Genomic DNA, 288,358 nt, shown 5'->3' with positions numbered 1-288,358 from the left:
CTACTTCTCCCTCTCCCTCTGCCCCCCTCCCAGCTCATGCTTGGTCTCTCTCGCTCTGTCTCAAATACCTAAAACATTAAAAAAATAAATTAATTAAATGCTGAACAAATCAGTGGTCCTGTTACACCTATAATTGCTTTAAAATCATTATAAAAAATCTCTGAATTTGGAGTTGTCTCAGTTTGGATTAACACCAATTCTCAAAAAAATTATTTTATTATTTACAGTATTAATGGGAAAATCTTACTAAGCATAAATGCAATAGCAATGATTTTACCTCAGAAATTGTAACTGATGGGACCTGGGTGGCTTAGTCAGTTAAGCGTCTGCCTTCAGCTTAGGTCATGATCCCAGGATCCTGGGATGGAGCCCCTCACAGGCTCCCTGCTCATTGGGGAGTCTACTTCTCCTTCTCCTTCTCATTCTCACTATCTCTGTCTCTGTCTCTTTCTCAAATAAATAAACAAATCTTTTTTAGAAATTGTAACTGATACTTAATAGACTTTATGCTCCCTAGAGATACAGGTAGATATAGATCATATAATCATGTTTTTAAATGAGAAATAAATTTTAAAATACCTGTTAAGGAAGCAACAACTTCTGCACTGAAATGGGGCATAAAATGTAGTTTTTAAATAAACAAGGAACAATTGTAAATCCTCTTTTGACAAGCTAGCAGTGCAGAAATGTATATTATAGTTAATACTGTCCATAATTCCCTAAACCATACTCAAGATACTAATGATGACATATATATCTTTTACTCCAAAAAAAGGCAGGTGGAAAGTCCAATGTAAGGAATATAGAGTAATATTTTTAAAAAATATTGCAACTTAAAGTTATTACCAATATAATTATGGCTTTATGTAAAATTAATCAAAAGCAATATTTTTCAGGAACACCTGAGTGGTTTGGTGGTTTAGCATCTGCCTTTGGCTCAGTTCCTGATCCCGAAGTCCTGGGATTGAATCCTACATCAGGATCCCTGTGGGGAGCCTGCTTCTCCCTCTGCCTATGTCTCTGCCTCTTTCTGTGTGTCTCTCATGAATAAATAAATAAAATCTTTTTTAAAAATTTTTTTAAAAAAGAAGGAATCAACCCTACTGACATCTTGATCCTATTAGCCTCCAGACAGTGAGACAACGAATTTCTGTTACTTAAGCTACTTAGCCTGTAGTATTTTGTTAGAAAAGCTTTAGCAAACTAAAACACCTGTCTGTGAATAAACTTCAGGGCATAGACCAAGAAAATGACAGAGTTGCTGTTTTCCCCTTATGAGTTCTTTATTAGTTAAAATTCAAGATAAAAATAATAATCAGATCTGACCAAAAAAAGAAAAGGGGGGGCCCTCCCCCCAAAATCAGATTTACTAAAACAAAAACAAAACAAATTTAAAATATGGATGTTGAACGTTTGGATTCTGAATGTTTCAAATTCTGAATATTTGAACCTTCAAAAATTCTGAGTCTCCCTTTCCAGAAGAAGCCACCATCCTCCTCTGCCTAATGAGGCTGGCCCTACCTTGCCTAAAGACCTTGTCATAGCCTCTTTTGAGAAACTCTTCTGGGAGCTGCTTCATGCCCCTCTCCTCCATCACACCCCTACACTTCCATGAAGTCAGAGCCCACTATTCCCCTTGGGAGCCAATTAGAAAGACAGTTCCAGGAAAAAGTTAGTTTCTCGTCAGAAGGAACGCCTGGTTTGTGGAGGTTCTGAACCCTCGGAAAGTGGGTGTGGACTTGGATTCTGAAGAGGATTGCCTCAGGAGGGAAGAGCATAATTAGCAGAGCTGACATCATCTCTATAATGACCATCCTTCCCTGAGATTCCTGCAGCTAGGAGGGAGCCTCACTGCCTGCCCCTGACCCAACTAAAACCTGAACCCAGGGGCAGACTTGACCCAATGAAGTTGCCATGTCATTCTATGAAATTCCATCATAGAATGTAGAGGAAGGAACCAAGGACTCGGGGAGATAGGAATAGGCAAACGATTTATGACTGATTCACCCACCCCTGCCAGTGGCGCTCTGCATACCTAGAGGACAAGACCTTCACCAGAGCTGTGAGATATAGAAGAGTTGAGAGCAAATGCCCACCTCTGTGGAAAGCATGGTGGTGACCATCCTCTCTGTGACACATGCAGGGAAATTGAGAGAAGGATCTGGATTTGGATTCCAGTTCCACAAGGCGCCAGCTTAGCAGACACTAAACCGCTCCACCTCTCAGTTCGCTCATCTTTAAATGGGGATAGTGGGGTGCACCTGGATGGCTCAGTGGTTGAGCATCTGCCTTTGGCTCAGGGCGTGATCCTGGGGTCCTGGGATTAAGTCCTACATCAGGCTCCCCACAGAGGGAGCCTCCTCCTCCCTCTGCCTATATCTCTGCCTCTCTCTGTGTGTCTCTCATGAATAAATAAATAAATAAATAAATAAATAAATTTAAATAAACAAACAAACAAACAAACAAATAAATAAATACAGTGAAACCCTGACAGGGTGCATTGAAATCTACTCTCATTTGTTTCAATCAGATATGGTAAGGCATGCCTAGAAATTATTGTGACGAAGAAAGAAATTTATACACATAGAGCCCTAGAAAGAACAGGCATGTCACATAGGGACAGACAGGTGACCAAAGAGGGATGAGAAGGAAGAGCAGTGCTTCAGGCCCTTACTGGGGTTTTCACTGGGTACATATGCTGAGGACGTTTGGGACTGGATAGTTTGAATAATTTCAGCAGGCTCTAGCTTTTAGGAGTGGTACCCAGGTGTCTCATCTCCAATCCTGGGGTGATTTAGGGCAGGGGAATATTGGCTTGGTTTTTGAGAATTTGATGAAAGAGATGGTCAGAGTGTGGGATTGGTTGGCTTGTATATCAAAGGCGAGCTTACAGGGGGCTTCTTTGCTATCTCTAGCCATTAGCTAGCCCTGGGAGGGGCAGGCTCTCCAGGTTGCAGTCCCTACACGCCAGAGCACCAAGAATATAGAAAACGAGAACACATTGTCAAAACACAGGGCTACTGTCAGATTGAAATGATTCAATGTTTGTAATGGTAAAGAAGAATACATTTTCTTTTTTTTAAGGGGGGAGCACAGAGGGAGAGGGAGAAGCAGACTCTCTGCTGAACAAGGAACCCAATGTGAAGCTTAATCCCAGGACCCTGACTGAGATCATGACCTGAGCCAAAGGTAGACACTTAACCGACTGAGCCACCCAGGCACCCCAAGAACACATTTTAAGATGGTCAGAGACCAACGCCTGAGCACTAAGGGAGAAAGTCCTGGGTTTCTATCTGGTCTCTGATCCTTAAACCACACAGGTTCACTCTTCTCTCTTCTCCTGTCAGACCACATCCTTCTCAACTATTTCTGGGCACTCTGAGGGGGACCTGGGGAACATGGAATGCCTCTCACTCAGAAAGTCTACCCTGGTCCTCTGCTGCATCTGCTCCATCCCTGCCACAGCCAATTGGCAGGGGGAGATCTCCACAAGGCTCATGTGGGAAGTACACACAGGTGTCCTTTCTGTCCTCTAAGAGACTGAATAGACAGCCAATGACCTAACTAGTGATAAAATGAGAACTCTAACCCACGACCTACAGCAACCTGCCCAGGAAACCAACCCCTTATCTACAGTAATCAGCCCAGGAGAGTCAGCCTGCCAGAAAGCAAAGCCGCGACGTAGGAAGTCAGCCAGCAATCTCTAGCAACAATCCGGGAAGCCTAACAATCAGCCCCAAAAGGCCAGGACTTGATCAATAACTGACAGCTTCCCTAATTCTTGTCCCTGCTTCCAACTCAGCACCAATCAGAGGAAATTGAATATGCATCTCCTTCCAATCACAGAGGAAGCCCCACTCGTAGCTCACCTGCCTCCAGCTCTCCCCACTCCAAGAACTTCCAATGAGGCCATACCAGAAGCACTCCTGTCTCCCGCCATCAACCTTTCTCATGCCTCCACCTGCCTTTGAGTCTCTGCCAAAATGCAAGCCATGGTGGCTAACTCTTTTGCCATAGCAAGCCCTGAATATGAATAAATCACCTTCCATTTTCTCATGTGGCTGGTTTTTATTTCCCTATCTCTGATCCCCAAACATATGCAGGACTTCTATCTCCACACAATCTCCACTGGCAGGCATGGCAGAGAGCACCCAGAGCGTGCTCCAAGCTCACCCAACTTTGACTCTTCTTCCAGCTTCCAGATATTTGCAGTGTTCCCCTGGGGCAAGGGGTAAAAATAGTGCAGCAAGCATTCCTCCGTGTGTGCTATGCTCTGAGTGCTTAAAAGACAGACTCTTCAGAAGCTCAAGACACTTTCAACCACTGTCTCTGACTTAAAGATGTATTGTGAAACTCCTAAGCCAAAAATTGAGTCTTATCTTTTCTTTTTTTAAGATTTTAAAAATCTATTCATGAGAGACACAGAGAGAGAGGCAGAGACACAGGCAGAGGGAGACACAGGCTCCCTGCAGAGAGCCCAATGTGAGACTCCACCCCAGGACCCCAGGATCACAATCTGAACCAAAGGCAGATGCTCAACCACTGAGCCATCCAGGTGTCCCCACTCATATCTCTTCTATGTTGCTACTGTAACACCCTAACGAAGACAATAGAATTAACCGAAAAACTAAGTAATTTATCAGTCAAGTGCAATGTTTGAACCCTAATGTGAACCAACAAACTTTGAAAAACGTGAGGCAATTGAGAACATGCTAACTGGATAATTGATGATACCAAAGAATTCATGCTAATTTAATAATGTACAGTAAGAGTGTTATGTGAGGGTTTTTATTTTAAAGATTTTATTTATTTATTCATGGGAGACACAGAGAGAGAGAGATACAGGCAGAGGGAGAAGCAGGCTCCATGCAGGGAGCCTGACGTGGGACTTGATCCCGGAACTCCAGGATCAGACCCTGGGCTGAAGGCACCACTAAACCGCTGAGCCACCAGGGCTGCCCATATGTGAGGGTTTAAAAAAAAAAGAATTATTTTCTTTCAGAGACTGGTGAAGTAGTCGCAGGTGAAATAAGACACCTAGAATTTGCTTCAAAACACTCCAATGGGGCCCCTGGGTGGCTCAATCAGTTAAGCAACTGTCTTTGGCTCAGGTCATGATCCCAGGGTCCTGAGATGGAGTTGGGCTCTCTGCTCAACGGGGAGTCTATTTCTCTCTCCCTCTGCTCCTCCCCCTGCTCATGCTTGCTCTCCTCTCTCTCTCTCTCTCTCTCTCAAATAAATAAAATCTAAAAAAAAAAAAAAAGAAAAAGTCAAATGGCAAGGAAAATGGAGAGTACATAGAGGCTAGATGAAATGATACTTGTTGATAATCAGGCTGAATGATGCCCAAATGGGGGATCATTATACTGTTTTACCTATTTGGGGATCCATTTGAACATTTTGATAATAAAAAAAACCCTCAAGTTATATTAATCATGTCTTTTTATTTTCTGTTTTCTATGCTTTGACCTCTTGGGGCTTGCCTACTTAAGGCGATTGCCCCTCCCAGGATTAGCCAATTCCTATATCCAATTACTCAGATATAGTAAATGACTTGCCTGGGAGAGTGTCTTTCTTTTTTTTTTTTTTTTTTTTTTTAATTTTTATTTATTTATGATAGTCACAGAGAGAGAGAGAGAGAGAGAGAGAGAGAGGCAGAGGGAGAAGCAGGCTCCATGCACCGGGAGCCCGACGTGGGATTCGATGCCGGGTCTCCAGGATCGCGCCCTGGGCCAAAGGCAGGCGCCAAACCGCTGGGCCACCCAGGGATCCCGGAGAGTGTCTTTCAAGTGCAAACCAGCCAATACAGAGCTCACACATCCCACTACCTTTTATATCAGGCTCATTCACTCAGGACCGATAATCCCCAGTGCTAATCAACCCAGGGCCAGGTGCTAGACAAGTCAGGACAACCCTACATCCAAAGCCAAGTGAAATTATTCCTGCTTGCCAACCCTAAGCCTCCTTACCCTGCCTTCCTGTTCCTCCTCCATAGAAACCACAGTAAAGGCTCTTGCCCACACCTTCCTCTCACTCACTTTGTCTCCTGACGGACCCTCACATTTCCCCTTGTGGCTCTGAACCGCATGCCCTCTTCTCTTGGATTCTACAAATACAACAAATCATCTTTTCAATGACAGGCATCTCTTCATCTGTTGGATTCACCATACTTGAATAATAATAAAACCTACCGTTTAAAACAGAAGCCTATTTTGAAACTCAAAAGCTAAGGTTTACTTTTATTTTTCTTCATATTGCCACTGTAACCACTCTTCCCTAAGGGACTGAGTTTGGAAGGCCCTATAGCCTGAATTGGGTGAAGCAAGTTGAGTAGGAAAAAAAAAAAAAAAAAAAAAAACCATTAGCAATGATCTCATGCTATATGATAATATTAATTCTCTGAAGTACTGAGTAACCACCCAGCAGATATTGTTGATTAACCAATTTTATTGATAAACCAAGTTAACTTAAGTAAACTTTTCTTCATTAATAGATAAATATGCTTTTATTTCCCTCTTTTCCCTCCTACCACTGATCAAGGGCCCCTAAGTATTTTTAACAAACTGAAATCCATTTTGACCAACTTACTGCTATAGAATTTGTGTGATTCTTCTTCCACTCTCTATAAATAGCTTCACTGATTTCTCAGAAAAGAAAATATTTATACTATGCTTTTGTGAATATGTGCTTACTGGATTTGTATCATGTCATTTCTTCCAAAGAAGAAATATTCAAATAAGGAATATTTAAGTTCAAAATAGCCAAACAGATAAATTCATGCAAGATTATGGGTTTTGGTAATTTTTTTTCAGCTCCAAAGCTGGCTGAAGGAAACCATCTAGACATGATCATTTAGAAATAAGAACTTGTATGCTGGAATAAAGGCCTATGTTTACAGATTTAAATATGTATATTTATGTATAATTATGTAGAGTTATAGAGACAAAATATAAAAGTTGTACTGCTGTGACTAAGAGATCTTGCCAGTTGCCTAGAAGTGAAAAAAGGAAGAGATTTAAGCATCTTCATTACATAAAATTTAAGAGGTATATTCATTTTCTAGGGCTGTTATAACAAGTACCACTAACATGGTTACTTAAAACCACAGAAATTAATTCTCTCACATCCAGAAACTAGAGTTCAAAATCAAGGTATTTGCAAGCTTGGTTGCTCCTCAAGTCCTTAAGGAAGGACCTGTTCTATGTTTGTTTGTTTTTTTTTAAAGACTTGATTTATTTATTCATGAGAGACACACAGAGAAAGGCAGAGACACAGGCAGAGGGAGAAGCAGGCTCCCCACAGGGAGCGCAATGTGGGAGCCCCATGTGGGACTTGATGTGGGACTCGATGTGGGACTCAATGTGGGACTCGATGTGGGACTCAATCCCAGGTCTCCAGGATCACGCCCTGGGCTGAAGGCGGCGCTAAACCACTGAGCCACCCAGGCTGCCCCTGTTCTATGCTTCTGTGTAACTTCTGGTGGTCGCCAACAATTCTTAGTGTCCTTGACTTGTAGACAAATCACTTCAATCTCAGAGTGTCTTCACGTGGTCTTCCCTCACTATATATGTGTCTTTAGTAACATTATGTTCTGTCTCTCTGTCATCTTCTGTCCGATGATGCAGGTCATCGGATTAGGGCCCACCTTATCATCTTTTTTTTTTCTAAGATTTTTAAATTTTATGTATTTATTTGAGAGAGAGACAGAGAGGCAGAAAGAGAGAGGAGAAAGCATGAGCAGGAGGGGCAGAGGGAGAGGGAGAAGCAGACCCCCTGCCCAGCAGGGAGCTCAATACAGGGCTTGATCCCAGGACCTTGAGAACATGACCGGAGCCCAAGGCAGACACTTAACCAACTGAGCCACCCAGGTGCCCCACATCTTATCATCTTAACCAATTCAATCTGCAATGACTATTTCCAAATAAAACCGCATTCTGAGGTTCTGGGGGAACATGAATTTAGGGGAGACACTCACTATTTAACCTAGTACTTAGGGGTAAAGATAAGTGAAAATACCTAGAATCATATTTTATAACATAGGGATCTGGGCCAGGTCTATGCCTACAACACAATATAAGATATGGTATTTATCCTAAAACATTTTCCCATAATCCAAGTTCCTTATCTGTATGATCTAAAATGAAATCAAATTTGGGCTCAAATCCATAGCATCTACTTATTCACAATTCACCTACTAAGAACCTGCTCCTTCACCCTGGTTAGTCTATTTTTCAGAAAAAAGTAATTAATCATCATTTATGTGATAGACACTATACATAAGTGCTAAAAATAGAGTGATGAACAGAACATGGCCCCTGCCCTCAGAGAACTTGCATTCTAATGGAAAAATGGGTGCTAAAGTGTTATACATATGGTGGATGTAACAAAACTGACAAGTTTTTATTACTTGCATATGGGAGATCCCCAAGATCACTTTCAGATTCAGTAGTTCACTAGGAAGACTCATAGGACTCAGCACATAGTTATATTCACCACTGATTTATTATATCAAAAGAATACTAAGCTCAATCAACAAAGGAAAAAGGCACATAGGGCAGAGTCAGGTAGAAACCAGGCACAAGCTTCCGAGGGTCTCCTCCCATTGGAATCGCACAGGCTATACTTAATTCCCCCAGCAACGAGCTGCCACAACAGATGTGAAGTGTTGTCTACTGGGGAAGCTCAGTAGAGACTCAGTGCCCAGGGTCTTTTTAGGGACTGATCATGTAAACTGCCTCTGTTTGACATGTGCCAAAATTCCAGACTCTCAGAAAGAAAGTATTCAACATAAACCATATTACTTCTACAATCAGCTTAGGCATAGTGAGCTACTCTTGTCACTTAACAGTGGGACCCTTCCTGAGGTCAAAGTTCCCAGACACCACCCAAGTGCTAACCTAATAAGCAGGATTTTCTAAGAACTACAGTTTAAGCTTGCTATATTGACTGTTTTCTGCATACCTTGAGACACAGAAGGTTGTATCCAGCATCAGCCAAGCTCCCCAAAAGATCAGGATGCCACAGTCAATGGGATCTAAGAAGTCATTCTCCTGGTGTCATACCTCTCCAGTCATTATGCAATCACCTTTATCCCTGACAAATTCCCTATTCTTATCTGGAAATAATAGCAGTAAAAAGGACAAAATGAGGTAGAAATAGAGAGGAAATGATTTCTTGTTTTAAGTCCAGCCCAGTCAAGAACAGCTAATGAATCAAGGAGAAAACGTAATTGGGAGTAGGGGTAGGTTATGTTTGGCAAGCCTGCTGTGCTGGGTCTCTCCTGGGCCTTGCAATGGAGATGACCTGGTGCACATGTCTCAGGTAATTGTGAAGTAGGTGAGATGTAGCTGTAGTTGTTGATGAGCAATCATTTTCATAATATATAATCTTTGAAACAATATGGCAGAATGGCCCCATAGCATTATGAGAAATGGTGCTTGGGACCATTTTAAATCCAAATGATGTGGTTTGCAATCTTTTTAAATTATTTTGCCCAAGTTTCTGGTTGACTTGGTTGGAGTTATAGGGGACTATAAATCCATGGCCCTAGTTAGGCAGGATTGCATGACCAGCAGACTAGTGCATCTCTGATGAGAACACTGGGCACTAGGAAAGCCATGCTCATGAAATATTGTCCATCAAATGTCTTCTGACCTCTTTGCTAAAAATATTTATTTTGTACTTAGCACGCTAACATTAACATTTATAAAATGTATCACTGGGTGTTTGTTTTCTCCAGGACTCAACCCAGAAGTGGTAACCCCTGAAAAGTCAGGATCTAGTTAGTCTCCCAGTTACAACCAGCTAAATATGGAAGTGACTCAATAAGCAGAGGTCATGAAATGAAATTGTTCAGCACTGGGAGGCAGCAATGAGATTTCCAAACTTGGCTTCTGTCAATGATCAGAATGAAAAGAAATAGATTGTAGTGTTGTTCACTAAGGAACCAAGTGTGTGTGTGCGTTTTCTTTTCCTGGCAATAAAACAAACAAACAAACAAACAAACAAAAAACCTCTCTTATACTTTGTGGCAGAACTATTAGTTTCCTCCTAGCATTCATTCTTCCTTTCTTTCTGATAGTACTAAAGCCCCCAGTTTTAGTGAGTTAGTAAGTGAATTAGTGAGTTTAAGGCCACTCAAAATAAAGACTGTATTTCCCAGATTCTTTGTCAGCTAGGTTTGGCCATTTAACAAGGTTCTGGTCAGTGCAGTATAAGTGGAAGTAATGTATTCAACTTCTAGATCATGGCCCTACAGGGAAGAGGCATAGCCTCCCCTTCTTTTCTGCCAGCTTAGAATTCCAGAATATTGGTGGTTTATCTTGGCAGATAACAGCAACACTCTAGGGGGAGTCAACCAGTTTGCCAACACCACAGAGTTACCATATCAACCCTACTATTCAAGCTTGCTTGTGGGTCTGTTCTGAACCTATATCCTAATAAGCCAATATAGCTAGTGTATTAGTCTGCTCAGGATGCTATAACAAAATGTCATAGGTGGAGTAGCTTGAACAATAGAAATTTATTTTTTCCCAGCTCTGGAGCTGAAAGTTCAAGATCAAGGTGGCAGCTGTTTCAGTTCCTGGTTAGACTCTTCTTCCTGGTTTGTAGAGGACTGTCTTCTCTCCATGTCCCTACATGGCAGGGAGAGAGCTTTGGTGTCTCTTCTTCTTATGTGGGCACTAATCCCATCAGGGGACTCTACCCAGACATTCCCAAAACAGGTTTTTCTAGAGAATAAATTCCCTCTAGTGGAGCATGGCAGGAAAACTTACAGGGAGAGCAATGAGCAGCACACAGTCTTATGCTGTAGTTATCCTCTAAAACTTCACGAATATCTGCTAGTCAAAAAGCCTTGCATTGGCATTGTGTCAGAGAAAGAAAAGAAGGGGTAGTAGTTTCAGAAATCAACACATAGGGGTACCTGGGTGGCTCAGCGGTTGGGCGCCTGCCTTTGGCTCGGGTCGTGATCCTGGGATCCGACACTCTTGCCTGTGTCTCTGCCTCTCTCTCAGTCTGTGTCTCTCATGAATAAATAGATAAATCTTAAAAAAAAAAAAAAAAAAAGCCTCCCCACCAGGAGAGGTTTCTTCTCCCTCTGCTTACATCTCTGTCTCTCTCTCTCTCTGTGTCTCTGATAAAAAAAGAAAGAGCAGAAAAAGACCCAGGTAGGGGTGAAAAGCTGGAGGTTGTGTTCAATCACCAATGGCCAATGATTTAATCAATCATGCCTAAGTAATGAAACCTCCATAGAACCCCTACGTGACAGGATTGAGAGAGCTTCCATGCTGGTGAACACAATCATGGTCCTGGGAGAATGGTGCGCCTAGAGAGGACATGGCAGCTCTAAGACCCTTCCCATACCTTGCCCATCTATTCCATTTGGCTTTTCCTGGGTTGTGTATCCTTTTATAATCACCCGGTAATAATAAGTACATTCCTGAGTTTTGTCAGTCATTCTAGCAAATTATTGAATCCCCAATGGATAGCCGTTGGTCCGAATTACAGGTGAGAACCTGGGACTTATGACTGGCATTTGAAGTGGGGACAGTCTTGTGGGACTGTGACACTAACTCTAGGAAGTTAGTGTTAGAATTGAATTGAATGGTAAGACATTCAATGGTAAGACTCACCAATGGTAAGACACTGCAGTTGGTGTCTGGAGTTGGAGAAGTAGTTGCTGGTGTGGGAAAAAAAATCCCCACACATTTGGTGTCAGAAGTATTGTGAGTACAAATGCTTCAGAGAGGATAAAGGTACAGAAAAGGATAGCACTGGACAGATAGAGCCCTTGAAGTCACTTGGTTTTTGCTGGTTTATTAAAAATCAGATGATACAGGTCACCTGGGTGGCTTAGTGGGTTAAGCAGTTAAGAGTCTGTTTTTCGGCTCAGTCATGATCTCAGGGGGGCCTGGGATGGGGCCCTGTGTCCTGACTCCCTGCTCAGCGGGGAGCCTGCTGCTCCCTCTCCCTTACCCTCTGCCCCTCCCCACTCCTGCTCTCTCTCTAATAACAAAATAAAATAAAAAATCAGATGATTTTTGTCCAATAGGAACATTAGCCACAAATGCAAACCGCTTATGTTAATTTTAAACTTTCCAATAAGCATATTTTAAGAAGTAAAAAGAAATGCATGAAATTCATTTTCATAATGTTTTATTAACCTAATATGTCTAAAATTATTTCAATACATAACTAATGTTAAAGAATGCTTGAGATATTTTATCTCTTTTTTTGTACTAAGTGTTCAAAATCCATTTTGTATTTTATTCTTACAGCTCATCTTCAGTTCAGAATAGTCTCTGCCTCTCTCTCTCATGAAAAAATAAAATCTTTAAAAGAAAAGAAAGAACCACTGTTAAATATTTTAATATGTGGGCTTCTAAAGTAATACATGTGATTCTCTTAATACGTATTTATATATAGTGTACAATATACATGTTTCTCCTGCCACTCAAAAGTACAGCTCTCCTATGAAAACTTTCATAAACCAGAATCACATACAACAGTGAAGCAAATACCACTAATTTACACAGAAAAGGTTTTGAGGTTTCCCAAACCCAAAAAAAAGACCTCTCCTAGGCTTTCCTGAGAGCTTAGGATGCATCTTGCTGAAAGATGCACATAATTAATCAGGATAAAGCCCAGATGCTTACAGACCCAGTTGAAAGCTCTGACAGCTTGATGCTGAGATACTGGGTGTGTTCAGGGTAAGGAGGTTGGTGGGGTCACTCTGACTGCCTGGAAGGGGGTACTACCACTTGAACAATCCCTTGCAAAACAGACATTGAACAGATTGTTGGTTTTTTTGCCTTTTTCTATAAAAGTAAAAACTTTCCTCAGATTTCTTTCATTTAGTGAACAGAGGTACTAATGTAGATCTTCCATAAAAGCAAAATAGTGTAACGTGAGCTTTTGAAAAATGGGAGTTACTTGTAACAATAATAATAAATGCTATTATTATATGAATAGTATAATAATTATACATAATACAATAGATTACATAATATACATTAGATTAGTAATACATATATAGCAGATTGAGATTGTATGATACAAATAGTATTATTTGCTTTCTTTTTCACTTTTGAAGGTGTGGTATGCCCAAACCGAGTTCATCTTTCTCTTTACATTCAAAAAAAAAAAAATCAATACAGTTTTCATCATGCGGCAGACAGCATTATCAATTTTTCAGTCCTCACGGTTAAATAAATTTTGTCTATTCCCAATCCCGGGTTATCTACGTTTCTTCTGTCACCACTGGTTGGTGAGGTTTCTCCCCCCTCCAAATGTGTTTTACTCTTTTTTCTACCTACTCAATGTTTTCAACCTAATTCATTTCTCGCCTACATTACCGTTGCCTCTTTAGTCTCCCTGAGCCCAATCTCTTCCATTTCAGTCCATCTTGAGTATTGATGCCAGACCAATCTTCCCAAAATACTATTTTCCAGCTATTGGGGGAAGGCAGGTAAAATGGAGGGTTGAACGGCCAGTTTTGACTCTCTCTAACAGAAACACACTCCAGGGAAATTTTTCCTTCCAATGGAAATACAATTACTCCTCCATCACCTCCTCCTCCCTACCCAATCCATCATGGTGAAGCAAAGTCTGTTGATTGATCTGTCAATCAATAAAACCTCAAAAAGATATTAGCCTAGTCTCTCTAAGAAAGGTAGGCAATTTTAGCTGAGCTCTCCCCGGTCAGTACCAGGACTTCAGGCTACAGAAAGTAGAGCACAAGACTTATAGCCTCAAGATATAGGTCAGAGAGTAAGACAAACGGGTCTCACACAAAAATCAGAAAACAATTTTTGAGGAGAGATCACCCGCATCTGAGTAAATTAAAGGTCTGGACAGAGCCACTTACATTAAGTATTAAAAACATGAAAACATGCTGCACACGTTATGAAAATATTTTTTAAAGGAAGAGAAAGAAATAAACAAGATTAGAAATCAAGACATAGGACCCAGTGTCAAAGAAAATATAACTCAAAGGAAAGAGGATAATTTTCTGTAATGGTTTCTCTATAAAGCAACTCAATAAAAATATGAGTTTTATCAAATAAGAACTCTAAGATGAAATAAATGCAATAATATGAAAAAAGAGACTTTTCCATTTCAACTAAATGAATTAAGGGCAGAAAGAATACCATAACTAATAAACTCAGTGTCTTATATATACCCTTACATATAAGCAGAAGAGGCTCTGGTCGCTGATTTTAGAGGACAGATGATATCACAAATATCCAGGAAAATAAATTTACTAAAGAACACGTGGTCCTGTCCAGTGCCCTGCTCTGGCACAGAGAAACCCATAACCCCAAACTCTGCCCACATAAATAACTACTTTCAGCCTCCAAGGAAATGTTTCTTCAAATGCCCTGAACAAAGCCAAATGCCAGAAAGGCTTTTGTGCCTTCGCCAGCATCAGAAATGGACACTGCTCAAAAGTATAAGGAGGATTTGAGCTGAAATCTTTACGAAAAATAAAAGACCGGGCACCTAGGTGGCTCAGTGGTTAAGCAGCTGACGCCTTTGGCTCAGGTCATGATCCCAGAGTCCTGGGTCCAGTCCCGCATCAGGCTCCCCATAGAGAGCCAACTTCTCCCTCTGCCTATGTCTCCATGTGTGTCTCTCATGAATAAATAAATACAATCTTTAAAAAATAAAAAGGAAAAACAAAAGACCAATTAATTAACTTGTCAAATACTTAGTCTCAGCTACCAGGACTCTATGAAACTATTGCCTAAAGCAGTGTTGTTTGCCAGTAGGCCAAGCATCCTTTGATCTTTCTCTTTGCATCCAATTCTTTGGTCCATAAACACTAAAAAATTAGAGCATCAGTAACAATTATTGCACATGGTATCAAGGAACATTTTGCAGTATTATACAACCCATATCATACCTTATTCTTAAATGTGTACTGATGTACGTTCAAGACACAACATATGAAAATGATTTTAATACTTATCATTGATAATTATGTGGATATTAAACACCAAAATGGTTCAATATAAAAATATTTACTTTGTGTTAAAATTTTAAGATATTAAGTAAAAATGTCAACTTTATTATTTTTGTTAATTGTAATTTTGTTGTCTTTCAATAAAGAAACTTCAATATTTTGTTGTTGTTTTTTTTTTGCAAGGAGTGAAACTTCAACAATCTTTTATTCCCAAACTCTCACTGGGGGGTTAACTCATTCCCTGGCTAACAGATCAACGGCATCTCTAAGAGGATCTAGGATGGAAGTGCAGACCTAACAAAGATTGTCTCCCCAACAAAGGATTACAAAATACATATATACATCTGCATAAGTATTTTTAAAACAGCAAAATTCACCAGTGATGCGGGGGGGAAAAAAACCAACAAAAAACAAACAAACAAAAAAAAACCCAGCATCTGGCAGTCTGTGCAGCCTTAAAACCCCCATCTTAGGACACATCTAGGAGAAAAGCATTTCTTTGCTTAAAAAAATAAAGTTTAAAAATTCCCCCTTCTCTTTCTTCCAGTTCAACTCCCACAGTTGTTCCTAAAGACATGCAGAGAACTATACAAACAAGCCCCGGCTCACTCCCTTCTGCCTGTCTGTGAAGGTTCTGTGAAGGCTCCCTTGGTCTGTGAAGGCTCCCACGGAGGATTAGTCCTCAGGAATTGTCATCCCTAAAGTTCTGAGCACTGGCAAACGCCTCCTGCTTCCTCTAAGGAAGGGCTTGAGGGCCCAGGGAAGAATTGAGGGAACAGTGTTCTTGGCCAAGAACTGGGATCCCAGGTGGGGCAAAGCAGGAGGGGAGGCCTTCCTAGATAAACACACCCAACCACCTTACAATCTAAAGTCTAACCAGCCAGGTAAAAGCAAGTCACAGCTGACTGTACCAAAGAGGTGCTTCCATCCTGTCCCCTTTTACCATAAAGGTGACAGAACAAGTCTCAAGTATTTGACCTCTGCTCTCTCACAGTTACTGTGTCATCAGGTTTTAGGCTGAAGCCATTTTGCAAAGACAGCCATATGGTCCCAGGGCAGAGGCTTTGCGGCTTCTGTCTGAATAAAGCTGCCACTCCTGGCAAATATTTCGATAGCAGCTTCTAGAAACTGCCCCGGAGACAGCGCCTCACCTCCCAGTTCAGGGTCACAGATCCTTCCAGTTGATGGGCTCCTTGCCAGACTTCTGCAGCAGCTCATTGGTTTTAGAGAAATGTCTACACTCCAAAGAACCCTCTGTAGACCAACAACGGGGAGGGGTGCACAGTCTGCAGCACATGGTGACGTTTCCTATCGATGGCACTGCCTTTCTTCTGAGCATAAAAGTCCCAGAGCAAGAAGACAAGGCCACTGGAGTTCTGATTTAGCCAGGACACTACCGCATCAGAAAATTGTTCCCATCCTCTCTCCTTATGAGAATTAGCCTGATGTGCCTGGACGGTGAGGACAGTGTTGAGTAAGAGAACACCTTGTTTGGCCCACCCAGATAAATCTCTGTGACCAGGATGAACGAAACCATCAATGTCTGTAGACAGCTCTTTATAAATGTTTTCCAAACTGAGTGGAGATGGAACAGGTCTTTGAACACTAAAGCAGAGCCCATGGGCTTGGTTGGGTCCATGGTATGGATCCTGTCCCAAGATGACAACCTTCACATGTCTTATGTCACACATTTGGGTCCAGGTAAAGATTTATGTCACACATTTGGGTCCCGGTAAAGACTTCACATGTCTTATGACACACATTTGGGTCCAGGTAAAGATTTATGTCACACATTTGGGTCCCGGTAAAGACTTCACATGTCTTATGTCACGCATTTGGGTCCAGGTAAAGACTTATGTCACACATTTGGGTCCCGGTAAAGACTTCACATGTCTTATGTCACACTTTTGGGTCCAGGTAAAGACTTATGTCACACATTTGGGTCCCGGTAAAGACTTCACATGTCTTATGTCACACATTTGGGTCCAGGTAAAGACTTATGTCACACATTTGGGTCCAGGTAAAGACTTCACATGTCTTATGTCACACATTTGGGTCCCAGTAAAGACTTCACATGCCTTATGTCACACATTTGGGTCCAGGTAAAGACTTACGACACACATTTGGGTCCAGGTAAAGACTTCACATGTCTTATGTCACACATTTGGGTCCAGGTAAAGACTTCACATGTCTTATGTTACACATTTGGGTCCAGGTAGAGACTTATGTCACACATTTGGGTCCCGGTAAAGACTTCACGTCTTATGTCACACATTTGGGTCCAGGTAAAGACTTATGTCACACATTTGGGTCCCAGCAAAGACTTCACATGTCTTATGTGACACATTTGGGTCCAGGTGAAGACTTATGTCACACATTTGGGTCCAGGTAAAGACGTGTGCAGGTGGATACACCGTGTAATGTTTTCTTTCTCCCGCAACAAAGCCCATTAGCTTTATGAAAGACGGCTTCCCCAACTCTGCGCTGAGCGGCTTCTTCCAACTCTCACCCAAACCCACAGGCACCCCGCGGGCCGCGGGCCTAGGCAGGGCGGCCTTGTTCCTCTGGATGCCGACCAACTGCTCGGGGCTCAGCGGCCAGGAGGGCGGCGTCCCGGGTCCTCCTGCCCGGCCGGGCCTTCTTGGCGGGACTGGCCGCTGCATCCCCGCTCTCCTCGGCTGCAGCTCTCACCCCGACGCGGGTCCCCAGGTCGGCGGGCTCAGGGCTGCGGGGAGAAGGAGTAAAGCGTCTTCTGCCCATCATCCCGGAGCCCCGCGGTGTGTGCCAGCGGCGGAGGTCTGAAATTAGAAACTTCAATATTTTGGAGAAAATTATAAAAACTATTGAAAGAATTTATTTTGAAACTTTTTCCCATTTAATTTGGGTTTTCCGTGTACATTATTCAGATTTTCTCCAATTTCAGTACCCTTGATTTTCTTTAATCCTTTAGATCTCTCCTGTCTTAAGAAAACACATTATTTGAAAATCTTCATTATAACAACATACCTAGTGATTTTGCTGAAAGGAAGGAAAGAAATTAATTTTATAGAGTTGATCTACAAGAGAAAAACAAACAAGTTTATTAACAAGTAGAAGCTGCACATGGGAGTGGTCAGAGATGAGTAATGCCTAGGAGTGGGGAGAACTTGGGCTCACACAGCTTTTTAGCAAAGCACAATTATTTTGTGGAGAAGTGGCAAGGAAAAGGAGTTTGAGCTTCCAGGGACAGCAAATCTTAAGAAGGCAAATCTGTGGGAGAGTATTGGTAGCTAAAGTCTACTTGTGGGGGGATCCCTGGGTGGCTCAGTGGTTTAGCACCTGCCTTTGGCCCAGGGCGTGATCCTCGAGTCCCAGGATCCAATCCCACATCGGGCTCCTTGCATGGAGCCTGCTTCTGTCTCTGCCTCTCTCTCTCTCTCTCTCTTCTCTCTCTCTCTCTCTCTCTCTCTCTCTCGGTGTCTCTCGTGAATAAATAAAATCTTTTAAAAAAATAAAACAAAGTCTACTCGTAAAAAAGGTTTGTTATGAGGACGGGCTGATACTAATCAAGAATTCCCTCTGGTGATGAACTTCTGTCCTTCCTTGTAGACAAAAGAGAGGGGACACCTTTACAGATATATGTCTTGCTTTTAAGCAAATGGAGGGAAAGCACATAACTTTTCTTGTATGGACTTCCTCTTAATTGCTTTCAATCCAAAACAATCCTAATGCCAAAGTGGCATTTTCTACTGCCCTCCACAAAAAAGAGGTTGGAACATATTTTAATAGTCTATTGGCTTGATCGATAACTTAAATATTTGGATATATGGGTAATGGGTCTTCATTTTTTTGCTTGCTCTGATCCCTACAAATATCAGGGGCAGACTGCTTATCAGAGTAAGGAACAGATTTGGTGTAGCAAAAGTTAAATTATTCCCAAAGAAGAAGGCTTGAGGTGATCAAAGTAAATGCAGGTGAACAAATAACCATCACAGTCATTCCAACAAGTAGAATAGATATGGAAAATGAAGAGATCCAGTATATGGATAGTTGTCCCTGAAGTGGAAACTCAGCCAAGGATTATATCTGAACCTTTGCTTGAATCCTCTAAGTTGCCATCATACTGTTCAGTGGCAATTGTGCTGTCACATTTCTTTCTTTCTTTGTTTCTTTTTTTAGCTTTTATTTTATTTTTAATTTTTTTAAAGTAATCTCTTCACCCAACAGGGAGCTCGAACCCAAGATCAAGAGCCACACACTCTACAGCTCTAACGACTAAGCCAGCCAGGTCCCCCTGTTGATGTAATTTTTTAATGTTTTTGATGAGTTTGTTCTGTGGGGTCTGGAGCCAATGGTCAAGAAGGAATTCTTGAGATGTCTTTGGTGCAAAATGGTGGTTTTATAAAGCATGGGGACAGGACATGAGCAGAAAGAGCTACTGCTGCCCCAGAAATGTGAGAAGCAACTGATTTTTTTTTTTAAGATTTTATTTATTTATTCATGAGAGACACAGAGACATAGGTCGAGGGAGAAGCAGATGCGGGACTCGATCCAAGGATCCAGGGATCACAACCTGAGCCAAAGGTAGATGCTCAACCATGAGCCACCCAGGTGCCTGGGTACAACTGATTATATACTTTGGGGTTGGGGGAAGTAAAGAGAAGGGGAGTTTCAAAAGGATTTTCATATGCTAAAGAAGACTAAGGAAACCCGAGGCCTTGCTATTGTCAAACCAAGATTGTTTTTCCCTCTAGCAAGGCATTAGCATTAAGACATTTGGGAGTTTCCAGGAGTAAATTTATACTCTGCCTGCCTCAAGTATTTGTCAATGGGCTGCAGGTTATAAGGACATTTACTTTTATCTATATTTCCTTCACGTATCACTATCACTACATTTTTTACTCTTCTTACACCTTAGTGTCTTATTTCTCCTCCCTTTTAACTTACTGTTTCTTACCTGATAAGATTGTGGGAGGGGCTAATGTATTCAATATCATAGGTAAAATAAGAAGAGTAAATGGGCACAGAATGAGTGTCCAAAGGCCTTTGCTTGGCATGAAGAGCTCCGGTTTGATTCTGTAACTGATGATGACTCAGAGCCATCCTTCACTTTCGGTTTCAGGGCTATGTTCTTAAACTCTGAAATTGCCAGAAATCCAGCTTCCCTAAAAAGAAAGAGAAAGGAAATAGCAAGGAGAAATCCCTCTCTGACAAGTTCCCATCTCAGCACATATCAGAGGGTATATTCATCGGGATTTTTTTTCTAAAGAATTATTTATTTATTCATGAGAGACACACAGAAAGAGAGGCAGAGACATACGCAGAGGGAGAAGCAGGTTCCCTGCAGGAAACCCAATGCTGGGCTTGACCCCAGGACCCTGGGATCACCACCTGAGCCAAAGGCAGATGCTCACCACTGAACCACCAGATGCCCTTTCATTGAGATTTTTACCTTCCAGGGATGCACTAAGAAGGAGCATCCCCTCTTACCTTACCCCTCCCGCCTACTTATATCCCAACAGAAATGAGTTTCTTGTAAATTGTGTTGTTAGTCATCATTTCTTTTTTCTTTTACTTTTTAATTCATCCAACAATCTGTCTTTTAATTGGTGTTCTTAGACCAGAGGTTGATAAACAATGTCCCCTGGGCCAGGTCCAGCCCATCATCTGTTTTTGGAGAAGAACATGCAACAGAGACTGTATGTGGCCCATAAAGTTTAAAATATTTACTATCTGGCCTTTTTAAAAACTTTGTTGATACCTGGTTTATATCATTTACATTTAATGTGACTATTACATGTTTAGATTTAGATCTACCATTTCATTATTTGCTTTAAGGTGGTTCCCTCTGTTTTTTTTTTTTTTTTTTTAATTTTCTATTTCTCTTTTTTCTCTTTTTCGGTTATTTTAACATTTTCTATTATTACATTTTATTTATTGTATATTTTAACTCTGTCTTTGAATAGTATGTTTGTGGGTTGCTTAACTTTTCTAAGTCCATTTAGAATCTGTATTTAGCACTTGAAGCGCAATGTAAAAAACTTACCACTGGGACTCCTGGGTGACTCAGTGGTTGAGCAGCTGCCTTTGTTTTTTTGTTTTGTTTTGTTTTTTAAAAATTTTATTTATTCATGAGAGACACAGAGAGAGAGAGAGAGGCAGAGACAAAGGCAGAGGGAGAAGCAGGCATGTTCATGCAGGTAGCCCAATGCGGGACTCCAGCCCAGGACTCCAGGATCACGCCCTGGGCTGAAGGCAGGCGCTAAACCCCTGAGCCACCCAGGGATTCCCAAGTGGCTGCCTTTGGCTCAGGTCGTGATCCAGGGGTCCTGGGATTGAGTCCTGTATTGGGCTCCCCGTCATGGAGCCTGCTTTTCCCTCTGCCTATGTCTCTGCCTCTCTCTGGTGTCTCTCATGAATAAACAAAATCTTAAAAAACAAACAAACAAAAAAAAACTACTACCATATAAACCTCTTTATTCCTGGCCCTTTATTTTCTACTTATAAATTATATCCACAGACACTGAAAACTCCACCAGACATTGTTATACTTTTTACTTTCAACCATTAAGTGTATTTTTTTAGAAGTATTTATTTATTTACGAGAGACACAGAGAAAGAGAGAGAGAGGCAGAGACACAGGCAGAGGGAGAAACAGACTCCATGCAGGGAGCCTGAGGTGGGACTTGATACTGGGTCTCCAGGATCACGCCCTGGGCTGAACGCAGCACTAAACCGCTGGGCCACCAAGGCTGCCCCATGAAGTGTATTTTAAAGAAGAAAGAGTAGTGTATTACATTTACCTAGATATTTACTATTTCTTTTTTTTTCTTTTTTTTTAAGATTTATTTATTTGAGAGAGATAGAGAGAGAGCATGAGTGGAGAGAAGGAAAAGCAGACTCTCCACTGGGCAGGGAACCTGATGAGGGATTCAATCCCAGGACCCATGATCAGACCTGAGCCAAAGGCAGATGCTCAAGCACTGAGCCACCCAGGTGCCCTCCCCGCTTTATTTGAAGTTAAGCCTAATCTCTCTCCCCCACCACAAAATTCCACAGCAGTGTTCCCAATACCTACCAAGATAGTCCTCTACCCTTGAATAAAGTCTTCCTTACTGTGCATTAACAAGTGTCATAGAATAACTTTTTTCTTTAACAAAGGAAAAATAACATATGTCCACACAAAGACTTATATAAGAATGTTCATAATAGCTTCATTCATAACAGTCAAAAACGGGGAGCCTGCTTCTCCCTCTGCCTGTGTGTCTGCCTCTCTCTCTGCGTCTCTCACGAATAAATAAAATCTTTAAAAGAAAAAAAAATAGCCCCAAACTGGAAACAAATCACATGCCATCATCTCATGAACATAAAAGGCTGTTGATACATATTGCTAAGTTGCTTTCTCTACCAGTTCTACAAATGTGTAACTCCGTACTTTTTACGAAAGTGTCTACTTGCACTTTAATATTTGTAATTCTTCACATTTTGATAGCCATTTAAACCTCTCTTCCAGGGATTCCTGGGTGGCGCAGCGGTTTGGCGCCTGCCTTTGGCCCAGGGCGCGATCCTGGAGACCCGGGATCGAATCCCACGTCGGGCTCCCGGTGCATGGAGCCTGCTTCTCCCTCTGCCTGTGTCTCTGCCTCTCTCTCTCTCTGTGGCTATCATAAATAAATAAAAATTAGAAAAAAGAAAATATTCTAAACCTGTCTTCCGTAGCCATATGTACTCTCTTTAATCAGCACTTTGCAGCTCTTATGGCTCATAACATGGTTTTGTTCCATCATATATGAGGTCAAATAAAAGTGTGTAAAACTCTTGGAGGACAAGAATGATCTCATTTTTCTTGTATCTTCAAGCCTGGAGCCTTGTGCAGAGCCCGTCTCTTCGGTCAAGGAACATCTCCTGAGTTCACACATTGGACCGGTAACTGGGACAGGTGCACTGAGCATTCGGAAAGTTCACTGACCTGAACACCACCTGTTTCTAATGTCTCGCACCAGGAGGTCTCAGTGAACAACCTTGCCCCACGTTTTAAATTCCCCAGATTGAGACTTTCTCCTTTCTTGGTGAGCTAATCCGGAAACAAAAGCTCTGAAGTTCAGCTTTTAAAACGCATTGAACCGCGTAAGCACCGCTCCGCGGGCTTTGTTAATTCCTTAGCATGCACCCCGGGGCCACACTCTGGGGGCACTTCAGACGGGGAAGTATAGTCTAGGGAAGGCCGGTGGTGCGGGGCACGCCTCCAGGTACTCCGAAGGGCGTCGGAGTCATGCTCGGGTTTGTAAGGGCACCGGTGTGATGAACGTGTAAATCGGGGCAGCCGGGAGGGCAGCGCAAGCCCCGGGAGCCGCCGCGGCCTCCAGGCTGCCGAGCAGGGCGTGGGGCGGAGCCTGGCCCCGCCCTCCCGCAGGCCCCGCCCTCCCGCAGGCCCCGCCCCGTCGCGCGTCGGGGCCCCGCCCTCCCGCAGGCCCCCCGCCCCCCCCGCAGGCCCCGCCCCGTCGTGCGTCGGGGCCCCGCCCTCCCGGAAGTAAAGGGCGGGCCGGCGCCGCCGCCCACGCTCCCTCCGGCCGTCCGACGCCGTGGGCGGACGCGCGAGCGGCATGAGCGCGCGGCCGGGCCGGTGAGCGCCGTGCCGATGGACCGTCCGCCGGGCCGCCGGCGGCTCCTGCCCTTCCTGTCCTCGGCCGGCTGCCCGTCAGCGCCGCGCGGGGGTCCGGGGCGCGGGGCTGCGGCGGCCCTGGGCGGCGCGTCACGCGCGTCCTCGCTGCTGCTCCTCCTGCTCGTGCCGCCCCCGCGCCTGGCCGCCGTCGCCCCGCGCAGGCCCCCCGCCGACCCCGAGCGCCCGCGCCTGGCGCCCCGCGCGCCCCCGGCGGGCCTCGCCCCGGGCGTCGCCTGGGCTGCCGGCGCCCTCCGCCTGTGTCGCCGCCGGGCGGCCGCCCTCGCTCCCCCGCGGAGAGGTGAGGTGAGGTGAGGTGAGGTGAGGGCCGGGCGGGGCCCCGGGGAGGGGCGGCGTTGGCGCGGGCCTCCGGGCAGGGCGGGGCGGCCGAGGTCGCCGGGCCCCGCCGGGCTAGGACGAAGGTCTGTGTGACCCCGAGGGCGGCGCGCCGCGGGGCGGGGGGGGCCGGGGGGGCGTGCGAGCTGAGGGGCGCGGCGCCGGGCCCTGCGGGTTCACCCCCGACTCGCGTGGACCTGTGGACTCCCTCAACACCAGTTGCCGGTTCTGGGCTCGGCCGGCGCTTTTCTGGGTGCTCGGGGCGCGCCCGTCCACGAAGCCCCGCAGCTCCCCCCCGGCAGACGAGATGATGCCCGTAGGGAGCTGCAGCTGGCGTGGGCACGACATTGACACGTACGTGGTGGAAGTGATACATGCTGCCCGGGAAGAAGTGGAGGTGCGCTTCCAGCTAGGAATTCATTTATTTTATTATTATTTTTTTTTCCAGCTAGGAATTTATTTTATTTATTTATTTATTCATTCATTCATTCATTCATTCATTCATGAGAGACAGAGAGAGAGAGAGAGACACAGGCAGAGGGAGAAGCAGGCTCCATGCAGGGAGCCCGACGTGGGACTCGATCCTGGGTCTCCAGAATCACACCCTGGGCGGGAGGTGATGCTAAAAGGCTGAGCCACACAGGCTACCCAAAAGCGGGCGTCCAGCTATGAATTTTAAATGCACTTATCAGAATAGGATTTTTTGGTTTTGTTTTTTAAGATTTTTTTTTTTTTTTTATTCATGAGAGACAACGGAGAGAGGCAGAGACACAGGCATAGGGAGAAGCAGGCTCCATGCAGGGAGCCCGACGTGGGACCCGATCCCAGAACCCCCCATCATGCCCTGAGCCGAAGGCAGACGCTCAACTGAGCCACCCAGGCGCCCTTCAGAATAGGTTTCATTGAGAAGGTGGCATTTGATTAAATACTTGGAGGAGGTGAGGGCAGTTACTATCCTGCAGGAAGATGAGGGAAGCCTAGGCTCAATTTCCTAGATAGCAAATTGTTGAGGAAAATATCATTTGGAGTCATCTTTATTAGCAAAGGGCAAAAATACCGCTTATGGTGTGGATCAGTAGCCTTCAGTAACCACACTGAAGGCTTTTTTTTTTTTTAATGCCTTTCTTAATAGAAATGCCCGGTAATTGTTGGTTTTTTGTAAAATCTAAGAATACCTTTGGGGAAGACACTTGATTGGGAGAGCAAAAAAGGGAAGGAAAGAAGCTTTACATATAAAGGGTGGGGAATGAGCGATGAGCTTTGTCAGCAATTATGACTTAGAGATGACTTTGGTCTTTATTTCAGTACTTTTGTACTTTGTTGCTCTTTTTTTTTTTTTTTTTTTTTTGGACGAGCTGGTAACTTGTGATTTATTTTCTGCTCATCATTCAAGACTGTGAGGCAAAAGGGAAGAAGAGTATTCTTTCTCATCGGTTTTCTGACATCATATACGGAAGGCAGTACTATTGGCTTAGGGGCAAAGGATCTCGTTTCTTCGGAATGAGGATGGATGCTTAAATACGGGGAAGCACCCACAACATAGTTAAGGAGCAAGCGTCAGCAAATGAGTTTTGTTCCTTTGCTTTCAGCCTGGTGATATGTTTGGTGCCAGGGTTCTCAGTAGGGCTCCTGAAACTTAAGGATTTATGAATAGCAAGTTTACACTTGGTTTCCTCCTCCATTCCTGGCTAACTTTGGGCTGCTTTTGTGTGTGTTTTTAATATCCTTTTGATATCCTGAAGGTCCCCCCAGAGGAGGATTTATCCATTACACTTTAACATAGCTCAGTTTACTTCCTGGTTATTAGTAGGAATTCATAGTTCTTGGGTCTTACTTTGTTGTCACAATAAAGGAGGAAAAGTGAGTCAGAGGTATTCTGAATGCCAGAGTATTGCTCCTCCTCAGGCTTTGCCCTTTGACAGAAGGCAAGATGGCATTCAGTTTCCATCAGCAGGAGTTGGCCTGCCAAGTGAGAAGTGGCCAGCCCTTTTCTCCACTTTTTAGATGATAGTACATATTGTGTTGAAGTAAGCTTGCAGTTGAAATGAATTCCAGTTGTTTTGGGCGAGAAAAAAATCTGTGGCATCTAAATTGGAATTAGTTCTTGCTTAGAAAGTAGTCATGAAAAAAAAAAAAAAAGAAAGTAGTCATGATACTTTATTTTGGGTGTGTGTGTGTAACTGAAAGAGATGTTTCAAACCACACAAATGATGATTTGTTGTTAGAAGTGAGAAATTTGGTACTAGAAAAATCCCATCACTCTTCACTGGCCAGTTCTAATGTTTTCAAGCTCCCTGACCTATGGGACAATAGATCACAGTTTAAAAATGGGTGGGTTACCCTCTAGAGAGCCCCTTGAGACATTCAGTCAGTCATTCACCACTTTCTCAAGCTAGATCTGTTCTGTGTCAAGCAGATATTTGGAGTCTCTTCTCTTGGAGCCAGTTTTGTCTCATACTAGGGATAAAGAATGAAAAAAGGACCAGATTTAACTGAGCTAATTTATGTAAAAAGGGAAGATTATAGGTGAATAGGTAAAAGGAGTTGATTTCAAATTTTCTTTCTAGGGAGTCTCATGATCCAGATCCTAGAATTCTCTTACAAAGTTATTTCTAAAAAAAAAAAACAAACAAACAAACAAAAAACAAAGTTATTTCTGGCCTGCAGTATGCCAGGTTAGATGCTAACAACATGAAAATGACTAAGACTGGCTGCTCTTGGGATGTTTGGACTCACAGATGATACCGATGTGGAACTAATAGGATAAGTGCTGTGATTGAGCTATCTGAACTGAGCTATCTGAACATAGATAAAGAGCAATCAAGGCTGCCCTCTAACCTGGGTGGAACTGGCCGATCAAACCACACAGTGTAGCATAATGCCCTGCCCAGAACATAATAATTTGCTTAGCTGATTGTAAAATAGAGAGGTAAAAAGGATGCTTAAAATTTGTCATTTGAAAAAGGGAGGGCAAGCCAGACTTCAGGATGGAGCACCAAGGTATGCAAGTGCAGGACACAGAATAGCTTAGGTGACTGGAAAGAAACCTGAAACAGTAGGTGTTGGCTAATTTAGGACAGGCTTTGTATTTGTGTGCCTTGCCAAGGACCCAGCACTGTAGGCTAATGGTTCTCTGAATGTAAGGGCCTTTTTTTTTTTTTTTAATCATTAAACTCAAACATATAACAGTTGTTGCATTTTATATATTGTCAGTCTGCAAACAGTGCTTGGTACAAAATGATTATTGGATCTCGTATTTATCTGGACACTGACTGTGATCCTCTTTCCAAGGTGGGATCCACTGCTATAGGCTTACAGACAAGCATCAGATCTCTAGGGTCCAGTCCATGTCACGTATCCTTTAGAGGTGAAGGATTAACAATAGGAGCTGGTTAGGTGAACTATCGTTCTGGTCACTTAGGGGATTTACTGGGAAAACCTTAGAATTTCGAGTTAGTAGTGACTTGCTTCTTCTACAAACCTGGGATCATAGAAAAGTAAGGACAAATATGTAGCAATATTTTCATACAGCTGTGTTTATTACGTTGAAATGAAAGTTTTTTTTTTCATATTGTCCATCTCTTTTGCTGTCAAAATGTCTTTCATAATGTTTGTAATAGTAAGGAGTTATTGTGTTTAAATGTTCTTTCTTGACAGAATTACTAATTGGACTTGCAATTGTTACTTTTTTTTTAAACTATATGTATGGTTCATGAAATACAAAAGCCAGAGAACTATTAACATCCTACCTTCTTCAAATGAGCACCTTGAAACAAGTTTACAAAATGAGTTTGATCTGTGGCTAAATGCACAGAAATTCATAGGAAAGGTAACATATAAATTATTAGAACACATCTCTCTAAAGAGGCTTTTTTTCATAGACATCACAAAGAAAGAAAACTATAGACGTCTTATGAGTAAAGACACATAAATCCTCAACAAAATGCTCACCAAATCAAATCCAGCAATATGTAAACAAGGAGTACACATCATGACCAAAGGAGATTTCTATCCTGAAAACAACAGGTTCATTTAACATTGGAAAATCAATTTAACAGAGAAGAGAGACCATGTGATCATCTCAAAAGCCATGGAAAAGGAATTTGACAAAATTCAGCACCCCATCATGATAAAAAGCACTTGACAAATTAGGAATAGAAGGGAACTACCTCAGTGATAAAGGACATCTGTAAAAAACCCACAGCTAGTATCATACTTAAATGGTGAAAGATGAATGCTTTCCCTCCAAAGGTCAGAAGCAGGGATATCTGCCATCACCATTCGTGCAGTGTTGTACTAGAAGTTCTTTTTTTTTTTTTTTTTTTTTTTTGTACTAGAAGTTTTAACCAGGGCAAGACAATGGAAAGGCCTCCAGATTGAAAAGGAGGAAGTAAAACTATCACTGTTCACAGGTGATGACCTTGTGCATGGAAAAGTCTAAGAAATTGAGAATACCATTAGAGCTAATTAACAAGTTCAACGAGAATTTAGGATACAAGATCAACATTAAAAATATAACAAAAGGGCAGCCTGGGTGGCTCAGCAGTTTAGCACTGCCTTCAGCCCAGGGCGTGATCCTGGAGACCCAGGATCAAGTCCCACGTCGGGCTCCCTGTATGGAGCCTGCTTCTCCCTCTGCCTTTGTCTCTGCCTCTCTCTCTCTCTTTCTCTCTCTGTGTCTCTCACGAAAAAATAAATAAAATCTTTAAGAAAAAATAACAAAAAAAATACAAAAATCAATTGCATTACTCTACACTAGAATGAACAGTCTAAAAAACAACTCCCTTTATAGTAGTAACAAAAAGAATAAAGTACTTAGGGATAAACTGAACAAAAAACTCATGATTGACCCTTAGGAATGCCAACTCCCACAAAGTTGAAATACGTGTATAACGTTTGACTTCCCCCAAATTTAACCATTAATAGGTTACTATTGGCCAGAAACTTTACCATAAGAGAGAGACAACACATATTTTATATATTATGTGTTATAATATGTATTCTTAATATAAATTAGAGAAAATGTTATTAAGAAAATCATAAAGAGGGGCACCTGGGTAGCTTGGTCAGTTGGGTGTCTGCTTTGGCTTAGATCATGATCCTGGATAGAGCCTTGTCAGGCTTCCTGCTCAGCAGGGGGTCTACTTCCTTTCCCTCTGTTCCTCCCCTGCTCATGCTCAAATGCTCTTTCTCTCTCAAATAAAATTTAAAAACAAAAGAAAATCAAAAAAAAAAAAAAGAAAGAAAATCATAAAGAAGAGGAAATACTATACTGTAAAAAATCCGTGTAATGAGTGGACTCTTGTGGCTCAAACCTGGATTCAAGGGTCAGCTGTACTGTGAAACCTACATTGAAGAAATTGAAGACCTAAATAAATGGAAAAACATCCTGTGTTCATAGCTTGGAAGACTTTGTACTCCCCCAAATTGATCTACAGATTTTTTTTTGGATCTACAGATTTAAAACAAAAGTTTTAAATGTCAAAGTTTCAGGTGGCTTCTCTGTAGAAGTTGATAAACTGATCCTAAAATGCATACGGAAATGGAAGGGACTTGGAATGGCCAACGTAATCTTGAAAAAAGAACAAAATTAGAAAACTCCTTTCTGGATATAAAAACTACAGAGCTACAAGTAATCAAGACAATGTGTCCCTGGTATAAGGATAGATATAATTCAGTGGAATAGGATGGAGAATCCAGAGATGATTTACAGTCAACTGATTTTTGAGAAGTTCCAAGATAATGCTGAAACAACTAGATTTCCTCACACAAAAGAAGTTGAACTCTCATCTCACACGACATAAAAGTTAACTCAAATGGATCGAAATCTAAATATGAGGGGAAACTGTAAAACTCTTAGAAAAAAACTGGTATGAATCTGTGTCCTGGAATTAGCCAGTAGTTTCTTAGATGTGACACCAAAAGCACAAGTAATATACATGAATGAATGAATGAATGAATGAATGAATGAATAGGACTTCATTAAAATTAAAACTATTGTGGTTCGAAAGGCACCATCAAGAAGGTGAAAGCCAGTCCACAGAATGGGAGAGAATATTTGCAAATTGTACATATGATAAGGAACTTATATCTAAAATGTATAAAGAATTCTGAACAACTAACTCAATAATAAAAAGATAACCCAATTTTTAAAAAGATTTGTTTATTTATTAGAGAGAACATGTGTGAAAAGAGCAGAGGGAAGGGGAGAGAGAATCTCAAGCAGAATCTGCACTGAGCTTGGAGCCCGAAGTGGGGGTCGATCTCATGACTGAGATCATGAAACCAAGAGTCAGAAGCTTAACTGACAGTGCCACCCAAGTGCCCCAAAAGGTAACACAATTTTTTTAGATGGGCAAAGAGTCTAAATAGATGTTTCTCCAAAGAAGATATGCAGATGACCAATTAGCAATGAAAAGATGCTCAACATCATTGGCATCAAGGAAATACAAATCAAAACTACAATGAGCTATTCTTATGCTTATTGCAACATTATTTACAATAGCCAAAATATGGGAGCAGCCCAAATGTCCATCGATAAATGAATGGATAAAGAAGAGGTGGTGTGTGTATATACACACATACACATAAAATAGACTTATTTAGCAATAAAAAGGAACAAAATCTTGCCATTTGCAGTGACATGGTAGAGCTAGAGTGTATAATGCTAAGTGAAATAAGAGAAAGACAAACACCATATAATTTCACTTGTGTGAGATTTAAGAAACAAATGAACAAATGAAAAAAGAGACAAGCCAATAAATACTCTTAATTATAGAGAACAAATATGTAAAAACCATAGTCAAAGAGACACATAAAAAATAATAAAATTTAAAAATTGTATTGGGATATCTCTTTACATCTACTAAGATGGTTATGATAAAAAAAACAATAACAAGTGTTGAGGGGCAGCCCCGGTGGCGCAGCGGTTTAGCGCCACCTGCAGCCCAGGGCGTGATCCTGGAGACCCTGGAGACCCTGGATCGAGTCCCACGTCAGGCTCTCTGCATGGAGCCTGCTTCTCCCTTTGTCTGTGTCTCTGCCTCTCTCTCTCTCTCTGTGTCTCTATGAATAAATAAATAAATAATTTTTTTAAAAAGTGTTGAGAATGTAGAGAAATTGGAACCCTCAGGTACTGCTGTTGGGAATAAAAAGTGGTGTAGCCACTTTGAGAAACAGTCTGGCATAACCTCATAAGGTTAAAGACGGTCACTCTATGATGCAACAATTCGGTTCCTGTCTGTATACCCAAGAGACTCAAAAACTTGTTCACACACAGAATCTCATACACAAATGTTCACAGCAGCATTGTTCATAACAGCCAAGAAGTGGAAACAACTCAGGTGTCCTGTCCTTAGCTGATGAGTGGGTAAGGAAAAACTGGTATATTCTTAAAACAGAATGTGATTCAGCAGTAGAAGATACAAAGTGCACATGATCATAAGGTGAATGAACCATGAAAACCTCACCTAAGTGAAAGAAACCAGTCACATGATACCACATCCCTTATGATTCTATTCATATGCAATGCCCAGCATAGGCAAATATGTAGACGCAGAAAGATAATTGCCTGAGGTTAGGGGAGTAGGGAGATTAGGGCTTGATAGCTGAAGGGTTTCTTTTTGGGATAATGAAAATGTTCTAGAGTTGACTGTGCAGAATGTTGCAGAATTCCAGTAAAAATCAAATTGAACACTTGACATGGGTGAATTGAATGGGATATAAATTTTCATCTCAATAAAGCTGTTGTTTAAAAGGGGGCACCTGGCTGCCTGAGTTGGAAGTGTGTGTGACTCTTGATCTTGGGTCACGAATTTGAGTCCTACGTTGGGCATAAAGATTACTAAAAATAAACTAAAACCCACAAACCAATCAGGTAGGCTTTTAAGGTATGTGATATTCTTTCATAGCTTTTGTTTACCGTCAGATCCTGTTTTAAGCCTAATTGTTCTTTACATTGTAGAGCTAAGCCTTTCTGCTGGGAGCCTGCAGCTGGAGCACAGAAGAGATTTGGAGCACAAGAAGAGAGATTTCACCTCCTGCGGGAACAAGAAGCTCTACTTTGACACTCATGCCTTAGTTTGTTTATTGGAAGAAAATGGTAATTCTCCCGTTGGTCACTCAGTGCCACGGAAAAACACTATAAATTACGAGTTCTTGTTTTTTTGTTTTGTTTTGTTTTTAAGATTTTACTTATTTATTCATGAGAGAAAGAGAGAGAGGCAGAGACATGGGCAAAGGGAGAAGCAGGCTCCCCACAAGGAGCTCGATGCAGGACTCGATCCTGGACCTCGGGATCATACCCCATGCCAAAGGCAGACGCTCAACCGCTGAGCCACTCAGGCGTCCCATGAGTTATTATGATCTTATCTAGCTTCTATTTCTCTTTGATATTCAAGTTTACAGATAATCTTTTGATCAATCTCCCATTTTTTCAAGTTCTTAACTTTTTGTTTAAGGACATTTTTGCTTCCGCCAGTACAGTACAGTGGAGACTTTTTGCACACATTTCCTCTTTGTCCATGAGAAGTATATTTTTAAAACATCACTCGGGAAGTATAGCATTACAGATGAAAATTTAGACACAAGCTAGCAAAACTCAGGAATGGTTCCTGTAACAACCACCTGAAGCACGAAAGTGGTAGTTTTTGATACTGCGATGTTGTGTGCTTTTAAAATTGTTATGAAATTAAGGGCGCCTAGGTGGCTCAGTGATTGAGCATCTGTCTGCCTTTGGCTCAGGACGTGATCCCGGGGTCCTGGGATCGAGGGGTCCCAGGGACCCTGGATCCTGCTTCTCCCTCTGGCTATGTCCCTGCCTCTCTCTATGTGTCTGTCAAAAATAAATAATACCTTTTTAAAAAATTGTTATGAAATTAAAATGTTGCTGAGCAGCAATTGCTACAATTTTATCTTGTGGGGTTTTTTTTTAGTAGTCCAACTAATATTTTCCATTATTGCTGATAATTAAAGATTCTCCAACACATAAGATGTTTATTGAAAATGCATTAAGGACATAGGTAACGTTCCCATTTAATCTTATCTAGACAGACACACGAATTCTGATTCTCTATACTGTGACTCTTTACTACACTGTATAGATATTTCTCCAGTTGTACGTGCTCTTCTCTACAGAGCTACCATCTGTAGCTGTGCTTCTCTTGCCCAGGACAGATAAGTGGATAGAGTGAGTTCTGTACTTGGTTGGGGAGTTAGAAGCTCTGGGTTCGAGCTCTGCCTGGGCCCAGCTGCAAAGCCAGACAGTTTTCTCATCCTTCCCGGGTTCTTTTTTCTTTTTTTAAAAGATTTTTACTTACTCATTCGTGAGAGACACAAAGAAGGAGAGAGTCAGAGACAGGCTGAGGGAGAAGCAGGCTCCCCTGTGGGGAACCTGATGTGGGACTCAATACCAGGAGTCTGGGATCACACCCTGAGCCAAAGGCAGATACTCCACCACTGAGCCACCCAGGTATCCCTCATTTTTCTCTTTTTAAAATTTTACTTATTGATTTGAGAGAGCACCTATGTGCAAGAGCAGGGAAGAGGGGCAGAGGGAGAGAGAGAAGCAGACTCCCCACTGAGCAGGGAGCCCAAGGCGGGGCTGGATCCCAGGACCTAGAGATCATAACCTGAGCTGAAGGCAGACGCTAAACCTACTCAGCAACTCAGGCACCTCCATCCTTCCCAGTTTCTAAGTCCTCATCAGGGTGGGCACAATAAGAATTCCAAAGATTCTTTCGAGTATTAAAGAAAATACAGTGTACTTGAATGCACTTTGGAAAAACATATAATTTTCATTGCTTAGGCCTTTTTTCACCAAAACTACTTTGAACTCAGAATTTAAAAAAAAATAGAAGTGAGAAGAGAGGCATCAGAAATTATGTGGATAAGCAGAAGTCATCCTGCTTTTTCCTTTTTTGTATGGACCTTGTGTTCTTGCATTCAAAGTAACCCATTGTAAAAAGCCATATTCAAGAGAATTAGGGCATTTCACCATACGCTAGGTGTTTGACAACAGTAAAGGAGCATCATAAATCTTATTAAATGGCAAAGTAGCTGCAATGGACTCGAGATGGCCACACATCCTCGTCCTGTTAACAGGTGAGGTTTATTTTCACACCCCCACCAAAAAAATATGTTTTTTTACTTTTGATAAATAAACATTGTTTATGTTTAAAGTGTGATGTTTCGATAGATGTACTTCCTGCTTTTTTTATTTCAAACCTTGACCTACAAGTCTGCATATCTCAAGACCTGTATTCTGAAGACCCCACTGAGTGTAGGGCTTGAGGCTTCTTAGATGAATGATATCTAAGATGTCATAGGTTGAGGCCCAGATGGAAGCGTCTCACATCTTTTATCTTTGTCTTCTCCCACTTTCTGTCCTTGTCTTCTCTAGGGCTGCGTCTCCTGCTTCACAAAACTTCCTGCATGTCTGTAATCTCTCTAACCCATGTCTTGTTCTCTCATTTCTCCAAACATTCTTTTGTATTGGTAACCCGGTAGATTTTCAGGCCTAACTTCTGCTTTTTCTTATCCATTTCTCCTCCCACAGGTGGTTATAAATTATAAGGTTATGGAGTTTAGTATCAGCATAAGTTCTCCTCCATTCTTTTTCTTTTCTTCATAATTGCCAAACTAAAACTGTGTTTAATTGTGAACACTTCATAAGGTTTTAAAAATCACAAGACACATTTTCATTTTCAAAAAATTAGGAAGGTAAAAAAAAAAAAAAAAAATTAGGAAGGTAGAAAAGAAACAATTAATATCCTGAATCGCAGCGCACCAGAGTGAAACAACATTATTTACATTTTGGTGGGTAACCTTTTGGATAATTTTTCTAGATAGTCATGACCCACATGTTGAAAATTAGAGCATTTTGAATCAAGTGAAGGGAGTAGGTCTTTGGAGGTCTTTTGTCTCTTTTAAATCTTTGTCTTTGTTTCTTAATTATAGTCAGGGGCCACCTGGGTGGCTCAGTCAGTTAAGACTCTTGATTTCGGCTTAGGTCATGCTCTCAGGGTCATGAGATCAAGCCCCACGTCAAGGCTCTGCTCATCTGGGAGTCTGCTTGGGCTTCTTTCTCTGCCCTTCCCCCCAACTGGTACATGTATGTGTGTACTCTCTCTTTCTCTCTAAAATAAGTTTTAAAAAAATTACAGTCTATTTCTCATCCAAATTATATCAGTTATAACTTTATTCAAACAGATGTGCCTTTAATTATAAGAATCAGGTTCTGTAGTTTTGTTTTTTTTTTTTTAAGATTTTATTTATTTATTCATGAGAGACACACAGAGGGAGAGGCAGAGACATAGGCAGAGGGAGAAACAGGCGCCCTGTAGGGAGCCTGATGTGGGACTCAATCCTGGGATTCAGGGATCATGCCTTGAGCCAAAGGGAGAAGCTCAACCACTGAGCCACCCAGATGCCTCTCTTCTGTAGTTCTTATGGATGGAAGCATTTAATAGAAAAAAATTACTTTCGGGGATCCCTGGGTGGCACAGCGGTTTGGCACCTGCCTTTGGCCCAGGGCACGATCCTGGAGACCCGGGATCGAATCCCATGTCAGGCTCCCGGTGCATGGAGCCTGCTTCTCCATCTGCCTCTGTCTCTGCCTCTCTCTCTCTCTCTCTCTCTCTCTCTCTCTCTCTCTGTGACTATCATAAATAAGTAAAAATTAAAAAAAAAAAAAAAAAAGAAAAAAATTACTTTCTAGGGACTTGGTTTTAAGCATCTTATTAGTATTTACAATGTAAAATATAAATTGCTATCTAAAAGTATTTTTTATTTGTAATTTTATTTATTTTTTAATTTAAGTTCACCTAATTAACATTACTAGTTTTGCAAGTAGTGTTATCTAAAGTTACTAAAAACAATGGCATTGGGGCACCTGGGTGGCTCAGTGGTTGAGTGTCTGCCTTTGGCTCAGGTTGGGATCCTGGGGTCCTGCATCGGGCTCCTCGTGGGGAGCCTGCTTCTCCCTCTGCCCATGTCTCTGCCTTTCTTTGTGTCTCTCATGAATAAATAAATAGAATTTGTAAAACCACAAAATGATATCACTGCTGAGTTGGATTTTTCAATTCAGCATCATTTACTGAATATCAAAGAATATATTTTTCATCCAGACTGGCTCCCTCTCCATAAGCAATCGAAGAAGAAACTTGTGGAAGAAAAGTAAAAGAATGGATTTTACCTTTTAACATCAGATAAATGAACAGTGAAATTACTAATTATGTTTATGTGGTCAATGAATTGATGGATTTATGCTGGATATGAAATAATTGAGCTTTCCTGCTTAAGCAAATTATTCTTACTAATGTGTGCATCTTAAAATTAAGGAAGTCACGTTTTTATAGAAAATTTAGGCCATGGGGAATGAAATAATGATTACCTAGAACTTTTAAGTTACAAAAGCAGTAAATTGCATCTGTAATTTTGATTTTCCCTTTCTTTCCTTGACCACGCCACATTGCAGGCTTCCTCTATATCATGAGACATTCTAAGGAAACATGATTTTTCACAGCTAGATAGGACAGTAGAGGACACTAGCCCAGCTCTTTGTCTTACATGAAGAAACAGACTCAAGTGTGTCATGCTTGTCCAGAGTGACAGACACATCATAGCTTGGGACTCCAGTCTTTCTAAATTCAAACATTTTCCCCCCTTCTGTGAAGGGTTCCCCCCTCCTCCTACCAATAAATGGAGTCTCCAGAGTGTGAATGTCTTTGTGTGTTTGCTTAGGGTTCACTACTCAGCAAGCAGAAATCACTGTCTCTGCATTGGTCAAGATCACGGATGCCAACATGGATATCGTCTACAAGGATATGGTCACCAAAATGCAGCAGGTTAGCTTTGTTAGAGCACAGTAGCAAATTTAAAGTGTAAGGCTGGGATGTTATTTGTAATATATATTAGATAATATTCTACTGAAAAGCATATCATATTTTTAACCATAGTTGAGAGGCAAATAATTCCAGTGCTATAAAAAATATTTTTTAAGGGGCAGCAAGGTGGCTCAGTCAGATCTTAGCTTGGATCTGGATCTGAGGGTCATGAGTTCAAGCCCCACATTGGGCTCTACACTGGGGAGCCTACTTTAAAAAAAAAAAAAAAAGAAAAGAAAAAGTATTTGAAGCTATTTTGTCAACTATTGTAGACTCATGCTGGAAGACTCAGTAGGCTTGAAAATGGACTATTCAGTTTACCATACTTAACAAATGGAGATGTGGCTGGAATTACAGCAGTGTTTTCTTGAGCTGCTGGTCCTCAGGCTGTGCCACCCTTTTAACTGGCTCACTTGATGATGATACTGGACTTGAATCTTTATTCTTTTCCTTTCCTCATTCTGAAATAGAAAATGACCTTGCTGAACCTCTTTCCTCATATCCCACTTTTCCTGGTTTCTCACTAAGATGATTCTAGGTAGGAGGCAGACATCCTAGGCCAACTAGGTTATATGTTTTTTGTTTTTCTTTTCCTAGGAGGTCACTGTTCAGCAAATAATGTCTCAGATTGCTAATGTGAGAAAAGATATGATTATTTTGGAGAAGAGCGAATTTTCAGCCCTCAGAGCAGAAAATGAGGTAAAACTAGAGAGCCACTCATACTAATAAAAAATGGTCACTCTTGAGACATTGAGACATGATATGCATGGACAAAAGTGCACGTGTTAGATGCGTTTTTACAAAGTGAATTCGTTAAAAGAACACTTGAAGGAGGCAAACGTGTACTAAAAACAATTGTGTTACTGGGGCACGCAGGTGGCTCAGTTGGTTGAGATCTGACTCTTGATCTCAGCTCAGGTCTTGATCTCAGGGTCTTGAGTTCAAGCCTCACATTGGGCCGCAGCCTGGGGAGCCTACTTTAAAAAACAATTGTATTGCTGATTTTATGTAACTTCTAAGATGAATTAAAACTGATTTCAAGGTAGGCACATGCGTTGTAATAACGTCCTGGCAGGAGAGATAATCATGTCTGCCACTAAGGCTTTTCAGCTCATTTTTCATTCTGAATACAACCAGGTTCATGTGGAGTGAGAGTTAGAACTGTGCACAAAAACATCTAATGTGTGTTTATTATCAAGTTGTATGTCTTTTTTTCTAACCTTCTAGCCATATCCTTGACTTTTTTTTTAATGTGTTTTTAGAAGATAAACGTGGAACTACATCGATTAAAACAACAAATAATGGTGAGATCCTCAGTCCTGTTTGTGTGCTTATTGGCAGTTATATAGGCATAGTAATAAATAATGTAAGAAGTACTTTAGGTGTTCTTAAAAACTTAATACCATGTTAAATATTTGTATAATATGTCTTAAAAGTACACACTGGAAGATTTAGCAACGACCATGTTCAGTGAATAAATGAGTGATGTCTGTAACCAAATTCATTAAGAAAATTATGTAGGATGAATGAAGTCATCTCTAAATTTAAAAATGGTTAGAAGTTGCCACCTGGAGCCTTTAGGTTCTGTTAGAAAAGACTGGCTTTAGAGAATTACATGTGATTTCAAAATGCTTACTATGCCAGCTGTTTGGATTTCTTTTCTTTCTTTCTTTTTTTCTTTTTTTTTTTTTTAAGTGGAAAGGACATGGATGTTAAGGAAGAAAAGGTTCTGACAAGTATCAGAAAGAAGGCTTTATTTAAACCAGAATTCCATATTTTCCTTCTTTGAGTCCATCTCTGCTTTCCAGAGTTGTCCCGGGAACAGCTTGAGTCATAAATTCCCTAAGGGGATGACACTGAGACTCTGGAGGTTCAAAGTAACAGTAACCCACAGCCCCCTCTGGACCAACTGAAGCTTTATAGAAGAGGGTCATGTGTATATATATGACTGGGAAGTCCCAGGATTCACCTCCCAAGAGGGTTTCCATTTCTCACTTTGGATTTCTCTCTCTGTTTGCCCTCCTGCTAGGATGAAGTGATCAAAGTCCGAACGGATACCAAGTTAGACTTCAATCTAGAAAAGAGCAGAGTGAAGGAATTGGTATGTTCCTTTATTAAACACAGAGTATGAATTCATGTCTTTGCAGGATGGAATGCTTGGTCCGGTCTGAACATACAGATAGTTCACCAGGTCTGTTAAACATTTACCTGTGTATCATTGTCAGACACAGTTTTCTCTTTAATTTTACTTTGGCATAGCTTAAATTTGATGCTTTCAAAAATGAAATGAAAAGATTGGGAGGCGCCTGGCTGGCTCAGTCAGTAGAATGTGTGACTCTTGATCTTGGGGTCATGAGTTCAAGCCCACATTGTATGTAGAGATTACTTAAAAATAAAACCTTAAAAAAAATTTGTTTTAATTAAGATCTTGGTTAAGTCAAGTTTGAATCTCGTTTTGTTTCAGAGAGAGACTAAATTATGTGTAACTTAGACATTATCAAAGAAATCAAACTCAGTCTAATTTAATTTAACCTTAGACCTCCCCAGGTCCTGATTTTTCTTTTTTTGGGGGGGGGGCGGGGGGAGTCCTGATTTTTCAAAAGTTAAATTGATCATCTTTTTTTTGATCATCTGTCTTTTTTTTTTTTAATTTTTATTTATTTATGATAGTCACACAGAGAGAGAGAGAGAGGCAGAGACACAGGCAGAGGGAGAAGCAGGCTCCATGCAACGGGAGCCTGACGTGGGATTCGATCCCGGGTCTCCAGGATCACGCCCTGGGCCAAAGGCAGGCGCCAAACCGCTGCGCCACCCAAGGATCCCTGATCATCTGTCTTGAATAATATTAAATTAGATGCTACACTGAAATTCAAGATTAAAAAAAATATTTCTATACTCTTTTGTTTTAGAGAAATCTTAATGACTTGATTGCATTGTTTTGAAATGCAAATTATAAAAAAAAGAAATGCAAATTATAAATGAATCTTTAGGTTGCATTCAATTGAAATTTCTGTTTTATTTATTTATTTATTTATTTATTTATTTATTTATTTATTAAGATTTTATTTATTTATTCATGAGAGACAGAGAGGGAGAGAAAGGCAGAGACATAGGCAGAGGAAGAAGCAGGCTCCATGCAGGGAGCCCGATGTGAGACTCAATCCCAAGACTCTGGAATCATGCCCTGGACCGAAGGCAGACTTTTTTTTTTTTTTTTTTTTTTTTTATTTATTTATTCATGAAAGACACAGAGAGAGAGAGAAGCAGAGACACAGGTAGAGAAAGAAGCAGGCTCCATGCAAGGAGCCCTATGCGAGACTCGATCCCGGGACTCCAGGATCATGCCCTGGGCTAAAGGCAGGCACTAAACCACTGAACCACCCAGGGATTCCCGAAGGCAGACATTTAACCGCTGAGCCTCCCAGGTGTCCATCAATTGAAATTTTTAATTGGGGAAAGTACTTCGGTACATTTGTTACCAAAAAGATATCAGAAATGTAGGTTGTAAGTAAGTAGGCTGAAAGGTACTTGTACCTGTACAGTTAACTTATGGGGTCGTATACAGGACCCAAGAAGGCTGTGCAAATACCATTCTGCCCATTTGCTTTTTCAAAAATAATGCATGTAAGTACTATTTTTTCCCCTCAAAGTTTTTACACCTTTTTTTCCATTTTTATTTCATTCAGTTATAATTGACACAGTGTTCTATTATTTTCAGTTGTATAATAATGATTTGATCTTTGTATATATTGCAAAATGGTCACCACTGTAAGTCTAGTTACCGTCTCACCACACAGTTACAAAACTTTTTTCTTCTGATGAGAACTTTTAAGATCTATTCTCTTCACAACTTTCAAATATTACAATACAGTATTATTAACTGTAGTCACCATGCTGTACATTACATCCCAGGACTTAACTTATTTTACAACTCTATGTTTGTACCTTTTGACCCATTTCACCCACCCCATAGCTCCAACCTTTGGCAACCACCATTCTGTTCTCTGTATCTGTGAGCTTGGGTTTGGGGTTGGGGGGCTTCTTTTTGTTTGGGGGGAAGTTTTTTTAGATTTTAGATTCCACACATAAGAAAGATCATACAGTATTTTGTCTTTCTCTTATTTCGCTTAAGGTAATCACCCAGGGTCCATCCATGTTGTCACAAATGACAGGATTCCCTTCTTTTTTTATGGCTGGATAATGTTCCATTATACATATCCACCACATTTTCTTCATCCCTTCATCCATCAGTGGACACTTAACGTCTTCCGTGTCTCGGCAATTGTAAATAATGCTGCAGTGAATATGTACGTTCTAACAAAGATAACATTGAGTCGCCTCTAGTGACTTAACTCATCTATCTTCTTGTTCAGGCTTTATTTGAATGTGATAGCAATAGTTAGATACCTTCTCTCTTATTAGAATAGTGAAAAATAGGGCATGTAAAGCATCTTTTACTAACACAGAACTGGATACACCTATAGAAACCGAATGTGCACAATTGTTTGTTGTCTTCTGATATTTCACAGTTTGCTTTTAACCGGAATATGCGACGATGATAAAGGAAGTCAGTACTGAAATTCAAACAAGTTCTTAACTCTTCTGGAACTGCCTCTGGATTTCAGGAGTTAAGCTGAGCTTTGTAGTACAAAATAATTATTATGCCCATGTCCCTTTGTTGTCTCAAAAACCACTTTTCAACCATAAAGATGAATTCACCTAATATCACTAAAATACTTAAAAGTCAGTAGCATACAATTAGTCTCTAAAAAAGAAGAAACTCTTTGAATTACTCTTTGTCCTTATGGGTTGTGTACTTAGCAAAAAATCTGAAGGCACTTGATTTGGGAAGATGCCCATAGCTAAGGAAGATGTAGGACTGATGAACATGGGTGAAAGCCAGTGAATTGATGGGATTTATTAACTGAGTTGAGAAGTGGTTCTTGGTAATCCTGAACTTAAGATCACTGTGAAGTACAGGACAATAGTGTGTACTCTCAGGGTGCGTTGGTGAGGAGGACTGGGACCTTCCCACTCTGTATAGTGTTTCAGTTACATAACTGGTGATACTTACAGCCAGTTTCAGAGCAGTATGGCCTATAAACTGCTTTGTGGTGCAGGGAGATAGAGTCACCTGATGTTATTTTAAAAATGGTAGCGTCTAGATACAAACTTTTCTCTTGTGGCCGGGTCAATAAAGACTTGGGGAGATGTGGAAAAAATCTAGTCTGCCCTGCCCTCTGGTGGCAATTCAATGCATAACTCTTTCTTCATCTGAAACCCTGACATTTGAAGATGGAGATGAGCATTCTTTCTTTGGTCCTAGACTAGTCTTTGGTTTGGGGTCATAGGTTTTTTCTCCTTTTTTAAAAAAAAATGTCTGAGCCATATTGTTTTTATACTGTAAGTCCCCTGGTAGTTCCCGGGGAACATTTTATAACTAGAAAGATTCTAATACTTAAGCATTCATTTTCTCCCCGATAACAGGGTTAATTTAGTAAAGAATTAAATGCTAATTTTTCATTTAAATTATAGATTTTCATTTGTTAAATTAAATCCCATACCCATTGCTGAGGAGAGGCGTGTCTGATTTTTTGTCTCCATGTCAACAAAATTGCACTAAATCTTTGCATAAATGTTAATAGCCAAAGGCAAGATACCACTTTGATTCTGGGTAGTGCTAGTCAGTTCTTTTAGTGATACTGGATTGTGACAACACCCAAGTGGGTTGTTGTTATTTAATTAAAACCAACATGTGATGGTTTTGTGCATTTCTTGTACCGATGTACTTATGGTGTATCCTTAGGCAATGTCTATGTCACATAATAATATTCCTTGAAACTATTTTTTCCTCAACTTTATAACATTTCTATCTTTGTCTAAGTTTCAGGCAGTGACCAATTTTGTGATTGTGATGGGTTAGCTCTCAAACTAAATTGTTCCCCACTTTCTTCAATCCTCTCAAAGCCAAAAAGCACATGACTCAGCAGCCATGCAAATTGGTCTCCGGGGAATGCTGTTATACAAGTAGGAGGGGCCCAATGACATCAGAGCAAACAGATGACAAGAGCAGAAGAGAGAGGTGAAGGGTGACAAAGGGAATCCAGATACTGGAGCAGTGAGTGGCTACAAGGAAGAAACTTCAGAAGACACATCTAATGTGTCAAGTAGGCTCCTTGATTCCAGAGGTGATTTCTGGTATCCTATATTCTTGAAGGTACTGAGACCAGAATATTTAAGGCACAAGAGAAGGAGGAGAGGAAGAAGAAGATAAATCATAATCTGACCTATGTTACGTGTTTGTTTATTTCAGTACTCATTGAATGAAAGGAAGCTGCTGGAAATGAGGACAGAAATGGTGGCATTGGTAAGAAATAAGACTGACTTTTCTTAGTCATAGTGTTCATCTTGGCTTCATCCTATGCGTGGTTACTGCCCTTTGTAATGATGTGTTATGGGAGGGTACGTGCAAGTTTTATGTCCTAGGGTTTGTTTTGTTTTAGTTGTGGTAAAGTATACATAAAATTACCATCTTAACCATTTTTTAAAAGATTTTATTTTTTTATTTGAGCAAAAGAGAGAGACAATGAGTGGTGGGGAAGGGCAGAGGGAGAGAGAGAGAAGCTGATTGCATCAGCCCCTGATGCAGGGCTCGAACCCAGGACCCCAGGATTATGACCTGAGCTGAAGGCAGATAGTTAACTGCCTGAGCCACCCAGGTGCCTCCTCCATCCATCTTAACTATTTTTAAGTATACAACTCATTGGCATTAGGTACATCCACATCATTATACAACCATCATTGCCATCTACCCACAGAACTCTTCGCATCTTGTAGAACTGAAACTCTCCCTGTCAACAACACATGACTTGCATCCCCTTTTCCCCCAGCCCGTGGCCACCACCAGGACTATGTCTGTCTCTATGAATTTGGCTACTCTAGGGACCTCATATAAGTGGAATCATAATATTTGTCCTGGCTTCTTTCACGTAGCATAAGGTCTTTAAGGTTTATCCATGCTGTAACCTGGGTCAGAATTTCCGTCCTTTTTAAGGCCAAATAATATTCCACGTATGAATAGATCATGTTTGGATTATCTGTCAGTGAACAACTCGGGTTGCATCCATCTTTTTGCCATTGTGAATAATGCTACTATGAACATGATTGTACAGATATCTGTTGGAGTCCCTCTTTTCAGTTCTTTGGGGTATGTACCCAGAAGTGTTGTACCAGAGAATTTTTTTTTGCACTTACTTGATTATCTTTTTTTTTTTTTTTAATTTTAATTTATTTATGATAGTCACAGAGAGAGAGAGAGAGAGAGGCAGAGACATAGGCAGAGGGAGAAGCAGGCTCCATACACCGGGAGCCCGACGTGGGATTCGATCCCGGGTCTCCAGGATCGCGCCCTGGGCCAAAGGCAGGCGCCAAACTGCTGCGCCACCCAGGGATCCCCTTACTTGATTATCTTAATGAAAGTTCAAATCCCAGTGATGGAAGACTAACAAAGAATGGAGATTTTAAAATTATTTTTCAAACTTATGGCATACATTACTTTTTTCCATCTTATGGACCTCTGAAACTTGGAAGATACTTGGAGGAAAACCTTTGACACAATTTTCTACTCATCTGGGCCTTTATTTCCTTACTCATTACCTGAATTATTAGCCATAAGAAACTAGAAGTGATCCTTGAACAATAGGGAGGTTAGGGACCTTCCCATGCAGTCAAATCTGCGTGTAACTTTGAACTCGCCAGAAACTTAACTATTAATAGCCTACTGTTGACTAGAAGCCTTCAGATAATATAAAACGTCAATTAACACATAATTAACATGTATATTATATGTGTATTATATAATGTATTCCTTTTTAAAAAAAGATTTATTTTTGAGAGAGTGTGTGTGTGCGCGCGCACGTACATGCACACACCAGGGTGGAGAGAGGGGCCAGAGGGGGAGAGAATCCCAAGAAGACTTGGGTTCATGATCCCATGACCCTGAGATCATGACCTGAGTAGAAACCAGGAGTTGAATGCTTAACCAACTGAGCCAGCCAGGCACTCCTATATTACATAATGTATTCTTACAATAATAAGGTATGCTAGAGGAAAAAAATGTTATTAAAATCATAAGGAAGAGAAAATACATTTACAGTACTGTACTACGTCAAAACAAATCATGTAAAAGTGGACCCATGCACTTCAAACCTGTGTTATTCAAGGGTCAATCTTTCTTAACTTGTCCTAGGATTTTAGTTAATTATTTCCAATGCTTTTATGCATTATTGAAATAGTACAACCCCTTTATAACATCAGGCAAACTCACCATCCTTTAGGGGCATTGGTTATGTATCTAGTTTAATTGTATTTTATTTGATAGAGAATACAAAGAGGCTTTTGGTATAACCAAGTCTCCTAATAAAACACTTGGTATTTGATCTATGAAAAAAAATTGTAAGATTATCTAAGATTGCGTTCACTTTTTTTTTTTTTTTTAAGATTTTATTTATTTATTCATGAGAGACACAGAAGCAGAGACATAGGCAGAGGGAGAAGCAGGTTCCTCACAGGGAGCCCAATGTAGGACTCGATCCTGGATCCCGGGATCACAACCTGAGCCAAAGGCAGGCACCCAACTGCTGGGCCACCCAGGCGTCCCTACATTCACTTTTTAAAGCATTATTTGTATACTTCTCATTAAGAAGAATTTAGAAAGATAAGACATCTTTATTGTCATTGAGAACAATGCTGACTTGTAACTTTAATCTTAATTTGTAGAGCAATCTAAAGTTTACAAAAGCATTTTACAGATTATTACGTTCAGTTGTCCAGATAGCCTATGTGAAGGCAGGGCCAACAGTTTGTTTTTGGGGTGTTTGGTTTTCTTTTTTTCTTTTTTCTTTGCTTTTTTCTAATTAAACAGGCCCAGACATTGACGGGATGAGCACTGGGTATTATTCTATATGTTGGCAAATTGAACACAAATAAAAAATAAATTTATAAAAAAAAAAACAGGCCCAGAGATGCTAAAGGCCCTAACCAATGCATCCTAGCATGAAGATAGTAGAACTAAAGCTAAAGCCCACATGTCCTTAATCACCCCACCTTTCCCTCAGACTGCCGCCTGCTGTTGAGGGTCTCTAGGACAGAGGGAGCCAAGGGGATAGCAGGTATATCTCAAGTGGTTTAATGCTGTGAATCTCTCTTTTAAAAGCATGCCCAGCAAGATCGGGCGGTCACCCAAACAGACAGGAAGATAGACACTGAGGTTGCTGGCCTCAAAACCATGCTGGAGTCACACAAGCTTGATAACATTAAATATTTAGCAGGTAAGCTCTTGTATCTAGGTAGTTCAAACAAGCTGAGAATAAATAAAATTTGGAAAATTAGTCAAAGATGAATACTGTGTTTCATCGATTCTAATACATTTTTTCCCCCACATTTTAACATCTCTGATATTAGAAGGCAGGTTTTGATATCCAGTAGATAGAGTATCATACAATAATCAGTATTTTTTTTCCTTAGTAGTAAAATGTGTCTTGCAACTGAGAATCTTAAATTTTGTAAGGTACTATCATTGAACTGTAGTTACTTGGAATTTTTTTTTAGTGAAATTCAAGGCAATATTTTATGGATGCTTTCTGCTTCACTTGGGGACACTCTTTGTAAGGAGTTATTTTGGTTTTGCAATTTTTTGAGCCAGAAGAGTGAATGAAGATTTCCTGTATAAAAATAACTTAGCAATTATTATAACTCATATTTAACATTTTGGATTAATCAATATTTTAAGTCATAATAGCATTTAGAAGTGGAGTTTTGTTCAGGAAGTTTTAAAGGGTGTGTCCCTCTATAGTACATTTATATATGCTTTGTGATCACAGTATTTATGACTTTCCCTGAAAAGTTTTATTGAATATTGGATACGTTTTTACTTTGAAGATAATTGTAAAGGATGGAGTGTTTTAATAGGCAGGTGTCAAAAAAAAAAAAAAATAGGCAGGTGTCTTGTGGAATGTGGCACCTCAGCAAGCAACCTGAGCTGCTTACATTTGTTTTTTCTGCTCCGTGGATAGGTGGATAAGCATCTATATATTTTCTTAATAAAAAGTTGATCCTTTGGTAACTGTTAACACAACTAATCCTTTGCTCATTTTTTTCTTACAGGGTCTGTATTCACGTGCCTAACAGTAGCTCTGGGATTTTACCGCCTGTGGATATAATAAAGTGTCTTTTTAAAGAGATCCCAATTGTTTTGCCTTAAGAATACCAGATTGCTGTGCCTTTTCTCCCCACCCCCCACCATTTCCACATTTTAACCCTCGTTTTGATTTATTGTATATTATCTATTTTATGCAGATTATGGACATATAACCAATGAACGAATTCATAATGGTTCCTTTCGTCTTTTTTGTTTAGTTGCCTTTGTAACAATGAGTGGTGGACAAAGCACGAAGACCCCACTCAGCTGGACCAGTGAACTTGCCAACAGTAAATATTATGACTCTCTACAATTTTAAATCTTCTGTCACATAGAGGATTGAGGGGGGCGTCTCCACCTAAAAGGCACATCTGGTTTCACTAAGTACTAAAGAATCACCCAAACTAAACCAAGAGCACCGAACCCTCTGTACCTAGTAACCCCGTCCTTCCCTGCAGCCAGTCAGGTGTAGTAATGATTCACCTGTACTATCCCCTAAAGGAATTTTTTTCTTTGAATTTCCATTGTCTTAGTAAGTTATTGTCTTGGTTATTTTTCATATGTCTCTCAGCTAGAAAGTTTTATTGCCTAATGAAGTTTTATAATTATGATAGGGAATCTTTCTCTCCCATCCTCTCCCCATGGCCTAAGAACTATATCAATACTCCACTTCTGGCATTGCCTACCCAGAAAACTTGATAATTTTCAGCATGGATGTCCCAGTTTGTGAGACAAGTTCTCTTTCCTGCTGGTCTTCATCTGCTTTGTATACAAGAGAGGCACTCAGTTTTCCTTCTGTAGCAATATCTAGATATTCAGATAGCATCTGCACTTCTTAGAAAGTCTTTAATGAATATGCCTTTGCCAATTACAAGCTCAGATTGTAGGCTTTAAAATTAGAGAGCTGTCATGCCACGTATTATCCTAATCAAATTTGATTCCTTTGGTTGGTAAAGACACTCTCATGCCTACCTTCTATTTTTTAAAACAAATCTCTAGATACAGCCGGGGTTCTTTTAGGGAAGCACATTCTCATGTTATTTGAATGGCCTGGGAGAGAATAGCACTTTAAAAACAAGGACATCGAGAGCACGTTTGTCTTTCTCTACATACACACGTGCGCAAAATCTGGTACAATGGGGAACCACAGACATGCCTGTTGATGGAACTGTGGAATAAATCACCCATTGTCACTGTTCTGACTGCATTGCAAGAAAGTTACCTTTGTCCTTTGGATGTCAAACTTTAGAAAATGTAAGTCATTGCCTTTTTTAAAACATATGTTTAGCACGAAGCTGCTGAACTCCAGATGAGCCTGAAAATCAAGTATTTTGGCATTCGTAGTATCAGTTTCAAAGTGAATAATGATTTGATTGTTTTCAACTTGGTCCAAGATTATATCAACTGCTTCATAAAATACTGTAGCAATATGTGCTTCCCCTTTCAGAGAAGTCCCAGAAAATACTGCACATTTAGCAGTTGCCTTAAGTATTAACAGATTTTAGCGAGTAACATCCCATTAAGACCACATTTACATTTGCAACTACTTGATAGAGTTATAACTATGGTAAGAGTTTGGAGAAAGAGCCTGGAGCACAGACATTCTTCCAAAATTAACAGAATCCCCAAGAGGAAAAAGTGCTGTATGCAATTATGTCTCAAAGTAAACACTGATTTGTATAGCTTAAAAACAAGCAAAGTGACCTTATTTCCCGGTAAAATATTTTTTGAATGACATTTGGTGGGGTGATACTCTTTCATCTGCCAAAAGTATTCCAAATGACAGTCCTACTGGTTTATGGTGTGCTGCACCAGTCACTGAATTTGGGCCTTGAATTTTACTGTGTACAGAACAGCCTCGGGAAAAAATGAACTCAATTTTGGTGGCTCAGATTGCATGCATATATGGAAGTCAGGGGGTTTGGGACTGTGTTCCCATTGTTTGGCCAAATGCATACTATTTGAAAAGCATGAGCCAGAAATAGAAGCATACCTTTCCCACTGCTAGCTGGCCTAGACTTCTGGGGGGAGCACAAGCATGCTGGGACTGGACACAGTGGGACAACTTCCTGAACTAGCCTGGCTCGGGATTGCCATCGCTTTGGGATTTAGGCCTTAGCCTAATTTCAGGAGATGCCTAGTACGACTTGCAGATAACCCGTGTGTACCACCTGGGAAATCAACCAGAGCCAGATACTGCGAACATACCCCTGTAGGCACAGGTGCCTTAGCTACAAACGCCCAAAGCAGAACATCAGATGGATAGGATCTGTATTTCATTTCCATTCTGAGGGGTTCCTCTACATTCCTACTTTCTTCTCTCTCCTTTTCTTGTTTAAAAAGCCCAAACTCTAATTCTACTCCTTTCCTGTTCCTTTAATAAGCAAAACCTGTCTGCCTATACATTTCTTTACAGGAAACAGGATTTTGATTTTTCTGGGCTGTTCTTACTCCTTCAGCTGGTTTTTTAGCTTAATATCTAACAAAACTAAATCTGAGTTGTATTCATTTTTTCCCTTAAGTATGCCAAGTACCTCAGTTGAGAAGTCAAGTTCAAGAAGAAAGGCTTGACTCAAACCAGACATCTTGCTGGAATTTGTCTCGGAACACTCTAAAAATAAAAATCCTGAGCCACAGAGAACATGTCCCTGCCTGGGTTGTCCCCAGCTCAGCTCGTGCTTTTACCTCTGTAGCTGCATTTAGTGACATGAGCTCCCCTCTCGTGTTCCAGCCTTCTCCGTCGCTGCCTCTGCCTGTTAATTAACCATGTCAGCATGGGCGAGCGTTTCTCTTCCCCCACCCTGCAAAGCTATGTTGATACTGTTGGCATCATTTCCAAACAAGTATCACATAAATGGTAACTACAGTAGAATTCATGCCTAGGAAACATTGGCTTTAACCATACGTTTATCAAATTTGTGGCTTTTCTGACACTAAAGCAACAGCATGTTAAGCACGATTTATTCTTGATGTATTCTTTATGCTTGAGAATGTTTAGCCTTTCACTGAAATTTTATTTGGAAAATATCTTTACAGATTTACACTTATGTTCTTCCGATTATAACCCAAATGATTTATTAACCCTTTTATCACATAAGCAAATATTCAGTTCCATTTTGTTGTATAATACAGTAGGCATAATATTTTTATTATCTAAAATATTTAATTATTTCTGTGTGACTACTACACTTTTCATTCAAATTATTCAATGAGTAGGCAAATCTAGAACAACTTGTGCCTGCACTGTGTTTTAATGTTACTCCCTCCATTGTGTATGATAACACTGGTGTATTATAAGAAAACCTTAAAAATTGGGTTTGTATAGACAACTTTGAAAGTGCTTACTTATAAAATAAACTTTTTATTCAAAAGAATTAGCATGCTCAAGTGTAATACTTGTTTGAGGGGAAATGAGGGATTTTTAAAAGATTTTTTTATTCATCTCTGTACATGGGAATTCAATGTGACTCAAGATGGTTGGAATTGGGAGCTTGTATAGAGGGGAAATGAGTTTTTTTTTTTTTTTTTTTTTTTTTTTTGGGAAATGAGTTTTAAGCACAAAGTTTTAGAAGTAGCTGAGCTGACTCAGGTTGCGAGTGGTAGAAATCCAAGGAGAAATTTGCCTTTCTGGCCCACACCCTCAGAGTTCAGGAAGGCAAAACTCAAATGCCATCAGAACCCCTTCCTGCACCTCTTAGCTCCCTTTGGGTGGACAGAGTTATCAGACCAGCTCCCGTGATGGAGAACTGGGAACTCCCAGCACATGCCCGACAGCTTGGTGGTTGGAGGGTTCCTTCACCAAGACTGGCCTCGAAGAAAGGATCTGAGGAGCAGCCCACGTGGCAGCCCGCAGGAGGGTGCAGGGGGGGTTGCCGCGTCTCTCTGGTGCAGGGCAAGGGTCCCACGGCTGGAGGAGGGAGGCTCCGGGAGTCGCTCTGGGCAGGTGACCTTTGATGTAACCATCTGCTCATGAAGAAAGCAAGCCCCTGGGGAAGGCTGATGAATGAAATAGCCCAGAAACTCATGTTTAGTACCTTCCATTTTCTCCAACCAGAAATCCACCAGTTAGCCAAATGCACTAGACTTGAGGGCGAGCCATAAAGTTCCTAAAAGGCCCCAAATGATTTGCAGACTCGGCCTCTGTTTACCGAGTGGGTGTGTGTGTGTGTGTGTGTGCCAGTGCACACCCTCCCAACCTGGTCCTGCTTCCATAGCTGCTGGCTGCAAACTGCAGACCTCATCTTCGCCTTGGGCCTTTGGTGTCTTTCCAAATAAGAACGAAGCTTCGAAGGATGACGTTTTCTAGAAGCAGCTTTCTCTCTGGAAACTAAAGCCTCTGGCTTTGCACAGCCGAGCTTTGCCCCCGCATCGTACCACCGGTCTTGTCTCTATGGTAATCCCGCAGCTTCCGCACAAGGGTCACGGACAGCAGGACTCTGGGGACAGCAGGATGCTGGGGAGGGGTCGCACCCGCCACCACCCACGCAGGGCTAAGCACCTGCATCCTTCACATAAAAGGACGGCACTGAGCTTCAGGTTACCTTTTTACATGTTGCGAACATGCACGTGACTATTTCTAGGCCAGGACTCTAAGGAATAAGGAGTTAAGTATGTGGGCATTTTGCAAGGTCCTGATCTTTTTTTTTTTTCCTCTGTTTAAATTAATTTCCACTCCTACCTCCCACTAATCAGTTCTTGACTCTGAAGCTTCAGGTCGACTCACGATTGCTGCTCGCCTGTCACTCCCGGGGCTACAGTCGGGCACAGGTGTTTCCATTCCTCCGCTGTCACCTCCGACTCCATCCACAGCCATGGTTCTCCCTCGAAAGAAGAAACTGCCGCGGAGTGGCATCTAGTCCCTTACTGTGTGAAAGTCGGTGTCTTGGCCTAACACAGAAGCATTTTTTACTATTTCTCTTCTAGAAGTTTGGAGTGTGCACAAGCCTCACATCACGCTGAGAGGCGCTCTCACAGGCGGTGCCTCTGTGCAATCTGCGGAAAAGGGTGATGAAACTTTATGGACAAAAAATGGAAGGAAGCCTGGAGGATCAAGATACTCAGCAAACCTATGTGAGCACTTACAAATTTTTTTTTTTGTTTTTTACATCGTAGCAGTAGGATGCTTTAACTGTAACATAAACAGAGGCTTATGCCAAATGACTTTTATTAACTCGATTGACCCTAGAAATACAGGTGGTCCTCAGGGTTGGTTTGGCAGCTCAGCGTTGCCTTCAAGGACCCAGCTCTTTTCATCTTTCCATTCTTACCTTCCTCTGCATGTTAGCTTTCAGCTTCAGGCTTGGGGCTATGTAATCACAAGGAGGCTGCCACAGCTCCAGGTATCACATCCTTACACAGCAGCGCGCAAAGCGAAAGGAGAGAGAGGTGCACAAGTGCTCTTCTCCTAGGTCTGTCTCCTTTTAGTCAAGGAGAAAGGTCTAATCCACTCCCACAGAGAACCCTTGGTGTCTCGTAGGCCAGGATGAAGTCACATGTCAGCTTTAACAAGACAGGTGGCAAAAGAGAATGTTTAGCTTTTGCAGCCCTTGCCTTCTTGTGGGGCGGGGGGAGGAAGAAGGAAGCTGGAAGTGGTTGTTGGATCGTCAGTCAACAGCATTGGCAACTGTGTTTGTGAAAAGATCACAGGCTGTATACTAGAGAGAAGGCTCTCATGGCTTCAAGTCACCATCCTTTAGTGGCTAGAAGCACTTCAGGATGTCCTTTCCCTTTATTTCCAGAAACCTGTAGATAATTTTATTTTATTTTAAGCCACAGAATATTTTTACTGGTCCTCCAACCAAATCTTTAATTCCTTTTTTTAAATTTATTTTATTTTAAAAAATATTTTATTTATTTTATTCACGGGAGATACACAGAGAGAGGCAGAGACATAGGCTATCATGACCTGAGCCAAAGGCAGACGCTCAACCACTGAGCCACCCAGGCATCCCAATTCCTTTTTTTAAAAAAGATTTTATTTATCTATTCATGAGAGACACAAAGAGAGAGGCAGGGACACAGGCAGAGGGAGAAGCAGGCCCCATGCAGGGAGCCCAATGTGGGATTCGATCCCGGGTCTCCAGGATCACGCCCTAGACTGAAAGCGGTGCTAAACCGCTGAGCCCCTGGGAGGCTGCCCATCCTTTTTTTTTTTAATTTAAAAACTAATTCCCAGGATTTGTTCCAAATAACTTGTATATTTGAGGGAAAATAAATCTATTAATGAACAAGTTCACGTACACGCTTATTTCTCAAAACTCCACCCCAATCTGCAAGGTGATACATCTTCAGCTTTGCTGTATTATTTTAGCCAAAGCACAGCATAACCCAGATACCACTCCCCTCCCCTCCAACAGGTGCTGCACCTCTGTGTCCTGAGGTTTATTCTTGCCTCGGTTGCCTTGGGCTGCGTGGCATAAGCAAGTGGCCCCCGCTCTATCCTATCTGTTCTCTCCCTCTGTTCCTAGCTCCCTGATTCCTTCTTTTCTCGCTCTCTCCCATGAGAGTAACCAGAGCATCCATACTTGATCTAAAATTCCATAGTTGAAGGAACAGTGTAAAAAAGTCAGCCTATGGGGATCCCTGGGTGGCTCAGCAGTTTGGCGGCTGCCTTCGGCCCAAGGCCTGATCCTGGAGACCGGGGATCTGGTCCCGCATCAGGCTCCTTGCATGGAGCCTGCTTCTCCCTCTGCCTGTGTCTCTGCCTCTCTCTCTCTCTCTCTCTCTCTCTCTCTCTGTCTCTCATGAATGAATAGATAAAATCTTAAAAAAAAAAAAAAAGTCAGCCTACATCTGGTAGAAGAAATCAGAGTTGGGGAGGAAGGGCAGTGGCACAGTTGGTGACCACCAGGCTTGGGAAGTGGGTGGTTGACTCTACTGCACGTTCTGTTCATTGCGGGATGCTGCAGCTTCCTGGCATATCTAATTCCTTCATGTGACCCAGGACAGGTGTCCCTGCAGAAAGCCTGCTTGTGACGTGTGAATGCAATTAAATCAGAAGGTCAGTGCTCAGAGAGAACAAAAAAGCTGTTGAACTGCACGTGGTCAGCCAGTCCCAAGTCTTCTCCATTAATATTTATGTGAATGCCTTTGCCTGGTCATGAACACGGCGAGTGCTAGTAGAAAAAACAGTAGCAAGTCCTCAGGGTTAAGCAAACTCCAAGGCAGAAAGTTTAAGGTTGGGAAGAGTCTATTAGCTTGTTCAGGCCAATTAATAAAACCATAATTATTTTGTTTCAGCAGCGCAGTCTCTTGGTCTGGTTGCTAACCATCAGTTTTTATGGGCAGATAATTTCACAACCACTAATGCGATGAGTCAGGAGCTCTGGGTTCAGCTCCCAGCCCTGCCACTTGCTGTGCTCTTGGGAAAACCACTGACCCTTGCCAAGCCATGGTTCCCACATTTCTAGAATAACAGCAACAATAATAATGAGAATGGGATTAATTATGGAGCATTTGTTTAGTATATTTCGGACACAGTTCTAAAGTTTTTCCGTGTTCGTTTACTCTTCATCACATCCCTATGAAGTAAGCACTGAAATGATCTCTGATCTCTTTACGGAGGAGGAAATGAAGGAAGAAAGAGTCGAAGTAACACGCCCCCAAGCACCCAGCTGATACGCAGTGACTCCAGATTCAAACCCAGGCATTCTGACTCTGAGGAATACAGACCCTACCAACTGATAGCACTTGGTAAGGATCAAATAAAGCCAAAACACGAAAATGTTTTATAAACTATAAGATACTATGTGCAATAACAGGAATCACTTACTAGTAATTACTACTAACGATGCTTATACCACTCCCCAAATAAGTACATTTCCCTTACTCTACTCCCCTGCTCTCTCTCCAGAGTACCAAGACAGATGAATGTATTCAGATGCAGTATCCCAGCGAAAAACACTAATCTGAGCACCTGGGTGGCTCAGTCTGTTAGGCACCTGCCTTCAGCTCAGGTCATGATCCTGGGGTCCTGGGATTGAGCCCGGCCTCTTTGGGCTCCCTGCTTAATGGGGAATCTGCTCCTCCCTCTCCTTCTGCTCCTCCCACCCACCTCACACCCCTCTGCTCATGCCTCTTTCTCTCTCTCTCTCACTAAATAAATAAAATCTTTAAAAATAAATAAATAAATAATACTAATCCTTTGAAAAGCTGGAGTATATATAGATTGTAGCAGTTATTGGAGGAATATAGACAACCCCAAAAAAATAAGCATAAGCTCTCAAATATTGTACTATACCAGCCCTTCATAGAAATCCCAGGGTGACTGAATGTTCGTAATTTTGTTTGGGGGGGTCTTTCTATAAAAGAATTGATGTTGACCTGAAGGCCACTGTCTAAGCCTTAGATTCATCCAAAGTACAAGCCTTAAATAATTCCTTATTAGTTAGTAACCTTGTTTTTTTGGTGATATGATCATCAATTAGGACATCTCATTCCTTTTTTTAAAGATTTTTTTTTATTAAGATTTTATTTATTTGAGAGAGAGTGAGTGAGAGAAGGGAGGAGGAGAGGGAGAGGGAGAAACAGAGAAACAGACTGCCTGCTGAGCAGGGAGCCCGACTCGACTCGGGGGCTCCGGAATCATGACCTGAGCCGAAGGCAGATGCTTAACCAGCTGAGACATTCCAGGGCCCCTGGGATATTTTATTCCTGATCAACCGAGTCAACCATGTATCTGTAGCACTACGTGAGGAAAAAAAAAAAAAAAAAAGAATTCAGCCACTTTTCAAAAGTTTCCCAGGAAGCTGGACTACCTACCCAAATCCTGATGGGGCCCCTGGAAGCATTCACATCTTATCCAAATTCTGTTTTATTTGCATAAAACCGTTCTTGCCTGCTTTAGGCTTTCCATGGAAACCATGTCTCTCCTGCTTTTCCCAAGCAAAGCAGGACCTTAGGTCTCAGAGAGGTGGTAGGAAGAAGGGGCACACTTGCTTTTCACCCCCGCTTCTTGTGTGTTAAAAAAGTTACATATGTGTAAAATGTGTACACACAACTTCACCAGAATAAGCAAATCCATAGAGACAGAAAGGAGGTTGGTATATGCCAAGGGCTGCGGAGGTAGAGAGTGAGTGCAAAGGGTAGAAAATTCCTTTTTGGGGTGATGACAATGTTCTAACAATGGATTATGGTGATGGCTGCCCAACTCAGCAAATATACTGAGGACACACTTCAAATCAGTAAAGTGTATGTTGAACTCATTAAAACTGTTTTTTGGGGTTTTTTTTTGTTTGTTTTCTTGTTTTTTAAAAACATGTCTATCCTACACCTTCAGTTTCTGGGTAAAGAACCAAAAGCATAGAATTGTGCAATTGTCTGCGTGGGTCCCACAGCTGGTCACTGGGCACCCCCTCCCGGGCCAAGAGTGAGCCAACTCCTCCTCCAGTGCCCTCCCTGAGCCACCAGACTCCTGGCCAGTCTCCCGACACGATGCTCCAGCTACTGATAAATCCTGAATTACTTAGTTATTAAGGTTCACTAATAATGAAATGAAATAATCTAGTACATCCCTCTATTTAAAATGTTTTCTGAGGAGGGGCACCTGGGTGGCTCAGTCGGTTAAGTATCTGCCTTTGACTCAGGTCCTGATCTCAGGGTCCTGGGATTGAGCCCTGCTACCTGCTCAGCAAGGAGTCTGCTGCTCCCTCTCCCTCTGCTCCTCCCCCTGCTTGCGCTCATGCTCTCTCTCTCTCTCAAATAAATAAATAAAAATTTTTAAAAAATACATAAAATATTTTATGAGAAGCAGAGCACAGGAAGAAAAACTGAGCTCATGGGTTTATAAATTTGTCTCCCCAGCTGCACTGCAGGCCCCTCCAGGGCAGGGTGAGGACTTGCTGGGCTCTCAGCATCGAGCCTGGGCCCATGGCAGCCTCGGCGGGCAGAGGCTACCCATCCTGACCACAGGCCTCTCCTCTAGGCCATGAGCAAGGGGCCTGAAGGAGGCGCTATGACAGGCAGGAAGGCCCAGAGGTTAGCCATCCAGGGGGCCTGGACCACCAGGCTACACAGAAAGGTCGTCCAACAGGATGGCCACCATGCTCTCCCCATGCCCCCAACTCTGGACTAATCCTAGGGGGGCAAGCCAGATGTGCTTGGCTTCCCCACCTGTGAACCGTCTTCTTAGATTTGCAGCATCCTCTGAGATGATGAGGGTGCAGGTGCTGGGAGGGCTCCCCCCCGAAAGCCTGGAGCTCTCCGGGGGTCTGGCGTGTGCTGATCTGGCCACCACAGAATCCCTCTCCAGCTTTAGCTTCCTTGTCTATAAAATGAGGAGGGTAAACGGGATTTTATCTTCCTCTGCGGCCCACAGCTCTGATTCTCCAGCATTTTATTCATGGAGCTCAGGGCAAACAAGCCCCCCAGGGCCTGATCCCCATGGAGTGAGGAAAGCTAGGGAAGAGACCTCCCATTGAAGGATGCCCATTACAACCATTAAAAGTAACACGGGCAGGGGCCCCTAGGGGGGCTCCATCGGTTAAGCATCTGACTCTTGGTTTCAGCTCAAGTCATGATCTCAGGGTCCTGGGATCAAGCGCCGTCTCAGGCTCACGCTCAGCACGACATCTGCTTGAGATTCTCTCCATCTGCCCCTCCCACTCATGCCCTCTCTCTCTCCCTCTCAAATAAATCTTTTTTTTTTTTTTAAAGATTTTATTTATTTATTCATATCGATGCAGAGAGTGAGAGAGGCAGAGACACAGGCAGAGGGAGAAGCAGGCTCCATGCAGGGAGCCCGATGCGGGACTCGATCCAGGGTCTCTAGGATCACGCCCTGGGCTGCAGGCAGCGCTAAACCGCTGCGCCACCGGGGCTGCCCTCAAATAAATAAATCTTAAAAAAAAAAAAGTAACATGGGTTAGCAAGAAGCAGAACCTGTTTTATTTTTTAAATCTTGCTCATTCTCATCAGCTACCAACATGGCCTTGAATCCCCATCATTCTTTGTGAGAACGTACCTCCTCCAGGAAGCCTTCTGGATCAACCCCATTCTTCTCTGCCTTCTCCTCCCTATCAGCGTCATGTGTCATGGACAGGAGCTCAGCCTCCAGAGCCAGCCTGCTTCAGTTCGAATCCCTTGACCTTGGGGAAATAACTTACATTCTCAGGGCCTCGGTTTCCTTATCGGTGACATGGGAATAATAATAGGACTTATGTCATAGGCTCATTACAGGGATTGCATTAGTTTACACACGTCAGCATCTAGTACCCAGAAACAATTTTGTGTTAGTGCATCTTACCATCTGTATCTTCTCCTTGTTGACCTGGTGATTTATGCTCATTTCTAAGCATCGCTGGAAGGGGCTGTCCCCTAACTGATGTCCTCGCCCGGGTGTTAAATTAATGCCATGCACACAGCAGAGGCTTCAATAAATGCTTGCCATTCCCCAGAGCACTCTGTTTCAAATTAGGAGAACATTGATTGGAACTTTTATCAAGGCTGATCTGCCTGTAGTTCAAACTCTGGATGATTGTTGGAGAAAAGATTTGTCACCTTCTTGTTTGTCTTGTTTTCTCAAGCCTTGTTTCATGGTTTCCCTGCAAGTGTCCTCTCACTGCAGCCACCCTGGTACCTTGGGCTTGTCCTGGACAGGGCTTCAGATTACAGGTTAAAATTAGCCACCTCACTCTCGCGGGGGGGGGGGGGGGGACCAAAAGAGGCAGGGATGTGGTGGGAGTGGATGAAGCCGACCTCCAGTTGAGACCCCAGTTTTAGTGGGGGAGTTGAGGCAAGAGTCCTCCTCAAATGTTGGCATCCCCTGAGTGAGGACACAGAGCCTGGGGATCCCCAAGGTTAGAAAAATCCCAAATCCATGCCATGGCCTGTGTCTCCCATGCATGGTCTGCTCCTGCTACATTTTAGCTGTGTTGACAGCTGGAATCTTCCGGATTGTTCCTTTTGTGATTATAAACTGTCTTTGGAGTAGCATGATGTGGGTGGATGCAGTTTATAGAACTCCTTGGACCCATCAGCCTCCCCGAAGGAATACTTGCCTTACCCTCTCCCAGCATCTTCCTTGCAAAACAACAGAATATGACGATCTGTTTGGGGGGAAAGGAGAGGAGAAAGGATGTCATTCAATTTGAATATGAAGAGATATGAAGAAATAGCAGAGCATAGGCCAGACCTGAGTAGAATTCACCAAGAATGATCTTTTCCACAATATCCCTTCTTCTGTTAGGTGCCCACTGTCTCCATGTGTTCTCAGTGCCCTAATGCACCAAAAATATGCGCAGAAGCCTCTCCTCTCAGGGAGAAGACAAATCTCACCCTTCCAGGGCTTCATGATGAGGGTGGGCTGGGTTCAAACCCTAGCTTTTCTGCTTCCTAGGGGTCTAAGCTACTGCAAATCGGCTAACCTCTCCCACGTAAAAGATCATGACCCTCACTGTGCCAGGCAGTGCACTTTCAGCTACAAGTAACCGAAAAGCCAACTCGTGTGGGTTTAAGCAATAAAGGAACTGATGGACCCCTGCCCTGATTGAAAGTTCCAAGGTGCCACAGGCTGAGTGAACCCTGCTGCCAGGGACCAGGTTCTGTCTGCATCCCTGCCTTCCATCCTCGATGTCAGCCATACCTTAAGGCCAGCTCCTTTCACAGACTGGCTGTCGCCAGGACAGAGGGCACCACCCCGTGGACCACAGACTAATGACTGACCCCAAGGGAATGCCAGGTGGTGATTGACTCAGGTCTCAGTCCTTTTTTTTTTTTTTCAAGATTTTATTTATTCATTCATAAGAGACACAGAGAGAGAGGCAAAGACACAGGGAGAGGGAGAAGTAGGCTCCCTGCGGGGAGCCCGATGCAGGACTCGATCCCAGGACCCCCAGGATCACAACCTGCGCCAAAGGCAGCCGCTCAACCACTGAGCCACCCAGATGCCCTGAGAATTTGCCTTTCTCACAAGTTCTGAGATGACATTGAAGCCGCTGGATCCCACTTTGAAAACTGCTAGCGTAGTCTAATGAGGGGTACCCTGAGACCCCCAGGGACCGGATCAGGGAACGGTTCCTGAGACTACACTGCAAGGAAGGGGTGAAATGGGTGTTGGAGAGGTCACTGTGATTTTCAGAGTCTTGGAGAGTAAATGTTTCGGTCATCTCTCGCTGGATAACAAAACATTCCAAAACTTAGTGGTATAACACACCAATTTATTAGGAGTTCTAATGGTTCTATGGATTGAGTGGACTCATCTGGGCAATTTTCACTTTAGGGTCTCAGGTACAGTTGTAATCAGCTGCCAGTTGGGGGCCAAGTCATCTGAAGACCACGTTGAGTTGACATCAAACTGGCTTCTTCCTTCACGTGTCTGGTACCCGAGGTGGGATGGCAGGAAGAGCCAAGGGCTCACCAGCATCTTTTCTCTGCTCAGCGGCTCCACATGACTTGCTTGGGTTTTCTCACAACGTAGCAGGTCCAGGAACATTGGATTTCTCATATGGCAATTGTCCCCCAGAATGACCATTCCAAGAGACCAAGGCAGGAGCTGTAAGGCTTCTCCTGATCTAGGCTTGGAGGCCACACAGTCTCCCTTCCGCCCCATTCTACTGGTTACATGTGAGTCACAGAGCCAGGCCAGATTCCAGGGAGGGGCACCACACACGGGCATATATATGTAGAGGCCAGGTCACAGAGGGGTCATCCTGGGGACCGGCTACCACAGGGATTAAAGGAGATCATTCATGTAAAGTCCTGAGTATGAATGTGAGCCTCTACCATAAGTCAGTTCAGGAAATGAGCATTATGATGATCACTGTTCTGTTCAGGGCATTTTGCTTATTACGCTTTCTCTGCTGTTGAGGACCTCAAGGCTTTCTCAACTCAGAAAGGATTTTTCAGGCAGTAGCCAGCAGGTGAGGCAGTATTTCTGCGGAATGTGATCTTTCCAGTGTTCCCAAAACCAGACACCCAGGTCACTATTTCCTTAATGAGGAGGAAGGCCTGTGCTCCCGAGTTCTATCCACTGCACAAGGGCAATGCTCCTTTCCTATTGGCTTCCATATGGTTCCTATTTTAGAGTGTTGGCTTTTGATGAGAGATTTTACTCAGGTTCCTGTAGATTGGCTGACATTACTCAAAATTATGACAGCTCTTTTATTCTGTATCAGTACTGAGGTAAAAGCTCCAGTGTCTCCACTCACATGTCAGGTATGGAAAGTCTCTAGAATGGCAGCTTATCAAGTTACCCCGTATCGCTCTCGTCCAGCCACCTCTGTCCTGAAGCCAAATACACCTTCCCAATTTGAGCGATACCGTGCATGACCTAGTTTCAGAGAGGCCTAGACAGAAGGATTTTTCTCGTTTCTGCCAAACATGCACACATATGTTTTAGCGTTGTGCTTGCTGGTGTTTTTCCCTTTCCTCCTGAGTGGGAGCGAGTTGGGTTTTTAATCAACTGCATGATGGAGAGAAACTTAAGGGGTGTTCAGCTTCTGCGTCTTGGCAGCGGGGGAGGAGCTGACGCAATCCGATCTAGAAATCTACTGGTTCGGAGGGAAAAGCATGGACAGCCTGAGAAACTGGAGTGTCTGTCTGTCGGCCAATGTACCCGAGCAGCCCTGCCAAGCTCTGATGTGTTTAGACTTGAGCTTGAAGGGGAAGGTTGCACAAAGGCAAGTTCCTGGGATTTGTTCTGCTGTCTGAGTAGGCTGGGTGTTCTCACCGGGCTATTTCTGTACAAAAAGCTGTCTGGAACCATCTGAGAATCCACTCCCCACCGCGGTTTACTGGAATATACCTACTAGTCACTCTGTTGCATCACTTCCCCTCCATTTTATGCTGTAGAAGACGACTGGTGTGTGTGTCTATGTGTATGTCCGTGTGAGCGTGTGTTGTTGTGCATGTTCCAAAGTTATGTTACCATGGAGAGTTATTTGGAAAAGAGATCTTACAAACCACGTTAGCCGAACATATAAAAATGCATTTCAAAAATCAAAGCTCCTCTTCTATGCGTAGACGCTGTTGGGAAGAACCTACAAAGAGATGGTAACAGTAGTTGCCTCCCAGGGTCAGTGTGCTGAGGGAGGCTTACTCTTCACGGTGTGGTCTTTAATTTTTTTTTAAGATTTTTTATTTGTTTATTCATAGAGATGCAGAGAGAGAGAGAGGCAGAGACACAGGCAGAGGGAGAAGCAGGCTCCATGCAAAGAGCCTGACGTGGGACTCGATCCAGGGTCTCCAGGATCACGCCCTGGGCTGCAGGCGGCGCTAAACCGCTGCGCCACCGGGGCTGCCCTAATTTTTTTTTTTTTTTAACATGAGCATGTGAAATTTTTAAAAAATCAAAACTGGAGAGGCACCTGGTGGCTCAGTCAGTTAAGTGTCTGACTTGATTTGGGCTCAGATCATCGTCTCAGGGTCGTGAGATCGAGCCTGTGTGAGACTCCACGCTTGGGTGTGGAGTCTGCTTAACATTCTCCCTCTCCCTCTGCCCCACCCCACCCTCTTAAAAAAAAAATGAAAACAGAAGTTTAAATGCTAAAGCTTGTCTTGGAAAACATTCGCCCTTGACTTTTGCACTCAGCTCCCCAGGAGGAAACTGGGAATCTTTGAACCATCTTGGGTTGAATATGAAACAGGAATCTGACTGCCTTCTTGGACGCACACCATGTTCTCAAGGACACTCTTCACCTCCAGCCATTGCAATGGATACAGTACGTTGAGAGGATACCATGTCTGTCAGATTCTGTGGTGATCAATAATGACTTTAAACACATGCTGCCTGGAAGTAACACAGAGAAAGCACAAGAGGCAGACAGGGAAGCTCTGTACCTGGCCACATAGAAGAGTATCAAAAGCTTTCATGATGTGTCTACACATGTTTTGATTCCTTAAGAGATGATGGCTCAGACTTCAGAAATTGCGATAACCTTATTGCATATTTTTACCTGCTTTTTGCTCAGCTGATGACCTGCTTCCAAACCAAGAGTACGAATTATGAGTGAACACCCCAACATTTCCTCTTCCATCTTCACTGTACCAGGGGTCCATTAAAATAATGAGTGTCCACACAGCCCCTCCTCATTGACTTTGCATATGCAATGCAAGCTAGCTGGATTGTACCAGACAGAGTCTATTCATTGGAAATCATTAGCCAGCTCGAGAGGGAAGAAAATAGAATAAAAAAGAAAAACACTGCCCACCGCAAAAATAACTTGAGAGTTGTGCAATCTGCCAACATTGGTCACTTGCGTTGAACTTGCTTTCAGCACTCTGTTAAATATACCACACCCTACCGCCGAGGAGAGTACTCCCTTCCTTTTGAGTAGCAAAATAATGGGAACTAGAAAAGCTTCTGTGAATTTGGCAAGGTTTAGTATAAATGTTTCCATTAAATCTGGCAAAAGCAAGGATAGTGTTCAGTAAGCCTTAGTGCTACCTGTTCAGTAAAGGCTGCCTTTCAGAGGTAAAGCCAAGCTTTCCTGTGCATGAGATAAATGCCTGGACCTGGTGGACTTGGCTGACAGTGTAACTGAGTGGCACAGGGTACTGTTGTATTGTTCCAACATGTTTGGAATTATCATGACCCTTCACAGAATGCTAATGTTTTCCCAAAAAAAATACTACATATACATATATATATATTTTTTTGCACACAGAGCCACCTGGACTCAAAGTTGCCTCCTGAGGACATAGTGCTACCCTACTGAATGCAATGGGCCAGATGTTGCAGATGGTCTCAGTGCAGTCGGGAGAAGTTTGCTGACTGCCAGAGATGTGCCAGACATTTTCTTTCATGTCTTCGTGTGTTGCTGACAGCCGCTCTGCAAGGCTGATGTCATAAAGGGTGCTTTCCAAGGGGGGTAAGTGAAAGCACAGAGAAATGAGGGACTAGGGCAAGGGTGCCCCACTGTGAGGAACAGAGCGGGGATGTGCACCCCGGCCCTTCTGGCCTCAATGTGAACTTCCTTCCCTGCAGAGGTAACACCACCTTTCAGTGCCCTCTCTGATGCTGCAGATTTAGTTTGGACAAGGCTTTCAGGGAGGCTGCCCAGACCCCAGGTGGAATGTGGATGAGAATAGGGATTTGGATTGCGGGGTGGAGGTTCCTGTATTCCACAACACAGGGGCATCTGGAGAGTGAGATGTAGGCTTCCCGGTAATCGAACAGCAGATAGATAGGAACTGGACTCTAGTCATACCTCTAGAAAGACTCAAGAGGAGATAATAAAGCGGACCCTAAGTCATGGAGGAGACAGTGGGAGCCATGGGAAGACATTGACTCAGAGTCAAAGGGATCAAAGGAATCAAGATGGAAACCCACAAGGCAGAACTTTGTCACAGAGGATATAACAACGGCCAATGATTAGCATCAGGTCAGAGCAGGTCCAGCACCAGCCTGGACAGGAGCCAGGGGAAGAACAGTGAACAAAATAGATGAAGTCCCTATCCTTACGGACCTAGAGTCCAATGGGAGAAATCCACAAAGAAATATGTGTCACATGATGATAAAGACTGTAGAAAACCCTGCAGCCCAGTGAGGCTCCTCCACGAGAGCAGTTGCAGAGGAGTGCTGGGGTGACCACTCATTCAACTGTGTCTAAGGGATAATAGGAGGGGTGGAATTGGTGCTGGCGGTGCCGGCTCTTTTAATCAGGAAGGGCCACTCCCTACAGGATGTTTGGAAGAGATGTGAAGGAAGCAAGGCAGTGAGCTGTGGAATATATAGGAGAAGAGCTCTGCGGGGAGAAGGAAGAGCAATTGCAAAAACCCTGAGGCAAAGGGTACCTGGCAGGTGGTTCAAGAAGGAGCAAAGAGATCAGTTTCCCAGGTCGGGTTCCCCCAGGAAGCAGCGTCTTGGTGCCCCGGGGTGTTTATTAGGGAGTACTCTTGGTATCAACTTGTGGGAGGGAAGGGGGGGAGAGGAGGAAGACCATGTGGAAGGTGAGCGGTCTCCCGTGGGGAGTATTGAAGATGGATGACCCTCCAGGACTGTCCCATGCAGGGGAGGGGGCTGAGCCCTTGCACCCCATGTCATTCAGCAGTGGCTGCCATGGGAAAAGGCCCGGGGTGGGCTGTTGGGGGAGGCAACTCTCCTGCCCGGAGGCCATCCCTAGCGCCCAAGGGCTGTCCACCAGCCCAGTGACCTACTGCATGCCAGAGATGGGAGCAAAGTGAGAAAGCAGTGACAAAAGCTTAGAGAAACACCCAGGGGCCAGGTCCTTACAGACCTCGGTGACCTTCATGAAGACCGGGCTTTCAGTCCACATGAGGTGGGGCACCATTGAAGATCTTGAGAAAAGAATGACAAACTCTAATGTATGCTTTAACCTGGTCACTCTAGCAGCTCAGTGGAATAGACTGGAGATGAACAAGAGGGGAAGTGGAAGGCTTGTGTGAATCTGGAGTTCAGAGGAGAGGTCCCAACTGAAACATGAATTTGGAAGCTTTAGAAGCCACGTGACTGCAGATACCACTTAGGGAGTGAAGACAGGAGGAGAGAAGAAGTCTGAGGACTAAGCCCCAGAATAGTCCAATGGCTGGGCATTGGGGAGATGAGGACACAGTGAAGAGAGACGAGTGAGACTGCAGGAGAAGCATGGGGGAGTGGGGTCCAGAGGCCAAGGAAGGAAGGGGTTCCACAGAGAAGCACAGTCAGCTGGTGAATGGTCAAGTAAGAGGAGGAAGAGCAGTGCCCATTGGACCTGGCAAGTGACCTGGACAAGAGTGGTTTCGGAGGGGTGGTTAGGTGAAAGCCTGATGAGATTGTGTTCAAGGATAACGGGGGAAGGGGCACCTGGGCGGTTCAGTGGCTGAGCGTCTGCCTTTGGCTCAGATATTGATCCTGGGATTCTGGGATCCTGGGATCCCGGGATCCTGGGATCAAGTCCCACATTGGGCTCCCCACAGGGAGCCTACTTCTCCTTCTGCCTATGTCTCTGCCTCTTTCTGTGTGTCTCTCACGAATAAATAAATAAAATCTAAAAAAAAAAAAAAAAAAAAAGGATACTGGGAGAGGAAGTGGAGACGATGGGTACAGACAACTTTCTGAAGAGTTCTGTTGGAAAGAGGAGAGAGAAATGGGTCAGTGGCTGGAGTGTGTTTGGGATCAAGAGAAGGGAGGTGAGCTTTAGGTCTCCCAGGGACAGCTCCAGCTCCAGAGTCTGTGCTGGGCGGAGTCCCTGGGTGAGCGCACAGGGGACCAGCTGAAGGCTGGAGATTGCAGGGTTTCGGGAAGAGGAGGCCATGCAAGTCCTGGTGTGCTGAGCGGTGGGAAGGAGAACAGAGCATCAGATGTGCCTCCTTTCATACAACGACTATCCTCCTACGGATGCTGAGAAGTTGAATATGGATTGAATTTTTTTTTTTTTGAAAACTTGATCTTCTTTTAACTGCACTGGGGAAATTATTTAGAGGAAACCATCAGTGGTTTTTTTAATGTGAAAAATCCTCTCAGAATATAACCATGTTATGAGAATTTCCATGTATCAGTTTTTCCAAGAACTGGGTGCACCTATAATTGCACTTTGCATTCTTGGCTACACCTAGAATGAAACTAAATATCATTATATAATATTTTCTTCAAAAGATCTTAAACAAAAAAAAAAAAACTGAGGCCATCACAATATGACTATGAGATTATGGAATCACATGTAGTTTTTAAAAGCTAAAACATGGCGCAAGAAAGTTATTTTCCAGATGTCACCGAATGAGGCTGGCCAAGCCTGGCAAGGAAGCAAGAAAACAGGAATTTGGGACCAGGAGGCCAGTTGTCCGCAGGACCCAAGGGAGATAGATACCATCAGGAGCCACAAGGCTTTAGGGAGGGCTTTAAAAATTAAAGGGCCAGCCTCTAATGTGAACAGGACCCTGGATAGCAGCACGGGGCAGGGGGACAGGACACATTCCCACCAGAGAATGGCTGCAGAGCAAGTCGGGTAACAGCCCCAGCTCACGCTAAGGACAAGGTGCCCACCCTGTGCTTGGAGCTCCAAGGCTGTAGGGTGTCACCGTGGAAGTGACATCTCCAGGAAGAGCAGGCCACCTAGGGACCTTTGACATCTGGTCCCTCTGCTTGAACTCCTTGGCCCTCCCCTCCATCCCTAGCTGACTGTTACTCATCCTTGAGGTCCCATCTGAGACCTGATGAAATTTTCCTGACTCCCCTCCCCGCAACTTCCTTTTATTTCTTTGTAGAGCAGATGTGGTCTCCTGGCTTCTCCTTTCTTGCTTGATTTTTGTGCATCTGCCACCCACCATGGTTCTTCTCTCATTCATCCGAGCTCTGATTTCCTGGTTCCCCTTGGGGTCAGAGCAAGCCCCTGACAAGCAGTCTTCACACTCTGCATCTCCAGCTGCTCCTCTCTGGCTCCAGCTGCCCACGGGAGGTCAGTTTTATGGGACAGAGCATTTCAGCAGCACCCTACCAGTGCTGGCAAAGATACCCTCCTGCTTGTTAGTCATGTTCTAAGGAAACTCCAGTCTCCTGACCAAAGATTTTCCTGCAGATAAATATTCCAGATAATCACTGGAATCACTGTGTGTAGAGGTCACCCCTGAGACTTCCCACTGCTGCCTGGAGAACTTCCTGGATAGGATTTTAGGCACTGTGTTTTGACGAGGTTCTGATAAAGCACCAGCAGACAACGAACATGTGAGAGGACTCCATGAGGTCCCACATCACGGATGATTTCAAATATTCAACTGGAAAGGGGAAGAGAGAGAGAACATGAGGACACCAGAGGTTAGGGTGACACCTTCCAAAGCTCTTTGCACCATCAATGCTCTTTGCTTTCCCTCATTCTAATCAGGACAAGACACAGGTCACAGACCTTCATTAGAGTTCCCTATGCAGCAGCTAAGCCAGGGCACCCACCTTCCCGAGGTCCACTCCACTTCTATTATGTTTTCCTTCTCCCAAAGACAAACGTGGCTTAAACGCCTCAGACCCTACTCACCAGATACCCTCCATGGCTTTGGGTTATGGATTCTTGCGGCTGCTTTCTGGAATGCCAGGGAGCCATAGATTGCCTTTACCCACCAAGACCACAAGCCATTGCTTGTTACCACTTTAGGTGTAGTGCTCAAAAAAGCCAACTGCCTCCAAGCCATCCTTTGTTTACTCTTTGAGAGCAATGCCACCCACAGGTGTAAAACCTGGTGAGGATGCCCTTGCTTTACTGGGGAATTAAGAAGTCCCACCCTTGGGATGCCTGTGTGGTTCAGTCGTTTGAGCAATTTGACTCCTGGTTTTGGCTCAGGTCATGGTCTTGGGGTCATGATCTTGGGGTTGTGTGATCAAGCTTCATGTTGTGTTCTGTGCTCAGTGGAGAGTCTGCTTGAGATTCTCTCTCTCCCTCTGCATCACCCCCCATGCACACGTGCACACAGACTCTCTTTCTCAATAAATAAATAAATAAATCTTTAAAAAAAAGAAGTCCCACCTTTGCCTCTGTGGAGGAAAATTAGACAAATTTAAACTTCTAATATTCATATATGTTTGACAAAGGACTTGTATACAGATATATTTAAAAAACTCTTATAAATAATAAGACAAGCATCCAATTTTTTTAATGGACAAAAGATTTAAACAAACACTTCACAAAATGAGATATACAATTGACCAACGAGCATGTGAATAATGGTCCACATTTTTATTTATCAGACAAATGCAAACCAAAGCCACTGCACACCACTACACATCCACTGGAATGGCTAAAATTGTAAAAACTGACACCACCACCAAGTGTCCGCAAGGACGTAGAGCAACAGAACTCTCATGCAATGCAGTGAAAAACAAAATGGTACAACCACACTGGAAAACAGTTTGGCAATTTCTCCCAAACTTACACTAACCATATGACCCAGCAATTCTACTCTTGGTTTTTACCCAACAGAATTGAAAATATGTGTCCACGCAAAGACTGGTACGTGAGTGTTTTAGAAGCTTTCTTCATAATAGCAAAATAAAAGAAAATTGAAAATACCCAAAATCTCTGTCAGCAAGTGAACAGATAAACAAACTTTGGTAGATTCATATACTAGAACACTTCTTGGCAATAAAAAGGAACAAACTACTGCTACATGGGTGAATTTCAGAAACATTACACTCAGTGAAAGAAGCCAAATGCCCAAGAGTATATACTGTTTGATCCCATTCTTATGAAATCCTAGAAAAGCAGAAAAAAACCTGTAATGACAGAAACATTCTAAACCTCATACATACACACACACACAGACACAAAAGACAAAGTAAAACCACAATGAGGTGTGGTTCTTTAATCTGCAGGACTGCAAAAGTACATGCTTTGAGCAAAGCACAAGAGGCAGTTTGGGGACCAACAGCAAAGAGCCAGGAGGGAACATTTTGTGGTGACAGAAATATTCTATATTTTGATTAGGGGGTGACTACCCAAGAGTATACATTTGTCAACATCCAACACAATGTACATTTAACATGGGGATTTTACTGTCTACAAACTGTACCTCAACTTGGGAAATAGGGACTTATTGTACAATGGGTGCAACGTTTCAGTTGGGGATAATGAAAAAGTTCAGGTTATGTGTAAATTTTAAATTTTTCGTGTAAACTTTTATGCAACAATGAGAGCGTACATAATGGTATAGAATGGTACACTTGAAAATGGTTGCAATGGTCATTTTTGCATTGTGTATATTTTAGCACAATAAAAAAATTCTAAAAAAATAAAAAAAATTCTACCTCTGGGGCACCTGGGTGGCTCAATGGGTTAAGCATCTGACTCTTGGTTTCAGCCAGATCATGATTTCAGGGTCATGAGATTGAGCCCCGCATTGGGCTCCACACTCAGTGAGGAGTCTGCTTGTCTCTCTTCCTCTGCTCTTCCCTACCCACCCCCCCCACCCGCATCATTCTCCCTCCCCGCCAATGAATAAATACATAAACAAAAAATTCTATCTCACTGATGCTAATTTTCCAAAAATGGAAGAAGGTATTCCAAATAGAAGGTTGGGAAACAATAAACTACAATGTCTGGAAATGAATCTATAAAATTTGGAAAAATTTACGGAGGATCTACTGATGCTAGCTGGATGTTAGACGCTGCTGGGGCTCTCAAAGGAGGAAGGCATGGCAGCCATCAGACAGAAAAGGAGCGGAGATTAGAAGCCGGAGTTGTGGCTCTTGCACCGTTCACCATGTGTCCTGGTTGTGTCTCTTTTCCTCTTTGAGGATCGCATTGAAACGTGTCAGGGCAGGACTGGCTCACACCCAAGGACGGTCCCACCAGGGGGCTGACACTCTTGTTATGTGCATCAGGGATTTGCTTCCCTAAAGAGTGAGAGATTGGAGAAGGACCATCTACAGTTTACGTCAGACAGACCTAAGGTGTGCTTTAAAGAAGTGAACAGTATTTGTGTCCATAATAATTATAATTATATAATATTATATAATAATTATTGTTTGTCTTAAAGAAGTCATGCCACTTTTTCTTTGTTCCAACTCACTTTTGCTAAGCACTTGTGTTTTGTGTCCAGGCCTCTCCCTCCCTCCTTATTTCTTTCTCTCTCCCTCCCTCTATCCCCACCCCACCCCCACCCCAACCCTGGGCCCTTCCGTCACTGTTTTTTTTTTTTCTTTCTTGTGATTCAAAAACCTGCCCATCAACACTCCCCCAAACCTGTTCTACAAAGGTCATAGTAACCCACTTCCTCATTGCTGATTCCAGAACACTCTTAAATCATCCTTCCTGAACTCTTGGCTGAATGTTGACACCACGAAGCCCTCCAGCTAAGAGAACTGGGGACTCTTCCCTTCTGAGCTACCGTGTGTCTGAGTCCCCTCCTTCCCCCAGCCTCCTACCTCCCAGCCTCCTCTTTTTTCTCCTTATCCCTTCCAGGACCTGCAAACGTTTTCTGCAAAAACCCAGACAGGCAATACTTTAGGTCTAGGAGGCCATAAGGTCCCTCTCACACATTCTTTTGTTCTTTGTTTGTTGATGTTTAAACCCCTTCTGACATAAAAGCCATGCTTTCGGTCTATGTGGTCCCCTCCCACACTCTGTGGGTCTCTCCTGGGCCATTTGGCCCACTGCCCCCACTCTGACACCCACCTGTAACTCCGCGGCCTAATGCAATGGCCACTAAGTGCCATCGTCCCAGGAGAGGAGGGTTGAGGATGCCGCATTTTCTGCCTTCCAAGAAAACTGGTAGGTGCACAAGATGGGCGAGGTGCCTGTACAGCTGACTTACAAAATAACAACTGTCCATGTTTTTTATGCATATTAACATTCTCAACCTCAAACAGGATGAAAGAAAGGCAAAGCAAAACCACAACGAGATGTGGTTTTTTGATCCTGTACAATAACAAAAATGAAAAAGTAATAGCATAAGGCATTGATGACATATTGGAGAAATAAGCATCATCCTCTTTTGGTGGATAGTGTAGGAACATATCCATCAAAATAGAAAACGCACGTATCTTCTGACCCAGGAGGTCCGTTTATAGATGGTTTTATGAAAAGCAGACTGCAGGGTGCAGGTGTGGCATGTCACTACTTGTATAAGTGAGGCAGGGGGAGGTTACATGCCTATAGGATAGATTGTTAAGAGTGGCCAGGGTGGGGCACACAGCAGAAGCTGGGGGCCAGGCTTGGGGGGGAAGGAACTTGTTCACTGTGTAGCTTTTTGTATTATTAGACTATTTTTATCTTACATATTTAGTGTTTTTACCCAAAAAAAGCCATAAATGGATGGATGGATGAATGGATGGATGGATGGATGGACAGACAGATAGGAATATCTTATAAACAGAGAGGAATAGTTGAAGAAGAAGGGATCTTCTATCTGCATCTATCTATCCCAATGCCATCACTTGCTGATGAGGAAATTGAGCCCAGAGCTGGTCTGTGTCTCTCCTGAGAGTTTACTGTTGCTGACTGAGCTAGAACGTGAGCCGGGGCTGCCAATTCCCAGTCCAGTACTGGTCCCTCTAGCTACAACACCCTGCATCACATCTCTTAGATGACCCTTTGATGCAGGAAGTTCAGCTTTGTGATTTGAACTTGAGAAAGGAATCACAATATTTATAAAAACAATCATTTGCAGGGGTGCCTGGGTGGGTCTGTTGGTTCTCTTGATTTTGGCTCAGGTCATGATCTCAGGGTCATGAGATTGAGCCCCGCTTTGGTCTCAACGTTCAACAGGGAGTCTGCTTGAGATGCTCTCTCCTCCTCTCCCTGTACCCCTCTCCCCACTCATGCTCTCCTCTCTCCCTCTCTCTCCCTCCCTCTCTCCTTCTTCCCCTCCCCCTGCTCAGGCTCTTTCTCTCAAATAAATGATCTTTTTTTTAAATCACTTGTGATGTATTTTAATGAAAAAAGAGTCTATTCTTGTATTTTATTTTATTTATTTATCTTTTCAAAGATTTTATTTATTTAGTCATGAGAGACACAGAGAGAAAGGCAGAGACATAGGCAGAGGGAGAAGCAGGCTCCATGCAGGGAGCCTGATGTGGGACTCGATCCTGGGACTTCAGGATCACGCCCTGAACCGAAGCAGATGCTCAACCACTGAGCTACCCAGGCGTCCCTATTCTTGTATTTTAAAATTACCAAAGTATTGGATACTTTGGTGTCTACAGAATTGGTAGAAAATTTAAATGATGTGAATGTGTATTGTCATTAGTACTGTTTCCACAACAAACATTCCACCCCTCCTCTATCATGTGACAGCTGCCAGTGATTTGCAGGCAATGGACCCCACTCCCAGCTCCAGGGGCACCCTGATAGATCTCTTCTATTTTATTTATTTTTAATGAGAGACACAGAGAAAGAGAGAGAGAGGGAGAGACACAGGCAGAGGGAGAAGCAGGCTCCATGCAGGGAGCCCGACATGGGACTCGATCCCGGGTCTCCAGGATCAAGCCCTGGGCCGAAGGCAGACACTCAACCACTGAGCCACCCAGGGACCCCCCTGATGGATCTAAGTAAAACTCCTTGCCATAGTGGTTTATTTAGAGTATATAGGCCCAAGCCAATATGCACTTGCTGTTCCTCTGGCCCTAGGAGTTCAGGGTCAGTCCAATTGGTATTGAACCTGAATACGTTTGCTGAGACATAGGGAACACGAGCATATCCCTGCTTCCAGATACCATGGAGGTGCTTATGTGAAGCTTGGAACTGCTGCAACCTTTTTGCCACCATGAGGGAAACTGGCTTCCAAATGAAGGCAGAGCACATACATGGAAAGAAAACAACTCCTTTTCTTTTTAAGATTTTTTTTTTTAGTTTATTCATGAGAGGCAGAGACACAGGCAGAGGGAGAAGCAGGCTCCCTGCAGGGAGCCCCATGTGGGACTTGATCCCAGGACCCCAGGATCACAACCTGAGCCAAAGGCAGATGCTCAACCACTGAGCCGCCCAGGTGCCCCACCTCAGGCTCTTCTTGGTTCTCTTCCCTGCATGGCCCTGTGCTCTCTAGTCTCTGCAGGGACTTTGCATGTGTCTCTCTGGCCTTCCTCCCAGGACTACTTTGCCCACTCTTCTGGGCTGAATTGTGTCCGTCAGAATTCAAATGCTGAGGTCCTAACTTCAGGTACCTCCAAACGGGGCCTTATTTGGAAATAGAGCCCTGCAGATGTAATGAGCTAAATTAGGGCAAGGCCATACTGCCGTGAAGTGGGTCCCTAAGCCAAGAGGACTGATGTCCTTATGGAAAGGGGGAAATTTGGATACAGAGCGGCAAGGGGAGGGCCATGGGAAGACTGGAGTCAGGCTGCCACAGGACAAGAAGCCCCAGAGATTGCCTGTAAACCCCATAAACTGGGGGAGAGGCAATGGAAAGAGAGAAATCCTAGCTTACAAATTGTCGTCAGATGGAATTACTTTTTATAAATAATTTGGGTGCAGTTGACATATGGTACTTTTTATAGACATTCAGTTACATATGTATTTGATATTGTCATTTTCTTTCCATATTTTGGACATGACACTTTTTTTTCCAGGACTCAAACACTTTCATAGTTCCTGGGAAAGCTGGCAGGCCTTAAGCTCCTGCCTGTGGGGCCGGGCAAACACCCCTTAGCATCCGGAGCTTATTTCTGCCGCAGAACCTAGCACCTGCTACGTAACTGTCATCCCTTGTGTTTTTCTTACAAGGCTATACATTCCTGGATGATCAATCTGTACCTTATTTCTTTTTGTGTCTGCATTTATTTTTTAAGATTTTATTTATTTATCCATGAGAGAGAAGCAGAGACATAGGCAGAGGGAGAAGCAGGCTCCCCACAGGGAGCTCGATCCCAGAACCCTGGGATCACGAACCTGAGCCAAAGGCAGACACAACCACTGAGCCACCCAGGTGCCCCTTGTGTCTGCTTTTTGCATCTAAGGTGTAGCTGGTGTTCACTAGACTCCTTTAATGAACAAATAAGCAATGATTTTTACAAATTCCATGTTTAAAGCTTACTAAGTGGGGCAACCATTAGTGTTTCTACTTTAAAGGTTAGATGCAAGAAATAGCTAAACATGAAACAAAGAAAAACCCAGGACACATTTTTTTTTACTTGAGGATATTTACATAGTGAGGACATTATAAAGATGAAACCACATTTTACATCATGAGGACAAAACCATTGTCGTTTCTTTTTTATTCTACAGGATAGGAGTGAAGGCTAGCTGTTGGTAAGGAATTTTTTTTTTAAGATTTTATTTATTCACGAGAGACACACAGAGAGGAGCAGAGACAGAGGCAGAGGGAGAAGTAGACTCCCTCCAGAGTCCAATGCAGGCCTGGATCCCAGGATCCTGGGATCAGGCCCTGAGCTGAAGGCAGATGCTCAACTGCTGGGCCACCCAGGCATCCCTGGTGGTAAGGAATCTAAATGGACTTCCATCTCTCTCTTGGCCATTCTTGGTTCCAGGAGGTGAGCTTTGTATTGGGTTCTACTCAAGGGTTTAGAGCAGATGCTGGAGAGAAAAGGCCAGGCAGGAGAAATCAATGGATGGACACCAGAGTGGTGGGAATGAGTGCCCTCTGGAAAGACGTAGGCTTGGGAGGGTGGGGGGGAAGCAGCAGGTGGAGTGGAAGGAGGAGACAATTGCCTCTGGAATGACAATGATGCTGCTGGTAAGATCATAAGCAGGCAAGCAAGCAAGTGGCTCACTGGGGGGTCACCAGGGGGCTCGCCAGTGCCCCAAACAGTGGTGAGTGTTTGCCTGTCTCCTGCTACCCTCCTGACAGCTCAGTGATGAAGTTATCATTCTGCCCACTATGCTGATAAGGAAACCGAGCTCGAAAGGGGTTAAACTGAGGTAGCAGGAAGGTCTTACAGCTGGTGATGATGGCAGAGCTGGAACTGAGAGATCATGTGGTCCCAGCACCCGATTCTTCCCAACGACTCCCCCTGATCCAGCAAGTTTTACTCCTGTGTCTGTCACTATGCTGTGTGCCCCTGGAAGGCAGAAATTTTACTTCCATCTTGTATGATAGGTAGGCTTTCTGAAAAAATTTTTTAAAGATTTTATTTATTTACTTGAGAGAGAGAAAGCTAAAGAGAGAGAGAGCACAAGCGGGGGGAGATGGTGAAGCAGGCTCCCTGCTGGGCTCGATCCCAGGACCCCGGGATCATGACCTGAACTGAAGGCAGAGGCTTAACTGACTAAACCACCCGGGTTCCCCTGTTTTCTGAAGTTTTTTTAGTGGAAGAATTATTAGCTGCGTACCAATCAGTGATTTTGATTGAGGAAAGCACATCTTACTCTCCAAGTTCATGTCTCTTGTCATTCATGGCAATATTTATTTGAGGGCAACAATCCCTGGAGTCAAGACCTATTCTGTTAAAATCATCGAACACATCAACAGCGTGTGTCCCGAGTGGGGCACAATTTCACTTGATCCGTGTCTAATAGCTCGCGATATGCTCTCGTGAGCCCTCCCCGCAGAGCAGCGGCCTACAGCCATGCAGGCTGTGATGGGTGCCCCTAACCCTGTGAGGCCCTCCATCTGCACAACCACATGCGGTGACCCCGCCTATAACCCTTAATATGCCCATTTTACAGGTAAAGAAACTGAGGCATGGAGATGTTCGTTCGTTGAAACTTTCTTAGTGCTGGGTTTTATGAAACTCACACTAACTGCATAATACTATATTCAAAACCCAATTAAGATAAAAATTGCATGAATCAGCCCAGCTGCAAGGATGGGTATGGAAAGGGCGTAGAATTTACATGACTTGGAAAACGCGTGAGTTATAGAAGCATTTCTGAGAAACGAATTCTAGCACATTAAGTCACATCAAACCAACTAAAGTACTACCAGAATGTCTATCCAGAAGCAGTCTTGACCCCTAACGAAAGTCGATGTCTCATTTGCAATCAGGAACCATTAATGTACTAAAATCCTTAAAATTAAAAAAAGAACATGGCCTGGCTTTATTGAGTTGGTTAAGTATGCCCCCTTATAAGTCTAGTGACCAGCTTGACAATTTATTTACTAAACAATTTCTTCAATTTCTCAAAGACTTCACCAAATTCCAAATGAATATATTGCAATTCAGAATTGAGCTCAACTTGGTAAGGTTTTACTCTGTTGCTAAAGACTGAGTTTGGAAGTTCGTAGGCAGGAGTCTTGGGAGAAAAACATTTCTAAATTTTTTTTCTTTTTTTTAAATTTATTTATTCATGATAGTCACACGGAGAGAGAGAGGCAGAGACACAGGCAGAGGGAGAAGCAGGCTCCAAGCACCGGGAGCCCGATGTGGGATTCGATCCCGAGTCTCCAGGATCATGCCCTGGGCCAAGGCAGGCGCCAAACCGCTGCGCCACCCAGGGATCCCGAGAAAAACATTTCTAAATTGACAAAACTACTCTTAAGCTAATGATAAGATAGGATGAAACCTGGTTTATGGCCAATTTAATACAGATTTTTCTTTTTTGGTCTAGTTTGTAGAATAAACTGCTCAGTTAAAAAAAAAAAAAAACCAAAAGTCCACAGAATTCCAACTGAAGTTTGAAATGTTTACGCATATGTAAACATTTATTATTCTTATGAAACAGTCACTAAGCGTTGCCTGGTGGTTTGGGCTGCAGTCCTCTGGGCTCCGAGGTGTGCAAGAATCCTTTCTGGATTGCAGTATCTTGCAGATCTGATCAGTAGCTCTGGGGTGGGGCCAGAGACCCTGTATTTAAAAAGCTCCCAGATGAAGATGATACAGAAGAGTCTAGAACTCAGATGTTGGGAGCCAGATAGTTGGAGCTGGGTCAAAACTCTAGCTCTGCCACTTATAATATCTGTGTCCTTGGGCAAGCCACCTCACCTCTCTGCGGCTTAGTTTCCTCATCTGCAAAGTGGGGTAATGACGTTCACACATGCATCATAGCAGTGTTGCAAAGATAAAATGAGCTAATCAGTGTGAAGCAGAAAAAACAACTGGCGTTATGCTATATATATATAATTACAACTTTTTTTTTTTACTGGGCATCTTTTTATGTTAGTAGAATAAAATCTACCTCATTCTAACAGCGATATGGTGTTCTCCGATTGGATGTATTTTTTTTTTAAGTTTTATTTATTTAGTGATCTCTACATCCAACGTGGGACTTGAACTCATGATCCTGGGATCATGCTCCAATAACTGAGCCAGCCAGGTGCCCCTGGATGTATCTTGATTTGCATCATTCCAATGGGTTTTTTCCCTATTTTTAAAATTGCGGTGAAATAGACATAATTGACCATTTTAACCATTTTTAAATGTACATTTCAGGGGCATTAGGTGCAGTCCATGGTCGTGCAACCATCACCATCATCCATCTCAAGAACATTTCCATCACCCTATCCTGTAATCGTATACCCACTAAGCAAGAACTCCCAAGATCTCTGGACCCTGACAATCTCTATTCTCCTTTCTGTCTCTATGCAATCACCTATCCTAGTTCCTCACATAAGTAGAATCATACAACAGTTGCCCTTTTGTGTCTCCCGTGGATTTTTTTCTTCCTGTGGCTTTCGAAGGACAACATCCTGCAGTATATACACTGAATCTTGAAATCTCTGAGTTGCTGCTGGTTGTTCCCTTCCATGGCCCCGGCAGACATTAGGTCAGAGCTGCTGACCTAGGATGTGCAATCTCTGTAGGCTTCTGAATCTATAACTAACAAAACCCATCATCACTTGTCTTCTCTGAGCACCTACCCCGGGCTAGAAATAGGCTGAAGACCACAGGGTGTTCCATGAGGTGGGAAGAATGACCCCCATTTTGCAGAGGCAGAAACTGTAGATCAGAGAGGTTCACTGCTCTGCCTGCTGTTGTTACTCAGGGATTTAGGGACCGAAGTAGATCATAGTTAGGTCTGATTCCATAGTTCCAGCCCCCTTTCCACTCCCAACTAGCCTGGCAAATGAAAAAGCAATTATTGGCAGTGTTTTTCAACAACAATCTGATGCAATACAGGTGGAACTTAAATTAAGCAAACCTGATAACTGAAGATTCAGATGCAGAGCCAAGATCATTGGGGTATTTGCTAACCAAAAGAATTCATCACAAAGCCTCTCTTGAACATAAGCTGTTCAGTTTTCCAGATGGGGAGCATTTCCAACCACTTGTGTCTTTGAGAGTTGATTTTGACCTGATGGGGTTGCCTGGCCTTCTTTCCATTGGGTCTCTTCCTAGACACGAGAGAGAAAGTTGATTTCGAATGGCACTCAGGTAAACAAAGGCCAAGGAGAACCTCAAGGAGCAGAACCTTACAGGGCTCACCCTGTCCTAAAAGCCTGCAGCCTTTCCCAGCAGCGTTTCAGGAGGAACAAGAATGCTCAGAGGCAACCACTGTGATCCCTGACACACATAACACAGCCAACATGCTATCCGCTGGCCAACTAAATGGGCGAGTGGTATATATGCGTACATGTGCATCCAATTACTTTACAGAACCAGGCTCCAATGTTCTACTTTAAAAAAACAAAAAAACAAAAACCAACATAATTTTAAGTTTGATGGGAAAATCCTCTAAAAATGGCTGTAACTATCACATCTAAAAATAGCATTTCTTTCTCCTCTGAGGTGTCTTTTGTCTCTTGTTTTTGCCAAGAAGAAAGAGCACTGTTTACGTTTTGCCTCGCCCCCCTTCACGTGCTTCCAGTTGGGGATCCTCTTCACCAGGCTCACATGTTGTTTTGGCAGCCCGCGTGCATTCCTCCCGGCTTCCACCCCTTAAAGGAGCCCTGAGCAGCAGCAGAACCGGGGCTGGCATCCCAGCAGTGGCAGCACGAGTGTACTGCATGTTGCGACGGCCTGATGTTCGGCTTGGAGTCTGTTTTGGCCAGCCGGGGCTTAGATCGGCCTGATTAGGGGAGGCTTGAGCATATCACTGGAATAGGAGGCACAACCCAAAGCCAGCCACTGTTATCATTCATTGTGAACACCAGCAAGAAAAAAAAAAAAAGAGAACAGTAATCTGCACAAGGACCCTTGGAAGGTGCACTGATCAGAAGGTCAAGATTTGGGGCACCTGGGTGGCTCAGTGGGTTAGGCGTCTGCCTTTGGCTCAGGTCAGGATCCCAGGGTCCTGTGATTGAGCCCCACTCGAGCCCCAACATTGGGCTCCCTGCTCAGGAGGGAGTCTGCTTCTCCCTTTCCCTTTGTTCCTCCCCCCACTCATTCTCTCTCCCTCTCTCTCTCTCTAAAATAAATAAAATCTTTAAAAAAAAAAAAAGGTCAAGATACTCCAGATCTGATGTTTCTTAGTGACTTGGATCAAACTAGTTAACATTCTTGGGTGATGACTAATATCCACTCTCTATGCAGTTACTAGGGATTTTTTTTAAGACTTTATTTATTTGAGAGAGAGAGGGAGCATGAGAAGAGGGAGAGAAAGAGAGAGAATCTCAAGCAGACTCCATACTGAGGATGGAGCCCCTACAACCTAGAAATCAGGACCTGAGCCGAAACCACGAGTCGGATGCTAAACCAACTGAGCCACCCAGGTGCCCCCAGTAGGGATTTTATTATAAGACAAACTTCTGATTTGTTATTACCAATAAGTCTGAAATTCAAATAATCTGTAGCTCCTTGCACTGAGTAGTTCTGAAGGGTGTTCAAGAAGCAACCCCCTTAACATGGCTGTGACACAATTAGACTGAGTGAGGGCACATGTCACTCTAGGGAGTTGTTCTGTTTTCTCATTGCAGCTGAGGATGCTGCCTTTCTTTTTTCTTTTTCTTAAAAGATTTTATTTATTCATGAGAGACACAGAGAAAGAGGCAGAGACATAGGCAGAGGGAGAAGCAGGCTCCCTGCGGGGAGCCTGATGCAGGACTCAATCCCAGGACCCGGGATCACAACCTGAGCCAAAGGCAGACGCTCAACCACTGAGCCAACCAGGTGCCCAGATGCTACCTGTCTTAACTCAGACTCTGTATCAGAAGAATATCTTAATCTTTGCTCCCTCCTTTCAACTGATTCATAAATATAATTGTGCATCCACATTCAGTGAGACTCCTCTAAATTATGAGGCTCATATTATGTATAGAGTCCAGAAAACGGGTATAAATGAAGCCATGTCTCCAGTTTTACATGCACATAGTTGGCCACCAATTTGGTGGTAGGGGAACTACAGTGCAGGTGGCTTCTGGGACCCATATATTCCAGAGAGATGGTGGTTACTATATATGCTAAATTATAATTCAGCACGTATTTATTGAACATTTCAGCGCTGAGCTTGCCTTCAACTCAGAGACCTAACTAAACAAGAGAATAAGAGATGAAATACCTAGCGGCCACTCTTCTGGCTAGGTTCCCATCTGTCTCTTTCTAGCCCAATCTCATGCGCCTACGCAGAGCGGCTGCTTTCAATCCTCATCAAGCATGTGATAGACACAATGAAGTATTATCTTTAAGGAGCTCACTATCTAGTTCAGGAGGAAAGATGTGGGGGATCCCGGGGTGGCTCAGCAGTTTAGGTGATCCCTGGGTGGCTCAGCGGTTTAGGGGATCCATAGGTGGCTCAGCGGTTTAGCGCCTGCCTTTGGCCCAGGGCGCGATCCTGGAGTCCCAGGATCGAGTTCCACATCGGGCTCCCTGCATGGAGCCTGCTTCTCCCTCCTCCTGTGTCTCTGCCTCTCTCTCTCCTCTCTACGTCTATCATAAATAAATAATAAATAAATAAATAAATAAATAAATAAATAAATCTTTTAAAAAAGGAGGAGAGATGTGTATACATAAAAGAACTAGCGATCAGTACAAGGGCATATAGAATCAAGTGCTAAAATGTGGTGACAAAGACGTGAGTAGGGATTGGAATTTTAAAAGGAGATCAAATGGCTGGGCTCCAATGAGTGAGGGTCTCCTGTGGAAGAAGGAACCTCAGGACCTGGCCCTTGAGTAAAGGATTGCACTAATGCAAAGGACAGAGAAGTGGGCATTTCAGCCTGGAGAACAGATGTGCTCCAACAGAGCACAGGGGCAGAATGAAAGAGTTGTGCATGCTCACTTCTTTTTGTCCTTCCTTTATATATATATTTTTTTCTGCTGCTTAGAAAGCTCCTCCCACTCCAGCTAATAGACTACAAATTTATAGAATAGCCACTTGCACATTACACCATATGTTCAGGGAATGTATTGTACCTCCTCTCCCAACTTTGGAGGGAGAGGAAGACGAATTCTGGTTAACAAGGAAAAAATGGCATCATTAAAGAGAAATGTGCTGTTTTCCTTCTTTTCCCTTCCCTTTCTTTCCAAACAATTCAGACCGGAGGCATGAGATGGGGCTGGACATCCTGGTGCAGGGAGAGAGGGTCAGCTGGGTTGGGGCAGATCTCCAGCAAGGTGAAGAGGGCCACCATGCAAGGGGAGGTATGACCAAAACAGGAGTCAGAGCCCTAAGGGTGAGGGGGCATCCCTATGCAGAGTGGCTCCATGTGTGTGTCAGGGTCTGAGGATGGTGACCGAGGCATCTTCACTGGAGGGCAGCCAGACAAGGGAGAGGAGAGCCTGAGCAGAGGGGAAAGATCTATAGTGGAGAAGGAGAGGCAGTAGAGACAAAGAATTGATATAATACATGAATAAATATATAAAAGTTTCTCACCACTGGGGAAGGGAGTCACAAACATGGGAGAGAAAAAAACCACAAATGAACAGTGTGGTATTATATTGGAAGTGGATGTAGTAGTAATGACGCATGGTTTGAGAGATTGGATAGGTAGATGGAAGGGATAGATAGATGGACAGATAGACAAAAATATAAACCTAGATGTACATATGCATGTGTGTATCATGGCAGACAGACTACAGGATGCCCCCTTGACTCTATCACTTGGTAAGGTGATTATAGTATGAAGCCCCTAGGATGGTCCCCAATCATACATACTTCCTGGCACTCACGAGTTTGGCTAAGTCCCTCCACTCGATTGTGGCAAACCCCATGACCTGCTTCTAACCAATACAGTACAGCAAAGATATCATGGGATGTCATTACTGTGATTATGCTACACAAGATTGTCATGTCCGCCTTGCTTGGAGACTCTCTCCCTTGCTGGCTTTGATGAAGCAAGCTGCAGTGTTGTCAGTGGTTCTGTGGAGGAGCCCACAGGGCAAAGAACTGAGGGTGGCCTCCAGCCAACAGCCACAGAGAAACCAAGGCTCTCTGCCACCACAGGAGCTTGGAAGTGGGTCCCTTCCCCAGCTAAGCCTGGAGAGAAGATCACAACCCCAGACCTACTTTGTGAGATCCTCGAGCAAAGGAGACAGCTAAGCCATGCCAGGATTCTGGACCTCGGAAACTATGAGATAATAAGTGTATATTGGCCTAAGTCGCTAAGTTTGTGGTATCTGTTATGCAGCAGTGGATAACTAGTACATGCAGTATAGCTACCTTAGCTGTCACTGAGAAGGCCTAAGAGCAACAAAACTCCTCCAAATCTGGGCTTCAAATGTCATTTCCAACTGAAAGCAACTATGGCTTCTCAGAGAAATGATTAACTCCAAGGTGGCAGCATGGAAAGTACAAGGTGAATCTGAAACATCCTCTTGCATAAGAGAGTAAGAAAATGCTCAAAGAAGAATGGGGGGGGGGGCGTGTCAAAAGGACATGGGACACCCACTAGCCAAATCAGGAGTACGTTGAGCATCAAAATAAATGATAAAAGTGGTGGTTTATGAACCTATTGAATAAAATGGGAGGCCATGCATTGATAGATACATAAATAATGAGTTTACGAATTAAAAGTTTGATAAGGAATGAGTTATTTAGCTCATTTCAAAATACTTCCTCATAAAATACTAATCAACAATAAAGAGGAAATGAGTAACTTTATAGCGGAGAAGCCTGGCAGATGCCACCTTTATTAAACAGTCAAAGTCAACGTCATCATTAGTGGGAGACACTGAAATCATGCGGTGCCTAAAATGCACCGAGAACACAGAGACATTTGTATGATATTCGTGCCCAAGCTGCAGAACCTGAATCTTCCCAGGAGGATACTCCAGACAGACCCAAATTGAGAGACACTATATATATATATATATATATAAACTGTCAATAAAAAACAGGTGTCAGATCAAGCACATTGAAGAGACTGAGTCCATGGCTATGGACACACGACAATTAACTGCAACATGTGGTTCTGATCTGGACCCTTTGGCTGTAAACAACAGTATTGGGACAATTGTCCAAACTTGAACAGAGTGTGACGAGTAGGTGGTAGTAATGCATTAGTGATTCTTTCCTTATCACGATGGTCCTCCTTTGGTTATGTAGAATATCTTTGTGGGAATTTTACACTAAAGTATTAGGACGTAATAGGGCATTATGTCGGCAGCTTATCATCAAGTGGCTCCATTAAAAAAAAGTTATTTGTGCTGCATCTCCAACTTTCCTATAACCCTGAGACTATTTCAAAATAAAAAAAGAAGAAATTCTAGTCTAGGAATTCTCAAGCTACTGGGAATGGTCCCCAGATGAGTAGCAAGAGCCCCACAATTAGCATAACATGTCAAGGTCCCTCTCTATTACAGCCTGTGCCCTGAACCTCATTCCTTTTTATTGCTGAGTGACGTTCCATGGTATGAATATACCACATTTAATTTATCTGTTCATCCATTGATGGACAGTTACTTGGTTTCTACCTTTCGGCTATCTCCTATGAATATCCACACACAAGCTTTTATGTGGCCATGTGTTTTCATTCCTCTTGTGTATGTACGTAGGAGTAGAATTGCCAGGTCACAGGGTACCTCTATGTGTAACCTTCTGAGAAACTGCCATACTGGTTTTCACAGTGGCTGGCTGCCCTGTTTTACGTTCTCACTAGCTGTGTATGAGGGTTCCAATTTCTCCACATTTCTTGCCAACACTTGTGATGAGTATGTAATCTTTGCAGCATGATCAAATGATGGGAAACTTTATTCTGAGAATCAAAATCAATGAGGTGCTTATAAAGACCCAGAATCAAAGATTAGCAAACTAGCTTGGGGTAAGGGGAAGGGTTTAAGGATTGCCTACCGGAGGTGGGACACTCTAAAGGAAGTAGACTCTTCTCAGGTGTTTCTCCTGGTTGGGTTAAGTAAATGGGGCACCTATGACTCACCTTTACCTGGCAAGCCGGTAAGTAGATCAAGATCTCTAGATCCGGTTCTACAAGCAGGGCAGCGTGACTGAAATGTTGGGTGCTTCCAATTGTCAATGGTGGGCAGAGGCAAATCATAACAGTTTTTGGCTCCCCAGTGAACCAGGTGGATGTGAGACAGCACAGCACATCCAAGACATCTGTAATCAGCCTGAATTTACAGCTCTGACCTCAGTGCTGCTGTTAGGCCTAACTGGTGACCCATTAACCAGGTCTCACCCCTTCCCCAGAAGGGGTTTGTTTATCCCGTGTAGGGTTTCAAACGTTATGATTTTAATCCCCGTATGCACTCTTCCCCTTACGGTTCGCACTGTTCTCTGTTGTTATATACCTCACCTGGGTCACTCTATTACAGGATCTATCAGGTTCCTGGAGGTATCTGAATGTGCACATCCTGCTTAGGATGATGCCTTAGTCATATGGTTAAAACCCTGGCCAGTCATTGAATAAAATATCATTGTCGTCATCAGAAAGCAAATAGTCACGTATCTACACTGCATCATCAACAAGAAGCAATTATTAAGCGGATAATTGTGCAACATGCGACACAGAGAACAATAAATAGATGTGAACTGTGCCTACGAGGATCTTACAGACTAAAATAAACCACACTGACACAGACAGACATTCATGTGGCCAACAGAGAATGGAAAAAGACCTACAGACCGTGAAAATAAACACGATATGAGGTCAGCGCTGAGCTTATAACTGTACTGGGCTCCCAGATGCTCCCTAAAAACAGATTTCTTTACAAAGGCACTCTTCCCAGATTATTCCTATTAGAACCTGAAAGTATTTGCTGATGATATCTCCCCAATATGATTTGCAAGACTCGTGAATTTCCAATTCTCCAGTAATGCAAACATGTTTTTTTTTTCTTTCAGAGAATTCTCTTATGGTAAATGTATGATCATCATTGAAGTGATCAGCTGTGTGATTAGAAATGCAATCTGAAGCAGAGCCCACACATGCTATTAGTATTAGTACCCTGATCAGTTTCCATTACCCGCCAGTTCAGCCATGCCAGGCTGCTGGGAGGGTTAGTTGCCAGGGGTCCACCCTGTGCCCTTCTCCAGAGGATTGCCCTTGCCTGCAGGGAGTCCTTTGCCCAGAGATGCTGGGATGTTATGCTCTCACCCCGGGAGGGAGTTGGTCTGCAGCTAATGAGTGATTAATACATGTTGTAAAAGTCCTGGACTCTTGCCCAAGGTGGGGCAATGCTGCAGTGCTATACATACTTCAGAGCTCCCTGTGGGGTCAGGCGGAAGCCAGACTTCACTGGACACTCATCTTTGCCTAGCTTCTTCCCCTGCACTACTCTGCTTCCCTTACTCCCTTACACGTGGCACTTGGCAGTACTGTCTCAAAAATCACTTGCAAAAAAAAAAAAAATCACTTGCATCAGAAACCCCAACTCAATAAACAAAGAAAAAAGACAAACATAAAAACAGACTCTTAGATATAAAGAACAAACTGGTGGTTACCAGAGGGAAGGTGGGTGGGAGGATGAGTGGATGAAGGGAATTAAGTGTGCACTTATGATGAGCACTGGGTAATGTATAGAGAAGTGTTGAATCAAGGGTGCCTGGGTGGCTCAGTCAGTTAAGCATCTGCCATCAGCTCAGGTCATGATCCCAGGGTCCTGGGATTAAGCCCTTCATCGGGTTCCTTGCTCCATGAGGAGCCGGCTTCTCCCTTTGCCTGCTGTTCCCACACTCTCAGTCTGTCAAATAAATAAATAAAATTGTCAAAGAAGTGTTGTATCATTATATGGTACACCTAAACTAATATCACAATGTACATTAATTATATTGGAATTAAACAATTTTTTAAATTAAAAAAAGAAAGAAACTCCATCTCACGGTTTGCTTCTAGGAAACCTGATATAAGACAACTGTCCTATCCTACAAAGTTATCCTTATGGGGTCAGACTTTTATATAGTCGTTAAAGCATGATACACATCACATTAGGCATATAATGGTTAAAAGGTAACAGCTCTGAGCTGTGGTGGCCAAGGTGACCCTCCAATAGTGTCCTTTTTTTTTTAATTTTAAAGATTTTATTATTTATTTGAGAGAGAGAGACAGTGAGTGCAAGAGAGAGCACGAATGGTGGGGAGAGCCAGAGGGAGAGTGAGAAGCAGACCCTGCCAAGCCAGGAGCCTGACTCAGGGCTCCATCCCAGGACCCCAAGATCATGACCTGAGCTGAAGACAGATGCTTAACAACTGAGTCACCCAGGTGCCCTTCTAATAGTGTCCTTAGGGCTGTTTTGTGGCATTTATGCTTCTGCCCAGTAAAAGAGACGATTTCAATTCATACCCCAGTCATAAAATTACTTTCCCATCAAACCAGAGTGCTTATAACTCCTTCCTTTACTGAAATGCAATCAGAACCAGAGAGAGAGAGAGATGATGCTAAGCTATAAAATTATGAAAAGTAGTGAGCCTAGATTTGCCTTATTGAGGTATATAATTAACATGACACACGAGCTCTGAATCTTACAGCAGAGTACATTCAAGTAAAAAGCACTGCAATTTTGATGAAGGAAATGTGTTAATGGATCACTCTGGCTTCCACAACACATAGTATACTTAATCTTCTTAACAACTTTGTGCAACTTTTTTTTCTCCAGAACCTAATAAGTTTGAAGTATATGTGTGCATTCGTTTCCTAGGCTGCGTGACGAATGCTGGCAAATTTGATGACTTAAAACAACAGTTTATTCTCTCACAGTCCTGAAGGCCAGAAGTCAGAGATAGAGGTATTGGCAGGCTGCACGCCTTCCATTTCTGGAAGAGAAATGGCTCTCTTCTGGCTTCCGGTGGATCTTGGCATTCCTGGACTTGTGGTTGCATCTCCCCCTGCTCCAACTTCACATCGCCTTTTCTGCCTCTCTTAGGAGGACATTTGCCATGGGATTTAGGGCCCACCATGACAATCCAGGATCATCTCATTACAAGATCTTTAGTCATATCTGCAAGGACCCTCTTTCCAAATAAGGTCACATTCATGTTCACAGGTGGATATGTTTTGGGGTGCTATTTTGGGGTCAACTACAGGTGTGCGTGTGTGTATAAACCACCACGCTGAGATAAAGAGGGATGCGCACCACTGAAGAATCTAACCAGGGCAGTACTTACACACTATGCTCAACATTGAATACCCACAATCTTGACTCTTTAGAAGCAGCCCGGGGGGGGGAGGATAAGGTAACTGGGTGATAGGCATTAAGGAGGGAACATGATGAGATGAGCACTGGGTGTTACACTATGTGTTGGCAAATTGAATTTAAATAAAATACTTTTTAAAAAGTGAGAAAAAAAAAAAAAAAGCAGCCCAGAATCTTGACGTAATTCAGGTTTGCAATTTTGCCAAGCACAAATTGCATCACACATGGGATGAGGTTAGTGCACTATTCGGAAATAAGCACTTGATCACTGAATAGCCATCCAACATCTACATGTTAGTGCAGCTTTGTTGTTCCCTAACCATGTAAATTATTATCATACTTACCTAATTTTATAGGGTAGCATACTCTGCGATGGTGGGATTTGGAGTTTAAGGATTTAGAAAGGTCTTTGGTCTCTTAAGAATGCTGATGATTGGGGATCCCTGGGTGGCTTAGCAGGTTTGGCACCTGCCTTCAGCCCAGGGCGTGATCCTGGAACCCTGGGATCGAATCCCAGAATCGAGTCCTGCGTTGGGCTCCCTGCATGGAGCCTGCTTCTCCCTCTGCCTCTCTCTCTCTTTCTCTGTGTGTCTCATGAATAAATGAATAAAATCTTAAAAAAAAAAAAAAGAATGCTGATGATCAATTATCCATGGGGAAATTTTCGGACACAAAGCACATATGAGTGACCGAGATCGTAGGAGACAGGTCAGTAATTCCTAGCAAATGCCACTCCTTTAAATAATTGATATCCATTTATAAGTTAAATATTTTTAAGATAGACTGATCACAGCTGAAGCAGAAAACTACTAAATAAGTCTTTGAAATAGTTTATGTTGCTTTCCAAATACAGATGTTCTGACATCTTTGAAACATTACGATTTAGAAAGCCTCGCATAGTGCTTGGCATATTTTTTCCTTGCATAGCATTAAAAGCACTTAAGGTAAACAAACAAAAATGTTTAAAAAATTAATTACTGAGCATAAAATGATATATAGCAATGATGAAGGAAACAGTGAATTGCAAAATAAATTGCTTCACTAAATTACTTTCTTCCTATACTTACTTAGATTGCAAATTACACCTTGCACCTTCTTGGAGGACCATCATGATAAAAAAAAAATGTATGTATGTGCATTAATTATGTTCATGCAGTAACTCAGGTAACCAAAAAAACTCAGATTGAAAAATTAACTCATCTTACTTAGAACAATGGAGTGAGCTGGAGAATTGCTTTTCCTGGGATATTAGAAACATAACCATGTCACTAGTATAGCACTTTCCAAACTTGATCTGAAAAGCAATGTTGGGTAAAAGCAATGTTCTTGGGGGAAGGGGAAGCCTGGCTCAGTGGTTGAGCTTCTTGCCTTCAGCTCAGGTCATGATCCCAGAGTCCTGGCATCGAGTCCTGCATCGGGCTCCCCACAGGGAGCCTGCTTCTCCCTCTGTCTATGTCTCTGCCTCTCTCTGTGTGTCTCTCATGAATAAATAAATAAAATCTTTTTTAAAAAAGCAATGTTCTTTCCCACAAAACTATAAACTCCTTTAAGGCAAGGACCTTAAGATTCTTTTCTAGAAATGTCCACATGCTGCCCAGCACTGTGTATTGCATATAATAGATACCCAATAAATGATGGCTGATATGCAGCCCATCTCTTAGGGAAGTAGGGGGCTAACCCATAGTGTGTAGGTGAGCAATAGCCCTCGGTGATGTCTAGCACTTTGGGGAATTAATCATCCTTATCCTTTAATGACCCATCTATTTTTTTTCTCTTCTATTTTTTCTACTTTTGTCTTTTATTGCCATAGATTGTCTGTGTTCCCCTCCCCGAAATTCGTATGTTGAAGTCTAATCCCCAATGTGATGGTATTTGGATGTGGGGCAGTGTGGGGATAGTTAGGGCACGAAGGTGGATCCCAAATAGGATAAGTGCCCTTAGAAAACAGAACACAGAGCTCTCCCTCGCCTCATTCTGCTGTTTAAGGACACAGTGAGAAGATAGCCATATGGGAACCAGGAAAAGGGCCCTCACTGGACACTGAATCTGCAGGTGCTTTGATCTCGGACTTCCCAGTCTCCAGAACTATGACAAATAGACATCAGTTGTTTATGAGTTGTCCAGTCTATGGTATTCTATGATATCAGCCCAATGGAGTGAAACAGCATGCCTTTGGCTGCCTGCATGGCATAGAATCCACCCAACTAAAGGGCGTTTCCTAGGCTAATAGGAGGCACTGCCTGGAACTCAGGGAAATTCTGGGGCAGGCTTCCCATTTTATGAATCCATCAAGAACCTGATCACACTTATCCAATAGCACGAAGGGAGACAGTGCAGAGGAAGTGAGTTTCTGAGCTTCCTAGGAAGCTCAGCTCCTGCCTGTTATTAAATTTTGCATGTACTTTTCATGGCACTGTGAGGAAACTAAGAGGGAACCTAAAAATCGATATGGAAGAAAAAAATATGTGTTTTGACAGATGAAAGAGGAGTTACAGTAGACTAGAAAAAGCAGAAGGAAAAAGTAAGAGAAAAAAACAGATTAATGGTAGATTAACTTGTTAGCCTGGCTCTTAAAGTCAGAATTACAGTTTTTGTTCAAATTCTTCTAGATCCGATTAATAAAACATACAGTTTCCTCTAAATTTAATAACTTCTGGGCTTTCCCATTTATTTTATTAATGTACACTGAATTGTAACTGTTTTATTCACACATGAATAGGAAATAATACATTTGTGTCCTTCCGTGTGAGTCTACAGATCCTTTTCATCCTGAACCCAGAGTCCCAGGGATCCTGTCTCTGGGTTTGTGGTCATAGGCAGCACCACCTCCCTGGCCTGGCTGAGATAGGATGCAAATCGTCCTCATTAGATTTTGTCTACCTAGGCTTGGACTCTGAAATCTCTGTTCATCCCCTCGTATCACTCCCTCCCCTTGAATGTAGGCTGGACCTAGTGAACCCAGAGTGACTGACTCACTTAGTGACTTGCTTTGAACAAACAGATCAAGGCAAAAGTGATGGGATGGCACTCCTGTGATGAGGTTACAAAGGAGTGACTTCCACCCTGCTGCTACTGCTGTCTTGGCTGGCACCCTTTGATGACACAAAACTGTTTTTGTAGCAGAGGCCCCCATGCCAAGGAACTGAGGGGGCACTTCTGGCCAATAGCCAGCAAGAAACTGAGGCTCTTAGTCAGTCCTATGGCCCCAAGGAATCAAATCCCACCAATAACCAGGTGAGTAAGCTTAGAAGTAGATCCTTTCAGGTTTCGGGATGAGGGCAGCGCAGCTGACACCTTGACTGCTCACAAGAGACCCTAATGCAGAGGGTTCTGTTAAGTTGGGCCAGATTCCTGACCCAACTTAAAATGTAAAATGTTACTGTTTTAAGCCACTAAGTTTGGGGATGACTCTCCAAGCAGCAATAGATAACTAATACAGACCCTAAAGCCATACTCTGGATCTTGGATACTTTGCCATCACATTTTCCAGTACCCAGAAGGATGCCGTCATGAATATTTACTGAAACTGTCTGGCCAGCGTCTGATCCTCTTTCCTAGTACTGGGAAATCTTCAACTATGGGCATTGGTGGCCCTTTGTCCACTAGGGCAATGCGTTCTAAACTTTTTCATGTCGTGCCGTGTATAGAAAATGAATATGATGTGTAAAGTACTCTATGAATGCATGAGGTTGCTCCCTTCCAGAAACGACCAGCTCTGCAGGCTCTAGGCACTCCAGGCCTACCGTGAGCTGATGGCATCAATCTCAGCACCTCTGTAGACCATCCATAGGGGAGGCTGGGAATCTCTGCTCGGGCAGCCCCTGGTGTGGTTACACAACAGTTTGTCAACTTTCAAACTTGAATGAGCGTGAAAAGATTGCGGGTCACAGAGAGGGGAGTCTAGGTGGTGGAGGTGGCATCTGATGGTGGCTGCTGTGACCAGTGGTGGGGCCCTGGCCAGTATATTTATGCTGCTTGACCCCCTCTGGCCTTTGTTTTCAGGCCTGGTTGTCAATTCTGAGAACCATGCAGTATCTTTCCAGTAAGTTCCTTCTGCTTAAGAGAGCTATTGTTTGCTACCAAGAACCTCAGCAGGTAGATATATATCAATATTATAGCGATACAGGACAAAGACTGGAAATAGGTTCAAAAAGACTGTGGACAAGTCCAAGGCTAATGGATTTTTAACACCTGTATTTCTATGTATGAGTCTAATATTTTCATAAAATATTTTTAATATTATTTTCACAGTATTTCAAAGAGGTTTACTTTTAATGACATATTATAATTGCCCATTATAGAAACATTTTGTGATTTTTTTTCATTCCCATCTTTTTGGTAACAATTTTGGCAATGCATAATTATTGTATAGGCACTTCCCACGTAGCACATCATCAGATCTCTTCCATGTCTTCAAAACCATATTTTTAAGGAAATGTATACTATTTATTTCAGACTGGGCCTGTGCAAGGGGCCCAGAGGGAGGAGGTCTGAAATTGGGCCCAATATCCATTGACCACATCAGAAGGAAGGAGTGCCTTTTTCTAATTGGTTGGCCTCCTTCTTTTGGCAATTTCACTGCCCAGAGGGATGCATTTAAGATAAAATTCAAACCAATGTGCTAAATGTGCTCCTGCAGTCCTAATCCTTTTGAGCGGTATATATGACAATTTCTTCAACTAGGCTTTTCATGTTGGGCATTTCATTTACTAGCATATTTCATCTAGTTCTCATTGAACATTTTTAGGCCTAAGATTCTTCCACATTTTATTTTTTTTAAAGATTTTATTTATTTATTCATGAGAGACACAGGCAGAGGGAGAAGTGGGCTCCATGCAGGGAGCCCGATGCGGGACTTTGGTCCTGGGTCTCTAGGGTCAGGCCCTGGGCCGAAGGCAGGTGCTCAACCCCTGAGTCACCCAGGCATGCCTCTTCCACATTTTAGATTTGTTACTTGTTCTTGACTTTTTTGGCAGAAATGAAAAGGCATGAATATCTTTATGTCTCTTTATAAATTTCACCAAATACGTGGCTTTCTAAAATGACATTGCCATTGTTTCCTTCCACCTTTCTTATGAAAAAGTGGCTATTTCACAGCGTCCTCCCCCCAAAAGTGAGGTCATTACTTTCTTGAGGTCATTTGTTCGGAGAGCAACCAGTTACCCCTTTAAAAAGCTTCTAACAAAATATCAGACACTTTTATTCTCTCGACGGCTCCTAGAATACGTAAGGTTCTAAACGCTCTCTACGGGCGCTGACAGGGAAAAGTACATCTTCCTAAATAAAAACTTGATGACTATTTCAAGAAAGTTTGATGAGGCTTGGAGCCCATTTATCCAACCTTGATTAGCCAACATTTAAAAGGAGTTTGGCTTACACTTAAGTCATTGTTACTGTAATGTAAATGAAAGTTTTAGAACAGTTTAAATACAATGACATCATGTAATTTAAAATGCAGTGGCTTGGAAAAAGTCATCAAACAATAGGTTAGGATTATTGGATATTTTTATTAAAGAACAACAGGGCATCAAGTTGTCTGGGCAATTGAGGGAGAAATTAGACTGAACGACTTTATTGGTTCTGGCCAGACATTAGGGGCCTTCAATTAGATAATCATTTACCTACCCTCTTCAAGACAAAATAAATAATTCTCTATTCAGCAAACCGTTCGTTCCTTGCTTATTTGGCCACACAATTCACCATCACAGGGACTTTGGGAGCAAACAAAACGCCAGAATTCATAGCACGGAGTTTACACGCGTCGAGATCGACTTTTGCCCGCTTAAGGGAAGGATGGTCCAGACAAAGCCAAGTGGCGAAGACAAACTAGGAATGCGAGGATGGGTAAGGGAGCGGCGCTTGGCAAGTCGTGCCCAATCCGTCGGCCAGGCAAAGGCACTCCAGTGGGAACTGCAAAGTAGGAAGTCCTATTTCGACTCTGCTGACCTCAGTGAATATTTCCTCGTTTTAAAAAAAAAAAAAAATGTGCACGATTCGTTGCTACCTCACGAGGCCCGCAATGAAACATCAACGAGTCCATAAACTGTCGTGACGCCTCTGGAGGCCCCCGCCAAAGGCGCGCCCCGGTCCTGGGTTCCCGGAGGTCGCGTCCCGCTCCTGCAAGGCCACGCCAGCCCGTGGCGGCGTCCCCGCGGCACCTCCGCTTCGCTCCTCGTGGGAGCCATCAATAAAGTGACCGGTGTCGGTGTAGGAGGTGGGAGGCTTTGCCTCCGGAAACGGGGTCCAGGCCCCACGCGAGGAGTGTCCTGGGGACGGAGTTCCGCGCGCAACCACAGCGCAGGCGGTTCCCAGAGGGACGCGGCGGGCGGGGACCTGCGCCCGGGCTCGCGCGGCCGAGCGGGGCCGCTGCTCTCGGGGCGGACGTGGCCCCCGGAGCCCCGAGCCGCTCCGCTCGCCCCGGGCGCCCGCGGGCCGGGCTCGCCGCTGCCCCAGCCGGGCTCGATTACTTTCGCCTGGGCGACCAGCAGCCCCGCCGCTGCAGCGGGAGCCCTCCGGCGGCGGCGGCGGCGGCGGCGGCGGGGGGGGGGGGAGGGGGGAGGGGGGTGGGGGAGGGGGGTGGGGGAGGGGGGGCGACGACAACAAAAAGAAGTAAAGTAGGAGGAGATTCTCCGGGGGGGGGCACGGGCGGACCGACCCCGCCCCGGACGAGCGCTCCGCCGCTCGGGCCGCGCGCCTCGCACCCCCGGCCGCGGGCTCCCCCCCGCGGCTCCGCCCCGCCCCCCCCGCGGGCTTGGCTCCCGCCCCTCGCGCTCCCCCCCGCCCCGCCCGGACCCCCCCGGCCCCGCCCCCCGCGCTCCCCGGCCCCGCCCCGCGCTCCCCGGCCCCGCCCCCCGCGCTCCCCCCCGCCCCGCGCGCCTCCGTCCCCGCCCCCTCGCCCAGCGCCGCCCGCGCGCAGCGTCTCGCGCCGGCCCGGCCCGCCCGCCGGGAAGCAGCCGCGAGAGCAGCGGCCGCCGCGGCCGCCACCGCGCCTCCCGCGCCTCCCGCGCCTCCCGCGCCCGCGCCCCGCCGCGCCCCCGCCCCCCGCCCGCAGCCCGCAGCCCGGCCGACGCTCCCTCGGGCCCCCGCCCCCGCCCCCCGGGCTCGGGCCCGGGCCCCCAACCGCCGCGCTCTCCGTCGGCGCGCGGCCCGCCGCCTGCTTCCGGGGCGGGCGGACTGGGCGCCTGGTGCCGGCGGCCGCAGCGACAGCGCCCCCGGGAAGCAGAGGAGGAAGGAGCCCAGAGGTGGAGGTGGCCGCAGGCTGAGTCGCGGCCGGGATGTCCGGGCAGCCGCCGCCGCCGCCGCCGCCACAACAACAGCAGCAGCAGCAGCAGCAGCAGCTGCCGCCGCCGCCGCCGCCGCCGGCCGCCGCGGCCCCCGTCCCCGGAGTCGTCCTGCCGGCGCCCCCGGCCGTCAGCGCCGGCTCCTCTCCGGCCGGCTCGCCCGGCGGCGGCGCGGGGGGCGGCGGCTTGGGGGCCGCGGCGGCCGCCCTGCTCCTGCACCCGCCGCCGCCGCCGCCGCCGCCGCCCCCCGCCGCCGCCGCCCCGCCGCCGCCGCCGCCGCCGCCGCCGCCCCCGCCGCCCGCCGCGGCCGCCGCCGCCCCCGCCCCCGCCGGCGCGCCCCCCGCGCCCCCGGGCCTCGCCGCGGGCCCCGGCCCGGCCTCGGCGCTGGCGGCGGGCAGCAGCGCGGCGGCCCCCTTCCCGCACGGGGACTCGGCCCTGAACGAGCAGGAGAAGGAGCTGCAGCGGCGGCTGCGGCGCCTCTACCCGGCGGTGGACGAGCAGGAGACGCCGCTGCCGCGCTCCTGGAGCCCGAAGGACAAGTTCAGCTACATCGGCCTGTCTCAGAACAACCTGCGGGTGCACTACAAAGGTGCGGGGGCGCGGGGGCGCGGGGGCGCGGGGGCGCCGGGCCTCGGGCTGCAACGAGCTGCTAATCCCGGGCCGGGAGGGGGACACCTCCGGGGAACCCAGCATGACAGGACACAACTCGCTTTCCGATGTCCCCGGAAGATAGACCTTAGGGCTCGGGTGCAGGGATCCGGGGACCTGGAGTTGGGTTACATTGTTCTCCAGGTGCTGCTGGGTCAGGCGGTCTCCCCTTACGTGCGGGGAAGAGGCGCGATCCCGAGGTAGGATTCCTAATCAAGGGAGAGCGGGGGGAGGGCCGTCGGGGGAGGATCGCGTCCAAAATTAGGCCAGAGCTTGTGCGGGGGGACAAAGCGGGCTGCGGCCCCAAGTTTGCGGTCGGGGCCTCTCGCTCGCAGCAGCCGGGAGAGGAGGGCAGGAGCCGAGCCTCACGAGTAGGTGTTTGCCCGGGGGGAAGCCTGCGGCCACTGATGGGAAGTGCCCCCTCTTCACGTGCTGCTGTGCGATGAAGTCTCGCGGAAAACGGGTGTTTTGAAACGGTCTTAGAGGGCATTTTGAAGAAAACCGGCTTAGGTTTTACACCTGCAGTTAAAAGAAATAATAACGCTGATGGTGATGATAAAACAGCCTTGGGCTTGTGCTTGGCCCCCTCCTCCCTCACCTACCTCCTCTGCTTATCTTAAAACAAAGCTCGGAGCAGATGAGTTTTCATGTTAAATTAAATCATGCATTTGCTCTGAGGGTTTTTTTTTTTTTTTGGAAATGTAGCCCGGATTCATAGCATGCAGTCAAGTTTACTCGTCTGGGAGAAAACAAGATCAATCTAATGCATCCGTCCGTCTGGAAACAAATGCAGTTTTTAGGCCCCAAACCTGAGGCAGGAGCTTTTACATTCAAAGCAGACTCCCTTTTGATTGGCTACAAAGGAAGGGTCTTAATCAGATCCTAGTTGACAGGGATACAGGGGGCATAAACAGTTCTTGTGGTTAGATTCGGGAAGCCCACGGGACTAAAATGTGAGAAGAACCTCGATAAATAAGTTACTGTTAAAGCAGAAGGGAGAATGGCGACAGAAATCTACCAAATGATTTGGTTGGAAAGAATCACGCACAAAAATAGGCCTTGTTGAATAGTCCTCCTTTTTATCCATAGGTCCAGCGAAGCACTTTCAGTTTTAGATATTATGTTCCTTAATCTCAGTGGCCGAAAATGACCTTTGTTTTCTCCTTAGGTTAGGACATTTTGTGAATACCCCATGAAGGCTATTATTTCATTTTTTTTGTGTGTGTGTGTGTGTTCTAATTTGCGTGAACAGTGCTGTGCCGTGAAGTGTTTACTTCTCGTGTGGCTACCGGAAAGCTTTTTGTTAGACTTGACGAAACTTTATCTTAAATTTGTGGTCGATGGTTAATAATTAGCTTATAAAATCAGAGGCAAAGGATGACGGAAAATTATTGAACAAAGAACCCTAGTTTTGCCGAGCCCTGCGATCATCTGTGATTTCAGGCATGTTACAGGACAGGGCCTCAGTTTCTTCCTCTGAGAGGTGAGGAGGATGACCCTGGATGGTAAGGAAATTTCCAGCTGTGAATTTCCGTGAGATGTAGCATCTGTGATCAGAGTTTCTGTAGCACTGTAGCATGCCTTGATTGGTTTTATTAACTCCTTTTACATAAAATTATGATTTGGGTCAGAGGGAAAGTGCATGCTTATGAGCAATTGGTTAGAGTTAGGAATATTTATGACCCTGCCGTCTCCATGATTTTTCCTTTTGGCCTCTTTATTACTTTTTGTTGTGTAATACTAAGATACACTCTCTGGAAACTTCACTCCTTTATAAGCGTAAAGCATTACTTCTGAAAGAACAGATTTTGTTATCATCTGTTTTGTTTTCTCTCCCTCTTCTTTGTCTCTCCCTTCCCCCTTGTCACAAATACACTCTTTTCCCCCCTTCAACTGCCTCTTCCTCTTGTTATTTTAATGTGTGTGGGTTTTTTTTTTTTTTTTTCTTTTTTCCTGTTGTTTTTCTGTGTGCCTTCTGAGTGGACCACACCAAAGTACTGGGCAGCTCTGTCCCACTAAGAGGGGAAGGGAGCAAAGGGGAAGTGTCATAAGTAGTAGAGAATAAAACTTTTAAGTCACAAAATAAGAGTGAATTTTATTTCACATATCATTGTGCCACTTTTGAGTTTTTACCTAAGCGTTTTCAGGCACTTTTAACATTGAAACTATTGTTCATAAAATATTTTTGCATATCGCAGAATTCGCAAAGATTGATGATAATCTTTTCAGAATGGTAAGGATTTTTCTTACCTTTGAAATAGAAACATCCTGGTTTCTTTTGCTCTGAACATGCTCGGTTTTTAAGATGTTATTCTTCTAAGTTGGAATTACCGTTTTTGGAAGCCATATGGTTCCTTAAATGATTCGGAGGGATTAATGTTAAACAATGCCAGACATGCAGACAAAGTTGATTGGATTGCAGAGGAGGAGCAGGGTGCGTATATACTGTATGTTAAAATTTTTAAAAAGACTTTTTGCTTAGCAGTCACACACCAACTGTTGAAACACTCAGGCATAGCCCCTTTTATTTTTAAGATTGTCAGCTTTGAATAAGTGTAAATGTGACAAGTTTAGACTTAGTTATAATGAGGACTTTATTCCAACTTAAAGCATTTTAATGCGTATGACAATGGAATCAATTAGTCCTAAATGTTTCAGTTACAGATTGCATTTTTATATTTGTGCAGTTATCACATTTGGATACTTTACAAAGCTTTTTAATACACAAGCATGTTAGTGGATTTGGACAAGATGGTGGAGTTCTCATTTTTAGATGTGAGGAAGTGGGAGCACCTGGAGGCTAGATTTTCCCAGTCACACGTAAGCCAGGGTTGGAAACTAATTTTCACCAACTCTAAATTTAGTGCTCTTTCCAACAATACAGTATTGCCTATTTCAATTGGTATGAGTTTTAATCATCTCTAATAGGTAAAAATCCAGTGATCACGTTTAGAACTTTTTGAAAAATAGTTGACGTTAAAAGTACTTCCTATGGGAAAAAGAAAATGTTGCTTAGAACACTCCAATGCCACGGAAAAGTCCAGGTGCCTTCATGATACAGATTTAGAGCAGCTTGTAAGAAACACGAGATAAGTAAAAGTTGGAAATGTTAAGTGGCTATGAACTAGTGAATTTGTTTTAATTGAAGCATTACTAGTAGCATCTAGCCAAATAGCTGACTTTCTCATGTGCTTCTAGCTTCCATCCCTCTCAGTATCACCACCAGCCATTAGGCCTTTGACCCTTGTTAAATTACTTACTGAATTTTTTGCACTTCCTAAGGTTGAACAAATAACAATATTTGCTTGCCTACCAATGCAAATGTCTCTTAGGAATTATGGGGATGATATAAAAGTGTTCCTTAAAGTAAAGGAATGTAAAAACCAAACTGAGCTTTCCCCCGGAATCTCTTTGCCAGTATTCTGGGAAATTTAGCTTCAAAGATGGTCGTTGATAACTGCAAGAATTAAGTGAATGTAATAATCACACTTGTAGGAGAGAGTAGTAGTAATAATTCATTGAGCCGTTGCTATAGGACAGATACTCTGCTACACAATTGGTGTATATGCCTTGCTCTCCATTTATTTATTCAACAAGCTTTTAGTAAATGTATACTTTGTGCCAGGTTCTGGGCACTGCAGGGTGATAAGATACTATCTCTGAGTTCAGAGAGCTCAAAGCAGGTAAAACACGTAAGTGTAGTATGGAAAGTGTCATAAAGAGTACGGTGGAAGACAGAGGAGCATCTACCCCTGGCTGATCCTGGAAGAGATGAAGGTGGGGAGTCAGGGACTGCTTTTGGGAGCGATGAGGCCAGTGGTCAGTCTTGAGAGATGAGGATGTAGGGAAGGAGGAGGGGTGCTAGGCCTTATGCGTGAAAATGCCTAACTGAAAGCTTAGAGGTGAGAACCATTGTATAGGTTTGGATCTTCAAGCAATTTCGGTTTGTTGGAATTTGAGAGTGTGTGACAAGTAGCAGCTGGGAAAAGATCATGAGAGGCCTTTGGACTGTTTTTACCAAGCTTAGATCTTCTTACTCTGTAGGACATGAGGAATCATCAAAGGATTTTAAATAGGAAGTGGCTGGCTCATATTTTCACTTTTGTCATATTATACAACTAATTGGAAGATGGATTCAAAGAGTACAAGACTGAAAATAGCAAACTCATTTAGAAGTCTGTGTAAGAAATAAGGACCTGAACTCGGTTGGTGGTAGGGTGGAGCAAAGCAGACGTCTTTGTGATACATTTTTAAAGTGCCACTGATGGGAATCAATGGGACGATGGAGAGAGAAATCAAGGAAGACACTAGGGTTTATTTATAGCTCTGTGAGGTTCTTGCAGTGAACTGTGAATCAAATAATAATTTCAAGGAAGTATTACAGTATATTTGGAGGTGAGTGGGAATGGGAATCTCGGCCATATGATCAGACTTTGTGGAAACCAGAAGAACCCAGAGAAGCCTTCCAGGAAGAGCAGGAACAGATCTTTAGGAGTTAAAGTGGCTCCAAGTATTGCAGCAGCTGGAGTTCATGACTTTTCACTTTATTCTAGTGCTGAAGTGACTCAGCTGTAGTTTCTGGTTGTTTTCTTCTCTTTTCCCTCCTGACCGGTTTATCCTTTGCTTCCTATTCCAGATTCCTGAGGGACTTAACAGATTGGATAAACTAATTGCCATCATTCTTAATTGGGCAGAGCTTTTCATTATATGCTATGATGTTGAATTGGTGGCCTTCATGTCAGATGTTAACCTGTGTTGAATCTGCTGTAGGTGTACAAGAGTACTTGTGAGATACAAAATACCTTCCTGGCAAAAGGAGAGTCCGGGCCCCTCTGTTTACAGTAGGGTCAGTGTGTGAGGCCGCAGAAGGGTGGGCACATACCATAATTGACCTGAGCGTGGGAGAGGGGTCTAGGTCATGACTGATTTGGGAGTCACCTCCAGATGGTGGCCGAAACTCAAGGAGAGGGTAAGAGAGAGTAGGTAAAGTGGGAAGAGCAGTGGGCCAGAGTGGAACCCTGAGCAACACCGACATTGAAAGATCACGTAGAGTCCAAGGAGGAATAGTTAAGAGGTATCTGGACATGGGAAGAGTGTGGTGTCCCAGAAGCTGAGCAGAGAGGAGTGTCAGAAATGAGGAAGAGACTTTTAGTATCAAATGCAACAAATAGGTTTAGTGAGCTGGGCAGAGAAAGTTTTCCACTGGATTTGGAAATTAGATCATTGTGACCTTAGGAGAGCAGTTTGAATTTAGTGATAGGGGCGAAGATCAGAGTAAATAGTAGGGACCAATAGAAGGGATAGTGAAAATGTTAAGGATTACTCTTGAGAAATACAGACGAAGAAAGAGGTTAAGCAGTACTTGGAGCAGGATGGAGGTGAAGGCGGGATTGGTGTGTGTATGTGTGTGTGTGTGTTTTAAATGGTTGATAGTGGAGGAGTTATGTTGTGTCTGGTGATTGGCTTCTAGTGTCAGCAAAGACAATGAGAATCCACAGAAACAAAATTATCCATAAAAACCCCTTTGGAAAGTACTGTGTTAGAGATGATTGTACCATTTCTAAGTAAGTCTTGTTTTAGCTTGGCAGTGTGGGTGAAACTGAAGTGACGTTAAGTTAGATGAGAGGGTAATGTTAGTCTGATGTACAGAGTCCCGGTAAGAATGTACAAAATTTAATATAGCTTTTGACAAAATAATAGTAATTGTACTTGCTTTTATTAAAGTTCAAAAGAAAAAAAAGTTCATTATGTTTACCACCAACCCCAGCGCATTATCGACACTGATCTATAGCACGTATGATTTTGTGGGAAGTGTGCATTTTGGTACATTGCCCTTATAGATCGAGAGATTGAGGGGAAGGGTGAAGAAAAGCTTGGGAGGCTGACAGGGCTGGCTTGGAGGGAGGAGAGCGGTGCAGGAGCACAGGACAGTCCTGGAGAGAGGAGGACACGTGACCCCTCTGGTAATACGGGGAAAGGTGAGGATGAGAGTGGACTCTGGGCGCTATGTGTGTAACAGGAGAGCGAGAGTGGAATGTGGCCACATACAGTAGCGGAGTCCCATTATACCGTAAAGTAGGCGAGGTGGTTTGCTCACTTACTTGAGGATATGAGTGAGAGCTTCGAGTGAGTGATGAACACGTGGGCCAGTGAGCCAGCCGTGGAGGGGAGTGGGGAGCTAGCTAACTAAGGGCATCCCGGTGTGCTGTTGATAGCAGTGGGAGAGTGCAAGCTGCCACCTGTCCCTAGCGGTGGCTAGGTGGCAATCCCTAGCGGTGGCTATTTGCGTTTGCGAGACTGCTGGACCTTATTTGGTAGAGGCCAGCTGCCCAGGGCAGGAGGAGGGAAGGTGGATTACAGTACTGAGCTAAGGCTGTGCTGTTGCTGGTGGCCTGTGGTGGAAGGACAGGCATGTGAGAGAAATCAAGGATATTGGAGAGCTCTTAAGTGATTACCACGCAGCCTGTCCTGGAAGAGGGAAAATGGGGAATGGGGGGTGTGGGGTGGAAAGGGTTCAAGGAATGGGAGTTCCCTTGATGTGGAAGAGGAAGCGTGGAAGCAAAATGTTTAGAAAGGGGAGAGGGAGAGGACAGGGAATTGTATCCTAGAGGAAGACACAGGCATTTCAGCTCTAATGCCAAAAATGTGTTCCCAGGAAAAACCTTATGTTTTCCACAGAATTGGACACTAAAAGTAACGCGGCTTATGGGAAAAAGGGGGCTGGGGCAGACCACTTGAAACCTGTGGAACTTTGTGACCAGAGCACCACAAAAGTAATAGTCCTATTAAATACAAGCCCCGTTAAATTTCCACCAGCATTGGTGCCCAGCATCACAGGCTGCTGATCCTTCACAGCCTTAAGCCCTGGGGTTTGGGCTTCCTTCTTAGAGATGGAAGTGCTTGACAGCTGTTTGATCAAAAATAAAAGTCTGATTCAGGGTTTAGCCCTTTTCACCCCTCCCCCCCCCCCAACCCCCTTTTCAAACAGAGGAAAAGTGTACAAACTTCAGTTATTAGAATGGCTAAAGTCCAAAGAAAACCTGACAGTGCCAGTTGCTGGTGAGGATGCAGGGCAACAGGAACTGGCGTACTGCTGGTGGGAATGCAGATTGATGAAGCCGCTTTGGAACATGGTTTGGCAGTTTCTGACAAAGCTAAACATAGTTTTACCAGCAGTTGTGCTCCTACCCAGCCGATTTAAAAACTTAGGTACCCACAGAAACCTGCATGTGACTGTTCGTAGTGACTTCTCTCATAATTGCCCCAAACAAGAAGCAGCCGAGATGTCTTTCGATCGGTGAATGGATAAACTGTGGTATATCCATACAGTAGAGTATTATTCGGTGATAAAAAGAAATGAGCTGTCCATCCATGCAGAGACACAGAGGGATCTTCAGTGCATATTGCTAAGTGAAGGAAGCCAGTCTGAGAAGATTACATACTGTGATTTCAATTACCTGGTGATTTGGAAAAGGCAAAGCTGTAGAGATGATAAAAAGATGAGTGGTTCAGGGGCTGGAGGGGAGGGATGAAGGGTGGCATACAAAGCACAGGGGATTCTTAGGGCAGTGAAAGTATTCCGTATGGTACTATACTAGTGGATATATCATTCCATGGATTTATCAAACCCACAGAACTTTGCAGCCATGGAGAGTGAATTTAAATGTATGCAAATTAAAAAAAATCATTTAGGATGGAGGAGCAAATCCCAGGATAAAATACATAATGTAACAAAACAACCCAACTGTATTACAGATATATAAAACAGCCTCTGAGAATGGGGTGGGGGGGGGAAGGTGCTGACACAGGTAATTTGGAAATCAGTAATCTGTAAAACTAAAGATCAAAGAAACTTAACTCTTACTAATAAAGTTGTATCCCATGGGAATATGGGCTACCAGTTCAGATGCTGTTATACATAAATATTGGAATTGAATAATTAAATGAATGGCAGATGGTGGGAGCTAAGTTTCTTATCATTGGGCTGGAATTTTACGGATAAGCAGAGAGAGGTAGTTAGAATGATCAGTGTGGTAATAAAGTTGGAGACTTCAGTGTGAACTCGTGTTTGGTTTATTAATACAAACACAGATGATTACATACAGAAATATAGACACACACAGGGACTTAGTATGCATACATATGTTTCCTTGCTCTTATCAATGAGAAAGCCTAAAAGCAATGGCACCTCAGTAACAAGGAACATACCCAGTAGCTAGATGTTGGGTTCTAATGCTGTTTGCCAGTTTAAGGAGCCTCAGGGCTCCTTGGAGAAATGGCTGGTTCTAGGACTGGGATAGGAAACATACAAGATGAGCCTCTAGTGTCTTCTGGGGCCAGAAAATAACAAACAGAAAGAAAAACCATAATGCAGGCGTGTCAGAGGAGCCAAATGAAAAAGTTCCCAGTGGCTAATGGGGTGGGTCAGTTTGAGCAGCAAAATAAAAGTAGTGTAGTGAGTTATAACAGAAAGTATGAAGTAAATATGCAAGAGATGCATGGGTCCATACCAGTAACAAAGAGGAAATACCTTGGTACTTTGTGATCAGTATTGGGCTTGAATTTTCCCCAGATGGCTTAATACAGTGACCATGGCAGGTGTGATGGTCCCCGAAGCCCCTAAACACTGCACACTACAGGAATGCACTTGTGGAGGCGCCTCAGGGTTTTTGAGGGCTTTTTGTGTATTCCTAGATTTTTCTCTTTAATTCATTAATGTATGGGGAAAGCTGTGTTATGAACTAAATGACTTCTTTATTATGCTGACATCATTCCTGTATCTATCAAGTGCCTGTGAGCTAATTTGTATTCAAGCAATGTGTTTTGTAGCAGAACAGATTTCGCTAGAATTTACTGTGTCTGAGGTGGAACGGTTTCAGTTGATGTCGGAATCCAGAGTGTAGCCCCCGGAAGGGAATGATTAAGGTTAGAGTGGGAGGTCAGTGGGAGAAAAGAGGTCCAGGAATTCAAACGTGAGAAGAACAAGAGAATCACGAGTATTTGGTAAGTGTGTTAATGTCGTATGGGACAGAGCCGTGTTGCCACGAGGGCATAGAAAAAGGAGGTTAGACCAAGTCAGAGAGGTTAGAGAAAGAGTAATTGAGGAAGGAAAACTTGAGCTAAGAGCTGAGGGATGAGCAAGATATAACCAGGTGAGGAAGAAACGTAGCACTTTCCAGTTCGGGGGCAGTAGTTTGGGCAAAGATCCGGGTCAGGCCAGTGTGGCTGGTACAGGAAGGCCGTGGAAAGTGCTGGGCATGGGTGGGGGTGGGGGTGGGGGGGTAGTGCCAGACCAACAAGGTTTTCAGGAAGTTTATCTTTTTCCTTGGCTGAGTAGGAGGTTGTTAAGGAATTTTAGTTGTATGGAAGAATAGTGGTACAGGGAAGACTGGATTGTATTTCCAGAAAGGCAATTGATGGCACATTGGAGAGTAGAGGGGGATCTTTCATTTAAAAGAAATCAACAGGTTGTGAAATGAAGGAGCTAACCTTGTTAGCCTTAGAGTTTTGAAGCAATATGTATTTTCTTTTTGAGCCGTATAGAAAACACTTAACCTGAAGACTTTGTGGTTTTAACAGTTTATACTTCGGTAGTGTGAGGTTGTTTTCTGGATGTCACAGAATTTAAGGTGATAAGCTTCCTGCTGATGAGCATTATTAGAAATAGGCCCTTTACTCTGACATTATTAGTCTCACCTAAGAGATGGTATGAATGCTTTTAATCTGGCATCTCAACTTTTTCCTGGGTCTTTACATTTAAGTTTAATTTTAAAATGAAACAAATCCTTTTAACCTTCATGGAATAATAATAATAAATATAATAAATGTAATAGAACCTTGAAGATTGATAATTGTGTAGTTGATAGTTATTTTTGCATAGGGGAAAATGTAGGGCATTTTAATTCATACAGACTTAATGTGTGATTCTACTAATAGGGGCAAGTTACTAACATCTGTAAGAGTTTTCTCTCTTTAAAATTGAGGTTAAAACCTATTTCACAGATGTTGAATGAGAAAAATCAATACAAAAGCACTTAATTCTTTGAGAAAGTTGTTTACCTTCAAATATTTTCTTTCTTTTTTCCCATAGAAGTAGCAAGAATAGGAGATAGGAATACAAGTGGAGTGATCCCACAATGCTCATTGTAAGTGGACCCTTCCTGTGGGTTCAGAGCTTGCACTGCTTCTGACTTCTTGAATTTAAGTCCCAGCACAAACCCTGGTTTGGAATTCTCACACAGCAGCATGACCTTGGGCGAGTTTCTTCCTCTTCCCTTAATTTCCTCAACTGTGAAATGATAATAAACAGTACCTACTTCAGAAGTTGTTTTGAGGGCAGCACCGTTAGCTCAGTGGTTTAGCGCCGCCTTCAGCCCAGGGTGTGATCCTGGAGACCTGGGATCGAGTCCCAGTCAGGCTCCCAGTAGGGAGCCTGCTTCTCCCTCTGCCTGTGTCTCTGCCTCTCTCTCTCTCTCTCTCTCTCTCTCTCTCTCTTTCTCTCTGTGTCTCTCATGAATAAATAAAAAAGAAATTGTTTTGAATGCTAAACAAGTGAACATAGTACTCTTTAAGCAGTGCCTTTCACATAGCATTAAATGTATATTAATTATTGTCATTTTTTATTATCATCATTATTACTAGGACTACCTTGAGACTACTTTATCCCTAAAAGTTTTGGTCACTTCCCTTCTAGAAAAAACAAAAACAAAAGCTAGTTGATTTAGGACTCCAGGGGTTAATCAGGGTTTTCTTTAGATTGTTTTAACTAAGTTTTTAAAATGCATTTAGTTTACCTAGCCATTTCCCAGGCAACTCAATTATTTGAACACGTTTTTACTGAAAATTGAGTTTTACTGAAACCGTAATTTATTAAATGTCTGTTTTTAAAAAGTGATTGATGTCATTCTGCAGGTTTATGCTGTTTTTTTCCTTCTGCTTAGCTCATTGTAGATCTATTACCTATGTATGGTAAAGCAGTTCTAGGGGCATCTGTATATTGCTGCTTCTGGTTTTATCTGCCCGTTCAATTTTATCACCTCCCAGTGGTCACCAGGCTCTGAGAACTTTTGCCTGTAACTGTATATACTTAAGACATTTGTGGACGCAGGTTTTCATGGTAATAGAAGGGAGTGGCTAAGTTCATTCAGTTTCTTTTGGGCCCTGTGAACATGTACCAATTTGGATTGCAAACGTAAACTGTTTAATAATGCAATTTGATAAAGTGTATGGTAAGAGAAGGTATTTCATTGGTATGTGATGGTTATTGTATAGCTGAGATAAAATTTTTGATTTAAAAGAAGGTATTTCATTTTAAAACAATTAGGATAAATTTGAGAAGGGGAATTTTTCTACCTATGAAGGTATTGTTATAGTATGACTAAAGGATTAATGACCTAAGTCATTAATTTACCCAATACATTGGGTAAAGTGTATTTAACAAGAACACTGAATAATAATTTAGAGTATTTTTCTCATATAGTCCTTTTGGGGATTGTGGAGACTTGTCTTACTCTGAGTACTTTCTGGTAGGCTACTTGAACTTCTGTTTTTCTTCTGTGGTTTTATGGGCATATGTTCTGTCACTTACTTGATTTTTGTTCACATGCTAGCTTTTAGGCTAATTTGTGTCTTGGGTGAGGAGGGACAGGGGAGGTGATTGTGAGTGAGGGAAATCCTCCAGGATTAGAACTGAGGAATTGCTATTTTAAAAACTTTAAAAGCCATTGTTTAACAGATTCTCTAAAGATTTCAGCAGTGGTTTGATGACATATCCCTTTCGTAAAAAAAGAGAAAAAACAAATACAGCTAGAGATTAGAGATATTTCTTAGTAGGTTATAATTGACCAAAGATTATAGATCAGCTTTTGTATAGAATTGATGAGAGTATGTCCAAGAACAAACTTGAAAATTCTTTTTTTTTTTTTTTTTTAAAGATTTTTAAAAAAAATCGATTTGAGAGAAAGCACTCGGGAGGAGGAGGGTGGGTGGGACAGAGTGAAAGGGAGAAGCAGACTCCCTGCTGAGCAGGGAGTCCAGGATCATGACCTAAGCCCAAAGGCAGTTGTTTACCTGACTGAGCCACCGAGGCGCCCCCAAACTTGAAAATTCTTAAAGTAAGAAAGCTGCTTTGTCCATTCAATCTAATTATATAGAATTTCACTTAAAAATACACCTTATGTGGCACCTGGGTGGCTCAGGTTGTGATCCCGGAGTCCTGGAATCAATTCCCACATCAGGCTCCCTGCAGGAAACTGCTTCTCCTTTGCCTGTTTCTTCTTCTCTCAAGAATAAATAAATAAAATCTTTAAATATCTATGTATGTCTTATGATATAGATGCTTCTAGTTTAAACAGGCCATTTGACAAAAGAGTGTTACTTTGCAATAATATAAATTAGATGCATATTTGGATCTAATAAAGTTAAGATCGTATTTTCATCATGTTCTTTTTTTTTTTTTTAAAGATTTTATTTATTTATTCATGGGAGAGACACACAGAGAGAGAGAGAGAGAGAGAGGCAGAGACACAGGCAGAGGGAGAAGCAGCCTCCACGCAGAGAGCCTGATGTAGGACTCGATCCAGGGTCTCCAGGATCATGCCCTGGGTTGCAGGCGGCGCTAAACTGCTATGCCACCGGGGCTGCCCTCATCATGTTCTTTAAATGCATCATTTTTTCTCTTAAATATATAGTCTACCCTAAAATATTTAGTTTGGTAGGTTCAGTGTGTTCAAACTCTGAAAGTATGTTAAATCTAGGAATGGTGTGAAGAGTCCCATGACTAATAACCTGGGCGACTTTGCGTATTGGATTGTGATGACAAATGTTTTATTAAGTCTTTATATGTACTGGTGAGAGCATGAATGTTTATGGATCATTCTGAAAACCATATTTGTTCCTGAATTGTTTAAGATTTTCATTGAATATCTCATCCGATTTTTCCCCCCTTCCTATTTCATGTACAGGTCATGGCAAAACCCCAAAAGATGCAGCGTCAGTTCGCGCCACGCATCCGATACCAGCAGCCTGTGGGATTTATTATTTTGAAGTAAAAATTGTCAGTAAAGGAAGAGATGGGTAAGTGTAACTTTTGGTGGGACAATTTGCTGCTCTTGGATAATTTTTTTGTCTTGATTTATAATATTTATGATGTAATTGGAAAATGAGAATCTTGGATATTTTTGGTAACTGGTAAAGTAGGATCTGAATATTCTGCTGTTGGACATAGTTCTGCGTAAATACTAGTTGAAGCTAATACTTGAGTTGGTGAAATAAGCAAGTTTTTCTGGTTGGTTTGTCATTAAATTGGAGAAATGGAAGTAAACAACAGAGACAGTGACTCATTTCCCATGCCTTGTCTTACACTGCCTTTTTCTGAATTCTGCTGAGAATTTACATCTTCTCAGAGCCAGTTAACCAGGCCAAAAGGTGATTCATAGGTGTTTCATAGGGGTTGAGACTTAGAATTTTGGGTTTAGATCAGGGAAATATGTTTGTATGCTCTCAATTGGAGGTAGTTCCCAGGGATTAGGATGTGTTATGAAAGCCTCCAAATGAGAGCTCTGTGTAGATCCAGGAACCAACTTTTATAGCATTGCCTTTCATCTTGGGATTAGTGTGTAGTATGTGTGTGTACATCAGAATCACTTCTGGAGTTATTACAAATGTAGTAGTTGGGGCCTTACCCTAAAAGTTCCAAAATCATTGTTTTCAGAAGCAGAGCTTGGGCAGGATACATGTTCTGAGTAGGCTTTACAGGGCATTTTGGTGCATATCTCTGATGAAGAGCTAATTACCTAGAATCACTGGGTCTGTCCTATGGTATTTCCTGATAACTTCATTGTGGTATCAGAGGTCCTTCAAAACATCCATAGAGTCATTAGTCCAACTCCCAAGATAAACTTACTGGGTGAGTTGGCCCAGTTGAGTTAGTTATTAAGTTGACCTGCATTGAAGTGAATCATTTAACCTCTGTTAGTGGTGCTTCTATGTTTAACCAAAAAAAAAAACAAAAAAACAAAAAAAAAAAACCAAAACAAAAATCAAACAAACAACCATATTTAATAATTATTCTGAATTTTTCCTTGGCAACAGTGTGGAAAGTAGAAAGTACGTATAGCCTTAGAAATTCACTGATAACTTTTTATTGAACTGCCTCAGTTTTCCCAAGGCAACCAAACCTTTTTTTTTTTTTTTCCAACCAAGCCTTTTTATTAGAAATTATACCATCAACCTCATTCGTGCTGGTGTTGCTCATGATGATTGTGGGATTCTCTGCTTTTCTACTCTACGTGTTCTGTCCTTGCGTGATCTTGACCTTATATGTTCATGGCTGCAAACACCCTGATGAATGTCAACTCTAAAGCTACATCTCTAGTTATTCCCTTGAGCTCTAGACCTATAAAACTAACCCGATGTTTCCATTTGAGTGCCCCACGGGGTATTTCAGTGTAGCTTGTTTAAGGTCTTTTTCTCAGCATCAGTTTGGTTAATGGTTTCACTGTTGCTAGAACCTTGAGAACTTCCTGTCTTGAACTTCCCCTCTCCATCTCCATGGCCTCTGCCTTGGGTTTGCTGATTTACCCCTAAATTATCTAGGTGGTAGGTTCAGAGGTCTCCCAGTTGCTCCCTGTTTCACTCTTAAACTTCAGTCTGCAACAGTTGTCAGTGTTCTTAACATAACTGAAATGCGTCTGTTCCCTTCTTGAGATCATTTGGTACCCCTCTTGCTTTGAGGCTACAGTCTAAAACCTACAGTCCTACTCCATTGTGACTTCTCAGTCTCATTTTATTGTTGTTTTTATTTAAAGATTTTATTTATTTATTCATGAGAGACACAGGGGGGGCGGAGAGAGAGAGAGAGGCAGAGACACAGGCAGAGGGAGAAGCAGCCCCCAAGCAGGGAGCCTGATGCAAAACTGGATTCCAGGACTCTAGGATCACCTGAGCCACCCACGGATCCCCCCAGTCTCATGTTTTTGTTGCCAGCATCCCTCATTCGTTTTTTTTTTTTTTCTTTCAGTTTTAAAATTAGGTGATTTTTACATACTGTAGATTTATAATTTTTGGTGTGCAGGTCTGCAAGTTTTGACAGATATGTATAGTCTTGTAACCACCACCACAGTTGATATACAGTTGGCATCTGAATGATACAAGTTTGATCTGCACGGGTCTATGTGGACATGTTTTATAACTACAGGACAGCACTAGAAATACATTTTCTCCTCCTTATGATTTTCTTAATAACATCTCCTTTTCTCTAGCTTTATTGTAAGAACACAGCATATAATACATATAACGTACAAAATATGTATTAACTTTATGGTACTGGTGGGGCTTCCAGTCAACATTAGGCTATTAATAGTTAAGTTTTGGAGACAGCGAAAGTCATATGGGATCTTCAGCTTGTGTGGTGGCAGGGGTGGGAGGTGGGTGATCTGTGTCCCCGCACCACCCGTTGTTCAAAGATCAGTGATAAAACAGTTCCATCACCACCCCCCCCCACCCCCCACCCCCCGCCAAATTCCTTTATGCCCCTTGGTGGATGATTCTTTCCCGTCTCTTGGTGGCAACCATTGATTGGTCTTCTCTCTCTAGTTTTGCTGTTTCTAGAATGGCATATAAATGGAATCAGAGTGTGCAGTCTTCTAATTTTGGCATCTTTCACTTAGTGTAATACATTTGAGATTCATTCCTGTTGTCGGATATATTGGTAGATCAGTTCTTTTCATTGCTGATTGTATAGTTGAGCCAACCACAGTGTGCTTATCCACACTGCTCAATTGAAGGACATCTGGGTTGTTTCCAGTTTTTGGCAATTAGGAATATAGCCACTATAAACATTTATGTACAGGTTTTTGTGTAAACTTGAGTTTTCATTTCAGTTGGGTAAATATCTAGGAGTGGGATTGCTGGATCGTGTGTTAAGTGCATTTTTAACTTTTAAGAAACTGCCAAATTGTTTTGCAGAGCGACTGTACTAGTTTGCATTCCCACGAGCAGTGTATGAAAGTTCCTGTTGCTTTGCCTCCTTTTAGAAGTGCTTGGTATTATCAGGTTTTTTGGTTTAAAATTTTTAGCTCTCATAATAGGTATCTTAGTGGTTTCTTGTTATGGTTTTAATTTGCATTTCTCTAATGATAAATGGTGTTAAAGAGTCTTTAATTCTTATCTATCCTCCCCTTTTTAACAAACTCAACAATTCCTTTATTTTGATTCTTTGAAAAAGATTTATTTCTTTGAGAGAGAGAGTCCACAAGTGCAAGAGGTGGTGACAGCATGGGTGAGGGCTAGGGCGAAGCAGACTCCCCACTGAGCAGGGGAGCCCGACAGAGGGGCTCAATTCTAGGACCTTGAGATCATGACCTGAGCTGAAGGCAGACGCTTCACCAACAGAGCCACCCAGGCGCCCCTTTGTTTTGATTTTAAATTAATCATATGTCAACAGATGTGGAAGTGGTTAAGAAATGACTTACAGATATGCTTAAAAATACTGAATTGACAGCTAGATTGGATGGAGTGTTTCATAGGGCAGTTTTTGTTTTGTCATTTACTCCAGTTAAATTCAAGATCCTTACACATCCTCTCCTTCCTGTGCAGTGGAAGCTCTAACTTGGGCATCCAGTTAATCTCCATTTCCACCTGGATGCATGCTTAGGCTTGAAGAAATAAGCCCCAGAAAATAGAAAGTAGGATGCTAAACAGAGTTGAATCAACATAAAATGACCCCAAAGAGAGAGGTGGGACAGACTTTTTAGGTTAGAACGTACTCCCAAGGATCTGCTTTTAATCAGAATTGGCTCTCTGTAAAAAAAAAAAAAAAAATGCATTGGGTAGATAGCAGTGTAGTCCCATAAGTACTGTTTGTACTTTTCCGACTGTACATGCTGGCTTGTATTTCTAGTTCTTTCTGCAGGCTCTTGCCTTCTCTCTTATATTCACATTCTCTTGTCTCTATCGTTTGCCCAGCTTAACTAATTACTCTTCAGCTCCAGTTTAAAGGTCCTTTTTTGATGGCCTTTCTCCTCCCCCAAATAGGATTATGCCTTTAATATACTTCCTTTACATTTTGGCCAGACTGTAATTGTATTATCTATATGTTTAAATTGTCTGCCTACTGGTGGAATAAACTCCAGGATCGAGGGTAAGGGACTATTTAATGTTCTGTAGTTCTGGTACGTAATTGATAGCTAGCATCCATATGAACGAATGGTTGAATAAGACTTAGGTCCTGTGTATTCTTGGAGAAAACTGTTGTATATCTGGGCAGATCTTATCTTGTACATTTTTTGAACAGAGTTCTGGGTCTAACCCCCTGCTTTTGGAAGGGAGGCACAATTCATTTATGAAAGAAGAGCAAGTCATATTGCTAATTTTGAGGAAGTAATGTCTTTCTGGACATGTATTTAATTGTGTTAAGAAAACTAAAAATTCCTTACTAAAATCCCAACATCTCTGTAAAGAATGGACCAGAAAGAGCAGCTGTTAGTCACTTTTCATTTGCAGTGATACGTGCTCATCTGAGATTTTATTATGCTCAATTTGAAATTTAAGTTTCTTTTAAACAGTGTGTTTATCCAGGATTAGAGCATGTAAATAAATGTTTAGGTCCAAGATCATGTTTTATGATAAGTTGGTCAGTGCAGCAAGTTTCCTTATGACATAGTGGGAGTTGAGTATGAATTACCTTTTAATTTATCTGTGATATGCATTATTTCTGGGTCTGCCTTGGGATATTAGGAATGTGATTATGATGATTGTTACTTATACCTTATGCCTAAGAAATAAGGCTGGAAGGAAGTTCCTTTTAGTGAGTGAAAGAAATATTTTTTGAGTTTTGGCTTGGATTTTCACTTATTTATTTTTAATGGTTTTATTTATATATTAATTTATTTATGTGAGAGAGAGAGAGAGAGAGACAGAGACAGAGATAGTGACAGCAGGAGCTGAGAGGAGAGGGAGAAGCAGGCTCCTCGCTGAGCAAGGAGTCAGGATGCAGGGCTCCATCCCAGGACCCTGGCATCATGACCTGAGCCGAAGGCAGATGCTTAGCCAGCTGAGCCACCCAGGTGCCCCTTAGATTTTCGTTTAAACTAAACGTAATTTTGTATATGTTCAAGAAAATAAGCTTATTTATTGGGACACAATAGCCTAAGTTTTATAATTAATTAAAAAAATAATTTTCTAATGCATTTCATAACAAAAAGTTAAATCACCTATATCACCTTGTCTGTATAACTTTTTTTTAGGAGACATATTTAAAGGCTGTTTATTTTTGTGTTCTTGTTAATGATTGTTGACCACTGAGATGGATTTCTAAAAGCAGCCTGTGTCTCATGAATCTACTTTCAGTGCAGGATTTTTGTTCAAGTTTTAAATTATACATACTAACACAGTGAAGGTACAGTTAATTTTAAATGTGAGAGGTGATAAATTTTTTATTTGAATATTTTTAGAATTATAATTTATTATGAGTATGGTACTTTTAGCTTTTTGAGCAAAATATTGGTGCCACTGTGCCAGTGATTCAGGAGAAACTAGCAAGTAATCCAGTCTCTGTGTTCTGTCCCTGAATTCTTCTGATAATAAAGTGCAGTCCTTAGAGTGTTCCTTCTATGCTTGCTGACTTTCTGGATTATTTCTGGGGGAATGGAAGAGAAATAAAGGCCTGTCTTCACATTCAGTTTTAAAAGGCTTTAAAAGGTCTTCCCTTCTGGTTTCGATGGGTGATAAGCAGCAAATGGAAACTCAGTGAACAAGAGAATGGAAAAAGTGAACAAAGGTATCAAGTAAGCAATGTATTTATTGACTTAGCAAATATATACTGAACACATATGATGTGTCAGGCATTGTTGGCAGCTGAATATAAATATGAAATTATCTTTTTATTTTCAAATTATCTTGTTCATCTCCGTCTTATCCATAGCTCCTAGTAGAGGACCTGACACTTAGTAAAACCCAATGGCATGGACTGAACTATGTGTGGGTCCTTGCCCACAAGGAATGTCAGAGTCATTGGCGGGTACAGTGGGACAGGGCAAGGAGCAGACTTAAACAAGTACTCTAAATTAAGACATACTAACCAGGGGCACCTGGGTGGCTCAATGGTTGAGCGTCTGCCTTCGGCTCCAGTCTGATCCTGGGGTACTGGGATGGAGTTCCGCATCAGGCTCCCCTGCTTCTCCCTCTGTGTATGTCTCTGCCTCTCTCTGTGTCTGTTATGAATAGATAAATAAAATGTTTTTTAAAAAATAAGACATACTAATCCATTTAGGAGCAAGAGAGTAGGGCAGCCCCAGTGGTGCAGTGGTTTAGCGCCGCCTGCAGCCCAGAGTGTGATCCTGGAGACCTGGGATCGAGTCCCACATTAGGCTCCCTGCATGGAGCCTGCTTCTTCTCCCTCTGGCTGTGTATCTGCTTCTCTCTCTCTCTCTCTCTCATGAATAAATAAATAAAATCTTTTTAAAAGGCGATTAATTCTTATTTAAAAAAAAAAAAAGGAGCAAGAGAGTAGATGGGACATCTGCAGGGATGGTGGTTAATTCTAGCTCAAGGAAGCATATTTATAAAGAAAGGTAGTAGTGGTAGGCCTAACAAAATGATTAAGAATTTGAGAAGCTCTTCTGGGGAAAAATATTCCAGACTGTGATAGTGGTGGAATTAGTCTCAGGGGAGCACTGGAACTGTATGTTATCTTTGGCTGAGGTCTGTGGCCCAGGATTGTTGGAGACTTGAGGGATTATGGTGAAGAGTTTCCAGAGGCAAGATTGGAAATAGATTCTAGAGTATTCATGATAGTTCTGAGATGGGAATACTCTATAGATAATAGCCTTCAGTCTTTTTAGTAGGACAGTGATATGATACCTGTTTTAAAAAGGCAGTACTGGGATCCCTGGGTGGCTCAGCAGTTTAGCACCTATTTTTGGCCCAGGGCGCGATCCTGGAGTCCCAGGATCGAGTCCTGTGTCGGGCTCCCGGCATGGAGCCTGCTTCTCCCTCCTCCTGTGTCTTTGCCCCTCTCTCTCTCTCTCTCTCTCTCTCTCTCTCTGTCTATCATCAATCAATCAATCTTAAAAAAATAAAAAGGCAGTACTGAGCAGGGCGGGGGGGGGGTGCAGGGCGTTGGACATGGTATGTGATAGTAGCATGAAAGATGGCTAGAGATAGAGGGGTTGGGTTATGAGGCTGATGCCTAGGGATGGATGGATTGTGAGAGATTTTAAACAGCAGAGGAGGAGGTGGTGGTTTAATTTGTTGGATACCTATTATGTGCTAGGAACCTAAGATTTATAAGGATGGATTGGCCTAAGACAAGGTCCCTGCCCTCCAGAAGTTCTCACGTAAGAAGGGACTTAAGCATGTCAATAAATTACAATTTATTAAGTGTAGGTTAAAATATTTATAGTAATAGACATATGAACAAACTAGAGGAGAAGTATGATGGAGGAAGTGACCAAGTGTACTGGAAGATCGTGCAGGAAGCCTCCAGAGAAAGCTTGTTGATAGTTATGAAGAAAGTTAAAGTTGAGTCTCTTGCTTCTTCCTGTCTTTTAGCCCTCATTGACCTTACTTAGACTTATTTCGTAGAGATCACCCAGAGATCATTTATGAACAGTTTCTATTTTTTATTTTTATTTATTTATATTTTTAAGATTTTATTTATTCATGAGAGACACAGGCTTCATGCAGGAAGCCTGATGTGGACTCGATCCCGGGTCTCCAGGATCAGGCCCCGGGCTGAAGGTGATGCTAAACCGCTGAGCCACCCGGGCTGAACAGGTTTTAAAGTTGAATATCTATTTTAGAAGCTGATTAGTTACTTTTGCCAAGTAATACAGTGAAGGACTTTGGGATTGGACAGATGGAGGTTCAGATGTTGGGTCTGCCACTTAATAATTCTATGGCTTTGTACTTTTGGTCAAACTCTGTTTCCTTATCTGTAAAATGGAAATAATAGTGCCAACCTCATAGGATGAGTAGGTGCATGCACATACTTGATGCTGCTGTTGCTGATGGAGAAAAACCAGCACAAAGTTTTGTGGGAAGATTCTGTGTAGACATGATCATGAAGGGGCTTCTCATACTGATGGGCATTGTCTTTTGTCTCTTAGGTACTGTTTTTAAGCAAGGGAATGCGATAGTGCTTGGATTTACATTTTACAGAGGTTAGTCTGATGGTGATACAGAAAATAAGAGGTCTGAGACTGACATCAAGAGGACCAGTTGGGCTATTATGATTTTAAATTGAGGGCTTAATCTGTGTGGTAGAGTTAGTGAGGAAGTTGACAGCTGCGATAGCTGTCTGGGACAGAAAAAAAATAAACCCACCTTAGTTGGGAGGTGGGAGTGGTGAGGGTGGCTGTTGAGAAAGAAGGAGTTAAGGATAACTTCCAGGTCTCTGGAGACTAAACAAAAAAAAAAAAAAAATACTGGAGGGAAGTGGAACTTTGAAGTTGCAGACGATGGGATCAATGTTTGAATTGCTGTGGGACATCCAGATAATTAATAGTAAAGCTATGGGTTTTTATGGATAGAGAGCGGAGCTATAGGTGGATTTTGGAGTCATCAGAATGTAAGTTGTTAAAGCCATAGGGATCGATGTGATCAGTCACCCAAGTATGTAGTATAAAAAAGACCTAGCACAGACACTTGAAACGCTGTATTTATTGGATATATAGGAGGGAACTAGCTAAAGATTCTGAGAAGAAATGATCAGAGAAAAGAGGAAGACTTACTGTACGAGAAGTCACGAAAGTCAATAAACAGGACTGAAGTGCCCACCAGTTTCTCACTATGTACTGTTAATCCTTGTTACAGTAATTGCCTTAAAGTTGGGATGGAAGCAGGTGAGCAGGTGTAGTATGTCAGATACAGAGGTGAAGAATGGAAACAGTGGAGCCAGTGGGCTGCATAACTTGTGTTGCTATTGTGGGAAACAGTTCTCTATCCATTCAGCAAAATAATACACTGCTAATTGAAAAATTCAAAAGGGTAGAGAAAAATATGAGGAAGAAAATTATAATCTTGTATAATTGCTATTAAAAATTCAACTTGTTTCCTTCCAGGTTTTGTAGATATGCTTTTTTATATTTAAACATAATTATTCTGGGGATCCCTGGGTGGCGCAGCGGTTTGGCGCCTGCCTTTGGCCCAGGGCGCGATCCTGGAGACCCAGGATCGAGTCCCACGTCGGGCTCCCGGTGCATGGAGCCTGCTTCTCCCTCTGCCTGTGTCTCTGCCTCTCTCTCTCACTGTGTGCCTATCATAAATAAATAAAAAAAAAAAAAAACAAAAACATAATTATTCTGTATTTTACAGATATTTACATTGTTTTATTTTTTATTTACTGTATGTATCATTGCATATTTCTTACATTTCTTATAAGCATTTTCCTGTAGGATTAAAAGCCCCGAACATCTTTTTTCTTTTTCCTTTACTTTTTGGCTGCAACATAATTTGTTTTACCCATATTAAGGCACATCCATAACTATTCTGTTGTTATTTAAGTAAACTCCTTTCACTATTATAATTTTTATGCACGAAATCTATTTCTGTTTCCTTGGAAATATTTCTTGAAGTAGAATTATCCGATCAAAGGAAAAGATACGCATATTTTTAAGACTTGTGATGCAGTGGCCAAATGACTCTCCAGAAAGATGACTCCAACTTCCTTTTGGGTGGGAGAAACTTGGTTTTATGAATCAGTTGAGGAGGAGTCACTGTGAGTCCGAAGAAGGATTGAGGAGGTGAATTCCTTTGCTTGGGGGGTGGTGGGGTGGATTTTAAATAATTTAGGAATATAGGATGGAGTATGGAATTGAATGGAACAGAAGTATCTCTGCTTCAGGAAACCTTTCATAACAACCTTTCTTCTTCCCAGCTAGGTTAGGCTCCTGTCACCTCTTCTTATGGCCCCTTGTACTGCTTCTTCAAGCCTTCTGCAGGTTCATAATTGTTTATTTAAATTAAGATCCGTCTTCCATGTGAGAGTGAGAGTGTTAGCTCCACGAGAGCACAGATTTCTGTCTTTTTCACAGCTTCATCTGTGTTGTCCCTCCATATAGATAAAAATATTGATCAGAAAAGTAAAAGTATTGAGGAACCACGAGATTTAGAACGAGGAATTTGTTGTGACAGCAGTTTACATATGTAACAACATTTTTCTCAACGTACTTGGCTGATTAGGGAGGAAGGTTGAATTGTATGATTGATACAGGATGGGAAATGATAGGTAAATCGGAAGAACAGTTGTACATTGAGGTTACTGGCAGAATATTGAAATGGCCAGTTTTAGTTTAGGCTGGATAATGAAGAAATCCGTAAGGAGCTGGTAAACTCAGGCAATATGGAGAGATGTATATATTGCTGTGTTAAGTGAGGTTGAAGAGGAGATGTGATAAGATTCTTGAGCTGGAATTGCTGGGGATGCCGGTTTGGATGTAGTAGTGAAAGACAACTTACACGAAGAGAAGCAGAAGGCATTTTTGGTCTGTTTCGTTCCCTAGCGTGGTAGTCCCAGTGTGTATGTAGAACGATACTGGCAAAAATCGGTGCTGGAGGAATATGTGGACTGAGTGGAGGCATACCCCCAGCTCCGGGCCTTGTACAGAGCACGTGTTAGGTGTTACTTCTTTTACCTGCCTTTAGAGCTGACCGAAGGTGATGGGAGCTATTTGTAGTGCTGAGGAAAGTGTTAGTTAACCAAGTCCCCGGTAAGTGTGGGAAGAGTGACCTAGGGGACAGTACCACCATCATGTTTCTCAAATTATTCTTGAGTCGGTTATCTTTTTTCAGTGCACTAATCTCAAATCATCCTAACCCCACCCCTCACTCCCATCGGTTTTTTTATACCCAGCAAGTGCATATGGATTTTTTTCAAGAACTCTTTTTGTAGTTATGAGGTAATGCATTTTTAATGCAAAAGGAGAAGTCAAATCCTGTGAAGCAGAAAAAAGCATAACTATTTTAAAAAGAATCTGCAGTCCTACACCCATATATACTAAACACAATTGACATTTTGTGGTGTATTCTCCACTTTTTTTTTTTTTCTCTATTCAAACAAATTTTAGCTTTACTCTGAGGGAAAAAAAATCGACTTAAGATATATTTGAATAATAAAATATATTATTCTCACGTGTGCCACTACCTATAGTTTTACCTTAGGATGAATTTAATGAAAAATCAGAGGGAAAAATCTCATTTTAATAATGTCTTGAAAATACCCATCATCTTTCAATATAACTAAAAGGCCATATAGCTTTGTCATAATGAATATATTACTTGAAGTCGAGTTTTACTTTTTCAGAACCAGAAAACCAGTTTGCAACCAGTCTATTTGTGTTTATCTCAGATATGTGGAGTGCTTGTTGCTTCCTGACTGCTGGAATCATTTAGGTGAAAGCAAAGCAAGCATTTCAGAATATGGAGAAATGGTCAGTTGGTCCTAGACCTTTTGACTTTGTCGGTGATCTGGCAGTTTGGATAGGTTTCTCAGGAGGAACGGTTGAAAACATGTTTAAAATGATTACGAGTGGTAATTGTTCTTGGATGGAACACAGGCTGATTAAAAGTTGAGCTTCATCCTACTGTATCTCTGTTTGTAATTTAACAGTACAGATCGCCTTTTTTTTTTTTTTTTTTTGAGAGTTATTGAGAGAGATAGAGGGTAGGGTAGAGGGATGGGGAGAGAAAGAGAGAGAGAGAGAGAGAGATATGGATCCTCAAGTGGACTCCCTGCTGAGTGCGGAACCCCATGCAGAGCTGAATCCCAGGACTCTGAGATCATGATCTGAGCTGAAATCCAGTTGGCAGCTCAACCAGCTGAGCCACCCAGGCCCCCCCGACAGTACAGATTCTAAGCAGTTTTCCTCCCCAACTTCCCAGACATACAGAAGAGTTAATGCAGTGATCACTCACTCACCACTTAGATTTTTTTTTTTTAAAGGTTTTATTTATTAATTCATGAGAGAGAGAGGCAGACACACAGGCAGAGGGGGAAGCAGGCTCCATGCGGGGAGCCCCATGTGGGACTCGATCTGGGACTCCAGAATCAGGCCCTGGGCCGAAGGCAGGCGCTAAACCGCTGAACCACCCAGGGATCCCCACCGCTTAGATTTTAGAGTTAAAATTTTGCTGTATTTGCTTTACCACAGATATGTCCATCTGTCAATCCATGTTATTTTTAAATGCATTTCAAAGTAAAGTGCAGTTTTCTTTTTTTTTTTTTAATTTTTATTTATTTATGATAGTCACCCAGAGAGAGAGAGAGAGAGAGAGAGAGAGAGAGAGGCAGAGACACAGGCAGAGGGAGCAGCAGGCTCCATGCACCGGGAGCCCGACGTGGGATTCGATCCCGGGTCTCCAGGATCGCGCCCTGGGCCAAAGGCAGGTGCCAAACCGCTGCGCCACCCAGGGATCCCTAGAGTGCAGTTTTCAAGTAGTTTTACTTGAATTCTCTAATTTTACACTAGTATCTCTTTCTTAATCTGAAAATCTTTGTTTCTAATGTTATTGACATAATTTTTTATTTGTTTTGTACTGGAACATAACTATATATTTCTAAATTAAAATACCAATATTATTATTAAAAAGAATATTGGTTGCTATATGATTTCTATTTGTGTGTGTTCAGTTTTTTTTTTTTTTTTTTAGATTCTACATATAAATGATATCTGTCTTTGGCTTATTTCACTTAGTGTAATGCCTTCTAGATTCATCCATGGTCACAGATAATTTCTACCACTCAGTAGGTTGCCTTCTTGTTTTGGTGGTGGTGGTTATTTTTTTGTTTTCTTTTTAATTATGGTGGAGTAATATTCATTGTGTGTATCCATTTTGTGTTTGTATCACATTTTCTTTATCCATTCATCTGTTAATGGACATTTAGTTGCTCCCATATCTTGGTCTTTGTAAAAATGCTGCAGTTAACATATAGATGATGCATCTTTTCAAGTTAGTGTTTTTGTTTTCTTTGGTAAATACCTGTAATGGGATTATTGGATCATCTGGTATTTATCTTTTCGGGTTTTTTTTTTTTTTGAGGAACCTCCATACTGTTTTCCATAGCGACTGCATCAGTTTGCATTCTCACCGACAGTGCAGAGGGTTCCCTTTCCTCTGCATCCTCTCCAGTACCTGTTATTTCTTGTCTCTTTCATTTCAGCCATTTGGATAGGTGTAAAATAATCTCATTGTGGTTTGGGTTTTCATTTCCCTGGGGATTAGTAATGTTGAGCATCTTTTCATGTTTCCATTGGCTGTCTATATATGCCCTATTTGGAAAAATGTCTATTCATCTCCTCTGCTCAATTTTGATTGGGTTATTATTTTGCCCCCCTCTACTGAGTTGTGTAAGTTTTATATATATATATATATATATATATATATATATATATATATATATGTAGAATATTTATATATTTATATTTATTATATATTTATTTTGAATATCATATTATTTATTTATATATTTATATTTTATTTTGAATGTTATATATTTATTATATATTTATTTTGAATATTATGTATTCAAAATGTTTATATAAACTTATTTATATATTATATATTTATATTTATTTTGAATATTATTTATATATTTATAAATATATTTATATATTTATTTTGAATATTATATATTTATTTTGAATATTAACCCCTTATTGGATACATCATTTGCAGATAATTTCTACCATTCAGTAGGTTGCCCTTTTCTTTTGTTGGTGGGTTTTATTTTTTTTTTTAATACTATGCAAAACCTTTTTCTTTAGTGTCCCAGTAATTTTGCTTTTATTTGTCTTGTCTGAGGAGACCTGTCTAGAAAAACTGTTACTAAGGATAATGTCGCAGATTCCTGCCTATGTTTTCTTCTAGGAATTTTATGGTTTCAGGTCTTGTATTTAAGTCTTCAATCTATTTGGAGTTTATTTTTGTGTATGGTGTGAAGAAGTGGTCCACTTTCAGTGTTTTGCACATAGCTGACCAGTTTCCCCAGCACCATTTATTGAACACATGATCTTTTCCCCATTGCATATTCTTGCCTCCTTTGTCATAGAGGAATTATCCTTAGAAATGTAGGTTTAGGGGCTCCTGGGTGGCTCAGTTGGTTAAGCATCTGTCTTCGGCTCAGATAATGATCTCAGGGTCCTGGGATCAAGACCCATATCAGGCTCCCAACTCAGCTGGGAGTCTGCTACTCCCTCTGCCCCTCCCCCTGCTCATGCTGTCTCTCTGTCTCAAATAAATAAATAAGATCTTTTAAAAGAAAAAGTGTGGGTTTATTTCTGAACCTTTTATTCTGTTTCTTTGGTCTGTGTGTGTATCTTTGTGCCACCATATTGTTTTGAATAGCTTTTTTTGTAGTATATCTTGTAACCTGGGATTATGATGCCTCCAGTTTTGTTCTTCTTTCTCAAGATTGCTTTGAGAACTATTCAGGGTCTTTTGTGGTTCCATACAAATGTTAGTATAGTTCTACTTAGGTGAAAAATGCTGTTGGTGTTTTGATATGGATTACATTGGATCTATAGATTGCTTTGGGTAATATGGACATTTTAACAATATTGTTCCAATCCATGAGCATGAGATAGCTTTTCGTTTGTGCCATCTTTAATTTCTTTCATCAGTGTTTTATAGTTTTATAGTTTCACTTCCTTAGTTAAGTTTATTTCTAGATATTTTATTTTTTGATGCAGTTGCAAGTGGAATTGTTTTCTTCTCTGTTACTTGGTTATTAGTTTAGAAACACAACCAGTTTTTGTGTGTTAGTTTTGTATACTACAAATTTACTGAACTCATTTATTACTTCTAATAGTTCTTGGTGGAATTTGTAGGGTTTTCTGTGTGTAGTGTTACATCATCTGCAAATAGTGACAGTATAACTTCTTTCTTACCCATATGGATGCCTTTTATTTTTTTTCTTGTCTCATTGCTTTGACTGAGACTTCTGAGACTATGTTAACTAAACGTAGCCAGGTCTCATCTTATCCTGATCTTAGAGGAAAAGTTCTCAGTTTTCACCTACTGAATATGATGTGAGTTGTGAGTTTTTTCATATATGGTCTTTATATGTTGAGGTATGTCCCCTCTAAACTCACTTTGTTGAGAGTTTTGATCATTAGTGGATGTTGAGTGGGGTTGCTTGGGTGGCTCAGGGGTTGAGCATCTATCTACCTTTGGCTCAGGACATGATCCCAGAGTCCCAGGATCGAGTCCCGCATCAGGCTCCCTGCATAGAGCCTGCTTCTCCCTCTGCCTGTGTCTCTGCCTCTCTTTCTCTATGTCTTTCACGAATATATAAATAAAACCTTTTTAAAAAAATGGTTGTTGAGTTATAGGTGCCTTTTCTGCTTCTGTTGAGATGGTCATATGATTTGTATCCTTTCTCTTGCTAATGTGGTGTATCGTGTTGATTGATTTGTATATATTGAACCATCTTTGTTGGCTCCTTGGAGTAACTTCCACTTGATCATGGTGAATGATCCTTTAATGTATTGTTGAATGTGATTTGCTATTATTTTGTTGAGGACATTCGCATCTTTGTTCATCAAGGGTATTGGCCTGTAGTTCTCTTTTTTTGTAGTGTCTTTGTCTAGTTTTGGTCATGTTACTGCTGGCCTTGTAGAATGTGTTTGGAAGCTTTCCTTTTCTATTTTTTGGAATAGTTGGAAGAAAATAGGCATTAGCTCTTTAAATTTATTTTTTTAAGATTTATTTATTTATTCATGAGAGACTCACAGAGAGAAAGAGAGAGGGACAGAGACATGGGCAGAAGGAGAAGCAAGCTCTTTGTAGGAGCCTGATGTGGTACTTGATCCCAGATCCCAGGACCGCGACCTGAGCCGAAGGCAGCTGCCCAATTGCTGAGTCACCGAGGCGTCCCTCTTAAATGTTTTGTAGAATTGACTGTAAATCCGTCTGGTCTTGGACTTTTGTTTGTTGAGGGTTTTTTGATTACTGATTCAATTTTGTTCCCAATAATAAGTCTGTTCAGAGTTTCTGTTTCTTCCTGATTCAATTTTGGAAGATTATTTCTAAGAATTTATCCATATAAATATATATGTGTATATACATATATATATTTTTTTATCCATATAAATAAGTAAATAAATAAATATATATTTTTTATTTTTTTGCAGTATTTTTTTAAAGATGTTATTTACTGGGCAACCCCAGTGGCTCAGCGGTTTAGTGCCACCCTCAGCCCGGGGCATGATCCTGGAGACCCAGGATCGAGTCCCGCACTGGGCTCCCTGCATGGAGCCTGCTTGCCTGCTTCTCCCTCTGCCTGTGCCCCCCCCCCCCCTTCTCTCATGATTAAATAAGTAAAATCTTTTTTTTTTTTTTTTTTTTTTTAAATAAGTAAAATCTTTAAAAAAAAAAAAAAAAAAGTTCTTTCCTGGGAAGGCAGACACTCAACCGCTGAGCCACCCAGGAGTCTCTAGGTTGTTTATTTGAGATTCTTTTGGTTTAAGGTACAAAATTTCCCTACAGATTTCCCTCTTTGAATTGGTTATGCTGTGTCCCAGAGATTTTGGTCTTTTGTGTTTCCATTTTCATTTCATGTGTCTCCGTGTATTTTTTAATTTTTTAATTGACTCATTGGTTGTTTAGTAGCATGTTGTTTTAGCCTCCATGTGTTTCTGTATTTTCCAGTGTTTTTCTTATAATTGATTTCTAGTTTTATACTGCTGTGATCAGAAAAGGTGCATGGTATGATTTCATGTTCTTAAATTTATTGAGACTGTTTTGTGGCCTACTGTATGATCTATACTGGAGAATGTTTCACGTGCACCTGAAAAGAATGTGTATTCTGTTGTTTTTAGATGGAATGTTTTGTATATATCTAAGTCCATCAGGTCAATGTGTCATTTACAATGATTTTCTATCTGGATGATCTATCTATTAGTGTGAGTGAGGTGTTAAAATCCCCTACTATTTTATTACTGTCCATTTTTCCCTTTATATCTGTTAATATTTTCTTTATGTATTTAGGTGTTCCAGTGTTGTTCATAGATATTTACAACTGTTATTTCCTCTTTTTGGGTTGGTACCTTTATTATGTAGTACATTTTTGTCTCTTGGCAGTCTTTGTTTTAAAGTCAATTTTGGGGCACCCCGGGTGGCTCAGCGGTTTAGCGCCACCTTCGGCCCACGGTGTGATCCTGGAGACCCGGGATCAAGTCCCACGTCGGGCTTCCTACGTGGAGCCTGCTTCTCCCTCTGCCTGTGTCTCCCTCCCCCCCACCCCCGTGTGTCTCATGAATAAATAAAAAAAAATTAAAGTCAATTTTGTCTGATAGAAGTATTGCTACCCCAGCTTTTCTGTGTATAACTTTTGACTCCTCAGAAACTTAACTGTTAACAGCCTACTGTTGACCAGATTTGTTACTGATAACATAAATGGTTGATAAACATATTTTATATCTGTTATATATTCATACAATAAAGCAAGCTAGAGTAAAGGAAATGTGATTAAGGAAGAAAAAAAATACACTTACAGTACTGTAATATAAAAAAATACGTGTAAGTTGGACCCATGCAGTTCAAACCATGTTGTTCAGGGTCCACTATATAACCAAATGTGCTTTAGAAAATTCTGAACAGATATCACACATAAATGGTGACAGTAGCTGCTTCTAGATTGGGGAAGTGGTTAGCTGGAGATAGGAGTGAAAGGAAACTTGAAACATTTTTGTGACTTGAATTTTTTTTTTTTTTTTTTTACGATGTCTATTTTCATTGCTCTCTGTAGAGGAAAGGTTAGTGTAGTTTTACATTTCGAAAGTTGCTTTTATACTAAAACCTATAGGCCCTTTCTTTTAAGATAATCTCTTTTGTGAGCAATAATGAAATCCCCTAGTAACCTCTTCTTCAGGTCCCCTCTCTTCCCTAGTATCTTTTGGGGGCGGGGGGGAGCTATTTAAAATTTTGTTATTGATACGTGCAGTAAAATCCACTTTTTGGGAGGAGGCTATATAGTTTTGTGAATTTTGACAAATGCTTAGATTCATGTAACAACCACTGCAGTTAAGAAACAAACCTTTTTTTTTTTTTTTAATATTTATTTATTTGAGAGTGAGCAAGTATGCGAGAGAGACCCTAAGCAGGAGTAAGGGCAGAAGGAGAGGAAGAAGCGGATTCCCCACTGATCAAGAAGCCTGATAATAATCTGGGGCTCAATCCCAGGACCCTGATACCACGACCTGAGCCAGTGGCAGATCCAGGTTCCCCAAGAAACAGAACTATGGCTTCATCTCTCCAAATTCCCTCTGATCACCTACCCCAAATCCTCTTCCTACCCCAAAGTCCTGGCAACCACCGATCCTGTTTTCTATTTCTGTAATTTTTTTTTTTTATTTGAAACCAGAATGCCATATAACTCTTTGAGTAAGGCTTTCTTCTCAGCACGACGCACTTGAGATTCATGTGGGTAGTCCAGCGTATCAGTAGTTCATTCCTTTTTTTGGCAAACTCTCCCCCATTTTGTTATATTATTATATCTACATGTTATAAAAAGCACATAGTATTTACATACACATATATATTTACAGCTCTGTTATGTCATCATTTAATGTTAGTTACAAATGCAATATGTTTAATGACTCTGTACCAGACCTTATACTAAAACTTGTCTTAGGGTTTTTTTGTCATTCTTTATTTTTTTTATTTTTTGGTCTTTTTTTGTCATTGAAGATAATTCTTTAGTAGAGAACTGAGGAAGGGCTCTTGGAAACATATTATTTAGTCCTTTCTGGTTCATAACTATGACCATTACACCCGTTTTATTTGAAGGTTTGATTGGATATAAAATCCCTGGTGTGTATTTTCTTGAGCTTCATTGACTCGAGTGTGAAATATCATTGTCAAAGTCTTATGCCATCTTTTTTTCCTTCTAAGAAAATTGGTCTTAGCATCGTTGGGTGGCTCAGTCAGTTAAGTATTTGACACTTGCTCTCAGCTCAGATTTTCATCTCAGGGTTGTGAGTTCAAACCCCACGTTGGGCCCCATGCTGGGTATGGAGCCTACTTAAGAAAACATTTGGTCTTTCACTTGGACGGCCAAAAGAATTTTCTTTGAAGAGCAGGTATTGAATATATCTTGGTATTATTTTTCATGTATGGCCTTAAATGATAATTTCAAGTCTTCTTTTATTTCAGAAAATTTTCTCATATGATAATTTTCAGTATTTATCCTGTACCATTACATAGCTTTTTTTGGAGGGGGGGGCATTCCAAATATGAATGTATGCTGGATCTTCGTTGCCTAACTTCTTTATCATTTGCTCACAAAACCTTTTCTTTCCTTCTTTGTTTACTTAGGAAATTTTCTCTGTTCCATTTTTTTTTTCCTATGGGGACTATTTACTCTTATGTTCTATTTAGTTTCTCTTCATTTCTTGTATGTATTTTTTTTTTTTTTAAGATTTTTAAAAAAAATTTTATGTATGCATGAGAGACAGGGGTGGGGGCAGAGACACAGGCAGAGGAAGAAGCAGGCTCCATGCAGGGAGCCCATTGTGGGACTCAATTCCGAGACTCCAGGATCACGCCCCCGGGCCCAAGGCAGGTGCTAAACCGCTGAGCCACCCAGGGATCCCCTATATTTTTTTCTTATATAAGTCTTACAGGATGCAAGTAAAAACACTATTATCTTATTTATTTGTATTATAAATTGGAGACTTCCTATTAAAAAGTGTTAAAGATCCAGTGTCAGCTTTTAAGTTCTAACACTTGTGAAGCAAAAGGTTATTGCTAAAAAATCAAACAATAAAATACACCACAATCTTTATAGTTTTGTATGTACACCTCACTTGGTATGATGGATATAAACTTGTAAAGTTTATAAAATTGAAATAAGCAATTTTTTTATTTAATATTTTAACTTTATTTATTTATAAATTATTTTCCTTACTCTATGGTTAACACTATAACAGGCTACTTTAAAGTCAGGAAAACCAAGTTATGTTGGTTTGTTGTTGTAATTAACTGCAGAATGAGATTCCTTGACAAAGAGTTATTAGAGGACCTCTCAAACTCTAGTGTTCTACTTTCATGGATCTTTGAGTTTTATTGTCTTAATTATTATTTAAAAGGCAGGATAAGTGAATAGGTACTTGAAGGCTGTCTTCATAAGCATAGGCACTCCCTGTTTTAAGGTACTGTTTATTTTGGAGGCACCTGGGTGGCTCAGTGATTATCTGCCCTTGGCTCAGGTCAGGATCCTGGGGTCCTGGGATCAAGTCCATGTCGGGTTCCCTGCAGGGAGCCTACTTCTCCCTCTGCCTATGTCTCTGCCTCTCTCTCTGTGTCTCTCATGAATAAATAAAATCTTTAGGGGAAAAAAGGGTATCGTTTATTTTTATAACCCTTTTAGAAATAATGGGAGAAATGTTGACGTATGTTATGGTGGACTTTCCATAGGCAAGTAGTAGAGCCTGTTTTGTTTTCCATGATCCTTCTGCTTTAGGAGGGATTGAGGAAGAAGGGTAGTCCAGTATATATATAGAGAGTGAGGTGGCTGCTTTGCTGTGAGAATTGGAATTGGAACAAAATTTTGCATCATAGAGAGGAAATCAAAATGTTCTAGGTTTGAATAGTAGCATTGTGGTTAATTATTTCCATTTTCTTTTGCTTGTAAATTTGCTTATAAATTTCTGACCTTAATTCTGTTAGCTCAGATATCATCCAGTGATTAGTAATTTGTTTTTTTTTTTAATAAATTTTTATTTATTTATGATAGTCACACAGAGAGAGAGAGAGGCAGAGACACAAGCAGAGGGAGAAGCAGGCTCCATGTACCGGGAGCCTGACGTGGGATTCGATCCTGGGTCTTCAGGATCGTGCCCTGGGCCAAAGGCAGGCGCCAAACCGCTGCGCCACCCAGGGATCCCAGTAATTTGTAATATTTTAGATACTCATATTCTTAGATTATTTTTGTATAGTAATCGTGGCTGTTTTAAGAATGCACATGTTGGATATGGTATGGTAAAGTGGTTAACAGCTGTAGGAGGAAATAAGAACAAGGCTTGGGAAGGAAGTTTATTATACTAACAGTTCCTAGAGAGGGAGGTCCCATATGCCACGAAGGGTCCCAGGGGAAGTACCAGGTTTTGGTCAGATGGCAGGAGACAGGAGTAAGGGAGGGGCTTGGGTCAGGGCTCCCAAGGGATAGGCAAAGTAGGGCAGGACTAAACAGTTTAGAAGGGGCCAGTGGGAAGGATCTGCGTGGGCTTTGGGCTATTGTGGTGGCTTCTGATTTTCTGGTCCCTGACTCTGGGATGATTTAGGTCAAGGGAAATACTGGCATGATAGTGTGTGTGGAAGTGAGATAAGGAGCTTTGCCGGGGGCTCCTTGGCCTGGAAACTTTTTAAGGTGTTCAGGGCATCATATAAAATATAAACAATAAAAAGCATGATTAGTTTAGCAATCAAGTGAAGTTTCATGTGTTTCTTCCCATATAATTTTTGATGTGTTCATAATCTTTCTGAACCTTAGCTCTCTAGACAATTGCTTTCTTTTTGTATGCTTTTTTATTTTTTAAAGATTTTATTTATTCATGAGAGACAGAGAGAGAGAGAGAGAGAGAGAGAGAGAGAGAGGGGCAGAGACACAGGCAGAGGGAGAAGCAGGCTCCATGCACCGGGAGCCTGACGTGGGATTCGATCCTGGGTCTCCAGGACCGCGCCCTGGGCCAAAGGCAGGCGCTAAACCGCTGTGCCACCCAGGGATCCCCTTTTTAGAAGTTCTTAACTGGTTTGATTAGTGATTGCTTTTTAACCCTGAAATATGCATTTTCCTAAAAACCTGATTAAATATTTTCACAGGAACATTTGCAGCTTTGATGAAATGTTTTTTAGTTTAATTTTATAGCACTATTATATGAATCATTAATTGGATATATATCTGAAGCTTTTAATGGTTGAAAGTAGTTACGTTTTTTTCTTTCACATAAAGAAGTGAATGTATGGTCATATTTTTTTACACAAGTTTAAGATTGGTAGCTCGTGAGTTATAGATAACTGTCATAAGTTTCTATATATAGAAATAGATATACATACACCAATGTATCTTGAAGCAGTAACTCTTTTGGTGCTTTTAATTTGAGCGTCTTATTTTATCACAGTCATTATGCTATCTGACAGAAATAAGACATTTCACTTCAAAAGGTATTAAGTAATTTTCATGTCTTGTAAGATGAAAAGATCCCTCTTGTACCTAGAGTAACAAGAAGAAACTACTCAGAATTTGAAATTTTAACATCAAGCATCAAACAAGGGATTTTATTGGTTACTGTTTTACCCACTAGATGAATTCTTACTGAACACCTAATGTTTAGTATAATTTGAAATTTTCATTATTTCTGAAATTCATGAACACTTTTGTTAAGTTACATTGATCAAATTGCTTCTGAGATTCAAATAAGGCACTGGTTAAATGAATTATTATAATTAAATTAAGATTAAATTTTATGATTAAATTAAAGGTAATTTTAATCCTATATGACACAAATACCTAGTTCACCAGGCTTTTGGAGCTTCCAAAAGTTGAATTACTTCACTCAAAAGGGCCGCATTAGCTCTTTTGGAAAACTTTGTCAGTTACCTTTCTGCAAATGTACGTACGCACTGTTCCCTGACATGCTTTCCTCCTCTATTATTGTCTAATATCTTTACATTTTTTTATAGCAGCATTTATAATAACCACGTAGATTTGTTTTGTTTGAGGTATTGGGGATTCTAGCAGAGCCTGGCCAGAGTTTGCTGGCTTCTCTGTTACAGGGCTATCTCTTCCTCTACCCATTGTATTTGCGGTGCACTGGGCCTGGGTGGGGACTTCTTGAGATGGGGACATGAGTGCTACAGAATTTAAATATATGCGTATAAAGTCATTTAATGCTTTCCTTTATTGTTACACATATAGGCTGGCCCTGGATTTTAAATAACATAAACAGCCCTGCTGTTCTTGTATCTAGCTTTGCGTATGTCACTGATTATTTTAGTATACATTAAGTGAAAAATGGTTTGCCATTGTGAGGAGGATTTCCTTGATTACTAATAAGGTCAAATATTTTTCATATTTCTCCCCCCCCCAAGTGCCTATTTCAAATATTACTCATTTTCTTTTTATTTTTTTTAAGATTTATTTATTTATTTATTTATTTATTTATTTATTTATTTATTTATTGTAGACAGAGAGAGAGAGAGAGACACAGGCAGAGGGAGAAGCAGGCTCCATGTAGGGAGCCTGACGTGGGACTCGATCCCGGGACTCCAGAATCGCGCCCTGGGCCAAAGGCAGGCGCCAAACCACTGAGCCACCCAGGGATCCCATATTACTCATTTTCTATTAAGAGTATTCCCTTCGGCAGTCCGGGTGGCTCAGTGGTTTAGCGCCACCTTCGGCCCAGGGTGTGATCCTGGAGACCCGGAATCGAGTCCCATGTCGGGCTCCCTTCATGGAGCCTGCTTCTGCCTCTGCCTGTGCCTCTGCCTCTCTCTCTCTCTCTGTGTCTCTCATGAATAAATAGATAAAATCTTTTAAAAAATTTATTGAAAAGAGTATTCCCTTAAAAAAAATTTTTTTAAAGATTTTATTTAATTGAGAGAGCGAGCAAGAGCACAAGCACCGAGAGAGGCAGAAGGAGAAGCAGACTCCCTACTGATAGGGAGCCTAATGTGGGGCTCGATTCCAGGACCCTGGGATCATGACCTGAGCTGAAGGCACTTAGCCAGCTGAGCCACCTGGGTGCCCCTAAATTTTTTTCTTTTTAAGTAGGCTCTGCACCCAACATGGGATTTGAACTCAAGATCCTGAGATTAAGAGTTGCATGCTCTACTTGCTAAGCCAGCCAGATGCCCCTGAAATTTATCTTTAATTAATGTACAGTAAAATTCACTTTTTTTTGGTTTGTGCAGTCCTGTATGAGTTTTGACAAAAGCACAGAGTCGTGTAGCCACTACCATAATCAAATACAAAACAATTCCATCATTCTCCCATACTTCTCTAAGAGAGAATGACCATTAACCTTCTCCACACCCATAGAGATGGCATATGAATGGAATTGTATCATATGTGATTTTTGAGACTTTAATACATTTGATATTAATCCACATCAATGCTTGTACCAATAGCTTGTTGCTTTTTATTACTGAGTAGTATTCCATTGTAAGGCCTTACTGCAGTTAATTCAGTTTAAGAACTTTGTGTTGTTGATATGTCAGTTATGAATTAGTAGAGCTGCTATGAGTTTTTGCAAACAGGTTTTTGTGTGAACATCTTTTCCACAATATTTTTAAGCATACTGTATATTAAGGATAATTCATTATTATGTATGCTGGAATATTTCTTTAACCTGTTGGCCCTTTATATTTATTTATGGTGTTTTTGCCCCCTAAATAGTGGACTTTCATTTTTAGGACAATTTTAGATTTACAGAAAAATTAAGCAGATAGCACAGAGAATTCCCATATATCCCTCCTTCCTCCAGTTTCTCATTAATATCTTGCATTAGTGTACATTTGCTATAATTGATAAACCAGTATTGGTATTATTAACTAATATCTTCAGATTACATTAGAGTTCACTTTTCGTATTGTAACTTCTGTGGGGTTTTGTATCAGAGGTTTTATCCATTCACTTATCAAGGGATATCTTGGTTACTTCCAGTTTTTGACAAAAACAAAACTGTCATATACATTCATGGGCAAGTTTTGCCTGGATGTTGGTTTTCAGCTTATTTAGGTAAATACCTAGGAGTGTGATTGCTGGAGCAGAAGGTGGTCTGTCTTGGTGAATGGTTTTGTGAGTGTGACAAGAAGTGTATTCTACTGTTACTGGAACAGAATAGAAGGATTCTGTAAATGTCAGTGAAATCTAGTTGATTGAGAGTGCTGTTGACTTTTACTACATCCTAACTTCTTTTCTGCTTGCTGTGTCTTCCAGTTACCAATGCAAATTTGTTGATGTCTCCAGTTATAATAGTGGGTTTAACTACTTTTTCCTTGCAGTTCCATTAGTTTTTGCCTCACATTTTTTGACACTTTGTTATAAGGTGCATAAATATTAAGGATCATTATGTCTTCTTCGAGAATTGGTTCTTTATCATTATGAAATGCTTTTCTTTAACTGTGGTAATTTTCCTTGTTAAATCTGCTTTGAAATTAATACAGCTAGCCCTGCTTTCTCTTGATTAGTATTAAGTAGCATAGTGTACCTTTCTCTATCCCTTTACTTTTAATCTATCTGTGTCTTTATATTTAAAGCACATTTCTTCTAGGTGACATATATTTGGGCCTTGTTTTCTTATCCAATCTGTCAGTTTCTTTTAATTGGTAAATTAGACCTTTCACATTGAAAGTGGCTATTGTTGTAACTGGGTTAATGTCAGTGTTATTTGTAATTGTTTGCTATTAATCAGGTTTGGGTTTTTTTGCTTTATTTTTTTTTTAAATCTGTTTTCTCCCTTCTCTGGTTTTATTTTTTTTTAATGATTTTTTTAAATTTTATTTATTATGATAGTCACACAGAGAGAGAGAGAGAGAGAGAGGCAGAGACACAGGCAGAGGGAGAAGCAGGCTCCATGCACCAGGAGCCCGACGTGAGATTCGATCCCGGGTCTCCAGGATCACACCCTGGGCCAAAGGCAGGCGCTAAACCACTGCGCCACCCAGGGATCCCCCTTCTCTGGTTTTAATTGAACATTTTTTATGATTGCATTTTCTTTTCTGTCTTAATATATCAATTATATGTCTTTTAAAAATTTTATTGGTAGTTGCCCTAGGGTTTGCAGTAGACATTTTCAATGAATACAAGTCGGTTTTCAAATAAAACTTTACCAGGATGCCTGGCTGGCTCAGTGGTTAAGCTCTGCTTTCAGATCAGGGCCTGATCCTGGGGTTCAGGGATCGAGTCCAACATCGGGCTCACTGAGGGGAGCCTGCTTCTCTCTCTGCCTGTGTCTCTGCCTCTCTCTCTGTGTCTCTCATGAATAAATAAATAAAATCTTTTAAAATAAAAATAAAGATTTACCATTTTATAGGTAGTGCAGGTGCTTTACAACAGACTACGATCAATTCCTCCCTCCCTTCTCAGGTAATATTGCTCTCATTTTCACTTACCTATAATTACCCAATTCATCGTTACTGTTTTTAACAATTAAGGTCAATTCAGAATAAGAAGAATAAAATCTTATTTTATCTTCATTTATTCCTCATCTTTTTCTTTATGTAGATCTGAGTTTCTCACCTATGCTTTTTCCTTCTCTCTGAAGAACTTTTAAAATTGCTTGCAAGGCAAGTCTGTTGGGCAGTTCTTTCCATTTTTGTTTGCCTGATAAAGTCTATTTGTCTTTAACTTTTAAAGGATAATTTTGCTGGATACTCGTTTCTAGATTAGTTTTTTTTTCTTTCAACACTCAGAGATTTCACTCCAGTGTCGTCTTGCTTGCATGATTTGTGGGAGGAAGTCTGATGTAATTCTTAACCCTCTCCTTAAAGGTGAGTTTTTGTTTCATTTTGTCCTTTAGTTTATTTCAAGATTTTCTTTTTGATTTTCTGAAACTTGAATATAACTCTAGGTGTTGATGTTTTGGAATTTATTCTATTTAGTATTCTTATTCTCTAAGCTTTCTGAAGTTTTGGTTTCATGCCTATTACTAATTTTGGAAAAATCCCCAGCCATTATTGCTTAAAATACCCAAGTTTCTTTCTTATTCTTTTGGTATCCCCATTATGTGTATGGTATACTTTTTATAGTTGTCCTGCAGTTCTTGTATGTTCTGTTCTGGTTTTTTTCTGTTTTTCTCTTGGCATGTTAGTGTGGAAGGTTTTTATTAACATATCTTCAGTGGATTGCTACTCCACTTCCTCACTTAGTTGAATGATGAAGTCGTCAAAAGCATTCTTTGTAGTAGTGTTTTTAACTTCTAACATTTAAAAAATTATTTTTCATAGCATATTAACAACAGTTACCTTAAATTACTAGTTTTATAACTCCAAAATCTCTGCCTTATCTGAGTTTGGTTGTGATGCTTGCTTTATTTCTTCAGAATGTATTTTTCTTTTTAGTGTTCAGTGTAATTTTTTGTTGAAATTTTTATGTGATTTTTTTGGGTAATAGGAATTTAGGTAAATAGATGGTTAGTATGAAGTTTTGTAACCTGGCTCTGAGTCAAGTTGTGTTTAATGTTTGCTTGGTGTATGTATTGTTCGACGGTGTCAGAGGCTTCATTTTTCTCTGGTTTCCTTGTTTTTGTTTCCACTGTTATTTGGGGTTTTCCTAGAAACTCCTTGAATAGAGTCTGTGTCTTGAACCTCTCTGAATTATAACCTGCTGTTATTATACTATTATACTAGAGCTTTGCTGATGTAGTGATAAGGTACCAGGGAAAGGAATTGTTTTATAATTTTATGATTAAATCTCAGTTGTTAATAGTGGACTTTCCTGTGAACTTCAGAAAAATTTTAGTCTCTACCCTCCTCCCCCTTTGTCATGAAGGCTACCTGGAACTAGAGTTGTCTCACTGCCCTTTTTCTTCTTTTTTTTAAAATTCAAATAAGATTCTGACAAAGTAGTTTACCTTGAAGGCAGGTCTATGTTAAAGAAGACACATTGAGGGACACCTGGGTGGCTCAGCAGTTGAGCCTCTCTGCCTTCAGCCCAGGGAGTGATCCCAGGGTCTCAGGATCAAGCCCCACATCGGGCTCCCTGCATGGAGCCTTCTTCTCCCTCTGCCCAAGTCTCTGCCTCTCTCTCTGCGTCTCTCATGAATACATAAATAAAATCTTAAAAAAAAAAAAAAAAGATATTGTGGGGTACCTGGGTGGCTCAGTCAGTTAAGCATCCAGCTCTTGATTCCAGCTCAGGTCATGATCTCAGGGTCATGAGATTGAGCCCTGCTTTGGGCTGGGCATGGAGCCTGCTTGGAATTCTGTCTCCCCTTCAGCTCTTCCCTCTCCCTGCACCGCCCCCCGCCCCCCAAAAGGGATGACATGTTGCTCTGGGCATATCTCAGAATGGTTACTTTTCCTCCTCCCATGCCCAAAACTGGAAGAGATCTTCTTCCTCCTGGATGATAATCTGGCAGAGCTACTAAAGGGAAACTCTTGAATATGTGGACGCTTCTCTTAAAACTGGACCTTCAAGAGTTTTAAAGCTTCCAGCTAGTTTATGCTCTGCCTTCAGGAATTCACTGTTATTTTTATAAAGTATTCTTACCAGTTAACTCTCTTCAGAAGCTCCTGTTCGTGATAAGTTCTGATCCTCTGTACTCACACAGAGAGTTGTAGATTTTTTAAAATTTGTTCAACTTTTTTTTCTTATTGTGGGGAAGGGAGTGACAAATTACAAGTTCTTTACATTTTGTAGCAGAAAACAAAAGACCTCTTGTTAATATCTTAGAGTTTTATTGAGATGTAATTCAGAATAATAAAAATTTACCCTTAAAAACATACAGTTAGGTAGTTTTTAGTATGTTCACAGACTTGTGCAATCCTTATCATTTATCTGAGAATTGATATATCACCTGGAAAAGAAATCTTATACCCATAAGCAGTCACTCCTCCCAAACCTAGGCAACCATTTACCTGTTTTGTATGGATTTGCCTACACTGGGCATTTTATTTAAGTAGAATCATACAACATGTGACCTTGTTTGCAGCTTATTTATCTTTTATCATCCCAAAGATCCATCCATTTATTTTAGAAAGAGGGGAGGTGGAGCAGAGGGAAAGGGTGAGAAGCACACTCCCTGCTGAGCACAGCCCCACAACCCTGAGATCAGAGATGATGACCTGAGGCAAAATCAAGAGTTGGATGCTCAACTGAGCCACCTAGGCACCCTCCAGCTTATTTATCTTAATGTTTTCAGTGTCATTCCTGCTGTACCATATATTAGTATTCCATTCCTTTTTCTTTCTAAATAATATTCCATTGTAAAGATATATAACATTTTGTTTGTCCATTCATCAGTAGGTAGAAACACATTTTGGGCTATTACAGATGAAGCTGTTATGAACATTTGTGTAACATTTTTGTGTGGATATGTTTTAATTTCTCCTGGATAGATGTCAGGAGTTAAATTGCTGGGTCATAAAGAAACTATGATTACCATTTCAAGGAACTGCCAGACAGTTTTCCAAAGTGACTGCACTGTTTTTCATTGTCACCAACTGTGAAAATTCTAAATGCTTATTCTTGCCAATGCATGTATTCTTGAATTCTAGTCCTCCTAGGGTGTGTGCAGTGAGTTCTCAGTAGTTTTGATTTGCATTTCCCTAATGACTGATGATATTGAGCATCTTTTCATGTCCTTATTGGCTATTTGTGTATTTTCTTTGGAGAAAAGTCTATTCAGGTCCTTTAGTTGGATTTTCTTTTTATTGCTCAGTTATAAGAGTTGTTTATATATTCTGGATAGAAATCCAGCTATATGATTTGCATATATTTTCTCCTGTTTCAAATTCCTTGACAATATTCTTCTAACCACAAGTTTTGTATTTTTATGAAGTCTAGTTTATCTTTTTGTTGTTCCTTGTAACTTTGGTATACTAAGAAACTATAGCCTAACCTAAGGTTATGAAGATTTATTCTGGTGTTTTTGTCTAAGAGTTTATACTTTAGCTCTCCCTCTTAGTTTCCTAACACATTTTCAGTTAATTTAGATATATGATGTTGAGGTATTGCTTTTCTTTCATTCTTTTGCATAGAAACACCTAGTCCTAGCATTAGTTGTTGAAGAGAACATTCTTTCTTCCATTATGTTGTCTTGTTTCCCTTGTCCAAATCAATTGCCTGTAAACATAAGGGTTAGTTTTTAAATTCTTAATTTGTTGCATTAATATATATATGTATCTATTCTAAAGCCAGTAATAATATACTCTTAATTATTATAACTCTGGTGACTTTTAACATTGTGAAGTGTGAGTCCACAGGTTTTTTTTTTTCCAAGATTGTTTTGGCTCTCCTGGGCCCCTTTGCATTTCCATGTGAATTTTAGGATCGATTTGTTAATTTCTGCAGGAAAGCAAGTTAGAATTTTGATTGGGATTGTCTTGTATCTCTAGATTAATTAGGACAGCTCTGCCATTTTAACAGTATTCTTCCTGTCCATGAACATGGTTATCTTTCCATTTATTTAGGTGTTCTTTGATTTCTTTCAGCAACGTTTTATAGTTTTTAGCATTTACATCTTACACTTTTTTATTAAATTGACTTCTAGATACTTTATTCTTTTTGATTCTGTTGTAAATGGGATTTTCTTCAATTCATTTTCAAAATGTTAATTGAGAGTAGAAATAAAACTTATTTTTTAAAAAGATTTTATTTATTTTGAGAGAGAGCATGAGCTGGGGGAGGGACAGAGAGTGGGAGATAGAAAATTCCAAGCAGAGTCCTTGCTGAGCATGGAGCCTGATGTGAGGCTCAGTCTCACGACCCTGAGACCATGACCTGAGCCAAAATCAAGATTCAGATGCCCAACCAATTGAGCCACCCAGGTGTCCCAGAACTGATTTTTGCATATTGAACTTGGTATATTACAATCTTGCTAAACTTGTATATTAGTTTTTTGATAAGGATTCCTTAGGATTTTTTTATGTACAAAATTGTGTTGTCTGTGAATAGAAAATGTTTACTCTTATCTTTATAATACGAATGTCTTTTCTTTTTCTCGCCTTATTGCCCAAGCTAGAAACTCCAGTCCAGTGCTGAATAGAAATGGTAAAGAGGATATCCTTTTCTTGTTTAAGGGGAAAATATTTAGTTTTCTACCACTAAATATGTTAGTTATGGGGTTGTTTGTTTATTTATTTTTTAAAAGATATTATTTATTTATTCATGAGAGACAGAGAGAGAGAGAGGCAGAGACACAGGCAGAGGGAGAAGCAGGCTCCATACAGGGAGCCTAATGTGGGACTCAATCCTGGAACTACAGGATCATGCCCTGGGCCGAAGGCAGGGGCTAAACCACTGAGCCACCCAGGGATCTCCATTTATGGGGTTTTTTAATAGTTGCTTTTTACCAGGTTAGGAGGTTCCCATTTATTGCTAATTTGTTGAGTTTTGTTATAAAGAAGGGATTATAGATTTTGTCTTAATTTTTTCCTGTGTCAATGATCATGTTGCCTTTTTCCCTTATTTTCTCAGTACGGTGTATTACATTGATTATGTTTGTAAACCTGTATTTCTGTGATAAATTCCCCTTGGTCATGATGTATAATCCTTTTTGTGTGTTGCCAGATTTGGTTTGCTAGTTGAATATTTGAGCATACCTATTCATAAAGGATAGTTTTTAATGTTTTCTTGTGTTGTCTCTGTCTGATTTGGACAACAGGGTAACACTGGCCCTGTAGGGTTAGTTAGAAAGTATTCCTCATTTGTGGGGAGTAGTCTGAGGATTGGTAATAATTTTTCTTTTTTTGGTAGGACTCACCAGTGAAACCATCAGAGCATAGTTTTTCTTTCTGGGAAGTTTTAAGATTACTATTCAGTTTTGGTGGTTTATGACTTTTAGGAATTTGTCCATTTTAAGTAGGTTATATAATATGTTGCTATGTAGTTTTTTCTTTTAGTATTTTCTTATAGTTCTTTTTATTAAAGTCTTTTTTTAGGGCAGCCTGGGTAGCTTAGTGGTTTAGCTCCGCCTTCAGCCCAGGGTGTGATCCTAGAGACTCGGGATCGAGTCCCCTATCAGGCTCCCTGCCTGTCTCCTCCATGATTGGCAGAGTTCTACAGATGTCTCTTAGTTCTGGTTGGTTTATGGTTGTGTTCATGTATGTGTTTCCTTGTTGATCTTCTAATTGTTCATCATGACTGATAACAAGACTTAAGTCTGCCATTTGATACTTTCCTGTGTTCTACCTTTTTGTTTCTCTGCTCTTCCTTTGTTGCTTTCTTTTGTGTGAATTAAATGTTTGCAGTGTACCTTTTAATTTCATTGTGACTTTTCTGTAGTTCTTTTTTTTTTTTTCTTTAAGATTTATTTATTTGAGCGAGAGTGAGCAAACAGGGAGAGGGCAGAGGGAAAGAGAGAATCCTGAGGAGACTCCCTGCTGAGTGTAGAGCCATATGCAGGGCTCTGTATCCCAGGATCCTGAGATCATGACCTGAGCTGAAGAGTTGGACTCTTAACCGACTGAGCCACCCAGGTGCTCCTTGAGTTATTTTCTTATGGTTGCTCTAGAGGATTACTTAGAGAATATCTTAATAAGAAGATATAAATACTAACTTAATTTCAATAGTAGTTAAATTTTGCTCCATAGTATATCTATTTTCTCCCTTCTCCTTTTTTGCTATTATTGTCATAAAATTATATCTGTATATAATTCAAACCCAAAATGTTATAATTACTGCTTTATGTTTTTTAGGTGGGAAAAGAGAAACAAATCATTTATACTGTCTTTTATGTTTATGTAGTTAACTTTATTGATGTCCTTTTTATAGATTTGAGTTACTATCTAGTTTCCTTTCTTTTCTGCTTTATTATTATTATGCAGTTTTGTTAGTGACAAATTTTCAGTTTTTGTTTATTTGGGAGTGTTGTAGTTTTTCCATTTTTGAAGTATAGTTTTGCTCCGTATACAATTCTTGCTTTACAGGCCTTTCTTTCAGCACTGCAGTACACATCCCACTGCCTTCTGGCTTCCGTGGTTTCTGATGAGAAGTCTGTTGTATATCTAATTGAGCAAAATAGCATTAATTATATAAAGCAATAATGGTGATATTCTTGTGGGATGTGTTACATACAAAGAAGTAAAACATGACAACAGTACACAAATGTGGGAAGAGGTATACAGGCTTTAAAAATTTTTGTGTTCTATTGTCATCATGTGATGAATATACTAATCCAATCAAGACTATGTTAAAGATTCAATTTTTAACACTTACATGGTGTTCATTAATACAATATCAAAATGTAGGGACGCCTGGGTGGCTCAGTGGTTAAGCATCTATCTGCCTTTGGCTCAGGGTGTGATCCTGGAGTCCCAGGATCGAGTTCCACATTGGGCTCTTTGCATGGAGCCTGATTTTCTTCCTTCTTCCTATGTCTCTGCCTCTCCCTGTGTCTCTCATGAGTAAATAAAATCTTTTAAAAAACTACCAAAATGTAAAAAAAACAAAAACAAAAAAACAAAAAAAATGTATAGCAAAAAGCTAACAAAAAGGTTAAATATAGAAAAATTTTAACAACATGGGAAAGGATGAATGGAGAGAACAGATGGAAAACAAGCTAGTAGACTTAGACCTGTAGTAGGAATTAAAACTATTCTTCTAAAAATAAAAATAAAAAAAAAGAAAACTATTCTTCTTAGTCTCTCTTGTTAGGTATTTGATATAACCAAAATTTTAAAAATGCTAAAAAATGTAAAATTTGAAAATATCTGTAGTGTTATATGGATCTGAAAAGTTTTTATGTTCATTTTCTTTCCTAAATACACAGCACCACAATGATAAATTTTTTGTTCGTGTACTTAAAAAAATCTTGCCACTCCCTCTCTGCTGTTGAATTTGAACTCGTTTTTACATGTCATGCAACACCTCAGACATCTATCAGCCATAGTTCACTACCTGTTACAGGCCACACCCATCCACATCTGCCATTACAGATTTGCCCCCGTGGAATAACTTTCCTTCCACTACTTCACAATAACCCACAAACTACAGTCCTGTGTACCTATTTCCCCAAGTAAACTTCAGGTCTTTTTCAGTGTGAAGTGCTATGTTTATTGTAGTGTTTATGTATTTTAAACAACTCAGCATGTGTAAAATCGTTTTTATTGAATTTTGTTGTTTTTTAAATTGGGTTTTTTTCTTTTTCTAAATGTCTTACTGACGGAATTTTGGAATGCTGTGCTCTTGGTCCATTTTTTCCCCATAAGCCCTGCAGTTTTTACTGCATGATTTTGTAAAGTGCAATCAATTTAAGGAACTTAAATGTGATAATACAACATGAGTCCCCCCCACCCCCCAGCTTCTGTGCTAATAGATATTTCATTTCACTGTCTTCTGGGTTTCATATATTCTTGTGAGAAATGCACAAGTGAGTATTCAGCTCCGTGTTCCTATGACAGTAAAATGTCCTGTCCACCCCCCTGCCCCACCCCAGCTGCCTTCAGTATTTCGCTTTTAGTTTTCAGCAGTTTAACTGATTTCTGCCTAGGTGTGTGCTTTTCTTTACATTTAACCTGATGAGGTTTGCCGTGCTTTTTGAATATATAAATGTTTTTGTTTTCCCACATCTGGGAGATTTTACCCAAATTTTTTAAACCCATTTTCCTTTTCTTCTTCTTCTTCTTCTTCTTCTTCTTCTTCTTCTTCTTCTTCTTCTTCTTCTTCTTCCTTCTTCCTTCTTCCTTCTTCCTTCTTCCTTCTTCCTTCTTCCTTCTTCTTCCTCCTCTTTCTTTCTTCTTCTTTCCTTGTGGGACTCTGGTTTACGTGTATGTTAGACCTTTGGATACTGCCTCAAGGGACTTCCTCCCCCCCCCCCAATATTTTTTCTCTCTGTTCTTCATATTGCTCTCTCTTGATTTTTACTTACTCGTTTTGCCATTTCCAATGTGCCGTTAAGTACATAAGGTAAATGCTGATTTCAGATGTTTTTCAGCTCCAGAATTTTTGTTTTTTTTTATTGTTTCTCTTTGTTTAAATTGCTATCATTTCATTCAGTACAAGCAAATTTCCCTGTACATCCTTGAGCATTTTTAAAAACAGCTGCTTCAAAATTCTTTGTATTTCAATTTCACTTTATCATCTCAGAGTCATTTTCTCTTTTATTTCTTTTCTCTTGAATATGCATCATGTTTTCCTGTCTCTTTATATGTAAAGTACCATTAATTGTATTCTAGTATGTGGATTATAGATTTTAAAAGCAATGGTATTTTTATTTTTAAAGGTTTTATTTATTTGACTGAGAGGGTGAGCGCACAAACGGGGTGCAGCAGGCAGAGGGGGTGGGAGAAGCAGGGACCCTGACATGGGGCTCCATCCCAGGACCCTGGGATCATGGCCTGAGGCGAAGGCATGAGCCACCTGAGCCACCCAGGTGCCCTGCAATAGTATTTTTAAAGAATCTAATTGTTATTAGTTGCATATTTCATAATTTTTTGTGCTGATTGTTTCTTTGACTCATGTATTCTGTTTTTTTTTTTTTCCACTTGTCTTGCTACTAAAGCATATCCTCAAATAGTTCTTTCATGCGGTTCTGTGGGTAGTAAACTTAGCTTTTTACTATCTTGAACAACCTTATTTTGCCCTCATTTTCAATGCTACTGTAGGCATTCGGTTCTAGCTTGGGAGTTCTTTACCTTAGTACTTTGTGCCATTGTTTATCATCATCAGTCTAATGGTTTTTTGGGGAGAGCAGATAATCTGCCTGTTCTCTTCTGGGAGCTTTTTTTTTTAAGATTTTATTTATTTATTCATGAGAGACACAGAGAGAGAGGCAGAGACACACACAGGCAGAGAGAGAAGCAGGCTCCACGCAGGGAGCCTGACGCGGGACCTGATCCCGAGTCTCCAGGATTACACCCTGGGCTGAAGGTACCGCTGAGCCCTCTGGTGCCCCATCTTCTGGAAACTCTCAGGAGTATGTGTTACTGGTATTCTACAATGTGCCGACGTGAGACATGTTTATTTTTATCTTTTTCAGTGTGGTATGCATTTTCAATTCAATTTCTTTTTTAGTTGTGGAAAAATAGCTAAATATCTCAGTAAATATTGATATCTGGCTTTAACTTTCATGCTCACGATTCCTTTTGTCTTTTACATATCCTGAATGTACTTTTGAAAATGCTTTGTCTTCCTGCCCACTCGTTCATGTCATCGAGAATGAATTCTTGTTGCAGTTGTAGATTTCCTTGGCCTTCTATGTATTTGGTATATTTTAGAATTTTGCTTTTGTGGTCTCATTTTGATTGGGAAATTTAAAGTTTTTCTTCATTTTGTTCATCTTTTTCTGTACTTATTTTCCCTTGATTACAGTTTGTGCTTTCTAGCACCTGGACCCTTAAACTAAAAGCAGGTATCCGTTAGAATTTTCAGCTTGGTTCTTCAGGGTGGATTAGCAGCTTTGTGGATGCAGCCACTGATCATTCCACGGCGTTGTTTGGTATTCATCAAGAGACCTCTCTTTCTCTTAACCAAGGCAGCAGGTGGTATTAGCATTTCCTTATCTTCAGGAGTGGAAGCCTGTCTTAAAGCCAGTCTTTGGCTTTAAGCAGGGAGCATTTTTAATTCTTGTGTCCTCAGAAGGGGAAACTGGTAGCCATTCACAAGTGCTCATAGACTCAGCTTTGTAGGTCCCTTGCTGTATCCCTGCTCACAGCTTTGCATTTCTTCTCCTCAAAGACTGGAGTCTTCTACCTTCTTAATAAGCCTTTTTTTTTTTTTCTTTCCCAATACTTAAATTGTATTGTTTGGAACAGAGGGACTTAACTAAAAAAACACACTTAATGAGTCTTTTTTGACTAGATTTCTAAATGTTGTTTCTTGATGTTTTGTCACTCTTGTCTCACTTGACACCTGCTCTTGTTAGTAATATTGCTTTTGTGAGTTCAGCTCATTCAGAGTTTTAATATTTAGTAGGACAAACATGAATTTACTTTTGTTTTTAAAAATGTTTTTCTTGATTAAAATTCTGCATTTTTACATAGGAACTTTAAAATCATTTTCTAGTTTTGAAAATTCATTGGGAATCCTAAGTCTTACTATGTGTATACAGTAATTTTGGAAATATTTTTTTGTGCTGTCATGTTATCCAGATACATAACATATCTATTTACAGGTTTTTAAAAATATTTTATTTATTTGAGATAAAGTGAGCGAGTGAGAGAGAGTGAGCACACGTGGGAGGAGAAGCAGAGGGAGAGGGAGAAGCAGACTCCTTACTGAGCAGGGAGCCCCAGGCCAGACTCGATCCCAGGACCCTGAGATCATGACCTGGATGGAAGACAGATGCTTAACCAACTGAGCCACTCGGGTGCCCCTACAGATGTTTATATATTGTTTTTATGCCTTGCTTGAGATTCCTGTTCTGTGATTTTTATAGTTTTGTGATTGGTATGTTTATACTATTTTTTTCCTCTAGTACTACTAGAAGAGAAATTTAAATGTTTTTTTATATCCAGTCACTTTTCCAGAAGACTTAATTACACTTGACCTCTGAACACAGGTTTGATCTGCATAGGCACACTTATATGCAGGTTTTTTCCCAGTAAATACAGTACAATGCTATAAATGTATTTTCCTTATGATTTTCTAAACATTTTTTTCTTCCATATTAAGAATACAGTATATAAAACACATAATATACAAAATATATGTCGGGCACCTGGGTGGCTCAGTCAGTTGAGTCTGCCTTCGGCTTAGGTCATGATCTCAGAGTCCTGGGATCGAGTCTGGTGTCCTGCTCCCTGTTCAGTGGGGAGTCTCCTTCTCCCTCTGCCCCTCCCCTTATGTGCGTGCTCGGGCGCGCGCGCGTGCCCTCTCTCTTTCTCAAATAAATAAATGTGCTCTCTCTCTCTCTCAAATAAATAAATGTCTAAAAAGAATGTATCATTTTACTGTTCATGTTACCCATAAGCTTCAATAGTAGACTATTAGTAGCAAGTTTTGTGGGAATCCAGTTACACATGGATATTGGACCTCATGGAAGCCAGCACCCAGCACCCTGCATTGTTTAAGAGTCCACTGTAATTCTAAAAGCTGTTAGTAAATTCTGTAGTGTTCTATATATATAATCATGGCAACTACAAATAAATATTATTGTATATCTTTTAATATTATACTGGTTATTTGTTTTCATTATATTATTGTCTGAAACCTTCAAAATAATGTTTAACAGTTGTAGACAATTGCTTGTCCTGATTTTAATGGAAATGGTTTCAGTGTTTACTGTTGAATATCTTGTTGTATTAGATTTGAAAGAAAGTGTATCATATTTTAGTTTCCTTTTACTCTTATTTTGCTTGAGTTTTTATTTAGAATGGTAGCTGAAATTTGTCAAGTGCCATTTAAAATCTTGATGCAATCATAGTCAATTAGCTTTTTCGCAAACTGGATTCATCTTTTATTTAGTTGGTATTTGGGGAGGTTTTTTGCATCAGTACTTACAAGTGTACTGCTTTATACTCTTCCTGCTTTTCAACTATCTTTATCAGCTTTTATTAATATTTTATAAGCTTTTAAAAATGAATCACATACCTTAATAATTACTTTTTCCTCTTCCTCTTACATTTCTTTTTTTGGGGGGATAATTTTGTTCTTTTAGTTTGATAAATTAAAAATTAAGAGTCCCATATTTAATTTGATTTTGTCATTTTGCCAAACTCCGAGAAAACCAGTATATGGATACCATACAGTACATATTTTCAAGTGTAATGTTATTAAATATTTTAAATGTCTTTATATGAATTTGACATTTTTTCGAATCTGTATCCAGGTCCCAATTTTTGTGGTCTAGATTTTTTACTATGTCTTTTTAGAAATACAAGTTTCAAAAAAAAAAAAAACCCAAATAAACAAAAAAGAATTATAAGTCTCCCAATGACTGTTTATCTTTTTTTCCACAAATCCCCCTATACTTTTTACTGGAAGTCTTAATCCTAAATATTTATGTGTAGATAAGTTGAAAGATTTTTATAGTTGTTACTAGAGTGCATAATAATTATTACTAGTACTTTGTATTTATGAATGAGTACTGTAGGAATTTACAGTGAATCTGGGTTTTATTGTTGCTTCATATTGCTCTTCCTGCTATTTAATGAATTGTAATAAATTTTTTGTAGCTGTCCTAAGTGTTTCAACTTGGGCTGGGTTCTGATATATTTCAGAGTATTTGGTAATTTTTACACATGTGGTTATAATAACCTGTTTTTCTTCCTTCCCTTTTTTTAACAGTTACATGGGAATTGGTCTTTCTGCTCAAGGTGTGAACATGAATAGACTACCAGGTACTTAAAATTGAATTATAGCACTGTCTTATGGCTACCTCCTTCTGGCTAAAAATTTGAAGTAATAAATTGAAATAGTTAAATACATTGATGTTCTATCTTTAATCACCTATGTTATGAGTTCTAAGTGGAAGCCAAGTGGTTTTAAAAGATTGAAATTTTATGCTATTTAACAAAACTTCTATCTACCATGCATTTACCATGCATTTTTTTGTTTTGTGTTTTTGCTTGTTTTGTTTTGTTATTTTAGCTTCCATTACATAGTCATATCAACTACTTGAAATCTTTTAATGTGATTGATTCTCTTAGCTACCCAGCACATGTCTGGCTTTTAACCTATGTTCCTTTGTTTAATGTTCTGGGAATGTAGGCTAATAGTAAAAGTAAACTAAGGAAGGTGTCAGTTGGGATACCAGAACTGTTTTCCAAAACTGTTAATCAGAAGAAAGTGATTCTTGTATTATATTTTCTGGTATTCTGTTTTCTAATGTTAAAAATTAATTCTAGGGGAGACTTTTTGAAAATAGAAAAATCTCCCATTTTATTTCATTTTATTTTTTTAATAAAATCTCCCATTTTATATTAAACTCTGTGTGTTTCAATCAAAGCAAAATTCCTTTGGTCTGTTAGCAAAGGAAATATGCATGGAAAATGTGTCTTGCTATTTTTTTTAATCATAGTCTTGTTTAATACATGTTTTAGTCTTCTGTGTGGTAAATTTATTTTCCTTAGTGTTATAAACAGTATTTTAATGTAGAAATCATGTGGTATAATTGTTGGGAATTTAAATGTATATTTGAGGATTTTATCTTTGTGCTGTCATCTATTGTACTATTCTTGTTTATCTTGTCATAATGTTTAGTGAGTAGCACTAGTACAGGGGAACCTTACTTTTCATTGTAAATATACTGGAACTTTCTCTTTAGGCTGGGATAAACATTCATATGGTTATCATGGGGATGATGGACATTCGTTTTGTTCTTCTGGAACGGGACAACCTTATGGACCAACGTTTACGACTGGTGATGTCATTGGCTGTTGTGTTAACCTTATCAACAATACCTGCTTCTACACCAAGAATGGACATAGTTTAGGTACTAAGAAAATGTGTTGCATGTAAAATAATCCAGTATTGTGATTATTGTACTTACAGCATGGTAGTCACATTTACTATATAGTCCTCTATTATAAATACATGCCTCTGGATATGATTTCTTTGTTCTTTCTAGGTGGAAGTTGAGGAAATAGTGAAAATTTATATTCTGGGAAGACTATGTTGTATCACATGTATGGGAATAACTATGAAAATAATCCCCATGTTCACATATCTATTCTAGGAATAGAAATGCTAAATGTTTTCTGCTTTGAGTAAAACACTAAACACTTGATAGTGTGACTGAATTCTCTAGGTAACAGGTGCCAAGAGAAAAAGGCTGTCAGTTTTTAGTGTATTCTGTTTGGGGTAATAATGAAGGAAAGGCTTGATACTGGAACCAAATGAAAGGCATTTGACCTACTAAAAGGGCAGGCATGATAACGATGATGACTACAAGTTCTGCAGAAAGGAGAGTTTGTTTTTTTAATATTTTATTTATTTGGGAGAGCGAGAATGAGAACACAAACAGGGAAGGGGCAGAGGCAGAGGGAGAGGGAGCAGCAGGGTCCCCACTGAGCAGAAAGCTTGACCTGGGAGTTGATCCCAGGAACCTGGTATCATGACCTGAGCCAAAGTCAGATGCTCAACCAACTGACCCACCCACGCACCCCAAGGAGCAGAATTAAAACAAAAAACTAATAGCAAAATTTCTAAGGGTAAAAGACAGATGGGAGTTAAATAAATAAATAAACAAACAAATATTAATGAAAACATGAAGAAGCCTATCCATTATAAGACTAATATAAAATTAGGCTTTTTAGTTGTGTATGCACCCATAGCACTTCAAATTGAGAACTGTGTGTGGTGGTTATATTTTCTTAATTTTTTGTTGTTGTTTTTATACAGAAAGTATAAAGGATAGTAAGACTGATATTTTAAAAATAAAATGGTTTCACGTTTTTTGAAAAGTCCTTGATTCAAAGCAAATTATTTCTGATGAGGTAAATCTAAAGGAAGCAAAAATCACTCAGAAGGCAGAAATTTCCATGTGCTGAAAAATAGTATTTAAAAATTAGACCATAAACAGTATCCTTAGGTATACAGTAGATATTCTTTAATATAATACAAAAACTGTTGTGTCTTTCATTTCATAATAGAAAATTCTAAATTTCTGGCTACATTGGTAATAACCATTCCTTTTTACTGTCTCACCGTATTCCTGATATAAAATTAATATTTTCACTTTTATATTTGGGTTAAATCTTTCCCTTCTCATTACTAATATTGATTCTGAAGTCCTGTGTTATCTGACTTAAAGGTTGTCCCAAGTCCATGGGTAGACTGGTGGTTACTGGTAAAAGAATGTTTTTTCAGGACACCAGGCAAGATACGTATACTTGTGATTTGATTGCTGTGGCCAGCTAGTTTCCAGAGGATGCAGCCTCTTTAGTTTATTTGTTGTTACTCTTCTGGCTCTGATGTATCAGAGCGGTTAACTGGGATGGTTTTAATTGCCTTAGCTGCTTAAGATATTTGTATTTAAATTAAACTGCAGAAATCTGCTTTTAGGTATGACTTTTGATTCAGAAATGCAAAAGAAGGCATAATTTTAAAACCAAAATTATTCTTTTTACAGTTTTTAAAACTTTATTCCAGAGAAGAAATTTTATTTTGGAAGATGGAAAGGTCATGATGATGTGATTTTGTTTCTCACTAGATTTTCACAAACATTTATATTGAAATTTTCTCTTCAATAAGAAAACTATTTTTGAAAGTGAGATACTTTTTAAGAAAAAGGTACATTCTAAGTTTAAATTTGAAACCTTTATCAGTATTCATTTATAAATTTAATAAATGCTTATTAAGCCCAAAGAGAGTCATTAATATGGGTTCTTTAGTTGCTTGGGTTTGTCTCCTTGCTTAGGCTGTGTGACCTTTTGCGAGTTAATATTTCTGTGCCTCAATTTGTAAAATAAGGTCGCTATAATACCTACCTTTTTTTGGTTGTTAAAGTAGACTGATGCATGCAAAGTTCTTAGGTGATTTCCTGGCACACAGTGAGTACTCATTAAATGTTTATTATCGTTGTGTGCCAGAGTCTGGGCTAGATGCTGGGGATGCAGTGGCAAAGAGCTACTCTTCTAGAACAGAGTTCAACAGGCCAAGGCCCATGTGCCAGATTGGTCTCCTATCTGTGTTTTAAGTCAAGTTTCATTGGAACAAAGCCACACCCATTCATTTGTGCGATGCAGCCACTTTCCTATTCCAGTGGCAGAACTTAGTAGTTATGACAGAGACCATATGGTTTGGAGAGGAGAAAAGATTTACTCTCTGGGTCTTTACAGAAGTATGCTTAACCTCTGGTCCAAATTCTAACATCTAGAAGATAAAATATTATTTACATCCTGTTTTTTATATTTCCTGAGGTGGATCATTTCCACCCAAAAGCTGATACATCTTTAGTTTCTGTTTCATAAAGGTTTCCAAAATATATATTTACTGATCATAGAGGAATGGAAAGGGTTTTTTGTTTTGTTTTGTTTGTAAAGAGTTTGTTTATTTGAGAGAGAAAGGGAAAGAAAGCCCAGAAGGGAGGAGGGAGGAGGGTCTAAGGGAGAAGCAGACTACCAGCTGAGCTGGGAGCCCAATGTGTGGGGCTCAGACCTGGGACCCTGGGATCACTACCGGAGCTGAAAGCAGATACTCAGCCGACTGAGCTCCCCAGGTGCTCTGGAAAGGTTTTTGAGAAAATAGTTAAAGAAGAAACAGTATCTAGGTTAATTTAATTGGAAATTTTTTTTTACTTTGTTTTATTGAATATCATCAATTGAAGGTTACTTTTTAAAAAGCCTCTTGACAAATCAGAAAACTAGAAATATAAATTAATTGCCTTCTGTGTAAAACTTAATTATACTAACTTACTAAAGTGGTATCTTTTTGTGGTCTGAATCTGTACAGTTTGTGGTAGCTATATTTGGCAGTGTTCAAAAAATGTTAGCTAATCTATGAAACTGACTTGGGTTTTTCATTAGAGTTTTTGGTAAGGACTGAGGATTTTATTACCTATTAACAAAAAGGAATTTTTGCTAAACCTACAGAAGTAGACCCTCTTTGCTATAATAGATATCTTTGAGGACAATAATTTTTTATTGAAAATTGTTAAGATACGGTTGGTAATATTTTATTAACGTAATCTCTCTTGTTTTCTGTATCCTTTTAGTTTTCTGAAGATTTTAGAGTAAATTTTCATATTTGGCCGGAAGTCACTTTGCTTTCTATTTATTAATAAAGCTAAAAGTTACCAATGTTTTATGGGGGATATGGGGAGACCTCCAGCTTTGCTTTCCTCCTGACAAGCCAACATGAACTTACTAGTTTTTAAAAGTCCTAAAAACAGAACTTAACTACAAACCACTATTTTTACACATTTATTAAAAGCCATATAGTAGAGATGCATAGTTTGTCTTTTAATTAATTATTACTTTAATAAATAGAGTCAGATAGTTGTGTTTTCTGATGGGTCAGCACAATTACAAAGCCATGAAATCTCCAGTGGGAAGAGACCTTAAAGATGATTTAACAGAAACACCCCTAATTTTTAGATGATGATCAACACTGGAGAGGTACTGGTGCTGGTGTGTTGGTTTTGTTTTGTTTTAACGTGTGTTTAGGTGGGAAGAACTGAAATTAACTAACAAACCAACTCGGTCTCCTGTTTTTCTAGAGCTCAGTCCTCTTAAACCTGTGAATGAGGTCCTACAGAAATAATTGGTTTATTTATTATTTTATTTTCACCCAAGTAATATACTTAAATATTTGAAGAGAGATTATTAAATCATCACTTTGGGATGCCAGAGACTTACTCCTATGACTTCATGTTAATTCAGGTCTATCTGGAACATGACTGTGTTGAAATTACTGTCAGAGGACATTCGTGAGAAATTCTCACCCTATAAATCTTGATCCTTTGAATGAGGAATTGAGTTTTTTCACAGAATAGTCCAAAGTTATTTAAGAATGTACTTCCATGAGAAAAAAAATTTTTTTAAAGAAACAACAGTACTGTATTTCGCATCATTCACTTTTTTTTTTTTCTTTGTAACAACAACAAAAATCTCTTCTTTCCCTTCCCCTCAAAATTACAAAGCTAAATCTAGGTGAGAAAGATTAAGTGAAAAGACTGGGTGTAAAGCAGCTTGGGTATTGGTAAAAAATTAGATACTATTTTGCAACCAGTTTTCTTATATGGCTCCTGACATACCTTAGAAGATACATCTGAAACCATTTTTAAAGTCCTGGAGGCAGTTGCAGTACTCCAGAAATAAAATTGGTGTGTGATTAATGAGGATGTTGATTTTGAAAGGAGATAGCATTCGTTCAGACCTCTGTTGCTCTTTCTGAGAAAAATGCTAGTCTCATTATTTTATATTTAGGTTTTAAATTTTTTCCTTCCTTTGTTTTCAGTTATAAATTCAGCTTGTCATTATCATCTGCCTTTGAAAACCCATTTCTAATGCCACTTTTTTTTTGTTTTGTTTGTTTTGTTTGTTTTTTAGGTATTGCTTTCACCGACCTACCGGTAAGACATAATTTCTTTTAAAAGCTGTTTTGTATTTTTAATTAAAAGAAATACGAAGAAACTATTATTAAGCCTGTTTGGAATTCCGTCTTACTGATACTTATCAAGCTTATATGCGATGCATAGAATAGAGAGCTTTTCTCTAGCCTCCATTGTTGTCACCTTCAGAAATTAGGCTCCAAATGGCATTTGGTGCCCTGGCCCAAGGGAACTACTGTTATAGTGAGAAAAAACAACAACACAAAAACAGAAAAACAATTACTTAAAATACACCTTGTAATGTCACTGTCACTGCATTCACTTAAAATATGTTTCTTTGGTATCACTGAACTTTTCAGCAAGTGGCTGTGCAACAGTTGTGGTCATTTATTTATGCCGAGTATACCGAAATGACTGCTCTGTGGCAGATTCTGTGCGTGGGGTGCATCATTCATCTAACAGGTGAAGGTCTCTGCCCTCTTGAAGCTGGAGAATAGGAGTAAATGACACATTAAAAATAAGTAAATTAAAACATTTTAAAAGGTTTTAGGTACTTCTTAAAGAGAAAAAGAACATGGAAGTACCAGAGACAGAACATGGGTTATACAGTTTGCTCACCTTTGGAAAGGTTTGCAAGGGCTGAGGACTTGAGCAGAGACTTGTGACAAAGTGAAGGGAGTCACCTGAACGGCAGGCAGAGCAAGCATGTCCCAGGCAGAGGGAGCAGTTAGAAGGAGCCCGACTAAGGAAGGGGCCCGGAGACCCAAGACAGTGCTAGGTGAGTCCGAGGTCATGGGGGGGAAGGTGGGCTAGAGGGTGGACATCTTGCGAGCCATAATGAGTACTTGGGCACTCACCGTGAGTGGAATGCAGCCACACTGCAGAGTTTACCGTTCTCACGGTATAACTCAGTTTTCAAGATCGCTGACTGCCGGCTGAAAGGTAGACTCGGGCAGGGAGTGAGAGCAGAAGCAGGCTGACCTGTGAGGATGCTGTTGCAGAAATTCAGGCAGCAGGTGATTGTGTCATTACAGATTGGAGAACTGGCTTGATTCTAGATACCTTGTTTACCAAGGTGAAGACTAGCCATTGTAATATGCACCATGTATAAGATGAAGGGAGGAAAACCTAACTATGATATATTTTCTTAGCACTTAGAATTTTCATTTTGTATTCACTGAATGATCTGTTAGGGTATTGAAATATGGTGTTTTGTTTTGTTTAAGATTTTATTTATTTACGAGAGGCATAGAAAGGCAGAGACATAGGCAGAGGAAGAAGCAGGCTCCTTGCAGGGAGCCCAGTGTGGGACCCAATCCCAGGACCCCGGGACCTGAGCCAAAGGCAGATGCTTAACCACTGAGCCACCCAGGCATCTCGAAATACAGATTTTTTTTTTTTTTAAGATTATTTATTTATTTATTTGAGACACACAGAGAGAGACAGAGAGAGAGAGACAGGCAGAGGGGGAGGCAGGCTCCATGCAGGGAGCCTGACGTGGGACTCCATCCCAGGTCTCTAGGATCACGCCCTCGGCTGAAGGTGGCGCTAAACTGCTAAGCCACCAGAGCTGCCCGAAATATAGATTTTTTTTTTTTTAAATCAGTATCACTCGTTGCACCCCTGAAAATAATAAATAAGGATTATAGATTGATGAAGATATTTCCCACACTTCATGCTTAGAGTCCAATCTTTGAAACCACTTTTTTAGAGTTGATATCCCTGGTTTTCTACGTGATGCTGTCTTTGCCATTAAGAACATTTATTAAGAGCTCTCCATTATATCTCTGGCATTTTCTTCCAAGCTCCTGATTGCATTGTGCAGTTTTCAATATTACCAGAGGATACTAACCAAAAGTTTTCTGGCAACAGCTAAGACTCTGGTATTTTTTCTTAGGTGGTTCATACATGGCTTGTTGACTAAAGTGTCTTAGAGGTGGCAGTTAACCAGCTGTTCCACCAGGAAAAAAAAACAGTCAAGTTCTAGAGTTTTCAGAGACCTTATTCTTCAACAGATTCACATCTGTGTAGGCAGGGACAGCTGCCTGAGTAGGCAGATGTAGGGTGCCACTATTCATAAGACACATTTCAGTTGCAGAGATGTTTTGAGAGAGGTGACAGGAGAATCACAGGCAGAGAATAGTCATCCAATCTATAGATTAGAATTATTTTCAGGAATATTAATAGAAAAAAATCAAAGTTATAGTAGAGAACAACTTTGCTAAGCTAAGGAAGATTCAGAGTCTGAAATCAGCATACTTACTAGGAAGCATTATTTAATACGCAGTAGGGGAACAAGTGTTTATCTTTTGAAAAAGTGTGTAATCTTAGGATTTTGTCTTATATTTATATCAAAGTAAGTTCCAGGTAGATTAAAGAGTTAAATTCAAAAATAAAAATAAATCTGATTTGAAAAAAATCCCAACTTAGAGCCAAGAGAATTTTCTGATGGATTGGATGTGAAAATACGAGAAAGAGGATAGGACTTCGAGATTCTTGGCCTAAGGAATGGAAGGAATGGTGATGCTACTTACTGATACAGAGAAGGCTGTATATAGGCAGAGCAGGTTTTGAGGGAGAGATCTGGAGATCAGTTTGGATAAGTTAAATGGAGTTACCGAGCATGGAGTTGGCTGTGTAAGCCTAGAATCTGAGACAGTTATCTGGGCTGGAGACAAAAATTGGGAATCCTTGGCATTTCGGTGTTTAATGTCTTGAGATCAGATGACATCTCCAAGGGAGTGTGTAGGCCAAGAAGAGGGGTGGTGCATGTTTGGGAGAAGAGAAGGAACCAGCAGAGGGAGATTGAGAATGAGCAAGACTTACAACTGAGTGTGTCCTCAAAGCCAAGTGATGAAAGCATCTCTAGAAGAAAGGCGTAATCAACTGCATCAGGTGCCCCTTTGTTACAACATGTAAGCTAAGGACCAAGAACTGACCAGCGGGTTTAGCAGAGGAGAGGTCACTGGTGACTCTTGACAGAGTCTCAGCACAGTGAGGGAGGGAGAAATCCTAATCAGAGAGGGTTTAAGAGAGAGTGGGAGGAGGGAAATGACAAAGTAGGGACAACCTCAGGGAGGATTTCCACTGCAGTAGGGAGGAAGCAAGTGGGATACAGTAGCTGGTGGCAGAAATGGAGGCAAGGAAAGATTTTTTTGATTTACCATGATGTTTTATTTGCTGATGAGAATGACTCAGTAGCAAGCAAACAAGTCAATCTAAAGGGAGGAAAAGTAACTAGTCATCACACCTGTGAGTGGACAAGTAGAGATGCGATCATGTGCTTATTGGAGGGGAGGCTTTAGGCATGACTACCTCCTGGTGAGTGCAGGTCTGAGTGGCTCAGAACTAACAAGTGAAGTTTCCTTTCCATTTGGCTAAAGGACTCTGCTGGTTGGGTGTTTGGGGGTTTTCCCCCTCTTTTTGTGGCCCGAAGCAAGTAAAACCAACTTGTCGGAGCAAGCAGATGTTTTATGAGCTTTTGTTCCTCGCTTGTAGAAGTGGTGGTGACTTGGAAGAGGCTAAGCAGGTCATAGACATGTTGACTGTTTTTATGTTGCCTTCTGACTATTTTTGTCCCATTTTAGAATCACTAGTTAACTGTTTGCCTTGTCTATAGTTACTTAGTAGTAATACTCAGCTTTGTAACAACAGTGGGTAAAGTGGTGGTTATGGAGGTTGTTACAAGGTTTTTTTTTCTTTTTTTAATACAGTGGTTCTGAGAGCTTTTATTTTTATAACTCTCAGATCTTCTGGGACTTCCACATGCAGTACAGCATTCTGCTGCTTAAAAAAGGAAAGAGAAAGTTAGTCTTTCCCTTAAGGACCCCACTATAGGAGTGTTTATATATTCTGTGTGTGTGATCTCCCACTAGCCAGTTGTAGCATTAAATTCTGGTAAAGAGTATATTTACAGGGGGAAAAAAAAAAAGTTTATCTAGACCATTGCACTTACCATGAAACCTAGGCTGTTTACACGGCTTTGAAAACCTTATGTCTCTTTCAAAATGATCTTCCCCAGCCCATCTTACCAGTTTGGGAAATGTCCGTCTATAAACTAATTCAGTTCAGGATTAGGTGAATTCCTTTTGTTACAGAAGCTGTTCTCATTTAAAATGCTCTTTTCCAAGTTCTGTAGACTGATTTGAAATCTACCTTTTATAGATATGTTATTTGCTTTCATTTTCATTAGAAAACATCTTTAAAATAGAACAAAACTATGCTATTGAGAATATGATTTTGCGTATATTTAGCTTTTGAATATTTTTAGGATCTATATTTTTATTTATTTATTTTTTATTGGTGTTCAATTTGCCAGCATACAGAATAACACCCAGTGCTCATCCCATCAAGTGCCCCCCTCAGTGCCCGTCACCCAGTCACCCCCACCCCCCCGCCCACCTCCCTTTTTACCACCCCCTTGTTCGTTTCCCAGAGTTAGGAGTCTCTCATGTTCTGTCTCCTTTTCTGGTATTTCCCACTCATTTTTTCTCCTTTCCCCTTCATTCCCTTTCACTATTTTTTATATTCCCCAAATGAATGAGACTGTATAATGTTTGTCCCTCTCTGATTGACTTATTTCACTCAGCATAATACCCTCCAGTTCCATCCACCTCGAAGCAAATGGTGGGTATTTGTCGTTTCTAATGGCTGAGTAATATTCCATTGTATACATAAACCACATCTTCTTTATCCATTCATCTTTCGTTGGACACCGAGGCTCCTTCCACAGTTTGGCTATTATGGACATTGCTGCTATAAACATTGGGGTGCAGGTGTCCCAGCGTTTCACTGCATTTGTATCTTTGGGGTAAATCCCCAGCAGTGCAATTGCTGGGTCATAGGGCAGATCTATTTTTAACTCTTTGAGGAACCTCCACACACAGTTTTCTTCCAGAGTGGCTGCACCAGTTCACATTCCCACCAACAGTGCAAGAGGGTTCCCCTTTCTCCACATCCTCTCCAACATTTGTTGTTTCCTGCCTTGTTAATTTTCCCCATTCTCACTGGTGTGAGGTGGTATCTCATTGTGGTTTCTTTTTTCTTTTTTTTTTTTTTTAAAGATTTATTTATTTATTTATTTATTCATGATAGACATAGAGAGAGAGAGAGGCAGAGACACAGGAGGAGGGAGAAGCAGGCTCCATGCCAGGAGCCCGACGTGGGACTCGATCCCGGGACTCCAGGATCGCGCCCCGGGCCAAAGGCAGGCGCTAAACCGCTGAGCCACCCAGGGATCCCCTCTCATTGTGGTTTTGATCTGTATTTCCCTGATGGCAAGTGATGTGGAGCATTTTCTCATGTGCTTGTTGGCCATGTCTATGTCTTCCTCTGTGAAATTTCTGTTCATGTCTTTGGCCCATTTCATGATTGGATTGTTTCTTTGCTGTTGAGTTTAATGAGTTCTTTATAGGGTCTATATTTTTCATAGGCTAATAGAAAATAGGAGATCTTTTGTTTTATTTTCATAGAGGTGTTATTTTTGTCTGATTCTACAAAAGAAGGGGTGATTTTTTTAATGTATTAGAAATTTTCATGGAAAACAATTGTTTTACATAAATCCATAACCTAGATTCATGCTACATAATGGAAGAACCTTGTAAGCATTATTATGCTAAATGAAAGAAGACAGTCACGAAAGACCACATTTTATATAAATAATTCCATTTGTATGAAATGTCCAGAATAGGTAGAGCTGTAGGATCAGAAAGTAGATTAATGGTTGTCGAGGGTTATGGGATGAGGGGCAGGAAGTGATGGCTAATAGGTTGGAGGTTACTTTTTTGGAATGATGAAAATGTAAAATTGTGGTGATGGTTGCACAACTCTGTGGTTATGCTAAAAACTATTGAATTGTTCCTATTTTTAGATATCTGTAGTCTAGCAAGTTAAAAAGTTAAAATGTATAGTTTAGCCCCTCGATGGCTAATTCCTTTCTCCTCAGTTCTTCAGGTTTAAAGTTGAGTAGCCTTAAAAAAGTTACTTTTCATTGATTCCAGCTGACTTTACCAGTTCTAGTTTTTTATCGTGTTCTGATTCCAGAGGCAATGTATAGTATTCAAATAATAAATGTTTATAAATACAGAATTATGCAGAAGAGAAGTTTCTTATAATCACAACGTGTTGAGATGAGTGCGCATCCTTCCAGGTCTGTTTCTAAACTTGTTAGCAGGTCTGTCCATTATTTAAGTGTTTACAGTGGGGTCATAGTTTATGTAGTCTCTAGCTTGCTTTCTTCATTTAGTAATATATATGACCTCTTTCTGTATCAGTATACACATTTTTACTCATTTCTTACAATAGCTTGTTTTATGATGTACTACCACAATTTCTAGGATGTATACTTTTCATATTTTGACGTTTATGAAATGGGAGTGCTTCTTAGAATCTATGGCCTGTCAGATTTAATGGGCAGTGTTTTTTCTTAGACCTAAAATAATGGTATATCTTACAGTTATTAGAGTCTGAGTTTCAATGATATGGTATGTAATACCACCTGTGAATGGACATTCTTTTTAATATTTTGCCATTAAAATAGTGCTGCAGGGCATATATCTTTGCACATGTTTGTTTCTCTGCAGGATTTAATTCTCACAAGTGAAATTGCTTTGTCAATTTCAATAGATTTTTGCCAAATTTCTTTCTTAAAAGATTATACAGTTTACATTTCTGTGCACATTGGATGAGAGGGCTTGTATGATCTCAACCTTCTGTCAACATTGGGTATTTTCAGTCTTTTAAATCTTAATCTAATGTGCATAAAATTCTTGTTTTGATTTGTATTTTAGGCAATTGAGTGAGGTTAATGTCTCTGTATATTTTCATTGTCATTTTATATTTCTTCTAATTGCTTGTATATATGTCACTACTTAAAAAAATTTGAAGGAAAAAAAAAAGAAAAAAATTGAATTGGTCTGTTAATCTTTGTCCTGTATTGTGAGAATATTGTTTACATTGAGAATGTTGATCCTTAGATGTATAGCGGATTTTTTTTCGATAAAATCCATTTGTCTTGACATTAATGGCATATTTTGTCATAGGGAAATTTTAAACTTTTTTTATAGCACAATTTTATCAGTACTCCTGAATGTTGATTTTCTTTTATAGTGTGGATGTGCTTATTTTCCTGAATTTGTCAGGAAAATTTAGAGTAGCAAACTATTTTTAAAGCATCTCTGGGCAATGCCAAATATCAGAATTATAAATTCTGCTTAACAAACAGGATTGCCTTGTACTCTTGTTATCTTTATTAAGAGTCTTTGGCTTTATATACTTTTGTTTTAAAGTATGTCATAATCTTGTAATGGAGTTTAATGGAAAGAATACTGTGCTAGAAATGGAGAGGCTTGCAATAATTGCTTTATGTGTGTCATTAAGTTGTGTGCTCCTAGATAAATCCCTCAGACTCTTTAGGTCTGTTTTCTCTGTGTCAGAAACGAGAGGGTTATAACAAGTATCTCACTTGTCTCCAGCTTAAAATTGTAAGAACTTGCTAGTTTTGTTGATTAAGAATCAGAACATTTGCATACATTGCATTACCATTTATTTCCCAAATAAGTTCTGTTTCTTAGTATTTTGACACAGTATTCCTTTTGTTTCTGATTTTGGTTGCTTGATTGATCAGTTTTTAAGTACATCCTCTTAGCTTTTTGCTGTGAAATCTAAGCCTCTTATGTTTTATATCCAAATTATGCCCTCTCAATCTTTACCTGATTTTGTGCTGAAAATACTTGTGATAACCATTAAAGCAAAAAAAAAAATAAGGCATAAAGACAAAGAATGATGATAAAGTAGGATTTGGAGTTTATAGGAAGAAAACCTAAATTTAGCTCTGGTGTCAGATTAAATCTGTGTTCCAGTCCCTCCTCTGTCATAATGTAGACTGTGAGCAAGTTAATTATCCCCAATCCTCAATTTCTTTATCTTTGTAATGCAAACAATAATTATTTTACAGGATTATTATTATGCTTAAACCCTGCTATTTAGTAGACATTCAGTAACTCATTCCCCCTTTAGATATAACAATTAGTGATAGAGCCAAAAGGACTTGTGTGCTTTTTTGTATACTTGAAGCTATTAAATTTGATCGTTTAGCCTCAAAATCTTGGAGTATATCTAAGTGCATTTCTCTGTGAATTTGAATATTTGAATCCTTTTTCTCTTCAGAAATATGTGCATTTGAGTCATTTGCTTTTATAAAGAGATCTCCCACTCTTAATGGCACTGTGCTTTGCTTATAATTACATTCTTACTACAGTCTCTTTCTAATGGCATGCCAGATGTACAGAGAAATGAAATCCATGAACTTAAAGGAGTGCGAGCCCAGTTAAGATTGTGCTTCTGTGGTAACTCACTAGTCCTCATGTGCAGTTTCTAGACCTGCATCATACATATCATATATAGAAAGAGAAGTCCGAGTTACCTGTTGAAATTTAAATCTTTATATCTATTAAATGACAGTCTGAAGAGCAAGACTTGTGTTTTTGTTTATTAGAAGCAAGATTTGTGTTTTTGTTTATTAGAAGCATAATGCCACAGTTTCTTTCTTTTTTTTTTTTCACAGTTTCTGAATAAATAAAATAGATGGCTGAGGTTGGTTTATATTTTTCATGGTGAAATGGTATTTTTCATCCAGCATATAATCTATTTTAGATTATTTTAAGTTATTTGTATTTAGAGTATTTGCTTTTAATTGTATTTAGATTATTTTTCTTTCTCTACTAGTTTTGATTGTGATTTTAAATTATTCAAGAAGTAAAATTCTGTTATTTTAAAGATAACATTTGAAAGAATGAATATGTCTTTAATATAAAAGGGATAGATAGATGCTAGTGAAATGTGTTGTCTTACAGCCAAATTTATATCCTACCGTGGGGCTCCAAACACCAGGAGAAGTCGTTGATGCCAATTTTGGGCAGCATCCTTTTGTGTTTGATATAGAAGACTACATGCGAGAGTGGAGAACCAAAATACAGGCACAGATAGACCGGTTTCCTATTGGAGATCGGGAAGGCGAATGGCAGACCATGATACAAAAGTAAGTGAAGAAATGTGAATGGACATTATTATTCAAAATATATATTTTTTATCAAATATTCTTTTAGCATAAAAATACTTATTGAAGCATTTTAATCTAACTTATATCCTAATAATCTTAGTGTATCATTGATTATATTTAAATCTATAAAATAATTTACTCTTAATTAAAAGTGATTTTTACATATTCTAATAATTTTAATGTGTTGATTATATTTTAATCTCTAAAAGATAATTCACTCTACTTAAAAATAATTTTTTTATTTGGTGGCACACATACAAAAATGTATTTTAGTCTGATGTATTAATTTGGTGGAGGAAATAAAGTGATTCAAGATTGCTTAGTTAATACATTTGCTATCCTTAGTAATAGGATTTAATGCTTTCCATAGGTTACTTGATTCTTTTATTATTAGTGTTAATGCAAAGATAAATTCAGGAAGATAGTTTAGATTGTGTAACTCGGGAACTGTGGGTTTCGGACATGAACTTGGCTGTGTTCAGCGGTAGTTCAAATATGTATAGGGGAAAAGAAATATTACTCAGTAGGAATAAGCATCAAAATAATGGTATAGTTAATGTACTGGAATACAGACTTGTGTGTATATTTTGTATTTCAAGATTTGACTCAAGTTTTCCAGTGAATTGGGTCACTCTAAGAATAATTTCAGCTACTATTGGTTATTAGGATCCCTTTTTTGTGAAATCTATTTATTTTTCATGTAGATTCCATTAGATTATAGTTGTCTTCATTCTATATAGGGAAATCTGACCACAAGCCTCCAGTTGAAGGAGTTTTTAAATCTTACTAATTATTTTAATATATTATTATTAGACATTTAAGAGACAGCAAAAGGAGTAAAGACCAAATAGGAACATGGAGTGAGGATTCCTAAAAGCAGGATAAATACTTAGGATTTCATGATAACGATGGTACAGAATGGGTAGGTGATACCAGAGCAAACAGTGGGTATCAATAAAAGTATATTGTAAAATGAACAACCTTTATTTCAACTTGTTCTTTATGGAAAAGTAGAATTTCATTGGAATGGAAGTCAGCAGGAAAACGTAAGTCCTATGATAGTCAACTCTTTAGATTATACCTTTGCTAAAAGGCTGGAGATGATGCCTGGGTGTCAGTAATACTCAGTGGTAGCTCTTAAAGCTTGAAATAGTGCAGACCTAAAAATCAAATAAGTACAAGTAAATTTAAATAGTCATTTTCCCTGCTGTCATCTCATCAAAGAAAATAGCAGAGACTTTCAGATACCATGAATCTAACAATTTGTCCTAAATGTCTGTGTAATTGCTTTGAACAGTTGTACATTTAAAGATATAATAAATCTTTGTGTGTGTTTTTTGGAGGAGATAATGATTGGAAGACATGATGGTGATTCTGAAAACATGCTTCTTCCCTGGAGCTATTATCATCTGGTATCACAGAGCCTCTGCACTGGTACTTTTTGCCGGCACAGCTGACAGAACAGCAAAGCCTGGCTGAAAACCTCATAGTTCCATGAGTTAGAGTGACGATAAGTTGCTCTCCTGGGGTCACCTCCCCTTCGCACTTTAAAAATGGTTGCCACTGAGGATCATAGCAGGATCGTAGTAGAGGAAGCCTCATTTAACTTAATTCTGTAACCAGAGTCCAGTGAGGGCCACCACCCCATTCTTTCTAAAACTGACACTCACCGTGACCTCCTAGGAAGTCCATTTTAAAAAGTTCTTTCCTACTTTTGTAAATCATTTTGACCAATTAGATGAAGTAAAATGCAAAATCTGTTTCTTGGAGATTTTCCCTGCTGCCCCCTCCATCCCTCTTCACTGCTTCCTACCATTTTCTGATAGGGTGTTAGTAGTGCCAGATGGCGGCAGGTTTAGGAGTTGAATATTTGGATATATTGGATATTTGGGTTAATATTGTTGAGTCAGTAGTTTTCTTTAACCTTTTTTTTTTTTTTTAAGTTTTCTTTAACCTTTTGCAGTTAGATGTAAATGTGTTTTGACCACTTGATGACTTTGAAAAACAACAAACTTGTTCTTTGAAAGCATGGCACTTCCATGTAAATCACGTTTGAGTAACTAATCTTTCATGTACAGTAATACTGATTTGGATCAGAAGGGCTGTTTTTCGTGAGTTAGTATTATCACCCTCATAGACTTTGTTCTGAAAAAGCCTCTCTCCCGTTCACCTGTGTTCACCTCTTGGAGATCCTATCCCATGCAACTGATGAGAAAAGAAAGGAATTGAACTCCATAACACCAAAGAGTTATTAATCTGTTATTTAAAAAGTGTTGTGTTTTAGAAAATGCCAGCACTTCACTAGGATAAGTTGTATAATTAAAGGTGAAACAGAAATTATGGTTAGGAGGATTGAATATTGAATATAAGGATGGGAAGTGACAGGAAAGGACCCTGGGGATAATGGGGAACCAAGAATCAAGAGTCTGTCAGGGATTCTTCTCTTGTGACAGTTATTCTTAGGGAGAGTACTCTTAACATGGCATTTGCGGTTCTCTTTTTGGAAATACTACATGACTAGAACAAAATGATTCTTTTTTTAACTGATTTTAAAGTTGAGGTCCTTAAAGCCTTATTTTAAGGGAATAGGTTGGTTTTGTAACAACAGAGTAGATCTTGTTTTATGTAAGTTGTAGTATGAAGCCTGTATTCTCTTGACTAAAAGATGTGTGTTTCTTCTTTTTATTTTAAGAATGGTTTCATCTTATTTAGTCCACCATGGGTACTGTGCCACAGCAGAGGCCTTTGCCAGATCTACAGACCAGACCGTTCTAGAAGAATTAGCTTCCATTAAGAATAGACAAAGTAAGGACCCTGTGGTGCATGGATAACACTTGTTTTCAGATTATAGGTTTGATTTTGTTGATTTTTAGAAATTATATTTTTTAATTTAAAAAATTTTCAAATATATTAACTTAAAATTGATGCCTCTGAAATTAATCTTCATTGACATTTTTGAAGACCAATTTAAAAAACACTCACATTAAGACTGTGTTAGCATTCTGGATATAGAAAGATATTTTGGAGATAGTTTTATAAGAAATGTTTACCTTTTTTTTTTTTCCCCTTAAATGTTTGCTTTAGATTTTGGGAAGTAAACATTTAACAAAAAATTTTTTAGTAGGTAATGTGGTCCCATGATTAGATACTGGTGAAGATAATATGTAAAAGAAATATTAATCTTTGCATTTGAATTGCTATCTAAACTTAAGATAGTATTGATCTTAAATTTTAATTCTTGGGTCCCAGTACTCTGGCCAGAGCTGTCGGGCCTGTTCTACCAAGGGCAAGTCAGCATGTCACTCCTCCACAGTTAGCCTTCCTAAATGCGGTGCAGTTAGTCCATTAGGGAGGGGATGACTTGGTGAGAGGATAGGCATCAAAATACAGGTGATGGGTGAAATCATGATGCTTGGAAACAATTTTTTTTATAGGTCAAATTTGCTATAATAACACTAATTACATTGTGTTGTTAACTAATCATAGGCTTGTCTGTCTTTCTTACTATGCTCTGAGCTCTGGCAAACAGGAGACAATCACTTACTCTGTGCATCCTCGTCATCTAATTTAACAAATATCCAACACACAGGGAACACTCAGTCTATATCTGGGGAATTCAGGTCTTACTCAAAAGCCAGTGTTCTCTTAGTACTGGGAGCTAAAGGTTATTGTATTTGATAAGACATTCTGAATATTATCTCTAATGTTTGCTATGATCTTTAAAAAATACACTTCACTGAAGTATAATTGACATATTAATAGCTGTACCTGTTTAGTGTGTGTGACTTGATGAGATTGGGAAAAGTATTCTTGAACCCAGCACCACATTCTAGGCATTTATAGAAACACATCCATCTTTTTAATCTTAGAGGTTAATATTTCAGTATTGCTTAACAGGTGTTTTTCCTGTATTACCTGTATATTTGTGATTTTTAAAAATAGTTTTATGAAGTACTTATTTTTCTAATTTTTAGTATGTATGAAATTTCTTCTTGATTGCCTAATAGGAACTAGATTTTAGAAAAATGAAAGTTAATTGCAATAATTTATTTAAAGTTGTTTTTTTTACTAACTTTTTTTTGAGGACCCACTATTTTGTTTCTACTCAAAAAAATCAGTCTCTTGTTTTCTTTTTCTAAATAGGAATTCAGAAATTGGTGTTAGCAGGGAGAATGGGAGAAGCCATTGAAACAACACAACAGTTATACCCAAGTTTACTTGAAAGAAATCCTAATCTTCTTTTCACATTAAAGTAAGTTTAATAAAATGTTACTGTATTATGTGTGTGTTACATATAATCAGAATTATTGTCATGCTTTAATAGTTTTAATTTTTGTTTCACCTTTTTTCAGATATTTACATACAATTTTGTAATATAGCACATTCAAGTAACAGATTATATATATAAAAAAAAACCACTTGTGTTGATTATAAGCAGATAGGATCTTTTCCTGTGTGTTTGCTCTTCTATTATGCTAGCTGTTATGTTCAGAAATGTTAAAATCTTAATTATGAGATGGATATCCATTTTTCTTCCTGGAAAGTACCTTATTGTAAGTCTGTGTGATTTTGAAAATTGGTAAAATGTACATAACATAAAATTTGTCATTTTTACATGCACAGTTCTATGGTATTAAGTATAGTCACACTGTTCTGCATTTGTCAGCAACCAGCCATCTCCAGAACTTTTTTTCGTTATCCCCAGAGAAACGAACTCCCCATTTCTCCCTATACCCAGCTCCTAGCAACCACCATTTTACTTTTCTGTCTCTGTGAAATTGAATTTGACTACCCTGGGTACCTCATCTAAGTGGAGTCATAACATATTTGTTCTTTGTTACTAGCTTATTCCTAATAGCAACATGTCCTCAAAATTCATTCATGTTACAGCATATGTCAGAATTTCTTTCATTTCAAAGGCTGAATAACTGATAGACATTTGGGTTGCTTCCACTTTGGTTATTGTGAATAATGCTGCCATGAACAGGAGTGTACAAATATCCACTGGAGTCCCTGTTTCCAGTTCTTTAGGGTATATACCCAGAAATAGAATTGTTGGGTGTATATATATATTTCATATATATACACACACACACACACAATATATATATACACACACACCCACACACACACTGTGTATATACTTACATATACCTTGTGTGTGTGTGTGTATATATATATATATATAATCTGTTTAATCTTTTGACAAATTTGATCCTCAGAATGCTATAGCTCTGTGCCATTTTAGTCTCACCATGTACAAGGATTCTAGTTTTTCCACATCCTTGCCAATACTTTTCTACATCTTTTTTTTTAAGTCTACATCTTTTTTTAATAATAGCCATCATAATTTGACTTTTTTTTATTGGCCTTCTGAATCTTTGTTATTTTAAAATTCACGTGTTATTAAGCTTAATATTTCACCTCTCTGATGTACCAGAAACCCTTTGTAAGCCAAATGTCAAAATTGTTTTGCTTTAGAGTAAAATTTTAAATATGTGGCTCATTTTGGTTAAATGGGAGGCTCTTTGCATCATGTGTACATTAAACACATCGTGTTCTTACATACTATTTTACTTGTTATCGAGTGCAAATATTATTTGATTAAATCATTTTAACTCTGAAAATAAAGTCCATTTTGATTAAATTATAGCCATAGGGCAGCCCGGGTGACTCAGTGGTTTAGCGCCACCTTCAGCCCAGGGCCTGATCCTGGAGACCCTGGATCGAGTCCCACGTTGGGCTCTCTGTATGATGCCTGCTTCTCCCTCTGCCTGTGTCTCTGCCTCTCTCTCTGTGTGTCTCATGAATAAATAAAATTAAAAAAAAAAATTATAGCCACAGCTAGGTTTTCATTTTCTCACTAAATCTTGATTAAAGGAGATACAGTGTCTTTTGCTTTATATGCTGATTTTTCCAGACACTTTTAAATTTAAGCAGTACATAATATGAAACCATAGTTAATATTTTTAGCATACTGTCTAAAGGCCATACCTATTGATAAATACCAGTTCTTGGGCAGCCCCGGTGGCTCAGCGGTTTAGCGCCGCCTGCAGCCCAGGGCATGATCCTGGAGACCCTGGATCGAGTCCCACGTCGGGCTCTCTGTATGATGCCTGCTTCTCCCTCTGCCTGTGTCTCTGCCTCTCTCTGTCTCTATGAATAAATTAAAAAAAAAAAAAAGATAAATACCAGTTCTTAAAATATTTCCTCTTAGAAATCTGTTTTTACTAAATAAATAAATAAATGTCTATTTGAAATTATCTCAGTAAATTTTGTCTTTTCTTTTTTTAGAGTGCGTCAGTTTATAGAAATGGTGAATGGTACAGATAGTGAAGTACGATGTCTGGGAGGCCGAAGTCCTAAATCTCAAGACAGTTACCCAGTTAGTCCTCGACCTTTCAGTAGTCCGAGTATGAGCCCCAGCCACGGAATGAACATCCACAATTTAGCATCAGGCAAAGGAAGTACTGCACATTTTTCTGGTGAGGCTCAGTTTTATGACAGTACTTTTAAGTTTTTACCCTTGTTTATACTTTTGAATCCCCCCAAAAAATAAAGTTTAAAAAATCTGGACATTTCCATGTAGCTGTTTCACACATGTGCATACTTGGTCTCAGGACGTTCTGGAAGAAAAATTGTAAAGTGGGTCAGATTCGTGTGTTGTTACTACCAAGAGGGTAACTTGGAGGAGAGCTGTTTCTGAGAACAAGTTATAAGCAGATCTTCATAAACAAAGGTCAATATTCGGGTTGTCTCTGGAAATTAAATTGTAGACATTTGGTAAAGATAAAAGGTAGCTCTGTCGGAATGAAGCATCGGTGAACACTGGCGCCATGGCCATGGCGGCTTTAGTCCACCAGTCAGCAGGCCTCGCTGGGCTGCCAGCTTTCCTCCCCTCCCAGCTCACCTCCTGCCAGCATCTGCTCTGCCCGGCCCTGTTCCTCCTCGCCCTTCCTAACTACAGTTCTCTCCTTTCTTGGCTTTTATGCCGTCACTTCTGTAGATTTAGTTTCTCCCAGCCTTCTTTCTTTGCTTGTCTCGTTCCATTCTTCCCAAGGCATTCTGTGGCCTCCTTACGTTCAGCTTTCGAAACAAGTCAGACGCTGTTTCCTTTCCTTTCATAGACCAACACCTTTGCTTTTGCTCAGTTGGCATATACCTTTCTACATTCCTGCCTCTTGTTTTATTTACATCGCCATCCTGTACATGCACACGATTCTCTGGTTTGTGTCCTTCTCCCCTTCCCATCTAGAATATCATACATTCACGCACGCACGCCCAGCTTCTTGGCTTCGGTGGGTTTATACGTGAGATGAGAGCGATGAGAGCACTATTCCCCTGGGGGGGGGGTGTTGTGGGGAATAAATAAGATCCATAATTAAGCCTCAGTAACTGTTAGAGGAGATGCTAATTATTAGCCTACAATGAACATCCTTATATCCTTTCAAAGAAGTTATCTGTTTACTATCTAAGTCATGCATTGACTTCCCTACATTAGAAGAATTTTAAATGCAGGATCAGAATCTGGGTACGTTATTTGCAATGTAATAATAAGTTGGTGTGTGTTTCTCTGTTCATACATCTTTTTCTGTTTTTTTTTCCCCTAGGTTTTGAAAGTTGTAGTAATGGTGTCATATCAAATAAAGCACATCAATCATATTGCCATAGTAAACACCAGTCATCCAATTTGAACGTACCAGAACTAAACAGTATAAACATGTCACGATCACAGCAAGTTAATAACTTCACCAGGTATGTGACCTCCCGAGCTTACGCAGTACTATAAACCACCTAAGGATAAGTGTCTTCGTTTTTAACAATTTAGAAAAATTGCATTACATGGTCCATCAGGGGGGTCTGAGACTTCCTAAGCCCCAGAGAATAAAAGGGCATGGAGTAAGTTCCCAGAGTTTTTCAGTCTCCCCGTGTGCACACAGCCTCTTTCCTTTGTTCCTTTCTCTGAATCTGCAGCCCTCTGCCCTCTGCGGGGGTCTAAGAATCCTTTCTGGGCTCTGCCTTCTTCTGGTTTTCCTGCCGGCACAGGCCTGTACAGATGGTCACATAGATGCTGTTCTTATACTTCCAAGTTAAGTCACAGCAGTATATTTACTCTCTAGAAGCAACATATGATACAGTTACAACTTTTTTTTCCTCTGTGGGGTTTTTTTGGTGTAAATGTGGAGAGTGTTTGCTGAATTCCAAATAACTAACTTTACAAAGAATCTTTTTTGAAATCCTACTTTAGGGAGCTTGCTTATAGCAGCAGATGGACCCCTGAGTCATTTAGTAATAACCATATAGCATGAGCAGAGTATTGAGGACCTGCTGGGTGTCAGACATCCTGCTAGGCATGGTTTCTTACTTCAAGAAGCTTTGAGAGAAGGAATGTCTACATGCCTTCATACACTGGAGTTGAAGATTCATGAACCTAAAGGTTTGTGGAATGTAATCAGTCATTTGACTATTAGTGTATGAGAGCAAGTTCTTAAGAAGTCAGCCTGCTCAAATCATCCAGCATCTGAATTCATGCTAGTGGAATGATAAAAATAATACAAATAAAAAATAATGTGTAGATTTTATCAATTTGATGATAGATTGGTCTTCTCACATAAATTGATGGGTCACACTGCATTTGGGGGAAATGTTCTTCCGTGTAAAACTTTATTGTCAAGGAGAAAGAACCTAGCTTTTAACGTGGCATCTTAATGGAAATATGATTCTGGAGAAAGGCACATGTGTAAAAACCTGTATTTGCAAATTGGTAGCGTAATCAGAATATCCAGGTTACCTATCCCGGGTGACAGCTTACTGAGTAATGGTGTGTGTGGCACAGGCTGTAATGGAAGTCCGCAAGAAGTGGTATGAGGAGAACAGGAGGAAAAAATGGCTGTCTTTTAAAGCAGAGGAGATTAGGGTAGCCTTTCACAGTAGAAGTGACATGCTAGAAAACAGATTAGAAGACTGTGGTAAAAAAATAATGTGTGGAGACAATTAAAAAGTTAACCCTTTATTGTACTTTATAGCACTTTAGTACTTTATTGGTAGAAGCTTCTGCCGTTGTCTGGGGTCAGGGCTGTAGGCAATTTGTGGGTTTTTCTCTTAAATACTCTTTATGGCAGGAAGTTGCTAAAGAGACCTATTACTACCTGAGTTCAGGGAAGTAAGCTCACCGGAAGGGTTTGGTGACACAGCATCCTGAGTGCAGTGTAGAAGGAGAAGAAGTAAGCTTTTAAACTGCCTTAAACTGTTAAGCAGTATCAGTTACTTTATAGTTCGAGAAGGCTGTCCTTACAGTTGTATTGTGAAGTAGGCAAAGATGGTATTAACTATTAAAACCATTTTACAGATGTAGAGCTGAATACCAGAAAAGGAAATGGTTTTTTGGGGGGTGTTAAGGTCAATCAATACTTTGTAGCTAGTAAGTTGCAGACTTGTGACTATGTCCCAGGATTTCTAACTTCCAGAGGTGTGCTTTTTGCATTATACTGCACCCCGCCCTCCCTGCCCATCTAAATTGCTACTCCCTACCCTCCCTTGACTAACTTTCATTCAAGCAGGCTGTAACACTCAGTTCTGTTGTTACTCTTCCAAGATGAATATCCTTGATTACATCCCCACCGAATGTTGTGTCACTCTGTGTAATTAACTCTCATCATAGTGCTGATGGATCCTCTGTTTGCCCCTGGAGGACAGAGGCTGTGTCATTGTATCCTTAGCACCTAACACAGAACATGGCTCAAAAGCTCTTAAATGTGTGTTGAATGAAAGAATTCCTCCCAAATACTATATTGTCAAAAAAAGAGAAAAGTTTAGTATACTTATATCATTTAAAGTTTGGTTTCTCTTATCAATTCTCAAAGTTCGTCAAGATATAGTAAAACTAGGGGTACCTGGATGGCTCAGTTATTTGAGCATCCGACTCTTGATCTCAGCTCAGGTCCTGATCTGAGGGTGGTGGGTTCCAGTCCTGTGTAGGCTCCTTGCTGGGTGGGGAGCCTACTTAAAAAAAAAAAAAAAAAAAATCTAGTAAACAAGCTTTTCTGACTGATGGAGGAGTACTGGGGCGATTACCTCTTTCTTCCTAGATTTGTGCCGTTTTGCCTCACACATTTTACTGATAGAAGTGGTGCCCCCACGCATATACACTTATACTCGCACACTCCGAGGTGCTGCTAGTGGTTATGTCTGGTGGCATCATGCACAGAACACTTTATGCTTATCTGCATTCAGTGTTGTTTTTTCTTTTCTTTTTTTTTCCAGTGTTTTTTTTCTACAAATGAATATATATTGCTTTTTAAATGAGAAAAGTACATTTTAATTTAAGTATTTCCTATATTTTCATGAAATATGTCCTTCTGGAGTGTATAATCCTTACATAGATCTTCACTGGAGAAGTCTTCAAGAGTAGGTGTTTATAGTTCTTTGAGTGTGGAGGAGATGGGGAACGTGTGGTGACAGTTTCAGTGTGTCCAGATATGGTGACTGGCACAGGGCTGTTCTTCAGTAAATGTGATATGAGCAAAAGTTAGCATTCTGATTATCCAAAATGGTATTTTTAAAATGAAGATTTGGCAGTGCTTTAGATTCTTTAGCCAATAAGAAAGCCCGTTGGAGAAAACTAGTGTGGGATGCCAGCAAGGTGCAAGAAGACCAGCCAGAGTGGTTGTCCAGGTCATTATCTACCTTTGTGGGAGGCTATGTCTCCAAGGATTGAGGACAAATGCCAGAATGTCAAGAGACAAAGAAAAAAATCATCTTAGGAGAGATGAATAGGGCAGGCAAGAGGGGAAGTGAGATCCAGGAATGGTTTGAGAGTGAATCTTTCCCCCCATCTTCCTTGAATGCTGGAAATGCATGCCGGATGGAGGTGGAGGGGGTCCCCGGGCAAAGGCTGATTAACAAAAAACAGAGTACAGATCTGAGTTGGAAAAAAGTGGGAAGAATGTAAAAAAGAATTTGTCCATATTGATACGAAGTCAGAAAACCACTACAGTTTAGGACATAGACTTTTTTTTCTCCCTGATCCAGGAGTACAAATTTGTTAAGAGCAAGCTACAGACTGGCTTTGAAGACATTGAGGATTGAACTAAACACCTTTTTTTGCAGATTGCTTTACGAAGTCAGTTTATAAGTAGGCTGTGTAGTTGAGTAGTAATTTATTTTAAACTAAGCTGCAAGTATGCGATTTCTAAAATTAGGTTTGTTTTTTTCATTTCCAGTAATGATGTAGACATGGAAACAGAGCACTACTCCAATGGGGTTGGAGAGACTTCATCCAATGGTTTCCTAAATGGTAGCTCTAAACATGACCACGAAATGGAAGATTGTGACACCGAAATGGGTCTGCAGTGATATTTCTTACATTTTTAATAAAAAATGATGACTACAAGGTTATGTTTTTACTTGTATTGATTCACAGCTGATGAGCATAAATCAGATTTAAAGATGTATGTGCCATTGGATTTGACTATAGTACATGTTACTTAAACTGTCTTGTGAGAGCGGGTTGCTAGAGAGCAGAGGTACTTCTCCGTGCCTTCTAAAGTTAAGCGCCGGATGGCTTTCTGTGCAGAATTGCTTGGGCTTGACTTCAGTGCTGTCATTAATGCAGCCGTACTCTTAGTGTTAAATGTTCTTTAGGATGTTTGGGGTTGGAGATGTGAAAAGTTTTTATACTTAGTATAACCAGTAAAGGCCAGATAGATAGAGATGATTTTATAAATTCTAATAGGACAGTTTCCTATGTTGATTTAATGTGAATATATGTGACTGTGTGTAGCCCAGTGCCTGGCACATGGTAGGTGCTTAAGTGTGACCCACCCTTCTCCCCCGCACCCCCTAAGTTACGTGGCTGAAAGGTACATTAGCACGTATAACTTTGGTTGGTTGTTAACTTGTGTAGTAGATTGTACCATAAAGTTAAAACCATCAGCAAACTTTCCCATCAATTGGAGAATGAAAATTTATTGGAGCTTAAAAATTTGTCTGAATTCTGTGGCAACATTAGATTTCTGTTTTGAGGTTTAAAAAGTCTTTATTGAGGATTGTTGAGGATTATGTGTTCAGTGTAGATTCACCTTTTCAGGCAGGGGGTTTCATTTGAAAGGTAGCCTAATTATACTCTCAGATATCTGCAGCCTCAACATTCAGAGAGTAATTTAAGCATGGTGATTAAGAGCAGGAGTTCTAGAGTCAGATTACCAGCATTCAAATTCTGCATCTGCCACTTACTAGCTGTGTAACATTGGACAAGTTACTTGAAGAGCTCAGTGCCTCAGTTTCTTCATCTGTAAAATGGGTACAGAAATAATAACAGCCACTTCATAGGTCCTTATAAAGATTAAATGAGCCAATCTTTGAAAAACTAATAAGCACAAAGTAAGTGCTCAGTAAATGTTGATTATTATCATCATTAGTAATTTGTGTCATTAGTGATCCATACAGTTACATTATTGATAAGTGAGTGTCGTCTGCCAAGATATATACATACAGTTATTTTGTATATGTGTGTTTAACTCTTTCAATAACATGGTATTTTCTGTGTTTTTATTGGAGTCATTTAGCTTTGAGCTGAAACGCGTCCTTTTATTCCATCTCTGTTTGGTGTCAGAGTAGCACAAGAGGCAGTTAACTGGCTTTGTTCTCTTCCTGATGCTGCTTACTGTAGTTTTAGAGATTTATGTGTAACTGCTTATAAACCTTTCCCTGCTATCCCAGGTCCATCCTAATCTGGAAAGTTGTCACCTGACTTTGAACTGCATGCTGGAGATCAGAGCCTAGATTCTTGAGACATAGAGAAAGGATACCTTATAGCAGCAAAGTTCCTGAATTAAACTTAAAGCAAAGACCCTGAATTAAAAATAAATCTACATATTTAGATGAATTATTAGGTAGTAGTGACTAAATGAAACCTACAAGATGTTATAAGCAATTTATGTTGATTTCTCCATTGTATTCCATTCAATAAGGTAGTAAAATACTCGTTTGTTTTGCTTACAGAAGTTGATTCGAGTCAGTTAAGACGCCAGTTGTGTGGAGGAAGTCAAGCCGCCATAGAAAGAATGATTCACTTTGGAAGAGAGCTACAAGCCATGAGTGAACAGCTGAGGAGAGAATGTGGCAAGAACACAGCAAATAAAAAAATGTTGAAGGTAGATTTGTCTTTTCTTGAAAAATTAGAAATTTGTCGAAGGAACGAAATTGTAATTTTGTGAAACATTGAGTAGGGTGAGGAATTCTTGTTGGACTTCCAGTAAAAAATAGGGATTAAATCCCGGTCCTGCCACCTGTCCCCACTATATACCCTTGGTCAACTTAGGTTTTTAGCTTTATTTTCTCGGCTATAAAATGGGCAGAGTTATTAGAGGTATGAGCTTGCTGATGAAACTATAAATTTGAGATAGTTTTATTTCAGTAGACATTGTTCGAGGCTGCAGCAAGTTGAACGTATACTACATGGTTTGCATTTTGATGGTGGTTGCTGAAGCATTAGGTCATCTTTCAAAACCAGGATAGTTAAAATACATTTTCAGACCTCTTATGGATCGATGTTTATGATAGATGGTGGGATAGATAAAATTTCAACGTGTAGTGTGTTAGCCATAGCTTTATATATCAGTTGCAGATGGAGGAGTTCCCACTGCCTTAAGTCAGCATCGCAATTCGTTGTAGAGATGTTAAGATTCTTTAGAAATCTTTTTTTTTTTCTTTTTTTGGTCCTAGTAGTCCTATAAGTGTGTGAAATGTTAACCTAGCCATTGTATTTTTTTTAATTTTTCTGTAATCCTGTGTTAGGTTGGGCTCAAAGGTGATTCGTTACAAATATATTTTCTTCTGAACGTTTTGGAAGACGTCCAGACAACAAAGGGGAGATGTGTGTGGTGGCCCTGAGCCCAGTGTCTGGGTGTGGTGGGAAAGAGCGTGGCCTCAGCCGCCCCTTCCTGACCCAAACTGAGACTTAGTGCCCCAGCCAGCGCCACCTATAGCCCCAGACAGGGCATGAAAGCAGCAAACATGAAATAGCCTCCAGCAGTGTAGCCTCAGTGGGGCACTAGTGTAGACAGAACATAGCGGCTCAGCCTCCTCGGACGGGTTTAGGAGCCACTTGCCTACATCTCCAGTTAAAGGCATGTGCGGTCTTATAGTTTCAGTAGCTGGGGTAGGAAGAGAGGTGTGTTTGTTGTATTTATAGTGCTTCATCTACAGGACAGCACAGTTGCTGTTTCTAATGGTGACCCTCAACTCTTCAAAAAAAAAGGTCGAACAATTTTTATGCTAAATAAAAGAAAATCGGTGGAATATGTAATTTAAACAATTTTTCATTTAAAATGTCAGATCATTTGGTGGGACTGCAAACTGAGGCAGTTACTGTGGAAAACAGTTTGGAGAGATCCCAAAAAATTAAAAATAGACCCACCATATGATTCAGTAATTCCACTACTGGGTATTTACCCAAAGAAGATGAAAACAGTAATTCAAAAAGATATATGCACCCTTGTGTTTATTGGAGCATTATGTACAATAGCCGGATTATGGGAGCAGCCCAAGTGTCCCTCAGTAGACGATTGGATAAAGATTTATTTATTTATACACAAACACACTGGAACGTTACGCAACCATAAAAAAGAATGAAATCTTGCGATCTGTGACAACCTGAATGGACTTAAAGGGTATTATGCTAAATGAAATAAATCAGAGAAAGACAAATACCACACTATTTCACTCATATGTGGAATTTAAGAAACAAAGGAACAGAGAAAAGACAGAAAAGCAGGCTGTTAACTACAGAGAGCCGAGGAGAGATGGTGGTAGGTGAAACAAGTGACTGGGTGAAGAGCACGTTTATCATGATGCACACTGAGGAACACGTAGAATTGTTGAATCACTATATTATACAACGGAAATTAATGTAACTGTGTAATTATACTGGAATTTTTTAAAAATAAAATAAAAATCAGACATTTGTGTATTAGGAAAAGCGCTGTGCACATTTGCCCCATAAGGTGAGGAAGTCCTTGAGATCAGACTGGGTCTTAACTCCTCCCCCTATAATAATATCTAATACACATAGCATCCAGCTATTTAATGAATGTTTATTAAGAGTTTTGTTCATATGAGTTATATTTATCATACTAGAAACTGTAATCAGTTTATTTACAAATAATCATAAATCCATTGACTGTTTTTATGAAAAATAACTTATAAAAGATTAGAAAAATGGCATTGCTTTACACTTTTGTAATTCTCTCTAAATGCTGGGTTTAATAAGCTGCATTCTCCTACCTCTTGGTGCATTCGGTCTGTTGTGTCGTCACACACCCTGTAGCCTCCGGAGGGCCCCGCTGTGTGGTTGTGAGAGCATGGGAGTGAGACTGGAGAGGAAGTAGTAGCTTAGTTTTGTTACAAAAACAGTATGGAGCTCCTCCTGAAGGGGTTTTATGTTGGACTCCGGTGTCTCTAGACTGTACTTGGAAAACTGCTGTTTTAGGGAATATTTGGGGACGCAAAACATTTTTAAGATTGTAGGGGTGCCTGGGTGGCTCAGTAGTTGAGCATCTGCCCTCAGCTCAGGTCGTGATCCTGGGGTCCTGGGATCAAGTCCCACGTTGGGCTCCCCCCAGGGAGGCTGCTTCTCCCTCTGCCTGTGTCTCTGCCTCACTCTCTCTGTGTTTCTCATGAATAAATAAATCTTAAAGAAAAAAAAAAAAAGCATTTTTAAGATTTCACACTTTTTTACACTAGGTCATCTGTTTTCTTGTTAAAACTTTATGCCGATGGCACGTGATGAAGGAATGTGACGTGTGTAGTGTCTTTGAAAATGTTAAGATTTCACTTAATCAGCTCACTGGCTTAGATTCTAATGTGCATGAAACTCCAAAAATGGGATTATGTGGCCTCTTCTCAAAGGGAGTCCTTGATGATACACTCGATTATGCAAAGATGTAATTCATCTTCTTTATCTGAAGCACGTGGATGGCTCTGATTTTGCACTTCTGACTTCTAAGCAAATGCCAACTGCTTTAAGAGACTTTCTTAATATCCTGAACTCTTTCCTTCCTTTTCCCCGCAACAACCTTCCAAGCACATAGGGATAAGCTCAAACAGCTGGAAGGTTCCGGGACAACAGGTGTTTTTGCGATAGTTGAGAAGGTTTAGAAAATGCTCCTTTTCCTTTTATTTTTCACTTCAGGGCATGTGTGATTGCAGTGGGTATTTTTTGTCTTTAATTTTGTGCGGATCTGCATAAATATCTGAATCACACATGCATATATAGAGAGATTTGTTTAAATGCAAAGGGAAGTGTTCCCTAAAGGCATTACTGTGAGGCACCGTGCATTCCACCTGCCCTGAGGCCTGGAGGAACAAGGGGGGCTCTGCGGGGGCCCCCAGTCCTCGTCCTCGGCTCCCCTCTCTCTGCTCTGTTTCCTACCGGCCTGTGCCGGCCAGTGGCTCAGGAGGGCCACCTGAATTTGTCCCTCGCCTTTCACCCTTCAGCGGACCTGTGGAGGTTCAGGTAGGCACGGGCGGCCCCAGCTGGCAGTCGAAGCCCATCCTGAAGCCCATCCTGGTCGGGAACTGTGACAGGTTTTAAGCCAACTGAGCACAGTGGAGGACCCTACCTAAGCGACGTCATGTTGGCCTCAGAAACGATTCCCACTGAGACCTTTTTTTCTGAAGCAAAAAGGAACCCATAATCCCGTGATAGTTCACAGACATGTTCAGTTTTGTGCCTTACATCCCATGTGTATCTTACCTAGTAATTAGATTATTTTGTATTGTTTTATTTATTGTCAGAAAAACTTCTTTCCAGTTTCTGTGCATTTAGGTGTTTTTAGATGGCAACATGATACTCTCTTGTGCCCCTGGGTCAGTTCATCTAAGCATTGCTCTGTGAGGTTTTTTGCTTTTATTGAAATGCTTTAGTGAACGCGTTTATACATGAATCTCTGTTTCTTCCTTAGAATTACAACACTGGGGGCAGCCCAGGGCGTGGTCCTGGAGACCTGGGATCAAGTCCCACGTCGGGCTCCCCACGTGGAGCCTGCTTCTCCCTCTGCCTGTGTCTCTGCGCCTGTGTCTCTGTGTCTCTCATGAATAAATAAGTAAAATCTTAAAAAAAAAAAAAATTACAGCATTGGGAGAGCGTCCTAGAAAGAGTCAAAGGATAGGATTATTGTGGCTTTTGCTGTATACTGCTGCACTGCTTTCCAGAAACTCTAGCAGCTCACCACCAGTAGAAAAGGAAAGTGCCAGAGGCTGTACTGCATTGATGTACTAGTGGCTTCCACATCAGACCTTAAAATTGCTTGTTCGCATTTCTTTGGTCACCACCTCAGTTAAGTTTTACTGCGGGATTTAAAGCATTAATGTCGCTGCCTCGATTTCATTCTCTTTGTGAAGAACCTGGAGGTATAAACCTTTTTTTCTTTTTCTTTTCTTTTTTTTTAAAGATTTTCTCTGTGAGAGAGCGCGAGCACAAGCAGGGGGAGGGACAGAGAGCCCAATGCAGGACTCGATCCCAGGACCCTGGGATCAGGACCTGAGCTGAAGGCAGCCGCTTAACCAACTGAGCCCCCCAGGCGCCCCCCCTTTTTTCTCCTTTTAAGGTGGTGGTGGTGGTGGTCTTGCGGTCAGCCTCACCTGACTCGGGGCGTGGTTCCGCGGCGCTGCCGCCGTCCTCCTGAAGTCCGGTTTTATCCACATCGGTCCTCGATTTAAAGCTCCACCGCCACGTCGGAAAACAAATCCAAGCTGTTTAGTGTGATTTAGGGGCCCGTTAGGACACCCCCCCTTACCTCTGCCTCCATCCATGCCTTCCCTTCCCGGCCTTGCCGCCCCGGATCTTGCTCTGCGGTGTCAGGTGGCCCCGCTCGCCCGCCGCGACCGCTCGGACCCTCCGGAGGCCCAGTGTGTCTGAGTCCTTGAGAGCACCTGGGTCCTGGTGACTGCGGCTGCGTGCAACGGACATTCAATTGTATTGAAACATGAGAACAAATTACTAGTGTCACCGGTATCCATGCGGGTAAATGACTACCTTCGTCGCCTTTTTCCATGAGCTTTTCTTTAAAATACTAGAAGGTGTAAACAGAAGAATGGTCTGGATTTGAGGTTTGGGACTGCAGCATTTCTCCTTTTGGTAGCGTGCCTGCGTCTATAGACCCACGGGGATAGTTTTGTGCTTAAAGGTTTTTATGTGCCCGTCGTTCCTTGGGCAGTCCTTGAGGATGCCTGAGAACTAGATCTGTTCTGTGGGAGTGATCCCCGGGCGGGGCTGTGGGTGTCAAGTCTTGAGCAGAGATCAGTCCCTCAGAAAGCATGCCACTGATTGGAGTCGGCTTCCGGGCGGTAGGACATGAATATTCCCTCCATCAGTAAATTCGGGGGTGGGGGCACCCAGAAACAGAAACAGAACCGAGTCGCTCTGCAGGGTGCCTGTAAGAAGCAGATCTTGTGATGAGCAGGTGTGCGAAGCTTCCTCCCTGTTCCCGGCACGTACAAGTAGCTGCAGGGCACTCAAAATAGGGCAGTAAATTTTTCTCTTCGGAGACCTTTCATTCTAAAAACGGGGCCAAGCTGTCTGACATGGATGAGACCTTCAACGCGGGGAAACTGCCTGTGTGTGTGTGTGCACGCGCGTGTGTGTAGGGGGCGTGTATTCCCTTCTGGTGGCCTCAGGCTGCACAGCTGGCGCCTTAGGGGCCTCTAACCCCCACCCCCACCTCCCCGACACAGGCTGGTTGGGTGAGAAGGGCCAGAGTCCCCCGGGCCTGGAAACCTTACCCCCACTCTGCTTTCACACGGTAGGAAGTAGGTTAGAGGAATGTCCACGCAGCTGCACCTGGGAATACTTTGCTCTAGGAATTTCAGCCTTTCATGGGTCCCTAATCAGCATTTTGAAAGTGTTACTGACCTCACCGACCTACAGCTGCCTCAGCACTTTTCCACGTGTGCCTTCGGAATGGGGAAGGCATCTGTGATTTGCCTCTCTGGGTCTAGACTGCTGCTCCAGGTTAGGGCTCTGACTTTTGGCAAAATAACACACCTCGGGGGAGGGGGGTGCGCCTTGGTGGCTCAGTGGGTGAAGCGTCTGCCTTCGGCTCAGGTCCTGATCCCAGGGTCCTGGGATCGAGCCCCACGTTGGGCACCCTGCTCAGTCAGAGGCTCCTCCCTCTCCCGCTGACCCTCCCCATGCCCTTTCTCTTTCTCTGTAATAAAATCTTAAAAAAAAAGACATGTTGAAAGATTAGAGTGAACTGACGTTGCTAACTTCATTGAGCTGTTCGTCCTTATGACGTTCTCAAGTAGCCTTTTCTGTAGACACGTGAGGAAACGGACACTTAGGCCATTGCTCACAGAGGCCACACCGCAGCTGACAGTGCAGCTTCAACTGGAAACCAGCGTCTGAAACTGTAACAGGCACCTCAGTGGAAAGAAGACAAAGAGTCCTTGATTGGAAAGATCATCTGTCACTTTAGGAAGGGTGGCTTGAGGATGGTGGGGACTACTGCATGTTTGTGAAGGGGACCAGTTGAAATTTTTGATTCCTGAGTGAGAAAAGGACGTCCAGTGAGATGTATCGAGTTCCCACATCTGTTTTTAAAAAAATCTACAGGGAGGCCCTATCCTTTTAGTGTTAAATTTGGATCAGTGGTAATAAATTAGCATCTGGATATTTCTGTCTTCCTCTTTAGCCCATTCCAGAATTCCTTTTCATTCTGCTGATGTATATGTGTTGTAGGGGTGGGAGACGATTAATGAGAATGGCTGTTTATAGTAAAGACCAATGAAAGCAGCATCGGCCTTGTTGCATCATCTAATTGGTAAAGAATATGTAGCCTCAGAGTCCTAGGGGGTAAGTGGGTTTAAATGTTACAGCAGCCTCACGCCACCAAGCTGTGTATTTTACTTGTCTCTCAACTTGGTAACCGCGGGGCACCACAGTAGTTTAAATGTTAGAATTAAAAACCAAACTATGTTTTCAACAGGATGCATTCAGTTTACTCGCTTATTCGGATCCTTGGAACAGCCCAGTTGGAAATCAGCTTGACCCAATTCAGAGAGAACCTGTGTGCTCAGCTCTTAACAGTGCAATATTAGGTGAGTAAAGCACAGCTTCAGCTAGATTCTCTGAATACTTGAGATGGTATTTGCGCTGGGAGCTGTATTTTGGTAAAATCTTAAGGGGTAATGCTTTCAGCATTTTAGAAGTTAAAATTATTTTGAAATACAGAAACCTTCCCCTCCATGATCTCAGTTCCAGATGAAATGGATTCACATGGAATAAAACAAAAACAAAAAAACCCCAGGACTTTGGGATCCACCTTGGGAAGTTGGGAGAATAGAGGCTTTTGTGTGCGTGTTATATATGAGCATTTCTGGACTGAACCACACTTCCCGCAGCTCCCACTGTGCTTAAAATGCAGACAGAAGGACTTCCAGGTGACGTGAGCGTGCCATGCGGTCGGCACCAGCCCCCAGAGGAGCAGTGTATTTGTGATAAAGTTCAGCATATTCAACGAGATGCCCTTAGCAAATAAAAAGGATGGAGGAGAAAGGAAAGGGTTTCAGTAGTGAGACTTGGCCAGAGGTGAGCCTGCGTGAGGCACGGGAAGTTGCCGTTCCCGCCAGCAACTCGATCGCCACAGACTGTGATGATCGTACTTACCTACCGAACAAACACACTTCATATATGAAGCCTGCAGCATTCTGTGCATTTACATACACACTCTACAGGGCTGTCTAGGTAAAACTATCTTGTAATTTCTTTTCAAAGATAATTTATAAAGAAGAATGATTTTTTTCACCTGACTTTAGAATCTGATTCTAAAATGAGACTCCACATTAATAGTCTTTTCTTGCAACTTCAGCCTGTCGGGTTTGGGGGCTTTTAGGAACAGGTTTCAGACTGTTGTAGATACGGGAGCGGGAGACTGTAGAGGGCAGGGCTCAGGGCCAGAATGTAAAGGAAGCAGCTATTCATATTTGAGCCTTATTAGTCCGTTTATTTGCTCTTACAGAGTTAAGTGCAGTTGACCTTGGAAGAATTTGCATATAACTTTTGACTCCCCTAAAACTTAATAGCCCGCTCTCGGCTGGAAGCCCTGCCAATAACATGAGCACTTGATGAACACGTATCTTGTATGTCACCTGCATTTTACACCTTATTCTTATAGTAAACCTAAAGATAGGAAGACGACCATAAGGGAAAATACATCTATGATACTGTAACGATATTAAAAACCCACATGGAAGTGGACCCATGCAGTTCAAACCCCTGCTTCTCAAGGGCCGACTGTTAATTCATTGTGTATTAAGTATACATAATGGAGGTTTTAGAATGAGAACAGTTTTGTTTTTTTTAAAGGCATCTTTTGTGGTGTTTTCTTAAATTTAGAATTTGTAAATAAAAAATAATGTGAATTTTCTTTGGATAATGTGTTGTATTCTCTTAGGTCATATGAGATTCATTTAACTTGATTGGTAAAAATAGAATGTACTAGCAGTGCTGGGATTATAGGGCAAATTCTGGCTTACAGTGTTTTTGAAATTACTGTGATAGGTAATCATGAAGGCTTAATTGCTTCGTATTTAGGTATCCCTCCGACTTGGAAAGAATTTTCATTGCTTTGCTTTTATTCTCATCTTCCTCCAAATTTTCATTTACATTTTAGTTAACATATGGTGTATACTGGTTTCAGGAGTAGAATTCAGTGATTTATCACCCAGGGCTCATCATGAAAGTGCCCTCCTTAATGCCCATCCCCCACCCACCTCCCTCCATCCACCCTCAGCTCTCGATCTTTAAGAGTCTTAATGGTTTGCTTCCCTTTCTTTTCCCCCTTCCCATATGTTCATCTGTTTCCTTAAATTCCAGAGTGAGATCACATGATATTTGTCTTTCTATGACTGATTTTGCTTCGCAGCATACCCTCTATCTAGCTCCATCCACATTTTTGCAAATGGCAAGATTCCATTCTTTTTTGTGGCCAAGTAATATTCCATTGTGTATATATACCACATCTTCTGGAAAGAATTTCTGGAGGAACTAGTTTTCTTAGGACAGTTTTTTATATCTTGGGTTCTTTAAAGGAATTCAGTTATTAGGTATTAAATTTTTTAGCACCCTTATGCAAGATATATGTATTACTGTGCTATGTATTTTGTAGTATGTAGGTTCAGCTATAAATAGTACTTAAATTTATAATCATATATTCCTACAAAATTAATGACAAGATTAATTGCTGTGGGTGAATGTGCATTTATAAATATCGTGATATTTTACAACTTTAATTAGTGCTTAAAGTTGTCACATTAATTCCTACAAGTTCTATATCCAAAAAAATTATAAAGATTTAGCTTAAACCACATGCTGCCGCTACCCCCCTCCCCGCAAGAAAATTATAATAAAGTACCTCTTAGATGCTTACCTTCGAGCTAGGTTACTTCCCTATAAAGCATCAAGCAACATTTTTGAAAAGATGTTTCCTTTTCAGTTTTTATTGTTATGATGGTTTTGTGTATAAAAATTGTTCCTGACTCCAGGCAGAACTGTAAAAGCCAGTCCTGCTTATATTAGACTTGGCAAAAAATGCTTACCACTATCAAAGTTTTAACAAGTATCTTGACAAAGAATAGCCAGGACTTAATCCTAACCCACGGACCACTTTCCAAACCATACTTCCTGACTAATCTGTATGTTTTTTGTTTTTTTGCATTATTTCATTCTTATATTCTTTTTCTTTTCTTTTTTTTTAAGTCATTCTTACATTCTTGATCCTATTTTCTCTTGTGCCTTTAAATCCTGAATTTGCTTTTTATTTGGAGGTGGGGGCTCCATTCCTTCTGGAACTTTTCTTTCTCTCGCCACATTGCAAACTTGGAATCCAGAGTAGAACTAGTCATGGAGCATTACCAGCCAGTGTCATGGCTTTTGCCCTTTGTTGTCAACTGTGTCTACAAGACTGATTAGTAATTGTTATAAATTGGGAATCTGCATAAACTTAAAATGTGGACATCTCTACCCAAGAAGGGATCACCAGCTGCTAAGTGGTTGGCCACTTTCACCAGTAATTTGTTTTTTCATCTATGGCAAAGAACAGATTTTGGTGATTAACTACATTTGTACTACAGTTGTCTGACAAATTTCTGGTATGGTATGTATGATCCTGAAAACTAATTTATTGGCAATTTTTAAAATATTTTATCTACCAATTATAAATTTAACTCCCTCCGAGATTAGAGGGTGGCTTTGCTCTTGTTGCCTCTTATGGCCGCCAACACCATTTGCCCCCAGAAACCCAAGTAACACTCACCAAAGTGCCTTGGAGACAGCCTCAGCTGGGTCCTCTCCCCAAAAGGGGTAGAATCCAACAGTGAACTTTTACTGAAAACCTGGTGTCTTTTTCTGGTTAAGTCAACTGACTTTAGTCAAGTTGAGGAACACTAAATATTCCTTACTCCTCACTGAATTAGCAGGTAAGAAATCACATCTTTAAGTATCTAAAGCTTTAAGTCTAAATCTGCAAGAATTCTTAACAGTTGAATACCCAATACCCGCATCATCCAGAGTAGCATGTCCAACACAATCCTCATTTGCTTAGAAATTACCATCGCTAGTTAGGTCATGAAGAACAGCGTAGGTATCAGTAATCTTTAAGGTAAGGCAGTATTTTCCCCGCTTTTAGAAAATGTCTTGCTAACTGCTGTTTCATTTTGAATCCTTTTTCCTCAGAAACCCACAATCTGCCAAAGCAACCTCCACTTGCCCTCGCAATGGGACAGGCCACACAGTGTCTAGGTCTGATGGCTCGATCGGGAATCGGATCCTGTGCATTTGCCACAGTGGAAGACTACCTACATTAGCTATGCATTTAAGGAGCTCACACGTCTATTGTGGCATATAGTCAACATGGAAGTAGACCAGCTCTGCTGATTTGAAATTTAGATTTTTTTAATTATGTACTGGGGACAGGTTTTTGTCGCTTTACATTGCTTCCTAGTTTACAGCATGATGCAAATGATTTTCTAACTTGGTGTTAGGAGAAATTATTTTCCATCTTTGACCTCTTAGTTGTCTAAGAGTTAAATATTACTGAATTTCAGACGTTCAAATTGATCATCACAAATCCTTTAAAACAATGACCTAAAAGAAACCAAAAAATCCTGCCGCCTTTGTTTGGGGGAGAGGGGGGAAGGAAACAGAACAAGTTGTGTTTGTGTTAGCATGTGGGTGATGTAAACTTCAAATCGGGAGATGCTCCAACCCCCGCTCCCATCTCAGCATTCAATCAGTGTAACTTGCAAAACGCATCAACATCTGACAGTTTGAATTTATAGTGTTGATGGAAGAAATCATTTTTAATGTGTACTGTAAAACTTGAAATACTCAGGAGCTGAGTGAATATGTCTGTTGCTACTTACAATCCCGACCTGTTAGTCCCAGTAGTTTCGTTTTAACATGGTCCTTTTCAGCTTTGTTTCCTGTTTAACTACAGACGACTTCTGTCGTAGACTCACAAGTTCAACTGTTGTATTATAACAGTATTACATGTCAACAGTGTGGTTATGACCTTTATTTATATAAAAACCAAATATTTAGTCAATTTACCGTGTCTTAATTTAATCTTTGTACACCTTCCATTTTTAAGTGCTTAAATGAGTACTATATTGCAATAAAAATGTAGTGATATAATTAACCAGCCATTAAAAATTTACTATTACAGATACTAGAGTGTCAGCGGAGTTTATATATAAGGTGCCCACTTACTTCTGATTAACATGAGATTAGAGCAAACACAATGAACGGTTCCTCCTCTAGATCAGAGTTCTACAACCTAAGACTCCCTTCAGTGTGTCGGCCTCTCTGCGCTAGGGTCGAGCCTGATGCTGTGGGTGCTGCAGACAGAAAACAGGAAATTATCTCCTATTTTGGTAAAAATTAAAATCTGGCACGTGGCCTTCCCCTAAAGCAAATCCTCCAGAGCGGTTAAAGAACACTTAACCAAGATAACCATATCCTGCGGTTGACTATTAACTGTACATAAGGCTTGAGTTTTAAGGAATTTTTATTATACTCCAATATTGCACTTTCAATTGCTTCTTCCCTCCTCTGTGTTGTATGAAACAGATTCTCATCAAGCATCTGCAAGATGAAGGCATCTGAGAGCTGCCCTTGAAAGAACAGTCACCGTCCACTTCCCTGGCCCTGCCCCTCCTGCCGCGCACCCGACACCGCGGGCTGGGAGATGGGCTTTTAGTTATATAGAAAGGAATATAATTCCTTTTAAACAGTTTCTTCTTCCAGTGTAACCCTCAAAGATGACAAGACACAACTGTAGTCTGGAAGGATGACATGTGATGTGATCGTGGGCTTCCCCCAAAAGACCGAGGATTTTTGCAGTGATTTACAAACGATTTATTAGACTTTCAGAAAAATGAATTCTTTACACCACATAACTAAGTTCTATATGTACAAGTTCTCACTCTTCATTTAGCTTTACTACTTAGGAGTTTTCATCTTTCTGACCATCCACCGTCTTTTAAACCTCTTGGCATTTTGTTTTCTCTGGGTCCCTAAAACAGAAAATGTTATGCAATAAGGATATTAAATACAAAATTCTCAAGAAATAATTCAAAAGTTTTCAAGTTTCTATGAATATAAATACTAAAATTAGGTCTACTAAATCAGATTTCATAGTAGATATACGTACAGACCACACCAATCTATTCTTCAGAAGCAACTTTAGCATAAAATATAGGAGCCATTATAAGGAAAAAAAACGGATGCGTCAAGATTATTTACTGTCTCCTTAAAGAATATTTTTCGATATATAAAAAACTAAGAATAATGTGGGATCTTACCCCAAGCATTATTAAGAAACTGGACCGCAGCCTTTTTCACTGGTAACCTCTTATTTTCAAGAGACAGGAATTTATTTACTAGAAGAAGAGAGAATTATTTATCATTTCTTTGTTTAATTTGCAATAAAATAAAAGAAACTGTGTTAAAGAAATTACCAGTAGTTCTGTTGGTTCCCGGACCATACAAAGATTTTTGTATAAAGGCCTTTGCTGCTTGTTGCCTTGAATCTCTCAGATCTTGATCTTTCAGCCTTACAGCCAAGTAGCTTTTATTCTGGCTGGTGACCAACACAAAAGGTCAGAATGAGCAAGTCTGAAAATGTGCTTACTTTGAAAATAAAAGGCATTTTTGTTACTTCAAAAACTGAAAAAACTCCAGGTCCTAATTTTGTATATGCACAGATAATGAATAAATCACACGGCTATTTGACTAGAAACAGACCACCATTTTTTCGTAGGTAAATATTTTTATATAAGTATCAGAACTAGTTTTCCCAGAGAGGATCTAATTGGAAACTATTCCTAACTAAAATCTTTCTCCATTTAAGCTCATATTTTCACCCTCTCCCGCTACCTTTACATCCTATGTGAAAAGACTCTCCTTACCCAACAGACTGTATTTTTTGTACTTTTTCTTTAGTGTTCTTGGAATCTCCTCCTTTTTCATAGTCTTCATCACTTTTCTTCTTCAAATTAGCTAAAAAATCGAGTTTTATTTCTAGTTAGTACTTATGTAAAAATAAGGCAGGAACATTTACTGGAGTTTACTTTAAACATCCACTCTACCAATTTGGATGCAATTTTTATTTATAAGAAACTGAGAACTGACCTAAGCTATCCTTGGGGCCAGGCCTATGCCACACTCTCCCAGGGCCAGGAACATCTGGCTGCAAATATGTGCAAATGCACTTGATACTTACATAAGTTACTTAAAATAGTTCATACCTTCTTTCAACTTTCCTGATGCTTTCTTTATGCTAAGGAAAAACAAAAATACTGATTGGTATGGCACATAGCAAAGATCACGGATTACACAATTTCATCTGGCTTTACAAATAAGATCTCCCCCCTTTCATTACCAACATCTTCAATTTTTTACCTCGGCTCTTTAATCAGTTTTGGAAAGCGAAAGTCCCTCTTGATGCACTGCTCCCAATTCCCAGGCTAGTACATACGAGCATGGGAGCACCTCAGAGCGTAAGCTGTGAAAGCTTATTAGCAGACTCAACAGAAGCAGACTGCTGTGGTTAATAGGTAAAGACTTAAGGAAAAAATGAGCTATATAACGATATTCAAAGTGAAAGGTGGTAGGACAGCTTCATTCTACTGGGAGAAATCAAAGGATTAATTCAACAGTTGCACAAATGCAAAATGGAGACAAGGATGAGACTTGAGGGCTACTGGTCAAAGGGCGAGACCAAGCTGACAAGACAGGAGTGTCCCATACAGAAGCACTTGCACAGTAGAAAAGCTATACGGAGGAGGAGCTGATGGGGTGGGCGGAGCAAGAGAAGGAAGAGGTGACATTTGAGCTCGGTTTCTGAAGAGGAAAGGGCACTACGCCACCAAGTGCATTTGTAGGTTTAGTATGTTCTGGATCTGCGTAACTTTGGAAACGTTCTTCTACTGAAAATTTGATAACAGCAGCCTAGGTAAAAAATACAGGACTATTAAACTTCTGAACTTAAAGTATTTAGAAAAAGCAAGGGGCAGGCAGCCCGGGTGGCTCAAGACTTTAGCGCAGCCTTCAGCCCGGGGAGTGATCCCGGGGTCCTGGGATCAAGTCCCATGTTGGGCTCCCCGCATGGAGCTTGCTTCTCCTCCTGCCTGTGTCTCTGCTTCTCTCTCTCTTACAAATAAGTAAAATCTTAAAAAAAAAAAAAGAAAAACAAGAGCATTAAAAAACCACCACCAAATATCTGGAAGTCTAAATGCATTAAGGTTTGACTTCACGGGATGAGAAAGAGGAGAACGGCAGCATTCGCCGTTAACCACTCCCCAGAGGGCAAAGCTGCTGAATGACCCGAGAAAGGAAGCGGTCGTAGCCCAGGCAAGGACGGGACCGGGCGACCCTCGGGAGTGGTGGACGCACGTGGGCCGCTCCACTCAGCGCGGTGTCCACACGCTACTTTATTCCCCACCACCCACCCTGTGCTCAGCACACGGGCAGGAGCACACGCATCCACTGACCCAACACCCTGGGGTCCGCGGCGGAGGAGCCGAAGTCCGCCACGGGACACACACGCGGTACACGCGCCCAACGCCCTCCACCTTTCCCACCGACTTCAGAGAGGTCTTTTTTTTTTTTAAAGATTTTATTTATTTATTCATGAGAGACAAAGGGGAAGGGGAGGTGAGAGGGAGACGGGAGGAGAGAGAGAGGCGGAGACAGGCAGGAGGAGAAGCAGGCTCCATGCCGGGAGCGGGGAGCCCGACGTGGGACTCCACCCCACGCCTCCAGGACCACGCCCGGGGCTGAAGGCGGCGCTGAACCGCTGAGCCACCCGGGCTGCCCTCAAAGACGTCGGCATGACAAGAACATTGTGTTCCCGCCGCTACTACACTGGATTCAAATACACGTGCCCGCCTCACAGGCTCACAGGCAGGTGTGCGGGGCAAGATCCGCTACTCACTCAGTCTGTCCGGCGGCAGTTAACTTCTCTAGAACGTCCTCTGGAAGTAGTTTTCTTTTCTTTGATAAAAAAACATTTAAAAATTAATCAGCAATGAAGGACGACAGCCTTCCGCGGACTCACCAGCTGGGCCCCGCCCCTCAGCGCTCCCACCCCTGAGACCCTCACCCCCGCCCCTTCCCTCAGCGCTCCCGCTCCCATCCCCCGGCCCTCGCCCCGCCCCCTCCGCGCTCCCACCCCCAGGCCCCGCCCCCCTCCGCGCTCCCACCCGGGCCCCGCCCACCACGCGTCAGTGCGCGCGGCCATCGGACTCGGCCGCGCCGCCCTCGGCTCCCGAAGTACCTCGCTTACCGCTCGCGGCAGCCGGGCCTGCTACGGACGCCGCCTCGGCGACGCGTGGTGGCCGGGCTGTCGCGGTGGGCGGGCACGGACCGGAAGGACGCCCGGCCTCCGCCATTCGGCCCACCCACCCCCGCCCTCAGCCGGCGCACGGCGGCAGCGCCCCAGGCCCCCGGGACCCGGACCGGCCCGGGGCTCTGAGAGCGAGACGCCCCCGCCCTCCACCCACCTTCTGTTCGATGAACAGCTCCTCGCGTCGCTTCCTCTTCTCCTTCAGCAGCGTCTTATCCCTGAAAGGGCGACACGTGAGCGGGGCGGCGCGCGCGGGGCGGGGCGGGGCGGTCCTCCCGGCCGCCGCGGGCTCCGCACCTGCGCACCGACTCCCGGACCCGCCGCTCCTCCTCTCGAGCTTCCGCCTGGGCGCTGGCGAAAGTCAGCTCCTCCGGGGCCTCGTCGTCGAGCTCGTCGTCCCCGTCCTCATCGTCGTCCTCCTCCAGCGGCTCCGCCGCCGCGCCGCTGCTGGGCTGCCCGAGCAGCAGGCCGTGCTCCGCGCCCTCCTCCTCCTCCTCGGAGGCGGGCTGGCCCTCGTCCACCATCGCCGACGCCGGAGTGCGGGACGCGCGCGGTCGGAGCTGCACCATGGCCCGCGCGGCGCCCGACCGTCTAGCCTCTGACCCGGAAGCAACGCGCAAGCGCCGCGTGACGTGTAAAGCAAGCGACGTGAGTTGCGTCGCGTCGCCCCCTGCGGAGGCGGGGCCGGCCGCGGCGGCGGAGGGGTGTGCGCACGCGCAGAGCGGGGACGGGCGTGGCCTAAGGAGCGCAGGGGCGTGTTTCGCCCCCTCCCCTGGGAGGTTTCCCCGCGCGGGAAGCCGCCGGCTCCTCCCGTCCTGGCGGGCCAGACGCCCGGGGCGGGATGGGGCTCGCTCCCCGGAAGGGAAGGGCCGCCGCGAGGCCTCCTGCACGGGGACGCTGACGGGCGGGCCTACGCGGTGCGGCCCAGTGACCCAGAAACCGGCGACCACCCGCCCGGTGACCGAGCTCCGGGAGCCACTTGCTCTTGTTCCTTGTTGTTTTCAAGATTTTTATTATTTACTCATGCGGGACACGGAAAGGCAGAGACCCAGGCGGAGGGAGGAGCGGGCTCCATGCAGGGAGCCCGACGCGGGACTCGATCCCGGGACCCCGGGGTCACGACCTTGCCCCAGGGGCCGCAGCACCCGGTCTTGTTAACCTTAAAAAAGTAAGACTACCTGCTATTTTACCAGCAAAAACGGGGGTATTTAGAAAAAATAGTCGCCATCCCAGGCAAGGAAGCTGTTGGCAGCACCACAGGCAAACGAGGGGCTGGGGCGCCCTTCGAAGGGCTCGCTGTCCAACCAGGGCCACCGGAGTAAACCGCGGTTACAAGTGGACGGCTCCTCGGGTGGGAAGGAGAGCCTTTGCTCCTGCGGGGCACATGCCGCAGGGTCCACGCGCCGGGTCCGCCCACCCTTCCGTGGATTAGCGGCAAGTGGTAGGGACGCACCTGCGGGCTCCGCGGTTGAGCGCCTGCCTTCGGCCCAGGTCATGATCCCGGACTCCCTGCAGGGAGCCTGCTTCTCCCTCTGCCTGGGTCTCTGCCTCTCATGAATAAATAAATAAAATCTTTAAAAAGTGGGGGGGGAGGGGGCAAGTGGTAGAGCGTGAGACCTCCCCCTGCCGAACTCCCAAACTCCAGTTTAGTGAGATCGCCCCTTACTAATTTTCACATTCGATCTGATGAACCAGTATTTGTAGATTTGGCTCCATTCGCTCCCCGCTCTCCAAAGAAGAGGCATTCCGAAGGGAAAAATTGTGCTATAGCAACAGGACATGTTTTTTGGTCTTTCTGGCACTGACGGAAACAAGTTGACAGATGCAGGCTTCAACAAGTGCCCAGCACCAAACGCGGGCTTGGCGACCTCGGCCACCACCTGCCCCTGGACTGTGCACACCTGTTCATCACCAACACCACTCCCTGACAGCTAATCGTCTGACTCCCACCTTAGGATATAAGCCCCATGAGAAGAGGACCCTACCTGGGGCCCTGCTCTAACCCCAGGACCCGGAACACTGGCTGGTCCAACGCAAACCCTGAACCTGAAGAATGACTTCACCGTTACTCAGTGGCCGCAACCCCAGCGCTGCTTCTATCCTCCCATCCCCCAGGTAGATTCCACTTCTTGGCATCCACAGCCCTTCCTGATCTGTTTGTCTTCTCCCACCTATTATACAACATGAAATGACTCATCAGTCTCTGAACAAACCAAGCTGCTGCACACATGCAGTTGTACATGCTGTACATCCCCTGCTGACACTCCTCCACATGGAACTATTTATAGTCAAGAACTGCCACCCAGGCATCCTGAAAGCCTTTCAAGCACCTTAACGTCTACCCCATGCCTGCTCCATCTCTAACTGCGATCTCCTCTGAATCTTGCACAAATTTCTTTCTTGTAGTTTTCAACATTGTAAAGTAGTTTACATGGGGCACCTTGGTGGCTCAGCAGTTGAGCGTCTGTCTGCCTTGGGTCCAGGGTGTGATCCTGGGGTCCCTGGATCAAGTCCCATGTCGGGCTCCCTGCCGGGAGCCTGCTTCTCCCTCTGCCTGTGTCTCTGCCTCTGCCTCTCTCTCTCTCTCTCTCTCTCTCATGAATAAATAAAATCTTTTAAAAAAATAGTTTACACAATAGTTGTTCCAACCACTCTGAACCCCTTGAGGGTAATGTCCATCATCTTACTTATCACTTTATTTCTAACGTCTATCATAGGTCGACATTCAGTAAACATTAAATTGTCACAGTTTGTACTTTCAACTTTTTCATCTTCTCTAACCAAAACATGAACAAAAATGGCAGAGCACAAAAACCAACCAACCAACAAAAAAGTTGCTGGTACCAAAAGCCCAGGATGAGGAGTTGCAAAGGAACAGTTCCAAAATACTGGGGCCTTGGGCAGATGGAAAATTACAGATTAAAAATATGCTTAGACTCATCCAGACAGTGTGCTGATTTTTACCAGTGTTAACACTAGGCCAGTGTTTGAATTTAACTTTGAGAAGCGCAATGATGATGGTATTTCACGTAGAAAAACTGTATTAGAAGAGGCCCCCTCTGTGTAAGTGCCTTGACCTACTCAGCAAAAGGTGAATCAAGCCCTCAGGAGCCCTATGCCTTGTAAGTTACAAACATCCCCACTCTGCCCAGGCAAAGAACCTTTGGGATTTATTAAAAGTTGTGACTTGAAAAAGCAGTGCAGTTTTATGTGACCGTGTCTTGCCTACTTCAACAAAAGCCAAGGGTGTCACATTAAATGCAATTTTGTAAAGGGGCCGAGGCAAGATGTGTCATCACCCAGGGAGCCGACCTGATCCAAGGGACCCGGGTCTGTGTGGCTTCCCTACGCTGTTTACTGAAGGCCATTCCTCCCAGTCAGGCCGGACACCAGGCATTCCAAGGGCCCCGGGGGCTGCATTAGGTGGTGAGGCTTGAGCAGAGAGCTGCATTCTTACTACTTAACTCCAAGGTATTATCAGCATAATTGTTTATAAAGTGGGGGAGGAAGGGAAACCCTTCTGAATTCAGTGGGAAGGCCTGGTGGGCCTGGCAGGGACCGTATGCTTCTGTGTTTATGATATTGGGAAATAGACAACCATCACCCATCACCTCTCACTGTCCTCCGTGGCTGCTAAGGAGGCCAGCCCTCAATTTTAGGCAGCTGTGTTTATCCTTGGAGTCCATATATTTGCATCATTTATTTTCCCATCCTGATTTTCTGTCTTGATGCTCCTTTTTTCTTCCTTCCTTGCATGACTTCTCACTGTCAGCTATCCCACACACTATGAGGCAATGCAGCCGAACAAGGTCAACGCTAAAAAGGAAAAGCCTCCCACAAAGACATCTCTTGGGCGGGGGTCAGATCTTTATACAATAAATGCCCTACTGTAGAGAGTGATTTTATTTTCCACCACAACTTGGCAAAAATCCGAAATACCAAGGTTTTACCCCTATACTTCTGCGTCCAGATCGAAACAACACAATCAGGATAATTAGTTTTTTCAAAAGATAATCTAATCACAAAATGTTTCCAATAGCCAACCAAACACATAGGAGAGAGCTTAGGTTTAAGTTCACATGAAAGAACATGCATTAACCTGGCTGTTCTCTAACTTCTCCTAAGAGTGTTTGCTATTGTTGCTTTACTTAGCATCAGGGGGGATTCCAGCCAGGGAATCTGATGGTATTTCTAGATTTTCCAGTATTTAGCTCACGGTCCCCACGATCAGTTCTCCTCTGTGTGTGGCCCAAGTACTTAGACATACTACAATTTCTTCTTTCCCCAGGACAACTAAGAAACATTGCCAGTTTCATGAGGAGCCAGGGCTTCAGGAAGAGTGGTACCACATGGCCCCTGGAAATGAAACCTGAAAGAGGACAAATAAGCAGTTAGAAAAATGAACGTACTACCTCGGCGAGTCCCACGTGTCTCAGTTACATCCAAAGCAAAATCCAAATGCTCACTGATACAGTATTATGAGCTTTGTTCCCACAGTTTTCATCTAGTTTCTGACAACTCTAGATGTAGATATTTCACTACGGGTTGGTTCTGGTGGTTGAGGGAATTTAGGAAAGCAATTGCCTAGAATTTAGGTGCCATAAACAAGAATTTTATTTAAGGGGGAGGGGAGCCATAATTGTAAAATTCATTTTGTGACTGTATGGCCAACCTTGTAACTGGAGCTGTTAAGTTTTCCAAAATCTATATATTACATTAGAACAGCATTCTCATGCGCTGAGGACACAAGAAAAATAATCTCATGCACCAAACATACCATGAACATTTTAGCTGAGTGAACAGGAACTCTTAAGCCATCTGTTTTTTTTTTTTTTTCCAAGACTTTATTTATTTATTCATGAGAGACACAGAGGCAGAAACATAGGCAGAGAGAGAAGCAGGCTTCCTGTAGGGAGCATAACGCGAGACTGGATCCCAGGACCCTGGGATTATAACCTGAGCTGAAGGCAGACACTCAACCACTGAGCCACCCAGGTATCCCCCATCTGTTGGGCTTTATGAATGACTTACAGTCAGAAAGTAGAAAAGACCAAAGGGGACGGAAAAAAAAGAAAAATTAGTAATTGTTGCTTCCTTCAAGGAAAAACACAACAGGGACCAAAAAAAAAAAAAAAAAAAAAAAAAAAAAAAAAGCCCAACTCTGAATGCAGGATTCAAAGGATACTATGAAAGCAGGATTTTTCTAGTGATTTCAATATTCATATTGTAGATTCTTGACACAACACAGATGATGAACACCTAAGACCTCAAATACTCTTCTCTCTGGATAAAGTGCCACTAATGGACATCCCCAACTAACCAACTCTTCTGCCATCTATGGTACGTTCAACACTGGCTACCAGAAAACTAGTGTCCTGCACAGTGAGAGCCCCTTGGGGACTTCTCCAAAATTATAGCCAGTCACAGAGAACTTTTAGGGAATTCCCAAAGGTCAGCTTTCCTCCCTAAGAAAGTGACTTCTGAGTGTTCCTTTCCATGTGCATCCTTCTTCCACTTTACAAGAGCAAGCCATACCCCTCCCCCATATCTTACAATGATGCCTTAAAGCAGAATGTGAAAATGTACGGGGAGTCAGATCAAGGGACGTTTGAAACGTTGGTGTAAACCTCAGCAAATAAACAGGTTCGAGAGAGTGGGTGACAGTGCATCTGTAGGCAAGTAGGGCAACTTCATTCTTGCTTTTAACAAAACAGAGTGGGTCTGGTCTGATAAGACTGTCCATGAACAGATCACTAAATGTGATACAAAACTACTCTGTGTGTTTTAGCATATACCTTGAAAAGAGACCCAAAACCTGGGTGGCAATGCCATAATAAAATTCCTTTCCTGCCCGGGGAATTGTGTGGCTCACATTCTCAGTACCAATGTCTATAAAAAGTAAAAGCTAAGAATTATCATTGATGTTGGGAAGATGAAATTTAGCTTGGCCAGTAATAATCTAGCCTGCCCTCCCTTGGACCAGGTAGACTAGGAGACACAGATAGAGCCAACTGCAAATAGGAAACAGTATTTCTTTCCCCAGGATGAGCTCTGAAGTATCATAACAACCCCATCTTTTGAGTGACTACTGCTTTTTTACTCACGGAGAAATTTTCTCTAAAATCATAAAGTATCAGAAACTGCTTTTAGAAATTACAGCAGTGAAAGATAAATGTGCTTGGAGAACCTACGTCACACTTTGCCACCGAGCAGCAACCTTGATTTCTAACCCTGGGGCAGAGCTTCACACAGGCGTGTCTGGGCACAGTGTTGCACATCCACCTTCGATGTGCGGTCTCCAGGGAAACAAGACCCTGCACCACCAGCCAGACTGCACTGGACTCCCACACAGTACTGCTTGCTGTTCAGTCTCCCAAAAATGGCTTCATTTAAATTTCACCTAAATTCCACCTTCCCTCCAAATCCTATAAGAGCACCTTTTCCTACATTTGGGGACACACACCATGTTCCTCTGGGATGCAGCTTCCCTCATTTACAGAGAGCTAGGGTAGACCTGATCTGTGACTGCAGGTGGATTGGGCTAGAACCACGTGAACTCTGTCTCCTTCCAACACTCATCCAGGGACACACAAAGTAATCTGAAAAATTCACGGCCTGTGCATCTATTAAGAGATGCATTTGCAATACAATTGCACTTTTATGAAATTATTAACCAGAATTTACCATTCACTTGTCGTCAACAGCCATACCACAAATTACTATTAGTGACAGTTCAATCTGGAGGAATTCTTTTAATAAAACATTTTTTAAATTTTAAGGAAATTGAAAAGAACTGACTCATACCATATTTTGCTACAGAAATATAATAGGGTAGTCAGCAAAACATTCTTAAGCATAAAAATAAATTACACAAATATAAATTTGTTATGAAAGTAGAATGGAAATACATGTTCAAGGAGGAAAAAACATGAAGGCTGTTAAAAAAGGTTTGTGTATTGGGACACCTGGGTAGCTCAGCGGTTGCGTGTCTGCCTTTGGCTCAGGGCATGATCCCAGGATCCAGAATTCGGGATCGAGTCCCACATTGGGTTCCCTGCAGGGAGCCTCCTCCCTCTGCCTATGTCTCTGCCTCTCTCTCTCTTTGCCTCTCATGAATAAATAAATAAACCTTTTTTTTAAAAAAAGAGTTTGTGTATGTATTTTGTAAATACATGATGGTGGGTATCGAGTAGTTGTGACATTCACAATGGATTTATTTAAAACCATAATGGTGGTTTTATTATAAAATGTCAATATTTTATTTCCAGGACACTTGGAATCACATCTTTCTCAACCATTTCTATATAAAATTTTAGAGGTGAAATTTAAAAATGTGAAAGAGGTACATGAACAAAAGTTCTTGAGGACTTCTGTTCTCAAAAGACTGTATAGCACACAGCACCCCGCTCCCCAACAGCAGGTGACTCAGGACCACTGGGTTTACTCTGGAATATGTTCATGTCACTGCTATTGGTTAATGTAATTATCTAATTTAAATAAGAATTATGCAACAGGGCATCCCGGGGGCTCAGTGGTTTAGCGCCGCCTCCACCCCAGGGCCTGATCCTGGAGACCTGGGACTGAGTCCCACGTCGGGCTCCCTGCATGGAGCCTGCTTCTCCCTCTGCTTGTGTCTCTGCCTCTCTCTCTCTCTCTCTCTCTCTCTGTGTGTGTCTCATGAATAAATAAAATCTTTAAAAAAATTATGCAACAAACTCCAAAAAATACAGTTGTTATAAGAGGCTTACTCCTAAGAACATCTGATGTATGCTTTGGAAAGGCATGGCAGGTTACTAAAAATAATTCTATTTAATTAGTGTAGGTGGGAAAGACTAGGGGGAAGGATACTTCATAAATTTCTTCTCATAACTTCTTGTTGCACTTTAAAAGAGAAAGAAAAAAAAAAAAGGCAGAAAAGTATCCAAACCACAGTTTGTAATCCAGTAATTCCCCAGAACTCCCAGATGATACACCTGGGCCACTGGTCAAATATACCAACAGTCCTCCTCGAGCCCTGAAATAACTGATCAGAAAGTCTAGACTAGTACCTTGGGATCTGATTTTCTTTCCTTTTTTTTTTTTTTTTTTTGGTTGTCTGTCTTTTGTCCTTTACGAAATAAGGGCTGAGGTGATTTTTATCTTCAGAGACATGTGGGAACACCAGAAGAATTAGGAGCATGATCTATGCACAACAGGCAACCTGCATAATCTGGCAGGTCCCTACTCACAGAAAAGGCCTTCAGCTGGATCAAACAAAGCAAAGCAAAATAAATGAATGCAGTTTTGTTAGAAGTGAAAATATTTTTAAATAAATAAAATATTCTTACATATCTTTAAGTGGATTTTGTTAAGGCATATGTGTCCTTACACCTACCCTTTGACAGTCCAGCCAGGTAGGGCCCTGGACTTCCTATAACTGGTCAACCATAAATTAAAAGTAAACTCCTGACCCTCTTGCTGAGCAAATACATAATTAAATCAATCTATAAAACAATTTTCTAGCTGAAAACCCCTTATAAACTCCACTGGCTGTCGCCTTCTTTGGGGGCACTTCTTCCCCCTGCAGAAACATGGTACTTCCTGACCACACTGACTGGCCTCTCTCCCTCCCTCCTGCTACACCATCCACACTGACCTCCAGTGTTTGCTTCGGCAGCACATATACACACTGACCTCCAGTGCTGTCCCTTGCACCTTCCAGGTGTGCTGTGGCTTGGGGGGAGTGGGGAGTGGGAAGGGCTCTACTCCAGACAGTCCTGTGTCTGGAAGGATTTTTTTTTAAGATTTTATTTATTTATTCATGAGGACACAGAGAGAGGCAGAGACATAGGAAGAAAGAGAGTCAGGCTCCCTGTGGGGAGCCCAATGCAGGACTTGATCCCAGGACCCAGGGATCACAACCTGAGCTGAAGGCAGATGCTCAACCACTGAGCTACTCAGGTGTTCCAAAAACTCTGTGTCTGGAAAGCTCTTAGCCAGACAATCTCCTTAGCCAACTAACTCCTTTACGTCCTTCAAGCCCACTCAGACATCTTCTCAGTGGGACTTACCCTAATGACCTAAGTGAATCCTGCAATCTCTCTTGCTCACCTCCAACTCTACTTTTGCCTTTTGCTACAGCCTGCTACCCAACTTCTCACCTGCTACAGAATTTGCACATTTATTATGCTTATTTTTGATTGCCTCTGCCACTAGAATGTCATCATAGTAGATTTTTTGGTTTCCTGATACAGCCTATCCTGAGCACCTAGAACAGAGAGTCTCGCACAGAGTACATACTTAGTAGGTATCCGTGGATTTCCACTGAATTCTAAAGTTTAGAAAAATTCAAAGGTGAACATGGTGGTTACTGGAGGCCCCAGAATGCTTGGAAGGTACCATCTCTTGGGCGAGCACAAATCCTATTTCTGCCTCAGCAAATGCACAGACCCTCATGTGCCAAGGACCCGGGGGTTGAATAACAAAGTCTTGAAGCCAGGTATGCCTGGGTGGCTCAGTGGCCGAGCATCTGCCTTTGGCTGCTCAGGTCATGATCTCTGGGGTCCTGGGATCGAGTCCTACATCAGGCTCCCCATAAGGGAGCCTCTCCCTCTGCCTATGTCTCTGCCTCTGTCTCTCATGAATAAATAAATAAAATCTTAAAAAAATAAAATAAAATAAAACCCTGAAGCCAAATCTAGAGTAGGATCTACTCTAACTATAATGGCTTGTCAGAAATCATCTGACACACAACCATCAGGCATGGCAAAAATGACAAAAACAAAACTGGAACTAATTAACACCTTGAAAATATTAATAATACATTTTAATGGGAGGCAAATTCTGTGACTCTGTCTCTAAATTAGAATTGGGGCAAGGAGTCTAAACAACTTGAACAAGGTCTAAGCAGTCCCGTGAGATCCAAGTTTGAAGTGTAGGCAGCATCCCTACTCCCTGTTTAAGTAATAAAGAAAATCAGGTTAAAAAAAAAAAGTGTTATTCCACCAGTTGTCATTTCTCTCATTAACCTAGAAGGGGTGTTGGGAAATTTTTTTTCTGTAAAGAGCCAGAGAACATCTTTTAGGCTTTGCAGGCTGACACTGTGGCAATGTCTCAGTTCTGTTGTTGTAGGGCCAAAGTAGCCGTGGACAATACCTAAACACATGGCCATGGCCGAGTTCCAATAAAACTTTATTTACAAATACACTGTGAGTGAAGTCGGTCTACAAGAAGCAGTTTGCTGAGCCCTGACCTAGTGTAAAATTCAACCAAAATCTATTGCACGTGACATGTAAGAGAAAATCCTGCCTTTATTAAACTGTGCATTAGAAAACTCCATCACTCTAGGCCTGGCTCCCTGTTTGAAAAGTTGAGAAGGGTAAGAAAATCACCTACATCTCTTCTCGGTGCCAGCCTGATGACTTCTGCATAAAAGCATGATCGTTCACGGGACAGTTACACTGGTAAGAAAAATTTGATCAAAGTTTCTTTTTTTTAAAGATTTTATTTATTTATTCACGAGAGATGCAGAGAGAGAGAGAGAGGCAGAGGGAGAAGCAGGCTCCATGCAGGGAGCCTGAGGTGGGACTCGATCCCAGGACCCCAGGATCGCGACCCGAGCCAAAGGCTGACACTCAACCACTGAGCCACCCAGGCGCCCCTAAGAGGGCCAACTTGTGAAATGATACTATAGGCCACAATTCTCTTCCTAACTTGCAGGAGAACTATGTTCCTCTCACAGGAAGACACACACAACGGATGCCCAGTACCTGCTGGGTTGTCCCAGGCATAAGGGGTAGAGGCCAGCTCTGGGCTGTGGAAGCAGTCTCCTTTTCTTCTTTTTCCTCACCTGCATTTTGTTACTTCCCTACCATGATGATTTGTCTTCATTTTTCATACTTAGTAGAGGTGAGCTGGAGAGCATATGACTAAAAATCAACCACATTAGAAGGGACTGGGGATGTACCTCACGTCCTTCTTCAGAAAGTTGATTCCTTCCTCCTCTTGGAGGATTCTGATGCTCTTTCAAACAGATGAGGGGCCAGTGTTGTCTGGCTCTGATGTTCCTTTTCAGGATGCATGCTAGCCCTGGTGCTAAACATGCACGCCACAGTGCATATTAGAGGCCTCTCATCTATTTTTCAGGGGATAAGTTAGAAGGGAAGTTAATTTTTAATAGGACAGCTTTATTGAGATATAATTCACACATAATCGGGGACCCCTGGGTGGCTCAGCAGTTAAGCGCCTGCCTTCAGTCCAGGGCATGATCCTGGAGTCCCGGGATCGAGTCCTACATCAGGCTCCCTGCATGGAGCCTGCTTCTCCCTCTGCCTGTGCCTCTGACTCTCTCTTTCTCTCTCTCTGTCTCGTCATGAATAAATAAATAAATCTTAAAAAAAAATCACACATAACCTGTTTAAAATGTATAATTTAATGGGTTTTTTCTTAGTATATTCACAAAATTGTACAACCATCACCACAATCAACTTTAAAACATTTTCATCACCCCAAAAAGAAACCTCTCCCTACTAACAGACACTTCCCAGGGGCACCTGGGTGGCTCAGTGGTTGAGCATCTGCCTTCTGCTCAGGTTGTGATCCTAGGGTCTTGGAATTGAGTCCCACATCAGCCTCCCCACAGGGAGCCTGCTTTTCCCTCTGCCTATGTCTCTGCCTTTCTGTGTCTCTCATGAATAAATAAATAAAATCTTAAAACAAAACCAGACACTTCTCAATCTTCCTTACCCAAACCCTAGACAACCACACATCTATTTGGAGTCTCTCTTGATTTCTGGATTTCTCAAATAAATGGAATCACAGGATTTCTGGTCTTGTGTGTCTGGCTTCTTTCACTTAGTATAATGTTTTCAAGAGTTATTCATGTTGTAGCATGGAGTACATCATTCTTTTTTACGGCTGAGTAATATTCCATTGTATATATGTGAAATTTCATATATTCACTGATCAAATGAAGGACATTTAGATTGTTCCTGCTTTTTGATTATTATGATGCTGCTATGAACATTCACATTTTTGTGCAAACACATGTTCTCATTTCTCTTGGCTATATACCAACGAGAATTGCTGGGTCATATGTTAAATCTGCATTTAACCTTTTGAGGAACTGCCCGGCTGTTTTCTAACGCAGCTGCACCATTGTACATTTCCACCAGCAACAGATGAGGGGTTGAGTTTCTTCACCAATACTTGTTTTGTTTTGTTTTAATCATAGCCATCCTAGTGACTGTTAAGTGGAATCTCATGGTGGTTTTAATTTACATTTCCCTAATTTAATAATATTCAGCATATTTTTTTAAGATTTTATTTATTTATTCATAGAGACACACAGAGAGTGAGAGAGAGAGGCAGAGACACAGGGAGAGGGAGAAGCAGGCTCCATGCAGGCGGCCCAACATTCGACTTGATCCTGACTCCCCAGGATCACAGCCTGGGCCACAGGCGATGCTAAACCGATGCACCACCGGGGCTGCCCCAGCATATTTTCAATATGTTTATTGACCATGTGTATATGATTAGAAAAATGTCTGTTCAAATATTCGGCCCATTTCTAAATTGGACAATTTGTCTTTTTATTATTGAAATGTGAGAGTTCTTTATAGATTCTGAATGCAAGTCCCATACAAATATTAGACTTGCAAATATTTCTTTTTTTTTAAGATTTTATTTATTCATTCGTGAGAGACACAGAGAGAGAGAGAGGCAGAGACACAGGCAGAGGGAGAAGCAGGCTCCATGCAAGAAGCCCAATGCTGGACTCGATCCCAGAACCTCCTGATCATGCCCCAGGCCTAAGGCAGATGCTCAACCGCTGAGCCACCCTGGGGTCCCTAGACATGCAAATATTTCCTCACATTTCATGAGTTTTTTCACTTTATTGATGGGGCCTATTGAAGTAAAGAGGTTTCTAGTGTTGATGGAAATTTACCCCCTTATCTTATGTTTTTTGTGCTTTTGATGTCATGTCATAGAGGCTTTTACTAACTAAAGGCCACAAAAACTTACTTTTAAGTATTTTATACTTTTAGCTTTTATAGTTAGGTCTATCGTTCATTTGGGTTAATTTTTATATGTGGTATGAAGAAGGAGTCTCATTTCATTCTTTTGCAGGTGACAATTCAGCCATTCCAGAACCATTTGTTAAAAAGGCTACTCTTGGGGAACCTGGGTGGCTCAGGTGGTTAAGTGTTGGCCTTTGGCTCAGGTCATGATCTCAGGGTCCTGGGATGGAGTCCCGCATCAGGCTCCCTGCTCGATGGGGAGCCTGCTTCTCCCTCTCCTCATCCCCTGTTCATGTTTTCTCTCACTCTCTCTCTCAAATAAATAAAATCTTAAAAAAAAAAAAAAAAAAAAAAAAGGCTACTCTTTCCCTTAATTGTCTTCACACCCTTTCCAAAAATCAGGTGGCCATAGATTGAGGGTTTATTTCTGAACTCTCAATTCAGCCCCACTAATGTAGATGTCTATCCTCATGTCAGCACCATGTTGTCTTAATAAACTGTAACTTCCTAATAACTTTTGAAACTGCAAAGTGTGAGTTCTTCAACTTCATCATTCTCTCTGTTTTGGCTATTTTGGCTCCCATGCATCCATATGACTTTTAGGATCACCTTGCCAATTTTAGCAAAGAGGCCAGCTGCAATTTTGATAGAGACCAGCTATACCTGTAACTCAACTTGGGGAGTGCTGCCATCTTAACAATAGTGTCTGGTCCAAGGACATGAAGGTCCTTCGACAGACTTAGATCTTTTCATTTCTTTTACTGTATAGTTTTCAAAGAATCGGTTTTACATAGAAGGCAATTTTTTAAGAGAATGTCTTCCTACTTCCTACCACTTACACACAAATGAAGAAGTGGACTGAGGACACAAACATACTGACTAAAACAGACGGAGGAGATCAGATTCAGTCAGCCCAGCTGCAGAGGATCATCAAGTATATTTACACACAGTCTATGGAATATTTTTTTTTTTTTATCCCACTGAGGACTCAGAATGCTGGTCCTCATCCCGGCTCCACATCAGAATCATTGAGGAAGTTTATTGAAATCAAAATGCCCAGGCTACACATGAGACCAGTTACATCAGAATCTCATGGCTGGTACCCAGTCATACTTTTTAAATATGTAGTTGACATGACAACCACTGGCTAATGTAATGATAACAAGTTTTAGTGAAGTTTTATATTTTATTTATTCATATTTCTTTAGAAGTTATTTATGTTCTACCTTATTCTAGAAAGGAATGGAGCCAACTGATAAAAAAAATATAGAAATTAAAATAAAGGGAAGACAAAACAGCCAGGGCAAAGGGGCTTTGGGTGACTCAGTGATTAAGCATCTGCCTTTGGCTCAGGTTGTGATCCCGGGGTCCTGGGATCAAGTCCTGCATAGGGCTCCCCACAGGGAGCCTGCTTCTCCCTCTGCCTGTGTCTCTGCCACTCTGTGTCTCTCATGAATAGATAAATAAAATCTTTAAAATGACAACAACAGCAGCAAAACAGCGTGAAAAAAAGAAAGCAAAATGAAGCTGAGCATAAAACAATTCAGAATGACTAAAAACGCATTGTCTGATGGTCTCCACTTTCCACGCAAATATGGGTGATAGGATCAGCACCACGACATGGCCCCAAGTCTAATATTAAGGATATTCAGGAGATATTTGGCCACTGCCCAGGGAGAACAGTGGGTGACAGAGGTCTGCACGGGCATCTCCCTGACTAAGTGCTGGGTATTCAACTCACCTACACCTAAATGCCATTACCAGCTCTCACTGAAAAATGCAAATGAAAGTCAAGGCTACGGAATCAAAGAACTTTCAAAATGTTCATCAAAGAAGTTTCAAAATATGAACAACAAAAGCCCTAAGGCAATTTCCCTGGGAAAAGACATAGCTGCCTTGGTCTACAGTTAACGATACTTTGTTCTTCCATCAAAGCAACTATAGACCAAATTAGAAAACATAAACTCTGTGTCTTTTTTTTTTTTTTTTTTTTTTTAAATGAGAACAGTGGGTAAGGTCTGTTCAGATGACACCTCTCAATCTGCTTAGTACCTTCCATCTCCCACCTTGGTAATCCCTGTACCTGAATCTGTTGGTGGCTGGGGTGGTTTCCATGTTGAATTCGGCCACTGGCACTCCCCGGGCAGACACCTGGGGTGCAAACATGGCAGCAGGATAAACCACAGAGGAAGTTCCCACCTACAAAGCAAAGGAATGGAAACGGATGAATGACCACACTTTGGGCAGAAGAAACATTCTCAGAAAACCTTACATAAGCTCAGGCAGGTTTGTGGCTCTGGATGTGAGGGAAACTAAGCTACATGGGATCACTGGGAAGCTTCCAAGGGAGAGATGGGAAGTTAGGAGACATCCTTTTGGTTGATCACTAGAAAAGATTGTGCTAGAAAAAATGTAGCACAAATGGAGAGAAATGGCAGATCACTGACTCAGTTTCGTTTCTGCTCTAGGAGGTGATGCCAATAATCTATGCCCCCTTTTTTTAACATTAGAAATTAAAAAAAAAAAACATATGTGTCATTCATAATCCTACTACCCCAAGATAACAACTGTTCACATTTTGATACATATTCTTTCAGGTTCTTCCCTACAAATATGTATTTACAAATGTGCTTTTCAAGAAAGGAAAGACCAGGGATCCCTGGGTGGTGCAGCAGTTTGGCGCCTGCCTTTGGCCCAGGGCGCGATCCTGGAGACCCGGGATCAAATCCCACGTCGGGCTCCCGGTGCATGGAGCCTGCTTCTCCCTCTGCCTCTGCCTCTCTCTCTCTCTCTCTGTGTGACTATCATTAAAAAAAAAAAAAAAAAAGGAAAGACCAGAACACACTGTACAAACCAGCTTTTCTCATTTGACCCTCAGTCATAAGCACTGATGCTACACTGGAATGCACTCAATAAATACTGGCTGGATGAATACACACCCAAGAGAATGTGCTTCTGTTTTTAAAGACATGTTAAGGAAATTCTCAAATATGCATACCCGTCGTCCAATTAATTCCACTTTTAGGAAAATATGTCCTAAGGAAAGGATCTGAAGAGCATACTAAGAAGTTATGTCTAAGAATATTCACCACAGCATTATTTAAGATATGAAAATGTGAAATGGCCTAAGTGTCCAAAAAGAGAGGATTGGTTAAGTATCTCATTTTATATCCAGGAAATAGAACGCCATGCAGCCAATTAAAAGATGATGCAGATCTGTGGATGTACTAATGTGAAATATGCTAAGTGAATTGCTACGCGAATAAAGTTGTTTCAAAACAGAACATACCATCTGAGCCCATTTTTGAATTTTAAACAATATGTATACATCTGCATGAGAAAAGATCTAGACCAAGGGTGGGCAAATGTGTTTCTGTAAAGGACCAGATAGGAATTTTTTAAGGCTTTGTAAGCCAGACAGTCTCCATCACAAATAGTCAACTCTGCCATTAGAGCGTGAAAGCAGCCATAGACAACCCATAGAAGAATGGACATGGCTGTGTTCCAATAACACTTTATTTACAAAAACAAGTGGCAGCCCAGATCTGGCCCACAGGCCACAATTTCTCACTTCTGATCTAGGAAAAAAATACACTAAAATGCTAACAGTGGCTTTTTCTGGATGGTAGAGCTATTGGTGATTTCTAATTTCCTCTTTATAATTTTGTACTTTTTGTATTTTCTCAAATTTAATAATGAGCATGTAGTACTTTCATGCAGTAACATACTCTTTTCTTTTTTTCTTTCTTTTTTGGATGGGGAGAGGGGCTTTGTGAAGCCCAAGATATGGTCCTACACAGTTTCATGTTTAAGATTAATACATATTCATTTAGTTCATTTTTCTGTAGGGTACCACAAAATCTCTCCACACACAAATCAGAAGGGAGAAGGAAGGAAAGGGAACGAGGCAGGGGAGGGTGGACAGGGCAGGAGAGGGAGGGAGGGAAAGAGGGAGGGAAAATACAACAAACTCCATCCCAGTTCCAGTGTTCCAGAAAATCTCAAGGATCGGGGAAAGGAGAGACCTACCACTAGACATAAGTCACAGAGGGTCAGCTCTTTGTCAACCTCCTCCAGAATGGCAGGATCCAGGTTTTCTCCAAACCACACGACGTGAGGTCTCAGCAGGCCCCCACACCCTGCCTCTTCACACCTGTAAGAACAGTATTCTTCACCCAACCCTGACACCTGCCCTGCCAGGTCTGCCCAGGTGGGTCACGGGAAGGCTAGGGGCTACCCCAAATCCAGTCTGTCCAGATAGGTGGCTCTGAACCTTCTTATCCTGTATTCCTCCCCTTTCAGACCATGTGAGCTTATCCTGAATATAAAGTACTCATTTTAGGGGTGCCTGGGTGGTTAGTTAAGCATCTGCCTTTGGCTCAGGTCATGATCCCAGGGTCCTGGGTTCCCCACGAGGAGCCTGCTTCTCCCTCTGCCTATGTCTCTGCCTTTTTCTCTGTATCTCTCATGAATAAATAAATGAAATCTCAAAAAAAAAAAAAAGAAAAGAAAGAAGAAAAGAAAAGAAAAGAAAAGAAAAGAAAAGAAAAGAAAAGAAAAAAGAAAAGAAAAGAAAAGAAAAGAAAAAGAAAAAGGACAGACAACAGATCCAAATTGGAGTCACTTGTGCTAAGCCCCACGCCAGCAAACCAAGACTTCATACCTAACCTGGCTGCAACTTCAGGCTCTCTGGGGAATATGACCTTTAACCAGTCAATGTGGAATGACCTGGTCAGCACTACTGGGGTAATTTGCCTGAAACACCCCCTTGGGCGCCTTAAAGGAAGGTGACTTTGCCTGAAACAATTCCCTCTTTGCTTAAAAAACCTCCTTTCCCTGCCTCCTCCAGCCTATAAGTCTTCCATTGTGTGGCTCCTTGGGGCTCCTTTCTGTCTGTTTTCTGTCAGCTGCCTGACGCATGAATCTCAGATAAAGCCAAAGGGATCTCCAACATTGACTCAGTTGGATTTTGAGTTTTAACAGAGGCTCCTCTTTCCCAGCTACTTTACAGCACACATTGTGTGGCTGCCTGGGAGGAACCAGGCTCAGACCTGCCTCTAACACCCCAACCACATGCTAGTCTCATCAATGGCCTCCTTTCCTGTTTCCTCAGAGGCACCTTTTTCTTGCCCTGACCACAGCCACATTCTTCAGTGTCAATTACTAAAAACCTCTCATCTTTCACTCCCTACTACCTCTAGGTCCTCTTACATACTGCTTCTAAAATAATCCTCCAAACATCATTTTCATCACAACAACCTCCTACTAAAGAACTGACCAGGATTCCTTACTGTTTTAGATCAAACTTTAGAATTTGTTACTGAAAATCCTTACTAAGAATCATAAAAAGGGTTCTGTGATTAAATAAACTGGTGAAATATTAACATATTATAACCACTTTTTAAAGAGGAACTGTGGGGCACCTGGATGGCTCAGTCGGTTAAATGTCTGCCTTTGGCTCCAGTCATGATCCCAGGGTCCTCGGATGGAGTCCCACATTGGGTTCCCTGCTCCATAAGGAGCCTGCTTCTCCCTTTGTCTCTGTCTTACCCCCACTTCTCACAAATAAATATAATCTTTAAAAAAAAATAAAAGAAACAGTGTATTTCAGCATATTAAATGCTCTGAGAAGTCCTGCAGTAAAGCAAACATACTTTGACTTTGTTTAATATGTGATTTCTATATTTACTTTAGCACATAACATGTGTTTTTTTCATGTAATGCCCATCAATATCGCATGGATCTAGTGCTCTATGAAATATTTTAGGAAACACTGTGGTAACATATGGTTTTGAAAAACTGACATAAAAATAATCTTTCTGGGACACCTGGGTGGCTCAGCGGTTGGGTGTCTGCCTTCGGCTCAGGGCGTGATCCTGGGTCAGGGACAGAGTCCCACATTGGGCTCCTTGCGGGGAGCCTGCTTCTCCCTCTGCCTGTGTCTCTGCCTGAGGAGAGGCAGAGGAGAGGCAGAGGAGAGGGAGAGGAGAGGCAGAGGAGAGGGAGAGGAGAGGGAGAGGAGAGGCAGAGGAGAGGGAGAGGAGAGGGAGAGGAGAGGAATCTCTGGAAATCTGGAAAACCAAACACTGATCAAAGCTTTTGTACCCACCGGGGAAGTTTTTCCACTGGGATTCTGGCATCTTGAGCTTCAGGGTCTGGAGCACTGAAGTAAGTAACAGGAGAACAAGAAACAATGTCTTTGGTATAATCAAAGAACAAAGAGATAACACAACCCAAGAAGTCTGCATATTTGCCTGGCAGCATATAGTACAAAACCCATAATTAATGCATGCTGACTTACAAGGGACTAGAAGGACAGACGCCAAACAATTAACTACTGGTGATTATATCTCAAGAGAGGGAACTTGTATGTGGAGAGGGGATGGAGCAGCCGGTATGTTAAAGGGGAGTTTCATGATATGCACTGTATACGTCATCATAACTTGAATCTTCTGCTACAATACTGTACTGATATATTACTTGTGTAATTTATACTGATTTAAAATGGCCAAGTAAGGAGCGCCTGGGTGGCTCAGTCGGTTGAGCATCTGCCTTCAGCTCAGGTCATATCTCAGGGTCCTGGGATCAAGCCCCGTGTCAGGCTCCCTGCTCAGTGGGGAGTCTGCTTCTCCCTCTCCCTCTGCCCCTCCCTCTGCTATTCCCCTCTGCTTGTGCTGTCAAATAAATAAATAAATAAATAAATAAATAAATAAATAAATAAATAAATAAATAAATAAATCTTTTTAAAAAAATAAAATGGCCAAGTAAAAACTTTCTCAATATTCCAAGTCTACTCTTATTTTCTTCCCTAATTATAATAATAGTACTTGTTCATCATAGAATTGTTAGGAAGTTCTAGAAAGATGTAAAGAAGAAATCAAAAAAAAAAAAAAAAAAAAAGAAGAAATCAAAATTTCCCATAATCCCACCACTCTTAATAATCACTGCTAATAATATTTGGTTGTATTTTCCTCTGGTCTTTTACCTATATATAGACATGCCAACATGAAGGGTGTGTGTGTGTGTGTGTGTGTGTGTGTATTGGAATCATATTATAGTATTAGATAAGAATTAGATCCTGTGGTTTTCACTTAGCACTGTAAATTTTGAGCAAGACATTTCTTTCATCACATGGCTGCACTGTATCTAGTCTTATTTCTCACAAATATCCATGGGACTCCTAGGCTAATGTTTAATTTCCTTACATTCATGCTCAACTTAAAAGAGGAAATAATACACACTCATTCTGTAGGGCAGTATAATTACCCTTTTCCTGATAAAGCTGGACAAATTGGACTCTTGTAATTCTCAGCCACAATTCCACAAGAGGTACATCGCGTTTTAAATAAGCTCCCTGAAAAACACAAATTAAACAAGACCAGAACTGAGTATAATCAAGAGCAATTGTCTCCATGTCTAAATGGGTACAAAATAATCTAGTTTTTATATGTTCATTTTAACAAATGGGCTTGCTCTGGGTATGAAGGGAAATACAAAGGCATATAGCAGTCCTGAAGAAGCTAAGAGCATCTGCCTCCTGGACTCAAAGGGCAGGAGGAGAAGTGAGGTTTTACTCAGAGTGAACAAAGCCTGGGGAATGAGTGGGACTCAAGGACAGAAAGGACAGTCTGCTAAGGATATCATCTCCACGTCAGGACTTCTCAGTTTTATGAGACAATATACTTATTTTGTCAGTTTTACTACAGCCATTTCCCCCACGTAAGCATCTCTGAAATTCCATGTGTCCTACGACTGTCACCAGGCCAGATGCAGGACATGAGGGGGCTGTCGTAGCCTGCGATCACACACCTGCTGAAGGGTAACGATGACGGGTGAGATGTGCAGCGGTTTGGGTGTTACTCTTGGTGGCCTGATGGAACGAAGGCGAGCCCTGGCCATTTACGCCAACGAACCATTGAAGGACCATTTGAGGAGGAAAATGAGTCCTAGTTATTGTCTGTAACTCTTCCACTGACGCCTCTGGGTAAGATCTAGAAAGGCTCGGTATCAGACTTTGGATGTGTGTCAGCAGCTTGGAAGGGAACCCAAAGACAAGGAGATGAAGCCTTTTACGGAATGCTGCATCACCAATCCCCTCGATGGCACGCACAGAAGACAGTCACTGACGCCTCGGAGTCATTTGCAAGTGATACAAACAAGCTGGGTCACTTTATTTCACTCACATTTTGTGTTTTATATGCAAAAGCTCAATATAGGTGCTAAAAATCTGTGTCTAGGTAAGTTTTAACAAACCATTCCTGTAAGTACAAAATAACAATTCTAAAGGATAATAAAATATCATGGTTTTGGCAGACTATTTTCTTCATAAGGTTCACATTAAAAATGTGATGAATCGGGGGATCCCTGGGTGGCTCAGCGGTTTGGCGCCTGCCTTTGGCCCAGGGCGCGATCCTGAAGTCCCGGGATCGAGTCCCGCGTCGGCCTCCCGGCATGGAGCCTGCTTCTCCCTCCTCCTGTATCTCTGCCTCTCTCTCTCTCTCTATGTCTATCATAAATAAATAAATAAATAAATAAATAAATAAATAAATAAATAAATAAATCTTTTTTTTTTTTAAAGTGATGAATCGAGGCACCTGGGTGGCTCAGTGATTGAGTGTTTGCCTTCGGCTTGGGTCATGATCCTGGGGTCCTGGGATCGAGTCCTGCATCAGACTCCCTGCAGGGAGCCTGCTTCTCCCTCTGCCTATGTCTCTGCCCCTCTCTCCATCTCTCATGAATAAATAAATAAAATCTTAAAAAAAAAAAATGTGATGGATCTTGAGGTGCCTGGGTGGCTCAGTCAGTCAAGCATCCAACTCTGATCTCAGCTCAGGTCTTGATCTCGGGGTTGTGAGTTCAAGCCCCACGCTGGGTATGATGCACCCTAAAATTGGTGGCATCTTTAGCTTGATGAAAGGAAGGGTTTTCTTTTGTTTTCACCTAAATTGGAAGAGAGTTCTAATTATCTGCAACCCCCAAGTCCCAACTAAGATGCACATATTATCTTACTTAATCCTTTTTTAAAAAATATTTATTTATTCATGAGAGACACAGAGAAAGAGGCAGAGGGAGAAGCAGGTTTCATGCAAGGAGCCCGTTGTGGGACTCGATTGCGGGAATCCGGGATCACACCGTGAGCCAAAGGCAGATGCTCAACCATTAAGCCACCAAGGCATCCCTATCTTATTTAATCCTTAAAACTGTAAGATAGGTGTTAACATCTGCATTTTATGCATTTATACATGGCAAGTGACACCACTTACATTCTGACACTGCAAAGAAATGAGAAGAACCACATGGACAGACCCAGTCGAAGAAGGTGCCAATAAGGCACTCAGTCAGCAGGTGGCCGACTACTGCTGGGACACGAAAGTGAGACCGGCCCCAAGTGAACCCTGCTCAACTGCCATTATCTCAGGCCAAAATGTGCAACTTCACTGCATACCTAGAGACTAGCAACATTCCCCACTGGGTCACTGCTTCTGGAAATTCCACAGTTAAGAAATGCATTCCTTGGGATGCAAGTTTTGTAGACCCTTAAATACAAACACCCTGGGGAAGAAATCTCGCATGCCTATTTATGCTCATGCTCTTGTGAGAATGGACTGATTAAACTTTTGGTAAGACCCAAAGGGAGGGTTAAAGAGGACATGAGGGAGAAGCAGGGTGTCACCAATGCAGAGAAGGGAAGCCAGCGGGATGTAAGACAAACTACACAGGCATCACAGACTCAGTGGGCTTGCTGCAGGGCAGGTCCCAGATCTGGCAGCTTCCTCCAGGCTTGCGGGTGGAGCGGCTGCGCAGCCCCCAAGCTGCGGAAAGTAAACGGCCACCCCCAGGAATGCCAGGCTCTTCCCGGGTGGTTCATGTTCAAGCCATAGCTGTTCGATAGCCTGAGCCTCTTCTCTCCCCTCAGCTCAGCTGGGCACTTGCACCTCTGCCCTGTAATGTGCACATCAGACACCTCATGTCGCCGTCTCGTCAAATGCCGATTCTGGGGGCACCTGGGGGGCTCAGTCAGTTAAGCGTCTGCCTTCAGGGCAGCCCAGATGGCTCAGCGGCTTAGCGCCGCCTTCAGCCCAGGGCCTGATCCTGGAGCCCCAGGATTGAGTCCCACGTCGGGCTCCCTGCATGGAGCCTGCTTCTCCCTCTGCCTGTGTCTCTGCCTCTCTCTCTCTCTCTCTCTCTCTCTGTGTCTCTCATGAATAAATAAATAAAATCTTAAAAAAAAAAAAATGTCTGCCTTCAGTTCCGGTCATGAGCCCAGGGTCCTAGGATCAAGTCCCCCATCGGGCTCCCTGCTCAGTGGGGAGTCTGATTCTCCCTCTCCCTTTGCCTGTTGCTCCCCCTGCTTGTGCTCTCAGTCAAATAAATAAATAAAATCTCAACAATGCAGATTCTGATACAGTGGGTCCAGGTGGGAAACAGCAGGACGTGTGTTTTGTTGTCTGGTCCTGCCCCCCACATGAGGGCCCCTCACCATGGATTTCCAGAAGGTTCTTGGTGCCAGCCCTGCGATGCAGCTCATCGATGTTTTGAGTGATGACCATGACCCGTCGGCCCTGCTCGCGCAGCCGGGCCTCACATTCAGCAATGGCAAGGTGCCCGGGGTTTGGCTCCTTGCTGAGCATGACCTCCCGCCGATAATGGTAGAACTCCCACACCAGGGAAGGGTTTCGTGCAAAAGCCTGAGGGGTGGCCAGGTCCTGGGGGTGAGAAAAGAGGCAGGAGTCAGAGAGGGCGGGACACACAGGTGCTCCGAACCATGGCAGCGGGCAGCGCTGGGAGGGGGCAGGCTGCAGCACACCTACCACAGGCCCACGGACGTCCCCACTCGGGACAGGGCTCCGGGCACCAGGCTGAGCCCCAATCTTGGACTAACAGGGGACCCTGGAGAAATCGGTTTTAATTTCTCCACTTAATAGGCAGGGATATCGCAAACTGTCCCATTTACCAGTCAAGAACCTTATGGACACGAAGCAAAGTAATGCCAGAGAGGGATTTAGGTTGAATCTGTTTTTTCATGGAGCCCTAAAATACTGAAAGTCAATTTCATTTATCTAGGGGAAAAAAGTATGATGCAAAATGCCCACCTGAGGTGTAACGGTCACAGTTGAGTTTTTTATGATTATAGCTACACAGATACACACAACTACACATATAAAAGAGCATACGTGTTAACAGAATATTTAAAAATATATTTTTAAAGGATGATTCCTCTTCTGAGAGAGAAAATCCTCCATTGTAGTGAAAGGTAGGAGAGTAGCTGTCATCTGGAACTGCAAGCCGATGGGGAGAGGGCCACAGGGAAGCTCTGGCAAGAACTGAAGCATTCCCTATCTGGACTGTGGCGGTGCTGGTATTATACGTTTTCTTTGACTATAAAGGTCACCCTTCTACCTAGCAGTAGTGTCAGCCTTCATCTGGGGAATGAAGGGGGAGCAAACGTCTATGCTGCAGATTATCCACATCCACCCTGGACTGGCTTCCTGCCCTCCACTCAGAACACAAGTGACCTGACACGGTTTACGGGTGGCACATGAACTAGTGTACGTGTGTCCTTGGAACACAGCTGGAGTCAAACACATTCTGTTGACTTCTTTGCTTCCCCACAAAATCTGAGCTGCTTTGACACTACTCACCACTTCTCTCCTCTAGGAGAGACCCTGAGGCCCTCTAGGCCCACACCCACTGCTTCTCTAATTCAGGAACTGCTCTGTGTGGCTCCTCTGTCTTGTGGGACCCTAAGAACCCTATGCTCGGTCAGCCCTGGTGGCTCAGTGGTTTAGCGCTGCCTTCAGCCCAGGGCCTGATCCTGGAGACCCAGGATCGAATCCCGCATCGGGCTCCCTGCATGGAGCCTGTTTCTCCCACTGCCTGTGTCTCTGCCTCTCTATCTCTGTGTCTCTCATGAATAAATAAATAAAATCTTAAAAAAAAAAAAAAACCCTCTGCTCTTCTTCCTCCCCTCCTTCACCTTTAAGGCAACAATCCTCACATCTACATCCGTAGGCTCATCTAAGGACAGCAGAAAGGTGACAAATCCCAAACATTTGCCAGCCCGAGGCATTTAGTAGGGAAGGAAAGGTAGGTTCATCAACACTTCACTTAACAAGAACCTACCTACTAAATCTGGAATTCATGACTGAAGTAACTATTTATGATGACCTTCATTCAACCAACAAAGGTCTACTAAGCACTTACATGTGCCAGAGTTCTGGAGCTGGGCACAGAGCAATGAACTGACAAAATCTACATTTCCAAACTAGGGATTTCCTAGGCCAGGGGAGGGGAGGAGGCTCGGTGCCTAAGGGTCTAATGGTACACTGTAACCAGGATGGTGGGTGTTGGCTCACTTGTTAAAACTCATTGATTGAATATACACTTCAAATCGGTGAGTTTTATTACATGTACAGTTAACCCTTGAACAACGTGGGGGTTAAGAGCACCAACCTCTGTGCAGTCAAAAATCTTGCATAACTTCTAACTTCCCCAAAACTTAACTATATTAATAGCTTCTACTGTCGACTGGAAGCCTTACCGATAACATCAACAGTTAAGTAACACATATTTTGTATGTTATATGTATTATATAATGTATTCTTACAATAAAGTACACTAGAAAAAAAGAAAATGTTAAGAAAATTGTAAGGAAGAGAAAATACATTTACAGTGCTGTCCTGTACGGATCAATACCGAAAATATGTTGTCTGTTTACACCAGAAATCATCTGTCAGGGCCTACATCAATATTCTTATATACGATACAAAAGACTATAGATGTTATACATATGACTAACAGTAGACATCAAAAAATAAAAGATAGGGGCACTAGGGTGGCTCAGTGGTTGAGTGTCCGTCTTTGGCTCAGGTCGTGATCCCAGGGTCCCGGGATAGAGTCCTGCATCAGACTCCCTGCATGGAGCCTACTTCTCCCTCTGCCTGTGTCTCTGCCTCTCTCTCTCTCTCTCTCTGTGTGTGTGTGTGTGTGTGTGTGTGTGCGCGCGCGCGTCTCTCATGAATGAATAAATAAATAAAATCTTAAAAAAAAAAAAGAATTTATTGTTTTGGGCTTGACGGCTTTCACAGCTTCTTCTCTAATGATGCCATCTCTACTAGCATAATCCTTCCAGACTTTCATGATGTTGTATCAGGGTACCCTTCCACAGTGTTGACAATCCTTTCCATAGAGCACTGTGTTTCATGAGCCTTAAAGGTCCTTATAACCCCTTGACCTACAGGCTGAATTAGAGATATTGTGTTTGGGAACAAGTAGACCAGTCTGACGCCTTCAGTGTTGAACTCATGGGCTTCTGGGTGGCCAGGGGCATTGTCCAATATCAAAGGAACATTAAAAGGCAGTCTCTTATTAGCAAGGTACTTCATTAATGGGGCCCATCCAGAAACAGGATTCTTGTTGTCCAGGCCTCCTTCTTCTACAACCAAGACTGGCACCTGCTTTTTATCTTTTCCCTTGAAAACTTGGGGAGTTATCAGCTTTATAGATAAGGGCTGTCCTGATCAGAAACCTGACTGCAGGGCAGCCTGGGTGGCTCAGTGGTTTAGCGCTGCCTTCAGCTCAAGGCATTATCCTGAAGACCTGGGATGAGTCCCACCTCGGGCTCCCTACATAGAACCTGCTTCTCCCTCTGCCTGTGTCTCTGCCTCTCTCTGTCTCTCATGAATAAATAAATAAAATCTTTCAAAAATAAAAATAAAAAAGAAAGAAACCTGACTGCATTTGTATGAAACTGTAGAATTAGCCTATCCCTTCCTGTCTTAAATCTTGGCATCACTTCTCTTTCTTACTAATAAACATCCTTCGTAGCATATTTTTCCCCCAGAACAGGCCACTCTGTCTATATTAAAAACCTGTGTAGGCAGACATATTCTCTCCTCAAAGATCTTCTTAATGGGGTCTGGGAACTTGTCTGCTGCCTCTTGGCTGGCAGAAGCTACTTCTCCTGTTAGCTTGGCTTTTTTTTTTTTTTTTTTTTTTTTAAGCCAAACCTCTTTTTAAGATTATCAAACCAAATTCTGCTGGCTCTAAATTTTCCAGCTTTAGATCCTTTACCTTTTTTTTGCTTTAAGTTATCATATAATGACTTTGCTTTTTCTCAAATCACCATGGAGTCTAAAGGTATACCTCTCTTAAAGCCAATCCTGAACCGCATAGAAGCCGCATTTTCAATATGAGATAAAAATATATTTCACAGGACGCCTGAGTGGCTCAGCAGTGGAGCATCTGCCTTCGGCTCAGGGTGTGATCCTGGGATCCAGGATCGAGTCTCACATGAGGCCCCTTGTAGGGAGCCTGCTTCTCCCTCTGCCTGTGTCTCTCTCTGTCTCTCATGAATAAACAAATAAAACATTTACAAATAAAAAATATATATATGTATTTCACAAAAAAGTGCAAGATTTTTGCACCTGCTGGTGTAGCTATGGCAATGGCCTCATGAATTTCCTTTTTTTTTTTTTTTTTTTTTCCAATGGATCTTCCTGAAATAATTGGTGGGCAACCACAGTGGCAGACCTCAATCTATAGGTCATATCAAGCAATTCAACTTTTTTAAAAAATGTCATGTCATGACTTTCCTCAGCTTTTTGGGAGCATTTTCTACATCACTAGTGGCACTTTGCATGGGTCCCATGGTAGGATTCAGGGTTGATCATATTGCACTAAGCATGATGAAAAATATACGGGAACCCCAAGAGATCACTCTTTTTAAAATTTTTCCTATTTAAATTCAATTGGCCAACATATAGTATAACACCCAGTGCTCATCACACCACATTCCTTCCTGAATGCCCACCACCCAGTTATCCTCTCCCCCCACCCCAACTCTTCTTCTGCAACTTTTTATTTTTCAGAGTTAGGAGTTTCTCATGGTTTTCTTCCTCTCTAATTTTTCCCCACTCAGTTTTTCCCCTTTCCTTATAGTCCCTATCCCTATTTCTTATATCCGCATAGGAGTGAAACCGTATGGGATCCCTGGGTGGCGCAGCGGTTTAGCGCCTGCCTTTGGCCCAGGGCGCGATCCTGGAGACCCGGGATCGAATCCCACGTCGGGCTCCTGGTGCATGGAGCCTGCTTCTCTCTCTGCCTGTGTCTCTACCTCTCTCTCTCTCTGTCTGTGACTTAAATAAATAAATAATAAATAAAATATTTAAAAAAAATGTGTAGTATTTAATTTCAAAATCTGTAGAAGAGTGATGAACTATGCTAACCAAGATTTCTCTGACTCTAATTACCAGAAGAAATCCAAATTGTTATAAGAATATGGGATGCCTGGATGGCTCAGTGGTTGAGCATCTGCCTTCAGCTCAGGGCGTGATCCCAGGGTCCTGGGATCAAGTCCCACATCGGGCTACCCCCAGGGAGGCTGCTCCTCCCTCTGCCTGTGCCTCTGCCTCTCTCTCTCTCTCATGAATAAAACCTTTAAAAAAATTAAAAAAATAAATTGTTATGGGAATAAATACAATCTATACAGATCTAGAAAGCAAGGAAAGCGGCTATTTTGCTTATGTCTGAGACCTTAATCCTTCATCACACACACTATGTTTCGATGCCACAATAAGCAAGACAAGAATCACAGTTAATTTTGGAACTTTGCCCCCTGGGTTAGGCATCAGGCTTTGAGTCAAACTCTGCCACGGTTTCATTCAGAGGAAACCCTTGGAATTCTGGAAACGCCCCTCACCTGAGCTTGCCATTTTCTCCAGTAGCCCCCAGCTCCTCTGAAAGTTGGGACTCCGCTCTCAGCACTAACGCCAGCCCCTGAAATGATGACTATGTGCTTCGCTTTTGCAAAAAGCTTCCGAAAATCAGCCATATCTGAAGAAAGAACAAAATCTTTATAAATCCAGTGTACCATGTGGACATTTATATCCTGTATTGATTGTTCCTATTTGGACTTGACCTCGTGTGAAATCATACTTTCGGATACTCAAATAAAAATCAGTCCTATACAGGGGCACCTGCATGGTTCAGGCAGTTGAGCATCTGACTCTCGATTTCCACTCAAGTTGCTATCTCAGGGTCGAGAAATTGAGCCCCGTATCAGGGTCCACGCTGGGCATGGAGTCTGCTTGAGATTGTCTCTCTCTCTAAAATAAGCAAATACATCTTTAAAAAAATCAGGGCCACCTGGGTGGCTCAGTCAGTTAAGCATCTGCCTTTGGCTCAGGTCATGATCCCAGGGTCATGGGATAAAGCCCCACATTGGGCTCCCTGCTCACTGGGGAGCCTGCTTCTCCCTCTGCCGCTTCCTGTTGCTCCCCTGCTTATGCTCTCTATCAAATGTATAAATAAAATCTTTTAAAAATAAATTAAATTAAATTTTAAAAATTAAAAAAAAAAAAATCACTCCTGTACCATGAAGACACCATTCATGTGGCCTAATGTGCGAGCATATAGCATCTTAAAGAAAGAAGCAGGGCCCATGACTCTGGCTTTGAATCTCGGCTGTCTCCCATCCATCCACCTGTGAGCTCTGATGGAAAGGACTTGCCCTCTGCTCTCTGGCTGTCTGATATACACAGTACTGCCTTCCCACAAGCAGGCTGTTAGAAAGATTTTTAAAAGCTAATGGATGGGAAAATGCCAGACCAGCACTGCCTGTGACCACCACCCCCACCACCACCAACACAGACATCTCCCCAGAGTGGCTAACCTATGCTAATGCACTGCAAATTTTGGCAAAAGTGCAGGTGAGTCTTTGGTGCAGCAGGTTTTCTGGTCTCCCCCACTGGAGGCAATGGAGACCCTGGAATGAAGGAGCATCCCCTGAGAGATGGAACTGGGGATAGCCGAGATGGAGAAAAGGAGAGATAGGGGGATGGAGGTGGAGAGACAATGAACTGAGATATGAAAAGGAACATGACTCTATTTTGTACCCCAAGCTGGTAAGACAGATTGTTGGTCTCTCATATATTGCCACCTTCCTTATAAGACCTCAGCCTGGTAAGCCCAGAGTCACCTTCATGACTGGCCCAGGACTGAGAACCTCAATAAAGATCCCCATCCCTTCTTCCCTTCCCTTCCTCTCTGGCTATTGGTAAGAAGGCACAGGGAGTAAAAGTAGACTCTCAGAAACAAAGAAGCAGAGGATCCAACTCCCTCTCCAACTGCATTCTTTTTTTTTTTTTTTTTTTTAAGATTTTATTTATTTGACAGAAAGAGCACACAAGCAGGGGGAGGGGCAGAAGGAGAGGGAGAAGCAGGCTCCCCACTGAGCAGGGAGCCTGACTCAGGACTCGATCAATCCCAGGACTCTGAGATCATGACCTGAGCCAAAGGCAGACATTTTACTGACTGAGCCACCCAGGTGCCCCTCCCAGGCGCTCTCTGGGATCACGTTAGGAAGTTTAAGTCCCAAAGGATTTAAGATGGTGCTGGTACACTGTTCCCTTATGATATAACTAGCCCAACCATTTGCCGACCATGCCGAAGCTTAGCCCACGCTCACATTCCCTTCGGAGATAGACCAGTATGACAAATGAGGCTCACTAAAGCTGTCCAACCAGGAAGAATTCAAAAAAAGAAACCCAGTCTGGGTGGATTAGAGTTTGCAGTTTGGTCTAATCTCCTGAAAAAAACAAGATGCTTAATAGAAAAAAGAGTACGTTACTAGGGACTCTTTGTATGACTTCAGGGTTCAAACCCTACAAATGTTCTCAAGGACTTCAAAGTTCACTCATAATGCTTTCCCTTAGCTCTAAACATCTTTAAAAAAAAAACAAAAAACAAAAAACAAAACAAAAACCTGAAACATCATCCTGATGAATAGATCCTAGTTAAGGTGATTCTATTAAGGTCCCACTTTTAGCAACTTCTAGAAACAAGAAGGTCAGCTTGGATTTGGTTCTTGGAAAACAGGATGCAGGGATCCCTGGGTGGCGCAGCGGTTTAGCGCCTGCCTTTGGCCCAGGGCGCGATCCTGGAGACCCGGGATCGAATCCCACGTCGGGCTCCCGGTGCATGGAGCCTGCTTCTCCCTCTGCCTATGTCTCTGCCTCTCTCTCTCTCTCTCTCTGTGTGACTATCATAAATAAATTAAAAAATTAAAAAAAAAAAAAAAGGAAAACAGGATGCAAATACAATAATGTTAACATGGTGTAAAATCTAGAGAAGGAGGAGGAGGTGGGGGAAGGGGAGGAGGAGGAGGGGGAGGAGGAGAAGAAAGAAGAAAGAAGAAGAGGCATTTCCCAATGACTGAGGGAAAATACCCCAGGACATTTTGCAGTTCCAAACCCAGATGGCCCACTCTGGGCAGAAGTCAAGCAAGCACACAGCTGTGGGTCCCCCATAGATTCAAGCAGCCTGCCTTATTCCCAAGGGATTTGGTTGTTTTCTGTTCCTGAACTTGGGCAAAATGGAAGGAGGGGCTGGTATGTCTGGGCACACTTGCAATATTAGAAAGAAGTTATCCAGAAGTTGAAAAATAACAAAAAGAGGTCAGCTTGGCCTTTCAATACCATACTAACACACGTTTAACAGGCCCACCAAAGATCCTGTATTATATAAATCTGTTAGGCACTATATTCACTACAGATTAAGAGCCCAGCTAGAGATAAGAATCCCATCTGTGCAGAACATTTAACTCCATATAATGCTGTAAGGACAAACCTCGCTGAGAGGCAAGGACTTTAAAAGACAAATCCTAGGTGAGAAGCTTGAATGCAAATATTCTGGGAGAAGCAATAAAATGTATCCAAAGGACTTCAGTTTGACTACTCAGAGGTAATCCCAGACCCTGTCCTGGAAGGGGTTTGCCTGAGGAAAGATGGCAGCTTTCTCCAAAAGCTTGCCTAGCACTCGCGCCACTATAGACATTCCCCCTCAAAGTCCAGGAACTCTCAGGTACTACAAATTCCACTGGAGATGAAGGGGGTGGCAGGCTGAGAAAGACCTACTTGAACTTGGTCGAGCCATTGTTGGGCAAATCCGGGTTCCAGTGGAGGCTGGAGACTTCAATCCACGATACAGCCCATAAAGTAATCGACAGGGGGCAATCTGAAGAGGTTGCATCAAGTTGTCTTTGTGGTACTAATTCCTGAGATGGGTTCTAGAAAAAAACCACAGAAACAAATAAAATCAACTTGTTTTTGTACATACATGTGTGTATCTATCTATATGTGTGTGTGTGTGTGTGTGTGTGTGTGTGTGTATATGTAAGAATGCCCTTTATAAAAATCATTAGTAACAGATCTGGATGGTATTCGTCCTCTAAACCAACTGTTTCCCACTTATGTTCTCAAGCACTCCCAGGGGCCCTGAAGCAGTGGTTCTCAAAGACTGGCTCCCAGACCAGCAGTATTCTCCAAGTTTGAGAAATACTGCCTTAGAGGCTTGGGAAGGGGTAAGATGGAAAAATTCATTTGAAAAAATCAAGTTCTGCTTTTTAAAAGGTATGAAAAGGTAAGGAAAAGGCATGCCTTCTCAACTTTTGATCAAAATACAGTTTCTACGAGAATGTAAATTCTGAGAATGGAACTGGGCAGGGAAGACTTGTACTATGCCACCAAATAAGACCAAGAGAACATCAAGTCAAAAGAAACTGTGACTTAAAGCACATTTAGTAAATTTCTATCCAGCCCTGAGGAATTTTATAAAAAACCAGACACAGAGGAGGACAATATTTGGCTCACTGACATCAAAAGGGTAACTGGCAGGGCTGACTCTGATCGAGTGGGCAAACTGTTGGAAGAACTCAGAATGAAAGGTCTGTAGATCTAGAAAACAGAAAAATAATACATTTACCAAAATGTCATAATCCCTTTGGAAGACAACCTATCAAAATTACCAGTGCATTTGCCCTTTGACCTAGCAATCCCAAGTGTGGAAAATTTTTAAACAGAGTTGCCCACATCCAAAATGACAGATCTACAGTTGTTCTTTAGATCACTGTGGTTGATTGGAAACAACCTATCAATGGGGGATGAGCTCAGTAAACAATGGCACAGTCACAATACCCAGAATGACAATAAAATATGCATATGAATCCACCAATATGACATTCTAGAAGGGACAAAACTAAGGGAACAGAAAATAGGTCCAGTGGCTGCCTGAGCAGGGAGGAGTGAAAACACAAAGGGGCTGGAGGGGATTCTCAAGGGTGACAAAACTGTCCTACGACTTGATTAAGGCTGTGGTTACAGGATTGTGTCTGTCAAAACCCATGAAACACTACACTCAAAAAGGGTTATTTTCCGGGGATCCCTGGGTGGCGCAGCGGTTTGGCGCCTGCCTTTGGCCCAGGGCGCGATTCTGGAGACCCGGGATCGAATCCCACGTCGGGCTCCCGGTGCATGGAGCCTGCTTCTCCCTCTGCCTGTGTCTCTGCCTCTCTCTCTCTCTCTCTCTCTCTCTCTCTCTATCATAAATAAATAAATAAAATTAAAAAAAAAAAAAAGAAAAAAGGGTTATTTTCCTGTATGTGAACTATAGGATAGTTTAAAAATAAAGGTAATGGGCATAGGGTTTCAGCTTTGTAAAATAAAAAGTTTTAGAGACTGATTATACAACAAAGTAAATGTACTTACTTAACACTACTGAACTGTTCCCTTAAAAAGGGGCACATTGGGGCGCCTGGGTGGCTCAGCGGTTAAGTGTCTGCCTTTGGCCCAGGGCGTGATCCTGGGGTCCTGGAATCGGGTCCCACATTGGGCTCCCTGCAGGGAGCCTGTTTCTCCCTCTGCCTCTGTCTCTGCCTCTCTCTGTCTCTCACGAATAAATAAAACCTTAAAAAAAAAAGATGGGGGCACTTGGGAGGCTCAGGGGTTGAGCATCTGCATTTGGCTCAGGTGGTGATCCTGAGGTCCTGGGATGGAATCCTGGGATCAGTCCTGCATTGGGCTCCCCACAGGAAGCCTGCTTCTCCTTCTACCTATGTCTCTGCCTCTCTCTGTCTTTCATGAATAAAAAAATGGTTAAGATGGTAAATTTTTATGTTCTGTGTATTTTACTACAATTTAAAAAAAACAAATGAACAAAGTGATTAAATGTAACTTGCCACTGTATTTATAAGCAGACAAAAAAAAAAAAGAAGTGATGGCTGGTATAAGCAGAGCAGAGATAGTAAGAGAGGTTAAAAATAAATGTCTGAAACCATAAGAGACTCTTAACCATAGGAAACAAACTGAGGGGAGGGAGGTAGGGGGAGGGGGTAACTGGGTGACAGACATTAAGGAGGACAGGGTGGAAAGAGCAGTGTTATATAAGACTAATGAATCACTGAATCTACCTCTGAAACCAATGATACATTATATGTTAATTGAATTTAAATAAAATTTTTAAAATATTTTAAAATGTCTGGAAGATGAGGCTCAAAAACCAGTTACTAAAAAAATTTAAAAATGATAAATAAAATAAAAAGGTTTTAAAAACCTGTTAGTGACAAATTGGATTATTTCATTCCACAAAGCATTCCAATGTGCTGATTTCATGTTAAAAAAAAAAAAAAAAAGATAGTCTCTCTTAATCTTTTTTTTTTTTTTTTTAATGTAAGCTCTATGCCCAACATAGGGCTTAAATTTACAACCCCAAGATCAAGAGCTGCATGCTCTACCGCCTGACCCAGCCAGGCATCCCAAGACATTCTCTAGAACCTTGACCGATATCTCCAGAATATAAAGAGGGGAAAAAGTCAGATGCATATAGTGTTTTGTAAGAGAAACGGAAGGAGATAGAAGTATATACTATAGCATTTATCTATATTTGCATTTTAAAAAATGGAAGATTTCCCAAGTAATGAGTAAAAAGAGTTGGAGGTGGGGTGAGAAATAGCATGTTTGGAGACCAGAGGAAAAGCAAGGATTTTCAATGCATGTGTTTGTAGGTGTACAGTGTCCATGCTCTCCAGTGAAAGACCACAAACACACCTGAGGTTGAGCAAGTTGCAAGGAGAGAGCAGCACACTGAGGACCTGCAAAGTGTCTCAGGTACAGTGTTAGCACGGATTTATTACAGGAGCCGGGTCTGTGTCAGGAAGGCTAGTGAGAGTTGCTAGAAGCAAGCTTTGTTCTAGACCGTCAGGGAATAGGACACCTTGGTTATCTTCGTGAACCTTCCTGAAAAGGTGCAACGAGTGAAACAGGGCTAGAGCTGGGGTCAAGACGCAGCAGTCTCTCTTATTAGCCAGGATAGGAGGATGGTCTGTCATTTTTGTGGTTTAGAAAATGTTCTTGTTTTTGTCTGGGTTCAGACCTAATTGATGGAGTTGTCTTGTCTTTGTCCTGATTCACTGTGGTCACAGGAGAGCCTTGTCTGATGTTGGTACTCTGTGAAATTATGTTCAACAGAACACCAGGGTCCATTGCATAGGGCCAGGACAAAACAAGGAAGCAAACCAAATGTCCGTCAACTTATAAAGGGGGAAAAACAAAAAACAAAACAAAACAAAACACCAACTGTGATTCATCTATACAATGAAATATTATTCCACAATGAAAAGAATAAACTGCTACTCTATGCAAAAACATGAGTGAGCTTTTACAGTATTATGCAATAGTAACTTGACAGGAGAAAAAGCTAACAGACCCAACCTCAACTGAGTGATCAAAATTAACATCGTCAGTAACAAGACATACTGACTTCATCTACCTCCTTAGAGGATGCAATGAGAGGGCAAAACATCACTTCTGTAGAATTTCCCCCCAAAATGCATTTAATTTAATTATTAAAAATACAGCAGACAAACTCCAGTGGCGGAAGCATTCTACAGCAAAATTGACTGGTACTCTTCAAAAAAGTTACCAAGATAATGAAAAATAAAGACTGGGGACTTCTCCCCAGATTGCAGACTTAAAGAGACATGACAAAGAAATTCTCCAAAGGGATTCTGGGTTGGATCCAAGACATGAAAGGAGACACTGCTGGGAGAAGGGGCAAAATTTGAGTGAAATTTTGCAGAGGCAAAAATAGCAAACAGTATCTTGCCAATGTCAATGTCCTGGTTTAGATCCTTGTATTCTAGTTTGGTAACACGTTAACCTTAGGGGAAATTGGATGAACAATATATGGGAATTCTGTGTACTATTTCTGCAACATTTGTGTAAACCTAGAATTATTTTGAAGTAACAAAAAATAAAGAAAAGCATTATGTTAAGCAAATGAAGCTAAAACCAAAAACCTACATACTATTTGAGATCATTTATATGATATTATGAAAGAGGAAAACTGTAGGTACAGAAATCATATCCTTGGTTTGCAGGAACTGGGGGAGGAAGGAGGCAGGGAGGGCCAGGGAACTTTTTTAAAGCAGTAAAGCAGTGGAAAATTCTATGTCTTTATTTTGTAGTGGTTTCCAAAAACTCATGGAACTGTATAATAAGAAGGGTGAAATTTCATAATACCTAAGTCATATTTCAATAAACCTCACTTAAAAACAAAAAGTAAGCACAGTGACAAATTTGCAGCATAACCCATCCCTGATGTAATCAAAAAGACTAGAGAAGAAGCTTGGAATTTTGAAAAAGAGGGTAGGTTAGAGAAAAATGGTGTAGTGCTGGTTTCTACAACAACCTCATGGGACAAGACCCTCTCGCTGCCTGGAGTCCTATCTGCAAAGAAGGAATGCAGGTCAGAGCCTGGGAACACCAAAAAAGGCCCCTGGCTGCTGATGGGGGTGGGGGAAGAAGGTGAGCTGACTTGGGTACAGAGGAACCCTGGTAAGCAGCCTGCAGACTGCAACAATGGGAATGCTGAACCATCATGAAAATCACCCTAGTGCCCCATTTATAAAGGATGCAAGGGGGAAATGGCTTGACATGATTTTCACCTGGCATGGGCAGGATAGGCTTTTAAGAAACTTCAATTTATTTGGAAAAACTAATTATTTGAAACACCTCAGTAAGTAACAAGTGAGGTGTTGTGATAGTTTTTTTTAATTATGGAAAAACTTAAACATACACAAAAATAGTATAATGAATTCTTATGCTCCCATCAGCCAGCTTCAATAATTATCAAGAAAAAATTCATTTGAGGCTTTAAGATACTGTCATAGATGATAACTGTTAAATTTGCACATCTTGATAAAAACTGTGAAAATCAAAGTTCCCAATACTGGGAATACTAACTTGCCTAAAACTTTCACACGTATTTTTTTTTTAATTTTTATTTATTTATGATAGTCACACAGAGAGAGAGAGAGGCAGAGACACAGGCAGAGGGAGAAGCAGGCTCCAGGCACCGGGAGCCCGACGTGGGATTCGATCCCGGGTCTCCAGGATCGCGCCCTGGGCCAAAGGCAGGCGCCAAACCACTGCGCCACCCAGGGGTCCCAACTTTCACACGTATTACATGAAGTTACTTATGTGATCATTTTTAGCTTAATATATATCTTTAGTTACTTCTCTCAAAAAGGAAGATGTTTGGGCAGGCCTGGTGGTTCAGCGGTTTAGCGCCGCCTTCAGTCCAGGGCATGATGCTGGAGACCCTGCATGGAGCCTGCTTCTCCCTCTGCGTCCCTCTCTCTCTGTCTCTCATGAGTAAATAAATAAAATCTTAAAAAAAAAAAAAAAAAAAGTTTGACTCCACTGCTAAAATTTGAAGACATCACTTTGTTCCAGAAAATTCTTTTCTTCTTCTGTAGGTTTTCAAATGTTTGCAAACATTCCTGCTTACGGTCAAAGACTTCTAGGTAACCCCTGAATAAACTGTCCTATTTTTTTCCTCAGACACGAAGGTAGGATTTTAAAGCATTAAGAACTTTAAACAATGTAAGGAAAATCCAATCAACAGAGGCATTAAAATAAAGCAGCCGGCTACAGTGCTCTTTGTCTATACAGTTCTTATGCAAGAAGGTCTCAGTGATAGGTCTTCTGCCAAATAGCTATGAAATGAAGACAAATCTTCATTCTATTCTGAGCAGGAGTATTGAATTTGTTGCTAATTATAAACAGTTGTCAAAAATTTGAGAATACTGGGGTGCCCAGCTGGCTTATTAGGCAGAGCATGAGACTCTTGATCCTAGGGTTGTGAGTCTAAGCCCCACTTTGGGTGTAGATATTATTTAATAAAATCTTTAAAAAAATTTTTTAAACACTTGGGAATATTAAGGAATTTTTTATTGTATGATTGACAAGATTAGGACATAATGCCTGGGTAAAATGTTACTAATTTTTCATCTAAGTTTTCCTATTCAAATGTTTTCATTATTGAGTAATAAAATTACTTTCACCAGGAACACTGAACTCAAAATAATAAAGTAGGACGAAGTTTTACTTGTTCATGTTTCAACATTTCCAAAAATCAGTAGTTTCTAGATTCTTTGCCTAGGAAATGCAATCACCAAGTACTTTTTGGGAAGACAGCTTTAGGTCTCATCTAATCCATTAGACGTGAATTATGTCTAATGACACACATGTGTATTACACATACAGATGCATGTATACACACACTCACGGGCTATAATACAATCAAAATACATTCTAAACATATATATCATTTGCATTTCATATCTCTTCTCATACTAACTTATTAATTTATTAGTAGAATCTAAGTTTTCCGTGTCTATCTTAACTAATGAATCAGAAAACTTCTGGTCTCATAAAACCATTATGCTTCCTGTTTTACCAGTGAACATTTCACATGATTTTTTTTTTTTTTAAAGAATGTGGGAAACGCTTTGCTAAATTTTCCATTAATCCAAAGGTGTTCTGCAAGTCTTTCCATGAATGTGCAAAGTAGGAATTAAATACAAAACATTTACGTGTTTTACAACAGTGCCACCTGAAATGTGCTTCCAAGATCAAAAAATGCTCAGAACGTAAGATTATTTTCAAGATGCTCCCACAGAGGATCTACTGGAAGCATCTTCTATGCCAACATTTATTTGCCTCTCTGGGGTGTCAGGGTGAGCAGTGGCTCTACCTTCCACAAGCCTACAACCCTGTTCAAGTGGAAAAGCAAATTTCTCTGGCAGCACAGGCCACCACTGCGCTGATTCAGTGAATGGAGAAATCCATTACCCTGCCTTTTATATTCAGGGAGGGAAGACAGGACCACAGGGGAGAAAATAAATGCATTCATCAAACAGTCATTGGGAGCTTTCTGGGTGTAGGACTGGCTCCCCAAACACTGGAGGTTATTCTGGGTGAATGGCAGTCTCTTGTTTAACCAAACTTTTGAACTCACCTACTGAATTAGGAAAAAAAAAAAGAAAAAAGAAAAATGTCTGTATGCTCCCTGTGGCATCCTACCAATGCTGAAAAATACAACAAATGAAAGGTTAGATCAGGAATTCGAGATTAAGGATCCCCGGGTGGCTCAGCGGTTTAGCGCCTGCCTTCAGCCCAGGGCCTGATCCTGGAGCCCCGGGATCGAGTCCCGCGTCGGGCTCCCTGCATGGAGCCTACTTCTCCCTCCCTCTGCCTCTCTCTCTCTCTCTCTCTCTCTCTCTGTGTCATCATAAATAAATAAATCTTTAAAAAAATATTTAGGGATCCCTGGGTGGCGCAGCGGTTTAGCGCCTGCCTTTGGCCCAGGGCGCGATCCTGGAGACCCGGGATCGAATCCCACGTCGGGCTCCCGGTGCATGGAGCCTGCTTCTCCCTCTGCCTGTGTCTCTGCCTCTCTCTCTCTCTCTGTGACTATCATAAATAAATTTTTAAAAAAATTAAAAAAAATATTTAAAACAAAAATAGGAACTGCAAAAACTTACACAGATAAATACTTCTTGAACCTCTCAGAGCTAAGTGCGTGCAATGGAGCAGTGCCTGGCCATCCCCTCCACCAACTGCTCTCACCAGGGCCACCAGACACCTCCATCCACCTGCTAACCCGCGTGGTGGTCTGGCTCCTCCTGGCCACGTCCAGCCTCGGGCCTGCTGGATCACCCCCGCACCCCCACCCCCACCGCCACCCGCACCCCCACGGCAAGCAGGTGCTGCCTCTGGCTTCCGAGCACCACGCTCCCCAGGTCTCCGCTCCTCCCCCGCCGCCTGCAACGCGCAACAGCCGGCTCCCCGCGCTCGCTCCCCGCCCGCCGGCCTCCGGACCCCTCGCCCCGCAAGCCTCAGGCACCCTCTCCGGGAGCCCGACCTCCCTGCCCCACCCCCGCCCCGCAGCCACCAGCCCCGGCCGCCGTCACGGGCCACCCAGGCTGCGGCGGGGGCCGCGCGGGCTCCCCCGGACCCGACGCTCGGCGCAGGCCCCCCGGGCTCCCCCCGCGCGGCGGCCCACCGGGCCCACCTGCTCCGGCCGCCGGACCTTGAACCTCGCTTCCGGCCCCCTCCCTCGTCTCCCGGGCGGCGGCGGCCCGCAGGCTAGGTCCGGAGCACGCCCGGGCTCGAGGCTCCGCACGGGTGGCGGCCCTGCCCGCGGGCTCCGGGGGGTCCGCTGCCCGCAGACGCGGGGTCCACTCCCCTCCCCCTCGCTGCTCCGCCCGTCAAGGACCCCGGGAGCGGGGGAGCGCGCATGCGCCGGCAGGCCCCGCCCCTGGCTGGCCCCGCCCCCTGACTGGCCCCGCCCATGGCCCCGCCCCCCGGCCAGCCCCGCCCCGCCCCGCGGGGGTCCGGGTCCGCTGCAGCCGAGGGAGGCCGCCGAGCAGTCCCCGCCGCGCCGGGCCCACCTGCCCGGGCCTCTGTGAGCGACCCTCCCTCTTAAGTCGTGATTTATTACCTCTTTTCTGCTTGGAGCCACCGCTGGATGATGCAGCTGCGGGACAGTGCATTCCAGATTGGGGCAGCCCTCCTTGAAACGCTGCTTCCAGTGATGGTGCTTCCAGTTGGGTTCCCTGGCACCACCACTGTGATTTTTTTTTTTTAAGATTCTATGTATTTATTCATGAGAGACACGGGGGGGGGGGGGGCAGAGACACAGGCAGAGGGAGAAGCAGGCTCCATGCACCGGGAGCCCGACGTGGGATTCGATCCCGGGTCTCCAGGACCATGCCCTGGGCCGAAGGCAGGCGCTAAACCGCTGAGCCACCCAGGGATCCCCCACCACTGTGATCTTTACCTGCGTGCTCGCTTTGAGGGTCTCTAAGGACTCAGTGACCCATGTGGTTCTGCATGTCTGATTCCCCTTAAAATCGCTCATCTTTCTCAGTTTGGATTCAGGCTTACCACCGGCACGACCGTTACTACAGTGGAATGGCTCATGAGCCTGTCGATGGATCTGAACGGGAAGTGCTCTGGGAACTTGAGATGAAAAAAAAAAGTGTTACCTTAACATTTGTTTTCCCGTCTCAAACCTCAACCACTTCCTAATTTGGCTGGAAATTCAGCCCACTTTGGAAACCCCTCTTGCTCCCACAGGCTGTACCAGCCAGCCCCTCAGAGAACCAATGAGGCCAAGGACTTTGGAGGCAGGCCTCACATCTACTTGTTTTTTCCCTAATGTGTTTATAGCACTGACATGGTGGCAAACACTTATAAGAACTTAACATGCATTAGGCCAATTTAAATCTGCCCCACCGCTGGATAAAACAGTGTAAACCCCATTTTCAAGTAACTGTCCAAGCTGTTGGTAGAACTAGGATTTGAACCTAAATGCTTTAGCTCCAGGTACAAAGGTCCAGCCTCCCAAACACACTGCCTCTCACCAAGGAGTTGTTCTGTTGCTTTTCATGCCTGTGAGATGAGCCACTAAGTGTTCATCCTTCCTTTCATTCGGACACTGAGGAGGCTCAGTGCCCCTCACTGCCACCTTTCCTGGTCTCAAGGCCCAACAAGTACCCTCAGCCACCACCCACAGGTCCAGCCACCACTGAGGCATGGCGTTCCATCAAGGTCCCTGAGTCTACTACCTACAGCTCCCTTCCACCCCACTCTCCACCCCATCCCTTCTTCCAGGCTCCAAAGAGCTGACTCTTCCTCTCAAAGCATCAGCCACCAACTTCTCCTTCCAAGCAATTCCAGCTGAAATTCCTGTTGGCCTTGTGCTTTCAAACAGACTGTCCCCTCATCCTGAAATGTTTTCTCCATTCTATTTCTCTCCCCCACCAAGCTCTAGGCTTCCCTGAAGATGACCTTTTTGTCTCTATTTGCTCACCAGGGAACTTCCATTCCCTCACAGTACCTGACAGTGAATGTCAATTGATTATTTCACTTCATATATATTACATGAATAAATGAGTATCCTCACAGGAAAGCAGCCTAGAATTCAGAGGATAGCGGCTTAGCTATCTTGATCAAAATGAAGAAGCAAATTACTTTTTCTTTCATGTTGCTTATGAGTCCCTAGAAGCACAGAACAAACCAAAATTAAAAAAGCAAAAACAGTTTATCCATAACTCACCCTATTTACAAAGGTTTTCCTGGCATAACCGGGCAGTTTAGGAGCACATAGGCTGGGAGATAGTGTTTATTGCCTCCTCCCTTTGGTGAGATTCAGACATGCCCAACTTTACCTCTGGGAAGAAAATCTCCCCACACCCCGACTTTTATATCCTCTTAGAGTCACTTACTTTGCTGATTACCATGCTGGCCCTCACGAGTGGACTGTCCTCTTTAAACCTCTGATACAAATGCAAACAGGGACTTAAACATATAGGCTGCATGTCCTTTATCAATGGACTGATTTTAACATACCTATGAGAAGGCTAAAATTTTCCGAGGGTTTTATTCAATAACACGGGAGAGCAGCAAGAACATAGACACCAAGACTGCAAAACTGGGGCACCTGGGTGGCTCAGAGGTTGCGTGTCTGCCTTCAGCTCAGGTCATGATCTGGGAGCCTGGATGGAGCCCCACATCAGGTGCCCTGCTCAGTGGGGAGTCTGCTTCTCCCTCTCCCTCTGCCCCCTGCTTGTGCTCTCTCTCTCTCTCTCTCACTCTCTATCTCAAATAAATAAATAAAACCTAAAAAAAAAAAAAAAAAAAAGTAGATTTCCCAATTAAAAAAAACTTGCAGGGGTACCTGGGTGGCTCAGTGGTTGAATGTCTGCCTTCAGCTCAGGTCATGATCCCAGGATCCTGGCATCGAGTCCCACATTGGGCTCCCCGCAGGAAGCCTGCTTCTCTCTCTGCCCATATCTCTGTCTCTCTCTGTGTGTCTCTCATGAATAAATAAATAAAATCTTAAAAAAAAAAAAAAAAAGGATAAGATCAAAGTCCCAGCTGTGTCCAGATGTCCTTTCTTCCTTATGTGGGAGCTCTGGGTAGTTTCAAGGGTCCTTTTAGCCATAGTTCCCTTGATGCAATCAAGGCCCTCTCAGTTTCTGCATCTTGGCAAGCTTGAACCTCTGCTGACTGAGGCCGTCTCTCCCCTGGCAGAAAGTCCACGAAATAGGACCCTTTCCAAGAAAACCACTAGCCAACTCCCCTTCCATGGGGCCATATCCAGCCCATGAAAAATGTGAATAAACCTTTTCCCTGCCAAATCCTAGAAATGAGGATGTTCCTACAAAACCCTCACTCTCTGTTGTACCGCTTCAAGCCTGTCTAGCCTCATCTTCTCACCTTTGGGCTTTCTCAGGTACCTACCAAATATCAGTCCTGGAGTCCATCCAGCTCTAGGGCACACAGGTCAAACGCTCTGGGTGCTTACTGAAGCCCTCTCCTCAGTTAACTGGAGGTTAAGGACGGACTCCCCAATGCTCCCCCATGATGGTACAGGAAAGACACCTACATTTTGAGGCACCTGGGTGGCTCAGTTGTTTGAACATTTGCCTTCAGCTCAGGTCATGATCCCAGAGTACTGGGATCAAGTCCCACATGGGGCTCCTTGCTCATCAGGAAGTCTCCTTCTCCCTCTGCCCCTCTCCCTGCTCATGCTCTTTCTCTCTCACTCTCTTTCTCAAATAAATTTTTGAAGAAAAAAGACACCTACATTTTAACAACTATACTCATGTCTTTCCTTCTATAGGCCTGAGGGTGGGTGAGGGGCTAACAGTAACAATTAGCTGATATTCCTGAGCTTTTTCTAAGTGCCAGCCTCTTATCTGAACACTTTGCATGGATTATTAAATTCCTTGAATCCTCACAACGATTCTGTGGCTTCTGTGACGTGGTGCTTTGATGATCTTCCTTTTGCAGATAAGGAAACCAAAACACAAAAAGGTCAGCTGGTCTCCCCACAGTCACGAACTAGTAAGGGCAGAGTCAGGATTTGGACTCAGGCACTCTAGCACCTGCACCCAGGCTGTTGACCACTGTATCCCACTACATGTGAATGATCTAGCACCTCTCTTTAAAAGGTGAAGCTGTGGGACGTCTGGGTGGCTCAATGGTTGAGTGTCTGCCTTCAGCTCAGGTAGTTCCTGGATGGAGGCCCACATCAGGCTCCCTGCAGGGAACCTGCTTCTCCCTCTGCCTGTCTCTCTGCCTCTCTCTGTGTGCATCTCATGAATAAATACATAAGATCTTTAAAAAAAAAAAAAAAAAGGTGGGGGTGCTGGGGCACCTGGGTGGCTCAGTGGTTAATCATCTTCCTTTGGCTCAGGGCATGATCCAGGGGTCCTGGGATGGAGTCCCACATTGGGCTCCCCACAGAGAGCCTGCTTCTCCCTCTGCCTGTGTCTCTGCCTCTCTCTTTCTATCTCTCAAGAATAAATAAAATCTTTAAAAATAAATAAATAAAGTAAAAGGTGGGGATATTTGTTAGCCACTTTGTCCTCAACCTTCTGAATCTCAGCCAAAAGCTTGAGACAACCAGAAACATTGCAATTACCACCTTGATCCATCCATGATTATAGTGTATGTGTGTGTATTCTTTTCTTCTGGTCCCTACACTGTTCTATTTTTCCTGACTTACTTTTTTCTCTGTTTTGATCTTTCATGTTGAAGACTTTCCTCAATTATCTAATGATCCTTGACAACTCTTCATAAGTAAGACTGGCAATATGTGATAGGATTCTTAGGGTGTGGGAGGAGGAGGTGGAGGAGGTGTGCATCATTGGGCCTCATTGTAGGGTCACTGGATGAGGACAGAGCTAGTTCATGGGCATAGGGTACAAAAATATCCATCTCTGAGGCCTGGCATGAACCAGTAAATCATTTTCCTTCCAGGCTGTAGGCCCTGGAGAGACCTCTGCACACACACCTCTGCTTTCTCAGCTCTGGTCATCCATTCCTCCATCATCTTCTCATTGTCTCCAAATGTGTTACCATTTCTTATCTCCTGTTTTTCCTGAATTTCTTTGATCTAGCAAGGTTACATTCCCTTTGTTGTTTTCTTTTTCCTTTACTCCCATTTCAGAGAGGTCTCAGGGGAAATGAAGTGTAAAGAGCTCTTCATTCTACTGCACTTAACTGGAATTTTCTCTTACTATTCCGTTTCACAATTGTCCTTGATATTCTCCCTGGGAATTTTAGAAAAAACCTGGCTCTTTCTAAAATCAAAATCTATTGGTATTTTTTTAAGAGATCAAGTTTACTTTATAAACTAATTTAGAGGGAATTGACAAATTTATAATGTTGAGTTTTCCTACTAAAAAAGTATATTTTTTAGAATATATTTAATTCAAAACATCTTTGCACCCTTTTGTTTATTGTAGCATTTTTTTATAATAGACAAGATATGGAAGCAACCCAAGTGCCTATTGATAGATGAATGGATAAAGAAGATGTGATATACATACATACATATATATACACACACACACACACACACACACACATATAGATATAAAGAAATATCACTCTGTCATAAAAAAAAAAGAATAAAATATTGTCCTTTCCAACAACATAGATGGACCTAGAGGGTACTATGTTAAGTGAAATAGGTCAGACAGAGAAAGAAAAATACCATGTGATTTCACTTATATGTGGATTCTAAAAACAAACAAATGAAAAACAGAAAGAGGCTCATAAATACAGAGAACAAACTGGTGGTTACCAGGGGTGGGGTGGGAGAAGTGTGAAATAGGTGAAGGGGATAAAGAGTACAAACTTCCAGTTACAAAGTAAATAAATGATGAGGATGAAAGGTACAGCATAGGGAATATAGTCAATAATATTTTAGCAACTCTGTATGGTGAAGATGGTAATCAGACTGACTTATCATGGTGAGCTGTTGTAATATGTATATAATTGTTGTATCAATATGTTGTCACCTGAATCTAATATAATATTTTATGACAACTATACTTCAACTAAAAAAAAGGTATATACCTTTTCATTCATTCAAGACATCTTTTAAAGCTCTCTTTGGAGTCTGCTTCTCTCTTTCTCTTGAATAAATAAATAAAATCTTCAAAAACAGCATTCTATTAAGTGTAAGGTGGTATCTCATGGTGGTGATTGCCATTTCTCTAATGAATTACTATGCTGAGCCTCTTTCCATGTACTTATTTGCCATTTAAATCTGTTTGTTGAAGTGTCTGTTCAAATATTTTGCCTATTTTTAAAAATCTGGTCATTTTCTTATGATCAACTTGTGAAATTCCTTAGCCAGGTATTTGTTTTACAAATATTTTCTCTGCTGCTTGTCTCTTCATTTTCTTACAAGCCTCTTTTAAGGATCAGGGGTTTTTCAATTTTGATAAGTCCAATTTATCAAAAAAAATTGTATAGCTTATGATTTGATTTTTGTGCCCCAAGTAATCTCTGCCTAAACCAAAATCACAAAGATTTTCTTCTGTGTTTTATTCTAGAAGTGCCTTGTCTTGCATGATAACTACTAGTCAAATGTGACTACTTAAATTTGAATTAATTAAAATCTTATTAAATAAAATTAACAGTTCAGTTCCTTAGCCACATTAGTCACATTTCAAGTACTTAATATCCATGTGTGTCTACTGGCTATTGTATTGAATGACACAGGATGATAATAATACATATTCATTTTTTTAAAGATTTTATTTATTTATTCATGAAAGACACACACACAGAGGCAGAGACACAGGCAGCGAGAGAAGCAGGTTCCCTGCAGGGAGCCCAATGTGGGACTCCAACCCAGGATCCCAGGATCATGTCCTGGGCTGAAGGCAGACTGCTGAGTCACCCAACTGCTGAGTCACCCAGGCGTCCCAAACATTTTCATCATTACATAAAGTTCAATTGGAAAATGTTGCCATAGAAGTTTGATAGGTTTGGGCTTCACATTTAGATCTGTGATCCATTCTGATCCAATCTCACTCCTGAGTATTTCAAGAGAATGGAAATATAAGTCCACAGAAGCACCTCCAGGCAAATGTTTATAGCAGCTGTATTCTTAATTGCCAAAACCTGGAAACAACCCAAATATCCATCAATTGTGAGTGGATAAACAAATTGTGGTACAGCCTTACAAAAAGATACTCCTTAGCAATAAAAAGGAGCAAATGAATAAGATATGCAACAATAGGGATGAATCTCAAAGGCATTATGTTAAAGGGGGGAAAAAGCCAAACTCAAAAGGCTACTTCCTGTATGGTTCTATTCATGTCATACTCTGGAAAAGGAAAACTTTTCCAGGCATAAGACACAGACTAGATCACTTGCCAGAGGACTGGGGTGGAGTAAGAGATTGATTACAAAGACACATGATTTTACAACACTTATTATCTCACACTTTCTGTAGGTCAGGGATTTGGGAGCAGCTTAGTTGTATGGTTCAGGATCTGATCTCCCAGCTAAGATGTCAGCTAGAGCTGTTGTCATGTGAAGACTTGGCTAGGGCTTGTGGATCTTCATGCTAAGCTGTTCCCATATTCTTGACTTACAGCAACCATGAGGAAATAAATATTATTTTAAGCCATTAAGTTTTGGGTTAATTTTTCACATAGAGATAGACAAGTAATATCAATATCATATCAATGTCATATCAATACATATCAATGGCAGAGAGAAAATAGCAGGGGCCCAAACCAAGAGAAAGAACTTAGAGCCTGTAGGGACTTGGTAGGAGAGGTAGCCTCTCACCTCTGAGCTCAGCTGGGAATCTCCAAGGCAGGGAACAAGGTGTTCAACTAGACTGGGTTAAAGAGGGGTTCCTCTGATGTTTTTGGAGACAGAGAAGGAGAATTAGGCATTGAATAAGAAGAAAGACATTGTTACTCTTGGGACTCTCCATGTGCACAGGCTTCACCCAGGTCCAGAATCCTTTGAATTTGCTCGTCTACTCCATAATGGATGTGCATGGTAGAAGGGAGCACTGAGAAAGTCATATCTGGACAACTGCTAGCAGAATGGGAGCTTAAAAGAAGAAAGAATTGATAAATACAGAACTTCTGAGAGTGGATTCAAGGAAATAAAAATTCAGGCATGCTAAACAGGATTCAAGAAGAGGACTAAGGTTTGGAGGAGAGTAGTGGTTTCAGGTAGAGCACACTGGTCATGGCATGACCTGCCTCCATCCTGTCTGCTTGACAACATAGGAGCTCTAAAGAGGGAAGAGCTTATGCAAAATTAAAGCATTCGGCTCATTAAATTCTGTGATCCCTGGGGCTCTGGGTCTTTCCTGGGGGCCTCTAAGAATGGAAGCCAAGAAGAGGAGTGTTTACAAGTCATTACCCACTACACTGGAGAAATGACATGTGAACACTGAATGGCCCAAGTAGACTGTTAAGCAGTGGGTGGGGCTGATTCATTTTGCTGAAATGGGCAGTGGCTTAAAGGAACTTGGAGATGTCTACAAATATGAAAAGGAAGACAAACAACAACTCTGTATAACAGTGTAGTTATACAAGTGTGGGCTATTTGACTAACAAAATAAGTGTCTAAGTAGTAAAGTGACCTTATTAGTCACCATCAGCTGGTGAGGTCTGGGGACATTCCAGTTATAGAAGAGTAGTGGTCTTGTTCTTAATTGCAAGCCACAGAAACCAATCCTGGCTGGTTTAATTGGAAAAATGATTTTATTGGGGCACTCAGTTGGTTAAGCATCCAACTCTTGATTTCAGCTTGGTTCATGATCTCAGGGTTGTGGGATTGAGCCCTACATCAGGCTCCAAGCTGGGTGTGGAGCCTGTTTGTATTCTCTCTGTCCTTCTCCCTCTGTCTCTTCCACCTCCCATATGCACATGTGCTCTCTCTCTCTAAAAAGAAGAAGAAGAAGAAGAAGAAGAAGAAGAAGAAGAAGAAGAAGAAGAAGAAGAAGAAGAAGAAGAAGAAGAAAAGAAAAATGATCTTATTTAAAAAGATATTAGGGGGCAGCCCGGGTGGTTCAGCGGTTTAACTCCACCTTCAGCCCAGGGTGTGATCCTGGAGACCCGGGATCATCAAACCCCGTGTCGGGCTCCCTGCATGGATCCTGCTTCTCCCTCTGCCTGTGTCTCTGCCTCTCTCTCTGTCTCTGTGTCTCTCATGAATAAACAAAGACACAGAGAGAGAGAGAGAGGCAGAGGCAGAGGCAGAGGCAAAGCAGGATCCATGCAGGGAGCCCGATGCAGGATTTGATCCCGGGTCTCCAGGATCACACCCTGGGCTGAAGGTGGAGCTAAACCGCTGAGCCATCTGGGCTGCCCTAAATAAAATCTTAAAAAAAAAAAAAAAAGAAAAAAAAGGATATTAGGTAAATAACTGTAACTATAATAATTTGTTAATGAATGGAAGATAAAGAGATATAGATTGTGACATAAAAACGTAAAACACGGAGAGGAAGAGAGTAAAAATGTAGTGCTCTAGAATGCATTTGAACAAGTTGTTATTCACTTAAAATAGACTGTTATAAATATAAGTTGCTTTATGTAAGCCTCTGGCAACCACAAAGCAAAAACCTACAGCAGATACACAAAAGAGAAAGAGAAAGGAATCTAAGCATACCACTACAGAAAAGGATCAAATCACAAAGAAGAGAGCAAGAGAAGAAAGGAACAAAACAGTCCGAAAACACTTAACAAAATAGCAATAAGTCCATACCAATCAATAATTACTTTAAGTGTAAATGGACTAAATTTCCCAATCAAAAGACAGAGTGGCTGAATAAATTAAAACAAACAAGCAAACAAGACCTAACTAACTGTATGCTACCTACAAGAGACTCACTTCAGCTTTAAGGATGCATACAGACTAAAAGTGAAGGAATGCAAAAAATCTTCCATGTAAATGGGAGCCAAAAGAAAGCCAGAGTAGCTATATTTATATCAGACAAAATAGACTTTAAGGCAAAGACTGTAATAGGAGACAAATAAAGTCATTACATAATGACAAAGGTGTCAATCCAATGAGAGGATAAAACATTTGTAAATATTAATGCACTCAATATAGAAGCACCTAAGTATATAAAGCAAATACTAATTGGTATAAAGGGAGAAATAGACAGCAAAACAATAACAACAGGGGACTCTGTGTGTGTGTGTGTGTGTGTGTGTGTGTGTGTTATTAATGCCAGCGCTCAGGCTTTGACCCCATACTTCTGCAGAGGGTACAGCCACTCCTTCCACTGCTGCTTCTTGGTCTCAGATTTTCCTCATGTTTATTTAGCCAGCAGCACATGGTACATGTCTTCTTGGGCCGCAGATCCAGGGGCTTGTACTTCTTACCCTTGTAGAATTTCCTGAGGTTCTATTTCTGCATCTTGTTGATGACAGTGAGAACACGGGCAATGGATTTATAAACAACTCAGATCTTAGAGAGCTTGGAGGGAGGCCACCTGTCACTTTGACGACACACAGCTGGGACAGCTCCACCTTTAGGTCTTCTAGCTGTTTAAGCAGCTCCTCCTGATTCTTGTCGCCGAGATCTCGAGCCTTAATCTTGGACATGTCTGAACAATCCACTGCTGCCGCCACCGGAAAGAAGCCAAGGGAAAGAGCAACAGGGGACTTTAGTACCCAACTTTCTTCATCTAGAGAGAAAATCAATAAGGAACCACCAGACTTAAATGACAAGTTAGTCCAGATAGACTTAACAGTCATGAACGGAACATTCCATTCAAAAGCAGCAGAACACACATTCCTCTCAAGTCCACAAGGAACATTCTCCATGGTAGACCTCACAATAGACCACAAAATAAGTCTCAATAAATTTAAGAAGATTGAAATCATACCACACATTCTTTTCTGACCACAATGATATGAACTAAAAATCAAATACAAGAAGGAAACTGGAAAATTCACAAATATGTGGTAATTAAGCAACATGTTACTAAACAACTAATGAATCAAAGAAGAATCAAAAGAAAAATTTGGGGGGCACCTGGGTGGCTCAGTTGGTTGGGTGTCTGCCTTGGGCTCAGGTCATGATTCTGGGATCCTGGGATTGAGCCCTAAATGGGGCTTCCTGTTCAACGGGGTTTCTGCTTCTCCCTCTGCCCCTCCCCCACCAACTCATGCTTTCTCTCCCTCTCTCTTGAATAAATAAATAAAATCTTAAAAAAAAAAGTAAAGTCCTGAAACAAAGGAAAATGGAAATGCAACACACTAAAGTTTATGGGATGCAGTAAAGCAGTTATAAGGGGGGAGGTTCATAGCAATAAATGCCTATATTAAGAAACAGGAAAGATCTCAAATAAAGAACCTAACTTTATACCCGGAGGAACTAGAAGAGCAAACTAAGTCCAAAGTTAGTAGAAAGATGGAAATACCATAGATCAGAATAAAAATAAATAGAGATTAAAAAGATAACAGAAAAATTCAATGAAACTAAGAGCTGGTTTATTGAAAAGACCAAGAAAATAGACAAACCTTTGGCCAGACTTACCAAGAAGAGAGAGGACACAAAATCAGAAATGAAAAGGGAGACATTACAACTGATACCAAAGAATACAACAGATCATGCAACTACTATGATATATTACATATCAACCAATTGGAAAACCTAGAAGAAACAGATAAACTCCTAAAAATATACAATCCATCAAGACTGAATCATCAAGAAATACAAAATCTGGAGCACCTGGCTGGCTAAGCCAGTGGACTATACAACTCTTGATCTTGGGATTGTAGTTTCCAGCCCCACATTGGGTGTAGAGATTACTTTAAAAAATAAATAAAATCTTAAAAAGAAAAGAAATACAAAATCAGAACACAACAAATAAAGTAAGTAAAGAGGTTGAATTGGTAATTAAAAACCTCCCAACAAACAAAAGTTTATGACCAGATGGTACATTTACTGATGCATTCTACCAAGCATTTAAAGAATAAATACCAATTCATGGGATACCTGAGTAGCTCAGTTAGTTAAGCATCTGACTTCAGTTCAAGTTATGATCTCAGGGTCCTGGGATTGGGTCTTGTGTCCAGCTCCCTGCTCAACAGGAAGTCTGCTTGTCCTCCTCCCTCTTCCTCTGCTCCTTCCCACACTTGTGTTCTATTTCTTTCTCAAAAAAAAAAAAAAAAAAAAAAACTTTAAAAAAAAGAATTAATATCAATCTTCAAACGCTTTCAAAAAAAAAGAGGAGAGAATACCACCAAATTCATTTTATGAGGCCAGCATTATGCTGATACCAAAACCAGACAAGAACACTATGGGAAAAGAAATTACTGGCCAATATCCCTAATGAATATAAATGCAAAAATCTCGAAAAAATATCAACACGCTGAATTCAATGACACATTAAAAAGATCACATACCATGATAAAGTGAAATTTATTCCAGGGATGCAAGGATGGTTCAACATCCACAAGTCAGTCAATGTGAATCACCACATTAACAAAATGAGGGATAGAAATCATGTGATCATCTCAAAAAAGGCAGAAAAAGCATTTGACAAAATTCAATGTCCATTCATAACAAAACTCTCAATAAAGTGAGTATAGAAGGAACATACCTCAGTATGATAAAGGCCACATATGACAAGCCCACTGCTAACATCATACTCACCAGTGAAAAGTTGAAAGCTTTTCCTCAAAGATCAGGAACAAGATGAGAATGCCCATCTATGCCACTCTTATTCAACATAGTACTAGAAGTCTTAGCAAGAGCAATTAGGCAAGAAAAATAAAAGGCATTCAAATCAGAATGAAAGAAATAAATCTATCTCTATTTTTTTAAAGATTTTTATCTATTCATTCATGAGAGACAGAGAGAGAGAGGCAGAGACAGAGGCAGAGGGAGAATCAGGCTCCCTGTGGGAAGCCTGATGTGGGACTCAATCCCAGGACCCCAGGATCACGACCTGAGGCAAAGGCAGACATTCAACCACTGAGCCATCCAGGCATTCCAAAATAAGAACATTTTTCACAAAAATAGAACAATTCTAAAATTTGCATGGAACCACAAAAGACCCCAAATAGCTAAAGCAATCTTGGGAAAGAATAAAGCTGGAGACATCACATTTCCTGATTTCAAACTACATGACAAAGCTATACTAATCAATACAGTATCGTTTTGACATAAAGAGATTCATAGATCAACGGAACAAAGTAGAGAGCTCAGTAATAAACTCACATAAATGTGGTCAATTATATATGACAAAGGAGTCACAAATATAAATGGGGAAAAGATAGTCTTTTCAGTAAATGGTGCTGGGAAAACTGAATAATCACATGCAAAAGAATGAAACTGGACCCCAGTCTTATTCTATGCACACAAATCAACTCAGAATGGATTAAAGACTTGAATGTAAGGCTTGAAATCATAAAACTCCTAAAAGAAAAGTTAGGTGGTAAACTTCTTGACATTAGTTTTGGCAGTGATTTTTTTGGATTTGATGCCAAAAACTAAAGTAACAAAAGCAAAAGTAAACAAGTGGGAGTACATCAAACAAAGGAGCTTTGGTACGGCAAAGGAAACCATCAACAAAATGGAAAGAAAAACCTATGGAATGAGGCAAAAAAAAATCACAAATCATATATGTGATAAAAAAATTAAGATCTAAAATATATAAAAACTCTGATAAATGATGATGATAGATGATAGATGAAAGAAAGATGTAACATAAATGTGTGTATGTGCAGGTACCTGGTGGCACAGTTGGTTTCTGCTCAAGTGATCTGGGGGTTGGGAGATCCAGCTCTACATTGGGCTCTGCACTCAGTGCAGTAGAGTCTGCTTGAGATTCTCTCTCCCTCTCTGCCCCTCCCACTTGTGTGCACTTTATCTCTCTCTCTCAAATAAATAAATAAATCTTTTTAAAAATGCATTTATGGGGACACCTGGGGGCTCAGTGGTTGAACATCTGCCTTTGGTTCAGGTCGTGATCCTGGAGTCCCAGGATCAAGTCCCACATTGGGCTCCCTGCATGGAGCCTGCTTCTCCCTCTGCCTGTGTCTCTGCCTATCTCTCTCTCTGAGTCTCCCATGAATAAATAAATAAAATCTCTTTAAAAAAATGCGTGAATGTATATATGCATATACATACATATTTTTCCTAGTTCTGTCTACTGAAAGATGGGAGCAGCAATACCCAACATCAGTAAACATATTTGCACAAGAAAAGAACAAGATGATCCTGGGACATTTTGTAGTTCCAGAAAGCAAGAACATGCCCCAAGAATGATGGGGACATCAGAAGGACACAAGATTAATAATTATAACTTATTAAATAACACAGGAAATGATAGGAATATAGATTCAAGATATGTATATTTTAAAATATGCATTTATTTTATTTGTAGTGTGTGTGTGTGTGTGTGTGTGTGTGTGTGATACAGAACAGGATATCTAGATAGTTTCTAAATACCACCCCACAAACAATTTATCAAACCTGGTATATACCACCTAATCAAATGATCAAAGTGAATGTCATCAATAATGGGACAGGTAGAAATTATAGGATACAATTACTTCCAAAATTGATCGCCTTTATCCAATTTTGAGGAAACATGAAAGAGACCAAATTGAAGGATATTCTACAAAGGAACTAGACTGTTAATTTCAAAAGTGTCAAGGTCATGAAAGCCATTAAATGATTGAGGAACTCTTCCAGACAGATGGAGACTCAAGAAACTTGATAGCTAAATACTTGGCATAATTGTGACTTTGAGATGTTTGCTATATAATTCACTGTTGGGTCAACTGCATAAACTTTAATGACTCTGGGGATTAGGTGGTAGTGATGTGTCAAGGTAGATTTCCTGATTTTAACTGTCATACTGTGATTTTGTAGGGGAATGTTTTTGTGTGTAGAAATTACATAGTTAAGTTTTGGGGGATAACATCAGATTATCAACTGCTCCTAAGTGGTTTAGAAAAATAGTTACTTGTATAGTATTCCCAACTGCTTTTATACATTCATGATTATTCTAAAATGAAAAGTATTTTTTAAAAGACAAAAAAAGATATTGGATAACAACTCTATTCATAATTCCTCCCCCCACCCCATACTCCAGAAACAACACAAATGTTCATCAAAAGATAAATGGAGGGACGCCTGGGTGGCTCAGCGGTTGAGTGTCTGCCTTTGGCTCAGGGCATGAACCCGTGGTTCCGGGATCAAGTCCTGCATTGGTCTCCCTGCATGGAGCCTTCTTCTTTCTCTGCCTGTGTCTCTGCCTCTCTCTCTGTGTCTCTCATGAGTGGATGAATAAAATCTTAAAAAAAAAAAAAAGAAAGAAAGAAAGAAAAGAAAAGTAAATGGATAACCTTTGGTCCAGCTATACAACTTGTTGCCACTTAGCACAAAGGAATAGATTATTATCACAAGCAACAACTTGGGTGACTCTCTAAAGCATTATATAAAGGCACAAAACATTACCTACTGTATGACATCCTAGAAAATACAAAATTCTAGAGGTGGAGAACAGATCAGTGGTTGCCAGGGGTTAGGTGTGGTGAAGGTATAACTATAACAGGAAGGAGAGAGTCCTCTGGGGTGATGAAGTCCTGATTGTGGGGGTGATTAAACAAATCAAATATGTGTCAAAATTCCTAGAATGATACACTAAAACCAAGCAAAGATGTGACTAGATTGTGGTAGTGGTGATGTAACTCGATAAATTTAGAGTTGTTCTAAATTTATAGAGTTGTTCAACTACAGTGTGTGAATTTTATGGTAAGTAAATTGTATGAGGAGAACTAGAGGGGGAGGAGATAAATGGTTGGTATATGTTTGAACAAATACAAATACATATGCAAACGATGAACATTTTCCATATTAAAAAGTTACTAATAATGAAAGGGTACTGGGGTATCTCACAGTATCACTGGGACTAGGTCTGGGACCTCAGCCAGGAGCAGTACTCAAAATTCCACTGTAGAACTTCCATAGGAAGAACACATCTGAGAGGAGGACCACACACTGCTCATTCTGGATCTGGATGCTGCCAATGCACCACTCCCTCTGTTGCCCAAGAAGGTGGGCTTCTTTGTCACTGTCACACAGAGTACCTCTGGTCCTTTCTTCATGTTACCAGTTCTGTTTTCTTTTTTTTATTTTCTTTTTTTTATTTTTATTTATTTATGTATGATAGTCACAGAGAGAGAGAGAGGCAGAGACACAGGCAGAGGGAGAAGCAGGCTCCATGGGCCGGGAGCCCGATGTGGGATTCGATCCCGGGTCTCCAGGATCGCGCCCTGGGCCAAAGGCAGGCGCTAAACCGCTGCGCCACCCAGGGATCCCACCAGTTCTGTTTTCAAAGTGCAGAACAGGGCATCTCAGGTGGTTCAGCAGTTTAGCGCTGCCTTTAGTCCAGGGCATGAATCTGGAGACCCAGGATAGAGTCCAATGTTGGGCTCCCTGCATGGAGCCTGCTTCTCCCTCGGCCTGTGTCTCTGCCTCAATCTCTCTCTGTGTCTTTCATGAATAAATAAATAAAATCTTTAAACAAAACAAAGTGAAGTCCAGAGCAGATGCCTCTTTCTGTCGACCTCTGATTTGTGGTTATTATATTTGGGGAAAAGCAGGTATCTCACATTGTCACCATCTAGAGTGGAAGGCAGGCTCTGTCTCCCACCAAAACTCCTAAAGTGAGAGAATTCTCCAAATATTGGAAGGGGTTACAGATGCTGAGGAGCCAAAGAGGACAATGTCCACCCAACAGTAAGCACTGTTTCTTTAAAGTGTTGTCTTAAATTGGCCTCTTTTGGTCTAGAAACGTTTTACATGACAGTAGAGTACCTACACATTTTCCAAAACATGAAGACGGCTGACATAGTTGACATCCACTTGCCTCCCTATCTCTTCTTCCACATATTCCGTCCCAGTTTCTAGATAGAGCCTTATGTGCTCCAAACCTGCTAGCATTTTCTGCTAACATGTTTAGTAACACAAGCTTTGCTTTCTACTTTCTAGGTCAAAGAAGTCCAAAGTCAATGAGGACACCCTAGGCTTTTTGACATATAAAGACAGCTTTGAATCATGTTGAATTGACACAGTACAGCCACAGGAAAATAACTAGAAAGTGGGTTTACAAGTATTCATGAAGTTTGACAAAAACCTGGAGGCAGAAAAGGGTTATATGTCCTTTGCTTGCTTTCACAGAAAACCAAAATGGCACCCAAGTGGTTCATTTGCACTGTGGTGATTGGCTACCGTGCTTCCCTTGTGCTACCCGTATATAATTGCAGGAGGGATTTTTATGGCACTCTATAGGTCCTGAGTGCTTTCAAATCATTAATAACTTATTTGTCCCTGAAGCTTCAGGTCAATGTTAACATCTTCTATTTTAATTGCAGCCACCTGCATGTAGAGGGTAAGTGGCTGGCCCAAGGTCAGAGGCGAGGCACTGCCAAGACTGGGATTGCATCATCTGATAGAAAAAGAAAATTCTAACACTATATCACTCATTGGAAGAAGGCTGCCCGTGATCAAGACTGCTTTAAAAGTCGAAGCAAAGAGAAGGATTAATTAAGTTCTGAACTGGTTTGCTGCAAAGCTTGGCTTAGGAGAGTGCTGGCCAAGGAAGGGTCGATAACCTTGCCATGATGGGACTTCTAAATCAATCCAGTTCGTCGCTGTACCCACGGACACTAAAACTGTCACTCAAGATATTTCTCCCTGTGTTTTATCTATTCATACCCGTGTTCTAAAAATGACCTTCTGAGGGATTAATGGAAGAGGTGATTTAGACCCAAGCTCACTAAAATTGATATTAAACAGAAAGAAGTTTAGCCTAATGCAGTAACCGTTTCTTAAATGCAATTGATAGCTAATGTCCTATTATGCTTTTCTTAAGTTTAAAATATAAGTGGCAAAAATACTATATCTTATTGTAGGACACTCAAGCCAGGAAAGGTTAAAAATGCCAGAAGGAAATCTGGTGCATTGCCATGTACAATCAATATTGGCTACCTCTGGGCTTTAGTGTCAGATTAGTGCTTGTCTTCCAAAGCCCCTTCTTATGCTCCTCAGAAAGGCTGGGGGGAAAAAAAACTCTGGAAGGCAATTCAAACTCAGTTTCCTTTGCCTTCTGGAGAACCCTATAATTAAGCAATAGTGACTTAGTGAGAGAATCTAAATGATGTAGTTTGGGAATATAGGTGAGGGTTGATGGGTTGAGGTCTGGAGCCAGCCAAGAAATAATTCTCGAGATGCCTTTGGTGCAAAACGGTGGTTTCGTTAAAGCACCAGGGACAGGACCCATGGGCAAAAAGAGCTATCCTGGGGTTGTGAGGGGTGGCTGATGATATACTTGGGAGTTGGGGGAGGTAGGAAAAGGTAAGTTTCAAAGGGATTTTCTTTCTTTTTAAAAAAGATTTTATTTATTCATTCTTGAGAGGCAGAGACATAGGCAGAGGAAGAAGCAGGCTCCTTGTGGGAAACTTGACGTGGGACTTAATCACAGGACCCCTGGGATCACGACCTGAGTCAAAGGCAGATGCTTAACCACTGACCTACCCAGGTGCCCCTCAAAAGTATTTTTATAGGTTAATAAAGATGCAGAGGATACCAGAGGTCTTGCCATTGGCAAGTTAAGGTTGTTTTTCCTTCTAGCAGGGCATTCACATTAAGATACTTGGGAGCTTCCCAGAGGAACATCACACTCTGCCTGCCTCAAACATCTGTCAATGGGCTGCACATTATAAAGACATTTAATTGTATTTCTATTCTTTCTGGACGCTAGATTATTGACAAAAATGCTTTGTTCTTGTATATTAATTTCTAGGACATTTGTGGACTGAGGGAGCTCATGTCTCGCAGGGCTGTGATCTCTGTAAGTGAACTATTTGTTCTTCTTTTCCTTGATTTTAGAGCAGCCAGGAGTGCCTGAGGAAGGTCACAGGTAGCCCACCTGGAGAAGGCGTGGCTGCGGGGTGTCAGCTTCTGCTTTGTCCTCAGCTTGCCTTCTGCTCCCTCCTCATAAGAAAATGGATCATTCTTCAATCTGAGTAGGAAAGCCTCTGCCTAAATCAACTTCTTTGTTCACTCTTGTGTTCCATCCTCATGGCACCAACTAATTTTCTAAGGCCTATGCTGTCAGTTGTTTATCTCCTAGGCAGCATTCTGGAGAAGGTAAGGGGTAATCTGATATCCAGAGCAGGTAGGAGCGCAGCCAATTAAGTGTGGAGAAACAAAACCCACCAGCTAAACCGCTGAAAGGTCATTTTCCCCCCTTAAGTCATCTTACCGCCAGCTCAAAAGGAGAATGAAAGGTTTGGGGGGTTAAGCTACATCTCTGTGTCCAGGTCACAAAAGGCAGGCAGGTAGGGGCTTTGGAAAGGCCCCTTACAGGGAAGCTGGGCGGAGCACAACCAACCCACCCTCCTAAGGCTTTCTTGGTTGGTTCAATCAGAGGGTGGGAGAGATTGTTGTCAAACTTTCTTTTAGGTTGCAGAATGGAAGTGTCACACAAATCTGATAATGCAGGGTGTTCCAGATTCAACGCTGTACATAAGGAAGATGCTTATGAAATAGAAGTCACAGAACATTAGCAGTAGAAGGTGGAGACTCTCTCTTTTGGGGACTCTATTTAGCATCCAGGAAGGCAACAGGGAGTCTTTATGAGGTTATTAACTCCTTCCTCTCTGACAAAAAATGAAACCGGAGGTGAAGAGGGGGATGGGAAATGGGTTTCTCTTTAAGCCAAATAAGGAAAACAGAATAGTTCTTTTTTTATGTAATGGATTTTGCCTGTGAACGAGGCTTTTGCACAGCATCTGGGCCTCCCATCACGCATTGTCAATTCAATTTTAGTGGCGACTGTGGTTGTGAAACATTGGAAAGAGAAACCTCTGAAGATTTAAATTTCAAACTGAGGTAGGGAACAAAGGCAGACGGAACCGTAGATCAAATTAAGTGTCCTTATAACCCACAGCCCGCTGACAAATACCTGAGGCGGGCAGAGTGTAACCTTCCTCCAGGAAGCTCCTGACTGTCTGATGTTAATGCCTTGCTAGAGGGGAAAAACCTTTGCTTGACAATAGCTAGGCCTCCAGCATCCTGTGAGTCTTCTTTAGTGTATGAAAATCCTTCTGGAATTTCCTATTTTTATTTACTCCAATCCGAAGTATATAACCAGTTGTCCACCCCACCCCACCCCACCCCCCAGGGCCGCAGTGCTTTCTGCCCACAGGGCCCTGTTCCTGTGCTTTAATAAAACCACCTTTCTGCACCAAAGACGTCACAAGAATTCTTTCTTGGCCATCGGCTCCAGATCCCAACAACATCACTCCAAAAGCTAAGTCAAAACCCCCTAGAACCAAAGTAAAGACAATCGTCAGTGGGTCAAGGGTCACCCCTCTTCGGGCTGCAGCCCCTTCATTCCAAAGTAGTAATTATGGCCTCTGCCATCAGATTAGTTAGATAGACAGTGACAGAGAAATAGGGTTTATAGCATTATTCCTTTTGTTAGTCTGGTGTTTCCTGAGGGTATTTTAAGGACTGGGGAATGTAAAACATTCTCAGAAAAAAAAAATTATCTTAATCATTTTGAGAATTACATGTAGGGCAGCCCCGGTGGTGCAGCAGTTTAGCGCCGCCTTCAGCCCAGGGCATGATCCTGGAAACCCTGGATTGAGTCCCATGTTGGGCTCTCTGCATGGAGCCTGCTTCTCCCTCTGCCTGTGTCTTTAAAGACTTAAATAAATCTTTTTTTAAAAAAGAGAGAGAATTACATGTAATACATACAAAACTATCTGACTTTTTTTTAAAGATTATTTATTTATTTATTCATGAGAGACACATACACAGAGAGAGAGAGAGAGAGAGAGAGAGAGAGAGGCAGAGACACAGGCAGAAGGACAAGCAGGCCCCATGCAAGGTGCCCGATGGGGGACTTGATCCCCGGACTCCAGGATCATGCCCTGGGCCAAAGGCAGGCGCTAACCCACTGAGCCATCCAGGTGTCCTTATCTTTGACTTTAATATATCTTCTTGCATTGATGATAAATATTTTCACTCCCTAGTGAAGGCTGTGAACACCACATCTTAGTGGGGGTGAGGAACAAAGCGGACTCCCACCCTGGGAGAGTGTTGGGGCAGAGGTGATGGGGGGGTGCAGACACACGACTTCTCATCTCAACTTTGAGACTATGCTTCAAGAGGACCAAGAATTTCCTGAAATTAGTTAGACACAGAGATGATCTGAGGGATGTAAAAAAAAAAAAAAAAAAAAAAAAGAGTTGTTCGCTCATTCAACTTTGAGAAAGAAAGCCTGAGAATAGATCTAATTAGAGATTTTCAATATCAGCTTTAATCAGTAAGTATTTATTGAGAGCCCATCATGCGCTGGCGAGTGTTACCCATGAGAAATAATTGCCTGAGGAACAATGCTTAGTTGTTCTGTCTCTGCTAGAGGATGGAACAAAGGCAAATGGTGCTGCGTAGCAGAAGAGTTTCAAATTAGCTGTAATGGAGAATTTTCAACATCACATAATGAGAGCTGTTAAATACTGGGATGGCTTGCACCAATCAGTTCTGGGTAGTTTGAGACAGTCACTTTCAGCAACCAATTGTTCTAGTAAAGCTGAGGTTGAGGTAGGGTTTGCTGTTTTTCTGTGTGTTATTTCCAACCTTACTTTTTATAAATACTACTGAGAAATGTCTCAGAACTGTTAAACACAGGTTACTTGGAGAAAAGAGAAGTGGTTGCCTGAATTCTGAATGAAGGATGTCACAATGAAAAACACAAAGAGGTTTAAATAAATATTAACAAGCGTTATGAAAGAAGTATCAAATACTCAAAGAGATAGCAACCTAAGGGCAATACTGAGAGTATAGCAAATGGCAAAATATCTGCTATCTAATTATTCATTGCAATTGATTAGATAAACATTAAAGCCCCTATAATAACTGGATTAAAAAAAATTCATAAAAGGAGATTTTTTTTTAAGATTTTATTTATTAATTCATGAAAGGGCAGCGCCGGTGGCTTAGCGGTTTAGCACCGCCTGCAGCCCAGGGCGTGATCCTGGAGACCCTAGATCGAGTCAGGGTCTCTGGTTGGAGCCTGCTTCTCCCTCTGCCTGTGTCTCTGCCTCTCTCTCTCTCTCTCTCTCTGTGTCTCTATGAATAAATAAATTAAAAATCTTAAAAAAAAAAACAAATGGTATTTATTCATGAGAGAGACACACAGAGGAGAGGCAAAGACACAGGCAGCAGATGAAGCAGGCTCCATGCAGGGAGCTCGACGTGGGACTCATCCCGGGACTCCAGGATCATGCCCTGGGCCAAAGGCAGATGCTCAACCGCTGAGCCACCCAGGTGTCCCATAAAAGGAGATTTGTATCTGGTCAAGAAATAGATGACAAGGGCAGCCCGGGTGGCTCGGTGGTTTAGCACCGTCTTCAGCCCAGGGTGTGATCCTAGAGACCCAGGATCAAGTCCCACATTGGGCTCCCTGCATGGAGCCTGCTTCTCTCTCTACCTGTGTCTCTGCCTCTCTCTCTCCCAGTATCACTCATGAATAAATAAATAAAATCTTAAAAAAAAAAAGAAATGGATGAGAAAAAACATTGACTTGATTACTTATAAAGCAAAATTAAATTCAAACCACTTACTATAAATTTCTTTCTAAAAATTTTTTTAAATTATGTTTTCAGTACTAACTTTTATTGCTGTTGGAGATACAGAGAAACAGGCCTATTTGGACATCAATGATTCTCCACACATAAAACTCCTTAAAAACATTCCCATTTCTTATAGGATAAGCTCTCATTTTTCTTTTAATTCTTTTTTTGTCTGATTGTTGCAGCTAGGACTTCCAGTACTATGTTGAATAAAAGCCGTAAGAGTGGACATCCCTAATCTTTAATAGAGATTAGAGCAGGGACGCCTGGTTGGCTTAGCGGTTGAGCATCTGCCTTTGGTTCAGGGTGTGATCTCAGAATCCCGGGATCAAGTCCTGCATTAGGCTCCCTGCATGGAGCCTGCTTCTCCCTCTGCCTATACCTCTCTCTGTGTGTGTCTCTTATGAATAAATAAATAAAATCTTAAAAAAGAGAGAGAGAGATTAGAGCAGAAACAAGTGAAATAGAGACTGAAAAAAACAAAACAATAAGATTTTATTTATTTTATTTATTTATTCATGAGAGCCAGAGAGGCAGAGACATAGGCAGAGGGAGAAGCAGGCTCCATGCAGGGATCCCAATGTGGCACTGGAGCCGGGGACTCCAGGATCACACCCTGGGCCAAAGGCAGACACTCAACCCCTGAGCCACCCAGGTGTCCCTTCTTTTCTCCTTTGTCAAAGATTAATTGACCATATAAGCATGGGTTTATATCTGACCCCTCCATGCTATTCTATTGATCTATATGACTATTTTTATTCCAGTTCCATACTGTTTTGACTACTGTAGTTTTGTAATATATCTTGAAATTGGGGATTGTGATACTGCCAGTTGTTTTATTCTTTTTCGGGGATTGCTTTCGTTATTTGAGATCTTTTGTGGCTCCACACAGATCTTAGGATTATTTGTTCTGTTTCTGTGAAAAAGTGCTCTTGGTGTTTTGATAGGGATTGCATTAAATCTGTAGATTGCTTTGGGTAGTATGGACATTTTAACAATACTGTTTCTTCCAATCCATGAACAAAGGATACATTTCCATTTCCATTCATTTGTGTCATGTTCAATTTCTTTCACCAATGTTTCATAGTTTTTGCACTATAGGTCTTTCACCTTCTCAGTTAAGTTTATTCCTAGAGGGCAGCCCGGGTGGCTCAGCAGTTTAGTGCTGCCTTTGGCCCAGTGTGTGATCCTGGAGACCCGGGATCAAGTCCCACGTCGGGCTCCCTGCATGGAGCCTGCTTCTCCCTCTGCCTCTCTCTCATGAATAAATAAATAAAATCTTTAAAAAAATAAAAATAAAATGAAATAAAAGGCATCCAAATTTGTAAGGAAGAAGTCAAATTTTCACTATTGCAGATGACATGATACTATATCTAGAAAACTCTAATCGACACCCAGAGCCCAGGGTTCTGGGATCAAGCCTCAAGTCAGGCATCCTGCAGAGCCTGCTTCTCCCTCACCCTCTGCCTGTTCTGTTGGTGAGAATGCGAATTGGTGTAGTCACCATGGAAAACAGTATGGAGGTTCCTCAAAAAATTAAAAATAGAAATACCATATGACACAGTAATTTCACTACTAGTTATGTACCCAGAGAAAAAGAAAACACTAATTCCAAAAGATATATATGCACCTTATGTTTATTGCAGCATTATTTACAATAACCACAATATGGAAGCAACCCAACTATCCATCAATCGATGGAGAAGAGGTAATATATATATATATTCCATTATATATAAATATATATTATATATTTATACATATATATTAAATGGAATATTACTCAGCTATAAAAAGAATGGAATCTTGTTATTTGCAACAACATGGATAGACCTAGAGTATAATGCTAAGTGAAATAAGTCAGAGAAAGATGGACACCACATGATTTCACACATATTTGAAATGTAAGAAACAAAGCAAATGAACAAACAAAACAAACAAAAACCCAGACTCTTAAATACAGAGAACAACTGATGGTCACAGAAGGGAGGTGGGGGGATGGGTGAAATAAGTGATGGGGATTAAGAAGGGCATTTGTTGTGATGAGCACTGGGTGATGTATGAAGTGTTGAATCTCTATATTCTACACTTAAAACTAATATCACATTGCATGTAATTATACTTTAAAAATAAAAACAATTAAGGACAACAACATTCTATTTTCATTTTTGGAAATCTATCCTTACAAAGACAAAGACCTAAATCCAAAAATAATTTTGCTCCAACATGGTCATTACACTATTCATAATCATAAAGAAAGCAAGTCCAACATTATCCACAACCATAAGAAATTGGAAGTAACCCAAATGTTCAATGATTGGCAAGAAATTGTGAGCAAGCAACTCAAAACATTGTACAATTAAAATGATGTTAGAGATATAACATGGAAGAGGTCATGTTCAATATGAAGCCAAAAAAAAAGTGGAATATGCTTTGTTCTGCCACTTACTAACTCTGTGGCTAGTAAGAAACCTCGTTTCTCATCTTTAAAATGGGAAGTCACAACAGTATTTTCCCATCAAGTTGTTGGATCATTAAGTGGAATTATGTGCATATGGTGTAATGTGTCCAGCAAATAACAATTGCTCAATAAGTGATAGTTTTTTGGGGTACCTGGGTGGCTCAGTTGGTTAAATGTCCAACTCTTGATCTCAGGGTCATGAGTTCAAGCCCTGTGTTGGGCTCCACACGGGGAATGAAATGAAAAGAAAAAGGAAGGAAGGAAGGAAGGAAGGAAGGAAGGAAGGAAGGAAGGAAGGAAGGAAGGAAGGAAAGAAGGAAGGAAGGAAGAAAAAGAAAGATAGAAAAAGAAAAGAAAGAAAGAAAGAAAGAAAGAAAGAAAGAAAGAAAGAAAGAAAGAAAGAAAGGTTTTTTTCCCCTTGGATATCTCTATTGCCTTTAGGATGCATGATGAGATCAGGGTCTTTTTTCATTTTTATAATTCAGTTTAGCTTACAGTACTTTCCAAAGACGAGAAAAATAGATTCAGTCGCTAAAGTTGAGGTGAAAATGACAAACATTCATTGGCACTAAACTCAGTGACTTTACTGTACCCACAAATGATGAAAGGTTGTGGAGAAAGGAGGGGTTGCCAGCACCCCTCAGCCCCTCATCCACTCAGATTTCTTTTCTTTTCTTTTTTTTTAAAGATTTTATTTACTTATTCATGAGAGACACAGAGAGAGAGAGGCAGAGACACAGGCAGTGGGAGAAGCAGGCTGCCTGCGGGGAGCCTGACGTGGGTCTCGATTCTGAGTCTCCAGGATCACACCCTGAGCCAAAGGCAGACACCTAACCATTGAGCCACCCAGGCCTCCTCTACTTGGATTTCTTATCTAGGCCATGTGAGGCCATAGCTGAGCCTCAAAGGGGCTTTTCCGCTGTTTATGAAGCTGTCTGTATGGCCCCTCTTAGGCTCCATGCATTCCTTTCTGCAGCAAGCAGCGAACTGCACAGATTTCCCAGAAAAAGCCAAGCTTTTATGTAACCAACAGCCTGATTCATCTTGCTTGACTTAATGAATGCCTGAATGGATTTTTATTTTTAAATTCTCAAAAATACCCTTTAATCCCTACCCTTGAGTCAGCAGTGAGCGGTTAAAAAATATATATATTCCTTATCCTAAAAATGAATAAAATAAAGGGGAAGAAAACCTCCCAGTAATTTTTTTTCCTTGGAGACATCAAGGTGTACAAATCGAGTGGAAAATGTCCATGTTGGTTCTGTTTGCACACACACTGACATGTGTGAGGCACCGGGTCTGGGGGAGGGAAGGAAATGGGGCCGGTGGTTGCAGAAGAGGAGCGATTACCCCTGAATTCTAATGTTCTGGTATTCATTTCAAGGACAACTGTGAATAGGGCTTGGGATAAATATCCTCAAATAACCTCACAGGAATTTATACACATCTCATAACCAGAAAACCCCCAGAACCTTCTCCACCCCTTTGCTTCCTTCCTCCCCTGTGCTCTTAAAATTTGTTTGATTAACGGCCATGTCATACATCCCCACCTTCTGCCACCAGCTCCCCTCCCACCCCTGGGTCTGGGAAGAAAGCGTCTCTTCATGAGAAGTGCAGCTGTGTGTGGCTCATACCCCTCCCCTCATGGCCAGGAAGGTGGAAACCCTGCCTGAAAGAGCCAGTCAAGTCCCCCTCCACCCCACACCCCAGCTACTCAGGGCTGCTTTGTCAGGCTGGGGCTCAGCATGGCCTTGACCAAGAAGAGGCTGGGGCAGGAGTTGTATGCAGGCCGGCCCTCATGGCCCCGAACAAAATAGAAATGCTGCATTATCTTGGCCAGCACTTCCTTGGTTTGCTTATTACGTGTAAAAGAAGATAGAACATTTGAGTCTTTTTTTTTTTTTTAAGATTTTATTTATTTACTTGACAGAGAGCAAGAGAGCACAAGCAGAAGGAGCAGCAGGCAGAGGGAGAGGAAAGAAGGAGAAGCAAGCTCCCTGCAGAGCAGGGGCTCCATCCCAGGACCTTGGGCTCAAGACCTGAGCCAAAGGCAGAGTCCTAACTGACTGAACCACACAGGCACCCCACATTTGAGTCTTTAACATGACCATGGAAAATAGATCATGCTGAGATGTGAAAAATAAATGAATATGTCCCATCCTGGGTACAAAATGTCAGACAAGAGTCTAGAGCTTTCTGGACAAGTTGAAAAGAAAAGGCTTTGCTTTAGAGAAAGTTTTTTCAACCTCAGAACTACTGACATATTGGATCAGATCATTCTTTGTGGTGGGAGACTGGCCCTGGGCATTGTAGGAGGTCTAACAGCATCCCTGGCCTCTACCCATCCCTGGAGTTGTAACAACCAGAAATGTCTCCAGCCGTTGCCAAATATTCCCTGGGTACCTCCATCTTGCCAGATAAAATATAGGATTCCCTGTTAAATGTGAATTTCAGATAAATAATGCAATATTTGGAATATACTAACACTAACAAAGGGAGCCTGCTTCTTCCTCTGCCTATGTCTCTGCCTCTCTCTGTGTGTCTCTCATGAATAAATAAAATCTTAAAAAAAAAAAAAAGAATGGATAATCAGTGATTTGGGAGGAAAATTTCCAATATGACAGAAAGAAATCATAGCCAACCCTGCCATTCTCCATTTCTTTCTTTGACTAGAACCCTAAATGTATTCAAGATAGTAACGTGCTCAATTCTAGGTGATGAATCATCAATGGTCCAAGCCAATGATGAGAATCCTGTTTTCTTTTGGGAGCCAAATGACTGGGGGTAGGGAAAACTGTTAGGGATTTCTGGAAAAGCTTTGCTATGTTGATAGAAGCATCAGGAATGTTATGATATTACTTATTCTATCCTTTTTTTCTTGTGAATGTGGATGTGACGCTTAGAGTTGTGGCAACAATCTTATAGTCATGAGGGAAAGGCCAAAAGAACTGTAGAGATACCTATCCTAACTGATGCCCAGTATCTGTTTATTACCTTATTTCTTGTTATCTGAGAAAAATAAACTGTTTTTTGTTTATTTTTTTCTGTTGCTTATAGCTGAAAGCATTCCTAACTGATACAGAGACCAAAATAAATAATTCAGGAAACAGAAGAACAACAACAACAACAACAACAAAAAACAAAACTCATGAGTCCCTCAAATCTATTTCACATCCTTAGACAAATTGAGTACTGATTCCTCCCAAAGAAAATATTTTTATTAGTTTCTTATTTATCTTTGTGGTGTTTCTATGACTGAAGACAAATACAATGGATCTTTTTATTCCACTAAGTGCAGCATACTGTACATATTCAATCAAATAATATTCTATATACAGTGTTCTTTTCATTTTGTAATGGTATGGTCTATAGATAGATCTCTTCACATCAGTAGGGATCCTCCACATTCTTTTTTATAGATGTATACTATCCCATCAAATAGATGCATCTTCATTTACTGAGCTAGCATTTAGCTGCTAAATACCTGGGTTGTTTATAATCCGTAAATTTAAAAAATCATGCCTCAGTCAATTCTTTTGTACCCATGTTCTTGCATACTTACATAGAACATTGAATAGGATATATTCCCAGAAGAGTGACCGCTGTGTCAAAGTGAAAATATGTCTGTATTTTGGTAAGTATTGCCAGATTCCCTTCTGTAAGGGGTTCTATGATTCTGCATCAATAAAATATGGGAGTGCCTATTTCTTCTGAGCCTTCCCAACAAAGTACGATGATAGCAAATTTTTAGAGTTTTTTCCCGGGGAGGGGGTGGTGCAGATAATCTGATAGGTGAAAAAATGGCACCCGGGTACAATTTCCATTTATATATATATATTTTAAATTTTATTTATTTATTCATGGGAGACACTGAGAGAGAGGCAGAGACATAGGCAGAGGGAGAAGCAGGCTACCTGAGAGGACCCCGATGTAGGACTTGATCCTAGGACCCTGGGATCATACCCTGCGCCGAAAGCAGAAGCTCAACCACTTAGCCACCCAGGTGCCCCTACATTTTTCTTATTAGAGTAAAGTTGCTTATATTTTCGTATATTTAAGTGTTATTTATAGTTCTTTCTTCCATGAACTCCCTGTGTCCTTTGCCTTTTGCTTTGTTTTGATTTCTAGAAGCAATATATATATACATAAATAGGTAGATAGATAAATACCTATGTATCTATATCTCTAGCTATGTATCTATAGCTATCTATGTTTCAGGGAAATTAGCTCTTTGTGATATCATTTACAAATATTTTCCTACTCTGTCTTTTGATTTTGTTTTTGATGTTGTTGCCATGTAAACATTTTTGTTATTTATGTAGTTGACTTTACCAATCTTTTCTATTATTACTTGTGAAATTTGAATCATAATTAGAAAAACCTTCTCTATATCTTGGTTATAAAGGAATTCACTCCTGTTTTCTTCTATTAGATACTCGAATATTTTACAATTGAATACCTTTCATGGAGATCTTTGATCCATTTTGAGTCCATCCTGATGTATGGGATGAAGTATGGATCCAACTCTAGTATACTCCAAATGTCCACCTAGTCACTGGAATATCTTTTACTAAAAAGTTTATCTTTACCCCCTAATTAGAGATGGCACTTTTGTCATATATGAAACTTAAAAAAAAAAAGATTTTATTTATTTATTCATGAGAGACACAGAGAGAGAGGCAGAGATACAACCAGAGGGAGAAGGAGGTTCCCTGCAGGGAGCCCCTGTGGAACTCAATCCCAGGACCCCAGGATCATACCCTGAGCTGAATCAGGCAGATGCACAACCACGAGCCACCCAGGCATCCCTCACATATGAAATTTATCTATAATCTATTGGATCTATATTTGGACTTTCTATTCTGCTCCAAGGATCCATGTGTCCTTTTCTGCATAATACCACAGCTTTTATTACTAAGCCTTTGTAACTGTGTTAGTATCTGATAGGGTTTGTCCTCTCTCGGTGTACTTCCTCTTAGAAATTTTATGGCCTTTCTTGTTTATTTTCCTATATAAACGTCAAAATCAGCTTGCGTACTTCCAGGGAAAATGTTTTGCTGTGTTTACTGAAATAACGTTAGAAAGAAATTAAATAGGTTGACTGAAGTAAGAAATCTGGTCATGAGGTTGGAAAACAGTCAAAGACAGCTTGAGGGAAAAAGAAAATAGAAGAGTAAGAAAAAATTACCCGAAGGCTCAATTCAGAAGGTCAGATCAAGGAGTGGAGTCCCAGAAAACAAACATAGGGAAAATGGAAGGAAGGAGATTAATAAGAAAATAATTTTTAGGGGCACCTTGGTGGCTCAGTGGTTGAGTGTCTGCTTTTGGCTCAGGTCATGATCCCAGGGGTCCTGGGATTGAGTCCTACATCGAGCTCTCCATAGGGAGCCTGCTTCTCTCTCTGCCTGTGTCTCTGCCTCTCTGTGTCTCTCATGAATAAATAAATAAAATCTTTTAAAAAAAAGAATTTTTAAATGTGTGATGTGAGTCTTCTGACTAAAATGGCCCAGTATATTCCAATGCATTCATAGGAAATAGTAGGTTCCAATTAAATGAGCAACATTTAAAATGGCAGGGGGCTTCTCAACAGCACCACCTAAGATTCCTGAGCAATGGCCAAAGTTAAATAACTTAACAACTTCAACAATAACTTCAACATAAACTTCAATGCACAGGAAAACCATGCGCTCATGAGTTCATGTAGTGAGCTAATGGTTCACTCTATGAGTGACATTGCAGGCGTTTAAGGACTCAGAAAATTTATATCCTACACACCTTTCTTATGAGGCTACTGAAGGGTGCACTTCATCAAAATGAGAAAGTAAGCCAAGGAACAGCAGAGGTTGGGGTGATCGGTGGTGGGCAGCAGGCTTCAGCAGGCCACACAGTCATTTTTTTAAAAAAGATTTTATTTATTTATTCATGAGAGACACAGAGAGAGGGGAGAAGCAGTCTCCATGTAGGGAGCCCGACGTGGGACTCGATCCCGGGTCTCCAGGATCACACCTTGGGTTGAAGGCAGTGCTAAACCACTGAGCCACCCAGGCTGCTGAGGTCACACAGTTCTTGACCTTGGCAGCAGGCTCAAATTGCCTGGGAAAAGTGATTGAACAGGTACGTATATCCTTCTACCTCTTCACCCCTCTGCATCCCACCTCTCCTTCTTTTTTTTTGTTTTTTGTTTTTTTTTTTTTTTTAATTTTTTTATTTATTTATGATAGTTAGAGAGAGAGAGAGAGAGGCAGAGACACAGGCAGAGGGAGAAGCAGGCTCCATGCACCGGGAGCCCGACGTGGGACTCGATCCCGGGTCTCCAGGATCGCGCCCTGGGCCAAAGGCAGGCGCCAAACCGCTGCGCCACCCAGGGATCCCTTTTTTTTTGTTTTTTTTCCCCACCTCTCCTTCTGATTTAATTTCTCTGAGATGAAGTTCAGCAAGTAGTGGTTTTTTGGTTTTGTTTTGTTTTTTGTTTTTTTTTTTTTTTTTTTTTAGATTTTATTTATTTATTAGAGAGGGAGTAATGGGGAAAGACAGGAGAAATAGCCTCCCCACTGAGCAGAGACCCTGATGCAGGGGCCCAATCCCAGGACCCTGAGATCATGACCTGAACCAAACGCAGACACTTAACCAACTGAGCCACCCAGGCTCTCCTGGAGTAGTATTTTTAAAAAAGTTTCCTAGATGATTCTATTGTACAACAAACGGACAAAGGAGAGAGATGCCAAATTACGAAGAAAAGCACTTTTAATCATTATAATTGGAACAAGCATTTGCTGCTTTTCATTGTGGTTTTTTTCTTCATCCGGATTGGCAGGTCAGGACTGTCAACTACAATGAGTTCCATGTGTGGTACAGAGCAGTGGTTTATAAGCTTCTAGCTTTAAATAATTAAGACTCAGAGGGGAAATTGAGTTTTGAAGGTCTTCAGTATGCCGGGGGTGGGTGAGAACCAAAAGAAATAGATGTAACAATCAGGCCATTGCAAATTTCTAAATTTTGCAAGAAAGTGGAGATGTCTTTACTGCTCCTCTTTGGAAGGAAGTAGTGGACACAGCAGAGGACATGCTCTCAATTGCTCTCAATGTTGAAGAGCCTCCTAAAGAAACAGAAGTACACAAATCATGGGTTGTTGATTAATAGTTAATTGAGATTAACTATTTTTTTTCCCTGGAGAGGCTCACCCAGAGACTTCCTCTGTCCTCTCTCCATTCAGCTATGGATCAGGGTATTGGTTTCTGGAACCTAATTTACAGACAGCCTGGGTAACTACTATAAAGGCCAGAATTTGGCTTTTCGTTTGTTTTTGTTTTGCCAGTGAGTAGATGTGGGGCCAGGGCCACTCAGAGCCTTTGCTCTTGTAAACACTTTGGACTTTCTAAAAAGTGGCGTGATTAGTGATATTTTGGATACCCTGGAGGACTGCAGTCATTCTAGCCTGGGTCACCCAGAGGAGCCCTACCAGCCACCCAGACACCCAGAGCCCTGTGGTTAGAATCACTAGAAGAAATTGGAGGATATTGTTAATTTCTTTTAAAATTATCCTAAGGAATTTGGACTTTAGACTCACAAGAGTGGAAATATTAGATTAATTCCTTTGAACTTGAACTTTAAAGTTCTGGTATTTGACGTCTCTGGGATTTTTCTCTTTGAGCTTTAAATCCACAGGGAACATCATGAGAGGAGGCATGTGCTGTTGGCATTTTATTATTATGATGATGTCGTTTAAGCTCATTGCAGGACCCCGGGTAGGCTAGTGGACAACATGACTGGCCTAATTTGGGATGGGAAACTGCATAGGAAGTGGGTTTTTAGCCTTTTAGTACCTTAGTTAATTGGGATGGGGATGGGTGTGAGTTTTGTTAGGCCTGATGCTTATACAATGTGGTAGACCCTCTTTTTTAAAAGTTTATTTTTAGGGGCATCTGGTGGCTCAGTGGTTGAGCATCTGCCTTTGGCTCAGGTCACAATCAGGGACCTGCAATGGAGCGCCATGTCGGGCTCTCTGCTCAGCGGGGAACTTGCTTCTCTCTCTTCCTCTACCCCCCCTCCCAACTTGTGCTCTCTCTCAAATAAATAAAATCTTAAAAAAAAAATAATAACAAAGTTGGCAGGTACTACAAATCTAGGAAGTAATAGGACTTTCTTAAAATAAATTTCTTGATACTCCTCTACATTTTTTTTGGCTGCTGCCTATTCTAAGTACCTCTTCACCAAAACATGGTTTTATAATATCCTTTTAAGTAAAAAGAATGAGAAGATAAGCCAGTCTTTTTTTTCTAACGTGGTTGATTGGAATGTTCTTCAATTGTACAACATTCTTCCTCAGCAATGAAACTTTGCTTGGAGATGTAGACCTTGATCTTAAATTGTGTCTTAACAGGACAGTGCTTTCTGCACAACTGTGTCCCAAAGAGAAAGTCACCAGAGGATTACTTGTCCCAAAGTGACCAGCCTGATGTTTGGCTGTTCCTCCCCTGAGGAGGAAGGAGTGTCAGTATGGAAACACTCTTCAGGGGATAATCTGTCTTCATAGAACCAGACAGGTGGGGGGTGAGCATTCTTTCCTACGTTGCTCAGCTTTTTGGTACCATAGAATATTGGGTTTAACCATTAAATCCACAGCCAAAAAGAGTAGGGTTGCCCCCATCTGGGAAAGAAAACCACAGTTGATCAAGAAAGTTCTACTCTCATCTTCCTTCAAAACCAAGCCCAGCTCCTCTGTGGCTCCTCTTGGCCCACACCATTGATTCTGTCCTCAGGCAAGTTCCCAGGTGGCTCAGAAACCTGGAGGACAGTTACGTTGGAGCTAAGCTCCAGGGCCAGCCAGCTGTGCAGGCTTCTTCAAAGGCTACCTGTATTCTGTGGAGGAAGCCGCTGGATTTTTATTTGCTTTTTTCGGGAACCAACAAAGATCTGGGCCTTCTTTGACTCTAGGCATCTTTCTTGCCTGGCATAAGTGGAGTCGGTTAGAGAAATAATGCCAAAAGAAAAACAAAATCCTCTGCTTCTGATATGCAAAATAGGACTATGAGATTTCTGCCCTGAGGCGCAGGTTGGGGTCTTCAAAGGGCATTTCTTTTCTTTTCTATGTTTTTTTTTAAGGATTTTATTTATTTATTTATTCATGAGTGACAGAGAGAGAGAGGCAGAGACACAGGCAGAGGGAAAAGCAGGCTCCATGCAGGGACCCCGATGCAGGACTTGATCCCAGGACTCCAGGACCACACACCCCGGGCCAAAGGCAGGCGCTAAACCGCTCAACTGCTGAGCCACCCAAGGATCCCCATCAAGGGGAATTTCTAAATCCCCTTATTTACCACTTCCCTCCCTCACCCCAGGACCAAGCATGTATTTTCCCTGATAAATTCCTGCTGCCTCTATAGCTCCTGAGGCACAGGTCTTCATCAAGGCCCAGGTGTGCATCAGAGGATACGATCGAGAGAAAAGAACTTACACAGTGGGAGAAAATATTTACAAATCATAGATCTGATAGATTAATATCCAGAGGCGCCTGGGTGGCTCAGTCAGGTAAGCATCTGCCTAGAGCTCAGGTCGTGATCCCAGGGTCCTCAGATGGAGCCCTGCTCAAGCTTCCTGCTCATCAGGGAGCCTGCTTCTCCCTTTCCCTCCGTCTCCTGTTCCCCTTGCTTGTGCTCTCTCTGTGTCAAATAAATAAATAAAATCTTTAAAAAAGAGAGAGGTTTTTTTACAAGGTGTTTTTTTAAGGGTTTTATTTATTTATTCATGAAAGACACACACACACACACACACACACACACACACACACACACACACACACCGAGCGCGTGCGCACGAGAGAAAGGCAGAGACATAGGCAGGAGGAGAAGCAGGCTCCATGCAGGGAGCCTGACATGGGACTTGATCCCAAGTCTCCAGGATCACACTCTGGGCTGAAGGTGGCGCTAAACCGCTGAGCCACCTGGGCTGCCCAATAGAGAGATTAATATCCAGAATACATAAAGATCTCCTACAACACAATAGCAAAAAAAAAAAAAAAGAAAACCCAAAGAACGAAAAATCCTAAAAATGACTCAACCCCTCTCCCACAAATATCCTAATGCAAAAATGGGCGAAGGACTTGAACAGACATTTCTCCAAAGAAGATTGACAAATGGCCAATTAGCGTATGAAATGATGATATCACTAGCCATTCAGGAAACCCAAATCAAAACTACAAGGAGATACCAATTCACACCCATGAGACTGATTATTATAAAAAAAAAAAAAAGGGGCACCTGGATGGCTCAGTTGGTTAAGCACCTGCCTTTGACTCAGGCCATGGTCTCAGGGTCCTGAGATCGAGCCCCATGTCCTGCTCCCTGCTCAGAGGGGAGTCTTCTTCTCCTTCTACCTCTGCCTCTCCTTCCCCTTGTGCTTTCCCTCTCTCTCAAATAAATATATAAAATCTTAAAAAAAAAAAAAAAAAGGATCACCTGGGTGGCTCAGTTTGTTGAGTGTCTGACTCTCGGTTTTGGCTCAGGTCATGATCTCAGGGTTGTTAGATCAAGTCCTGCAATGAACTCTGACCTGGGCATGAAGTCTGCTTGAGACTCTCTCTCTCCCTCTCCCTTTGCCACCCCACCCCCGCCATTTTTAAAAAAAGATTTTATTTATTTATTCATGAGAGACACAGAGAGAGAGAGAGGCAGAGACGCAAGCAGAGGGAGAAGCAGGCTCCATGCAAGGAGCCCAATGTCGGACTTGATGCTGGGACTCCAAGATCATGCCCTGGGCCAAAGGCAGGCACTAAACCCGTGAGCCACCCAGGGATCCCCCTGCCTCTCTCTCCATTCATATGTTCACTTGTACTCTTTCTAATAAATAAATTAATCTAAAAAATAAAAAACCAAAATAACAAATGTTGGTGTGGATGAGGAGAAATTGGAACCTTCATATGGTGCTATTAGGAATGTGAAATGGTACAGCTACTCTGGAAAACAGTTTCACAGGTTCTCAAAGAGCAACACAGAATATCGTACCATCCAACATTTCCACTTCTGGGTATTTATCCCAAAGAATTGAAAGCAGGGACTCAAACAGGTATTTGTACACCGACAAGGGTTGCAGCATTATTCACAATAGCAAAAAAATGGAAACAACCCAAGTCCCTTAGCAGACAAAGGGAGAAACAATATAGTGGAATATTATTCAGCTATAAAAAGGAATGGAATTCTGATACAGGCTGCAACAGTGTTGAACCTTGAAAACATTAAGTGAAAGAAGCCAGACACAAAGGGCAAATACCATATAGATCCACTTATCTGAAGTACCTACAATAGACAAATTCATAGAGATTATTTTATTATTTTTTTTAAAAAGATTTTATTTATTTATTCATGAGAGACACACAGAGAGAGAGAGAGGCAGAGACACAGGCAGAGGGAGAAGCAGGCTCCATGCAGGGAGCCCGATGTGGGACTCGATCCTGGGTCTCCAGGATCACGCCTTGGGCCAAAGGCGGTGTTAAACCACTGAGCCAGCCGGGCTGCCCAAATTCATAGAGATTATTAAAGGCAGGGAGAATAGGAAGTGCTTGTTTAATGGGTATACAGTCTCAGGGAAGATGAAAAAGTTCTAGAGGGTGATAGCAGTGATGGTTTTACAACAATACAAATGTACTTCATGCCATAGAACTAAACACTTAAAAATGGTTTATTTATTTATTTATTTTTTTAAAGATTTTATTTATTTATTTATTCATGAGACACACAGAGAGAGAGAGAGAGGCAGAGACACAGACAGAGGGAGAAGCAGGCTCCACACAGGGAGCCCGATGTGGGATTAGATCCCGGGTCTCCAGGATCAGGTCCTGGGCTGCAGGCGGCGCTAAACCGCTGGGCCACCCGGGCTGCCCCCTTAAAAATGGTTTAAAAGCAGGGAACGTGGGTGGCTCAGTGGGTTAAGCCTCTGATGCTTGATTTTGGCTCAGGTCATGATCCCCACGGTGAGATGGAGCCCCATGATGGGCTCTATGTTCTGCACAGAGTCTGCTTGTTCCTTTCCCCACCCTCCTTGTGTTCTCTCTCTCAAATAAATACTTAAAAAAAAAAAGGTTAAAATGGTAAATTTTATGTTGTGTATATTTTAACCACAGAAAAAGTTTCAGGAGGCCACCTGGAAATAAAAAGCCCAATCCTGTTGAGTTTTCTTCCATGTCCCAGGTAGGGGTGCTCTCCCCACCCTCTCATGCTCTGTGTCTGGTTCAGCTACCACATGTACCTGGATTATTGCAGCGACCTCTTCTTCTGTCTGCAAGTGTTCCTTCTCTTCTCCATCTCTTCTCCATCTCTTCTCCACAGAGCAACCAGGTGGGATCTTCAAAATATAACTCCAATTGGGTCAGCCCTGGGTCTACTAATGCACTGTAAGTGCACTGGGAAATGTCAGAGAATTTCAAGCAAAGGGCCCCACGACCAGATGACTCTATCAAAAAACGCTGGCTTCTGGAGACAAGTTAGATTTGTAAGAAGACAGGAGAAGTGATTGAGTGCTATCAGCTGGAGAGCTTGTTAAAACCCAGATTGCTGCCACCACCTCTCCTCTGGAGTTTCTGATTCATCAGATTAGGGTGGGGCTACTGGGATGGGGTAGAGAATTTACTTTTTTTTTTTTTTTTTTTTTTTTGAGAATTTACATTTCTAATAGGCTCTCAGCACCCAGGTTGCCTCTGGTTGTCTGTGATCCTGGGACCATACTCTGGGGTCTGCTGGCCTAGAGTGAAGGTAATGAGAACAAAGCTCTCTGGAGCTGGACCCTATTGTAATTCTTGCCCTCTCTCCCTCAAAGAGAACATTTACCAACCATATAAAAATTCATTTGTTTTCCTGAATGCTTCATGTTCTCCAGGCCTTCATGCAGACACAGTTCCCTCAGCCTGAGACTTCCTTTCCTTCCCTGCTCCCTCCTTCCAATCGCCTCCCTTCCTCCACTTTTGGCTTGGTTACCTATCATCCATCCTGTAGGGATCTGCTTATATGGAGTGTCTATGTGCCTTTAATTTAATTTAATTTAATTTAATTTAATTTAATTGAAAAAGAGTGCACAAATATGGGGAGGGGCAGAGGGAGAAGGAGGGAGAGGATCTCAAGCAGACTCCATGCTCAGTGCAGAACCCCACACAGGGCTAAATCTCATGACCCTGAGATCATGACCTGAGCCAAAATTCAGTCTAACACTTATCCAACTAAGCCACCCAGACACTCCTAAATAGCTCTATTGAGACATAATTCACATACCACAACTCACTTATTCAAAGTAAATGGTTCAGTGGTTTTTTAGGAAAGTCATAGATATGTGCAACTACCACCACAGTCAATGTTTGGACCATTTTCATAACCTCAAAAATAAATCCTGTGCTCTTCAGCTATCCCTACCCTCTCTCCCCTCTTGCCCTCCCACCACCAGCCCTGAGCATGTTGAGCTCTTGTCATGTGCATATTTGCTATCTATATAACTTCTGCAGAGAAATGTCTGTTCATACCCCTCGCCCATTTTTAAAAATTAGGCTATCTTTTAATTTTTGAGTAGTGAGAATCCTTTACATATTCCAGATTACATGATTTTCACATATTTTTTCCCATTCTGAGCATAAACATCTTTAATTTTGATGAAATCTAATTTACCTGTGTTTTCCTTCTGTTGCTTGTGCTTTTGGTTTTATATAAGAATCCTTTGCCAAATCCAAGGTCATGAAGACTCACCTCTATATTTTCATCTACAAGTTTTATAGTTGTTGCTCTTACACTTAGGTCTTTGATCCACTTTGAGTTAATTTTTTGTGCATGGGAATGGATGGGGTCTAACTTCAGTTTTTTCCATGTTTTATCCCATTTCTATTTGTTGAAAAGGACCATTCTTTCCCTTATTGATCGTTTTTTTTTGTTTTGTTTTTTAGATTCTATTTATTCATGAGAGACACAGAGAGAGGCAGTGACACAGGTAGAGGGAGAAGCGGGCTCCCTGCAGGGAGCCAGATGCAGGACTCAGTCCCAGGACCCCAGGATCACGACTTGAGCCAAAGGCAGACATTCACTGAGCCACTCAGATGTCCCCCATTGGTTGGTTTTTATACTCTTGTTAAAGATCAGTTGCCCATAGATGTGTGGCTCCATTTCTGGACTCTCCATCCTAATCCATCAATCTATGTCTCTCCTCGTGCCAGTACTGCCTGTCTCAGTTATGGTGTCTGCTTAAATGTTGTTACAGTATTTCATAAAATGTATTTTGATTTTGGAGATCTTAAAATGTGGAGAAGAAAAAAAATAAAAAAAAATATAAAAAATGTGGAGAAGAATAGTAGTGTTTACTATATCCCAATTTCAGAGATGTTAAGATCTTAGAATTGACTAAATCTGTGTGTCTGGGGAAACAATTCTGTCCCCAAAGACTACTTCTCATAGCACTTATACTATTGTGACTCTAGTCCTCCTAGAGCAGTGGTTCTCCAAGTAGGGTTTCCAGGCCAGCATCATCATCATCATCTGGGAACTTGTTAGAAATGCAAATTATCAGATGCAAACTTAAACCTACTGAATCAGAAACTCTAAGGGTGGGCCCCAGCCACCTTTTTTTAAAAAACAAATCCTATTGGTGATTCTGATGCTCCCCAAGGTTGAGATTCTCTGTTTATAAGGTCCATGAAGGCAGGTACCATACCTGTCTGGTCACTTTTATGTCCCTAATGCCCAGGAGGGAGGTGGAAGCTGGGGGCTGGTGCCTGGCCTAGATTACCTATCAAGGGAAGTTTGCTGAATCAATATATAAATGAAATAATGTGACTTGTCTGAGGTCACACAGCCAACAGGTGAATATTTAGAGCTAAGTTGCTTCTTTCTGCCTTAGCTGCCTGGTTTCTGGTGTGAGATTGTAAGAATATCCTCCTAATCCATTCAACAAATATTTGTTGAGAAATTACTATGACCTAGTATTTTTCAAAATTTGACCAGTTCTAGCTTTGGTAATAGTTTGATGAGACATCAATGGATAGTTCTTTTGGATAATTAAAAGCACTTGAAAGAATTGGGTAAAGCTGGATTTTATGAAACACCAGGGGGAGCCTTATGAAGAAGAAAGTGGTAGACTTGTAGGGCAAGCCAACTCAGCATAAGGGCTCTTAATCTTTTTTTTTTTTTTCTTTTAAGAATAAATCTGTTCAGGACACCTGGGTGGCTCAGCAGTTGAGCGTCCACCTTCGGCCCAGAGCATGATGCTGGAGTCCTGGGATCGGGTCTTGCATCAGGTTCCCTGCACTGGAGTCTGCTTCTCTGCCTGTGTCTCTGCATCTCTCTCTCTGTGTCTCTCATGAATAAATAAATAAAATCTTTAAAAAGAAAAAAAAGAATAAATTTGTTCAAAGTTGTCCATAGAATGAATTTCTATAGATAAATCCTTCTTTCCATTGGATTTCATTATCAATATTTCCATTACCCAAGCATAATAAAATTACTCTTAAAGACAGCATATTTTTAAAAAATGTTTATGGATAAACAAGTCAACTTTGAATCCTTTTCATAACCTCAAAAATCATGAAAATTAAATTAGAAAACCATTTTCTAACTTTCTGAAATAATAAAATTCAGTTAATCACCAAATAGATGCAAGACAGCTAGGGTTATTTGTAAATTTTAGGCAATAGTTTTAAGGTCTAGAGGGGGAAAAGTGAAAGGTTAAGTAATCACTAAACATGAAAGTACATTGTTTTCCCAGCATTTTTAAAAAGATTTTATTTATTCATGAGAGACACACAGAGACAGGCAGAGACAGAGGCAGAGGGAGAAGCAGGCTCCATACAGGGATCCCGATGTGGGACTGGATCCCGGGACTCCAGGATCACACCCTGGGCCGAAGGCAGACGCTCAACCACTGAGCCACTCGGGCGTCCTTTCTCAGCGTTTTGAATGATCGTGCAGTTTAAGACTTTCTATTTCAAGAATTATTAGAGTATCAGTGCTCTTCTAATCACTGAGAATATTTATTCTGAAATACATTAGGCACAGTAGCAGTAAACCACTCCTGTGAATTTCATTAGATCACTTTAGGAAGGTAAAGGTTATTATTCCGGGGGAAACTGAGTCACATAGGAAGCAGAACACACTGTCTATGGCCAAGCTCTGCATCTACATGTGGAGTCTCATTATTAAGGAAAAGCCTTCCCCAGTCATGAGACTATTATTTTACAATACTGCTTTCGTAGAAGTTCACACACTGCTCCGCTTTATCAGAAGTGGGTCTAATTCTGGTAAAGTGCCAGTACTTTGTGGGTGTTCAAAACGCAGCAAATGAATGAATTGAATCAACCATGAGTTTCCCCTTGAATTTCCCAAGACTTCTAACAAATCTCAGAGGGGAGAACCTGCAGCTGTTTTGTGTGGATTGGCTGCTGCTAAAACAAGATAACACTAAAGAAAAGGCATATTTAAAGCTACAGAGCTAAAACTTTCAGATCAAAGCCCAGTGCCTCCCAGTCACTCTGGAAATACTCCACAATTCAGTAAGAAAAAAAAAATTCTCTAAAAAATTTCAGCTGTAAGATTTTAATAGAAACAGACTGAACAGGGGTGCCTGGATGGCTCAGTTGGTTAAATGTCTGCCTTCAGTTGGGGTCATGATTCTGGGGTCCTGGGGATGAAGCCCTATATCTGGCTTCCTGCAGCCAGGAGTTTGCTTCTCCCCACTGCTCTCATGCTCTCTCTCAAATGAAAAAAAAAAAAAAAAAAAAAAAAAGAAAAGAAAAAGAAACCGAGACTGAATAAATGAATGGACTTGGATGATTTTTTTTTTTTTTTTGGACTTGGATGATTTTAGACAAGTTAATTAACCCACCAGTGCCTCAATTTCCTGATTTGGAGAATGGAGGTAGTAATAGGACTTATCTTGCAAGGTTATTGTTAGGGTTATGGGTGTCCGGAGCTTTGCAGAATGTCTCAATTCACTCAATGTTCACCATCCATCCAACAAATGTTTACTACATACATACATTTCTCTTTTCTGATGTTCGTTTCCACGATTTCTTGTCTGCAGTGCCCAAAGCCCCAGAAGTGAGGCTTCCTGACCTCTTTAGCAAAGATATTAACATATTTTGCTGCAGAAATGTTTATATACCTTCCTAAAGCCCCCCAAGTTCTAAATTCCAAGACAATCTGGCCCCAAAGGTTTCACATAAGCCGATATGTGCCTGTTTCACCATGTTGCCCACAACTCAGAGAAAAACCACTTGGGATTCATAGGCAACTGGCTTTGAATCCAGGCCTGGCCATCCACTTTGTGGCCTAGGAAAGCTGCTTAACTTCCCTAACATCTCAGGTGGTTGACAGATCATTCCTTCCCTGCACAAGGTGTGGCTATCATCGAATTCTGCACGCCCCCCCCCCCCCCATGTATCTTTCTTTTTGTTGATCCTCACTCACAACCCCTCATTTTTGGACATTGCTACATGCCTGCATTGTTCAGGCCACCCTTTCACTGCATGCTTAGCTGACTGTACCACAGGTGACTGGTGATTGAGCCCAGGGGGAAGTTCTATGGAATTCTGAGGATAGAGAGGCCTGGAATATAATTGGATTATAGTGTGATGGGGCTTCAGGAGTTTTTTTTTTTTTTTTTAAGATTTTTATTTATTTATGAGAGACGAGAGAGAGACAGACAGAGACAGAGATACAAGCTCCATGCAGTGAGCCCAACACGGGACTCGATCCCTGGTCTCCAGAATCAGGGTCTGGGCCAAAGGCGGCACTAAACCACTGAACCACCTGGGCTCCCCCTGCATCAGGATTTTTAAAAGCTTCTCAAGTTCCTATGAAGGAATCAGGTTAATTTGTTGGTGTTATCCTATTTGCCTTCCTCTGCACGTCTGATAGCCACAAGCACTCCAAGGAGTTAGTTTCCCAAAGGGCTGCTGCCCCAAAGGGAAGAAAGGTATTAATGCACAAAGATATACACGGCTGACAGTTTAAGATGGTGCTGGTTTTAATCCACATATAAATTCAAAGGGAAAAAAGTGGTTTCACCCTACCCTATCATGGTTGACTACAGAAAACAGCAGAGAATTGGAGGATACGGGGAAATAGTCAAAACTGGTTCATTGGTCTGGACTAATTTAATTAAGGAAGCAGCTTTAGGCCAGAGAGTCTCAATCCTGGCTGCACAGTAGACTCACCTGCGTTCATCTCCTCTACAGATCAGCTGGATCAGAATCTCTGGAGAGGGGGCCAAGCATCAATATTTTAAAAAATCTCTCCAGGTGATTCTATATTTGGGGTTGCCCCAGGTGCATAAGTCACGTGGGAGACCCCTGGAAGCTTTAAAAACTATTGACACCCAGCCCTCCCCCACCAAATTCTAATTCACTTGGCCTGGAATATAATTGGCCTCCAGTGTGATGGAGCATCCGGATTTGTAAGTTTTCCAAGTGATTATAATAGTGGGATCCAGCCTTTCTCCCTAAAAAGAGGCTTTCTGGCATTTTTGTTAGTGGGCAGAGAACTGGTTCTAAACTCAGTTTTGGGTGCTCACCACTCGAAAATCAATAGTCAAGAGACAAGTGATGGTGGGAAAGGAAAATTGTTTTATTCAGGAAGCTGGCAACTTGAGAAGAAGGTGGACTAAAGTCCCCAAAACCATCTTCCCTGTCCAGAGGGCGCCAGGGGTGTGGGGTGTTTTAAAGGGGGAAGGCATGGGAAAAGAGAGAGGGGGTATGCTCAGGAGAAGCAGGTGCCCAGGTGGTTAGCGGTATGTGTACATGACCATGAACAGACACATTGCATCACTGGCAGCTGTTTTTGAATGCAATCAGCCCTTATCTTCTAGGAAGTTCTGGTCTTTCAATCCTCAAGACCAGGGCTCTGCAAATCTCAAAGAAAGTCAGTTCTGCTACAGATCAAAGGGACTTAAGTCAGCAAGCAAGATGTGCATAAGCCCGAAGCAAGTTAACCCTTAAGACCGGCTGGACTGCTGTTACAGTTTTATTGAGAATTTCAGGTACTGTAAGCAATAATTTTCAATAATGTAATTTAAATGCTTATTTGGCTCAGGGTGCCTGGGTGATCCAGTCTGCTAAGCCTCTGACTCTTGATTTTGGCTCAGGTCATGATCTCAGGGTTATGGGATGGAGCCTGGAGTCAGGCTCCATGCTCAGTGGGAAGTCAGCTTGAGAGTCCCTCCCTCGGCCCCTCGCCTGTTTGCGCGTGCGCTTTCTCTCTCTCAAATAAATCCTTAAAAAAAATAAAATAAATGTTCATTTGGCTTTTTATTGAACAGTCACATTTTCAGGAACAGAATCCAATTTTGAAGAGCCTAAAACTGGTTGGGCATATGTCAGTGAAAATCGAAGGCGTAACTCATAGCCATTGAATTGATTACCTGGCCAGAAATTTTTCCTATTGCTAAGAATCACTATTATCAGGTGAATTATTACCTCAACAATGGAAAGAATATGGAGTACTAATGATTTTTGCTAAAAATGACCATTAATCGTTTTTTAAATCTGTGATGGTGGTATATGTTGCAGGCATAACCTATTTGCATGTACTTTTCTAGAGGTTTGATATTTCAGAAATGTGTTATTTTTCACCAGCAGCCGAATAGTTTATTGGCATCTCTGTCTTCATAGCACTTCACCTTGTACCTGAGTAGAGGTTTAGAACAGGTCTGACAAACACGGCCTCTCAGAAATGAGCAGGGAGTCATGAGTTCATGGCTAATGATCCTGCTTCATCACGAATGTCATTTTTCATCAGCTTTGCTTTATATCCACGGTTGGAAGCCAAAAGCTCCGAGGGTGCTTGCATTGCCTTTGCATCTCATAGAAAATGGGAGGGCTCCCCATTTCCTATGAGATGCATCCAAACTCCTTCTCTGGGCATTCATGGCCTTTCTTTGGCTAATCCTCACCTCCCTACCAGTCTCGTCTCCTGCCCAGGCCTTCCATGCCAGCAAGCACAAAGGGCGGCTCACTAGACCTGCACCTTGGCCATTCTCTGCTTGCCTTATTGCAGCACCTCTCATGGGCAAGCTTTAGGGCAACCTCTCTCCTACCCTGCTTTTATGGTAGCTTAGCTTGTAGGTCCTAAACCAGCCGTATCATCAGTGAAAGAGAATGTCCCTGGGTCTGAGCACAGGGGAGCAGCCCAAAGAGGGGAAGCACCATTATATAATCTCATCCATCCATCTGTCCATCTATCCATCCAGCAAATACGCTGAGTACCTGTGAGATACAAGATATGATTTTAGGTGTGGGAAATAGAACAAATCTCTACTTTCATTTTGGGGGTAAGGGGAGTGAGTGTGGGAAATGGATAATACCCTAAACAAACAAACAAACAAAAGGTAATTTTAAAGAATAGAGATGAAGAAAATAAAACAGAGTGATGGGAGGGGGCCCTTTTACAGAAAGACATTTGAACTGAAGGACCTGAATAATGAGTCAGCCAAGCAAAAGGCTGGGCCAAGAGAGTTCTGGAATTGATTCTACAACTTTTATAGAGGGCTGGGTCGAAACACCAGATGAGGAAATGATGTGATAACCAGAGAGGCAACAAGATGCCCCCTTCATGTATAAACCTTCCCGTGGGGCCCCATGGGTGCAGCACACTCGGTCAGTAGTCTGGAAACGTGGGCCTTCCCAGGATCCCCTGACTGCGTGGATGCCTCCACTCGGGTTGGAGCGTGTGCTCGCTGTAAGTGCCCAAAGGAGATCAGCAAGGAGGCTTTGCTCTTCCTCTTTGAAGTTTTCATAGCACTTTTAGTCATTATCTTGCCTAATCTTCAGAACAAACAGCTAGACCAGACTTGCCTAAACCGCGTCTTGGAGTCGTGAAACATAGGAATTTCAAGGCAGGCAGGTCTGGTTCATGATCTTGGTTCTGGAACTTACTGGTGTGTGACACCTGATAAATTCCTGAATCTCTTTGAAGATTGTTTTCCTTGTCAGTTAAATAGAGCCATTATATCCTGCTCATAGGTTGTTGGGAGGGGAAATGTGTCCAATGTTTAGCAAAGCGCTGGTGCGCAGTTGGTGTCTGACAAATGTCTTTTTTGCCACTGGGTGAGGGACGGGAGTTGCTGAATGTCCAGCCACCAACTCCACAGCTAGCCTATGCCTGTGTGGGCTGGGCTTCTTCTCAGACCTCTCTCTGTTACTCCTGAGAAGACAAACTCCAGGGGCACCTGGGTGGCTCAGTGGTTGAGCGTCTGCCTTTGGCTCAGGTTGTGATCCTGGGGTCCTGGGATCAAGTCCCACATCGAGCTCTCTGCAGGGAGCCTGCTTCTCCCTCTGTCTATGCCTCTGGCTCTCTCTCTGTGTCTCTCATGAATAAATAAATAAATATCTTAAAAAAAATAAGATAAACACCAGCGCTGCACTCCATTGGCATTCCTTGACCTCCTCAAAATGCACTGGATTTTATTCCCTTCTGAACTAGTGGAGAACACCCACTGGTTGTAAGGTTGGGGTAACAGGCAGGGCCTGTTAACTAAAGAACAATCATTGACAAATGGTTGTCAGTGTTTACAGCCGGTTTCTAGAGAAAACAAATTATCCCCCAAATAGATTAGTGGTTGTGTCAAAATGCCAAATTAGGAACCATTAGGGACCCTGTGTGGTCATTTGCTGGGATCAGAAAGTACTCTTTGAGAGTCTTGGTTTAGAAACAATTCCCTTCAGGGATGCCTGGGTGGCTCAGTGGGTTAAGCATTCGACTCTTGATTTCCGCTCAGGTCTCAGGGTCATGGGATCCAGCCCCATGTCAGGTTCTGTCCTCAGTAGGGAGTCTGCTTGAAATTCTTTCTCCCTCTATCCACCTCCCCAACCCACCCAACACACACACACACACACTCATGCTCATGCACTCACTGTGTCTCAAATAAACAAATTTTATAAAAAAAGGAATATCTGTGGCGTTCTCCTGCCACAGAGAAAGGAAAAGTGAGGGTGTTAGGGCACCTTAGCCAGGGACAGTGGTTTAGGGAGATCTGGGGCCTCCCTAGAGTCTTTCAAATCACAAGATGGAGGATCACCATGTACAGCTAGATGGTCAGTCCTCCCTAAGCATTTCAAGTAACCAAGATTTTTTTTTAAAGATTTTTAAAAATAATAATAAAAAAAGATTTTTTAAAATTTAGGGATGCCTGGGTGGCTCAGCAGTTGAGTGTCTGCCTTTGGCTCAGGGCCTGATCCCAGGGTCCCACGATCAAGTCCCACATTGGACTTCTTGCCTTGCATTCTCCTCCCTCTGCCTGTGTCTCTGCCTCTTTTTCTGTGTCTCTCATGAATAAATAAATAAAATCTTAAAAATTTTTTTAAATTTAAATTCAATTACTTAACATGTAATGGATTCGTTTCAGAGGTAGAGTTTAGTGATTCGTCAGTTGCATATAACACCCAGTGCTTCTGCATCATGCACCCTCCTTCATGTCCATCACCCAAGTTACCCCATCAACACACCCCTCTCCCCTCCAGCAACCCTCAGTTTGTTTCCTATGGTTAAATGTATCTTATGCTTTGTCTCCCTCTCTGATTATGTCTTGTTTTATTTTTTCCTCTCTTCCCCTAGGATCGTCTGTTTTCTTTTTTCTTTTAAGATTGTATTTATTCATAAAATAAATAATTTCTTTTCTTTTCTTTCCTTTTTTTTTTTTTTTTGCATTTTGAGAAGCAGGCTCCCCACTAGGAGCCTGATGTGGGACTCAATCTCAGGACCCCGGGATCATGCCCTGAGCCAAAGGCAGACACTCAACCACCGAGCTACCCAGGTGCCCTCCTCTGTTTGGTTTCCTGAATTCCACATGAGTGAGATCACATAATAATTGTCTTTCTCTGATTGACTTATTTTGCTTAGCATAATATCCTCTAGTAACCAAGATTTGAGTGAATTCTACGGTCACTGGAAGCGGCACGTTTCCTACTAGTGTCCTCTGGCCGGTATGCTCCAGTTGGGTTTCAGATACGGATGGGGCTTCCTGTCTCTTTCTCATGGTAGCTTTGTTGCTTCGTGTCTCTTGCCCCTGGACGCTCCTCCCGAAGGTGGGGAGCATGAACAGGTGCAACCCTTCTAGCTAGAGTGCTCTCTCTCTTGTTGTCTCCCCTCACTCACCCCTGCACTCACTCCCTGAGCCCCTAAAGTCTGATTCAGTCTCCACCACGGGGCTGAAAGGTCACGGACATTCTGGTCACCACGCCCAATGGGATTCTCTCCGTCCTTCCTTCTTCCTGCCTCTGTAGCACCTGACACCATTGACAGCTGCTTTGAACATCTGCCTCCCCTTGTTTTCAGACCCCGGGCCCTTGCTGGTTTTCCCTCAACATTTAGGAGCATGCTTCCCACTGCTTTGCTGTTTTTTCCTCCACTTACCCCCTTTAAAAAAATATATTTTATTTATTTATTTGAGAGAGAGGGCATGGGTAGAGGCAGAGAGAGAAGCAGGCTCCCTGCTGAGCTGGGAGGCCAATGCAGGGCTCCACCGTGAGATCATGACCTGAGCCAAAGGCAGACGCTCAACCATCTGAGCCACCTAGGGCACCCCATCCTCCACTTACCCTTTAACGTTGCTGTTTCTGGTTGCCTCCTCCCTTGGTTTTCTTGAAGCCTACCACACCCATACCTCCAGGCTGGGTGTGCGCCCTGTACTCTGGGGCTTCCGGTTAGTCAAGCAGATCCCTTGCCCTTACTTCCTCATATGTGAGAAGGGCGGCTGGACGAGGTCTAAGACAGGACTGCAATGTTTTAAGGTGTCATTATTGTGTTTAAGCAAGCCGTGGAGCAATTTTTATGGATGCAGAGCTTCATAGTGGTAGAAAAAAAGTACAGCTTTGGAAAATTGCCAATGCCCTGCTGTGCTAGGGGTCTTGGCTTACCTTAGCCATGTGCCCTCGGCTGGGTAAGCAGGGTTGAAGTATGATGCATTTGCACCTATTTTGGAGAAATAAGAACTAAAGCCATAGTCCTTCTATTATCCCGCAAAGTATACCCAAATTTCCTCAGGGGAGCCCTGGTTTGTATGGATTTACGTTGGCTAAAGTAAAATCTTTAGCTTTCCTTTCTTATATTTATTTGTTTGATAAAAACATAATTCAGAATATTTGGCAGGCCTTTTTAGGAACTCCTCACTGATTGAATTCATTGATGAAATTACATAGTAGAAATAAATCTGCCCTTTTGGGAGAGAAGTCATTCTGCCTCTTGTTAATAAGACATAATTTTTAAAATAATATTTGATTTATTTATTCATGAGAGACACACACAGAGAGAGAGGCAGAGACACAGGCAGAGGGAGAAACAGGCTCCACACGGGGAGCCTGATGTGGGACTCGATCCCGGGACTCCAGGATCACGACCTGGGCCAAAGGCAGACGCTCAACCACTGAGCCACCCTAGTGCCCTTACTAAGACCTAATTAGCTAGAATTGTAGCATAAAACTCCTTACATCAAAGTTTCCTTTCTATCTGGTAAAAATGATAATGCTCATTGAATAACCATTGCAAATTTCGAGAAGGAAAAACATTTAGGAGACAAAGAGTTGGCCTAACCCAGGGGTGTGGGCACTGTGCTGTGCTTGGTCTCGGGAGATCTGGCTTTGAAATTAGTCCTCACTCCACCTTCTTCCCTCTTCTTCTCCTGGACTTTTTGTCTATATGTGACCAGGCTGTCCATTAGCCCAGGCTCCAAAGTCCCCAGATACTACTCTCTTTTAAAAAAACACAGTTGGTGGTATGGTGCAGTGGTAAGCACACAGACCTGAGCCCACCTAGTTTGAGTTCAAAGCCTGGTTCTAGTACTTACTAGTTCTAGACTGTGGCTACCCATGTCTTTTTGCCTCTATGTGTGTGTTGTGGGGGAGGGGGAGTATGAAACACAAGTATGTTCACAAGTTAGGGAGTGGTTAAGCGTTTCTCATTCTGGACTGCGAAACCCTTCCTTCTGTGCCTCACCCATCACAAACCTGTCCCAGAGAGACAGCACAACCACAAGCTCACTCTGTTCTACAAGCCAGCTGCTGCCCTGAAACTCACTTCCTTCCCACCTGGGGATTTAGCTGGAAAACCAGAGCAGCCCAAGAGCGTCTACTTACCTGCCTCTTTCTCAGAGCACCACGCTGATCCCTACTGGTTCTTGGAAGGATAAGGCAGCCCAAACCCCAAAGTTCTTCCCAACCAAAAACAGATTTCACAAAATTGCCAAAAGCTCCCTTTCCTTGTATCTCGTAGTTCTTATAATTATTTCTCTCCTTGCAGGACATCTGGGTGGCTCAGTGGTTGAGCATCTGCCTTCGGCTCAGGTCATGATCCTGGGGTCCTGGGATTGAGTCCTGCATCGCGCTCCCCGCAGGGAGCCTGTTTCTCCCTCTGCCTGTGTCTCTGCCCCTCTCTCTGTGTCTCTCATGAATAAATAAATGAAATCTTAAAAAATATTTCTCTCCTTGCAAATACTCAGTTGATTCCTTTACTCAATCAACCAACCAACAAACCAATCAGCCAATTTTCCTGAGCTCCATGTGCTCTGTTGGAAGCCTATAACTTTAGAGTTACAAATGACATTTAGTAGTGAGCTCTGGTACGTGGGCTCACGGAGCAGGGACATCCAGTCCAGCTGAAGGGTCCATATGGGGCTAGAAGAGTAGGGGAAGAATGCTGTCATGGAAGGCTTCCCAAGAGGTCACTGTGAGCTAGGTCCTAGTATTAAGTGGCAATTAGCCATGTGAGGGGCTGGGTATGTATGCAAGAAAGGCTTTCCAGGTGGAAGCCAAAACAACCAGATTATGAAGGAGGACGTGACTCCTGTGAATTTGAGAGTTTGAGCTGAAACCTTGACTCAACTGCTTCCTTGTCACATGACTTCGGGAGTAGTAGCTGGAGTAGAGGTTATCTCAACACGTCCCTGTCCTAATATCCATATCCTGTGACTATATTATCTTACATGGCAAAAGGGCCTTTGCAGATGGGATTAAGTTAAGGATTTTGAGATGGGGAGATTATCCTGGATTATCCGGGCACCCCCAGTGTGATCACAATGAGAGGAGGCAGGAAATCAAAAAGAAGGAAGTGGGAAGCATAGGTTGAGTGATACAGACACATGACAAGGAACACAGGCAGCCCCAAGTAGGTGGAAGAGGTAAGGAAATAGGTTTGCCCCTGGAGCCTCCAGAAGGATGGCAGCTCCGCAGACATCTTGATTTTGAAACTGATTTCAGACTTCTGACCTCCAGAACCATAAGATAATATGTTTGTGTTAAGTTTGCAGTGATGGGTTGCAGCAGGACTAGGAAACTAATAATGCAGGGACAAGTAATTTAACATCTCAAGGGCCGATGGTCTCCTCAGTGGGCTGTAATAGCATTTCCATGGTAGGGCTGTAGGGCCTTGCATGTGCTAAGTACTCCACTAGCACATCATGCTAATAAGTTTGTCTTTTTATTCTTTTTTTTTAGATTTTATTTATTTATTCATAGAGATGCAGAGAGAGAGAGAGAGAGAGAGAGAGAGAGAGGCAGAGAAACAGGCAGAGGGAGAAGCAGGCTCCATGCAGAGAGCCTGACGTGGGACTTGATCCCGGGTCTCCAGGATCACGCCCTGGGCTGCAGGCGGCGCTAAACCACTGCGTCACCGGGGCTGCCCAAGTTTGTCTTTTTATTCTATTTGAGACAAGGACCTACAGGAACATTTTAAGCAAGAAGAAGACATGACTAGGTAGGCAGTGTTTTAGGCTCAGTCTTTTAGGCAGATCCAAGGGGGCAAAGTGAAGAATGGGTTCATTGAGTGGGGGACGGAAGACTGACCACTGGAAGACCAATTAGGAAGCCACTGTCCTAACTCCATGTGGTGACAATGGGGACAAGACCACAGCCTTTCCTGACCTCTCTGTCCCATTATTCCACCTTATTTTTAATGCTTTTAAAATATTTTGTCAACCCTGTTGGCTGCCAACTCAGAATTTGTTCCCTTCTTTTTCTTTCTTAACGAATTTTGGTCATCCTCCCATATACCCCCAGAGCAGAGACTGGGGCAGAGACTCCATCTGGTTTGCCCAAGTGATAATCCCATTCCCTCTGCTAGTTTGGGGTTCTAGAATGGGCAAATGACTCAATTCCAGCTGAAGAGACCCAAGGGGAAGTCAGTGAGGGCTGCCAGTGAAAGGTTCCTCTCTCCCGGGAGAGCCACGGCAAGACAAGACGCCTCTCTTCTCCCCTGGCCTTGGTAACATTTGAACATGATGCCCGGGTTGCTGCTGCATCTTGCTTTCAGCTTTACCATAAAGCAAAACAAGGATGCAGAGCAGAGAGACAGAAGGAACTGGATCCTTGCTGACCTGGAACCACTGGTCACAAATGCCTAAGGTCTTTTCCGCAACTGGAATGAAGCCAGTTTCTTTTTACCCAGCAGACCAAAACAGCCTAACACCCAACCCGAGGTGATTTTATTTATATATTTATTATTGTCTCACCTGGTAAAGCCATAAGCTCCTTTGCATGAGGTCCTTACGCTCGTAATCACTCAGGATCTCAACTTTGCTTGGCACATCATAGGTGCACCATCCGTATATTTTATTTCACTGGGATATGGATGGTGGGGGAGAGGCAAATACCCAAAGGCAACTTCCTGGCTTAGGGCCCCAGTGACCAGGTTGATGGGCAAGCCGTGAGTAGAGAAATACTGCAGGTGGAAGAGCCCAGGGTATACGACACCACGTTTTTATGGTGATCTTTTGACCTCTATCTCCACTGAGTCCCCAGTTACTACCAAGGACCCTTTGTAAAAACAGTGAGTAAAGAAGAGCATGAGGGACCCCAAAGACTAAGAGTAAGCAGCACTGGCTGAGCCACTTAACAGTCCCTCCCCCGCCTCTTCCCATGCCCCAGTGGATTTGTGACTCGCTCCTCTGTCAGCATGAACCTCATCCCTGCTTGCCATTCTATATAATTGTTCTTCACTTGAGAGCAGTTCTTGTCAAACAGTGTCAGGATCCAGATCTTCCCGGTGCCGTGGGAGATGAAGCTGAGTGACAAGTCTAACAGGTGGGAAGAAAGCCCCCGCTTTTCATTATTTAAATTTTCATCGCTAAGAGGAGATTCAATATGGAAACCCCACTTTCGGTCTCCCCCCTGCTCCTTGCCCAACCCAGAGGTTACTGAGCACTTGGCACTGGAGCTTTGAGATTCTGGAGCTTCTAAGGGGCCCAGCCAAGTGACAGGAGGGCCAAGGCCCCAGGGGCCGGCCCCCCACTCAGGCCCTCCACAGGGGGATTTTGTTTTCAGGCCTCAGAGACTGCTTTTTCTTTTGAGGTTCTCTTCTACTCTCCACGTTCTCCTGCCTATCAGGAGACAGCCCTTCCCCTCCTCTTTGCATGCTGAGTGAGGGATAGAGCTCCGGGTGCCACCCCCACCCTTTCCTTCCCACCTTCCTGCGCCAGCAGAGATGCTCAGCAGGTAGCTGTGCAGCTCCCTGTCACCTCTGCCTGCAGGGACAACCAGATGCTCTCTGCCTGGGCCCGTGTGAGCACAGCTGCTCTGGAAATTGGTTTGCTCTCCTGTTGCTGCCTTTCTCTTGAATTAAATACTACTACTAATAATTTAAAAAGTGGAAGAAGCCAAGGATTGAAAGCCAGAGAGGAAAACCAGCTCTGGGGTAGGCATTGCCTCCCCTGTCTCTGATAAAGTGGGGCAAGTGGGGAGAGAACGCTCCTCCCTCCCCTGCAGCGTGGCTGGGCTGGAGGGCTCTGGGTGCTGATGGAGCCCCCTGCCCAGTGCAGCCTCTGGGACAAGAAACACATGATGGTGTGGCTCCCTTTAATATGTGACCTACTTCACGCAGTTGCCTTTGGGGAGAAAGCACGGGCCAGGCCGTGTCGGCTCTGTTACAGGCAATTGGTGCTCAAACACTGTGGCTCTCGCTCAAGCTGTTGCGTGGGCAGGGTCAGGATGACAGTGTGGGCCACCTGCCCGGTGTTCTCCACTAGCTTCCCTCACCCCTGTGTTCTCTCGAATTAAATACTACTACACCTAATTTTTTTTAAAGATTTTATTTATTTATTCATGAGAGACACACAAGAGAGAGGCAGAGACACAGGCAGAGGGAGAAGCAGGCCCCATGCAAGGAGCCTGATGTGGGACTCGATCCTGGGACCCCAGGATCACGCCCTGAGCCGAAGGCAGAGGCTTAACCGCTGAGCCACCCAGGCCTCCCTACTCCTCCTAATTTAAAAGACGAAAGAAGCCAAGGGTTGAAAGCCAGGTGCAGAGAAGAAAACCAGCTCTGGGGCATTGCCTCCCCTCGTCTCTGATAAAGGGGGGCAGGTGGGGAGAGAACGCTCCTCCCTCCCCTGCGGTGTGGCTGGGCTGGAGGCCCTTGACCCTGGCCCAGGAGCTGTCTCTAGGCGGCCTCGCCAAGGCCCTTGCCCCTGGTGGGGGGGTTACCTACAGAAGGTGGAAGGTCCCCGCAGGTGGTGGCACCCCCAGCTCCTGGCACGCTGTCCCTCTCCTGGCTCCAGCGATCCCTGCCTCCTGGTAACACATTCCCTCCCTTGGTCCTTGCTGTCCTCGAGGCGGTAACAATTTTGGGCATTCATGATTTCTGGGTGTCTCACCACCCCTCCTTGCTTCCTCTCTTTCTGCCCACCCTTCTGTAAACAGCATCTTTGTTGAGTTCTTTGCAGTTAGAACAGTGGAGGACGCACCATCTGTTTCCTGCGGGGCCCGGGCCCACACCGGCTCTAAACCCGCATCTCATTTAGGCTTCGGATAAGCTGGTGTTGCCTGCCTACCCAGATTTAGTAGCAAACATCTACACGTTACTGCCTGTGGGCTGAGCTGGTGGCTGAGCCCCCCTGGCCGGGGTTCTAACTGCTGGCCCCGTCTTCCCCAAACTTTCTCTTGGGGCCCCTATCTGTTCATTATTCATTACTTCATTTTCTTAGTCTGAGTTTCGGATTTGCAGCAAAGCAGAAATAGCAAAATTTTCGGCAGCCGTAGGATAGTGAGGTCTAGCTGTGTGACCTCGGGCAGTTACACAGCCTCCCTCTGCCTCAGTTTTCCTCCTCCCCCAAATGGGGGCAGTGACAGCATTACCTTCTCTGAAAGGGTTTTCCTGCGGTTTAACTACATTTTTTCTTTTTTTAAGATCTTATTTATTTATTTATTCATGAGAGAGAGAGAGAGAAAGAGAGAGAGAGAGAGAGAGAGCAGCAGAGACACAGAGGAGAAGCAGGCCTCATGCAGGGAGCCCGACATGGGACTCGATCCCGGGTCTCCAGGATCACGCCCTGGGCCAAAGGCAGGTGCTAAACTGCTGATCCACCCAGGGATCCCCTTTAACTACGTTTAAATGTGTCAGGCACGCAGGATGGGGGATGACATGCAATACATCTGAATAAATAGTAGCTAGCATTCTGATTTTATTGGAGAAAGGATTTTACTTGAAATTAAAAGCCAAGGCTTGAATTCTAGTTCTGCCACCCAGTAACTGGGCGCCCTTGCCACCATCACTGCAGCTTGGCGTGTGTAAAGTTCTACTTAGATTAATAATTATGAATTGTTAATTAATAACCCTTGCTTTGCTCGGGAGTTGCCAAACCAGAACGTGACGATGGGTGGGAAAGGTCTTCATAAATTCTCTACCATACATACCATACGCATCTTGGGTAATCTGGCCCACCCGGTGGTGGAAGATTCCTTTCGGCCACCTGTGGGTCTTTGCTCTGGTTTACCAGTTACCATCCCCCCAGGAGGGTCCCGAGGACAAACGGGTGTTCTGCGTGGAATACTGGCAGGGAACAGAGTTTCATCCAGGGGAGGAAGACAGAGGTAGCGTGGGGCTGTGATGGGTATGAGGGGGTGGGGGGGAGCCCCAGGCCAGCACTGCTCGGCTGCCTGAGGATGTGCTTGGAAACCTGACAAGGCGGGGCAGGGCCCAGAGCAGACCTGGAATATTCGGCCATTGGGGGAGGGAGAAAGCACAGGGTGGCCAGCGTGGACAAAGGGCTGGGGGGCTACAGAGACCCCTGCTGGTTCCCCCAGGGGCCCGGCCCCACAGGGAACCCTAAGGCTGTCACCTGATACTTGTGTTTGCATCTCTTCCACAGCAGGCCGTTTGGGATGCTGCCCAACAGGTAGATCCTCAATCCTCCTCCCCAAAGTGGCCCCTTGTCCAGGGGTGTTTCTGGTAAACAGGTGCAGAGGGAGCTTTGCTGTTACTCTGTCTCATGTACCCCGAGAGCTCTGGACACCCACCGCCCTTATGTGATATACCCAGTTCTCCTTGTTCTAGCTGATGGCTGGAAAACCCTGCAGGGTCAGAATTCCCAGAGCCCCTGTGGCTCCTCCGTGAACTTGCTGACGTCCCAAGGTGTGGCCCGGGGCCATGGGCTCTCAGTGCTTGAAGCTGGCCTTCCCCCTGGCCATCACCCTGAGGCTATTATGGGGCTCTCCCAGCATCTGCCTCCTGAGGGCTACCCCTCCAGCCTCTGAGTGCCCCAAATACACATTTCCTGCAGCTCCAGGCTATCCTCTCCTCTCAAAGGGCCCTCTTCTTTTTCTGGCAAACACTTTCTTCTGTGGCTTTCATTTGATTGCCCTCGGGTGATGGGATGCTTCTACGCTCCTCCTTGGGTATTTTTAGACGCTGCCACATTGATCCATTCCCCCTTCCCAGAATGTTTTGGTTTTGCTTTTGTTGGATGCAATGGGCAGACACCTGCAGGCCACGCAGTGTCCCATCTGCCTTGACCCTGGGGAAGCCCCAGTTAAATGACACAGTTTTGAAGAAGCATTGTTCTCAGACCTGGAAGATGGTAGAGTGGGGGCAGCCCCTTCCCAGCAGCCCAGGGAGGTTGAGGTGCACCTTGGGGGCTCAGGGGAAGCTGGGCTCTCCCCTTGCCCAGCCAGTACCTCTCAGAAGAGAGGAGGACAGTCAGAGGTCCGGAATAGTGTGCTGGAATGTCAAATCAGGACAGCAGGACGCCAAGGCTCTCATTATACTGGTCCAGATTTCCCAGCAAACAACCCTCAACACCCGATTTCCATTTTCACTTAGAAACAATTATGC

The 288,358-nt window shown here is 42.0% G+C and overlaps 5 protein-coding genes, 1 long non-coding RNA gene and 1 pseudogene across 17 annotated transcripts; 2 read left to right on the top strand and 5 right to left on the bottom strand.

Annotated features, from left to right (window-relative positions):
• Positions 1-15,171: 15,171 nt before the first annotated feature.
• Positions 15,172-16,695, bottom strand: LOC112659845 (uracil-DNA glycosylase-like). The gene is given in 2 exon segments (XM_049105980.1): positions 15,172-16,205; positions 16,207-16,695. Coding segments are annotated over 2 exon segments (525 nt in total). The 5' UTR covers positions 16,657-16,695; the 3' UTR covers positions 15,172-16,130.
• A 6,776-nt stretch (positions 16,696-23,471) lies between these two features.
• Positions 23,472-69,613, top strand: MCUR1 (mitochondrial calcium uniporter regulator 1). Of its 9 annotated transcripts, none has more exons than XR_007408406.1 (11): positions 23,487-23,904; positions 31,903-32,040; positions 36,681-36,784; positions 37,421-37,522; positions 38,086-38,127; positions 38,853-38,924; positions 43,137-43,190; positions 46,038-46,152; positions 51,945-52,091; positions 54,550-54,713; positions 63,623-69,613. XR_007408406.1 is itself a non-coding variant. In XM_049105974.1 (10 exons), the coding sequence occupies exons 1-10, from the start codon at positions 23,583-23,585 to the stop codon at positions 54,636-54,638; spliced, it is 1,185 nt and encodes a 394-aa protein (XP_048961931.1). In that variant the 5' UTR covers positions 23,487-23,582; the 3' UTR covers positions 54,639-56,248. The 9 variants fall into 9 exon arrangements, 6 of the variants coding, with proteins under 6 accessions (XP_025299989.1, XP_048961931.1, XP_048961935.1 ...); XR_007408407.1 differs by lacking the exon at positions 63,623-69,613 and adding an exon at positions 62,548-63,127; XR_007408405.1 differs by lacking the exon at positions 63,623-69,613 and adding an exon at positions 54,874-56,248.
• On the bottom strand, positions 48,759-58,162 carry LOC125754386 (uncharacterized). The gene is made up of 2 exons (XR_007408410.1): positions 57,982-58,162; positions 48,759-52,013 (listed from the first exon to the last, which is right to left on the bottom strand). It is a non-coding gene; the product is annotated as an uncharacterized LOC125754386 (long non-coding RNA).
• A 25,296-nt stretch (positions 69,614-94,909) lies between the features above and the next one.
• Positions 94,910-187,039, top strand: RANBP9 (RAN binding protein 9). Its single transcript, XM_025444231.3, has 14 exons — positions 94,910-95,601; positions 108,623-108,734; positions 147,547-147,599; positions 148,526-148,693; positions 153,252-153,274; positions 162,106-162,290; positions 165,004-165,116; positions 166,455-166,563; positions 168,606-168,796; positions 169,922-170,066; positions 173,534-173,655; positions 175,314-175,465; positions 182,300-182,411; positions 186,046-187,039. The coding sequence occupies exons 1-14, from the start codon at positions 95,007-95,009 to the stop codon at positions 186,174-186,176; spliced, it is 2,211 nt and encodes a 736-aa protein (XP_025300016.3). The 5' UTR covers positions 94,910-95,006; the 3' UTR covers positions 186,177-187,039.
• Positions 187,040-187,704: 665 nt separating this feature from the next.
• Positions 187,705-191,854, bottom strand: NOL7 (nucleolar protein 7). The gene is made up of 8 exons (XM_025444271.3): positions 191,516-191,854; positions 191,376-191,436; positions 190,808-190,866; positions 189,120-189,151; positions 188,781-188,871; positions 188,331-188,452; positions 188,175-188,252; positions 187,705-187,886 (listed from the first exon to the last, which is right to left on the bottom strand). Exons 1-8 carry the CDS (start codon positions 191,785-191,787, stop codon positions 187,813-187,815), a joined length of 789 nt encoding a protein of 262 aa, XP_025300056.2. The 5' UTR covers positions 191,788-191,854; the 3' UTR covers positions 187,705-187,812.
• A 3,249-nt stretch (positions 191,855-195,103) lies between these two features.
• Positions 195,104-231,619, bottom strand: SIRT5 (sirtuin 5). Of its 4 annotated transcripts, XM_049105979.1 has the most exons (10): positions 231,409-231,614; positions 223,870-223,949; positions 223,131-223,282; positions 219,917-220,050; positions 214,697-214,922; positions 211,483-211,570; positions 210,326-210,379; positions 208,246-208,369; positions 206,300-206,415; positions 195,104-195,587 (listed from the first exon to the last, which is right to left on the bottom strand). In XM_049105979.1, exons 3-10 carry the CDS (start codon positions 223,243-223,245, stop codon positions 195,512-195,514), a joined length of 933 nt encoding a protein of 310 aa, XP_048961936.1. In that variant the 5' UTR covers positions 223,246-223,282; positions 223,870-223,949; positions 231,409-231,614; the 3' UTR covers positions 195,104-195,511. The 4 variants fall into 4 exon arrangements, with proteins under 4 accessions (XP_048961936.1, XP_025300042.1, XP_025300051.1 ...); XM_025444257.3 differs by lacking the exon at positions 208,246-208,369 and having other exon boundaries at positions 231,409-231,619; XM_025444266.3 differs by lacking the exon at positions 223,870-223,949.
• A 9,458-nt stretch (positions 231,620-241,077) lies between these two features.
• Positions 241,078-241,800, bottom strand: LOC112659850 (60S ribosomal protein L35-like; annotated as a pseudogene).
• Between the last annotated feature and the right edge of the window lie 46,558 nt (positions 241,801-288,358).

This window comes from Canis lupus, chromosome 35, assembly GCF_003254725.2.
Source record: "Canis lupus dingo isolate Sandy chromosome 35, ASM325472v2, whole genome shotgun sequence".
Classification (NCBI taxonomy): domain Eukaryota; kingdom Metazoa; phylum Chordata; class Mammalia; order Carnivora; family Canidae; genus Canis; species Canis lupus.
This window is presented reverse-complemented; position numbering and strand designations above follow the sequence as displayed.

Excerpts from the sequence above, each read along its gene's own strand:
- MCUR1 (XM_049105974.1), top strand. The coding sequence starts at position 23,583 with ATGGACCGTCCGCCGGGCCGCCGGCGGCTCCTGCCCTTCCTGTCCTCG. Across the intron at positions 23,905-31,902 it reads CCTCGCTCCCCCGCGGAGAG|AGCTAAGCCTTTCTGCTGGG; the intron begins GTGAGGTGAGGT and ends TTTACATTGTAG. Across the intron at positions 43,191-46,037 it reads GGACAGAAATGGTGGCATTG|CATGCCCAGCAAGATCGGGC; the intron begins GTAAGAAATAAG and ends CTCTTTTAAAAG.
- RANBP9 (XM_025444231.3), top strand. The coding sequence starts at position 95,007 with ATGTCCGGGCAGCCGCCGCCGCCGCCGCCGCCACAACAACAGCAGCAG. Across the intron at positions 165,117-166,454 it reads TTCCATTAAGAATAGACAAA|GAATTCAGAAATTGGTGTTA; the intron begins GTAAGGACCCTG and ends TTTTCTAAATAG. Across the intron at positions 170,067-173,533 it reads CAAGTTAATAACTTCACCAG|TAATGATGTAGACATGGAAA; the intron begins GTATGTGACCTC and ends TTTCATTTCCAG.
- NOL7 (XM_025444271.3), bottom strand. The coding sequence starts at position 191,787 with ATGGTGCAGCTCCGACCGCGCGCGTCCCGCACTCCGGCGTCGGCGATG. Across the intron at positions 189,152-190,807 it reads ACTGCCGCCGGACAGACTGA|CATAAAGAAAGCATCAGGAA; the intron begins GTGAGTAGCGGA and ends GTTTTTCCTTAG. Across the intron at positions 188,253-188,330 it reads GGGAACCAACAGAACTACTG|TAAATAAATTCCTGTCTCTT; the intron begins GTAATTTCTTTA and ends CTCTTCTTCTAG.
- SIRT5 (XM_025444257.3), bottom strand. The coding sequence starts at position 223,245 with ATGCAACCTCTTCAGATTGCCCCCTGTCGATTACTTTATGGGCTGTAT. Across the intron at positions 220,051-223,130 it reads AATGGCTCGACCAAGTTCAA|ATATGGCTGATTTTCGGAAG; the intron begins GTAGGTCTTTCT and ends TTCTTTCTTCAG. Across the intron at positions 210,380-211,482 it reads CCAGCTTTATCAGGAAAAGG|TGCTCCAGACCCTGAAGCTC; the intron begins GTAATTATACTG and ends TACTTACTTCAG.